The 288,358-nt window shown below is 43.5% G+C and overlaps 1 protein-coding gene and 1 long non-coding RNA gene across 2 annotated transcripts; both read right to left on the bottom strand.

Annotated features, from left to right (window-relative positions):
* Positions 1-8,512: 8,512 nt before the first annotated feature.
* On the bottom strand, positions 8,513-117,144 carry LOC124789808. The gene is made up of 3 exons (XR_007016169.1): positions 117,067-117,144; positions 13,886-14,032; positions 8,513-8,563 (listed from the first exon to the last, which is right to left on the bottom strand). It is a non-coding gene; the product is annotated as an uncharacterized LOC124789808 (long non-coding RNA).
* A 20,740-nt stretch (positions 117,145-137,884) lies between these two features.
* On the bottom strand, positions 137,885-287,535 carry LOC124788462 (toll-like receptor 2). Its single transcript, XM_047255732.1, has 5 exons — positions 287,400-287,535; positions 277,566-277,749; positions 227,816-228,126; positions 168,890-169,079; positions 137,885-138,244 (listed from the first exon to the last, which is right to left on the bottom strand). The coding sequence occupies exons 3-5, from the start codon at positions 228,001-228,003 to the stop codon at positions 137,885-137,887; spliced, it is 738 nt and encodes a 245-aa protein (XP_047111688.1). The 5' UTR covers positions 228,004-228,126; positions 277,566-277,749; positions 287,400-287,535.
* Positions 287,536-288,358: the final 823 nt, after the last annotated feature.

Below are 288,358 nucleotides of genomic sequence, written 5' to 3'. Positions count from 1 at the left end.
ACATAGAATTTTCCAGCAAATTTTCTCCACTCTTGACTAAAATTTACCGCAGACGCCCCCTAAATGAACTTCGAACTGTTCCACAGAACTAGCGTCCTACAGTACTAGAATATGTTGTGAGTTACAGTATAATGACCTACGTGGAGCAACAGAACCTTCAGTATGGATATCAGTAGGGTTTCCGAAAATGTAGATCACGTAGGATTCAAACTTACCAGACTTCTGAAACTTTTCGAAGAAAAATACGTTCCGATGGGATACCTCAAAAGGTTTGAAACTCTTTCGAAAATTCTCATGTATCTATACGTACAATAAATTTCCCCCCGCCAAAGGATTGTTCTGCCTGTATGTATAGGCTAGTGTCGGAAACTGCCTATGGGATTTTGATAAAGTTTCCACTGATAGATTTATTCACGAGGAAGGTTTGCTTGCATAATTTGCTATCGCTAAGGAAAACAGTCGTGCTATCCTCGCGAAGCCGGAGAGCATGGCTAGCAGAGATATGAAAAGACTGTACTGGGCCAGTTACAAGAAAGATAAACGGCAAGCTGCGATTAAGTGGAAAGATACTGGGAAAATGCAGTGTGGCTAAAAGTATTACATAGTAAACGAGTTTTACAGACCACACGTGAATACTGGTCACGTGTGTTAAGACTCGTGTCAGACGGGACTAACACAGGACACCGAGCGCATACAGGCCCAGAATACAGTACGTACCAACTGATGTCGTGTTTCTCGACTTTCGTCAGGCGTTCAATACAGTTCCGCACTGCCGCCTACTGCACAAAATACGAACTTACAGAATGTCACACCGTCTGTATGACCGGATTAAAAAGTTTCTAGCAAACAGGCGGTCAATCTCAACACAGAGAAGCCTTCAGACGTAAAAAGAACGTAGGGCGTACCTCAGGAGAGTGTTACAGAACAATTTCGTTTCATAATATATGTGGTGTCGTCCCAAGAACGAGGTCCAAAGGCGAGGTTAATATCTTGTGGCGGAAACACAAGTATGCACAAAATAGCTCTGAGCACTATGCGACTTAACTTCTGAGGTCATCATTCGCCTAGAACTTAGAACTAATTAAACCTAACTAACCTAAGGACAGCACACACATCCATGCCCGAGGCAGGATTCAAAACTGCGACCGTAGCAGTCGCTCGGCTCCAGACTGTAGCGCCTAGAACCTCACAGCCACTCCGACCGGCCAAGTATGCACAGTCGCTGCTAGACGCAGCGACGTGTGAGAGGCAACTGGCGTAGACACGCCCTCCAGAGTTTCCATACGACACCGCTGGAGCAGGCTTGCTTACGGCAGAGCAGAGTGCTACTCAGCCCGCGCTGCCATCAGCGCCGGAAACCACAGCATCATGTCTCTGCAGCCAGCAGTATGAGAGTTGTATTATAAAGATCGTGGAGCAAAGTTTATGATAGTAACAAATATACAGTGCTTTAACTGTAAGTTGGCATATATTTATAAATGATGGGGCACAGGAATCAGTCGTCCTTTTTTTGCAGGTTTTATGTAGCAAATCTAGATTTCGGTTAGTGTGTAGCATTTATCAATGCATTAGGCACTATCAGAAATCTGGATTTGCCAAATAAAACCAGGGAAAAAGGACGACTGATTGCTGAGCACTATCATTTATAAATCAGATCACATTCGTTGAGTGCACCCACGTTCGTAATGGAAGGTAACCTGATGTTAATTTGCAGATTTCAGAGGGGGAGAAGCAGGGAGCGGAGGAAGCAATCCTGTCTCCTACATACACTGCTCAGCCAAAAGATTATGACCACCTAACTAAAAGCCGGTATGTCCACTTTTGGGAATGACAACAGTGGCGACGCGTCATGGCACGGAAGAAATAAGGTCTTGGTAAGTCGCTACAGGGTGTTTTCTCCGCAACTGCACACATAAAAGGCACCTAATTCTCGCAATTTTTTTGTAGTAAATTCTTATGGGACCAAACTGCTGAGGTCATCGGTCCGTACGCTTACAGACTACTTAATCTAACTTAAACTAACTTACGCTAAAGACACACACCCATGCCCCAGGGAGGACTCCAACCTCCGACGGGGGGAGCTGCGCGAACCATGGTAAGGAGCCTAAGACCGGGCGGCTACCTCGCACGGCTTCTCGTAAATTACGGGGAGAGGGCAGACGAGTCCTGACACCACGTTCAATTACATCTCAGATTTCTTCGACCGTGTTCAGATCTGGGGAGTTGGGGAGCCAGCACATCAATTGGAAATAGTCCCTGTGTTCCTCGAAGCACTCCATCACACTCCCGGCCTTGTCACATGGCGAACTATCTTGTTGAAAAATGTTACCACTGTCAGGACACATGATCGCCATGAAGGGATGTACCTAGTCTGAAACCAGTGTACGATGCTCCTTGACCGTAATGTTGCCGTGCACGATCTCCACTGGACTCATAGATAACCACGTGAAGGTTCCCCAGAACGTAATGGAGCCGCCGCCAGCTTGTCATCGTCCCGGAGTACAGGCGTCAAGCATCTGTTTCCCTGGAAGACGACGGATTCGCCCCCTCCCATCGGCATGATGAAGAAGGTATCGAGATTCATCAGACTATGCAACGCTCTGCCCATTGCCCATACGCATTTCAATCATAGCTGCCGATGTCGTGGTGTTTTTGGAACATGCATGGGTCGTCGGCTATGGAGGCCCAACGTTACGAGTGTCCGAGGCAATGTGTGTTCAGATACATCTGTACTCTAACAAGCTTTACTGATATTAGTTCCGCCACAGTCTGGCGCCTGTCTTGTTTTACCAGTCTGCCAAGACTGCGAAGTCTGGTACCTGTAATGACGGGTGGTCGCCCAACCCCACGACGTCTGGACTTGGTTTCACCTTGGTTTCGCCCTATGTTGAAGACACCACAGCACTCCTTGAATACCCAAGCTGTACAGTTTCTGAAGTTTTCGTGCTGGTGTAGTGGGACGAAATTAAGCGTCACCCATCCACCAAAGTCAGCCCAGTTTGCAGGTGACTATAAGTTTAATTTAGTTTTGCTTATGTGTTTTCTTATTATTTATAATAGATGTGAATTATCTAAAAGTTTTGTATTTTTTTTTATGTGTTTCATGTACGGAGAGATCGGCGCAACGAACGGGGACAGCATCTTCGTTGCCGCGACCAGAGAGGAAATTGCTGGCCGCTATACGTCGCGGGTCGACAGCCAAGGAGCAACAGAAGATCCTGGAACCGAGTTGTTGCGTCGTGTTTCTAAAAAATTAAAAATGAATTTTTATACTCTTTTTGTACAACAATGACGTCATAATGAGCTTAATCTTATTGAGATGTTAGTCACTGTCTGTCAACGCTCAAGTTCACATCTGTATGTGTAGGAAGCTAATAAAATAGTGTATGCTATTAAAATTGAAACACGTGTCTTGAAGATTTATTTATGAAGAGTTATGTGAACGGATTAATAATATATTTGACAAGATTATTGATTCAGACAGCGTTGGCTGAAACTTTGAATCTAAAAAGTTTATTTAATGTGTGATTCTGATATCGATTAGGTCAAGATAATGTGTGTCGATATAATTTTCTGAGGAGAAACAAACGAAATTTAAATTCGGAAAAGTTACGAAAACCAATTGGCCCAAGTGATGTAATTCTCTGCACACGACTCAACTGATGTTTTACAGTTTCGTTCAAGAACCATTCTATGACAATTTAAAAAGAATATAAATAATTTTTTGAAGTGGTTTGTAACCGACGTAGGTGACGAAGTCTGCACATGGTCATACATATATCAAACGAAAACCTAAAGGCGTCGTTACACCGCACCGTGGCTCCCCGGCGGGGAATCGAACCCCGGTCTCCCGCGTGACAGGCGGGGATACTGACCACTATACTACCGACGTAGGTGACGAAGTCTGCACATGGTCATACATATATCAAACGAAAACCTAAAGGCGTCGTTACACCGCACCGTGGCGACCTTAGAAACAGGACTTGTGTGCAACTAAGGCACACAGGTACGAAACAAAGTATCAAGAGTCCTTCGGAAGTCAACGCGAGTTTTCGTGGAGCCTTCACCAGCCAGCGGCGACTTCGCGGGTGTGGGCATCTGACGGAGTGCAGCCAAGCAGTACGGTCACGCAGTTGTTCCACGAGAAGGCGCGTCTGTTGGGCAGCAGCTGAACGCTGCAAAACCCCGACAACCTTTTTTCTCCCTAAACTAATAGGCCCAGTACGTCAGCTGCGGGGCGTTCCTCCGGCTGGTATTAGAGGTGTTGCTGAGGGCTTCGCCTGTCTACGGCGGTGCCGGGCGTGGTTGCAGCCAGCGACGTTTCCGGTGTTCGACTCAGCGTCCTGCCGGTTGCGGAAGCGGGGTCGCAGCATCTCAGCGGCTGCATCGACGGCTGTTACATCTGCAGCCCATAGCAGCACACTGATCATCAAGAACTACAAATTACAATATTAGTGTCCGGTGAGTTTGTTTCAAGTTGGAAGTGGAGTGTTGTACATAGGAAGTGTGCTTTTACAGGATTGTTGATTACAAGTCTGCGTGTGTAAATAGTTAATATTTTACAATAATGTCGGGAAGTGAAATGTCAGACGAAGAGCAATCTATGTCCGATAGGAGCATGAGATCCCTTTTTAGGGCGATCGCTAAATTAAAACAATCTAACGGGGATTTCCTAGCTGAATTAAAACAGTCTAACGAGGAATCTACTGCTAGATTAAAAGAGGAACTAAAACAGGAATTAAAACAGTCTAACGAAGAATCTACTGCTAGATTAAAACAGTCTAACGAAGAATCTATGGCTAGATTAAAACAGTCTAACGAAGAATCTATGGCTAGATTAAAACAGTCTAACGAAGAATCTATGGCTAGATTAAAACAGTCTAGCGAGGAATCTACTGCTAGACTGAAACAGGAACTAAAACAGGAATTAAAACAGTCTAACGAGGAATCTACTGCTAGACTTAAAGGGGAGCTAACAAAATCAACAGACAGGTTGCAGGAATATCTTAATGAAACCAGTCGAGAATTAAGTGATAAAATAGAGTCTTCTAAAGTTGAAATGCAGGAAAAATTAGTAGGACTTAGTAACAAGATTGCTGATAATTGTAAAAGGTTAGAAGAACATATCCAGGAATCGCGCGAGGAAAAAACTCGCATGCGAAACGATATCACTGACTTAACCGAGAGACTAGATAGTGTCAATATCTTAGTTGTAAATGAAATACAGAAAAATAACAATATGTTACGAGATGAATTTTCTATGCAAACGGAAACTGTTCGTAGAGAATTATTGGAATCTATTAAAGAGGTCTCTACCAAACCTGTAGAGATTTCTTCAATAGATAATGTAGAATTAGAGACATTAACTCATCAAGTAGAAAAGGACCATACCGAAATCGAAAACATGAAATTTTTAATTACTGAAATATGCAGTAATCTTGAGACTGCCAAAGATAATAACATTGATGAAGGTACAGAGCGTTCACATCGTGAGCACAGTGAAGAATCGATATTAGCTAATCGAGTATCCAATACAGAAATGCGGATACAGGAAATTACTAAACGGTTATCGGAATTAGATAATAACGAGAACATTTCAGGTAGCAGAGGTAATAACATAATCAGAGACAACAGTCGCATCGAATTTGCTAGCACGGACGACAACAATATGAATAAAGCAATCACGGCAAGCCAATCCGATGCAACTCCGTCTCTGCAATCTAAACAAAATCCGACTATTTCTCTCGCAGAATGTCTGGATGACATAACGACAAATTCAAATGTAGCAAGTCGATTTCCTGTATTCAAACCAGGAGGCGAACTTCATCCTATAATCTTTATAAAAGCTTTTGAAACATCATTATCTTCTAAATGGAGTAATGAAAAACGCATTCAATTTGTAATAGGACATTTAGAAGCAGAAGCTGCGGAATGGGCAGTACTGCATAGAAATGAATTCAGGGATTGGGATGATTTTGTTAAGCAGTTTAAACAAAATTATTGGTCAAGACGAAAACAACAACACTTAACTTTAGAGTTGTTAGCCCCTCCTCCATATTTTAAACGGTGGAGAGGTTATAGGAATTATTTTGAATGGAATTTAAACCGTGCTAAATTAATTGAAAGTCATCTAATGCGAGTCCTAAGTAGTAGGTTACCGTATTACATAAAGGAAAGAAAAATGTTATTCTACGAATTATACAAAACCTTAATAATGGGGACGAAACAGTTAACACCCGGGGTGTGTGGTTATATTTTAACGACTTGTTGTATTGGTAAGCACAGAGGGAACACCAGAGATGGAAAATCTGCATTCCGAAAACTGTTGTGGACGAGTTAATTACTTATATTCATGAAGGTTACGGGCATTTTGGAATTCATAAATGTATTAAACATCTAATGAAGTATTATTATTTCAAAAATATGTCACGTATTGTGAGAAGTATTATTAGGGCTTGTGAAACCTGTCAAAAGGTTAAAGTTAATAACAAATCCAAGCGTTATAAATTATATGCTGTAATTCCTCGAGGTTTGTGGGATCTACTGTCATTAGATTTTTTCGGCCCTCTGCCTCGGAGTTCAGGAGGATTCACATATGTGTTTGTTGTAATGGAATGTTGGTCCAAACATGTGAAACTGTATACTTTGAAACGAGCGAATACAGCAAGCGTTATACGCTGCCTCACCCGAAATTACTTTGTTAACTGGGGCATTCCTAAACGACTTATGTCTGACAACGGTAGTGCCTTTATTAGTCAAAGATTTCAAGATATGATAAGACAATATGGAATAAAACATATCTTAATTTCGAAATATCACCCTCAAAGTACTTTAGTAGAAAGAGTCATGAAAGAATTAGGACGATTATGTAGAACTTATTGTGCACATAAACATACTCGGTGGGCCAAACTAATGCCTGAATTCGAAAAGATATTAAATGAATTGCCTCACCTAACGACGGGATTATCACCTATAGAAATTTTAGGCAAACGAATTATAGGTGAGCCTTTACTAGCTGCTTTACCTTGGCCACCAGTAAATGAGATCCAACAATGCATTCCAGACGAAAAAGTTTGCGAACAGATTGTAAAAAATGCCGAACGGAGAATTAAAAGTTATAATCAACAGCCTATAGAACCCTCATTTCAGGTAGGAGATCTTGTGTTAGTACGATCTCATCCTAAAAGTTCTAAGATCGGTAAGGAATGTAGAAAATTCTTCTTGATCTTTGAAGGTCCATATGTTGTACATAAGATTGTACATCCCAAAGCATTACTTCTTATGGAACCTTCATCAGGTGTAATTAAAGGATTATATAGTGTTGATCAAATGAAACCCTTCATTCCTAAATAAGTTAATATTTAGTATATGTTACACAAGGAAGAGCGTTCATAGTTTATTCATGTGAAGTTTTTCGTGATAGTTACGTGTTATTTTAAATAAATGACAGAAAGCTTAAACATGTGTTCTACAATAATCTACTGGTACTTCAAAAAGAGAAAGATAACCAAAAGGGGGATTTATATGGAGGAAACTTTGCTCTTAGGTCTAAAGGAATTTTGCGTATTTTAAATTTACTCGGATAGTAGGAACCAAAGGGGATGGTTAATAGTTTTAGGGACCATGGGCGTCCAGAGCTATATGGCTCACGAGAACATAGCAGAGTGCCTTTAATAGAGGTTTGTAATAGTGTTAATATAGAACACACCAAACGGGGCTCTCTCGCTTGTTTCTCCTAAATAAATGGCCATTACCCAACAAGGTGTCCGAAGGTAAAGAAAGCCGTGCCGAGATTCTAAAGAAAGTTTTGCTTGATTTCTTCTTGACCTCAGGCATAAATAAGGCATTAGGGAAGAGGATGACGTAAAGTAAATAGTACTATTAGTTATTGTGAGAAACTTATTAGTAATATACATTCTTGAAAAGAATAACTCTAGTAAATAAATGAAACTGAAACTAATCTATCACAATTTGAACGCTCTGTCCTAATGTACAACGTTAAAGAACGTACTAAATTAGTATTTATTAGCAACTATTAACTGAAGAGGAGCAATCTCCCTATATTCGGTTACGAATTACCATAAGAGCACAATTAAGAGTAAATGACAAATAGTCACAACGATATCGTATTAAAAGGATTAAATCTATCTAATAGCAAGGACCCTAAGTTACGTAAAATGTTAGGAAAATGTATTAACAGTTAAATATTATATATTGAACAGTTTAATTCCGGTTAAAACCTGACAAACTGAGCTTGTGGGTGGGGTATGTAGTGGGACGAAATTAAGCGTCACCCATCCACCAAAGTCAGCCCAGTTTGCAGGTGACTATAAGTTTAATTTAGTTTTGCTTATGTGTTTTCTTATTATTTATAATAGATGTGAATTATCTAAAAGTTTTGTATTTTTTTTTATGTGTTTCATGTACGGAGAGATCGGCGCAACGAACGGGGACAGCATCTTCGTTGCCGCGACCAGAGAGGAAATTGCTGGCCGCTATACGTCGCGGGTCGACAGCCAAGGAGCAACAGAAGATCCTGGAACCGAGTTGTTGCGTCGTGTTTCTAAAAAATTAAAAATGAATTTTTATACTCTTTTTGTACAACAATGACGTCATAATGAGCTTAATCTTATTGAGATGTTAGTCACTGTCTGTCAACGCTCAAGTTCACATCTGTATGTGTAGGAAGCTAATAAAATAGTGTATGCTATTAAAATTGAAACACGTGTCTTGAAGATTTATTTATGAAGAGTTATGTGAACGGATTAATAATATATTTGACAAGATTATTGATTCAGACAGCGTTGGCTGAAACTTTGAATCTAAAAAGTTTATTTAATGTGTGATTCTGATATCGATTAGGTCAAGATAATGTGTGTCGATATAATTTTCTGAGGAGAAACAAACGAAATTTAAATTCGGAAAAGTTACGAAAACCAATTGGCCCAAGTGATGTAATTCTCTGCACACGACTCAACTGATGTTTTACAGTTTCGTTCAAGAACCATTCTATGACAATTTAAAAAGAATATAAATAATTTTTTGAAGTGGTTTGTAACCGACGTAGGTGACGAAGTCTGCACATGGTCATACATATATCAAACGAAAACCTAAAGCCGTCGTTACACCGCACTGGGCCACCGGGCCATCACAGTGTGCCCTCAGGCAAACTGAGATATCTTGCGCCTTCCCCATTCTACACACGAACGGCACGCTCCCTGGTGCTAGATACACCGAGCGTGAGTCTGACTAGCAGCCATTCCTCGCCAGGCGTCGCTGCTATCGCCTGGACGGGTTAATGTAGATAGTACGGCAGTGGTCAGAATATTCTGGACGATCAGTGTGTACAGCCACGGGTGAGGAGCTATGTGGTGAGGGGTGGAGGGGGGGGGGGGGGGAACAGGAGACGGCTGGTCCCTGCGATGATGGCACGAGAAACTGCGCTTCATACTTCCATGAAAGCAGAAATCACTCACGGAAGCAAAAAAAAAACTCAAGGAAAGAAACCTTGCTAAATACAGTCAGCAGACAACAATGGTACCTGAAACAAACAGTACTGTGAGCTATCTAATGTTGGCCACAGCCAAAACAAATTATTAGCGGCCGGACCCGTCAGACTTCTACCGATTCAGAACTAGAAAGTGGTCTGCCAACTAAAAGTTAAGACACTGTGCATGACATTCCAGCATCAATGGGTTATTTCAGAGTGAACTGTTTCGTCTTTTTCAGGTTATAATATATGTTATGGTACGAAATCGCCCTTTTCCAGAAGTAAATATAAGAATCCACCACTGTGCCGCCGGTTATTATTTCGTCCAGTACAAGAATATACATAAATGACCTAGTGGATAAGGTTGAAAGTTGTATGAGGCTTTTCGCGGATGATGCTCTTGTATACTGAGAAGTATGACGCTATTGTATACGGAGAAGTCGGAACACCAGAAAATTGTAGCGAAGACCTGCACAGGATCGGCGCTTGATGCAGAAATTAGCAGCTCACCGCCTCCTAAATAAAAGAATTGTGATACATTGCAGAAATTATTGTATGATTACACGACTGCAGAAGAATCTCTGGAAGCAGTAACCTCAATAAAATATCTAGGAGTGTGCGCCCGTAGTGATTTAAAGTGGAAAGACCACACAAAACTAATCGCAGGTAAGGCAGGTGTCAGAGTGAGATTCATTGGAAGAACCCTCAGGATGTGTAGTCCACCCACAAAAGCAGCTTACGGAACCCTCGTTCGACCAATACTGGAACATTTGTCGTTCGTCATCTGGGATCCCTACTATACAGCATTGATACAAGAAATAGAGAAGATCAAAAGAAGAGCAGCGCATTTCATTACAGTTTCATTTGGTAAGCACGAAAGCCTCAAAGAGCTCAGCAAACATCAGTGGCAGACGGTATAAGAGGATGGAGTTCTGCATCACGAGGTGGTTCACTGTTGAAGATCCGAAAGCGCAGAGTCCATGAAGAATTTAGCATTATACTGATTCCTCCTACGCATATCTCGCTAGTAAACCATGAAGGTAAAATCAGAGAGACGCGAGTTCACACAGAGGCTTACCAGCAACCATTCTTTCCGCGAACCAGGTGACAGTAGTGCACGAGGTAGCCACCGCAACACGCTGTAAGGTGGCTTTCCGAGTACAGACGTAAATGTAGGAGGGCACTGTGAAGAGTCACAGGCTTATCTGACTGGATACAGAGCGTAACAGACACGTTCAAGAAGCCCTAACTGGCAACCAGTCGAAGAAAGACGCTGTACGTCTAGCGAGAATACATTTAGAGAAGTTCAAGTGTCGTATTTCAGGGCAGAAACTAAGAATATTCTTTAGCTGCCTACACATCTATCACATTTATCAGACACAAGGGTATCGTCAGGAGTGCCCACAGGCTCGATGAAATTGGCGACACAACCCCTTGAGCTTCTCATTTGTTGAGATAGGAACTGAGATAGGACGGCTATTATTTTCTATATACATAAATGATCGGGCAGTCAGGATGGGCAACAGTCTGCGATTTTTTGCTGATGAAATTGTGTAGGGAAAGGTGTCGACGTGGACTGTAAGGGCATACAAGACGACAGGCTAAATTTCTAGTAGGTGTGATGAATGGCAGCAAGCTCTATGTGTAGAAACCTGCAATCAAATGCAACCAATCCCGTAACGCTCGAACACAGTATTAGTATCGTGCTGCCTGACGGAGTCACATCGATTAAATATCTAGGCGTAACGTTGAAAGCGATATGAAATCTGAAAGAACACACAAACATTATAGTAGGGAAAGCGGATGGTCAGCTTCTGTTTATTGGGAGAACTTTACGATAGTATGGTTCGTCTGTAAAGAAGACCGGGTACAGTACTTTAGCGGGACCCATTCTTGAGTACTACTCAAGTATTTGGGATCCCCAGCAGGTCAGACTGAAGGAAGACATCGAAGCGATTCAGAGGTGGGCTGCTAGAATTAATCAACATGTAAGTATTACGGAGGTGATTCGGGAACTCAAATGGGAATCTGTGAAGGCAGAGCTACTTCCTGTCTGAGGAACAGTATTTAGAAGAGTTAGAAGCGACATTTGAGGCTGATTGCGGAACAATTCTACCGCCACCTCGACACACACACAAAGATAAGGAAAGAGAAATCATGGCTTGTACGGAAGCGTAAGTCCTTTCCCGTAGCTCTGTTAGCGAGTGGAGCAGCAAAGGAAATGACTTATAGTGATACAAGGTATCCTCCCCCATGCGCCATACTGTAGTTTGCGGCATACGTATGTTGATCTAGATGTGCAGATCACGCAGATAAAATTAGGCAAGTAACAGCTTGCATGGAGGCGTGTAGGCAGTCATCCCTCCCATATTCCATCTATGGGATGGTAAGAAACCTTTAATGAATTGTGCAATAAAATATTCCTTATGTATCTCGAGTTGCACAATTGGCCTCCAAGGTCGCCTGATCTCAAGGTATGTCGCATTTGAATAAAGTGCGACGTCACACAGCAACGACAGTGAATGCAGTTACTGCAGACATACCCCAGAAAGTGTGGACGAGTTCGACAGTCGCATGGATGCCACGTTGAAGACTTGTGAAAGGCAAATGAAAACTTTGATCTAAACGTAATTGTAGGTGTATGCATTTGTAAGAGACACTCTTGTAACGTCGGGTGGTAATTTGAAAATACAAGCTTTATAATGCTTTGCGTAAGATGCACCCCAAAGTTTCATATTCACTCATGAAGAAGATACAGTTTTACGAAATCGTATGAACCTTTTTGAAACTCCCCATATTTCTGATTTGTTTTAACATTTATTTGTGGTCATACTGTACAGTGTGGCTGTGTGTTACATGGACAACTTCTATATGACTGAAAACGAAAGAAGATCTCGCATTTCCTGGATTTCACTACATTAGCCTGCCGATATTCTGCTAAACACCTTCAGCTCTCTACGGAAATACGTTGCCGACAGAGCAAGGCAAGAAGAACAACTAGTGAAATGCATTTATTTTACAGATAATTAGTTCCATAAAATCTGTCAGTATCGTACAGAAAATTTGCTGTAGTCTAAGGACCAAAACAACATAATTAATAGCCTTCACAACTGTGGTATCCTGGATAACAGAGCTTTACATCGATTTCAAAACCATCTTCAGTTTGTTTCCTTTTGCCGTTGCTCTAGAGCAGTGGACTGTTTGAATGAATTCCATAGTCGTGTTTCCATCTTAAGAATTCACGTAAATGGTGAAACTTGAGAAGTATACTTGCCAAATTATATTTCAGTTACAGGATGCGAGAAACATAGTTTTTTATGTAATACACTGTTCTTTTCGAACATATAATTACGAGATGCAAATGTGAGTACGGTCTGCAAAGTAGGAATAGAAGGATTTCGAAGCCTGTCCGACGATGAATATTAAATCCGAAACATTTGGATATGCTTCTCGCTCATAGAGGTACTTCAGATGATTAGTTAGTTACACATTCCACGGATCATTTCGTACGATAGATGGTAATGATGTGGAGCGAATCATTTAAAATTCATATCGCAAATTAATTTATACATATGGTAAAGTATTCCGAACATCCAGACTCGAAATCAGATTAGAAATCAGTTCTTGTGATATTGAGCAATAGTAATTCTTCCCTGCGCAAGTTATTTTGTAATTTATATCAACATTTTCCAGTATGTGGTTATTGCAATGAAAGTGTGCGCGTTTTGAGATGTTGTATGCAATAATTTCACAATTTTATGAGAATTTTCGAAATTTTAAAACGTTTCCATATTTAAAAAAGTTTCCTCTAATCAAATATCAGCAGATCATGTGCATCGATAGTAATAAAATTCACTAAATTTCCCTTACTTAATCTTATTGTTTTTCGGTTATTTGTTATTATTATTATTATTACTATTATTATTATTGTCATTATTTGTCTCAGTCACACAATACATCTTGCCTCATGTATTGTTTCAGCAGTTGTGAAGGACGTTTTATTGTCGGTTTCATTGAAATAAAATAAAACGATAACAATAATCGTAATGAATCTTTAATGAGAGGTATTTTTCTGCTTGCGGAAGTAATTATCTGATATATTTTCTAGTGTAGGGGAAATCGGATCACTTGTTCGTTCTATGAAATTTGTTGCAGAGATCCGCTATTTTTACCCTGAGTGCACTATGAAATATGAGCAGTTCCGCTGCACTGTTTAGTTGGATACAAGGCTGCCGTTAATTTTGCCTCTCGCGCTGCGCCTTCACACATAGCTGGGGGGAGCGCCCTGATTGTTTAGAACATCATTCAACAGCTAAACGAGCGAGGTACTTCGGCACTTGGCGACAAGTGACGACACATAATGTTAAGTTGGATAAACAAGCCGCTGTGACTCACCTGGTGTCGGCGCTGGTGTCGGCGTCCATGTCAGTGTGATGAGGGTCCGGTGAGAGTCCAGGAGCCACTGCGGCCGTCAGCGCCGCTCCACAGGTGCGCGCAGCTCGCCCCTGTCACGCCGACGTCACCTGCGTGACGTCACTACACCTGCGAACCCAGGTAGCGCCGCTCAGCAGCTGGAGGGAACAAAGGCTCTGAGCGCGGCCAGCTTTATAAGCTAAAGGCACCACCGCAGTCTAACAAATGCGGGTGCGACGCTGTCTGCTGCGAAACTTGCCGTCTGACTGTTGGGGCGACACTAGCGCCCCAAGCGGCAAGAAACGCGTTAACGTCATAAGTGCTCTAAGAGCAATGTTTGTAATTTGCGATATAGTTAGTACATTAATATTAAGAGGCATGAGCGATTATGAAATAAATGTAAGTAGAGACTACTGATCAAGAAAATGACATTTTGCAATGTATTCGAAGAGAAATATTTTCTGTATGTTTAAATGGCCGTGTTTCGGAATAGCTGTTATACACTAATTGTTATTTGTTTCTGCGTACTTCAACGTCAGTAGGTTTTATACCAAGCGCGTTTCACTTACGTTTACAAAGCATCGTCACTGACCGTTAGTCAACTAATGTGTACATAACGCTACTGCAATTTGCTGTTTATAAATTAAAAATAGTTTTTCTTTTGGAATTTTGTGTACAATTTACTTACGGTGTTGACTGTCTTTTTTTTAAACATATCCTGAAACTGAGAGGTTTTTCCATTGTTGTTAGTATATGCGATTTTTCGACTTTTAGAAAACCCGCCTTTTCTTTTCCTGCATTTGTGAGCTTCGCACTTCACTTTCGTAATACTACTTGAAAGTTAGTTTCATAGAAATTTCACTGTGGTTTTATCTGTTCTTGATGAAATCGCAGCAAAATATCTATAGAGGCGCTAGCCTTCATAGGGATATTAAGCGTTCATCATTCTTACAGGCTGTGAAGAACAAGGCATAAAATGTTTAGAAATTATCTTAGAAATACAATATTTTTTAGGGTCCCGTACCTCAGTCAGTTAAAACGGGACCCTTACTGGATCGGTTTGTTCCGGCTGTCTGTCTGCTAAAAAATCCTTTTTTTTTTCAGGAACGGGTACACGTATCAAGTTGCACCTGATGTTACTGGCTAAGAACTACGGTCCCCTGGCAATGTAAAAAACTGAAGTTTGTAAGTCAATGCCATAAAAATATACTGTCATTTATATCACCTATTTTGGTATTCGCAGACTCGCTCATCATATCCTGATGATTTAGAATCATCAAATTTGCCAAGAAGCAAGTTTTCACAGTACCGACTAAAGCAAAAAAAAAAAAAAAATATAGAATTGTTATAGCACAAGGGAAAAAAAATTCTTCGGCTATTATTCGACTGTGTGTCTGTCCGATCGTCTCTTATGACCACTTTCTCTCAAGCTGAAATTTACGCCACGTACTAAGATTTGTGGTACCTTGGGGGTGTAAGAAATTGAATCTTCTCAGTCAATGCAGTGAAAAGGTATGGCCATTCATGTAACATATTTTGACACTCGCAGACTCACAGAGTATCTCCTGTAGACCCAGAATCATACAGTATGGCAAGGAGCAAGGTTCCACGGTACAAGAAAATGAAAAAGATCCTGAAAACCGTTTCTTTTGCCATTTGTTATCCGACTTCAAACTTAACATTAAAACGTTGTCGAATGTCTTGGAGTTCACGGGACAGATATGTCGCCTTTATCAATGTCGATAACAGGCAACAATCATCGACATTTTCGATTCCCCTGGTGAATGGACAGTCTGTATACGTAATTAGGTTACTTTAAGGGCGCGAGTCCATCTTGTGCCCGGCCAATTTCTCTTTTTCTTTGTACTGTCCTTTGGTTAATAGTTAGCGTTATTTTACAAGAAAGAAATAAAAAACAAAAGCGCTGTTTCGGCCGTTTTTAGAACAGGTCCTCTTCAGATTCAAACTGACACAAGTATTCGAAGCCTACGCACTGCAGATGTACTTTGCACCCGTCCCCTTCACATCTAAACTGACACAGGGTGTGGAGACCCTCTCACTCTCCGCGTACTTTACTGTGAATCACAGAACGTGTGCATTAGCTCAGCGGATACTGGCCCTATGAGTAAGGAAGCTCATTCTGGTTTGCGCATAACAGCTGTGTATAACGTCACAATCCTCGCACCAGATCCGCGACTGACCTAGCAATGACCTAAAAAATACTGTTTCAAATCTGCGTGCACTAGCTCAGCAGGCACGTAATGCACACAAGGCCAAATATGTGAATATACATCCTTGCGCGAAACAAATTATGGCCCGCAAGTGCAGCCTGTTATCCGTCGAATTAGCATGTTCCAGCCGTTTTCTGTGCATTCTGAGCCAAGGACGACGGGTACACCGAAAGATTAACCTGTCCCGCCGCTTTCGCCGCCGCTTGCAGAACCAAGGGCATTGACACTGCGATGAATCACAGTGGAGCCGGCTCGTGCAAATGTAATCTACACATTACTGATCAGCCAAAACATTACGACCACCTACCTAATAGCCGGTATGTCTACAGCGGCGACACGTCTTGGCACGGAAACAGTGAGGCCTTGGCAGGTCGCTGGAGTGAGGTGGCTCCACATCTGCACACACAAGTCAACTAATTCCCGTCAATTCCGGGGAGTAGCAGATGAGCTCTGGTGCCGCGTTCACTCACATCTCAGATGTGTTCGATCGGTTTCGGATCTGGCAAGGTGGGGGACCATCACATCAGACCATCAACTGGAACTCGCCACAGTGTACGATTCTCCTTGGCCTCACACGCTCCGCTGGACCCATGGACGCCCACCTGAAAGTTCCACACAACATAATGGGGCCGCTGCCAGCTTGTCTCAGTCCGCGGTATAGGTGTCAAGGAGCTGTTCCCTGGAAGGCGACGGATTCGCTCCCTCCCATCGACATGGTGAAGAAGGTGTCGAGATTCATCGGACCATACAACGCTCTGCCACCGCGCCTACGTCCGGTTCCGATGGTCACGTGCCAATTTCAGTCGTAGTTGAGGATGTCGTGGTGTTAACATTGGCACACGCATGAGTCTCGCTGCGGAGGCTCATCGTTAGAAATGTTCCGTGCATTGTGTGTTCGGACACACTTGTACCCTGTCACGCATTAAAATCTGATGTTGGTTCCGCAATAGCTCGCCACCAGTCCTTTTCTACCGGTCTGCCAAGCGTACGACTTCCGATATCTGTAATGAATGGCTCTGAGCACTATGGGACTTAATTTCTGAGGTCATCAGTCCCCTAGAACTTAGAACTACTTAAACCTAACTAACCTAAGGACATCACGCGGCCGGCATTCGACTGTCCGATCAGTCCGATCATCTCTTATGACCACTTTCTCTCAAGCTGAAATTTTCGCCACGTACTAAGATTTGTGGTACCTTGGGGGTGTAAGAAATTGAATCTTCTAAGTCAATGCAGTGAAAAGGTATGGCCATTCATGTAACATATTTTGACACTCGCAGACTCACAGAGTATCTCCTGTAGACCCAGAATCATACGGTATGGCAAGGAGCAAGGTTCCACGGTACAAGAAAATGAAAAAGATCCTGAAAACCGTTTCTTTTGCCATTTGTTATCCGACTTCAAACTTAACATTAAAACGTTGTCGAAAGTCTTGGAGTTCACGGGACAGATATCTCGCCTTTATCAATGTCGATAACAGGCAACAATCATCGACATTCTCGATTCCCCTGGTGAATGGACAGTCTGTATACGTAATTACGTTACTTTAAGGGCGCGAGTCCATCTTGTGCCCGGCCAATTTCTCTTTTTCTTTGTACTGTCCTTTGGTTAATAGTTAGCGTTATTTTACAAGAAAGAAATAAAAAACAAAAGCGCTGTTTCGGCTGTTTTTAGAACAGGTCCTCTTCAGATTCAGACTGACACAAGTATTCGAAGCCTACGCACTGCAGATGTACTTTGCACCCGTCCCCTTCACATCTAAACTGACACAGGGTGTGGAGGCCCTCTCACTCTCCGCGTAAAAGCATTGGGGAGGATCTCATTAAGTTTTTTATTGATTTTGTGGAAATCAGCCTGGAAACTAGTTATGGTACAATGAAATCATTTCAGTTTTTCGTGGAGTGTAATATACGGAAATATCTGCGATGTTATTTGATCAAAATGGATAAAATAAAACCATTAGAATGTCTGGTGGGATATTCACTCACACAAAAAGTTGCTACTTTGAACCCTTACAAACACCAAGACGTATCAGATTATATATTTCTCATATCATCATTTGTTAGAAGATTATATAAACGTTTGTAGGAGTATATGTAATGTTGTCTGTACTTTCTAGTCCTTCTCCGTCTAATAATAACAGGTGTCAGACCTGTTATTTGTTTTATGTAATAGCCCAAATTAGCACCATCAGATCGGTAATGGACAACAAAATAAATTTGATAATATAAAGAGTGAGTGGCTGCTGCAGTTTCTTTCTGAAAGATCTTCAGTTTAAAGCAGTGATATTCAACAAGGAAGTTAAATACAATCTTCTGAGGGGTATCCACAAAAGGTTTGATTACGGTTTAGTCTCCATTCTTAAATATTTAAAAAAATCTCTATTGTCACTATTTATTTTCTACTATGTTGATACACACACCATCATAAGCCACTAAACATCCAGCTGTTCCTCAGCGGTCATTTTCAGCACACTCTCTAGAGAAATCAAGACCAATCACATCAATCGCTAGATTATACAGAACAAAGTCAGAAGTTTCGCTCTGGCTCCAGCTACCGCTGTTGCCTTTTCCTCACATGCAATAAAACTAACTAGGCCTAAGCAAAAGAACTAAGGTGCAGTGTTCATAATGTTATATATAAAGTAAGTTGGTGCCGTTACAACTAGTGTCTTTTTTGGCTCAAATTTCTTTCTCCTGACGCAAAAGGTTCTACTTTGAGTGGTCAGTTAGGCTTCTTTTATTTAGTTTTTAGCTTTTGTATTGTCAGAAATCACGGACCTGCTTAAGTACCTACTCTTGCTTTGCTGTCTTCTACATTTCCAGTGTTCGCTCGCCATTTCTTCCTAATCTCTTTTTATAAACCTGCTATACAGTTTAAACAGACTATACAGTTCTGCACCCGACAGACTCAGGATCTAAACACAGAGAGCCTATGGATTGTAAATGCTAACTAATTTCAGATTGAGCACCGCTTATATTTTAGATTTGACTCTCGACAGTTCTAACACTTTGTTAGAGAAGTTTTGTGCTTCAGTACATGTTTGGTTCAGACACTTCTTATGTATAATAATTTGGAAGGTTGCTCTAACATGTTTAAATAATTCACACCATACCACGACATATGCCTGGGAAACAACTACTACAGGTGTTCCCCATTGTTTCAATAAAAAAAGGTCACTCAGTTTTGTATAGCAGGAGACATCCCAACGCCAACTAATCTACCACAAATGAACGAGGAGAAAGGTTGTAAGCTACTTGATGTGCATTGATGAAACGTTTAACTGGAGAAACCATCTAATAATAGCCACATAAACATACCGTTTTAAGAAACGTGCGCAACTATGGTCAGTTAACACGTTCCAAACCACAAATTGGAGCTGAGTACGATCTGTAGGACACGTAACTTGTTCACAGATTAACTGTAAAGATCATCTGCATTAGTGTTTCTTTTAGGGCAGGTATATTTATCTCACGGTTTCTAAAAAACAGGAAGGTAAAACGAATGACATTTAAAAATTTTCTTGAATGTACATCATTAATTTTCTCTAACCAAATAATCATAAAAACTTATACAAAAAGAAACTTCACCCTGGTACTGATTAGTGGTGAAACAGTGTAGTAGGCGGACATCAGTCTTGCTAGATACAATACAAGGAATTAGGAAATTATAATCCTGAACTGTGTGACTTTGAGCAGCAGCTCTAGTCATATACTCGTAAACACTGGAAGGAGCTGTAGTACGATACAAAAGGAAAGCTGAAAATTTCTTTGCACTCATCATAAAATCTTCGTGCAGACAGGTAAACAGAGTTTCACACTCAACCTGGTAATGGCCTAGAAAGACGTATAACAGAACACTGTAACTTTATTCCCATCCTGTGAGTGTGATGGGTGAGAAAATATTGGTCCCCTCCTTGGGTATAAGTCAATGGATCAAGAGACAATATGGTTACCACAGCAGCTGTGTATAGTTACTATAAAAATAAAAATTTATTGGGGATATTAACATATCAACAAACTGAGATCTAGATTAATCTTGCTTCATTTAACATCAATGGACCAGAGAATGATTTTACTTTCGTCGGTCGTTATTCAGAAAAGTGTTCAGCAATGCCGTTCAGAAAAATGTAGATCAACTGCGCCACTGAGGAACGGCGAGCAGTACAAAAAGTTGTATGCTTGCGGTCTGTTTGTACCTTTCAAGATGTAGACCAACACGAAGAACGCCAGCAGTTGCATTCATCGGTAACTGTCGGTTACAGCGTATGTGAAAGTGGGGAAGGGTCGATTGTCCCTAACTGAACTTTGCACAAGTAATGGACTCTCAATGTGCCGTTGCTATCGTAAAAAATGTTGTCGATATTTTACAGCAGAATGTTGCAGAAACAGTGAACAAAACGCTCGGAAGATCTAATGTGAGAGATGCGTGGATTTTCTGGACGTTTGAAGTCTTTTTCATGGCAGTTAGGACACAGAAGTGAATGCCTATGTTTTCAGTTTCTTTCTTTCTTTCTTTAAATAACATCATTAGAGGCGCCCAAATATGTGCTTGAATATGTCGTAACATTCTGGTCGCTGAACAATAGGAACTTGTCATTCCCAGAACAGAATGAAAATGTGGGCAGTTGTTTGCTTACTCCATCAACTGTTTGCGTAGCTGGTGTCAGCACACGCGCCGCACCACATGGTGAAGTGCTGGAAGGTACTTATGTGCAGCGATACTGAGACTAGCTCCGTACTGGCTCTGCTATAAAAGGCCCATATAAAGGGCTCGTGAACTGCGCCATAAAACAGAGGAAGTCGAAAACGTGAATGCTAAATTTCTTCTCGTCGCCGAAGTAATATCCTTCCATAGTTATACACATTTCACTACACACAGGCGGTATTTAAAATAGCTATTAAGATAACACTCTTACTGAGTCGTACCTGTTAAGTAAATAAAACGTTTGACGCTAATCCGTATTAGATTTTTAATTGGTCACGCTTTATTAAAAGAAAAGCAGGCTTCCACCATTCACCTCATTGTACTTTAAGAGTTTCGATGCGGTTCATTATGAAGGATTGATGCTGGCCACAAGGACCAGCTCTATCCCCAGCATTTGTGCTGAGGCTGGTGAACTACCACGCAATATCAGGCGGCAACTCTTCACGGTGCGGCAAGATCGTTCCTAACCCAATGGCCTGAATACCATACTGTTAGTCACTCAGCCATGGAACAACTTTTTAATCATTACCCTACAGCAGTATCCTAAGGAGACAACATTACATTGCAGGAGATACAAGAAGCGTTAAAGTAGATGAAGAATACAAAAGCACCATGACCTTATAACATTAATACAAAACTCATTAAATGTGGAAAATTAATGTTAGAACTGAGGCTACTGCGTTTGTTAAATGAATGTTGAAAACTGAAGATGATACCTGATTCTTGGAGGGCGGCAGAAGTAATATCACTCTACAAAAAAGGAATAAGAAATACTTGTGGAAGCTACAGAGGAATATGTTGAACACTGGGTATAAATTATATGCACGAACAATTAATAACAGATTGGAAAGAATAGCTGACACCATGTTATTGGATGAACAAAATGGTTTTAGAAATGGACGATCACGCATTGACAGAGTACAATAATGCAGCTGATAATTGTAAAGAGACGAGAAAGAAGTTAAGATAGGAGAGATTAGGGCTGGTACAGAGGCATATAGGGAGTCATTTTTCCCTCGTTCTGTTTGGGAGTGGAACAGGGAGAGAAAACGCTAGTTGTGGTATGAGGTACCCTCCGCCACGCACCGTATGGTGGATTGCGGAGTATGTATGTAGATGTAGTAGATGTAGAAGGGGGATTATCATGGATGCTCCGTCGTTTTCCGTTGCCTTGTCCTCAACATACGCCCACCAAATGTTACGGCATACAGTGTACAAGTGTATGCAATTACGAAGGCACTAGTGGCAATGAGTCACAAGAGAGGGAACAATTTTTCTTATCTCCTCCAATACCCTCTGCGCCCTCTAAGCGATTTCACACATATACCCGGCAGAGAAATTGCTTCAGATGATTCAGGGCTCCCTGATGAATCTCCGTAAGCAGGGTAAGGACGTAGCATTCTGCCAGGTACTAGGACTCGTCTTCACCTTAAGAAGCGAGGAAGCTGACCTTGCAGTCAAGGAAGAGTGTCAGGGACAAACTGCGTAAATACGTACGGTCCCTATATGAGCTGTTTCCTCGCTGTTGAGGCAGAAAGTCACAAACTGTTGGGAGGCAGAGTTGCTGGAAGCGCCACAAAATAAGTTGCGTTGTGTGAAGCTAACAGTGCGGCCGTGGCGACCCTCCTTCCGATCACAAGGACGGGATGAAGTGCCTCTAGACTGTCCTCTGTCCCGCTACGTCTTGCTGCAGCAAGAGGACGCAACAATTTGTGGAGTATGTTTCTGAATACAGCAGATTTTAACGGACAGAGTTTCGTATTGTGACGAGAGAACAGCAATTAACTGAAATGATGACCTGCTCACTAGTTTAGCACATGATATAACTCGTTATTGACTGGAATAATCTCTTTCAAATTCTGAACACATGATATAACTCGTTATTGAGTGGAATACTCTCTTTCAAATTCTGAAGGTGGCAGGGGTAAAATACAGGGAGCGAAAGGCTATTTACAATTTGTACAGACACCAGATGGCAGTTGTAAGAGTCGAAGGACATGAAAGGGAAGCAGTCGTTGGGAACGGAGTGAGACAGGTTTTTAGCCTATCCCCGATGTTATTCATTCTGTATATTGAGGCAGCAGTAAAGGATACAAAAGAAAAATTCGGAGTAGGTATTGTAATTCTGTCAGAGACAGCAAAGGACTTGGATGAGCAACTGAACGGAATGGACAGTGTCTTGAAAGGAGGATATAAGATGAACATCAACAAAAGCAAATCGAGGAGAATGGAATGTAGTCGAGTTAACTCGGTTGATACTGAGGGAATTAGATTAGGAAATGAGACACTTAAAGTAGTAAAGGAGTTTTGCTATTGGGGAGCAAAATAACTGATGATAGTCGAAGTAGAGAGGATATAAAATGTAGACTGGCAATGGCAAGGAAAGCGTTTCTGAAGAAGAGAAATTTGTTAACGTCGAGTATAGATTTAAGTGTCAAGAAGTCGTTTCTGAAGGTATTTGTATGGAGTGTAGCCATGTATGGAAGTGAAATATGGGCGATAAATAGTTTAGACAAGAAGAGAATAGAAGCTTTCTAAATGTGGTGCTACAGAAGAATGCTGAAGATTAGATGGGAAGATCACATAACTAGTGAGGAGGTATTGAATAGAATTGGGGAGAAGAGGAGTTTGTGGCACAACTTGACTAGAAGAAGGGATCGGTTGGTAGGACATGTTCTGAGGCATCAAGGAATCATCAATTTAGTATTGGAGGGCAGAGTGGAGGGTAAAAATCGTAGAGGGAGACCAAGAGATGAATACACTAAGTAGATTCAGAAGGATGTAGGCTGCAGTACGTTCTGGAAGATGAAGCAGCTTGCAGAGGATAGGGTAGCATGGAGAGCTGCATCAAACCAGTCTCAGGACTGAAGACCAAAACAACAACATAACTCGTTAGGTCGCACATTTCAATACGTTGCAGAATGGTGTCTTTTAATACGTTCTTTTTGAGATTTCTTTTTCCTTTTGCACTAAGTTTTTAACAAATGATACATGGGAAACTTCTATTTTGTGTGTGTGTGTGTGTGTGTGTGTGTGTGTGTGAAGATTTGCGAAATATTTTTTGTTTTCATTGTGCAGTGTCTTAGCATTCTCACTCATTTTAACAACATTAGTCTCATCAGACGTCAGTATGGGAGCTCAAGACTTGGATGTCATGCGGCCAAACAATTCTACCGTCATTACACTTGTTACACGTTCTGTAATCTTCGGAAGGTTATTTTTTATTTGTTCTTAAATATTTATTATAACAGTTTCAGTTAAAATAGTCAATATTAACTGTTATAAGACTATTAAAATACTGTTATAATAAATATTATAATGTTATAATAAATGTTAAAAACAAAAAATAGAGTAGTTATGAAATCTCTCGTGGAAATATCTCATCGATTATTGTTTTTCTTTTTTAGCTTGTAGCTGCCCAACTGCTATTGTTAACACGTTTACAAATTACTTAGTCATTTCTTACGTGTACCATGAAATTTCGAAAAATCTATTTTATTTTTATATTCTTATTAAGCAATAATATGAGCATTTCACAATCTCCTAACCGGTATCGACTAACTAGTGGCCAACTTTAATTTGAAGATGTTAATCTCCAAGACGATAAGTTACTTTTCCAAACAGCTTCCAGTTTTTTAATTACATGTTATCACTTTAGACAACACATACATAAAACACTTCCTAATTCTTGTTGTTTTTCTTTTCTTTTTACGTAATATAACAGTTTTATACCGATCATTAATAACTGTATTTCACTCGTAGTAAGTTCCACAGGTTCATGAATGTATATGAATAAGTAATAGGGCAAGGGATTAATACTATCTACAAATAACCAATTATAAAATATGAAAGCAGGAAGTTTCTTCTTCCAGCATCAGTTGCCAGTGTGCTCCCATGGAGTGACTGAAGTATTGTGGTTGCTGTGTCTTGATGTATTCTCGTACTGTAATTTAGAAATGCTTATCACTTGGGAATATCATTTGATGTCGACAAACGTTTTTCACTGTCGGACAAGATTCATGACATGGGTAGGGGAACTTCCAGTGTGGCGATTGCCTTATGCGCTGAGACGAGAAAATCATGAATAGCTCCAGTATCTTGTCGGACCTCCGTTTGCCCGGCATAGTGCAGCATCTCGACGTGGCATGGACTCAACAAGCCGTTGGACGTCCTCTCCAGAAATATTGAGCCATGCTGCCTCTATAGTTGTCAATAATATTGCGGAAATACCGCTGGTGCGGGATTCTGTGCACGAACTAACCTCTCGGCTATGTCCCATGTCAGGCGATATTGGTGGGCAAATCATTCGCTCGAATTGTCCAGAATGTTCATCAAACAAAACGCGAACGATTGTGGCCTAGTGACACGGCGCTTTGTCATTCATAAAAAAAATCCATCGTTGTTTGGGAACATAGAGTCCATGAATGGGTGCAGATGGCCTCCAAGTAAACGTTAACTTTTCCAATGAATGATCGGTTCAGTTGGATCAGAGGACCCAGTCAATTTCATGGAAATCTTCGTTCACAACTTGGGTCTATGGCTTCGTGGGGTTTATGCCACACACGAACTCCTGCCATTAGCTCTCACCAACTGAAATCGGGATTCACCTGTCCAGCGCACGGTTTTCCAGTCGCCTAGAGTCCAACTGACATGGTCACGAGCCCTGGAGAGGCACTACAGGCGATGTCGTGCTGTTAACATAGGCACTCGCGTCGGTCGTCTGCTGCCATAGCCCATTAGCCCCATATTTCGCCGCACCGTCCTAATGGAAGCGTTCGTCGTGCGTCCCACATTGATTTCATGCAGTGTTGCTTGTCTCTCAGCATTTACAACTCAACGCGAACGTCACTGCTCTCGGTTGTTAAGTGAATGTTGTCAGTCACTGCGTTGTCCGCGTCGAGAGGTAATGTCCGACATTTGGTATTCTCGGCACTGACGACGCTGTGGATCTTGTAATACTGAATTCTCTAACGATTACCGAAACGATAGGTCCCAAGCTTCTAGCTGCAACTAGCATTCCGCGTTCAAAGTCATTTAATTTCCTTCGTACAGCCATAATCACTTCGGAGACCTTTTCACATCTACAACTACATCTACGTGATTACTGTGCTATTCAAAATAAAGTGCCTGGCAGACGGTTCAATGCTGTCTCTTTACCTTTCCACTATCGAACGGCACGCGGGGAAAACGAGCACTTAAATTTTTCCGTGCGAGCCCTGATTTCTCTTATTTTATCGTGATGATCATTTCTCCCTATGTAGGTGGGTGCCAACAGATAGTTTTCGCAATCGGAGGAGAAACCTGGTGATTGAAATTTCTTGCGAAGATCCCGTTGCAAAGAAAAACGTCTTTGTTTTAATGATTGCCACTGCAATTCACGCCGGCCGCGGTGGCCATGCGATTCTAGGCACTTCAGTCCGGAACCGCGTGACTGCTACGGTCGCAGGTTCGAATCCTGCCTCGGGCATGGATGCGTGTGATGTCCTTAGGTTAGTTAGGTTTAAGTAGTTTTAAGTTCTAGGGGACTGATGACCTCAGATGTTAAGTCCCATAGTGCTAGAGCTATTTGAAACATTTTTTTTGCAATTCACGTATCATGTCTGTGACACTATCTCCCCTATTTCGCAATAATACAAAACGAGCTGCCCTTCTTTGTACTTTTTCAATGTCGTCCGTCAGTCCCACCTGATGCGGATCCCACACTGCACAGCAATACTCCAGAATAGGGCGGACAAGCGTGGTGTAAGCAGTCTCGTTAGTAGACCTGTTGCACCTTCTACGTGTTATGCCAATGAATCACAGTCTTTGGCTTGCTCTACCCACAACATTATCTATGTGATCGTTCCAATTTAGGTTATTTGTAACTCACACGAATCACCTGAGTGCAAATGACAGCCCCGCCAATGCACTGCCCTTTTATACCTCGCGTCGGAATGGTACCGCGATCTGCATGCTCGTTCGCTGCTCTCCCATGACTTTCTTCACCTCAGTGAAGATCTTTGACTGTCGAATAATGTTCGTGACACGGGTAGAGGAATTTACAACTTCACGATTGCCTTATAGGGCTTCATCTACTGCCTGCAGTAGATGTAAAAGCTGAGCAGTAGGTGATTTTCGAGTGGATGTGCCAATTCTGAAGGATGAGTTTCGCAATATGGAGATTCTGTAGACATGTACGGCTACAGGTTAAAAGCTGTGTCTATTTCGATTTTGTATTGTTGCAACTGTGAAAGTTTTAACTCTGAACGCCGTGTTCTTTTAGGAATGAATCCCTTGCAAATTTTGGTCTTCTCGTCATCTGAGAAGCGTCTCAGAATCGGTTACCGTAGTTGGATAGTATGCATAAAGTAGACCGACAAAGTAAAATTTCCCTTCCGTGGTATTACTCTTCGGTAATCTGTCAACTTTTTCATTGCCTGTGATTCCTGAATGTCCTTTGACCTTGAGAATTTGCACGTACCCATATATTTTTCCACTCGGTGATAGATTAATTCCTGTACGACAGAGAGATAGTAGCTGGTTTTCTGAAGTTTAGGGCACGAACTATGCTGAGCAGATCAGTGGAAGAACACGGCACGCTAGAGACAGCTAAGACATGGCGAGAAGCGCCAACAGGCCATTAGGAATTAGCGGCGGGCGTGTTTGCGCGCCGTGACGCGAGCTGCTCATTTATCACGGTGTGTCCGAGTCTCAGCCAGACGTGAGATCGCGCCGGGCGGCAAATCCCCAGACAAGCCGTTCCCTTCCCTTCCATTTCCTCTAAATTACTTGTCAGCCACTGCTGCTGGTTTTACATGTGCCGTTACTATGTCTCTTGTCCTCACGATGACAAGAAAGATCAGATACACTGATAAGCCAGAAGAATATAACCGTAGCCCACCGCCGCGTTCGATGCTGCCTTGTGCTGTTGCGGGCACGTGTCGCTATAACAAAAGCATTTAAGCAGAGAAGACACAGACGGAGGATCACCCAAGCGAAGATATGGACTGCAAATACGGAAATCAATTGAGATAAGCAACCTTGACAAAGGGTAGATTATTATTACGCAGAGCCTGTGAACGAGTATCTCGATAACGGCGAAACTGGTCGAATGTTTATGTGCTACCGTCGTGAGCGTCTACGGAAAGAGGTAGAACAGTGTAACTACTACTGGGCGCTAAATGGTTGGACGTCCACGACTCTTTACGGAACGTGGGGCTCAGAGGCTTGTCTGCTCTGGAAAGTAGGATAGATGGTGATCTGTGCCATCTCTGCCGAAAGAGTACAATGCTGGTGCATGCACAACTGTTTATTGTGCATGCACAACTCCGCAGCGGACCACCCGTACATGGTCGTATGTAGACCCAAAGACATCATCAATTACGATTGCAGTGGGCACGGGACCATCGGGATTCGACTGTCGATCAATGGAATCATGTCAGCTCTTGGGGTGAATCACATTTTTGCCACACTAGGTACAGTGAAGTCCGCAGCTCGTGGTCTTGCGGTAGCGTTCTGGCTTCCCGCACACGGGGTTACCGGGTTCGATTCCCGACGGGGTCGAGGATTTTTCCTGCCTCGACATGACTGGGTGTTGTTGTGTCGTCTGCATCATCATCATTCATCCCGACTGCGGTCGGAGGAAGGCAATGGCAAACCACCTCCACTAGGACCTTGCCTAGTACGGCGGTGTGGGTCTCCCGCATCGTCCCCTACGCTTCTCGGAGTATCGGACCGCATCATCATCATCAGGTACAGAGGAAGAGAGGAACAAAAAAATGAAAAGGTGAAGGGGTATTGGAGAACGGGTAAAGTTACCTTGGTGGATTAAATGTGGTCTTTTAGCTGGCCTCCAATGAAGCTGCGTAGGATAGGACAGCTAGAAAATCTGAAAAGGGAAGTGCAAAGGCTCAATCTAGATATAGTAGGAGTCAGTGAAGTGAAATGCAAAGAAAACAAGGATTTATGGTCAGATGACATGTACATCTGCATCTACATGGATAGTCTGCAAATCACATTTAAGTTCCTGGCAGAGGGTTCATCGAACCACCTTCACACTTCTCTATTATTCCAATCACGTATAGCACGGAAAGACCGAACAACTGTATTTTTCCGCACGAGTTCTGATTTCCCTTATTTTGTCGTGGTGATTGTTTCTCACTACGTAGGTCGGCGTCAACAAAATATTTTCGAATTCGAAGGAGAAAGTTGGTGATTGAAATTTAGTGAGAAGATTCCGTCGCAACGAAAAACGCCTTTCTTTTAATGATGTCCAGCCCAAATCCTGTATCATTTCAGTGATACTCTCTCCGATATTGCGCGATAATAGAAAACGTCCTGCCCTTCTTTGAACTTTTTCGATGTACTCCGTCAGTCCTATCTGGTAAGGATCCCACACTGCGCAGCAGTATTCTAAAAGAGGACGGACAAGCGTAGTGTAGGCGATCTCCTTAGTAGATCTGTTACAGTTTCTACGTGTCCTGCCAATAAAACGCAGTCTTTGCTTAGCCTTCCCCACAAAATTTTCTATGTGTTCCTTCCAGTTTAAGTTGTTCGTAATTGTAATTCCTAGGTATTTAGATGAATTTACGGCGTTTAGATTTGACTAATTTATCGTATAACCGAAGATTAACGAATTCCCTTTAGCACTCATGTAGATGACCTGACACTTTTCGTTATTTAGGGTCAACTGCCAATATTTGCACCATTCAGATATCTTTTCTAAATCGTTTTGCAATTTGTTTTGACCTTCTGACGACTTTATTAGTCGATAAAGACTGCGCCATCTGCAAACAACCTAAGACGGCTGCTCAGATTGTCTCCCAGATGGTTTGTATAGATAAGGAACAGTAAAGGGCCTATAACACTGCCTTGGGGAACGCCAGAAGTCACTTCTGTTTTACTTCTCGTCAATTACTACGAACGGTGAGCTCTCTGACAGGAAATCACAAATCCAGTCACATAACTGAGACGATATTCCATAAGCACGCAATTTCAGTACAAGCCCGCTTGTGTGGTACAGTGTCAAAAGCCTTCTGGAAATCCAGAAATACTGAATCGATCTGAAATCCCTTGTCAATAGCACTCAACACTTAATGTGAATAAAGAGCTATTTGTATTTCACAGGAACAATGTTTTCTAAACCCATGTTGACTGTGTGTCAATAGACCGTTTTCTTCGAGGTAATTCATATTGTTCGAAAGCAATATGTATTCAGAAATCCGGCTGCATGTCGACGTTAATGATATGGGCTTGTAATTTAGTGGATTGCTCCTACACCTTTCGCGAATATTGGTGTGACGTGTGCAACTTTCCAGTGTTTTGTCTAGCGAACGCTTGTATATGATTGTTAAGTATGGAGCTAATGCATCAGCATACACTGAAAGGAACCTAACTGGTGTACAGTCTGGACTAGAAAACTTGCTTTTATTAAGGATATAGGGTACTTTTCCGGCTCAATATTATGTAAAAGTCGACAATTATTTCTTTCAGGCACTGTTTATAATTTATATGTTTCACAAATTTTTGTTGATACCAGGTAAAGCAGTACAATTTCTAAACAACAAACAAATTAGAAGTATTTTGAATATTTTTAAATCTACTTAGGGTTATTAAAAATTACAAAGAAATTTATGCAATTTTTTTTCCAAAATGCTTCCTCCAATTGAGGTACCATTTAATCAAACGTTATACATTTGAAGGAGACCAAATTTTTACCAGATATGCATGACACGATTGCTGAGGTACTAGACTTATTTAATTCCACCTGTTATGTATATTACAAGGATAAAAATGTCACATCTTACATTTTAATTTTTATAACATTTTCCTAATAAAAATATTATTCTTTCTAAAATTTAGTTGATTCTGCAATAAAGGTCTACTAAATAAGTATTGACTATTGCAAGTCGCAGAAAAATTAGAGCAATGCTTTATAAACTTTAGGAATTATTTGTACCTGAATTCTGAAAAATACGACTTGCGGGAAGTTGCAAATGAAGATATGATTCCAATTAAACTGTGCCTCAGAACATTCTTGAAGCATAGTCTTCATCCTGCAGCATTTCTTCATCTTCAAGTTTCCTCTTGACTTTTCTTTTAGCACTTATTGCTTCTTTGGTAACTGAAGAGCGAATCTTTCAGCTTCATGCACCCGTTGTCTGTCACACGCAAGCAATTGAGCTTCCATATTAGAGCCACAGTTTATGCCTAAATTACTCAGGACGTCCAACCTTCCTATCACTCCATCACTGGAACATATCACTGCATCTAGTACACCAACTTTTAATGTATTTAGTACTACAAAAACATTCTTTAGTGATCTTTCCCATATGCAATGGTTGGAACTTTCATTTGTATTCTGAGAGCCCCTATGAAGACATTTACAACCCAAAACTGGGTCACTCAGGTCTTTAAAAATTGCTTTTATTTCGTTTATAAAAGTCTCAGGAAGAGAATGGTTATGATGGTATATTTGATCACTTTCTTTTGCTTTTTGGTAACCACATCAAGAATCTGCTCCTTTAGGGCAAAGTCCATGAACAGGTTGGTTATCTGTGGACAACTTATGAAAGTAGGTGGCCCATACAGCTTTCCTCATTGCTGTAAACATCATTCAGAGGTTCAGCTCGTATAATGGCCAGTCCAAAATAGCTCTGAAGAAGTCTATTTCAGTTACTGTCAATGTGCCCTTCCAGACAGACATTTTCCATCAGATAACAATTTTTCTTTCATTTCTCTTCGTAGCTTCCTCAGTCTAGCACCCATCCTCTTTTGCACATGTCCACAACACTCCAGTTTTGTTACCAAGTTATCACCTTAAACATTGAACTCATTAATGTTATTGAAAGCTTTAGAGTCCCCATCGCCTAGGTACTTCGTATATCTAACGTTATAAACGAGCACCAGCCTCAGAAATATTTTTAGAGCTCCATCACACTCCATACCTCCATTGTAACCATCATAATTCTTAGAATACCGTTGTTCAATATGTCAATCAGTGTTACCGTAGCAGGTGCGGCTGTACTTAGGTAAGCACTCAACATCAACAACTTTTCCATTTTCCAGAGAAGTAGCACTTACAACACTATTCAAGAAACAATTTCCTCGACATTGCCATGTCCCATCAAGTGCAACATCAATGTCCCTGAATTACTAATATTAACAGTTTCTTCTACTGCACGTTTCATTGATGCTTTAGACACAACCGTCAAGGCACCTAAAAGTATTGTTATGTACTTTCTGAACCTACTGGAAGGAGGAGAAAGGTCCATCAAACCACAAAACGTCTGAGGAGCCTTTTTTCCTTTTCCTATTGCAAGCACTGCATACACTAACTTCAAATTCACATCATATGAACTACGCAAAATGTTCGAAGTCATTTTCGAGGTAAGTTTATTGTAGGATCTACACAGAACAACTAATTTTGACGCTAAACCCTTACTGCTACTTTGTTGTTCAGTTACTTCCAGACAGCCTACACCATCACATTGTTTACGTTTCGTCACTTTCTTTATCAAAGAAGATAAGATCCCCACAACAAATCCACTAAAAACAGCGACATTGCTAAAACAAAAATTTGAATCACCAGGAGGCGTGCCATGTGGGAGTTTCTTCCCTGAAGAACTGATACATAAGTTACTTTCAACAGTGTGGCATGTTTTGTTTGTGAACTGATCACCACGGAATTTCCTTTTATCGAATTTCTTGATGCGTGGGATACTTCGTATTTATTGTCCACTAAAGGATATGTACTTCCACAAATATATGTAGCACTTGGGCAACAAACATTCAGTATCAGGTGAACAAACTGCTTCAGCGAAACAAAAGTAAATACTAGCAAAGATAATCATTTACAGTCACTAGAAACCTGAACTGTTATCAACATATACAATGTGTCATACGTATAATCGCTGGAAACAGAAAGTTCACAGTTCTTTTCGAAATAATACTGGTTTCTGTAAAGAAAATAAAGTGGGCGTGGTGGCATACATGACCATAACTTTAAATTTTTGTATATATAGGTCATTATTCGTTTGAAACCCTATAATGTATATATCATTGTAATAAGGAAATATTATAGAATTTAATAAAGTTATAAAAAATTAGATTATTATAAGAAATTAGATTATTATAAGAACCCCGCATCCTTAAGAGATTTAAGTTGCTTTACTATTCCGAGGATATTTACTTCTACGTTACTCATGTAGGCAGCTGTTCTTGATTCGAGTTCTGGAATATTTAATTCGTCTTCTTTTGTGAAGGCGTTTCGGAAGGCTGTGTTTAGATGAGTATAGGGTATTATCAACAGCAGCATAAAATGGTACAGTCGGAGTAGGATTCGTTATGAATAGGACGGTAGGGCAAAGAGTGTGTTACTGTGAACAGTTCAGTGATAGGGTTGCTCTTACGAGAACCGACAGCAAACCAACAGGTATACATGCCGACGTCGCAAGCTCAAGATGAAGAGATAGGGAAAGCATGTAAGGATACTGAAAGTGTAATACAGTACATAAAGGGAGATGAAAATCTGATAGTCATGGGGGACTGGAATGCAGTTTTAGTAGAAGGAGTAGAAGAAAAGGTTACAGCAGAATATGGGCTTGGGACAAGGAATGTGAGAGGAGAAAGACTAATTGAGTTCCGTAATATATTTCAGCTAATACTCTGTTCAAGAATCAGAGGAGGAGAAGGTATACTTCCAAAAGGCCAGGTGATATGGGAAGATTTCAGTTAAATTACATCATGGTCACACAGAGTTTCCGAAACCAGATAGTGGATTGTAAGGCAAACCCAGGAGCAGATATAGACTCAGAAAAAATCTAGTTGTGATGAAGAGTAGGCTGAAGCTTAAGAGATCAGTCAGGAAGAATCAATACGCAGAGAAGTGGGACACGGAAATACTAAGCAATGACGAGTTACAGTTGAAGTTCTCTAAGGCTATAGATATAACAATAAGGAATAGCTCAGGAAGCAGTACAGCTGAAGAGGAATGGACATCTCTGAAAAGAGCTATCACAGAAGTTGGAAAGGAAAACATAGGTACAAAGAAGGTAACTGTAAAGAAACCATGGATAGCAGAAGAAATACTTCAGTTGATCGATGAAAGAAAAAGTACAAAAATGTTTAGGGAAATTCAGGAACACAGAAATACTAGTCACTGAGGAGTGAAATAAATAGGAAGCGCAGGGAAGGTAAGACGAAATGGTTGCAAGAAAAATGTGAAGAAATGATTGTCGGAAGGGCTGACTCAGTACATAGGGAAGTCAAAAGAACCTACGGTGAAATTAAAAGCAAGGGTGGTAACACTAAGACTGCAACGGGAATTCTGCTGTTAAATGCAGAGGAGAGAGCTGCTAGGTGGAAAGAATACATTGAAAGCCTCTATGGGGGGCGGATGGAAATTTGTCTGGTGTGATAGAAGAGGACACAAGAGTAAATTTAGAAGAGATAGGGGATCCAGTATTAGAATCAAATAAGGCAGAGGGACATATAACATTCACCGAGAGTTTCGAAAACCATAGGGGGAAGTGGCTCCTAAACGACAAATGGTTCAAATGGCTCTGAGCACTATGGGACTCAACTGCTGTGGTCATAAGTCCCCTAGAACTTAGAACTACTTAAACCTAACTAACCTAAGGACAGCACACAACACCCAGCCATCACGAGGCAGAGAAAATCCCTGACCCCGCCGGGAATCGAACCCGGGAACCCGGGCGTGGAAAGCGAGAACGCTACCGCACAACCACGAGATGCGGGCCTAAACGACAATTTACGTTGGTGTTTATAATGTGTGAGTCTGACGACATAGTATCTGACTTCCGAAAAAATATCATTCACACAAACCCGAAGACTGCAAGAGCTGACAAGTGTGAGAATTATCCCACAAGCGGCTTAACCGCTCATGTACCCAAATTGCTGACAAGAATAATGTACAGAAGAATGGAAAAGAAAATTGTCGATGTGTTAGATGACGATTAGTTTGGCTTCAGGAAAGGTAAAGGCACGAGAGAGGCAATTCTTACGTTGCAGTTGATAATGGAAGCAAGACTAAAGAAAACTCAAGATACGTTCATGGAATTGGTCGATCTAGAAAAAGCATTCGATAATGTAAAATGGAACAAGATATTTGAAATCCTGTCAAAAACAGGATAAGCTACAGGGAGAGACAGGTAATATGCAATATATACAAGAGCCAAGAGGGAATAATAAGAGAGGACGACAAAGAACGAAGTGCTCGAATTAAAAAGGGTGTAAGACAGGGATGTAATCTTTCGTCCCTACAGTGCAACCTGTAGTTCAAAGAAGAAATGATGGAAATAAAAGAAAGGTTCAGGAGTGACATTAAAATTCGAGGTTAAAGGATGGCAATGATACGATTCGCTGATGACATTGCCATGCTGAGTGAAAGTGAAGAAGTATTACATGATCACCTTAATGGAATGAACAGTCTAATGAGTACAGAATATGGGTTGAGAATAAATAGAAGAAAGACGAAAGTAATGAGAAGTATCAGACATGAGAAGCAGCAAGAAGCAGCAAGAAACTTAACATCAGGATTGATGGTCACGCAGTAGGCAGCAAAATAACCAATCACGGACGGAGCAAGGAGGAAATCAACAGCAGACTAGCACTGGCAAAAAGGGCATTCCTGGCGAAGAGGAGTGTGCTAGTATCAAACACAGGACTTAATTTGAGGAAGAAATTTCTGAGAATGTACGTGTGGAGCACGGAATTATATGCTAGGGAAACATGGACTGTGAGAAAACCGGGACAGGAGAGATTCGAAGCATTTGACGTGTGATGCTACAGACGAATGTTGAAAATTGGGTGGAGTGATAAGGTAAGGGATGAGGAAGTTCCGCGTAGAATCGAAGAGGAAAGGAATATATGGAAAACACTAACAAGGAGCAGGGAAAGGAAGATATGACATCTGTTACGACATCAGGGAATGACTTCCATGGTACTAGAGGGAGCCGTAGAGGGCAAAGGCTGTAGAGGAATATAGAGATTGGAATACAACCAGCAAATAATTGAGGACGTATTTTGCTAGTACTACTTTGAGATGTAGAGGTTGGCACAGGAGAGGAATTCGTGGCGGGCCGCATCAAACTAATCAGAAGACTGACGACTCAAAAAAAAAGTGTTTGAGGGATTCACTAACTTACGTGCGTTGCCTCTGTTCGTTGGCTGATAAAATCGGCAGGTCAGTCTGTGCTCTTTATCAGCTTTTGGTTTCCGACTGGGAGGGCCGTTTGTCTTGACCCGGCTATATAGCGGCGCCCTCTGAGGCGAGAGGCGTAAACAGCTCGATTGGAGCGCCAGCGCCGCGTGGCCCCAATGAACGCTCGTTGACGCCTCCATTGAACCAGCCGCTCACCCGCCTCCCGAGAGCGCTGTTATTCCTGTATTTATAGCGTCTTCGCACAGCGGAAGCCCGTAACAGTACGTGCGCGTCTGTACCTCACTAACATCCAACATCGAGTCGAGAACCGAGCGGTAAAAAAGTTTCCCCAGAGCTACTAGGAACTCCACAATTCCATCGGTTCACAAGAAGTCCGCAGCTTTTACGTTGTGTACATAGTTCCGCGTAGTCAGCGCGTGCACAACTTTCCCACTAGAGCGCGCCCCGCTCTGCAGTACGAGATGGCGCTGTCTTAGAGACGGGCCAAATTCTGCTTCCGCCGATCTGCATATTAATATGTCACGTAGCCAATGAGATTGCTGCTAACGTAGAACCTTTTCTCCTCGCGGATCACACTCGCGCAGTGATATCTGAACGCTCGAGGTATTATAACGACTGTACAGACCTCCGATTAGTCAGTCTGCATTAGTCTGCATTTGTCTGCAGTCAAGTTTCAGTCTGAGCCTAATAAGATTATCATATTCCTGTACATAACCATGAAGAGAAATGTATAGACACTTTGTCAAGTATCAGAGATATGTGAGAATAAGATTAACGTACCAAGACCAAAGGAACTTCAGATTGTAAACAGCATCCAGAATCAAGATACGTAATTACTATCTTTTTATTATTTTAATAAATGTGTGTGAAAATTAATCAAATTCAGTTTAAAGTTGGTCACCGTCAATCTGCTACTCTAAGCATGCAAATGGCTTTTCTACCGTCTGACCTAGCGGCAGAAGATAAACACGCCACGATAAGACCACGAGACATATTGCTGACACTCGCCTACTTCGTTAGAGCGACAAGTCAAATAATCTGATGGTGTGTGTACCGAAGGTCTTACAGTACGCACACCACATTTTACCTACACAACATACGAACTCTGCAACTTGCCCAAAACTGCCCTTACGTCAGTATGCGAATTCAACAGCAAGCAACGGGCTTGCGATTTTGTTTAGGCTACTCTCTTCTAATCATATTGTGGGAGTGTAGTACTGTTTACTACCACTACTTCTTCATTAAAAATACAAAAAGGCAAATTGTTTTCTAAAATATCCCAAATGACATAATTATGACGAAAGACTACTTAAAACAAATGAATTATATAATTTCGAGTTTGAATTATAAGTACTTTCATTCAGTACATATTTTTAAAATAAGAAAAATGGTTCAAATGGCTCTGAGCACTATGGGACGTAACATCGATGGTTATCAGTCCCCTAGAACTTCGAACTACTTAAACCTAACTAACCTAAGGACAGCACACAACACCCAGCCATCACGAGGCAGACAAAATCCCTGACCCCGCCGGGAATCGAACACGGGAACCCGGGCGTGGGAAGCGAAAACGCTACCGCACGACCACGAGATGCGGGCTTAAAATAAGAACAACACTTAATATTTGTCTACGATTTCGCCATGGCCAAGAATGTGATATTTCGTAAGCTACTAACCTGGCTTGCCCTCAGTTCCTCATTTATAAACCACTGTTTCAGGATTCTGATGTAATTACAACAGTGTTTGCATGTTAGCGACATGACATTGCGTAAGTTCACCTGTGTCTTGCCAACAGAAGCAAATTCTAGCATGACAACATGTTAAATGTAGGAATTACTCAAAACTCACCGCTGATGAAGTTCCATAACTTGATATTGGTTGTCAACTAATAGATATTAAAACTGCATTTTGTCACCAGAATCTGCCAGTGTATTTGCTATAACTTGCCAGACGGCGTCAGCAAGTGGATTCTCAGTTACGTGTAAGTGCCAAACAAAACTGTAAAAAAACTGCTCCATACATCACTGCTTAGCAGCAAAATTGAAACAAACTGCTATCTCTATCACAATGATACAAAGAAACAGCAAAAATTTCCCCATGTACAAAACGTTTGTCATCTTCTGCAGAGAATGCTAACTTATCTTATTGCACAGTTGAGACACCATAACACTTGACGTCCCATACATCGTTATGAATGAAAACTCTTTCTTTGGTTTTCTTGTCAGTTGCTAGCACAGAACAAGAGCCAACATTATTTATCCGAGAAGTAAGGGTGAGATGATTCAATCAAAGAGTTAAAAAGAGAATGAAAACTCTCCCACACATTCAACATTCTTCAAAGTGCAGAGGACATGCCTCTCAGAAACAAGGAGACAAAAATTCATTTGCCTCATCGATATAATTTTCTTTGAGACACATGGCGAACTATGCGAGTAATGTATCTTAAAGCATAAATGTTTATCAGTTCACACAACCCATGTGGGACTTCTTTGTGTTTCACGTAAGTTCGGCAGGAGCAGTAACGAAGCACATCCACTTTTCACATTCGGCTGCCTTTCTTTGTTATTGCATGTGGTTTTTCACCCTTTTCCTGTTATCTCTTGTTCTGAAGATGGATTACCAGCGTGATTTCTTGCACGCCTAGACAAAACATCATCTTTTCCTACTGTCAGCGTTTAGGTATTGTAGTTTTCCTTGTTCGACGATCAGTATGTATGACTTTCCTTTAGTGTCAGAATGTAAAGCTTTCATGAAGTAGAAGATTCATGCCCCTTTCAACATACATTAATTTTATATTAGTCCTCACCTTTACTGTCAATATTCCACCTATGTAACAGCACATTTCTGTTATGAGTTTTCTCGGCACACATTCAACACCGTTTTGCTCGTTTCCGACGCCAGCTACAAGTTTCCACGCCTAAACATCAAGTTGTCGAATTCGATTAGTTTGATTATTCGGTGTTTTCTGGGACTTTTTTGGGTTGTGTGCTCAATATTTCACTGTAACTGACCGTCAATCATAAACATTATCACTGATAAACACGTGTTTGGTCCATCATCATCACCAGATAATGAAATACCGACACAAAAATGACTTTACTGATCTTACTTGTTGGCCCGTTTTATTTTTTTTATTTATTAAACTTTTTTTATTCATTCGTCTTCTGACTGGTTTCATGCGGCCAGCTATGACTTCCTCTCCTGTGTCGACCTCTGCATCTCACAGTAGCACTTGCAACCTACGTCCTCAAGTACACTGAAGCACCAAAGAAACTGGTATAGGTATGCGTATTCAAATACATAGATATGTAAACAGGCAGAATGCGGCGCTGCGATCGACAACGCCTATATAAGACAACAAGTGTCTGGCGCAGTTGCTAGATCGGTAACTGCTGCTGCAATGACGGGTTAGCACTATTTAAGTGAGTCTGAACGTGATGTTATAGTCGGCACACGAGCGATGGGAAACAGCATCTCCGAGGTAGCGATGAAGTGGGAATTTTCCCGTACAACCATTTCACGAGTGTACCGTGAATATCAGGAATTCGGTAAAACATCAAATCTCCGACATCGCTGCAGCCGGGAAAAGATCCTGTAAGAACAGGACCAACGGTGACTGAAGAGAATCGTTCAACGTGACAGACGTGAAGTCCTTCCGCAAACTGCTGCAGATTTCAATGCTGGGCCATCAAAAAGTGTCAGTGTGCGAACCATTAAACGAAACATCATCGATATGGGCTGTCGGAGCCGAAGGCCCGCTCGTGTACACTTTATGACGGCACGACACAGAGTTTTAACGCCTCGCCTGGGCCCGACATTGGACTGTTGATGACTGGAAACATGTTGCCTAGTCGGACGAGTCTCGTTTCAGATTGTATAGAGCGGATGGACGTGTAAGGGTTTGGAGACACCATGAATCCATGGGCCCTGAATGTCAGCAGGGACTGTTCAAGCTAGAGGGAGCTCTATAATGGTGTAAGGCGTGTGCAGTTGGAGTGATATGGGACCCCTGATACGTCTAGATACGATTCTCACACGTGACACTTAGGTAAGCAACCTGTCTGAGCACCTGCATCCATTCACGTCCATTGTGCATTCCGACGGACTTGGGCAATTCCAGCATGAAAATGCGACACCTCACACGTCCAGAATTGCTACAGAGTGGCTCCAGGAACATTCTTCAGATTTTAAACACTTCCGCTGGCGAACAAACTCCCCAGACAAGAACATTATTGAGCATATATGGGATGCCTTGCAACACGCTGTTCAGAAGAGATCTCCAGCCCTCCATACTCTTGCGGTTTCATGGACAGCCCAGCAATATTCATGGTTTCAGTTCCCTCCAGCACTGCTTCAGACCTTAGTAGAGTCCATACTACGCCGTATTGCGGCACTTCTGCGTGCTCGTGAGGACCCTACACGATACTGGGCAGGTGTACCAGTGTCTTTGGCTCTTCGGTGTATTTGATGGGTGTATTCCAATCTTCGTCGTCCTCTACGGTTTTTACCCTCTACAGCTCCCTGTATTACCGTGGATGTTCATCCGTGATGTCTCAACAGATGTCCTACCATTGTGTCCCTCGTTCTTGTCAGTGTTTTCGATGTGTTCCTTTTTTCGCCGATTCTGCAGAAGCCGTCCTCATTCCTTACAATATCAGTCCTCCTAATCTTCAACATTCTTCGGTAGCACCACATCTCAAACGCTTCGCTTCTCTTCTTTTTAGGTTTCCCACCGTCCATGATTCACTACCTAACAATGCTGCGCTCCAAACGTACATTCTCAGAAATTTCTTCCTCGAATTAAGGCCTATGTTTAATACTAGTAGACTTGTCTGGCCAGTAATACCGTTTTTACCCGCAATAGTCTTCTTTTTATCTCCACGTTGCTTCCTCCGTCGTGTTTTCCATACATTCCTTTCCTTGTTTATTCTCCTGAGGATCTCCTCATTCTGTACCTCATCAGTCCACGTAATTGTCGACATTCTTCTATAGCGCTACTTCTCACATGCTTCGGGTCTCTTCCTTTCCGGTTTTCCCACAATACATACTTCACTACCATAAAATACTGCGCTCAAAACGTAGATTCTCGAAAATTTCTTCCTCAAATTAAGGCATATGTTTGATATTAGTAGACTTCCCTTGTCCTGCACTTCCTATTTATTTCATTCCTACGTGACTTGTATTACCGTATTCCTGAATTTTCCTGAACATTTTTGTACTTACTTTTTTCATTGATCATCTGAAATGTTTCTTCTGTTACCCATGGTTTCTTCACAGTTACCTTCTTTGTACCTATGTGTTTACTGCCAACTTCTGTGATTGCCATTTTTAGAGATGTAGAATCATCTTCAACTGAACTGTCTACTGAACAATTGCTTATCGCAGTATCCATCCCCTCATAGAACTTTAAGTGTATCTCTTCATTCCTAAGTACTTCCGTATCACATGTCTTGCACACTGATTCTTCCTGACTAGTCTCTTAAACATTAGCCTACTCTTCAACAATACTAAGTTGTGATCTGAGTATAAAAATGCTCCTGGGTACGCCTTACACTCCAGCATCCGATTTCGGCATCTCTGCCTGACCATGATTTAATCTTACTGAAATCCTCTCGTATCTGCCGGCCTTCTCCAAGTATACCTCCTCCTCTTCTGGTTATTGAACAGAATATTCGCTGTTACTAGCCAAAATTTATTGTAGGACTCAATTAGCCTTTCTCCTCTCTCATCCTTAGAACGAAGTCCATATTTTCGCGTAACTCTTTCTTCCATTCCTACAACAGCATTGAAATCCCCCATAACTATTACATTTTCATTTCCCTTTACATACTGAATTACGTGTTCAGTATCCTCACAGACTTTTTCTATCTTTTCATCACCTGTCTTCGACGTCGGCATGTATTCTTGAACTGTTATTGACAGTGTCGGTTTGTTGTCTTTGCCCTATTACTGAACTGTTCACAGTAACTCATTGACTGCCCTCTGTTTCAACTCATAACAAATCCTACTCCCGTTATACACTTTCTGCTGCTGCTGACGTTACCTCCTTCCCATCTCACCAGAAAACAATGTCTTCTTTCCATTTCACTTCACTGATCCCCACTATATGCATATTGAGCCCTCGCATTTCCGTTTTAGATTTTCTAGCTTCCCTACCACGTTCAAATTTCCGACATTCAACGCCCCGACTCGTAGAACGTTATCCAACTGGAGGCTAGTCCGGAGTCTTTTGCCAATGGAGAGATCATCCTGACACTTTTTCAATTACAGACTACATGCCCTGTGGATGGACATTATGTATCTTGAATGCAGTGGTTTTCGTTGCCTTCCGGATCCTCATGCCGTTGATCATTGCTGATTCTTCCGCCTTTAGAGGCAGTCTAAGGGCAAGAGAGTGCACTGAACCTCTGTCCGCTCCTCCGCCTTCTTTGACAAGGCCGTTGGCTGCATGAGGGCGACTTCTCATGCTGGAAGTCTTAGGCTGCCAGTGCTGATGATTTTAATTCAAAATTTAGGAAGTGGTGGGCTTCGAACCCGGGACTGAGGACGTTTTGATTATTAATTAAAGAATCTTCCTCCAGACTACTGGTCTGGTGACGGGAGGGGGGGGGGGAAGAAGGGGGAGGAGTTTGGTGATGTAAGGTGCTTAATATTTGTATTGCGGCAGCAAAGGCGATAGCTGCTTCGTTGTTCGCAAGGTATGTACGTCAAGTACACGAAGCGGATTACAATAAACTTGCTCAATAACGGCTTATAACACGGATAAACAAATCTCAATAAGTGCGTCAACGAAGTATAATACCACAACACAATGCAGTATGAACACAATAATTATAACAAGAGATTGATAATTTAGGGCGAATTAATCGCACTAACATTGCATGGGGGCTTATTTAAATATAATGCAAATAATTTTAAAAATTTTAGTTTAGCTGCATGTCCGATTACGCAGTCTCGTAAACTGTTGGCCCTGACTAGTATTTGTACGCTATCTGACTGCATAGAACAACAACAAAGAATGAAATGAAATTTAGTTAACACAATTAATTAATTAAGTCCCCAGCAACTATAAAACCTACAAAGCCAACAAAGCACAAGTGTAGCTGTTCTGTGTGTGGAAGTATGACTCAACGTACACATCTGGCACGGTTCTTCTTCAATAAGACAAGAAACTTCAAATACCATTTATACTGAAGTGATAAAAAAAATTAGAAATACTATAATTGCGCAAGAAAACCAGAATTACACTCTAATACAAGAACACAAGCCAGATGCTTTGTTGACTGAACCTGTAATGACGCATTATTTACGACATTAAAATAATGAAAAATAGAGCGAGTTTTGTTACCTTCATATATATTGATGAAAAGCACTCTAATCATTACAATATCTCCATTGGAACAACATCTGCTGTCTAGCCCATCAAACAACTGCATAAAACATGGAACAAGCACTCACTACTACAACATCTCCACACCGACTCGCTACTACCACCTCTCGACAAGAACTTTTCACTAGCACATCTCAACAAACACTGACTACTACGAGTCCTCGACAAGCACAGCCAGTGGAGGCGGCTGAATAAAACTCTTTGGCGCAATCTCTGGCGCTGTGGCTCAGTGTAGCCACCTTTCAACATACAGAGCCAACCTGGTGCGCTAGCAGCAAGGAACATATGAATGGCTTATTTCAATAGTGGTACAAGTACATTACCTCCGCTTTTCTGTCTATAATGCTACTGAAATTAATGGTCGAATCAAACTGAAAGAAAGGTATCTCTAGCAAGAAGCCATATGCTTGAATATTTCTGGTATCTCAACTGCAGATTTTTCAGCGCCCATTTAACTTAAGGACTCTGCATCTCAGAATGAACAAAAATGGATATGTACCACTACTGAAATAAGTCCGTCATATATAAAAGTATATGAAAAGATAAGGTAATACAGAGTAAGTTTTTGTAATTTCTTGCAGTTTACCTGAACTGTTATAATTATTTTCATATTCCTAAGCTTTGTTGGCTTCGGAACGTGACAGATTAATCTGTTGAAATCGGCTAAGTAAGATAAAATATTCCAGTTGTGCAGATGACGACTGAACTTTATTCTGCGAGGTGGGACAGCGGTTAGCGCACTGGACTCGCATTCGGGAGGACGATTGTTCCAACCTGCGTCCGATCGTCCTGATTTACGTTTTCTGTGATTTCCCTACATCGCTCCGGGGAAACTCCGAGATGGTTTCTTTGAAAGGGCACGGCCGATTTCCTTTCCCATCCTTGTATCAATCCGAGGTTCTGCTCCGACTCTAATGATATGGATGTCGACGAGACGTTAAACCCTAATCTTCCTTCCTTTTTCTCCGACTTTTATTTTGCGGAAAAGCTCTAATTATGTCAAAACATTTTATGTACTTCTTCATTATTATAGCAATCACAGGCAGATGAATTATGAAACATTGCAGCAGACAAAATAAAACGGAGATTAAAACGTTTTATGGACGTGTTCAAAGGCCCCAACAATGAAGCTTACACACAATATTGTCGTATTTATAGAAAAATTAAAGAATGTACTATTAATCCAACAAGTTAAAAAGGACTCCGAGAAAGCCAGGGACCAAGCAGACTAAAGAAAAAGAGCCTGCAGAGACAGAAGGAGAGCCATATGGAAGGTCAGGAAACGGAATCTAAAAGCGCTGGCTGATTCAGCAGGGTTCATATTCAACTAATAATAATAATAATAATAATAACAGGCTTCTGCAGCGAGTTAAAACTAGGGGTGACGGAAAGGGAGGAGGTGTGATCTCCCCCCCCCCCCCCCCAAAAAAAAACGATCTTAGGATCTGTTATTTTCGACCTGTATTGACTATTTTATTCGTATGTGGGCAATGGCCTGGCACGATTGCGTTAAATATGTTGTTGAATTCCGTCTTCTAGTTAAATATTCATCTGCCCTCCGTTGCCATTCTAACTTCCACCGTTGTCGAGTTAACTTACCACCAAACTACCAACCTAACTCTCTAGTCTTCCCGAACACACTACAGTACTTTTATTGCCTGTTTTAAATGTTACCTCTTCTTTAAGTACTTGGTCTATGAACTTCTCAAATGGCTAAGCAACCTCCACGTACCAAGTAAAGTTTCATGATAGGCTATGTTCATTTTATTCAGAAACGTATTCCATGCGCTGGTAGAGAGCGGCGCTAAGGCGCAGTAGCGGCTGCCTGGGGAACACGGTCACGTGACTGGATCCCGACCTGCCCCATCAGAGCAAGAGTGTACTGTGGGACCGGGAAAAAGGAAGAGTCAAACCTGTCCGCACCGCTGCGGCAGGCCCTGTAACACTGCTGGTTGGGCTCTGAGCCATTACTACGTGCCGCGAAAAAGTTATAATGAGCTCCTGGAAACAGTGGAGCAGGGAAAGAAAGAAAAAGGTAGGGGACGAGAGCGGGGGGCCGCTCTGGATGCACGGAACAACTCCCAGTGTCTCAGTCTTCTCACACAGACACAGCTACGCTGTGTTGCCAACGTGGCTGGGAAACCCGTAACATATGATTGCGATCACACTGACTGAATTTGCTGGTTTGCGTGACCGCTGTGGGTGACGCAGAAAATGAAGTTGTACTGAAAAGGCACCTGAAGTAGGAAGAAGAAATTGAGTTTAAAGTTTACTGCTGCTTTGACCACCGGAAATTTAGATGGATCGATTTAGGGATACCATGTAAGTTGCATCAGATGTTGTTGTTGTTGTTGTTGTGGTCTTCAGTCTTGAGACTGGTTTGATGCAGCTCTCCATGCTACTCTATCCTGTGCAAGCTTTTTCATCTCCCAGTACCTACTGCAACCTACATCCTTCTGAATCTGCTTAGTGTATTCATCTCTTGGTCTCCCTCTACGATCAGATGTTGCGGCCACTTATCTCGGAGTGATCGGTGTTCTTTAACAAGCACTCGATTGACGACTTCTTAATCTTACTGCGTCTTCCTTTTAATCTTGATTAAATGTTATAGTTAATCACGTGGGACACAGATGACCTGAACTATTTACATTTTACTTGTCGTATGGCATTACACTGAGCGGTCGGTACTGTGTGCGACGGAAATCTGGCATCACCTTCCTGGAGAGAGGCAGGGGCATCTGAATTCTATCTGTGCTGACTCTTTGAATTTTCTCATGGCCAGAAATTAGATGGAGCGGTCTACTTTACTAGGTAAAAACTTTCTGAAGCCAAAATCGCATAAATATTTCTTTATTTACACGCAGCCGGTTTCGACATTCTTTGCTGTCATCCTCAGGCCTTCAACATTTTTGCTATAAAATGAGTACTTTTATAGTTGGATCTCACGCCAAGTTGTCACACTGATAAAATGTAAGATATAATACACAAGTTTGTCATAAATAAAACATTTCAAATCAAGGCATGGTTATGTGCACAAAGTGCTTGTTGATTTGAGAGGTTTATTTATGAGAAAACTTTATATTATGCATTACATTTTATTCACATGAGAACTTGCCATAAGGCCCAACTCAAAATGAACACCTTTTATTACAAAAAATACTGAAAATCTGAAGACGACAGCAAAGTCTGTCGAAATCTGTTGTGAGTAAATAAAGATATATGCGATCTTGGCTTCAGAAGTGTTTCTGTCGCTCTGCAAGGGAGCAGAATCGAAGGTTATTCTATCGTTTGTATTAAATTATACCATTTCTCTTCGAATGTGAGCAAGAAATCGCACTAAAAGTGCCTGTTTCTCTTCAAGTGCATGCTAGTATGCAAGCATAACAGACGAAAACATGAGTAAAGGTACTAACACAGCTGTATTTTGAGAATATCTTTATTGTCTCACACGGCTAGTTTCTGCGGCACATTACCTCCATCCTCAGGCACCACCACTGCCAGAGGAGTATTAGATTTCCTTGGCGCAATTATTTTGGAGTCCTTGTTACTGGTACACGTGGGCTACTTTTCCTCAAGAGCCTCTATTCGAACGCAGTGTCGAGTAGAGATTGCCGAGGAAAACTACCCCATGTGTACCAATAACAAGGACTCCACAATAACTGCGCCGAGGAAATATAATACTCTTTCGCCTGTGGTGGGGCCTGAGGATGGCGGTATTGTGCCACCAAAATTTGTCATGTGAGACAATAATGACATTATCAGGATACTTTTTCTCATAAATATCATCAGCTGAAGTCTCTCGCAATGCAATAGGATGGACATCCGTAAATTGGAAGAAAACATGTTTTGTAGCCGTCTTTTCGCGATAACAAAAAACCACTGAGTCGAGTGCTCAGTATGATTTTATCCAAGCTATGATCTGCTCAGAGAACAGATGCAGTTATGTGTGTGCCACTGTGCCTGCTCTGATTTGACGACTTTCCTGCCGGCACTAACTGTACTTACAATCCTCACAACACTATGTCTGTAGAGGTAAGAACGAAAACAATAAAGGGGCTACAATAACCCCACCATGTAGTTTGAGCTCTAACTAAACGAGCAATCAAAAGTCAGAACTGGAAGGCCAGTTGGAAAGCACTGTGTTTCATCCGCATGTAGTTTTTCAGCACACTGGAGATTTACCACAGAAACGTCACCATTGGTACTCTGGGATCAGCAAGAACATTAGCGTTCTTTCTTTCCACAAGTATTTGGCTGTTTTATCCGAATGTTTCTTGAATTCTGAGGGTATGGTTAGGCAGATGAATATGATACGCAACATTCTTTAAAAATAACATTACAAGGTACGGAACCTACAGGGTGACAATTATTGAACTATACGAAAAAACGTAAATTAGTTACAAACTACGGCGTGTACACACTTTATTCAACACGCAACCGTCACTGCAGATATTCGGATTTAGGCTATGACATGTTCGATATGGCTTCCATAATTGGCAATGATGTGGCGAAGACGAATAGCGAAATTATTCATGACCCGCTAAAGTCTCGGAACGTTATTGCAGTCGATGACCTTCAATGGCTGTTTTTACCTCAGCAATGGTTTTGCGGTTATTGCTGTGCACCTCGTCTATAATATAACCCCATAAAAAGGCGTCACATGTGTTCAGATCTGGAGAATATGGCGGCCAATGCCAGTACCCTCTGGGTACCCAGAGCCAGAATGCGGTCCCCAAAATGCTCTTCCAGGACATCAAACGATCTCCTGCTTCGATGGGGTCGATCTCACTCTTATCGAAGTCAGGGTCGCTTTCGATGATGTGGATGAAGTCATCTTCCAAAACTTTCACTATCGTTCGGTACTCATAATGCCATCAAGCAATATCGCTCCGATTATTCCGTGACTGGACATTGCACACCACACAGTCACCTGTTGAGGGTCAAGCGACTTCTCTATCGCGAAATGGATATTCTCAGTCCTATAACTAGTCTGTTGGTGTCTCGTAAGATATTAATTTATGTCCATTATCAACTAATAATACCATCGGTACGTATTCGGCCCGAGTTGGCGGCAAAAAACAATATCAGTAATGGCTCGTGAGCAAAAACGTTTCACGACCACTGGTAAAGACAGTGCTACTTAAACGACGGCACTTTTCCTACATTAATTCGCTTCGCGTGTTACTGGGCGAACCAAACAATTGGCCAAATTATTTGCAAAAGGAATCATACAAATGTCTACTTACACTCTTGACTTCTCACATAATATTACAAAATACTCGTCTAAGAAAAGTTATTTCATCACATGAGCGGCTGACAGCGACATTGGGATCACTGGGAACGGGAGCATGTTACAGACATTTAGAATTTTCAAATGCAATTTCCTAGCAAGCATTGATCGAAATTACACCTGAGATGTGCGAAGTTACACACACTCTTCTAAATAAGAATATCACGAAGGCAAAATATATGGTAATTATGTAATATATCAACTATGAACTCGTCCCCAACAGATAATATTTATAGTTACAGTCAATGACGTGTGTGGAACTCCGTATACTCTAATAAATTATAACAATAGGCAATAAGGTATCTTTTACTTTGTTTATCTGGTGATTTTCAGTTGCCTTCCCGAAGTTCTACCAGCAATCTGTTACACGCTGTGGCTCCACGATATGCACTGAAGAGCCAACGGAACTGTTACACCCGCCTAATATCGTGTAGGGCCCACAGGAGCACGCAGAAACGCCGCAACACCATGTGGCATGGGCTCCACTAATGTCCGAAGCAGTGCTGGAGGGAACTGACACCATGAATCCTGCAGTGTTGTCTATAAATCCGTAGGAGTACGAAGGGGTGGAGATCTCTCCTGAGCAGCAAGTTTCAAGGCGTCTCAGATATGCTCAACAGTGTTCATTTCTTGGGAGTTTAGTGGCCAACGGAAGTGTTTAAACTCTGAAGAGTGTTCCTGGAGCCATTCTGTAGCAATTATGGACGTGTTGGGTGTCGCATTTTCCTGCTGGAATTTCCCACATCCGTCGGTATGCACAATGGACATGAATGGACACAGTTGATCAGACAGGGTCCTTACGAAGTGTCTCCTGTCAGTTCGTACCTAGACGTAACAGGTGTCCCATATCACTCCAACTGCACACGCCCCACACAATTACAGCGCCTCCACCGGTTCGAACAGTCCCCTGCTAACACGCAGGGTCCATGGATTCATGAAGTTGTCTCCATACCCGTACATGTCCATCCTCTCGATACAATCTGAAACGAGACTCGTCCGACCAGGCAACATGTTTACAGTCATCAACAGTCCAGTATCGGTGATGACGGGCTCACGCTAGGCGTAAAGCCTTGGTTCAAATGGCTCTGAGCACTATGGGACTTAACATCTATGGTCATCAGTCCCCTAGAACTTAGAACTACTTAAACCTAACTAACCTAAGGACAGCACACAACACCCAGCCATCACGAGGCAGAGAAAATCCCTGACCCCGCCGGGAATCGAACCCGGGAACCCGGGCGTGGGAAGCGGGAACGCTACCGCACGACCACGAGATGCGGGCCGTAAAGCCTTGTGTCGCGCATTTTTCAAGGGTACACGAGTGGGCCTTCGGCTCCGAAAGCACATTCGATGATGTTTTGTTGAATGGTTCGCACGATGGCACTTGTTGATGGATCAGCATTGAAATCTGCAGCGCCGTGCGGTTAAAGGCGCTGCAGTCTGGAACCACAAGACCGCTACGGTCGCAGGTTCGAATCCTGCCTCGGGCATGGATGTTTGTGATGTCCTTAGGTTAGTTAGGTTTAACTAGTTCTAAGTTCTAGGGGACTAATGACCTCAGCAGTTGAGTCCCATAGTGCTCAGAGCCATTTGAACCATTTGAAATCTGCAGCAATTTGCCGAAGGGTTGAACGATTCTCTTCAGTCGTCGTTGGCGACATTCTTGCAGGAACTTTTTCCGGCCGCAGCGATGTCGGAGATTTGACGTTTTGCCGGATTCATGATGTTCGTGAAATATCATACGGGCAAATCTGCACTTCATTGGTATCTCGGAGATGCTGTGTTCCATCACTCGTGCGCCGACTACAACACCACATTCAATCTCACTTAAATCTTGATAACCTATCATTGTAGCAGCAGTAATCGATCTGACAAGTGTTCCAGACACTTGTTGTCTTATATATGCGTTGGAGACCGCAGTGCCGTATTCTGCCTGTTTAAATATCTCTGTATTTGAATATGCGTTCCTATACCAGTTTCTTTGTCGCTTCAGTGTAGAACTATAGTGTGAAATCTAGATAGAGATGCTACGAGATTAAAGAACCACTAACTCGGTTTGTACAGGGTGTCGCAGAAGGAATGGTCAATATTCGGGGATATGACGGGAATGGTCATTTAAGACGAAAAGCTTCATATGGACATATGCCTTATTCCGAATGGTTTCCAGGACAAAACACGTGTCATGAGTTATTGGAGCCAGCGCACTTCCCTGTGGAAGACCATTCATTCTTCTGCATTCTCCGTCGCTCTTTTCCATTTAGAGTAACAAAAAAACGTATGTTCTGCAGCAGACACTGAAAAGACTGCGTGAGTTGGTAGCCCTCATGCTCTACGATCAGAAATTCGATTTGTCGGAAAACGCCGACGACATAACGGGCTAATTCAATGGCAGGAAGACATACCGGGCAAAAAGGTTGGAAGGAACGAGTTAGGTTGGGCTAGAAAGAAGGTCAAAGGGGTTGGGTGGCTAAGGCATACACGAGTGCGCCACTAGGAGAAAAACAAACGTACCGTTAATGTATTCTAATTCGTAAACAATTCGGAATAAGGCCGATGAAGTTTATTCTTGGAATGAGCATTTCTGTCATATCCCCGAATATAGGTCATTTCTACTGAGACACCCTGTATATCCCATGGTTCGCGACGCCATATAGAATACATTTCGCTGTTTCACGTAAGTCTTGCAGTAAAGGTCGCAACGATCCGTAAGTAACATGCTGCGAGAACTTCCCACACTTCCCACAAATTTATTAATTTTACTATCGTTTCCCTGTTTGCCGTAGAGTCAGCTGCTCTTATTTTATCTACTAGATGTGCCCCGTCTTACCAATGGTTAAATAATTCTTTATAAAGAAATGTTAATGCCGAAACTCACTGTCCGCGTGTATGCACCATCACGAAGGTTATATCCTGGGAGGTACTGAGGCGCGAGAACGACTTGCGGCCCGGCAAACCCCGCGACGTCGGAAAGAAACCACCAGATTTTGAGACGATGAGAGAATCTGAAGCAAAAAACTTATCTCCAAGGTAAACGTAATGCATTCATTTGACAGTAAACTTTCATGGATGACTTTTTAGTCACTTTGACCTCCCCCCCCCAAGGGAACAGCGTTTTTTTTCCGCAATGAAACATACCTTATCTGTGAATTCAGGTTATAGGCTATCTCCATTCCAAAATTCGTCCAATCCGTCCAGTTGCTTCAGCGTCATGGAGCAAGAAACATACTAACTTGTCAAAGAGAGAAAATAAGCAATTTCTAGTTACGTGCAGCGAAATTTTTGTAATATTTGTACGTGCAACGTCATTTGTCCTCACGTGTATGCCTGTTACCAGCAGATACGTTCGTATACCTCTCTGTCTTGCAGAATTTAAATGACACCATCGTTGTGAGTTTTCAGGCGTCTCAGATACAAGAAGATATCCGTGACGCACAGCGGCTAAACAGCAATGGGCTCGTATTCAAGTATGGATGAAAGACTCATATTATGTAGGGCATGTGAAACAATAAAAGCAGATTCACAAATTATGGGTTGACTTTTATGTAGAAGACAACAGCAACCAGCCACTTTTTACAGTGTTGTTTATTTATTTAAGCAGCGCCGTTACCCGTTTGAAACCGACAGGTTCACGTTAACTAGCCGCGTGAAGATGAAACTGTCGGTTCGAAACCGGTAATGGCGCTATTTATATATATAAATAGCATTGTAAAAACTGGCTGGTTGCTGTTATCTTCTATGTAAGAGTCAACCCATATTTTGTACATAGCGACGGACTCAGAATGTCAGTTTTCGACAAAATAGAATTTTCACAAATACCATACAATTCAAAAGTCAAAAAGGTAATAGGTTTTTCTAAGGGCATTAATTGTTCCACGTTTCGCGTTATATTCTTCAAATAAATATCTTGTCGTACTCACTTTTCAAAGTAGCCCATGTATTAATTCAGGGCATAAGCTAATTCCATTTGATATTTCTTCCAAATCCGTCCAGCCGTATCAGTGTGCAGGAATAACAAACATACACACAGATTTTCGCGTTTACACTATATAAGCGATCACAAATCTTTACTTTGAAATTGACCAGCATTCTAAATTCAGAAAAAGTTCTCCAGTTTAAATACTTTGGATCACGTTTCAACAGTAAAAATATCATAACAATAGATATAAATGAAAGAATAGCCTCATGATCAAGATGTCTGTACTCACTAAGCAACCTACTCAAAAGTAGAGCTTTGTCAATCACCACAAAGATGAAGATATACAACACTATCATCTTCCCCATAGCACTGCACGGTTCAAAAAGCTGGACGCTTACAAAGAATGAGAGAGAAAAACTGAATGTTTTCGAAAGAAAAGTAATGAGAAAAATCTGGAGACCTAGGTTGGACGAATGGTGTATGGATAATTCGAAAGAACAATGAAATCTATCAGTTAATGAAGGAACCCACTATCATCCAGAAATTAAAAAGTAGGAGACTGCAGTGGGCTGGACATGGGGCTAGAATGGAAAACAACAGAATCACCAAGAGAGCATCTGAAGGAACTCTCCAGGCAGCAAGACCATTAGGCCGACCCCGTACAAGGTGGAAAGACGACATAGAGAAGGACATCGCAGCATTAGGAATTTCCTCAGGGTGGAGAGAGGCTGCGAGAGATAGAAGGCGGTGGAATCAGACCGTTGATGCAGCGCGTGGTCTACAGGGCCTGTGATCGCCGAGAAGAGAGAGAGGGAGACACTATACACGGGATTAGACTTACAACCAACTGCCTTCTTACGCTGATAGCAGTATTCCTTTTACCTCTCCACAAGCATGTTTGACTTCTAGCTACGTATTTCACTTATTTCAGCAATGATCTCTCTAGACTAGAGCACTGACGCTTATCAGACAGTTGTGAATCGAGTGTACACGCAAAGACGAGAACGACGAGACTGAACAAACAGTGAACTTAAACACGATTCGCGCACCAGATTTGCGGCGATTTCTAGTCCAAATGCTACGATTTTTCTGTCCAGATGCATGCAGTCATTTCAGTGTGCGATTTGTGCTTTTACTAGTAGGGGGGATGTCTTAGGGGGTTAGTATAATCATATATTGGGCCGTGGCGTTAGCCATGGTTAAACAGTATTATTTATAAATAGATGTTAATGCCGAAACTCACTATTCACGCGTATGCACTATCAGAAAAGCCATCCTCTGTTATATCTTTAAAAGTACATTATAGGTAAAGCTTATTTACAAAATCATCTACATACAGGTATAAGAGGGGAATTCAAAAAGTAAAGACACATTTGTGAAAAGCTGTACTTACTCTGATGATAGAAAACTGAAACATGCGTTATTTTTCGACGTAACCTCCCTGGACTTCAATGCAGTTTTCCCGACGTTTTACGAGTTTCTTTTTTTATTTCATCAGAAAATTCGTTTTTCTGTTGCATCTGTCACCAATTTTGCACCGAAGCAATGACGTCTTCATCACTTTCAAATCTTCTTCCCTATAGTGCTTCCGTTAAGGGTCCAAACATGTGAAAATTGCTTGGAGCCAGGTCTCGACTGTATGGTGGATGTTCCAGCACATCGAATCTCAACTCCTTTTTTGCGTCGGCTGTCTGTTTGGCAGAATGTGGGCGAGCGTTATCTTGCTGCAGGATGACACCTCTTCACAGTTTTCCACGACGTTTGGATCTGATTGCAGGTTTTAGCTTCGTACGCAACACATCGCATCCACCACACAGTACAGACCTGGCTCTAAAGCCTCTTTTACGCTGGGGCGACGTCTTGCAACATTGTGGCATGCTACGGAAATGTGGCGTGCGTCGTCTTGTAGCATGCTACAAAAGGCAACATCTTGCGGCGTATGTTGTGTCAGGGCCTGGGGTGGGAATTTCAGCCCCCAGCTGACCCAACTCTGTGCTATGACTGCTGCGGTATGACTGCCACACTACTTCCCTCGCAAGCTCGCAAGTAAACGGATGACGCACCTTAGATGAAATTAACGATGACAACATGAGAATGATAATTTAGTTCTAAATGTTTTGAAATGCTTAACTACTACATAACACTTTTTCAAAATTAATAAGGAAACATATTAATAGTATTAAAAGTAAGACTGTATTAAAAACTTTCAGTGTTCGGCTCCACAAATTTAAATTATATGTAAAGTTCTACTCCAGTGCGTGGGAAATAAACATCCCAGGTTGGGATCCATAAACTAAAACCAGAGAGGATGGTTTGATGCAGAGGAGCGGAAATCCCCCCCCCCCCATCCCCCCCTGCACATCGCACACTGAGTCATTTGCAGAGACGTATCGCTTCATGTGGACTGGCCTTAACGTGATCGTTGTGGAGGCAGCGCAGAACCTTCTGGAAGAGGCGCCGGCCTGCACAGTCGGAGGGGAGGGGGGAACCGGTTTCCGCCGCCCTGGGGTCGCGCCGGTCCTCTCAGCTGTTGCGGCCCGTCCTGTGGGTCTGACCTCGCCCGCCCAGCTGTGCCGCGTGGGAAGCCAGCCAGCTGCGCCGCCCTCGGGCAGCCCTCTCTGGTCCTGCGACCCGTAAATCCTGCCAGGAATGCAGGCTCTTTGTCTGCCTCAGACAGCCACGGATGACGCTGCCGCGGGCCCTCATTGGCTGCGCTTCTGACAAAATGTCGATATCCTTCCATAAAAAAACCGATATAAATCATCGACGCTTTTTCCACAATGTCGATATAGAAATGGCAATATCGAGTGTCGATATTTATCTTCTTTCTTCGTTTGGGTCATCTAAGGAGCACGCACCAATTTCAATGCTTCCTTCTTTGTTGTTCTTTCTTTTTCCTCCAGTATTCTTTCGTCTTTACACTATCGATTCTGTTTCTCTCCTCGGACCATTTTGACCCTGTCTTCTTCTCCCACTTGCCTTGGAATCCTTCCATTTTTAACACTTTCCTTTTGAAACTTTCTCTTTCTGTTGCATCTTTTTCCCTTCTTTTATCTACATCTATACTCTGCAATCCACCCAACGGTGTGTGGCGGAGGGCACTTTACGTGCCACTGTCATTACCTACCTTTCCTGTTCCAGTCGCGTATGGTTCGCGGGAAGAACGACTGCCGGAAAGCCTCCGTACGCTCTCGAATCTCTCTAATTTTACATTCGTGATCTCCTCGGGAGGTATAAGTAGGGGGAAGCAATATATTCGATACCTCATCCAGAAACGCACCCTCTCGAAATCTGGACAGCAAGCTACACCGCGATGCAGAGCGCCTCGCTTGCAGAGTCTGCCACTTGAGTTTGCTAAACATCTCCGTAACGCTATCACGCTTACCAAATAACCCTGTGACGAAACGCGCCGCTCTTCTTTGGATGTTCTCTATCTCCTCCGTCAACCCGACCCGGTACGGATCCAACACTGATGAGCAATACTCAAGTATAGGTCGAACGAGTTTTTTGTAAGCCACCCCCTTTGTTGATGGACTACATTTTGTATGGACTCTCCCAATGAATTTCAACCTGGTACCCACCTTACCAAGAATTAATTTTATATGATCATTCCACTTCAAATCGTTCCGCACGCATACTCCCAGATATTTTACAGAAGTAACTGCTACCAGTGTTTGCTGCGCTATCATATAATCTTACAATAAAGGATCCTTCTTTCTATGCACCCGCAATACACTACATTTGTCTATGTTAAGGGTCAGTTGCCACTCCCTGCACCAAGTGCCTATCCGCTGCAGATCTTACCGCATTTCGCTGCAATTTTCTAATGGTGCAACTTCTCTGTATACTACAGCATTATCCGCGAAAAGCCGCATGTAACTTACAACACTATTTACTAGGTCATTTATGTATATTGTGAAAAGCAATGGTCCCATAACACTCCCCTGCGGCACGCCAGAGGTTACTTTAACGTCTGTATACGTCTCTCCATTGAGAACAACATGCAGTGTTGTGTTTGCTATAAACTCTTCAATCCAGCCACACAGCTGGTCTGATATTCCGTAAGCTCTTACTTTGTTTATCAGGCGACAGTGTGGAACTGTATCGAACGCCTTCCGGAAGTCAAGTAAAATGGCATCTACCTGGGAGCCTGTATCTACTATTTTCTGGGTCTCATGAACAATAAAGCGAGTTGGGTCTCACACGATCGCTGTTTCCGGAATCCACGTTGATTCCTACAGAGTAGATTCTAGGTTTCCAGAAACGACATGATATGCGAGCAAAAAACATGTTCTAAAATTCTACAACAGATCGACGTCAGAGATATAGGGCTATAGTTTTGCGCATCTGCTCGACGACCCTTTTTAAAGACTGGGACTGTGCTCTTTTCCAATCATTTGAAACCTTCCGTTCCTCTAGAGACTTGCGGTACAACGCTGTTAGAAGGGGGGCAAGGCTATTGTTGACTTCTTGTCTCAAAGATGTTTAAAAATCACTTTGGTTACTCTGTTACCGTTCATTCTGTATAAGTGTCGAAAAAATAGCAGTCGCCTCTTTCGTAGTGTTTCATTTATGTTTTCTATGTTGCGATAAACTACTTCATTGCTTCTTAATTTCCATACCTATGTATTTTTTTGTGTTCCAAATATTTTTCGAATGATTTTTCTTTCTAGGACTTCAAGTTTGTGTAATTTGTAGTTCAGTAGTAAACATTCACTTGCATAAAGACAATCGGGTTTTACTACTGTGTTGTAGTGCTGTATATTCAAATTTTTAGACAGACACCTTTTGTTGTAGACATTCCTAGTTATTCCATAAGCTCTCTCCATTTTATGTACTCTTTCTTCTATAGCGATTTTTTGTAAGCCATTTTATTGGATAATTTCTCCCAAATATTTAAGTTAATTACCCTCTTTATCTGTCCAATTTCTGTTACTAGGGATTTCAGAGCATTTTTTATATTTGTCATAAATTTTGTTTTTTCTACAGATATTCTTAAAACTGCTTTGTTGGCTGTTTCTTCTAAGAGATTGATTTGTATTCCAGCATGTGTTAGGTTTTCAGAAGGAATGGAAAAATCATCCGCAAATGCTAAACGGTGAATTTCAATACCTTTGTTTTTAGTTCCCAGTCTGATTGGTGATAGCTTCTCTTTTTTTAGTTTTTGTTTCCTTTCTCTTACTGTTTTTTCTAGTACACAGTCAAAGAGGAGTGGAAACAGGCCATCACCTTGCCTTATATCTACTTTTATGTTGAATGCCTTCGATATTTCACCCTGAAACTTTACATTTGATTTGGTGTCTGTGAGCGTTTCAGGAATAAGGTTTGCTAATTTAGATTTAATGCCAAATTCTCTGATCACTTTATCTAGTGTTTCCCTATCAACTGAGTCAAATGCCTGTTTAAAATTTATAAATGTTACAACTATATCCTTGGAGTTCGTAAGTCTGTGACGAATTATGGACTTTAGGTTGAAAATCTGTTCTGAGCAAGATCTGCCCTTCCTAATTCCACTCTGATACTCTCCCAATTAGCTATCAAGTGTTGCTTCTACCTTGTTTAGTAGTATTGTTGAAAATATTTTACAACCCACTGGCAACGAAAATATACCTCTGTAGTTATTTACATTTTGCTTATCACCGATATTTTTATTTTATATTATACTTTTTTCGCAGTTTTCGATAAACATTTGAAGTTGTTCTTTTGAAATTGAAGTAAAACATAATGTCACTGTCACTGTGTGAAGGAGCCTTACTACTTTTTGAGTTTTCATCACGTACGGCCTTTCTCTTTGACTGTGTGAAGCAAGATGACACAAAGAAGATCTGATTGCACTTGGTGGGCGGGGGTGGGGGTGGGGGGGGGGGTTGCAGTGTGAATCGAATAAGAAGTTATACAATGTGAAGAAACAGTACACTACCTGCATTAAAAAACAACTTTAACGCAACTAAGGTGCTAGTTCGTCACACTGGTATTCTTCAAAAACAGTTGCTGAAATTGATGAACAAAAATCTAAACGACAAAGTTTGTCTTTGTGGTGGGAGGAGGCACGTGAGGAAAAACGCTGATGTAATCGGCGTTCAGCACTACCAACAGAAACTGTGAAACTTCCCCTTTGTATGTAAAGAATGACAGTGCTGGAAAAACTCTTACGTTATTTGATTTTCAAACCGCTGAGCAAACTGAACGTACTCAGACAGTTCACTATTTACTTATTCTGATCATCACTAAACTGAGACACAATATTTTTAGCGCAACGCAGTCTGACTTTCAATAATCCCTACAAAAGAATGGCCCTGACTAACAATAACCTATACCTTTCATGAATCACTTACCTCACAAAAATCTTCGTTACTCGAACTACTGCAACACAGCGAGCGCCAATACCGACAAGTAAATAAAAGATTCTAACTACTGAAGGCTTTAACTACTGACAGCCATAGTTAGCAAATGAAAGATTTTGATAGAGACAAAACAACGTATTTAACTTAATAGTGTTCAAAAGTCATTATATGTCAGTTCGTGACATCCAGTTTTCAAAATTCCGGATCGTCCGCTCATAGTAACCTCTCAAAACTCTGCCATTTCTCTTCCCATATCCACCACTGCTGGCGGCTAACCTCCAACTGCCCAACGCTACGCGCTGCTCACATCCAACTGCCCAAGACTACACAGGCGAATATTCCAACAACGATTCCAACCAGCCACAGACTGCACACAGCACAGTCAGTGATTTTCATACAGAGCGCTACGTGGCGTTACCAACATAAAAACCTAAACAGCCTACTTACAACTGCAACGTGTAAATGCACCTCGTAATTTTGACACTACAACTGATAGGTCGCTGGCGTTTGCAGAAATGAAAAAAAAAAACAAACAAACAGGGAAGTAGACATGAAGTGTTCCAGACCATCGACGGAGCCATCGGACATCTTATATTGTGTCTCTTATCTGAAGTTGCCATCGTTAGCCAAATGGCTATCATCAACTGTGAATGTGCATAGTTTTCCTTTCAATTCTTGCTCTGAAGGGGATAAGCAGACTGCTATCTTTTTGATGTACAGAATATTTAATAATAAATCAATACTTAAATATACAGCTCTAAAACTGGCAGTATATTTACAACGTGAAGCCAATATTTGGCTGTTACGTCGATATTTCTTACGTCTACATATCGGTATATCGATAACTTTATTCGATGTACGTAGGGCCGATAATATTTTATTAAATATCGATATATCGCATTCCCGATGTTTTAAATATCAACAGTCCTAATAAGCGTGCCAAAGAATTGCAGTGTAGTGGATATTGTACAAATTTTTCCCAGTATTATTGCCTCATGAAATTAGAACAAAAATTCTACTTTCTTCAATAGCCACCATTGCCATTGTCAGAAAAAAATGCCTGCCCACATGTTGTCGGAGGTCGTGTCGATTATGCAATGCAAGGGGCGCCTATCGAAATCTAAATACACCGTTGGTCATTAAAATAATTGTAACACCAGGAAGGACGGAAAATAACGAAATTTTACTTAAAACTCGCATGCAGTATGGTAGGGAGAACACGATCTGAAGGTACTTCGAGGGTATACAGGGCACGAAATTTACTAAAGTCCGATTGGATCTGGTTTCGTTCGATCAGAGCGCTCAACGCCACGTTCGAACCGTCCGCCGTTCCAAACTGCCCCAACAACTGACCATTTCTCTTCCAGTTCCTTGTTTGGCTGTGTTTCCTGATGTGTTTCGATCCTGCCACAACAACTGATCATTTCACTAGCAATTCCTTGCCCGTTTTTATTTCTTGATGCGTTTCGATCCCGAATCACAGGTCTGGCACTTTCAATTCGTATCTTATCGCACATGACAATTACGTCGAAAACAACACATACACACAACGATGCTAACAAAATACACACGTTTCATCCAAAGCACTAACCAAATGTTGCAAGATACTTCCGCACAATAAGCAATTCGGCGTCACAGAGGTCGGCTTATGGTGAGCTTCGCACGACATTGCGTGAAACCGATTTTTTGAATGCTGAAATTCATCTTTGCGACTGGGCTACTACAATCATAAATAAACGACGAAGAGTTGTGGTGTAGCTTAATCTTAATTTTTTAAATTTAGTTAGTTTGTTTAAGTGTAACTCTTTTTTATTTCTAATACGTTACCTCGTCATTTTCATTGTCGCATTGACTTTATTTGCTATTATTTTTGTGCTTATCATTCTTGTTTCGTCTGGTATCTGCCTGTGTTGCCTATAACGTGCAACCACGTGCCAACGCGGTCTGCTCATCGGTTTGTAACGCAGCAGCTGGTGTAGGCAGTATGAGGATAGTTCCAGGACCCAGGTGACCAACACAGCGAGAAATTACAGCTGTAATTAATTTTTTCTGTCTTGGCTTTGTTCTTATAGTTAACTTCAATGATTGTAAACAAAGCGATTGAGACTTTTATCTGCCGCACATCGCTGACCGCCGTTTAGCCGGATACATTGCACATCACAAATTTGTGGTTAGCTTAGGGCATGAGTTTAAATTCGTAGAATTGGAAGAAAAATCAGCATTGGCCGCATTTTGTTGTTTTATTGTCAGCAAAATCGATTTTCGGCCACTTAGTGACCATCTTTGGATTGTAATATACAATTAAGATTGGTAGCCACTGGTATCAAGCTATAACCACAAGCTTAGAACGATCACATATGTATATTGCAGCCCTGAGGATGGTCACTAAGTGACCGAAAATCGATTTTGCTGACAATAAAACAATAAAACACGGCCAATGTTGATTTTCTTTCCAATTCTATCTACTATTTGGTCGTGGTGCACACAACACGCCATGGAGTCGCCAATCAATTTAAATTCATACTTACAAAACGCTTCATCATCCGCAGCTCTGTCATTAGCACTTAAAACCATCTGTCGAAAGAGCATATCGCATTTCCGACACACCTCACGGCGGCTACTTCCAACATTGCTCAGCATCACACATTGGCGACCGCTCCGGTCGCAGGTTCGAATCCTGCCTCGGGCATGGATGTGTGTGATGTCCTTAGGTTAGTTCCGTTTAAGTAGTTCTAAGTTCTAGGGGACTTATGACCTCAGCAGTTGAGTCCCATAGTGCTCAGAGCCATTTGAACCATCACACATTGACAACATTTCTGAAGTGACCTACCGTGTTTATGTGTCACCTATAACCGAGCGGTAGCCAGCAGCCGATGTGACAACGCTGTGGCAGCAAGTGACAAGACGTCAACTTACGAGAAATTTTAATCGCACTATACACACATCTGTCACCTTTCGCAGCAACAGCTGCTCTAGCTCGACTCAGCTCTCGAAATGAGATGACAGATACGTAATACCGTGCTGCTTCAATACGACGCCAGAGTTCATCAGTCGTAACAGATGGCTAATGGTGACGTGACAGTCTCTGTGAACGCATTATCACATATTTTCCGCGAGTAAGAGACGGGGCGAACGCGTTGGCCAGAGTAACTACTGAACAGCCTCCATTCGGAGGTAGGTCGGGACAGCATGAGTAACATGCGGTCTTGCGTTATCTTGTCGAAAGATCTCGTCAGGGATACCTACAAAGATAGGGTACAAGCACCGGCCTTAACACGGCAGAAATGTGAAGGCTCCTGTCCACATTACCAGATATGCGAACAAGGGTGATTGCCTTGTGTACCAAGTAGTATCTCATACTATAACACCAGGTGGTCGTGTTGTATGACGATTTAAATCTACATCTACGTCTACGTAGGTACTCCGCAAGCCACAGTACGGTGCATGGCTAAGGGCGCCCCGTACCACTACTAGTCATTTCCGTTCCTGTTCCACTCGCAAACAGAGCGAGGGAAAAACTGTTGTATCAACTTTCGATACCACGCCTGTTAGGGGTTGCAATTATCGACCGCGGTCCGTACTAGTATCGCTGGACCCGCCATTCGAGACTAGCGCCTCTCCGCGGCTTGCAACATGTCTCTAGTAGAGTTGGGCAACACGATTCTTTTTCCCGATTCGATTCCTACGATTCAATCTCACATTGCGAATCGGTTACTACGATTCGTTCACGATTCTTTCACGATTCATTCTAGTCTTCGATGGCACGATTCTTACGGAATGCAAAAAGTTCTACATCTTACTCACAGATTGCAGGACATGTCTAAAATTGTCAATGGGATTAGAATCGAACTGTGTGATGATGAGATATGCCACAAATAGTTTATTTATGAGTAAACATGCAAATGACGTTGCAAGTGTGATTCTCGATTTACACGTGTAATGCCTTAATTGTTGAAAGGTCACGTTTGATTTGATTGCATCTATTGTTTTATTTCAGTATGCCAGAAAAGAGGAGTCGATTTGTGCGGAAGATGGTGCAAAATTACGTGGTATGCCAGTTTGGTTGTGTGGCTTGAACGTATTTAACTACAGACCTCTGTTTTATAGTAACAAAATCTAGCAGTGAGGCAGACGTGGTTTGCCTCATATCATCCTAAGTTTTCCTGTGCTAAATGTCTTTCCAAGTCCACATCACCCTTGTAATTCATAACGCAGCTAACAGCCCTCCCACACAGCAAATTTAGCTTAACTTTCATTTCTTCTAAATACAAAGCATAGGTATTTTGCTTTTAATTTGTCTGAGAACTTGCCGCTGTCACTGCTATTTACGTAAGAAGACGACATACTTCTAAACAATAGGATTCAATCGTATACCGCGACGTTACTTCACTAACATTTAATATGAATCTGAACACGGTAACATTCGAAAACTAGAATTTTAAAGACGGTATTACACGGCGATCCGTCAAGAAAGGTATTGGTTAGAGAGCTTACATTCGCTCTGTAATATTGGTCTAGTGCGACAGCCATTTAGTGGCGGCACTGGTGGGACTAACAGAATTAGCAAATTAGCAGTGAAGTAATGTCGCTGTATACGATTGTATCCTACACTTTAGAAGTATGTCGTCTTCTCACATAGATAGTAGTGGCAGAAGCAAGTTCTCAGACAAATTAAAAGCAAAATACCTATGCTTTGTATTTCGACGAAACAAAAAGTTAAGCTACATTTGCAGTGTGTGAGGGCTGACAGTTGCTTTATTGTGAAATATAAGGTGCTGTGGAATTGGAAAGAGCACAGAAAAACGTAGGATGATATGAATCCGCCCATGTGCACTATATAGGGTTAGTAAATGGGAAATGCCTTTACGCTCGTTCCCGTCAGCCACCGCCAAATGTCAGCTTGGTTTTCACGAGTAATATTACGGCCCACGAACTTCGTTTGATCGTTCCGAGCTTCCTTTGTTTACACGCATCCTCCACTTGACTGCCACCTGGCGGTCGTAATCATTCGGCACGATTCGGAAGTTGCCTTCGAAGCATAGCGTACTAAGAATCGATGAATCGTTGGAACTTGGAATCGTCACGGCCCGGAAACACGCAATCGTTCTTACGATTCTTTTGAACGACGATTCGTCCGTATCACGATTCGATTCTTACGACTCTTTGTTTAGAGTCGTTCAAATGAACGACTCATTCACGAATCACCACAACTCTAGTCTCAAGCGTGCGCTTGGCCACTCTTGCTCGGGCCGTCAAGTAGGAAACTAGTATAGCCTTCAGCTGATAGGAAGCAACCTCCAACAAGGCGCTTAGTTGAAGTATGGCCTTTGTGATGCCTCTATAGCTCTCTGTTTGTAATCATATTCCTCCTGACTATGAAGACTCCTGTACCACCAGTTAAGTACAATATATTATTTTTTACCAACGGCTTCTAATTATCTCAGTCGTAGTAGACCCAGACCACGCAGCCAACTTCTTATTGACGTCACTGAAAAACCTGCTGTATATGCAAAGGAGAGATTTGTATGTTTCTATTTAGCATTGGCCACCAGTCATTCACATGGTGACGATTCGTTCGTCGTCATCATAACAAAAACGATTACCTATATGACTCAGTACAAGCCCTAATTTCTCGTATCTTACCTTCCTGATCAATATGCGCAATGTATGGTAGCAGCAGTAGAATCATTTGGCAGTCAGCTTCATATGCCGTTTCTCTACATTTTCGCAACAGTGTTTCTCGAAAACGTCGCCTTCCCTCCACGGATTCCCATTTGATTTCCCGAAGCATCTCCGTAGCACTTACCGGTAACAAGTATAAACAGCCCGCACCTGAATTTCTTCGATGTCTTCCTTCAATCCGACCTGATAGGGATCCAAAACACTCGAGCAGTGCTGAAGAATAGGTCGAACCCACGTCCTACATGCGGTCTCCTTTACAGGTGAACCGTTCTTTCTTAAGAGTCTCCCAATAAACCGACGTCGACCATTAGGCTTCCCTAGCGCAGTTCTCACATGCTCTTTCCATGTCATACCGACGAATTAAATCTGCCAGCGTTCGTTCTCCTCGGAGCTTCAACATACGGTTACGTCCATCGTGATACGTTCGCAGAATCGGCAGTCATCTGGAAGGACAATGCTGTGCTATTCCAGTGTCCAGCGTTGTCGTTGGGCGGCACGCCTCTCAGCTGCCGCAACACAGGTCTCTTTGTCGACAGTAGCGGTGCTGCAATATGTCATCGCTCTGTCCTTGTGGATACATATCTTTCTGCAAAAAAGTATATTTCCTGATTCAAGGTATATGACGTGGCTGTAAAATGCTGCACGCCAGGCGAACAACGTGTCTGTCGTTCAGAGTGCTAGTCGCGTGACGCCGATGAGACTTTGCACGGCGTTTGGTGTTGCCTTTTTGAACCCATACATTCAGCATGCACATCAAGATCATGGAATCTCAACCAACGCTGTCAGAACTCTCATGGAACGATAAGATGGCGCGTCAATGGGCGAAGACGCTGCCGCTGTCAAATTCCGATATGTGCCGGTGGGCGTTCCCCATTCTTACTGGAGGCATACGACGATCTTCTCGGAAACAAACAACACTGAAACACAATCTCTGAATGAGAAATCCGCTGCGTAATCTTTACTTATACACAGAATGTAGGGGGAGCTGCTCGGAGTAGGAATTAAAATCCGTGGAGAAGAAATAAAACTTTGAGGTTGGCCGATGACATTGTAATTCTGTCAGAGACAGCAAAGGACTTGGAAGAGCAGCTGAACGGAATGGACAGTGTCTTGAAAGGAGGATATAAGATGAACATCAACAGAAGCAAAACGAGGTTAATGGAATGCAGTCGAATTAAATCGGGTGATGCTGTGAGAATTAGATTAGGAAATGAGACGCTTAAAGTAGTAAAAGAGTTTTCCTATTTGGGGAGCAAAATAACTGATGATGGTCGAAGTAGAGAGGATATAAAATGCAGACTGGCAATGGCAAGAAAAGCGTTTCTGAAGAAGAAAATTTTTTTAACATCGAGTATAGATTTAAATGTCAGGAAGTCATTTCTGAAAGTATTTGTGTGGGGTGTAGCCATGTATGGAAGTGAAACGTGGACGATAAATAGTTTGGACAAGAAGAGAATAGAAGCTTTCGAAATGTGGTGCTACAGAAGAATGCTGAAGATTAGATTAGTAGATTACATAACTAATGAGGAGGTATTGAATAGAATTGGGGAGGGGAGGAGCTTGTGGCACAACTTGACTAGAAGAAGGGATCGGTTGGTAGGACATGTTCTGAGACATCGAGGGATCACCAATTTAGTATTGGAGGGCATCGTGGAGGGTAAAAATCGTAGAGGGAGACCAAGAGATGAATACACTAAGCAGATTCAGAAGGATGTAGGCTGCAGTGGGTACTGGGAGATGAAGAAGCACAGGAAAGAGTAGCGTGGAGAGCTGCATCAAACCAGTCTCTAGACTGAGGACCACAACAACAACAACGCTAAAATTCTAAATATTTATGTGTACAACCGTGCATGAGACCCAGTCAAATGAAAACGAGATAGAGGACAAAAAGTAAGTAAAATGTTTATTATTCCAAAAGTAATGCCTGTAACTGCTAATATCTTTATCCCACTGTGAGACAAGAAGGTCAAAGCCTTCATAGAAAAAATATTTGCGGTTGCTTACGGAAGCATGACTGTACAGAGTGTGCTCCTCTTTTTCTGAAGCAAATCGACCGCCACGAAAGTCTTTCTTTGGGATTCCAAAAACATGGAAACAGCATGAGGAGAGGCCGGGAGCGTGTGGAGGATATGTAAGGTTTCCCAGCAAAGCTTCTGCCACATAGTCGAAACAGTCTTGACAACATTTTAATGGGCACTGTCTTGCAACAGAAGAATGTCGTCCGTAAACATTGCTGTGAGTCTGGACTTAACTGCACACTTCAATTTTTGCCAAGAGTCCAAGTAACGCTGCGTGTTGATTGTGGCACTATGTTGCAGAAAGTCAATGAGCTGTGGGCCCTTGAAGTCAAACAGAAAGGTCATCATGGTTTCCCCGGAGATGGCATGCCTGTTATTTTGAGTACGCTGCAAAAGTTTTGCCGGGAAACCTTCACACATCCTCTACACAGTCCCAATCCCTCCCCATACTATTTCCACATTTACGGAACGCTGAAAAGGTCATTCGCGGCCACCAATTTGCTTCAGACAACATAACCTTTTTCTCGAGAATGGATAGACACATTAAGTTGACGTTTATGGCATATATTAACGTCTACGAACTCTTGGAACTGTATGAAAGTGAAGCTCCTAAGTCACTGCAATCAAAAGATGCTACACGGTCCAGTCGCATTAACGTGACCAGCTGTCAAAAGCCTGAATAGCCACCTATTGCACCGTGGACGTGCAATAAGAGATTGAGGATCTGGAGAGTACCGGCAGGGACGTGGAGCCACGCCGACTGCAGTGCCATGGACAGTTGCGGTAGGTTTAACGGTTGAGAACCCGTGGCGCGAACAGTCCGATCGAGGTGGTCCCAAGGATTGTCGTTTGGATTTAAACCCGAGGGGTCTGGTGGCCAGCGGAGAACGATAAACTCATCCTGGTGCTCTCAGAGACCACACACGCACACTACGCGCTGTGTGACACATGAGTTTTCCTGCTGGTAGATGCCATCGTTCCGAGGAGAAACAAGCTGCGTATAGGGGTAGACATTGTCCGCAAGGGTAGGTGCATACTCGTGTTGATCCATTATGCCTTTCACAACAATGAAATCACCTATGGAATGCCACGAAAACTTTCCACAGATCAGAATGCTCCCTACAGCGGCCTAGACCATTCCGACGATTGTTGCAGGGCAGCACATACCAAAGGCCATGTGTCCAACGGAGCATGAAACGTGATTCATCTGAAAATGGCACTTGTCGCCATTCAATGGACATCCAGTTGCGGTACTGGCATGCAAACCAGCCTTCGTCACCGATGAATAGCAGTGAGAATAGGTGCATCAACCAGACGCCTACAGCGGAGGCTCAAACGCTGAACGGTCGTTGCGGAGACACTGTTGATAGCCCTGGTTCGTCTGGGCGGTCAGTTGCTGAACAGTTGGATGTCTATTCGCCCCCACACACTTCTGCAACCATCGTTCACCCCTGTCATCTATGGCCCGTGGTTCACCCCAGTTGCCTCTGCGCCGGTTTTAGGTAGCACCATTTTGCCATACTCGATATACTTTAACTGCGGTAGCACGTGGCAGTACACACTTCGTCGTTTCAGAAATGCTTCCACCCTTGCCCCGAAAGTCAATGATCATGCCCTTTTCGACGTCATACAAATCTCTCCGTTTCCACATTACGACAACTATTCTACTGTTTCCCTCACCCCCCCCCCCCCCCCCCCCACCCGCACCTCGCTATATATACGCACCTCTGTTAGTGCTGTGCTGTCTGTGAGTGGTTATTGCATGTTGAAAAACATAGGGAGTGATAACATTAATGTGACTCGACCTTGTAACTGATGCTGTTCTAGTCAGTCAACTGAACGGGAAGAAAGGAAGGAAGGAAAATTATGTTTTAACGTCCTATCACGGGTTCATTAGAGACAAGAGTTCGCAGTTGGATTGTGGAAAGAAAGTAGAGGAAACCAGCTGTTTCCATTTCAAAGGAGCAAATCGAGCATTTGCTTTAGGCGATTTAGGAAAAAGCGCACAAAAATTAAATCTGAATGAATGTGTGGGTAGGATTTGAACCGCCATCCTCCGGAATGCCAGTCCAGTGCCTCACACCCGCGCCATTTCCCTCGGCGTGACTGAAATATTGGGAGCCAATGAACCTCTGTAAAGCTGTAAATGAGGTATATAATTTATGTAACAGCTAATTGAGCAACAATATAAATTAGCGGCAAATGCAAGCGTCCAATACCGAAGTCACTGAAACATTGGTGTTGGCTGTTTAGAGACGACGGTTTTTAGTTAAAACAGAGAAAATGCTCTTCTGTTATTTTACGTGGATATTGACGTATCCAGGTTGAAATATCTAAATTAAGTCTAATGAAACTAGACATATCTTACTCATATTTTGTAACAATTCATGATTGATCACTAACAGTAATAGTTTAATTAAATCGAAAACCAAACTGACTACGAATTAAAACACATTTTACAGCAAATAAAAAGTACTGTAGTTGGCTTTAGCAGACTGTACCTACGTAAATACTCCGCAGACCACCATACGGTGCACGGCGGAGGGTACCTTGTGTCACTGCTAGTTATTCCCTGTTCCACGCGCAAGAGGAACGAGGGAAGAACGACTATATGCTTCAGGATGAGACCTGATTCTTCTTATCTCGTTCCTACGGTGCTTACAAGAGCTGTTTGTCGGTGGCAGTAGAACCCTTCTTCAGTCTGCCGCAAATGCCGGTTCTATAAGCTTTCAGAGTAATGTTTCCTGAAAAGCAATTCCTCTTCTTTCGGGGACTATCATTGTACTTCAAGGAGAAAGGCGTGCTTCGAAGTACACTTGTGCAGTGCTCAAGAGTGGGTCGGAAAGTGTTCTGCTTGTTATGGATGACCTACACGTTCCCAGAATTCTCTAAATTAATCGAAGACGACCATTCATCTCCCCTACAACCGACCTTACGTGCTTGTTCCAATTAACGTCGCTTTGCATCATTACGCCCCGATATTTAATCGACATGACCGTGGCAAGCACCATCCTACTAATACTGTATTCGAACATTACAGGAGCTTTTCCTAATCATTGCTTTAACTTACATTTCTTTTCCAGGTTTTGAGCAAGCAGCCATTCATCACAGTTTTCAGTGTAGAGGTGTATAAAGTAGTCTAGAATTTTACGAAACGTCTAATAGGAAGCCGATGTTGGAAAGATATAAAAAGGAATCTAAACGTTAATTACTGAGAAGCGATGCGGCAGAAGGTAGCATCTGCTCTAACTGAATTCTCGCGGCTCTTTAATACTTCACAGAAGTTCTTTGTGCCGAAATATTCTGACACAATTCTGATTACAACAATAGATCTACTAGGGAGAAAAAGGGTCTACGAAGCGATTCAGTTAGCCATTCGTCTCTTCAGAGAAACGCTACTGTAACGGCGAAGAGCATATTTGTGCTTTGAATCCTGACCGTGTTTAACTAGTTTCCAGAACAAACATTGCCTTAACTGAGGTACGTTAACTGCTTTCCTTCGCACCATGGAACACAGTTTAATTGCATCAGTTTAATTGCTTCTCAGAAAGATACTGAGACAAGACCGAAATGGAGCATACAGACACATGGCTTCAGGGCCGACAAAGAATGGTACGTTTTATCACGCCGTAATGTCCTGCAAGATGAGCCTCCGCTAAACTGCCTGATGCTTAAAAAAAAAAAAGGGCAAAAGAAATCCTCCAGTCAGCAAGACGAGCAGTATAGGAGGAGCGGAGACAATAACTGGCTGCTGAAATGTTTTAACTAAACACTGTGTGATGTAGAGGGTGATTTTTACTAACGCTTAAAAACCTCCGAAGCGACTCCTAATTTAATATAAGACCCGAGGGGTCGCAAATGTCGGGAAATACTCCAAAAGGAGAGGACGAATGTTGAACGTAACACATCATCACATGACGTACCTCGCCGTACCTGCAGCGGTTGAGACTTGCTCTATCGCACCTGATCATCCCAACCCAAGTCTAGTATTCCCCTCGGTGTGGTACTGTATCCAAGTGACTACTTTAGCGCGTTGGGTTAGTGCTTAGATTCTTGTATTTGGTAGGCTGTATTTCTTTGATTGAGACACACAATGATGTGCTCACCTTGAGGTAGGATTTATTAGTCGATTTAACGGTCTCGCAGTCCCCGTTACTTTATTGCAAAGTGCAGTACAACAAAAACCTAACGTATTGCGTCACAAGTAAAACAGCGTAAGATTCAGAATTGCGTCGTTACCAGTGAATGTTTACGTTTTCTTAACTGAGTAATTTCTGCAAATAAAAAAAAAGATAGGACTAAAAGAAAGAAATACAAAAAAAGAACAGCTCTTATTTCGTTACAGGGAAGATGTATTTTTGTAACTCCTGTGTTTACAACAGAGCACATATACGAAACGTGTTCGGAATTTGCTCCGTTTGCTCTAATGCATGTATTGCGTCGCTCAATCATCGCTTCACGTCCAAGTTCAACCGCTGCACGTGCGGCGAGTTATGTCATCTGGTGACGTCACATGTTCAATACTTCTCATCCATTATTGGGGCATTTCCCGACATTTGCGAGCGCGTGTGTCTTGTATTAAATTACTTGCCTCAGTGTCATCAACGTCGCTTTGGGTGTTTTAAACGTTAATAAGAATCACCCGGTAATCAGAAAAAGGAAGAAATGATGAAGTTTCACGTTCCATCGACGAAGGGGTTGTTAGAAATGGAGCATGCATGGACTCTGATTCGTGACGGTATCAGTTGTGTCCCGACATTTGCGTTTAGCGACTTTGGAGGATAGCAGAACGTGTATTTGAACCAACGTCCATAAGAATGCAATTCTAGGGATTTAACAGTGAGGCACCTCACCCATTTCCGGAACTACTGTCATACTACTTTTAATATGGTACGAATAGCTCTAGCGAAGCAGCTATCGCTCATGAAAGCAACAACACCATACAAAATAGTGTTCTGTTGGATACGTATACCGTTGGAATTCATTTGTTGCAGAGGTATTTCTAAACACCACAAGAGATGAATAAATTACAAAGTGAGAAACTGCCCCAGTTTGATTTTATCATCATTCCGAACACATGAGTACTGATGAATAGCATTTCGACAGCCGGCCGAAGTGGTCGAGCGGTTCTAGGCGCTACAGTCTGGAACCGCGCGGCCACTACGTTCGCAGATTCGAATCCTGCCTCGGGAATGGATGTGTGTGATGTTCTTAGGTTAGTTAGGTTTAAGTAGTTCTAAGTTCTAGGGGACTGATGACCTCAGATGTTAAGTCCCATAGTGCTCAGAGCCATTTTTTTTAACCAGCATTTCGACAACAAGTATATCGTAATAAAATGAACACCTGCAGCCGTCCTTATGATGTTATTTATCATACGGTGCTTCAGTGCACCGTCTTCAGGTCTTAACTGACGCTGAGGGAGTTAACACCATCTGTATACACGGTTCATCAGTGGCCAACATCTATGAACCGGTTTTCGAAGACGGTGTTGTGTCTCCAACTATCAACCAGTCTAGTATTTTTGAACGTGTACGGCTAAGGGGCTAAAGCCTGCCTCCACATTAACATTGACCACTTTTCAGTCACTGTATACATCTATGCAAGACACCTTTTGCTTTTGTTTCACCCATACATGTTTCAGCACTTTTGTGCTATCGTCAGTGTGTTCTATTTTTATTTTTAACTGTAAATTAGTTGTTAACATATCAACATTTGCGTCGTTTACAACATTATGTAAAAGTTGCATTTATAACTTAATTGGCGAAAAGTGGGTGTAATCGTAAGTAACATACCTTACATGATGTTATTGTCCACTTGTTTTGGTAGCTGTTCTGCTACACAATATACTACTTGTCATCTGCAAACAGCAAAACGTAATTTATTTTCTGTTTGTTATGCATTTACGAACGGAAATAAGACTGTATCACGTTTTCTTTCTGTAACTTACTGTTTTGAAGTTGTGGTACGTTTTCCTGTGTTGTTGGCGAAGTAAATAGGCTTACTTCTTTGCCTATGTTCGCGTGGCAATACAGTTTTTAGATTACTCAAAACATAGGTGGAGTTTTCGCTGCTATTACGTGTTGTTGTGGCTGTGTGGCGTTCATTTGTTTGGTAGCGTGTTCCGCTGGGTGAGGCGCGCGAGTTTGAATTGTATTTGGTGTTAGTGGTGTGTGGTTTGTGTGGGTTTGCGTGTGTGTGATGAGTACTGGGGCAGTCTCTCTCTCTCTCTCTCTCTCTCTCTCTCTCTCTCTCTCTGCCCGAGTACTCATCACACACACGCAAACCCACACAAACCACACACCACTAACACCAAATACAATTCAAACTCGCGCGCCTCACCCAGCGGAACACGCTACCAAACAAATGAACGCCACACAGCCACAACAACACGTAATGGCAGCGGAAACTCCACCTATGTTTTGAGTAATCTAAAAACTGTATTGCCACGCGAACATAGGCAAAGAAGTAAGCCTATTTACTTCGCCAACAACACAGGAAAACGTACCACAACTTCAAAACAGTAAGTTACAGAAAGAAAACGTGATACAGTCTTATTTCCGTTCGCAAATGCATAACAAACAGAAAATAAATTACGTTTTGCTGTTTGCAGATGACAAGTTGTATATTGTGTAGCAGAACAGCTACCAAAACAAGTGGACAATAACATCATGTAAGGTATGTTACTTACGATTACACCCACTTTTCGCCAATTAAGTTATAAATGCAACTTTTACATAATGTTGTAAACGACGCAAATGTTAATATGTTAACAACTAATTTACAGTTAAAAATAAAAATAGAACACACTGACGATAGCACAAAAGTGCTGAAACATGTATGGGTGAAACAAAAGCAAAATGGTGTCTTGCATAAGGCGGAACTTCTTATCCCACACAGAGCCATGCTCCCTCTACAGTCATCCATAATTACGGAAGTGTTGCCAGTGCAAAATTCTGTCCACGAACTGACCTCTCGATTACGTGCCATAAATGTTCAGTGAGGTTCATATCGGGTGATCTGGGTGGCTAAATCATTCGCTCGAATTGTCCAGAATGTTCTTCAAACCGATCGCGAACATCTGTCACCCATAGAAATTCCATCATTGTTTGGGAACATGAAATCCATGAATGGCACTTAATGACTGGTTTAGTCGGAACACATCCAGTCTACTCCATGTAAACACAGCCCATGTCTTCATGGATCCACCACCAGCTTGCACAATGCCTTGTTCACAACTTGGATCCATGGCTTCGTGGGGTCTGTGCCACAATCGAACCCTAACATTAGCTCTTGCCAGCTGAAATCCGGACTCATCTGACCAGACCACGGTTTCGCAGTCCTCTAGGGTCCAACAGATACGGCCACAAGCCCTAGAGGGGAGCTGCAGGAAACGTGCTGTTAGGAAAGGCACTCGTTTCGGTCGTCTACTGCCAAACACCAAATTTCGCCGCAATGTCCTAACGGATACGTTCGTCGTACATCCTACATTGATTTTCACGCTTGTTTCAAGCATTGTTGCCTGTCTGTTAGCATTAACAACTCTACGCTAACGTCGCTGCTTTCGGTCGTTAAGAGAAGGCTGGCGGCCACTGCGTTGTCCGTGGTGGGAGGTAATGCATGAAATTTGCTATCCTCGCCAGACTCTTGACGCTGTGAATCGGATCATTGAATTCTCTAACGATTTTCAAAATGGAATGATCCATGGATTTTGCCCCATCTACAATTCCGCGTTCGAAGTCAATTAATTCCTGCCGTGAGGCCGTAATCACGTCGGAAATCTTTTCACGTGAATCACGTGAGTACAAACGACAGCTCCGCCAATGCACCTCCCTTTTATACCTTGTAAACGCGATACTAACTTCATCTGCATATGCGCATATAGCTATCCCACGATTGTCATAGTCTCTGTGTAAAGTGCACTTGCTTCACTGCTCTGGTACAGGGCTGCTGGTGAGAACGTTATGTGTTATGACGTCAGGATCATGGAAGAGCGCGAGGCCGTAGTTCAAGTTCATGGCTGTATTGTAGTCGGACAAAAAGTGTAAAGGGTAACGAGCTCTTAATGACTCGTGGCCGGTTTAGTCATTGGCTGTGCTTCAGAGCACTTAGCGTCGGCGGGCCTTTCACAGCAAGCCACTGTCTCACACTTCTTGTGTGGAGTAAAGCCCCACGCCTGACAAAGCGCAGCTCCGTCTCGTCCTCTTGAACAACAGTACGACATGTTTTTTGTTTCCAGTCTTTCATCAATTTGGAATGCGGTTTCCATTTTAGAACATTTTGTACTATTCTCCACCTTTCTTTTCCATCAACAAACTAGAACAGTTTGTTAAATGATTCTTCCGTCACTGTTTGATTTTATGTTTATAAAAGAATTGGGCCGGAATATTTAGTTACAACTACTATATTCCCTTTAAACATCCCTTTACGCAGAAAAGAGATCAGCTGTAACGGATATATCGTAGAGGTTATAAAATGGCTAGCTTCATACAGGACATTAAAAATATCGTGTGTTGGCTGTGCTCAGAAGATCTGTAAGAAAATTTCAGGAAGACAGGGAGTTCGAATTCATGAAGAAAAAAAGGGCACATGATGCTGCTAGTTGTTTGAAGACGGCATCACAGAAAATGCTGGAAGGTGGCAGGATTGTGTACACACGTTTTTGTGTTTATTTATTTATTGCTCATTTAGCCTGACCAGATTAGGGCGTTAAGGCCCAACGTTGTTCCTGACCACAAACAACACATACCAAAACTATTACAAAACCTTCTCAATAATAATAATGACAATACTGGTAACAATAACAAGTGACACGATAGTAATAATAATAATAATAACAGAAAATGCAAGTGGAATGATGTAGGTAAGATTAGCACATTTGAAACCATTTTTAGTATTATTACAAGCGGAATGGATAAAGGAAGAGAAAACTGAAATGACAACGACGGTGGCTGTTAGGAAAGAACGGCATGGAGTGAGGAAACGTTTTGAGGGAGGAAGACTAACGAGAATGAACTGCACGGAGTGTAGGAGAGATGGCTGTTGTGCTAGAAGATGGACCATTAGCTGTATCTTGAAGTTTGCAAGATGTTTGATTTGTCACATATTTTGAAGAAGATTGTTTCAAAGGTGGGTTCCTGATGCAGAAAATGATTTAAAAAACTATGTTAAGGACGAGTATTTCTGCTGTGCTGTTCTGATAGTAAAGTAATAGTTGAGCACTAAAAAGAGGAAGTGATATGATTGAGAAGACGACAGATTAAACATAAACGTATGATAGTCTCTACGCTCTCGGCATGTAGTCATGATAACTGTTTGTAAGCTGGAGTGATATGACTGAAAAAGCACACGTCATACACGTACACAAGCTATCATCACCAGCGCCAGCCTGTGTGAGCTTTCATACGAAAGTCCTTGAAGAATGTCATCACCGCATTCAAACATGGGGAGTATTACTGTCTCTATGAGCTCCTTTTTTTTTTTTTTTTTTTTTTTTTTTTTTTTTTTTTTTTTAGCTCGTAAGGAAATACTTTTTTATACTTTCGTAGTGAGTGAAGCGACAGTGACACGTTCTTACAGACTGCAGCTGTGTGTTCATTTCAATCTAAATTATTGGCCAGAATTATCCCAAAGTTCTTTCCAGAAGAAAAAAAAATTACTTCTTTGCTGTTTAGGATAAATAGTGGAAGAGATTCTCTGAAATGAGGACTAATACGTCTTTTATGAGGAAGCGAGATTGCTTGCGTTTTAGATGGTTTAAATTTCAAACATACGCTGTGCGCTCACACGAGTAGGGCTTATAAATCGACATTTACATGGTGGATGCCTGTGCACAGGCTTGTTGGACTTCCACTTACAAAGAACTGAATGTCATCAGTATATAGGCGACATTTGAAATGAGAATATCTGACACATCATTAACATACAATGAGAAGAGTAATGGGCTCATCCTGATCCTGAGCCTCCATTACGAACGTTTCATTACACATTGTTGATGAGATGTAAGATATGAGTGGAACCACTGTACATCACTTGAAGAAAAATTTTGACTTGTAAGTTTAGCACGTAGAATGTCGAAGTCGACAGTATAGAAGGTTTTGCTGAAATCCAAAACGCGCGTGGTAGTCGCCTGTTGTTTATCCAGAGCTTGTTCCAGTTCGTCATTCGCTTTTGTAAGAGCAGTCGTTGTCCTGTGATTTTGTAGGAAACCGGACTAGTATTCGTCCAAATGGTTATTTGATGTTATAGTACTAGTTAGCTCCACACCAAAACTGTTTTGCTCTGCCAGGAAGTTTCATATCAGCCCACACTATGCTGCAGATTGAAAATTTCACTCTGGAAACATCCCCCATGCTGTGGCTGAGCCATGTCTCCACAGTATCCTTTCTTCCAGAAGTGATAGTCTTGCAAGTTTCGCAGGAGAGCTTTTGTGAAGCTTGGAAGATAGGAGACAAGGTACTGGCGGAAGTAAAGCTGAAGTGTTCTAACATCTGAACTACCCAAGCACGACTCACGACCCGTGAGTCGTACTTGGGTAGTTCAGATGTTAGAACACTTGCCTGTGTAAGGCAAAGGTTCCGCGTTCGAGTCTCAGACCGGCACACAGTTTTAATCTGTCACGGATTGTGCGACCCCTTCCGCCAGAGGTTTGAATTCTCCCACGGGCATGGGTGTGTGTGTAGGCCTTAGCAGAAGTTAATTTAAGTAGTGTGTAAGTCTAGGGACCGATGACCTCAGGAGTTTGATTCCTTAAGAATTCACACACAATTGAACATTTTTTTAATCTGCCAGAAAGTTTCATATCAGCGCACACTCAGCTGCAGAGTGAAAATTTCATTCTGGAAACATCCCCCAGGCTGTGGTTGCACCATGTCTCCGTAACATCCTTTCTTCTAGGAGTGCTAGTTCTGCAAGGTCTGCAGGAGAGCTTCTGTGAAGTTTGAAAGGTAGGAGACAGCGGAATTAAGGCTGTGAGGGCGTATCGTGAGTCGTGCTTGGGTAGCTCAGATGCTAGAGCACTTGCCCGCGAAAGGCAAAGGTTCCGAGTTCGAGTCTCGGTCCGGCACACAATTTTGATCTGCCAGGAAGTTTCATACTAGTAAGCTGTTCATTCTATAGCATTAGACAGTGCTGGTAGAATGAAAATGGGCCCATAGTCCTGAAGTCCTTGAAGAACGCTGGTATAGACCGCAAGGACAGAGAGTAGTAAAGGATCTGTGCACAACACGCAAGACTAACAGTTGCAGTAAAATAAAGTCATATGGGATAAATGGCTGAGAGATCCCGAAGGGCAGGTTCAGTTGCCTAATTGGAAAGGTTTTCTCTATCCTTCGCGCCGGCAGGCACTTTCCCTTCGCGACGTGTAAGACCCGTGTGCGTAAGTATATCTGTTAAGTGTATGTGACTGCAATGGGTGTTCGTGATAGCACAGTGTCACGTTGGTGTTGGATGTGATGAGAAAGACAGTGCCATCACATAGCCTACTCCTCTCGAAGACCATCAATGTGACGGCGACCTTAACATCACCATCCGACGAACGGATCACCATTAACAGTGTAGCACGCCCTCACTTCATAAGACACTGCGAAGAGGAATGGAATTGAATCCAGGAATGGTGATCAGGACTTCACGCTACCACTTTTCCTGTCCCCTCTGCCTTAAAGGCAAAGGAAAATTGCCAACAGCGCGCGGAGTACCCGGACGCTGACCTATCCACGTACTGGCCACGCCCGACGGTACTGAAGTGTGCTGATCGGATGGGAACCGCTGAATTCACCTCGGCACGGCCGTTGACAAAGACGTAGTTAGCACTGGCGATGACGAAACTTGTACTGAAAGGGGTATTAGGCAAAGACATAATTTCTCATCAACGCTTTAAAGTGTATGTGCTGAGAAGCATCTAAGTCTACACTCCGCAAGCCGCCAGTCACGAATTGTACCAGGATGGCGACTTTCGATAAACCTGTGTATCATCTCTAATTTATCTGATGTTCTCGTTGTGATCACTGCAGGAAACATATTTGGGAGGGAGTAATATATTTTCCGATTCTTCTAGGAACTCACGCTCTCGGAACTTCAATAGAAAATTCTCCGTGATGTACGTTGCCTCTCTTGTAGTTTGTTGAGCATCCCCTTAATACTCTCGCGCCGACTAAACGATCCTGTGACGAAATATATCTCTCTTCGTTGGCTCTTCTATCTTTCATTAATCCTACTTGATGCGGGTCCCAGACGATGGACAGTAATCAAGAATTGGTCGAACAAGTATTTTATAAGTAACTTCATTCGTGGGTGAATTATATTTTTTCCCCTACGAATTTCAGCCTGTATCTGCTTTTCCTACTATCTGTTGTATGTAACAATTTCATTTTAGGTCGTTCCTGATGGTTACTACTAGGTGTGTTACAGTAGTTACAGTTTCCAGTTTTTTTCGCCACTAGTGGATCTCTTCACTTGTTTATACGCAGCTTTTATTATGTCCACAAGAAATTGCTTTCGTCTGGGGTTGTGTGTGTGTGAAATCTTACGGGACTTAACTGCTAAGGTCATCAGTCCCTAACCTTACACACTACTGAACCTAAATCATCCTAAGGACAAACACACACACACCCATGCCCGAGGGAGGACTCGACCCTCCGCCGGGACCAGCCGCACAATCGATGACTGCAGCGCCTTTAGACCGCTCGGCTAATCCCGCGCGGCCGTTTAGGCTTCTTTGATTGGTCTGGAAGAAGGCTCATGACCCACTTCTTTGCCACAGGAGTTCTGGATAATTTACAGCTGTCATGGACTAGCCAAAAATCACTTGATACACTAATTAACACACTCTTCTCTTGAGGCAAAATGCTCAACATTTACAGCACTACAATTTCATATGAAACTTTAACGACTCATTGGTCCTATACTATGAAGTTGCCTGCTGTGGCTAAGGTCTCGAACTGGGACGGAGCTCTTTCTAGCTTAGCAGTAAACTGAACTCAGCGTGAGGGCTGAGAGGATAGGTGTGGTCTTTAAGAGCGGCTCCTGTATGTTGTCGTGGATTACGGTGAGCTCTCGGTAATGTCTGTAATAACGATTCGCGTTGCCAACTTTGGGTGGCAAGGCTATCTCTGTAACATACCACAGTTTTCGTTTGCTTTCACGATCTACTGCACTCTGCACCAACTGTCTGTCCCCTGCAGATCTTCCTAAAAAAATGGCTCTGAGCACTATGGGACTCAACTGCTGAGGTCATTAGTCCCCTAGAACTTAGAACTAGTTAAACCTAACTAACCTAAGGACATCACAAACATCCATGCCCGAGGCAGGATTCGAACCTGCGACCGTAGCGGTCTTGCGGTTCCAGACTGCAGCGCCTTTAACCGCACGGCCACTTCGGCCGGCGCAGATCTTCCTGTGTTTTGCTACAGCCTTATGGCACTGCAGCTTCCCTATAGACGACAACATTCTCCAAGAATAGTCTCCACAGAGAGTCTAACGTTATCAACTACATCATGAACACAAATATAAGCAGTAACGCCCCTCTTGCACTGCCATTACTACTGAAACACGTATGTAACATAGCAGCGATGGCGAGGCATTGTAGCATCTGTGACCAGAGAGTATGCGCTTGACCGCGCGAGTGTTGCGAGCGGGTCTCAGTCTGTCAGTCAGTCGTTGCGAGTGGAATGAAATGGGAAGTGCAACGAAATCTTTAGTTCAATAAAAAACAAAATTTTTGAAAAAATGCTTTTGAAATCAAAATTATTATTGGGGCATTTGTTGGAAATTAATTACAATAAACAAATTTTTTCATTATCTAATGATTATATTAATTAACAGTATACCTCATTCAGCATCTTGACCAGTGTTGCCGACCGCCTACATCACACAACCGCACTGGGCTGCTACTACTGACCGACCGCTCTGCATGACGACTATTAGCGTACTGCACGCGACGACTACTGTCAGAGTACTGCTCTCAACTAGACAGAGCTACAGACTCGCAACGACTGACTGACAGACTGAGACCCGCTCGCAACACTCGCGCGGTCAAGCGCATACTCTCTGGTCACAGATGCTACAATGCCTCGCAATCGCTGCTATGTTACATACGTGTTTCACTACTGGAAGCTAGGGGAAAGTACAGACGTTATATTTCCCGAGGACATGCAGCTCTGCTCATGGCTTGATGCATATTTCGAAGGTAATATACTTTTATATGTGGATACCCGGGTGGGGAATATTCAGGAGGATGTCGTCATTATGAGAAACAAAACTGGCGTTTTACGGGCCGGAATGTGAAACATTAGGTATCTCAATACAGTAGGTAGGTAGGTAGGTAGGCTAGACACATGAATATGTTGAAATTAAGCGTTGTGGGGATTTGTGAAGTGTGGTGTCAGGAAGAAGTAGACTTGTAACAGGTCAGTACAGGCTCATCAACATAAAATAAAATACGGGTAACAAATAAGGAAATAAGAATGTGGAACACGTTATTGTAGCCAAGATAGATACGAAGGCAACACTCATCGCAGTAGTACATGTTTATATGCCAACTAGCTCCGTAATGATGAAGAGGTTGGAAAATATGTGATGATATAAAATAAATCATTCAGATAGTTAATGGAGACGAATATTTCAGTGTGATGAGGGACTGGAAATCGATAGTAGGAGTAGTTCGAGATGAAAAAATCATGGGAGAACATGGTGTGGGGGAAAGGATTAAAGGGTAAAAGCCGCCTATTAGAATTTTGCACCGAGCGCAGATTAATAACTGATAATATTGATTTGAGAGAGATGAATTAATGTTATATTCAAAGAACGGACACAGTAATGTATAAGTACATTACATAATCATAAGACACAGATTTCGAAATCAGATTTTAAATTGCAAAACATTTCGAGGGACAGATGTGGACTCCGGCCATTATTCACTTTGAGCAAATAATGGTCAGACTCAGCATCTGTTACTGGAAATATTTCGCAGTTTAAAATCTAGTTTAGAAATTTCTGTCTTATCATTATGTAATCTGGACTGCAAATTAAATGGATCAGTGAGACTTTGATAAACTGAAATAGCTATAGGATGCTGCGTGAAACGTTGCTTTAGGGTACGACTGACTGAAACAGGGGTAAAGAACACAACAGAAGCCGAATGGGTAGCCTTAAGAGAAGAAATAGTAAAGACAGCAGAGTATGAAATAGGCAAAAAGATAAGGCTCATTGGATATCCCTGGATAATGCATGAGGTACAGTACGTAACTGATGAAAGGAGAAAACACAAAAGAGCATCAAATGAAGCAAGAAAAAGGGAATAAATAAATCTAAAATATGAGAGTGAGTGGATGAACAAACCGACAAAGAAGGAACGCTGATGGAGAAGGTCATAAGTCGCCTAGAACTAGTTAAACCTCACTAACCTAAGGACATCACACACATCCATGCCCTACGCAGGATTCGAACCTGCGACCTTAGTGGCAGCGTGGTTCCGGACTTAAGTGCCTAGAACCGCTCGACCCCATCGGCCGGCTTATAAACATCATTTCCGCCCTTTTTATTGCTCATGAAAACCACGCATTGCGTGTTGTGCCACAATACAGTAAGACCTTCAGAGGTGGTGGTCCAGATTGCTGTACACTCCGGCACCTCTAATTCCAAGTGGCATGCCCTCTTGCATTGATGCATGCCTTTATTCGGCGTGGCATACCATCCATAAGTTCATCAAGGCACTGTTGGTCCAGATTGCCCCACTCCTCAACGGCGATTAGCGTAGACCCCTCAGAGTGATTAGTGGGTTTTCAATCCATCCCAGGCGGGGTCAGGGATTTTCTCTGCCTCGTGATGACTGGGTGTTGTGTGCTGTTCTTAGGTTAGTTAGGTTTAAGTAGTTCTAAGTTCCGGGGGACTGATGACCATAGCTGTTAAGTCCCATAGTGCTCAGAGCCATTTGAACCAATCTATCCCAGGCATGTTCGATAGGGTTCATGTCTGGAGAATATGCTGGCCACTCTAGTCGAGCGATGTCGTTATGCTGAAGGAAGTTATTCACAAGATGTGCACCATGGGGGCGCCAATTGTCGTCCCTGAAGACGACTGTCTCGCCAGTATGCTGCCGATATGGTTGCACTGTCGGTCGGAGGATAGCGTTCACGTATCGTACAGCCGTTATGGCGCCTTCCATGATACCAACGGCGTACATCGGCCCCACATATTGCCACCCAAAACAGCAGAGTACCTTAACCTTGCTGCACAGTGTGTCTAAGACGTTCAGCCTGACAGGGTTTCCTCCAAACATGTCTCCGGCGACCGTCTGGTTGAAGGCGTATGCGACTCTCATCTGTGAAGAGAACGTGAGACCAATCCTGAGCGGTCCATTCAGCATGTTGTTGGGCCCATCTATACCGCGCTCGATGGTTTCTTGGTTGTAAAGATGGACCTCGCCATGGACTTTGGGAGTGAAGCTGCGTATCATGCAGCCTATTGTCCACAGTTTGAGTCGTAACACGATGTCCTGTGGCTGCACGAAAAGTATTATTCAACATGTCACCGTTGCTGTCAGGGTTTCTCCGAGCCATAATCCGTAGGTAGCAGTCATCCACTGCAGTCGTAGCCCTTGAGCGTCCTGAGCGAGGCATGTCATCGACCCTGTCTCTCTGTATCTCCTCCATGTCAGAACAAGATCGCTTTACTCCGAGACGCCTGGACACTTCCCTTGTTAAGAGATCTACCTGGCACAAAGTAACAATGCGGATGCAATCGTACCGCGGTATCGACCGTCTAGGCATGGTTGAACTACAGACAACACAAGCCGTGTACCTCCTTCCTGGTGGAATGACTGGAACTGATCGGCTGTCGGACGCCCTCCGTCTAATAGGCGCTTCTCATGCATGGTTGTTTACATCTCTGGGCAGGATTAGTGACATCTCTCAACATTCAACGTCCACAGTCAACGTCTGTCTTCAGGAGTTCTGGAAACGGGGGTGATGGGAAACTTTTTTCATGTGTGTATTATAAAAAGAAAGTAGATAAAGATGAGATGATAGGGTTCTGTGAGAAAGCACTTAGCACTGAATGGTCTGAATCGAAACAGACTCCATAACGTAGAGGACATGCCCTGAGCATCATTGAGAACCTCCCAGGGGTCTGGCCATGCGGAAGTTATTGCACGTGGTGTGCAAGATGTATGAGACAAGGCAAATAGTCTGAGACTTCAAGAAGAACGTAGTAATGCCCATTCCAAAGAAGGCAGATCCTGACAGGACTAGTTTAATACGTCAGACGGGGAAGATTAGTTGGGTTTCCGGAGAAATGTAGTAACACGCGAGGCAATACCGACCCTGCGACTTATTTTAGAGAAGAGACTGAAAAAAAAAAGAAACCTATGTTTATAATATTTGTAGATTTAGAGAGTGCATTTGACAATGCCGACTGGACTGCGCTATTTGAAGTTGCGAAAGGGCTGTTCTAAAATACAGGAGGCGAAAAGTTGTCTACAACTTGTACAGAAAAAAGACTGCTGTGGTAAGAGTCGATGAGATTGAAAGTGAAGTAGTAACTGAGCAGGAACGAGACAGGGTTGTAGGCGTCTCCCGATGTTATTAAATCTGTACATTGAGCGAGGTGTAAACGCAATCAGTGAGAAATTTAGAAAGGGAATTACAGTTTAAGAAGAGGAAATGAAGACATTGCAGTTTTCCGACGACATTATAATTCTGTCAGAGACGGCAAAGAATCTGGGAGACTGGGAGAGTAGGTGAACGGAGTCAACAGCGTCTTGAAAGGAGGTTCCAAGATAAATATCAACAGAAACCAAAAAAAGGTAGTGCGATATAGTTGAGTCAAATCAGGAAGTGCTAATAGACTCACATTAGAAAATGAGACATAAAAGTAGTCGATGGATTTTGGAATTTAGGCAGCAAAGTAGATGATAATGGCCGACGTACAGAGGATATAAAACTCATGTTAGCGATTGTAACTAAAGCATTTCTGAAATAGAAAAATTTGTTAACATCGAATACAAATTCAAGTTTTTGGGAAAGACGACTTTCTTTTTGCATAGACGGTGACAAGGCAATGGCCGATTGCCGTCGCTTAACGACCGAGAGTAGTTCCGTATGCGCAGAGTTACCATTGATAAAATAACTTGCAACACTGCTTGAAATGACCGCAGAAATTAATGTGGGACGTACGATGAAAGTATTCGTTAGAAGAGTGTGGCGAAATTTGGCGTTTATCCTATGGCAGCAAATGACCGACGCGACTCTTGGCTAATAGGACGACATCGCCTGCTGCGTCTCTCCTAGGCTCGTGACCAAGTCGTTTGGATCCTAGGCGACTGGAAAACAGTGGCCTGGTTCGGATGAATCCCGATTTCAGTTGGTAAGAGCTGACGGTAGGTTTAGAGTGTGTCGCAGGCCTCAGAAAGCTATGGTCTCAAGTTGTCAACAAGACACTGTGGAAGCTGGTGGTGGCTCCACAATACTGTGGACAGAGTTTACATAAAATGACTGAGTCCTCCGGACGTTCGGTTACTTGGACACCATTTTCAGCCATTCATGGACTTCATGTTCCCAAACAACGATGGAATTTTTGCGGATGACAATGCGCCACGTCATCGGGGCACAATTGTTTCCAATTGGTTTCAAGGACATTCTAAAGAATTAGAGCGAATGGGTTGGCCTCCCATATCGCCCGACATGGATCCCATCGAACATTTGTTGCGATATTCGAGAGACCAGTTCGTGCACAAAACACTTTCTGAATTATGAACGGCTATAGAGGCAGCATGGCTCAATATTTCTGCACGGAACGTCCATCGACTTGCTTCACTACGCTGAGCAAAAACGAGGTCCGACACGATAACAGAAAGTACAGGGTGATTCAAAAAGAATACCACAACTTTAAAAATGTGTATTTAATGAAAGAAACATAATATAACCTTCTGTTATACATCATTACAAAGAGTATTTAAAAGGTTTTTTTCACTCAAAAACAAGTTCAGAGATGTTCAATATGGCCCCCTCCAGACACTCGAGCAATATCAACCCGATACTCCAACTCGTTCCACACACTCTGTAGCATATCAGGCGTAACAGTTTGGATAGCTGCTGTTATTTCTCGTTTAAAATCATCAATGGTGGCTGGGAGAGGTGGCCAAAACACCATATCCTTAACATACCCCCATAAGAAAAAATCGCAGGGGGTTAAATCACAGAAATCGATTCTTTTAATCTTAGCAGCTGCAGACAGTGCTTGAACCAATTTCAGACGATAAGGTTTCATAACTAACCTTTTTCGTAGGACTCTCCATACAGTTGATTGTGGAATTTGCAGCTCTCTGCTAGCTCTGCGAGTCGATTTTCCTGGGCTGCGAACAAATGCTTGCTGGATGCGTGCCACATTTTCATCACTCGTTCTCGGCCGTCCAGAACTTTTCCCTTTGCACAAACACCCATCCTCTGTAAACTGTTTATACCAACGTTTAATACACCACCTATCAGGAGGTTTAACACCATACTTCGTTCGAAATGCACGCTGAACAACTGTCGTCGATTCACTTCTGCCGTACTCAGTAACACAAAAAGCTTTCTGTTGAGTGGTCGCCATCTTAGCATCAACTGACGCTGATGCCTAGTCAACAGCGCCTCAAGCGAACAAATGTACAACTAAATGAAACTTTATAGCTCCCTTAATTCGCCGACAGATAGTGCTTAGCTCTGCCTTTTGTCGTTGCAGAGCTTTAAATTCCTAAAGTTGTGGTATTCTTTTTGAATCACCCTGTATAATTTCAAACGCCTTTTTCATTGCTGCAATCTATATTTATTTAAGTTCCACACGCGTTATGCTTTTATGTTAAGGCTTCTTCAATGGATTTAATCTGGAATTACAATTACTCGATTTTCCGGCCGGAATTTGCGTTCGCTCTCATCTGGCTATAGATGAGAGGAAACGCAGATTACGGCCGGGATACGAATAACAGTAAGCAATTCCAAATTAAATCCATTGAATACAACTTGCTGTAAAAGCCAAAACGCGTTTGATAAATATATGAATTTAGACTGCAGCAAGAAAAAGGCATTTGAATTCATAAAACAAATATTTACATACTGGCTGCTGGTAGTGGCCACGCAGACGTACTTGTTTTGTTACTTTTGTTGCTCTTCTGTAAATTGAAACCTTTTGTATATATGGGTTAAGATTCTAGGACGGTACTGGAACTTTTTTCCGCCCCTTACGCCATCTTTCACTTCTGTCAGTTCCAAAACCGGAAGAAAGCTGGGATATACTATCTCCAATAGGAACATGCCTATTAAAGCCCTGCCCTGTTCTAACCAATCTTCAGAATGAATATAGATTTACGTCAAAATGAAATTCTGATGTATTGCAGTTTTTGAAAGAGTGGAGAACGAAAATGAATTTGTTCTCTGCGGCAGTGACGAGTATCTTTGAGTGAACGGCCATTTGACAGTAAAATTTTCCCTTTTGATGTAAATGTCTCTAACTAATAATTTTTAATGCATTGAAAAATACATATTTCATCGTTATTAAGTTATCTTTCCTATTTTCCAAATGGAAACAAACAATATTATTATTACTACAAAATCAATTGGTATCTTCAAACTTTTCCATACTGTTCTTGGAAAACAAAATGGCTTATGTCATACAAAACACAAAGCCAGTTTCGTGGCTTCAGCATCGTAAGACATAGCAGTGTCTTTTAGAAAATATTCTTTTTCTCTGGATTTCTAATCCCCCTGAAGCACACACACACACACACACACACACACACACACACGCACACACACACACATTAATTTTTACAGATATTTCTATCCACATATATCAGAAACTTCTAACAGCAACAGAAGCAGTCAGCCTGATGAACCCACATGAAATTTCCGTGCTTCCTACCGAACCAAAGAGGCTGGAGATTCCGACCAAGTTGGTGCGAAATCCTCGCGTCCAGAAAAGTCGTCCTGTGAACAATCCTAATGGAGAGGGTCGTAGAAGTGGGAAAAGAGTTTATAATGAGGGTAAATGCAGGAAAGACCTAACTGGGCGAGAAACAAAGAAGCACGGGGACTCCATCACAATATTCTTGGAAGGATTGTTGGAAGGATCGGCCTTTGAACACGTAATATCGTTTAGGAACTTAAGGAGATTGATGGCTGAAACTGAAGATAACGGAATAAATAGGAAACAAAATTTCTTCTTGCAAATGAACTTTTGAAAATACGAAAAGTTTTCTGATAACAAAGGGAGTTACTACAGAAGTTATTAAAATACTCGCAAAATCTTTTGTCTCGAATGGGAAATTGCGTGGAGGTGAAATATGGACAGTTAAAATGAAAAAGGGAAAATACTAAAATACTTTGATGCTTTTGAGTTGAGGTTGCCGAGAAAAAAATGCTAAAAGTGACTGATTAGACAGAGGGAGAAATAAAGAAGTATTACTAAAAGTAACAGAGGAAATTAGTGAAAATGATAAGAGTGAGAGAAAACGTCTTAGCCCTGGATTGTCTTCGGATGAAACTGCCTGTAATGTGCCACTATTGAAGGAAAGATTGTAGGGAATACAAGGAGAGAAAGAAGAAGAACGACGTGGATAACGGACGAAGTAGAGATAGGACAAGAGAGTGAAGAGCGTCCAATCGATAGCTCTTCTCGTAGGACAGGCGTAACAAAAGAGAAGAAGAAGAAGAAGAAGAAGAAGAAGACGAAGAAGAAGAATACCATGATACCTTATTATGATCAGTTCTCAGCTATGAAGTTCTCTGAATGCACAATATTTTTAGTCGTCAGATTATAGCGGAACTGGTCAGTGATAAACTTTTATTTCTAGTATAGAATACGATACATACAATAAATTCACTACCGGATCCAGTAAATTTTTCGCACATAATTATTTTATGACGTTAAATTACATTCACACACGTACTAAGGTACTGTCTGCTTATGCGCGAATGTAAAAATTTTCGATGAAATATTCTAATACAAAAAATATGTAAAAATTGTTTTGAATTTCTGATAAAACGTTGACATTAATTATGCTTTCGCTGCCAGTTCCTTGCTGTGACTGCAACTGTCGTCGTGTCTGGCACAATCGTTTCCGCTCTACATTACTGTGGCACTTTCTACGTTCCAGGTGAGTATGTGTGTCATATGGATGGTGTGTTCACATTATTTTGGATGAATAAATTATAAAGACACATACTGTTATGAAATTGAAGTTAAAATGGGTCATTGCACTGCAGAAATATTCTATTTTGTTAATGAATATCCGATATTTGCCCGCACCACTTTCGGATTTTATACTGAAGTCATTTTCTAGTGGACATGAAAACTGTGCTGCAGCGAAGCGATGTAAAATTATGCATAAGAGCACACTAGCAACTGGAACGGGTATTCACTAACTCAGTACACAGTTGGGGAGCGGCAGCTCATCATAGTGTAGAGTAGCTATCAATATTTTATTTTGACACGCAAGTTGTGGCGAGGACTTCCCTGTTTCGGTACACTGTCCCTAATGACCCCATTGCCGACGGGACTTTAAATCGTAATCTTCTTTCTCCTTTTTTCGTTACAGTTCCCTGTAATTATTTTACGATTTTTTTACGCTAACTATGCAGTTCGTGCGAATAGCCCAAGTATGCCTTAGATTTTATTTTTTGTCAGTGACAACATTGATACCGAGAAATAATTCTAGTCTTCTTATTATAAGCTAATACCTTGCTCTTTTCTCTTCTACTGCCACCTGGGTTCCAGCTCTGTGGGGTTCGGCTGTAAAGAACCAATGAGCCCTCTTTGCTTGTTAGGAACTAATAAAAATTCAAAAGAAAGTAACTCTGTAGAGGGAGATCTAATGTCTATAACACAATTAAAAATTATTGTTGTACCTATACCAGCCTCTGATTACAAGAAATTTTTGTTTTATTTGATAAAAAGTTACAGTACATAATAATAATCTTCACATCAGTCTATGTTAATAGAACTGTATAGAAAAATCATAAGCATTTAAAGGTTTTTTAAAATTACCGCTACCAGTCACAAACTTTGTCAACTATTGTATTACTTATTTGTTTAACGACATGTTTCTAGCGTTAAACCTTATCTTCAGGCTAAATGTCATTACAAAAACAACTTTACAATAATGTCATACTGATATTACATAGTCTTTTCGTAAATGCTGCGGTCATCCTGTGGAAGAAGAGATAACATCTACAAGATGACCACAGCATTTACGAAAAGACTATGTAATATCAGTATGACATTATTGTAAAGTTGTTTTTGTAATGACATTTAGCCTAAAGATGAGGTTTAACCCTCGAAACATGTCGCTGAATAAATTAGTAATACAATAGTCGACAAAGTCTGTGACTGGGAGCGGTAATTTAAAAAAAACCTTTACATATTTCTTGAGACAGTCACGGTCGAATAATAGTCAAAATGGCTTCAAAAAATTATAAGATTTCTGCTAAGATAGGCGTGTTAGAGAATGATTAAAAAAGAGTTAATACTAACCGATATGAAGGTGACAAAATATTGCAGTCTTTAAAAGCAAGACTTTTTATTTTATTTGAGAAGAAGTTTCAGTTCTTAGTTGTCATGTTCAGATGTGTCTGTGTTAATAGAATTGTATAAAAAAGATATCAAAATTTTTGGCAAATTTGGTAGTGTTAGAGAATAAAATATTTTGTTAATACAGAGTGATCTGAAATGACCTTTAGACAGAAATTGCTTGTCAAATAACATTAAAAAAAGTTCTATGATATCCGACTTGTATAAGGACAACAGTTTTAAGTATCTTGATCGCTGTTTTCTCATGGCACTGAAATCACTTTTCATTAAAGAAATAGTACAGTAAAATACACAGTGCGAGGAAGGGAGAGAAAGCGAATCTCGGTGAAGATGCACAGACTATTCTTCTCACTCAGCACAAAGGGGACCGCCAGATTAAGATAAACAATGTCAGAAGCCCTCACTGTATGAGACCCTACAGATAGGTTTGGAATCTAACCCAGGACTTCGGCGTAAGGCCTGCTGACGAGAAAACTTACGTCACCTGCTCCTCCCCTATTAAATACTGGCAATGCAAAGTTCTTTCGATCATGTTTTGAACCGGCTACTACTGAGTGCAACGCTATTACGATAGGTTGCGTTAGACACCAGAGCTTTTGAGGCAGAAATTGCTGTGACTGGATACTGTACTGTAAAATCAGACCCGTCGAAACAGATACGAACTTCGTCGATTGTTAAGGTAAATACAGGGTTATTACAAATGATTGAAGCGATTTCACAGCTCTACAATAACTTTATTGTTTGAGATATTTTCACAATGCTTTGCACACACATACAAAAACTCAAAAAGTTTTTTTAGGCATTCACAAATGTTCGATATGTGCCCCTTTAGTGATTCGGCAGACATCAAGCCGATAATCAAGTTCCTCCCACACTCGGCGCAGCGTGTCCCCATCAATGAGTTCGAAAGCATCGTTGATGCGAGCTCGCAGTTCTGGCACGTTTCTTGGTAGAGGAGGTTTAAACACTGAATCTTTCACATAACCCCACAGAAAGAAATCGCATGGGGTTCAGTCGGGAGAGCGTGGAGACCATGACATGAATTGCTGATCATGATCAACACCACGACCGATCCGTCGGTTTTCCAATCTCCTGTTTAAGAAATGCCGAACATCGTGATGGAAGTGCGGTGGAGCACCATCCTGTTGAAAGATGAAGTCGGCGCTGTCGGTCTCCAGTTGTGGCATGAGCCAATTTTCCAGCATGTCCAGATACACGTGTCCTGTAACGTTTTTTTCGCAGAAGAAAAAGGGGCCGTAAACTTTAAACCGTGAGATTGCACAAAACACGTTAACTTTTGGTGAATTGCGAATTTGCTGCACGAATGCGTGAGGATTCTCTACCGCCCAGATTCACACACTGTGTCTGTTCACTTCACCATTAAGAAAAAATGTTGCTTCATCACTGAAAACAAGTTTCGCACTGAACACATCCTCTTCCATGAGCTGTTGCAACCGCGCCGAAAATTCAAAGCGTTTGACTTTGTCATCGGGTGTCAGGGCTTGTAGCAATTGTAAACGGTAAGGCTTCTGCTTTAGACTTTTCCGTAAGATTTTCCAAACCGTCGGCTGTGGTACGTTTAGCTCCCTGCTTGCTTTATTCGTCGACTTCCGCGGGCTACGCGTGAAACTTGCCCACACGCGTTCAACCGCTTCTTCGCTCACTGCAGGCCGACCCGTTGATTTCCCCTTACAGAGGCATCCAGAAGCTTTAAACTGCGCATAACATCGCCGAATGGAGTTAGCAGTTGGTGGATCTCTGTTGAACTGAGTCCTGAAGTGTCGTTGCACTGTTATGACTGACTGATGTGAGTGCATTTCAAGCACGACATACGCTTTCTCGGCTCCTGCCGCCATTTTGTCTCATTGCGCTCTCGAGCGCTCTGGCGGCAGAAACCTAAAGTGTGGCTTCAGCCGAACAAAACTTTATGAGTTTTTCTACGTATCTGTAGTGTGTCGTGACCATATGTCAATGAATGAAGCTACAGTGAAATTATGAAATCACTTCAATCATTTGTAATAGCCCTGTAGATACGGAGCCGCTCACTGGAGAAAGAGAAGGCAAAAGCATTACTAAACGGCTAACGTGCTGCAAAGACCCTGTTGCAGATTGCCTATCCAACGGCTTTCAGGGGCTACAAAAATTTGATTTTCAGTATTTCTTACGACTATTGACCGAATTTAGATGTTTAAAGTGCTGTCATCTATTCAATAACAGCTATAATCTTACGTTATGAGATTTAACGTAATAAGCCAAGCACTACAGTCAGAAACTGTGTATACGTAAGTCTGCACGCAAATCACCCACACTGTAGTCATCCAGTAACTGAGGCAGAGCAATCAGCGTCTTCCAACGAACTGTACACAGAGTTTCAGACCTTTTCTAAGCTTTTCCTCACTTAGATACTTAACGCATTAATTCGTCTGCAAAGTAATCAGACGTCTGAAGCTGTTTTACACATGGGAGTTCAATTCTTTAAGGGGATGTTTACTATCTTTGACCCGAAAAAAGCATGTTCTTTGAGAAATTTTTTTCTCGTGTTGTGTTATAAATATGAATGTCAAATTTGGTCAAAATGTTTATTGATACTTCCTCAGAAACTGGAATTTTTTCGACAGGAAATGAAGAAGAGCAAAGGCGTAAGTGCCGTCGGAACGAAACAAAATTTCGATGTAGACCTCCACGCGCGGTATGTCACGGGTCAGCCGTCTCACCTGAAACCAAAATTGAGTTGACGTTAGAGAAGCATGTAAGATGCTTTATGAGTTGTACCTCGCTTAAGTTATTTGGACAGTAGGAAACAAAATGGCGGCCATTTAAAAAAAAGGGTTTTTTCATCGATTTTTCGACTTCGTCGGCCAAGTAAAAATATTTATAGTTGATGTATCGGCATAAAAGTGGTACAACTCTTAGACAATTTAGTTAGCTTATATCATGCCAATCGGTTCAGTAGATTTGAAGTGATAAAAAAAACGTCATTTCGAGAAAAACGCGTTTGAAGTTTCGACTACGTAAATGCAGTATTATGCAACGTACGTTCAATCTGCTGTTCCGGGTCCATAACCTAGTCCTTCCTCTTCCTCATAGAGGGCGTTCTGCTCGATATGGTCCATCCTGCGCTGCTCCAGGGCCGCTCGTACGGCCGGTGACAAGCGGTTTTCGGCCGCTTGAATCCGGTGTTCGTCCGAATGCTTGGCGAACTGCGTCGAAAAAGAGTCCCCGGGTGACGTCAAATCGTTGTCATTGTCTTCAGAACTGCTGAATACCGTTCGCTGAAGCTGCACACTGCCGGGGAAGTCGCAGTCCCCACAGTCTTCGCGCCAGAATGCAAATGCTTGGGGGCAAACTTCCAAACACACGCGCTCAAACTTTCATTTGGATCTTGTGTGTTTCCCCCCAAGCACTGGTACAATAACTCTTCCTCCGAAAGAAGAAAACTGGTGCGTGAAAAAGGCCGATTTCAGGCAGGTGTTTTGTTCAACCGCAACATTTCCGTTCCGTATTCGGAAAAACCGTTTCAGGAGTGGATTCTTAACACTTTTATGGACCTAAAAATGCAATTTTAAAAATAGCGATTTTTTTGAACCGAAAGATAATAAACCTCCCCTTAAGGAACTGGGGTGCACGTTTTGTTGGTGACAGTAGAAACAATGAGACGCTGCACTCGAGTAGCCGTGCATTCCGCTTGCTACAGAACACATACCTCAGAGGGACTGCGACGCCAGCGCAGGTGCAATAATTAGTGCGAGCGCTGTGAACGGTAATGAACTCTATTCTAGCGGCTTGCACCCTGGAGACAGAGCCTGAGGTAAACACAAGCGGCGATTCGCGACTACTGGCAGCTGTGGGACCGCGTCCTCGCAATACTTGTGTGACGTCAGGGACGACGCAGAGTTTGGCGCCAAGAACGGAAGTGGGTCAGTGCCGGCTGTGGGTAGCGGCCTCTGCGCTGGATCAGCTGTTTGGCTGCGGGCCGCGGATTCCTGGAGGCGGGCGAGCAGCCGCACTTATCTCACCTTCCCGTCCCGTCGTCGTTATCGCGCCCTTCCACTCTCTCCGCTCCGGGCTTTTCCCGGAACGCTGACTTGGGACTCGCTGCCGGCGGAGTGTGGCAAGCAGCACATGCGCCCGCAGTAGACCCTCTCCCACGGACGCTGCACCAACGCGGCGCAAACCACTCGTGGGAAAAACAGCGCACTCTCTTCACACGTCGTGTTTTGCAAGTAGCAGGCGCACGCGAGTTGGTTGATTCTCGAAAGGAGTTCAAAACTACACTGTACTATTGATTAAATCGTTACGTGGCAGTGATAAATCTACAGCGACAGCACAGAAATATGGAAACAACGCTAGAAATGTATACGTGAACCTAAAAACCTCAAAATAGATGCTAGCCGAGCCTGCGGGTGGCACTGTTGTATTTGACCACGAACGGTGCCTGTCCAGTGCCCTCGTTTGACCAGTGTCGTCAATACGTTGCAAGTGTCAGTCGTGGCCAGAACGGTGTTCTCTGTAGTTGTAAGAGCATTATGTGGGAGCAAAATGAATTCGGAGTAGGTATTAAAATCCATGGAGAAGAAATAAAAACTTAAAGGTTCGCCAATGACGTAATTCTGTCAGAGACAGCAAAGGACTTGGCAGAGCAGTTGAACGGAATGGACAGTGTCTTGAAAGGAGGATATAAGATGAAAGCTAACAAAAGCAAAACGAGGATAATGGAATGTAGTCAAATTAAATCAGGTGATGCTGAGGGAATTAGATTAGGAAATGAGACATTTACAGCAGTACAGGAGTTTTGCTATTTGGGGAGAAAAATAACTGATTATGGTCGAAGTAGAGAGGATATAAAATGTAGACTGGCAATGGCAAGGAAAACGTTTCTGGAGAAGAGAAATTTGTTAACATCGAGTATAGATTTAAGTGTCAGGAACTCGTTTCTGAAAGTATTTGTATGGAGTGTAGCCATGTATGGAAGTGAAACATGGACGATAAATAGTTTGGACAAGAAGAGAATAGAAGCTTTCGAAATGTGGTGCTACAGAAGAATGCTGAAGATTAGATCGGTAGATCACATAACTAATGAGGAGGTATTGAATAGAATTGGGGAGAAGAGGAGTTTGTGGCACAACTTGACTAGAAGAAGGGATCGATTGGTAGGACATGTTCTGAGGCATCAAGGGATCACCAATTTAGTATTGGAGGGCAGCGTGGAGGTTAAAAATCGTAGAGGGAGACCAAGAAATGAATACACTAAGCAGATTCTGAAGGATGTAGGTTGCAGTACGTACTGGGAGATGAAGCAGCTTACACAGGATAGAGTAGCTGCATCAAACCAGTCTCAGGACTGAAGACCACAACAACAACAAATGAATTCGAACGCAGGCAAATTGTTGGTGCTTGTATGGTGGATGCTTCAGTATGATGTCCCTTGAGGGATTCGTATTCAGGGCTGCAATAAGTTAGCATTTGTCAGCTGTGGGTTTACTTATCCTTTATCGCCTGACATAAACGGTGATAAATTCTTATTTATGGTTTCTTCCGTCGCTTCTTGGTACAAAAATTCCATACTGAGTGTTGAATAAGGCCGTGTTTTGTTCTGCTGATTTTTATTTGTATGAACTAGTTTTCGGCTTATTAGGCCATCTTCAGATAACTACTGGCTATTGTTTACAAGGAGCTTGAGTTTTTACGAACCAGGCATTCTGACAGAGCTATTATACAGAGCAGATGTCAACCCAGTACAAGTAGAAGACATAAAGTTTGCCACGCAAATTTGTCTGAAACAAAATTATTTCCAATTTGAAGGCACCCTTTACAAACAACTAGAAGGATTGGCAATGGTGTCCCCTCTCAGTCCCCTCTTAGCTGATGGACAATTTCGAAAAACAGTTCCTAGAAGATGAACCCCTCAGTAATAATATTTGGTACAGGTATGTAGATGATGTACTGTGAATGTGGACAGGTACCAACAGACAACTGAACACATTCCTAGAACATCTAAATCCACAACACAACAACATACAATTCACCATGGAGCTAGGTGAAAAACCCATTAACTTTTTAGACCTCAACATAGATATCACCACAAATACACATACTTTCAAAATTTACAGAAAACCCACAACAACAGACACAGTAATACCTTCATGTTCACAACACCCAATAACACACAAACATGCAGCCTTCTATTCCATGGTACATCGCCTCACATTCATACCAATGTCAAAACAGAATTTCCAAACAGAAGTAGAGACCATTAAATATATTGCATATAACAATGGCTATAACTCGAATTAGTTGAAAAAATCGTGCACAATAAACAAAGAAGGAAAATCTTGCCCTACATTTATGCACCCTCTGCAACAACAATCACACCAAAAACCAACTGATGTACTATTCCATATCTAGGTAAGCTATCAGAAAAACTAGCCAAAACACTGAAATCCCAAAACTATAAAACTTCATTTTATGTAACAGGCACTACAGCTAATCTCCTATTCAACAGCAAGGACAGAATAGAGAAACTAAGCAACAGTGGGGTCTATGAAAAAACCTGCACTGACTGCAATAAACTGTACATTGGTCAAACGGGCTGGGCCATAGCAACAAGGCTGACTGAACATGAACGCAGCTGGAGATTAAATAAATCAGACTCCACCTTTGCTGAACATGTGATCAAAGAAGGACACAAATATCTAACGCACACAGAAGTGCTACAGGTGTATAGCCAACAAAGGCAAAAAACTCAGTCTACTAGAAGCACTTGAAATTAACAAACACTTAGTCCTAAATCCACAGCTGGTTCTAAATGACCAATTGCGACTGAGCACATCACACTGTTAAACTTTACACAATACAGTACATCTGCTACTAACCATAAAGTGTCTCAATAGTAAACAAATTCCCACCCCAATATAATCTAATATCACTTATGTGTTTATATGGCTAACTGTAACACAACTGTAACAATGTAATATTTGGTATTTATTAATACAGTAATGTCAAAAAAATTTCTAATAACAAAATGTAACCCCCAAAGAAAACATCGCTGTTGTACAACCAACAATTAGTGTCCAGTGCAACTGTTCACAACAAATACCAAAAAATTGTAATTTTGTAATAATGTGTATTCTAAATAATTCTAATTGTTGTCGTGTATGGTAATGACAAACCATAAAATCTGAGTTATTATGTTAAAAAAACAGTTTCACAGAACAAAAAGTCAAACGACCCGTGTGACAATTCCAAAGACAATACCACAATTAAAGTTCGTATGTAAGTGCGTTGTATCTTAGTCCAGAATGTTTGCTTCGTAAGAACTCAATCTCCTTGTAAACTATAGGCAGTAGTTACTTAGAGATGGCTTAATAAGACGAAAACTAGTTCATACAAATAAAAAATCTGCAGAACAAAAACCCGCCTAAGTGTTATTCAACCCTCAAGATGATAAATTCGATTCGTAGTAATATTTCCTACATTATGAAGTACAAAATCAAGACGGGAGTCGTTTGTAAGAAAATTTACTGCTAGTTTCTTCTGCGCCGTACATGCGAGCAAACACATGGCCACCAACTTAGTTCCTTGTTACATCCAGTTTAACTGATAATATGCTGCGAAATGCTTCTTCCAATGAAGAATGAACAATGCAGATAATATAAATATGAATGATATTAATTATTTCTGTTGATAGTGCACGTGTGAATAGATTACGCGACAATACGAAAATGGGATGTAGTAGATATATTATTTACTCATTTTTGTTCGCTGGATCATACAGACACTCGTGAATTCTTCCTTAGAAAAACAGAAAAAAGCATACCCTCCGTACAGGCCTTGAAGTCCCAAGAGGGTACCGACCGGCTTCCGTGTCATCCTCTGCCCTTAGGCGTCACCGGATGTGGATACGGAGGGGCATGTTGGCAACACACCGCTGTCCGAACCGTTGTTAGTTTTCGTGAACGGAGCCGCCACTTCTTAATCAAGTAGCTCCTCAGTTGGCTGAGATCTATAATAATGACTTCATGGAGATGGCAAAGATTCAAGGCAGATGAAGTTCTGGCTGAATGTGTAATGAATTTCTTGGAAGAGGTTACAGAAGAGCACGAAGAAGATTCGCAATTTGAGACTGTGCTGCGGATGATGTAGCTACTGTTTCTACAGTTTCAGAAAATACTGCAGTACCAGATAGCAATGCGGGCAACACTGTGTCAAGTGGACCAGTGGGTGGAACGTCTGGTACAGAAGCAGCAGGGAGGGTGAACTGTTTGCCTGAGCTTGAAGCAATATTTCATGAAAGTCGTGAAACTGACTCTGATACTAGAACAGCTACAAATATGCATTTATCTACATCGTCTAAAGTTGAAACTTCTCGGCAGATTAAAACTGTGTGCCGGACCGAGACTCGAACTCGGGACCTTTGCCTTTCGCAGGCAAGTGCTCTACCATCTGAGCTACCCAAGCACGACTCATGCCCCGTCCTCACAGCTTTACTTCTGCCAGTACCTCGTCTCCTACCTTCCAAACTTTACAGAAGCTCTCCTGCGAACCTTGCAGAACTAGCACTCTTAAAAGAAAGGATATTGCGGAGACATGGTTAGCCATAGCCTGGGGGATGTTTCCAGATGGAGATTTTCACTCTGCAGCGGAGTGTGCGCTGATATGAAAGTTCCTGGGAGATTAAAAGTGTGTGCCAGACCGAGACTAGAACTCGGGACCTTTGACAAAGGTCCCTTGTTCGAGTTTCGGTCCGGCACACAGTTATAATCGGCCAGGAAGTTTCATATCAGCGCACACTCCGCTGCAGAGTGAAAATCTCATTATCGTCTAAAGTTGTTTCTGAGTCTGTGGCCTTTCGAAGATACCAGAGGAAGTCAAAAAATAAAGGAACTTTTGCAGTTCCTTGCCTTACGGCTTGGTAATAATGCTAGTGTCCAGGGCTGAAGTATTGTCGTCTGCAACAATTCTATACAACGTGTCACTCTTACTCCCGCGTTAGTCGTTGTATTGTAGCAGGCCGTGAAAACTTGGCAGTTTCGTTGTCGGTTCACACCAAGGAGAAAATGTGGACAGTGATTCGCTTTTTATTTACGGATGGCGTTAAACCTGCAGAAATTATTCATCGAATGTAAGCGCAGTATGGTGACAGCTGTTTATCGCGAAACAAGATGTCTCGAATGGAAAGAGCGCTTCAGACAGTGAAGAACTTCTCTGTGTGACAAGGAAAGATCGGGCGGGTCATCGGCGTCAGCAACTGAGGACAATTTGGAAGTCGTTGAGGGTATGGGGATGGAAAACAGACGAATCGCTGTGAATGAAATCGCCAGTATTTTACGTTGGTTCAGCGTCTTCCATCTTGTACGGCAGGCTAAATTTTCGGAAAGTGTGTGCAACGTGGGTACCGAAAGAATTGTCAGCGCAGCGCAAGGTGCAAAGGGTGGACACCTCTCGTAAATATTTGGCCCATTGCGAAGGAGATGGACTCTTACAGCAAATCGTTACTTTAGAAGAAACGTGTGTGCATCTTGACGAACCGGAAAGTACGGCTGCGAGTATGATTTGGAAACACCAATCATAACCCGAAGTTGAGAAATTTTAACGTCAACCATCACCTGGTATATTATGCTAACGCTATTTTGGGACATGGTAGGTGTTCATTTCACCCCAAGAGGTGAAATTGTGAGCAGTGAGAACTACTGTGTTGTGATGCGAACTAAACTGAAACTTGCGATTAGATCCAAACGTCGCGGAAAACTGAGAAAAGGCGACATTCGGCAGGAAGATAACGCTCGGCCACATTCTGCCAAAAGGACGGCCGATGCAATAAAGGAGTTGGCATTCGAATAGCTGGAACGCCTGCCATACAGTCCAGACCTGGGTCCAAGCGTTCTCCGTATGTTTGGACCATTGAAGGAAGCGCTCAGGGAAAGATTTGCAACCGAAGCAGAAGTCACTCGTGTGGCGCAAAATTGGTTACAGGTGCAACAAAAACCTTTTTTACGACGGAATCTAGAAACTTGAAAAACGCTAGACAAAGTGCGTTGAAGGGCAGGGAGGTTATGGAGAAAAATAGTGTGTGTTTCAGTTTTCTATAAATTGAATAAATGTTCCTTTTCTCAAAAGTCCCTTTATTTTTTGACTTCCCCTGGTATCTTCCTCCTGAGGCCATATGTTTACCTACTGCTAATTTCCTACAGATTTTTCAAGCTTTGTGCTCCTGATTGATTGACATGAATCATTACCACTCAATAAATCATGTTGGATCTAGAAATCCGTAACAAATAACGCAGTTTTATTCATTACTAAATCCAAAGCGTACGATCGGCATGTATTTCATTGCCATGCTACTTAAAACATTTTATAACTTAAAAGGTTAACAATCGATATGCAGTAATAGACGCTATATACTCGTATATACTGACGCAAGCCTGCTAAAAACTGTGGGACAGGACTTCATTCTTGACTGCATTTTCATAAATGACGTGACTGCCACGGTGACTGCACAGTACTGGCTGAGTTCTATCCATGTGCGACAGCGCACATAGATGAGTAGTTTCGTTACCATATGAATTAGTTAGAGACTGTTTATGCCTGAATAGATACCATACGGAAACAACATGTGAGTAAGTGTGACTGTATTTGTGTGACCATAGCAGGAAACTTTATTTGGTGGTCTGTTGGTGTTCTGCGCTCTTAAAGTAATGAAAAATGCACTTTTGTTGACTCGTAACAAACGTTTTACGGTGCTTCTCGCTACAACCATCACCATGGCGCGTTCCTAAATGTGGAGCTTCACTATTTGAACTTTGACATGACCGTCAGCCGAACTTACTTTCACTCTTTTCTAACTCTTGTTTAACAGTTTGTTTATATTAAATTTCGTAGCTGCCATTTGCCTTGTAACAGGATCTTATTCACGCATTTCCACGCACAAACTGTGGCACAACGTGGAAATGAGAAGGAGGTTCTAAGGTAATAAAGGAGTTCACACTTTGGAGGAGAATCCCTGTCAGAACCAACCAGGAAATCCAAGTGGTCTCACAGCGTGTGTGATAGTAATTTTCTTTTTACTGATTGTGATCGTGAAATCAGGTTAGATAAAATTAGAGAGCCTATACTCGGGGAAGAGTATAAAACAGTTCTACAGGCAGCATCGTGAATGGTGCGTAGGGATCAGGAAAATATGACAAGATAGATTAGGGCATGTACTGAAGGGGTAGGAAATTGTTTCCTCCATCAGTACGCAGGTGAAAAAGGCAGAAAATCACCAGCTCAGTTCCCCACCTACTGGAAACCGAGGTGGCAAAAGTCATGGGATATCGTGTCTGACGACCTTTTTCCCGGCGTAGGACACCAAGTCGACGTGGCATGACAGCGACGAGTCGTTAGAAGTCGCCTGCAGAAATACTGAGCCATGCTGCCTACGTCAATAATTGAGAAAGTGCTGCCGTTGCAGGATTTTGTCACGAATTGATCTCTCGATTATATCCCTTAAATGTCGGGCGACCTGTGTGATCTTCGCTCGAATTGTCCAGAATGTTTTTCAAACAACTCGCGAACAATCGTGACCCACTGACATGGCACATTGTGATCCATAAAAATGCCATCGTTGTTTGGGAACAAGAAGTTCGTGAATGGCTGCAAGCGGTCTCCACGTAGCCGATCATAACCATTTCCAGTCAACCATAGTTTCAGTTGGACTAGGGGACCCAGTTTATTCCATGTAAACACAGCCCATACTATTATGGAGTCACCACCAGCTTGGACAGTGCCTTGTCGACAGCTTGGGTCCAGGGCTTCTGGGGGTCTATACTACTCTCGAACCCTACCGTCATCTCTCACCAACTGAAATCTGGACTCATCTGACCAGGCGACGGTTTTCCGTTCGTGTAGGGTCCAACCGATATGGTCACGAGCTCAGGAGAGGCGCTGCAGGACATGTCGTACTGTTAGCAGAGGTTCTCACGACAGTGGTCTTCTGCCAAGCTCATTAACACCAAATTTCGTTAGTCGTACGACCTACATGGATTTCTGCGGTTATGGCACGAAGTGTCGCTTGTCTGTTACCACTGACAACTCTAAGCAAACGACGCCGGCCACTGCGTTGTTCCTGGCGAGAGGTAATGTTTTAAGTTCGGTATCCTCGGCACGCTCTTGACACGGGGGAATTTCAGAATATTGAACTACCTGGCGATTTCCGAAATGGAACGTTCCATGCGTCTTGCTCGAGCTACTATTCCGCTTTCAGAGTCTGTTAATTCCAATCGCGATGCCACAATCAGGTTGGAAAACTTTTCACATAAATCACATGCGTACAAATGACAGCTCTACCAATGCACTCTGCCAATGCACTGCCATTTTATACTTGTGTATACGATAGTACCGCCATCTGTACATGTGCCTATCGATAGCCCATGACTTTTGTTACCTCAGTGCACAGTGGTTCTGTAGTATGCAGCTATATATAGTGACGCTAAATTTAATTTGTGATGCACGCGCTTTTTCCTTCTAGCTCGCGCAGTCTCTCACATTTTTGTTTGTCTACATCTACATCTGCATATATACTCCGCAATCCACCATACGGTGCGTGGCGGAGGGTACTTCGTATCACAACTAGCGCCTTCGCTCCCTGTTCCACTCCCAAACAGAACGAGGGAAAAATGGCTGCCTATATGCCTCTGTACGAGCCCTAATCTCTCTTATCTTATCTTTGTGGTTTTTCCGCGAAATGTATATTGGCGGCAGTAAAGTTGTACTGCAGTCAGCCTGAAATGCTGGTTCTCTAAATTTCCTCAGCAACAATTCACGAAAAGAACGCCTCCTTTCCTCTAGAGACTCCCATCCCAGTTCCTAAAGCATTTTCGTAACACTCGCGTGATGATCAAACCTACCAGTAACAAATCTAGCAGCCCGCCTCTGAATTTCTTCTATGTCCTCCCTCAATCCGACCTGATAGGGATCCCAAACGCTCGAGCAATACTCAAGAATAGGTCGTATTAGTGTTTTATAAGCGGTCTCCTTTACAAATGATCCACATCTTCCCAAAATTCTACCAATGAATTGAAGACGACTATCCGCCTTCCCCACAAGTACCATTACATGCTTGTCCTACTTCATATCGGTTAGCCACGTTGCGCCCAAATATTTAATTGACGTGACTGTGTCAAGCGCTACATTACTAATGGACTATTCAAACATTACGGGATTCTTTTTCCTATTCATCTGCAGTAATTGACATTTATCTATATTTAGAATTAGCTGCCAATCTTTACACCAATCGCCGGCCGAAATGGCCGTGCGGTTAAAGGCGCTGCAGTCTGAAACCGCAAGACCGCTACGGTCGCAGGTTCGAAACCTGCCTCGGGCATGGATGTTTGTGATGTCCGTAGGTTAGTTAGGTTTAACTAGTTCTAAGTTCTAGGGGACTAATGACCTCAGCAGTTGAGTCCCATAGTGCTCAGAGCCATTTGAACCATTTTTTACGCCAATCACAAATCCTGTCCAAGTCATCTTGTATCCTCCTATAGTCACTCAACGACGACACCTTCCCGTACACCACAGCATCATCAGCAAACAGCCGCACATTGCTATCCACCCTATCCAAAAGATCATTTATGTAGACAAAAAACAACAGTGGACCTACCAGACTTCCCTGGGGCACTCCAGATGATACCCTCACCTCCGATGAACACTCACCATCGAGGACAACGTACTGGGTTCTATTACATAAGAAGTCTTCGAGCCACTCACATATTTGGTAACCAATCCCATATGCTCGTACCTTAGTTAGGAGTCTGCAGTGGGGCACCGAGTCAAACGCTTTCCGGAAGTCATGGAATATGGCATCCGTCTGATACCCTTCATCCATGGTTCGCAAGATATCATATGAAAAAAGGGCGAGTTGCGTTTCGCAGTATTGTAACTGCAATGTTGAATTACTGTGCACAGTTTCACTAAGTCACTAACTGAAAATGGCACTTGCGTGTACCCACGTTATCAGTGAGTGCAGCACGACACAGCTGACACCGGTGAGACTACTGTACAACCGTTAGGAGAACAGATCCACACAGACGGTCTCGAAGTGACGGCCCTCTTCAGCAGAAAGCTGTCAGCTGGTGGCTAGCGGTGACCGTCCAGATTAGCGAACAACCTCTAACGCCGCGCGGTTAGCGTCTTTCACGCACGCCTCGTCCCAGCCAACGCGATTATTGCTCATCAGTGCTACAGCGCGGACGAGTCCGGTTCTTGCTGCCACGTCAACCGCAGACCACGCTCATTAGCAAGACTGTTCCAATTCCGAGTCTCTACACTCTAATATTCCGGTATGTGCTGGGTGTCTACAAAATCGGTGTCCCATACTTTTAGCGGGGGTTGCGAGGTCAAAGACGACTCATATAAACGTTATCCGGAAACATATACTTATTGGTACTAATTGGTAGAACAGCGACACCGTGAAATACAGATTGCTCTATACGTCCACGACAGTCAGAAAGCAGTGGACAGTGACTCTCCGCTTGGTACAGTGTTCGCCACAGTTCCGTATTATCATCTAATGAACAAAATACGCCGGCCGCTGTGACCGAGCGGTTCTAGGCGCTTCAGTACGGAACTGCGCTGGTTCGAATCCTGCCTCGGGCATGGAAGTGTATGATTTCCTTAGGATAGTTAGGTTTAAGTAATTCTAAGGCTAGGGGACTGATGATCTCCCATGTTAAGCCCCATAGTGCTTAGAGCCACTTGAACAATTTGTTGGAAAATTAGTGCTACCACTCGCTCGACGAGAGATCAGTATCCAATGAGACACGTCCGCTTCCTTAACTGGAATGTGAACGGCTTTCGCACTAAAAAAGCGGAACTAAACGACTTTATAACCCGACACCGTACTGACGTTGCGATGGTGACGGAAAACTAGCTTACGGCCTCAGTAGTCTCCGACTCCGTAATATGCAGATGTACGGGGCGGATAGGAAGGACCAGAGCGGAGGTGGCACACAGATTTTCACACGAAATTCGATACGGCACCACATGGAGACATTACCACCGCTGCAGACGCTGGAAGCTACAGCTGTAACGATCCACACAGTAGTTGGGAATATAACGTTGGTGGTAGGTTATATCAGTCCAAACTGCCCGCTCATTCGAGAAGATCTACTCACAGTCGTCTACAGCTACCCAAAAATTCTATTTAAAAGCCAAAAACTCAACTTGGAACTCCTGAGTCTCACAATTTCCGAGCTTTCAAAGGATCTCAACTGCGTCGTGTACAGATCACTAGATCCTACCAGGATCAGTCACTTCTACGAACAAACAGACGATGTCCTCAGCATTGCATTAACAAAAGGGATTGATCCAAACCTACAGGTAAGCACCATAAATGACCTCTCACCAGATCATCTGTCAGTCGTAGGAATCATCAGCCGCGGAGGATTAGTCATCCCATCCATCAGCCAAACGGAAGTCAGCTGGGACTACCACAACAGCTACCTCTCTAATAACGCCAGTCCTACTATACCTCTACATAATACAGCTGACATTGACACGGCAGTAGACGTTTTAACTATGAAGATCTAGCAGGCTCATTGGAGGTTTGCAAACGGCTCAGTGTTACCAGACCTGCAATTATCCATATTCCTACGGCAACTGCAAGAGCTAAAAGCGCTGCCAAACAGAGTGAGAAACCGTTGGATGAGGTACAGAGATCCGGCAGACAGACGAAGAACGACAAGTCTGTCGAGAGAACTCCGAAAAACAGTGGTAGAGTGGAGTCAACAAGCATGGGAGAACACATGAAAAAGTTTGTTTTACAAACAAAGGACGAGTCGAAGCTTGTAAAACGACAATCGAACAACAGCTAAACGATTCATCGTGGGGCCGAATGGTTTGATATACGATGCTCCAGAACAGGTCGTACTGTTGCAGACTCGTATGTCCAGCAAATGACGTCTCCGAATGCTGGACAAGACCCCCGAGGACGACTAAGGGACGACAAAGAAGAAGTATAGGTTTTCATCGCACGGTTCCGAAATGCACCGCTTCGGGACCAACCTAGGCTTACCACTCCACGAGAGGTAGCGCAAATAGTCAAGAGGACAATCAACTCGGCACCAAGAATCGACCATGTAACCAATGCTGGACTCCGGCACCTACTGCAAAAAGCCCTAGTCCTCCTCACGAGGATAATAAACAGCTGCTTGATGACCGCATGTTTCCCAAAGGTTTGGGAAACAGGATAGATTGTACCCATGCCAAAATCGGTAAAAGATCTGGCGGTACCTACGAACCACAGGCCCATAACATTACTACGCACCCTGGGAAAAATCCTGGAACATGTGTTATTGGCTAGGATACCCAACTGTTTACAGGACCATAGAATTGTCCGGCCTGAGCAGTTTAGCTTCCAGTAGAAGATGTCTGCAGAATTACAACTAGTACGACTCACCGAACATATACGACATGTTTTTTGATGACATCGAAAAGCCGTACGACACAGTAGGGCGTAACAACCTCATAGCGAAACTCTATTGTCAGACACCCTTATCGGACTGTTGCGTGAAACTGGTAGATAGTTTTCTACAGGTAAAAAACTTCTATGTGGATGCCAAACGTTCATCGGGCAAAACACCAGAAGCTTGTATCCCGCAGGGATCAATTATCTCACCACTGCTCTTCAGTGTATATATAAATGACCTACCAGAGATTCCTCTGGTGACCTGTTGTTTATTTGCCGATAATACTGCCTTAGTCACGTCGGGCCCCAACTTGGACCAGCTGATAAATAGGGTTCAACGCCAAATAGATCTCTTGGAAGAGCGAGCGCAGTTCAACAAAATAAGACTCAACGCCACGAAGAGTGCTGCAGTGCTCTTTACTAAGAAGAAGCTACCGGTACTACGTTACTCACTAAGGGTTTTAGGGCAACCTATCCCTTGGTCCCACTCGATGAAGTGTCTAGGGGTTATTCTGGATAAGTCCCTTCACAATATACACACAGCAACGCAAAATGGACGCCATGAAGGTGGCGCACGCACTAATACTCATCTTAACACCAACACCAAGTACCAATTCATAGATCGACAGTAAGCCAAAACTCCTTTACGGATGTGCAGCGTGGGGGGCCACGTGTGATACTAATATAGCGCACTCCAGCCCATACAGAACAGGTGCCTAAGGTGGACGCTAGGGGCTCCCCGATGGACGACAGCCAGGGAGCTACACGAAGCCCTAAGGGAGAAGTATCTGCACGGAAAAATAACGGACTACGCCACGAAGCACTTTACCAAAGTGGATCACTTAAGGTGCGAAATACCCCCCGTTCAGACTAATAGGCACCATTCAACCCCAGCGCTGGCATGAGTACAAAGTGCCACGGGCCTTGATCCGCTGATATCCACCGTAAGTTTGTGCACCAGTAATCGAAAAGCTGCGAGGACAACAGCTCGTGTAACGAATTAAAGAAAGGCCTCTACAATCTCTACAATGCCCAATACCCATATCGCAAGAAAAACGTTACCTAACCTAATAAGCGCCCAGTTACCTTACAAAGAATATAACAAATTGTTAAATAAAGAGACATAAAATATGTGTATCTTTCAGTGAGAGATGCGTACCCAAGGAATGGAAAGTTACGCAGGTCTCCGACGTCGATTTGCACTAGGATTTTGGAACGTATACTGCGGTCGAATATTGTGAATTAACTCGAAGAAAACGGCCTACTGACAGAGAGCACGGATTGAGAAAGTATCGTTCTTGTATGACAAAACTAACTCTTTATTCTTACAGGGACTACATATTTTTTAGATTACCAGAAGGCTTTTGAAACTGTTCCTCACTAACGCTTTCTAATCAGACTGCGTGCCAATGGAGTATCGCCTTAATTGTTCGACTGGGTTCGTGACTTCCTGTTCGTGATTTCCTGTTGGAGAGGTCACAGTTCGTAGTAACTGACGGAAAGTCTTCGAGTAAAACAGAAGTAATATCTGGAGTTCCTCAGGAAGTGCTGTTAGGTCCCCTGCTGTCAGAAATTTAGAGACATGAGTTACGAGACAGTCTGAGCAGCCGTCTTAGGTTGTTTGCAGATGACGCTGCCATTTACGGTCTACTAATCAGAATATTAAAACCAATTGCAAAATGATTCAGACTTCGGTAAGAAAAGTGTTAATTGATCTTAAATGTTGAAATGTGTGAGGTCATACACATACTAAAAGAGAACTGTTAGACTTCGGTGACACAATAAATCACAAAAATCTGAACACTGTCAGTTCAACTAAACATCTAGGAATTACAATTAGGAACAAATTAGATTGGGATGATCGTATGGATAACGTTGTGCAACAGGCAAAGCAAAGAGTGATTTTTATTGACAAAATATTTAGAAGATGGAACATGTGTGCTAAAAACACAGAATACACTACATTGTCCGCCCTTTGCTAGAGTATTGCTGTGCAGTGTGCGATTCTCACCAGATAGGGTTGAGGGAAGACATCGAAAAAGTTCAAAGGAGGTCATCTCGTTTGGCATTATCGCCAAACAGGGGAGAGTGTCACGTTTATAGTTCGCGAGCCGGGGTGGCAGTCGTTAAAACAAAAGTGCTTTTCTCTTCTTTTAACGAAATTTAAATCTCCAACGTTCACAATCGAATGCGAAAATATTTCTTTGCACGCACCAACACAGGCAAAAACGATCATTGTAGCAAAATAAGAGAGATCAGAGATCGTACGGTAATATTTAAGTGTTCGGTTTCCCAGTGCGCTGTTCGAGGATGGATCGGTAGAAAAATAAAGTGAACGTGGTTCGATGAACGCTCTGTCAGGCACTTAAATGTGGACTGCAGAGTACTCATGTGGATATAAAACATGTAAGAAAATAAGAATAACAAGAATACGCAATAAATATTTTCAAAGGATAAAAAAGATATGCTAGTGTACGCCGACAGATACGATGTGAAATGGTCGTCTTGGATGTGTACCAACTCAAAAATCTTAAACATATTTTCATTTAAAAGGTACTAACAAACTCGTCACGAAAGAAGTGAATATTCAATACACTGGGGCGCGTTTGATAATTGTTAGGCTACTGTAACCACGTATCACCAACCAGGAAAATTATTTTATAGCACTTATTTACATTGATCACATTAGTGCAATGATTTGTACAGAAGTCATATTGTCAGTTGATACTCTCATTATCTTACATTATTAATAACATATACACGTGAGTCAGTTCTTCCAAGAAATTCGTCAGTGGAACAGAAGGAGGTGCCCACGAATAAATCGTTTAGGCTCCTCCTAAAGTGAAATATATTAGTAATTAAGCTTTTCTTGCTGCTGACAAGTTATTAAAAATGTTTGTTCTCGAATAATGGACACGATTCTGCACCAAAGTAAGTGACCTTAAACCCTTGTGAAGATTATTATTATTATTATTATTATTATTATTATTATTACTTTTAGTAATGATTCCACGAACTGAGCAGTTGGTTTGAAAAACAGATGTATCTTCATGAAAAACTTCATTAAGGAATAACTATATTGGGAAGCAGTAGTTAGTGTCCTCAGTTCTTCGAACTTGGAACTAGCATCATCATCAAACTGTGGTAAAGTGAGACACATATTCACAAAATCTCTGCAGATATATTTTCAGAAAACTGATTTAAGATAACAGACAGTGTTTATCTAGATGAAAACTAATTTTATGTTTTCGACCTAGAATTTTTATCTCTTTGCTGAAGAGGATTCTGTCAATTGATGAAACTCCTTTATGTGGAATATTGTATTAATGTCTTTAATGCGTTCTCATGTTTACTTTAAATTTTTATGAGATTGTAAATGTGCAAAAATTATGACATAAAATTAGCCATTGGTGACAGAGGACTGTGGTTTGTCACAAGTTGTCTCACAACCATTGACCATTGATGGTGCTAGATTCTGTTGGCATGGAAATGTGACTGTTGAAGGCGGGGAAGGGCTGCAAATGAATTCTATTTCAAAACAATGGCACCAGGTGAAAAACTATCATAAATAATGTATAGTTGTAAGACAACTAACATCAAAAAATTACTCATCAACACTGCTAGTGCTAGAGGTAGTTCTGGCAGGCTATAGTGTACCCCGTTGACAGTACTTGCAGCTCACAAAACATGACTTCCCCTCCATTTTCAAATCACACACATTTAGTTCCCAACCCTGCAACTGGTAATGATTCGTCAGACAAGTTGCATGTTATTGTGATAATGAGTATCTCAACTTCTGTCTTTTTTTGCATTTGCAAAGGAACGACGTTTCTGAGTTTACATAAAAAATTATTTGGACTCGAAGAAATTTACCTTGGCTTCATGAGTTACACTATAAATAATCCCGGGTGAAATTGAGCAAATAATGCTACCTTTTTTTTTATTTTTATGTCACATATGTCTGAAAACATCTGAATTCCACATGCTTCAGTAGTTCTGTGGTATGCTCCTCCTAGTTGAATTTATTATAGTACTGCAATCTGAAGAATTTAAGATTGCCAAATTCTTCTATTTGATTGTCGTATTCTTTTAGGCATATACTGAAGTAAAAGCTCTTCTAAACTGAATACAGTGGCTTTTTAGGATTTCGTGCCTCAATGCGTACAAATGGAATCCTTACAGATTCGCTTTGTTGGCCGTCTGTCTGTCCATCTATTAAGAAATTTTTTTTTTCTGGAACAGATTAGAGTATCAAGTTCAAATTGATGTCACATACTAAGATCTACAGCTCCTTGCCAGTGTAAAAATTTTAAACTTGTAAGTCAATGCAGTCAAAAGATAAGGTCATTTATGGCACATATTTTGATGCTCCAAAACTCACTAATCAGAATCTATAGCGTGCGTTCCGTTGACCTAGAATCATGAAATTCGTCGAGAAGGGAGGTTTCACAGTACAAGTAAAGTAGGAAATCTGAAACTTGTTAAATTGTAATTGAATTGCTTGAAAAAAAATATTTTTTTTCTGTTTGAACATACAATGCATTCATCTACCGTCAAAAGCATAACAGAGATAAAAATGTATGTTCTCCCATAATCCATGTTTCACTACCACATAATGCGTTGCTGTAGCCATGTTTTAGTAGGTAAATAAAAATATTTTATTAAACGTTCTCTTTCTATACAGGGTGTTACAAAAGGTGCGGCCAAACTTTCAGGAAACATTCCTCACACACAAATAAAGAAAAGATGTAATGTGTCCGGAAACGCTTAGTTTCCACGTTAGAGCTCATTTTACTACTTCTCTTCAAATCACATTAATCATGGAACGGAAACACACAGCAACAGAACGTACCAGCGTGACTTCAAACACTTTGTTACAGGAAATGTTCAAAATGTCCTCCGTTAGCGAGGATACATGCATCCACCCTCCGTCGCATGGAATCCCTGATGGGCTGATGCAGCCATGGAGAATGACGTATTGTATCACAGCCGTCCACAATACGAGCACGTAGAGTCTCCACATTTGGTACCGGGGTTGCGTAGACAAGAGCTTTCAATGAAAGTCAAGAGGGTTGAGGTCAGGAGAGCGTGGAGGCCATGGAATTGGTCCGCGTCAACCAATCCATCGGTCACCAAATCTGTTGTTGAGAAGCGTACGAACACTTCGACTGAAATGTGCAGGAGCTCCATCGTGCATGAACCACATCTTGTGTCGTACTTGTAAAGGCACATGTTCTAGCAGCACAGGTAGAGTATCCTGTATGAACTCATGATAACGTACTCCATTGAGCGTAGGTGGACGAAACTAAAATGAGCTCTAACATAGAAATTAAGCGTTTCCGAACACATGTCCACGTAACATCTTTTCTTTATTTGTGTGTGAGGAATGTTTCCTGAAAGTTTGGCCGTACCTTTTTGTAACATCGTGTATATATAAACTGAAGTCCCCTGCTCGCTTCTTTTTGTATGTCCGGTCTAGTATGAGGATCTTCTATTGAGATTTTAATACTGTCTCAGAATTCCCGAGGCCAATACTTTGACGGTATCTATATCGACACCAGGCAAAAATCATTGAAATTCTCGATTCCCCGGATGGATGAACCACATGTATATATAAAATAAAATTTGTACGAAACCCTCAGTTTGCGAGTCTTAGTCGCACGTGGCCAGTTTATCAAAGATTCGTGAAAAAAATTGGCTAGAAACCATTCATTGATGGTTTGTAGCGCTAGTAATCGAGGATCGCCATGCGGATGTGCCTGCTGCGACCAGCGTACTTTTGTTATGTAGGGATTTGTTAGATGGCGACCAGTTTGGCTATGTAAAGGTCATGCACCAGAGGGGACTTCAGACTTTACGGCTGATAATGGAAGCAAGACTAAAGAAATGTCAAGACACATTCATAATATTTGTCGACCTGAAAAAGCTATCGACAATGTAAAATGGTGGAAGATGTTTGAAATTCTAGGAAACGTAGGGAAGATGAATAAGTACGAGAACCAAAAGTGAACAATGAGACTGGAAGATCGAGAACAAAGTGCTCGGTTTAAAGAAGGGTGTAAGAGACGGATGTTGTCTTTCACCCTTGCTGTGCAATCTATACATCGAAGTGTCAATGACGGAAGTAAAAAAAAAAAAAAAGATTCAAGTGCGTGACTAAATTCAAGATAGGTCGGTAGGGCATCTGTTCAGATATCACGGAATTACTTCCACAGTACTAGAGGGATGTGTAAACAGTAAAAACTATAAAGGAAAACAGAGAGTGGAGTACATCCAGCAAACAACTGCGGGTACAGGTTGCAAGCCACTCTGAGATGAAAAGGTTGGCACAGGAGAAGAATTCGAGCCGGGCAGCAAAACAAATCTTGACAGTTCTGTGCCCATATGTAGGCAAGTACAGGTACACTGTCATTTCATTTCAGTCTGACACGATATGCTAATGGAATACGATAGGAAATTTGTAATGTTGTTACAAGGTATTCTCGACTACGAAGTATCCTCCGCTTCCGGAGCTTACAGAGCACTGGTTTAAGGCCCTGGTGACACAAGGCGCTAATTAGGTCGTCATGCTGAGAGGGGGGCCAGAAGCGCTCGAGTGGAAAATTTGCATATAGTGCGTATCGCAGGTAGTGACGAAACGTAGCACCGGTGAAACAGCACGAGGGAAAGGGAGGGGAAGGGGTCGTCAAATGAAAAGTTGCTTCTGTGAAAAAGTGTTCTAGAACCGGTCGTGAGTATACAGGGTGGTCGATTGATCATGACCGGGCCAAATATCTCACGGAATAAGCGTCAAATGAAAAAACTACGAAGTACGAAACTTGTCTAGATTGAAGGCGGACACCAGATGGCGCTATGGTTGGGCCGCTAGATGGCGCTGCCATAGGTGAAACGGATATCAACTGCGTTTTTTTTAATTACAACCCCCATTTTTATTACATATTCGTGTATTACGTAAAGAAATATGAATGTTTTACTTAGGCCTCTTATTTCGCTTTGTGATAGATGACACTGTAATAGTCATAAACATATGGATCACAATTTTAGACGAACAGTTGGTAACAGGTAGGTTTTTTAAATTAAAATACACTCCTGGAAATTGAAATAAGATCACCGTGAATTCATTGTCCCAGGAAGGGGAAACTTTATTGACACATTCCTGGGGTCAGATACATCACATGATCACACTGACAGAACCACAGGCACATAGACACAGGCAACAGAGCATGCACAATGTCGGCACTAGTACAGTGTATATCCACCTTTCGCAGCAATGCAGGCTACTATTCTCCCATGGAGACGATCGTAGAGATGCTGGATGTAGTCCTGTGGAACGGCTTGCCATGCCATTTCCACCCCGCGCCTCAGTTGGACCAGCGTTCGTGCTGGACGTGCAGACCGCGTGAGACGACGCTTCATCCAGTCCCAAACATGCTCAATGGGGGACAGATCCGGAGATCTTGCTGGCCAGGGTAGTTGACTTACACCTTCTAGAGCACGTTGGGTGGCACGGGATACATGCGGACGTGCATTGTCCTGTTGGAACAGCAAGTTCCCTTGCCGGTCTCGGAATGGTAGAACGATGGGTTCGATGACGGTTTGGATGTACCGTGCACTAGTCAGTGTCCCCTCGACGATCACCAGTGGTGTACGGCCAGTGTAGGAGATCGCTCCCCACACCATGATGCCGGGTGTTGGCCCTGTGTGCCTCGGTCGTATGCAGTCCTGATTGTGGCGCTCACCTGCACGGCGCCAAACATGCATACGACCATCATTGGCACCAAGGCAGAAGCGACTCTCATCGCTGAAAACGACACATCTCCATTCGTCCCTCCATTCACGCCTGTCGCGACACCACTGGAGGCGGGCTGCACGATGTTGGGGCGTGAGCGGAAGACGGCCTAACGGTGTGCGGGACCGTAGCCCAGCTTCATGGAGACGGTTGCGAATGGTCCTCGCCGATACCCCAGGAGCAACAGTGTCCCTAATTTGCTGGGAAGTGGCGGTGCGGTCCCCTACGGCACTGCGTAGGATCCTAAGGTCTTGGCGTGCATCCGTGCGTCGCTGCGGACCGGTCCCAGGTCGACGGGCACGTGCACCTTCCACCGACCACTGGCGACAACATCGATGTACTGTGGAGACCTCACGCCCCACGTGTTGAGCAATTCGGCGGTACGTCCACCCGGCCTCCCTCATGCCCACTATACGCCCTCGCTCAAAGTCCGTCAACTGCACATACGGTTCACTTCCACTCTGTCGCGGCATGCTACCAGTGTTAATGACTGCGATGGAGCTCCGTATGCCACGGCAAACTGGCTGACACTGACGGCGGCGGTGCACAAATGCTGCGCAGCTAGCGCCATTCGACGGCCAACACCGCGGTTCCTGGTGTGTCCGCTGTGCCGTGCGTGTGATCATTGCTTGTACAGCCCTCTCGCAGTGTCCGGAGCAAGTATGGTGGGTCTGACACACCGGTGTCAATGTGTTCTTTTTTCCATTTCCAGGAGTGTATAAAACCTAGGGACGTTTGAACATTTTATTTCAGTTGCTCCAATGTGATACATATACCTTTGTGAACTCATCATTTCTGAGAACGCCTGCTGTTACACCGTGAATACCTGTAAATACCACATTAATGCAATAAATGCTCAAAATTATGTCCGTCAACCTGAATGCATTTGGCAATACGTGTAACGACATTCCTCTCAACAGCGAGTAGTTCGCCCTCCGTAATGTTCGCACATGCGTTGACAATGCGCTGACGCATGTTGTCAGTTGTTGTCGGTGGATCACGATAGGAAATACCCTTCAACTTTTCCCACAGAAAGAAATCCGGGGACGTCAGATCCGGTGAACGTGCGGGCCATGGTATGGTGCTTCGACTACCAATCCACCTGTCATGAAATATGCTATTCAATACCGCTTCAACCGTACGCGCGCTATGTTGGAAGTACATCGCCATTCTGTCATGGAGTGAAACATCTTGTAGTAACATCGGTAGAACATTACGTAGGAAATCAGCATACATTACACCATTTAGATTGCTATCGATAAAATGGGGGCGAATTATCTTTCCTCCCATAATGCCGCACCATGCATTAACCCGCCAAGGTCGCTGATGTTCCACTTGTCGCAGCCATCGTGGATTTTCCGTTGTCCAATAGTGCATATTATGCCAGTTTACGTTACCGCTGTTAGTGAATGACGCTTCGTCGCTAAATAGAACGCGTACAAAAGATCTGTCATCGTCCCGTAATTTCTCTTGTGGCCAGTGGCAGAACTGTACACGACGTTCAAAGTCGTCGGCATGCAATTCCTGGTGCATAGAAATATGGTACGGGTGCAATCGATGTTGATGTAGCATTCTCAACATCGACGTTTTTGAGATTCCCGATGCTCGCGCAATTTGTCTACTACTGATGTGCGGGTTAGCTGCGACAGCAGCTAAAACACCTGTATGGGCACCATCATTTGTTGACGTTTCACATGTGGCTGAACACTTCCTGTTTCCTTAAATAACGTAACTATCCGGCGAACGGTCCTGACACTTGCATGATGTCGTCCAGGATACTGAGCAGCATACGTAGCACACGCCCGTTGGGCATTTTGATCACAATAACCATACATCAACACGACGTCGACCTTTTCCGCAATTGGTAAACGGTCCATTTTAAGACGGCTAATGTATCAAGAAGCAAATACCGTCCACACTGGCGGAATGTTACGTGATACCACGTACTTACACGTTTGTGACTATTACAGCGCCATCTATCACAAAGTGGAAAAAGTGGTTCATGGAAATGGAAATGAGCGTTTGGCGCCATTGGCTGGGAGGCCCCTCGCGGGGCAGGTCCGGCCGCCATATCGCAGGTCTTATTACATTCGGCGCCACATTGGGCGACCTGCACGCCGGATGGGGATGAAATGATGATGAACACAACACAACACCCAGTCCCTGAGCGGAGAAAATCTCCGACCCAGCCGGGAATCGAACCCGGGCCCAGAGGACGGCAATCCGTCACGCTGACCACTCAGCTACTGGGGCGGACAGTGGTTCATGTAAAACATTCATATTTCTTTACGTACTGCAGGAATATGTAATAAAAAATGGGAGCTACTATTTAAAAAAAAACGTAGTTGATATCCGTTTGACCTATGGTAGCGCCATCTAGGGGGTCAACGATAGCGCCATCTGGTTTCCGCCTTCAAGCTACACAAGTTACATTCTTTGTAGTTTTTTCGTTTGACGCTTATTTCGTGAGATATTTGGCCCGCTCACTATCAATGGACCACCCTGTATACGTAGATGTAAAGCTGGTAACAGAGCGGTAACAAGCCGTATACAGAATAGTGTTGCATCAGGGAGATTTTTCTTCATACGGCTGAGGCACAGTAGCAGACATAGAGAGAGAAGGAGGTCATACTTACGGAGCGATAGCTGCACAGGCTCTATACAGCGGAGGCTAGGCGGACAGTGGCAGCTCGCTGTGCGGCGGCAGCAGCACTGGCTGGCACCGTGCAGTGTGTGGGGGGTGGCGGCGGCCGGCGTCGCGACACCGGGGGCCACGGACGCCGCCGCATTCAATTGTCCGGCAAGGCGCGCAGCTGGCGGCCGCTTCTCCCGCGTCTTCCAGCGCATCCCCACTTCCCCGGCACTTCTAAAGACGCGCGTCAGTCCTTATAGGAACCGAGCGAGGTGGCGCAGTGGTTAGCACACTGGACTCGCATTCGGGAGGACAACGGTTCAATCCCGCGTCCGGCCATCCTGATTTAGGGTGTCCGTGATTTCCCTAAATCGGTTCAGGCAAATGCCGGGGTGGTTCCTTTGAAAGGGCTCCTTCCCCATCCTCCTCTAATCTGATGAGACCGATGACCTCGCTGTTTGGTCTCCTCCACTAAATCAACCTATTCAACCCTTACAGGAGTCCTCAACACGATGGGTGTCAGGCACATTTTTCACTGACGGCTAGAAAAGAGTTGCAGAGGTAATTCTGAAATCGTTGGATTGGACGCGGAGAAGATGTGTCGTGACCGGCTCGTTCGCTAGACATGACGCCTATGGATTTTCTCTTGTGGGAATTCTTAAAGACATTGTTCCAACGACACTTGAAGATATGCGAGAGAGAACTGTCAGAGCATGTCCTTCGATAAGAGCCGAAATGACAATGAATACCACTCAATCCATGGTTCAAATGGCTCTCGTGATGACTGGGTGTTGTGTGATGTCCTTAGGTTAGTTAGGTTTAAGTAGTTCTAAGTTCTAGGGGACTGATGACCATAGCTGTTAAGTCCCATAGTGCTCAGAGCCATTTGAACCATTTGAATCAAATGGCTCTGAGCACTATGCGACTTGACTTCTGAGGTCATCAGTCGCCTAGAACTTAGAACTAATTAAACCTAACTAACCTAAGGACATCACACACATCCATGCCCGAGGCAGGATTCGAGCCTGCGACCGTAGCGGTCGTTCGGCTCCAGACTGTAGCGCCTAGAACCGCACGGCCACTCCGGCCGGCCTCAATCCATGATGAAAAGATTGCAGCACTGCATTGACACCAATGGTCATCACTTTGAACACATTCTGTAAATGGATGTTCATGCCATCTTTTTAACCGTTGACCTTCAAAGACCTTACTGTTACACATCACTGGATTCGTCTCGATAGTCGCTATAAGAAAATAGTACCCAACTATAGCATCCCATTTTTTTTAAAAAAAAATGTTGACCTTCATATCTTTGACGCGACCCCTCCTAGCAACAAAAACCCAACGTCATATTACGGCCCCCGTTGTACCATGCAACTTTTGTCCCAAAAATTCTTCAGCTCCTATCATACTTTCAGAGGTGGTCCATTGATCATGACCGGGCCAAATATCTCACGAAATATGCATCAAACGAAAAACTACAAAGAACGAAACTCGTCTAGTTTGAAGGGGAAAACCAGATGGCGCTACGGTTGGCCCGCTAGATGGCGCTGCCACAGATCAAACGGATATCAACTGCGTTTTTTTAAATAGGAACCCCCATTTTTATTGCATATTCGTGTAGTACGTAAAGAAATATGTATGTTTTAGTTGGACTACTTTTTTCGCTCTGTGATAGATGGCGCTGTAATAGTCACAAACGTATAAGTACGTGGTATCACGTAACATTCCGCCAGTGTGGACGGTATTTGCTTCGTGATACATTACCCGGGTTAAAATGGACCGTTTGCCAATTGCGGGAAAGCTCAATATCGTGCTGATGTATTGCTACTGTGATCAAAATACCCAACGGGCGTGTCATAAGTATGTTGCTTGGTATCCTGGACGACATCATCCAAGTGTCCTGACCGTTCGCTGGATAGTTACGTTATTTAAGGAAACAGGAAGTGTTCAGCCACATGTGAAACGTCAACCACGACCTGCAACAAATGATGATGCCCAAGTAGGTGTTTCAGCTGCTGTCGCGACTAATCCTCACATCAGTAGCAGACAAATTGCGCGAGAATCTGGAATCTCAAAAACGTCGGTGTTGAGAATGCTACATCAACATCGATTGCATCCGTACCATATTACTATGCACCAGGAATTGAATGGCGACGACTCTGAACGTCGTGTACGGTTCTGCCACTGGGCACAAGATAAATTACGGAACGATGACAGATTTTTTGCAAGCGTTCTATTTGGCGACGAAGCGTCATTCACTAACAGCGGTAACGTAAACCGGCATAATATGCACTATTGGGCAACGGAAAATCCACGATGGCTGCGACAAGTGGAACATCAGCGACGTTAGCGGGTTAATGTCTCGTACGGCATTATGGGAGGAAGGGTAATTGGCCCCCAATTTATCGGTGGCAATCTAAATGGTGCAATGTATGCTGATTTCCTACGTAGTGTTCTACCGATTTTACTATAAGATGTTTCACTGCATGACAGAATGGCGGCGGTTCTAGGCGCTCAGTCCGGAGCCGCGCGACTGCTACAGTCGCAGGTTCGAATCCTGCCTCGGGCATGGATGTGTGTGATGTCCTCAGGTTAGTTAGGTTTAAGTAGTTCTAAGTTCTACGGGACTGATGACCATAGATGTTAAGTCCCATAGTGCTCAGAGCCATTTTGAACAGAATGGCGATGTACTTCCAACATGATGGATGTCCGGCACGTAGCTCGCGTGCGGTTGAAGCGGTATTGAATAGCATATTTCATGACAGGTGGATTGGTCGTCGAAGCACCATACGATGGCCTGCACGTTCACCGGATCTGACGTCCCCGGATTTCTTTCTGTGGGGTAAGTTGAAGGATATTTGCTATCGTGATCCACCGACAACGCCTGAAAACATGCGTCAGCTAATTGTCAATGCATGTGCGAACATTACGGAAGGCGAACTACTCGCTGTTGAGAGGAATCTCTTTACACGTACTGCCAAATGCATTGAGGATGACGGACATCATTTTGAGCATTTATTGCATTAATGTGGTATTTACAGGTAATGACGCTGTAACAGCATGCGTTGTCAGAAATGATAAGTTCACCAAACATGTATCACATTGGAACAACTGAAATAAAATGTTGAAACGTACCTGTCAATGTATTTTAATTTAAAAAACCTGCCTGTTACCAACTGTTCGTCTAAAGTTGTGAACCACATGTTTATGACTATTACAGCGCCATCTATCACAACGCGAAAAAAGTGGTCCAACTAAAACATTCATATTTCTTTACGTACTACATGAATATGTAATAAGAAATGAGGGTTCCTATTTAAAAAAAAGCCCAGTTGATATTTGTTTGATCTATGGCAGCGCCATCTAGCGGGTCAACCATAACACCATCTGGTTAACCCTTCAACCTAGACGAGTTTCGTACTTCGTAGTTTTTTCGTTTGACGCTTATTTCGTGAGATATTTGGCCCGGTCACGATCAATGCACCACCCTATATATATATATATATATATATATATATATATATATATATATATATATATATATACACACTCCTGGAAATGGAAAAAAGAACACATTGACACCGGTGTGTCAGACCCACCATACTTGCTCCGGACACTGCGAGAGGGCTGTACAAGCAATGATCACACGCACGGCACAGCGGACACACCAGGAACCGCGGTGTTGGCCGTCGAATGGCGCCAGCTGCGCAGCATTTGTGCACCGCCGCCGTCAGTGTCAGCCAGTTTGCCGTGGCATACGGAGCTCCATCGCAGTCTTTAACACTGGTAGCATGCCGCGACAGCGTGGACGTGAACCGTATGTGCAGTTGACGGACTTTGGGCGAGGGCGTATAGTGGGCATGCGGGAGGCCGGGTGGACGTACCGCCGAATTGCTCAACACGTGGGGCGTGAGGTCTCCACAGTACATCGATGTTGTCGCCAGTGGTCGGTGGAAGGTGCACGTGCCCGTCGACCTGGGACCGGACCGCAGCGACGCACGGATGCACGCCAAGACCGTAGGATCCTACGCAGTGCCGTAGGGGACCGCACCGCCACTTCCCAGCAAATTAGGGACACTGTTGCTCCTGGGGTATCGGCGAGGACCATTCGCAACCGTCTCCATGAAGCTGGGCTACGGTCCCGCACACCGTTAGGCCGTCTTCCGCTCACGCCCCAACATCGTGCAGCCCGCCTCCAGTGGTGTCGCGACAGGCGTGAATGGAGGGACGAATGGAGACGTGTCGACTTCAGCGATGAGAGTCACTTCTGCCTTGGTGCCAATGATGGTCGTATGCGTGTTTGGCGCCGTGCATGTGAGCGCCACAATCAGGACTGCATACGACCGAGGCACACAGGGCCAACACCCGGCATCATGGTGTGGGGAGCGATCTCCTACACTGGCCGTACACCACTGGTGATCGTCGAGGGGACACTGAATAGTGCACGGTACATCCAAACCGTCATCGAACCCATCGTTCTACCATTCCTAGACCGGCAAGGGAACTTGCTGTTCCAACAGGACAATGCACGTCCGCATGTATCCCGTGCCACCCAACGTGCTCTAGAAGGTGTAAGTCAACTACCCTGGCCAGCAAGATCTCCGGATCTGTCCCCCATTGAGCATGATTGGGACTGGATGAAGCGTCGTCTCACGCGGTCTGCATGTCCAGCACGAACGCTGGTCCATCTGAGGCGCGGGGTGGAAATGGCATGGCAAGCCGTTCCACAGGACTACATCCAGCATCTCTACGATCGTCTCCATGGGAGAATAGCAGCCTGCATTGCTGCGAAAGGTGGATATACACTGTACTAGTGCCGACATTGTGCATGCTCTGTTGCCTGTGTCTATGTGCCTGTGGTGTGATCATGTGATGTATCTGACCCCAGAAATGTGTCAATAAAGTTTCCCCTTCCTGGGACAATGAATTCACGGTGTTCTTATTTCAATTTCCAGGAGTGTATATATATATATATATATATATATATATATATATATATATATATATATATATAGAGAGAGAGAGAGAGAGAGAGAGAGAGAGAGACGGTCCTATCACACTTCCTTCTGAAACTGAATTTGCATCTGTGGATTTTGTTCCCTTAAGAACGAAGCGTTGAGCTGTATCTGCAAGGAAGTCTTGAGTAAAGTCGCAAATATGCACCGATACTCGATAACCTCGTTATTTATCTCGCGGAACAGTGAAAAACAGTCAAATGCCTACCTTCCTTTGTGGACGATGTTTAATTCCTTAACATTCTTCCTGTGCATCTACTTTTCCTGCTGTTAGTTATATCTGGTTATTCCACTTAAGGACGCTCTGAATAGTTACTCTTAGATACTTTACGGTCGGTATTGTTTCGGAGGACGGCACTCACTTATCGTACAGCCGTTACCGAGCCTTCCATGATCACCAGCGGCGTACGTCGTCGTCGTCCCTACACAATGCCACCCCAAAATAGCAGGGAACCTGCGCCTTGCTGTACTTCCTGGACAGTGTGTCTAAGGCGTTCTTCGTGACCGTGTAGCCTCGAAACAGGTCTCCGACGATTGTCTGGTTGAAGGCATATGCGAAACTCATCGGTGAAGAGAACATGATGCCAGTCCTGGGCAGTCCATTCTGCATGTTGTTGGGCCCATCTGTACCGCGCTGCATGGTTTCGTGGTTGTAAAGATGGACCTCGCCATTGACGTCGTGTGTGAAGTTGCGCATCATGTAGCCCATTGCCCATAGTTTGAGTCGAAACACGATGTACTGTGGCTGCACGAAAAGCATTATTCAACATGGTGGCGTTGCTGTCAGTGTTCCTCCGAGTCATAACCCGTAGACAGCGGTCATCCACTGCAGTAGTAGCCCTCGGGCGGCATGAGCGTGGCACGCCATCAACAGTTCCTGTCTCTCTGTGTTTGCTCCATGTCCGAACAACATCGGTTTAATTCACTCCGAGACTCCTGGGCACAAAATAACAATGAGTACGCAATCGAACCGCAGTATCGACTGTCTAGGCATGGTTGAAGTACAGAGAAAATAAGCCGCGTACCTACTTCCTGGTGGAATGACTGGAACTGATCGGCTGCCTGACTCCCTCCGTCTAATAGGCGCTGCTCATGCATGGTTGTTTATATCTTTGGGCGGGATTAGTGACATCTCTGAACAGTCAAAGGGACTGTGCCTGTGATACAATATCCACAGTCAATGTATATCTTCAGGAGCTCTGGGAACCGAGGTGATGCAAAACATTTTTTGAGGTGTGTATTTAATTTCAGAATCAACTGCCAGAGCCCGCAACATTAATCAGCTACCTACTGGCCATTCTGGACATTGTAGTATTTCTGGCTTTACAAGCATCGTATACTGCTACAAGAAGCTGTACTTAGAGCAGTTGAGAAGGCAGCAGTGGCAAGATGATGTAATGTAGGGTGAGGTACCAGTGGAGATGGTTTATTCGGTAACGTGTACCGTGAGATAGAACTCCTAAATTGTAGTCCTTCTCCGTGATTGTCCACTGTATTCGGAAGTAGCAAGCCTAAATTATAGACTTCTGTTATTAATATTGACATCAACAGGTTATCATTCCATTATTTAAAAGACGAAACGCTTCGGGGATCTACGGATCGCGCCTAACTTGGACGGTAGGCAAGGTGGCTCAGCTGTAAGACCAGAGCTGGTTCGGCAGTCTCCAAGGACAAGCATATTGTCTGCCTTGGTCGGTATCGATTAAGAACTTAATTAGCAGTATCTGATTATTTAGACATGTAATGGAGAACAGTGTAACAGTAATTACACAAATATGCAGATAATTATTTTGTTTATTCTCTGCGAAAACGTGAAGAATGGAAATTATTTGTACTTCATAAAGTGCACTATAATTGTTTAGTTTCTCGCATTCTGGTCACAAAAAAACGAATGGACTCCTGTTAAACAAACCAATTCAAAAGCTAATTATTTATACAACACCAGTTCGTTGCTAACAGTTTATTACAGCCTTAAGATAAGAGATTCATACTCTGTGTGCTGTTTTTCGGGCAGGGGACAACGCTATAGAATATTTCACGTTGGTGAACGTTATTCAGAACTCATGCATTCCACTCAGGACGGTGGAAGCAACTAGGCACCTCTCGTGTACTCAATCTTAGTACCAATGATATCAATGACACGTCATTATGGTAACACAGATAAGGTATGAAGGAAGGAAATTTTCGAGGGACAGGATTGATCATAAACTTGTAAACCCCCGGCCCCCTATTTTTCTCTCTTTCACTTGTCGTAAAATCGTTACTATCTTCTGGCGTTGCTAATTTGTTATTTACAACAGGATCATCTGCGAACAGTCTCGAAGAGTATCCGACGCTTTCTACTAGACCATTTATGTACAGAATGGTCCTAAACTGTATGTTAAAAATGTAAAGGCAGGTAGAAGGGAACTAAGTAAGCAGATCTGGTTTATGAATGTTTGGGCGATAATGACACATTACAGCGCTAGCTTGTACAGCAGTATGGTTCACAGGAAACTAAAAACGCACGTAAAGACAAATGGCATCAGTAATTTATTAACAGTTTGCAAGAGGCGCTCGGAAGGGTAGACCTACAGTGGGATCAAGGCTTACAGATTACTCTGGCACTTAACATATGAGGCCATCAGTCCCCTAGAACTTAGAACTACTTAAAACTAACTAACCTAAGGACATCACTAACATCCATGCCCGAGGCAGGATTCGAACCTGCGACCGGAGCGGTCATGCGGTTCCAAACTGAAGCGCCTAGAACCGCTCGGCCACACCGGACGGCCAAGGCTTACAAGTAATGCTTTGGTATTCCTTAATGGGGTAGAGACTGATCGTACACGTAATGTCGGCATAGCATCAACCCTTCAAACGTATGTCTGATGGTCCTGGCGGAGGTTCGAGTCCTCCCTCGGGCATGGGTGTATGTGTTTGTCCTTAGGATAATTTAGGTTAAGTAGTGTGTAAGCTTAGGGACTGATGACCTTAGCAGTTAAGTCCCATAAGACTTCACACACACATATGTCTCATCATCACCCTCAGATTTGAATGGATTATAAATTGCCCGTTAGTTCATAGACGAGCCTGTGGGCAGAACAGCAGAAGAGTACCTCCGATTTACTGCACGTACACCTCTAAAAATGCTTATGGGGTACTTTGAGGACATGCAGCGAATTATTATGAATGCTAAACAGGAGCTTACTCTGGTACGGAGCGCAACCGATAGCAACTCATAAATTCAAGGAGCTCAAGAGCAGAATCAGATCATCATCAATAAAATTATATGGAAAATGACGCACATCACTGTGGTAGACGAGGAGCGTCTGAAGTTTTTAAAAGTTCTGAAAACCGGTACATATCTGCAATTAACTTTCCACTCGTGGGACGTTTATGAGTTCCCGGTGCTACCGTCAGCGAGCAGACAAACAAGGGCTATTAAAAACTCAGTGCAGCTGGAAACACCAAGATTCATCATACTTGCATTCCAGACCAATAGAAGGGGCAATTTAACAAATGATTCTACCGTATTTGACAACTGTAACTAATGCCAGAATCTACTTGAATACCGAATTCTATCAGTATGAGATTGGTTCAATTGGCTCTGAGCACTATGGGACTTAACTTCTGAGGTCATCAGTCCCCTCAGTATGAGAATTTAGTGCTACAGTGGGATATACAGTCTAGCATTTGACATGTATGAAAGGTTCCGTGCTTCTTACTATGAAGATGTTGAAGAGGAAGGATGCCTACTCAGTCCACGGAAATTCAAGGAGCTGGCACCAATCATCGTGACAGACTGTTCTAAGCAGAATAAGGTAGTTAAATCAGGACCAACGGATGTACGAATCGAATTTGAATCTTCATCAAATTTCCCAGAACACACTGCAGCGTATGCTCTAGTTCTACATGACCGTGTGATAAACTATTGTCCACTTACTGGTGTTTTGTAGCATGCTGTATAAATGACCAAGTGCTGTGGCACGCCCAGAGCATTTCACAATGACAACTGGCAGTATGAACGTCGTTGCCGACATTCAATGTTTCTATAATGATGAGTGTAGACAATTCGTATTTAAAGATGTTGCTCTCATAGCATACACAGAATATGCTGGTATAATAGAGACATTCGCAGCAAGAATTGCATCCCTGAGGCATTTCATGGATGTGAACTGTGCTGAAACACAAAGGAGTGCAAAGTGGCTAACACGTTTCTATCATGGACTCCACTGGGACGATCCTGGTATACCTTGTAAAGAAATGGTAACGTTACTTAGAATATTCGATCATCCTGACACCATCATCTACGTCAAAGGCGAGGAGAAGATCGTATGGTGCAGCGAATCTTCAAGTTTGCATCTGTTCATGACCTGGAATTCTACGGATTTCCTGCTATCTATAAGCTCAAGAAGCGTTGTGTCTGCTTATGGAAATGTAAAATTACTTTTAAGTTCGATTAATGAAAATAAATGCATTTTTACCTCAAATTCTGTGCGATGCACTATTCACAGCGATGGCGCATGGATCGGCGTACATTAGAAAAGACGTCAGGCACGTCGATCACATGTCCAGTAGCAACAAACACACGGGTAACTACATCTTCCTGAGATGTGGCAGGCCTCTCGTACGCCAGGCTTTTCATATGACCCCACAAGAAAAGATCCACGCAGGTTAAATGGGGAGAACGCGGTTGCTGGGGAACTGGACCGCCCCGTCATATCCACCGCTGGCCTAGACGGCGTCCAAGTGATTACTCACGTTTCGACTGAAGTGAGCTGGGGCTCCATCGTGGTGGAACCACATTCGTCTGCGGCCAGTTAGAGGAACATCGCCCAGAAGTTCAGGTAAGACCTCCTGTAGGAAGATGTCGTATGTGTGGCCAGTTAAATGACTTGGTAGAATACACGGTATTAACAAGTAATTGTGCCCAATGCCTGCCCAAACATTGATTGAAAACCTTTCTTGGTAGGCATGTGCTATTGTGACGTGTGGGTTACCATGAGCTCATAGGTGAGGATTACGGATGTTCAACATACCCGACCGCGTTAAGGATAGCCTCATCGGTAAATAAAACATCTGCAGGGAAGGTTACATTCGCTGCTGTCTGCTGTAGATATTAAAGAGCAAAGTTGAGACCCGGAAGGCAATCGTCAGGGGTCATTGCTCGCACTCTCTGTAAATGATACGGATGCATTCCGTCTTCATGTAAAGTCCTCAAGTCCTCAAAACACTGTGATGGCTCACGCCCGCCGCACGTCCTACAGCTCTCGAGCTTGTCGAAGTATTATCCTCTACTGTGTTTAGTATTCTTCCTCCCACTGCAGGAGTTCAGCGATATCTTCCAGTGTCAGTTCCACGCTTGTAAACATGGAACGATCCACTCTTGCATTACTCCCGATGAAGGCGCTTGAATGTTCGGCAATCCGGCTGATTCCTATCCGGGAATCGCTCCCTGTACATCCTTTGAACAGCTAATTCATTTCCTTACGCAGTTCCATATATGAAAAGAATGTCGGCCAGCTCCGCATTAGTGAAACGACGCGTGCTGCTCGAGATCCGTGCCGGAAATGATGGATCCCGCTAGCGAAGCGCTTTTATACATCGCAGTCGTCAGCACTCTGTACGGAATCAAGGCGGCATTACCGCACACACACTTCTGTACGACATCTGCTTATTTCGGTCGCTCAGTACCTGCCATTACATTTTTGACCTATAGTTTAGGACCACCCTGTGTATTGTAGACCTCTACATCTGTCGATTTTGTTCCATTAAGAGCGACGTGTTTGAGTTCTATCTGCAAGGAAGTCCTGAATGCAGTCAAAAATTTGTTCCGGTACCCTATAAGCTCGTATTTTTTCAACTAAGCAGTAATGCGGGAAGCTTTCAATTGCCTCCCTGAAGTCAAGGAACATGGCGTCAATCTGAGCGACGTTGACTACAGCGCTCTTTATCTCATCGACGAACAGATTTCGCAAGATCTGTGATGGCGGAATCCAAGTTGATTTTTGTGCAGGAGATTCTCGTTCTCCAGAAGACCCGCCAGGATAGCCGAGAGCGCTAACGCGCTACTTCCTGGACTCGGGTGGGCGCGCCGGCCCCGGATCGAATCGAATCCGCCCGGCGGATTAACGCCGACGGCCGGTGTGCTGGCCAGCCTGGATGTGGTTTTTAGGCGGTTTTCCACATCCTCCTAGGTGAATACCGGGCTGGTCCCCACGTCCCGCCTCAGTTACACGACTCGCAGACATTTGAAACTCATTCACACTATTTCACGATTTACACTAGACGCAGACAGCTGGAGTACACTAATTCCGTCACGGGGGGTATAGGATGGCGGCAGGAAGGGCACCCGGCCACCCCTTAAAATTAACAATGCCAAATCCGTTCTTAACCCAGCCGGCCCTGTGCACAATGATGGATACAGGCAATGGCGAAAGAAAGAAAGATTCTCGTTCTCCAGGAACCTCATAATTCATGAACATAAAGCATGTTCCCGGGCATCTGTCCTACAACCTTTCTCGGAAACGGGAATGACTTGCGCTGTTTTCCAGCCTCGAAGTACCCACCGTTGCTCCAGCGATCTACAATTAACTGCTGCTTGAAACGGAGCAAATTCTTTCGCATAAACTTTGCAGAATCATATAGGTATCTCATCTGGTCCTGATGCCTTTCCACTACAAAGCAACTGTAGTTGTTTTTCTATTCCGCGATCGGTTATCTCAATATATGACATTTCGACGCTCGTTTGGTGGTCGAGAGGAGGGACTGTGTTACGACCTTCCACGTTGAAACAGTTTCGGAAGACCGAATTCAATATTTCAGCCTTTCCTCTGTTAACATTCGTTTCGGTGTCAGTATGGTCTCTGAGTGAATGAATATATGATTTCGAACCGCTTATTGATTTTACATGGAACCAAAATATCTTAGGGTTATTACTAAGATCGATTGACAAAATTTTACTCTCAAAATCATTGAACACTGCTCTCATTGCTTTCCCTAATCTCATTTTTGCTAAGTTCAGCTTTTGTTTGTCAGCCAAGTTTCGACTTTTCTTGAATCTGAAACTAAGTTCTCTGCGTTCACGGAACAGTTTTCTAAAAGGACTGTTAAACCATGGCGGGTACTTTCCATCCTGTAAGACCTTGCTCGGAACATGCTTGTCTAAGACACACTGAACAATGCTTTTGAATTTTTTCCATTTCTGCTCCACATCTTTGCACTCATCACAGAAATTTTGATGCAGATAGTCTGCAATTTGTCTCTTGCCACTCTGGCTAAGCAAAAATATCTTCCAACATAATCTTCTTCGTAAAATTCGTAGCTACCACAGCCTTATGACCACTAACAGCTTTCTCTACGTTGACTGGTTTGTTACTAAGAGGTCTAATATGTTATCTTCACGAGTATGTCCTCTAATTATCTGCTTAAAGTAATACTCGGACAAGAGATTAAGAACAATTTTACAGGATTCCTGTCTTTGGCAACAGTTACGGTATCATGACTCTCCCAGTCTATATCTGTAAGTTGAACTCCTCTCCCCCACTCCCCCACCGCCCACCATTATAACAGTAGCACAAAAAATATATTTATCAACGATATTCTGTAAGTTCTCTCTGAAGCGCTCTACCACTACAGCTCCTGACCTAAGCGGTCTATAAAAGCATTCGATTACCATTTTTTTCGCTTAACTTTACCCAGATTAATTTACATTCTGGATCCGTGATAAGCTCGCTTGATATCACCGAGATCTTTACTGCAATAAATATGCCGCCACCATTGGCGACTAACGTATTCTTACGATAAATATTCCAATCTTAACTTAGGATTTCGATGATACGAGGGTTGGAACTTAAATAGTGGCAATTATTTATTGACAACCGATACAAAAGAGTTACATGTTTGTACCTGTTACTGTCCTTGGTTCAAATGGATCTGAGCACCTTGGGGCTTAACATATGAGGTCATCAGTCTCCTAGAACTTAGAACTACTTAAACCTAAGTAACCTAAGGACATCACACGCATCCATGCCCGAGGCAGGATTCGAACCTGCGACCGTAGCGGTCGCCCGGTTCCGGACTGAAGCGCTTAGAACCGCTCGGCCACTTCGGCCGGCTACTGTCCTTCACAGTAGTCACCAGCGTTGTGTAGAACCCGTTGCCAGCGACGTGGAAGGTGTAGTATACCGTTACCAGAGCCTGTTCTGTTCATGGTGCAAATGGAGCGGTCTACCGCCTGTAGAATCTCTGGAACAGTTCTGAAGCGAATTCCACGAAGTGCGAATCAAATGAAAGTCACAAGGACTTAAGTTCGGAGAGTATGGTCATGGTACAGTACTTCCCAGTCCCATCGACCGAACAGGGCAGCCACAGCGTGCGCTGTATGCACCCACGCATTGTCGTGCAAAATGATTGGTGGGTTGCGTAGAAAGAGTCGCCGCTTCTTTCGCAAAGCTGCTCGCAGGTGATATTCCAAAAACGAACAGTAACACTGTGCATTGACGGTCTGCCGTGGAGGAACGTAATGCGTTAGGATAGCACCATCACAGTTGTACACGAGAATCACCATACTGAGGCTCTGATGCACTTTCGACTTTCGCGGTGACCCATAATGACGCCATTCGTTGGATTGGCGTTACAGTTTTGTCTCGTAAAATGTGGCCCATGTCTCGTCCAGTGTCACCATACGGGATAAAAAAGCCTCTCCTTCGCGCTCACAGCGCTCCAAGTGCGTCTGAGCAGCGTCGTAACGCGTCCATTCCTGCATTTCCGTAAAGACATGTGGGTGCCATCGTGATGCAATTTTTCGCATGCCCAGGCGTTCCTTCAGGATGCGAAGCACAGTAATATGCACTAATCTGGTTTCATGAGCGTGCTCACGAATCGTATGGCGTCGATCACTGCCCACTAACACGGCAACAGCATGGACTTCTTCTTCAGAGACGCTAGGACGACCTGCCCGATGCATGTCTACCACAGTTTGCTGACCTTCGTTGACGGCTTTTACCCAACGTGCCACCGTTGTGTACGGCAATGCCCATTCCCCACAGGCCTCTTGAAGACGTTGATGACACTGTCGTGCTGTACGACCTCTGGCACATTAAATCTTGATCCGTTGTTTCTGTTTCGAAAACATTGCGACACCGTTACTTTAGACCGCTCGCTGACAAGTGACTGTGTTTCCCTCGATTGTGCGCACACCGGTGACATGGGACGGGTGGGTCCATTTGCTCGGAGTTAAGGTAGGTTTGCCAACAACTTGCGCTATCGGCGACAATAGTAGATTCCACTGCATAGTGTCTCCACAGCAGTGTTGCCACTAATTAAGTTCCAACATACGTACATTACATAATACACTGAGGTGACAAAAGTCATGCGATAACTATATGCACGTATAGAGAAGGCGCTAGTATCGGGTACACAAGGTATAGAAAGGAAGTGGATCGGCGCATCTGTAAATTGTATACAGGTGATTCATATGAAAAGATTTCCGACGTGATTATGGCCGCATGTCGGAAATTAACAGACTTTGAATACGGAATGAGACATTTTATTTCGGAAACCGTTTGGGAACTCAGATGCATAGTGTCAAGGGTGTATTGAGAATACTAAATTTCAGGCATTACATTGACCACGGACATTGCAGTGGCCGACGGCTTCCACTTAACGACCGAGAGCAGAGGCGTTTGCTTAGCGTTGTCAGTGCAACAGACAAGCAGAAATCAGTGATGGACGTACAACGAACGCATCCCTCAGAACAACGCGCGGAAATTTGGGGTTAATGGGCAATAGCAACAGACGACCGACGCGAGCGCCTTTGCTAACGTCACGACGTCGCATACACCGCCTTTTCTGGGATCGTGACCATATCGGTTGGACGTAGATGACTGGAAAATCATGGCCTGATCAGATGCGTCCCGATTTCAGTTGGTAAGAGCTGATGATAGGGTTCGAGAGTGGCGTAGTCCCCACAATGCTATGGATCTAAGTTGTCAACAAGGCACTGTGGTGGCGCGATAACGGTGTCGGCTGTGTTTACACGGCTAAATTGTGTCCTCTGGTCTAGCTGAACCGATGATTGATTATAAATGGCTACTTTTGGCTACTTGGAGACCTTTTGCAGCCTTTCAAGGACCTCATGTCCCCAGGCGTCCATGGAATTTTTGTGGATTACAATGTGGCATGTCACGAGGCCACAACTGTCCGTGATTGGTTTGAAGACCATTCTGGACAGTTCGGGTGAATGATTTGCCCATCCAGGTCGGCCGTCATTAACCCACTGAACATTTATGGGACATAATAGAAAGTTCATTTCGTGCACAGAATCCTGCACAGGTAACACTTTCGGAACTATGGACGGCTATAGATGCAGCATGGCTCAATATTTCTGCAGGGGACTTCCATCGACTTGTTGAGATCCATGCGACATCGAGTTGCTGTATTACGCTGAGATTAAGATGTCCGACACGCAATTTGACTGTCACCTCAGTGTCGCATTTGTGCGTGTATCTTGCTGGAGACTTTAACTGATGTAATGTATGAATGCAGAGTCTCGCGGCGATAACATTGAATAAAATGTTCTCGGGTTTCCAACCGCGTCAATTGGTTAAAACTACACGAGCTTTCGGCCAAGCACTTCTTGGCCATTATCAAGTGATATGACTGCCAGTGGGCTGTTGGTGCGCCATTATATACGCTAGCTGCCGGCTGTGACGTCACTGGTACCCGTGACATTGCCATATATGGGGATGTTTTGAGTCGGGTTGGATGTGCCCTCTACAACCGCGCGATCGCTGGATCCCACGCAGCGCTGAGCTGCAAGGCACCGTCTGTGTTCAGGGTGTTTGCGGTAATTTTTATTTCAATAACTTCCTTAATTAAACTGTCCCAGAGGCCGTTTGTGCTAGCCACGGCAGAGGTATCGTCAAATTTTATGTGGCGACCGCAGATTTCTCTGGATAGCGTAGGCGATAATACCTCTCATGTTCTTTCCTGCTTTGTTCCACAGTGCGCACTGTATGTCGGATGTACTTCTGGCCACACTCACAAGGTATTTCGTAGACTCCAGGTGTTCTGAGACCTACTGTGACTTTAACTGGTCTCAGTAATTGACGGATTTTCGTTGGAGGCCTGAAGATTGATTTGATCTTGTGTCTTTTCAACAGGTGGCTTATCTTTCCCGACACAGAGCTACAGAATGGCAGGAAAGCAAGTTTCTTTTCCTGCTCTTCGTCGGTGGTCTCATTGTGATATTTCCCAGAAATCACTTCTTTCACTTGATGGGCGCTATAGCCGTTATTCCTGAAAACCTTGCGTTGATGGCTCAGTTCGTGGGGCAGGTTATCGTCGTCTGATATTACTCTTGCATGATGCACCAATGTTGGTAATACTGTGCGCTCCTGTGCTGGATGATGATGGCTGCTGGCGTGCAGGTACGGGTCTTTGTGGGTGGGTTTTCCGTAGACGCTGTGGCCAAGGCACCCATTTCGTTTACGGTGACAAGGACGTCGAGGGAATGCAATGCATTATCTTTTTCCACCTCCATGGTGAACTGAATTTTACTGTTGATGCTATTGAGGTGTTCCAAAAACTCGTCTAGTTTCTCGCGTCCGTGTGGCCAAATGACGATCGTGTCGTCAACGTATCGAAAGAAAAACTTCGGCTTTAATGGCGCAGAATCTATGGCAATATCCTCAAAATTCTCCATGAAGAGGTTTGCAACAGCTAGAGCCAACTGGCTACCCATTGATACGCCGTCTGTCTGATCGTAATACTGGCCGTTGTACACGAAATAGGAGGACGTAAGAGTGTGCCTAAATAGCTCGACCACATCACTTACAAAGTACTGGGAAATTAGGTCCAAAGCGTCTTTGATAGGCACATTCGTAAACAGCGCCACTACATCAAAACTGACCATAATACCATTCTCACTAAGGCGTAGACGGTTGATTCTTCTGATAAATTCTGCTGAGTTTTTTATTTGATGTTCGCAGTGTCCCACATGTGGAGCGAGGAGCTTGGCCAAGTGCTTCGCCAGCTTGTATGTTGCAGAACCTATTGTGGACTCAATAAGGCGCAATGCCGTCCCGTCCTTGTGTATCTTCGGTAAACCATAAGTAGTAGGTGGTCTAGGTGCCTGTGGGAGAAGGTTCTTAACCACACAGTCTTCCACTGAAGATCGCTAAAGAAGTTCTGATGTTTTTCTTACTATTCTTGATGTCGGGTGGCGTGGGAGTTTCCGATAAGTATCTTCGTTCAGTAGCGCACAGATCTTCGTATCATAGTCCTCGAACTCCATAATTACGGCGGCATTGCTCTGGTGAGCAGGAAGTACCACAATGCTTTCATCATTACGGAGTGGTCGAAGGCCGTTGCGCGCAGCCCTGGTCATGTTGGATGCTGGTAACTTCGCCTTTGTCAGTATACGGCTGGTTTCTCGCTGTATTTCGTCCGCTGTTTCATGTGGGAGCTTGTGGACTGCCTGTTCAACACCGCTTATTATTTCACAGACAGGAATGTTCCGCGGTGAAGGTGCGAAAGTCGTTTCTTAAGTGCCGACATTGCACCCGCGTCTATATCTCTCGCCGTCGAGTTGATGACGGTGCGTTCTGAAGATCTGTGGTCCGCACCATGTTGCTGTTGCCAAAGGCGGCCGAACTTTCCTTTCTGCTTCTCTGTAGTTCGTTTCTGTGCTGACGTCTGTTGAGAAACCGTAGCAGCGTCGACCCATTCCCAGTCCAAAGCTGTGAGTGTTCTTGATAACTGCAGGTGCAAGGCCATAAGAGCACGTCCATTTGCATCCAGCTGTTACCTTGTGTTGTGAATCCTTTCTCATAATAATGCAAAGCTGACACGAAGAAATATCCTCCTGGTGGCAGCGGTGTTGATATGATGGAATACCATAGCAAATAGTGGAATGGTTTTCTCGTTGCGGCAGCGCAGTAGGAAGGCTAGCGAACTTAACAAATTTGCCTTCTTGACACGGAGCTTTCCGAGACGTTTTACGCTGCGCCACATTTCTTCCCCGTAGAGGTACGTAATGTATGAATGCAGAGTCTCGCAGCGATAACACTGAATAAAATGTTCTCTGGTTTCCAACCGCGTCAATTGCTTAAAACTACACGAGCTTTCAGCCAAGCACTTTGTAACACCCCACCCGTCACTGGTTTTGGCGTGTGTTCACCCCAGCTAATTGACTAACAGATCAACAGAGAGTGCAAAACTGCCGCAATATCGGATAACGCAAAGAAAGTAATAAGGCCCTGAGACTCCTGATTGAACTGCGGTGGCAGTGTTGACATTAATTGATTCAGAATTGATCACTTTTAATTAAAAAGGGGTGCACATTGATGTTATATTCAGTTATTGAACACCAGATGCAAATGTTGAACATATAATTAAGAAAATGACTTGTAATTTCAACTACTTGATTGAAAACAGATGCAGTCGATTAGCACAAATTTATTTTAACTCCCGACCTTCCATCATCACATTACATGACTCTCCAATCAGGCAGTGGTAATAAATTGCGTTTACGTAGAGTAAAGCGCGATAAATCAAAATTAATCCCTATCGACTGACCCAGGCGTAATGCAAAGTGCGAGAATTCCCCAATACACGGCCCATGAAATCCTCGTGGAAACTTTGCTGACGTGATCCAACAAATGTGGCCTAATTCAAGCCAGAGCAGGTCCAATATCACCGAATTCAGCGTGGCGGGGAGGCGTCGTTGTGAGGACGTCGGCCGGCCTCGTGGTGCTGCAAGGCTCCGCTCGTCTATTCACTCCTAGCTATCTTGCTCAGTACATAGCTGAAGCAAAACTTTCTATCTCCAGCTCAATCGTTCCATTTGCTAAGTCCTAAACTGCAGAGATGCTCACTCTCTCTCAGGCAAACTGAGAAAAGAACGCCACGTCCGCACTCCAGGCAAGCTGGGAACGGAAGACCACCACAGAGACTTCTCCCAGTCCGCTCTTCACCTCGGTTTCCCCTCCAGCAAAATCACTTACGCCAATTGCAACGCAAGTCGCGTTAATTATGCGTCGCTTCCCAACGCCGACCAATGCCTGCTCTGGGAAGTGAACAAATTCCCACAAAATTTCCCTTCCTCTCAACTTCTGCTATTTAGCTCCTCCCAGGCCACCCATCAAGGTTAGCATCAATTTTTCCGGAATTCTGACTCCCAGGATAGTACTTCAGATTCCTCGGTCCTACGTTCCCATCGGAGGCCGGCGTATTTCATTCTGTCGCTCTTCACCTGATTTACTTCAGACTCTGCGGACCGTGAATTCAGCGTGAAGTTGCTATAGTCACGAACATGCATATTTTGACGTCTGTTGACTGCTCTACCGTAGCTTTGCGCGGCTTTCTCGCATGTTTCACTGAAAACGGGACGACGGACATTTATCAACAGGCGTACAAGCTCTCCGTCTGCTTCCCAGTACACCAGCATGTGGTCAACCACCCACTCAGTGTCACTCATCTTAAGGCAGCTGGAGGCCGCGCCCCGTTACCGCTTTCTCAGAGCTTGAGCCGCCCTAAGCTGCCTATTGTCGCTTCCCTTCGACGCTCCCCCGCCGGCCACGGTCAGTTCTTCCCTGGGATAAACTAGCCTCCAGTAAATCAACGCGTTTCCACAAAGTTTTCATGTAGTGTGAATTACTTTAAAACTGTGGTGTCACCGCCAGACACCACACTTGCTAGGTGGTAGCCTTTAAATCGGCCGCGGTCCGTTAGTATACGTCGGACCCGCGTGTCGCCACTGTCAGTGATTGCAGACCGAGCGCCACCACACGGCAGGTCTAGGGAGACTTACTAGCACTCGCCCCAGTTGTACAGCCGACGTTAATAGCAATGGTTCACTGACAAATACGCTCTCATTTGCAGAGACGATAGTTAGCATAGCCTTCAACTATGTCATTTGCTGCGACCTAGCAAGGCGCCATTACCAGTTTATATTCAGTGTAATTATGTCTAAACAAGAGCGATGTTCTCCAATTGTGGATTAAAGTTAAGTATTCCAAGATCTACGTTCTTTTCTTTATAGGATAATTACTTTACCTTGTTCCAGACCCTACGCCAATCTGCGTGAGCTTAACGCGTGCCTTTCGGCTACCTCCGAGTGGCTTGGCTGTCTTGCCACGCCACTACAAAACCATCACCCGGCATTAATTATTCCAATACGTCCTCAGTATACCCTCTACAAGATGCATTGTGCCTTGTCAGTCATTTTTGTTCAGCCCTACTGTTCACTCAACGTGAGTTAGGTGATCTTTAATGACTTCATGTAAGGGGCATAGTTCTTGCCATCTTACAACTTCTTGGCCATTGTCAAGTGATATGACTGCCAGGGCGCACCAACAGCCCACTGGCAGTCATACCTCCTTTACAAGCAATCTGATGGCAGAACACGACATGGCCTCACTCGTTTCTGTAGTGCTTTCGTTGCCAGCACATTAGCCGTTACGACAGTGTTGGTTGAAGGTCTAGTGCTCTACCGACTGGGCTATCCGGTCCCTCAGCCGAGCGTTGTAGTACATGCTGCATGGTGTGCGAGTGATTCGCGTGTCGTAATTCCTGGCTTATGGCTCCAGTGACGACTTCACCGACTTCCCGATAATGGCCAAGAAGTGCTTGGCCGAAAGCTCGTGTAGTTTTAAGCAACTGACGCGGTTGGAAACCAGAGAACATTTTATTTACTGATGTATATCGCGAACGATTATGGTGCCAAGGCGCTACAGTGAGGAACATTTTTCTTAATTTATTTCGGATCTGCTAACGTAGCCTATATTGCCAAATGCAAGGCCGCTACGGGCTGGCTACTCACGCGTCGTCGGCGTCGTCGGCGGCGGAGCGCCTCCCGTGCAGCTGGTGCAGCTGGTGGTCGCGGTGCTGCTGCTGGCGGCGGCGCTGGCTGGCGGCGCGCTGCAGCTGGCGGGCCCGCTGCCGCTGCTGGTGCAGGCTCGGGCTGAGCGCGTCGCGCAGCTTGCCCCAGGCCGCCGCCTCGTCCGCCTCGGCCGCGGGCCGCGCCGGCCACTCCAGGTAGGTGCGCGTCTCCATGAAGTCGCGCAGGTGGCGCGGCAGCCGCCGCCGCTCCAGCCGCTCCAGCTCCAGCAGCAGCAGGAAGTCGCTGCCGTCCTCCCACACCTGGTGCTTCGCCATGTCCAGCTCCCACTGGCACCACTGCAACGTACCGTCACTGCGTGGCGTACAACGAGTTTTGGCGCTGTCCCTAAATACGTAATTGCATATAGCAAACTGTACTTGTGTAAAGATGTCATTGCCGGAATTAAGTTAACAGTCAAAAGCGATAAATGCTAGACAGGGCACTGTTTAGTCATATTTTCCCTTAGGTTAAGAGTCAAAGGAGAGGGGACTGTGGGCTTTGTCTGTTTAGTCATTTTTCCCGTACCTTGGCAAAATGAGCGGTCTCAGGCCTTCTCTCATATCAGGTAGGACCGATTGCTTTCACGACGTACACATGATAATCAGTGAAACCACTGCAGAGTGACTTAACTCCAGAGTACAGCTCCTATTCAGGTTCCTGGTCAGCTGGGCATAGAGAAATAGTATTCTAGCTAGACTGCGCAACAATATTAGACTACCTCCCTCGCATATCTTGTGTAATGGTGATGAAAGTAATATGGGACCCCAGCAAGTACAGGGCACTGTGTTATTCCCCCCCCTCCCCCCTCCCCCCCCCCCCCCCCCGCTCCACGTGAGAATGTGATAGGACAGTGTATAACAAATATTGGCACGAAACACGTTCCGCCATGAACTACACAGCGAGGCAAGTGAGAGCGACTTAGAAATCTCTGGTGTAAGCAAAATTTTTACTGGGGTGGTCGACTGAAAGTAATCTCTAATGTAAGAGTTGAACTTTTATATAAGAACGTAATAGCTCCGCTGCTTTTTACGATTTACATAAACGATCTGGTCGATAGTATTGACAGCGGCATTAGACTGTTAGCCGATGATACTATAGCCTACAGGAAAGTAGTATCACATGAAAGTTGTGAATAAATCAATGAGGATTTACAGAAAATAAATGCGTGGTGTAATGACTGGCAGTTATCTCTCAATATTAGTAAGTGTAACCTACTGCGTATAACAAAGCGAAAGTCCCCATTAATGTAAGAGTACAAAATAAATGCCGTCTTTGAAAGCGGTAACATCCGTCAAGTATCTGGGTATGACTATTCGAAATTATGTCGAATAGAACGATCGGATTACACAAGTAACGGTTAAGGCGAACTCTAGATTGCAATTTATAAGCAGAATCGTGAAGCGATGCAGTCCTTCAACAAAGGAAATTGCTTAGAATACGTTAGTTCGTCCAGTCTTAGAGTATTGTTCGTCTGTATGAGACCTTTACCAGTTGGGTCTGATTCAAGAGATTAAGAAGGTCCAAAGAAGACCGGCAGGACTCGTGACTGGTACATTTAGCCACTGCGAGAGCGTTACAAATCTCATAGAAAGTTTCAAGTGGGGCACTGCAAGACGACGCGCTAAACAGAAGGGGCTGCTCACTAAATTCCAAAATCCGATCTTCGCCAGGGATCTAGAGCATATATTATTACCACCAACTTTCATATCGCGCAATGATCACTGTTCAAGGATAAGGGAAATCAGAGCTCACACTGAGGCGTTCAGAGAGTCGTTTATCCCTCGCGCAATCCGTGAGTGGAACAGACGGGGGGGGGGGGGGGGGGGGGGACAGCACGCATAGTGCCCTCCGCCACAGATTGCAAATTGCTTGGTGGCTAGCGGAGAATACATGTAGATGTAGGCAATATCGAGAGGCTCCCCATATCGCCGATTACTCTAGGCCACTGGTTCCCAACCTTTCATAGACCTGAGTACAATCAGGCATTAGATAGTATCATCCCCCCCCCCTCTTGTCACTTGTCATCTGTTGCCCACCCCTCTGTTACCCAGAGTATCACCAATTTTAGCACCTAACTAAAGTGTAGAATGAAACACTTTTCTTGCAACACTTTTATTTTTAAAATGATGAAAGATGAATCATATTGAGCCATGTTGCGGTTTGCATTGATGCCATTGGTAGGTTGGCATTGTGTAATAGGGATAGAGCCGTCTCGATTTCTTCTCGTGTTTACTGGCACCACTACCTTTGCTAGCACTGTCTGTCCACAAGTGGCAGCAGCAGCGGTTATCGATATCTAGTACTGTGGTACTATCTTTGGAAGGACGTCAAGTGTTTTCCAGGTCAGAGTGTGTGGTGGAGTTCCGTTGGGAGAGGGCAGCGGTGAGGTCCGGTAGCACGAGGACATGCTGGGACCGCTGGTGGCACGCGGGCATTGCCAGATCGGGGGCTGCAGTTGCGACGGCCGCAACCTCGTGGTCCACCGGACCCAGGATGTTTGAGTGAACATTAAACCAGTAGTGGAACCTCCACTATTTTGACATCAGGCTGTTTACTCGCACATTGCTACTCGCAGGGTCCTCGAGATGGAGAGCAACGAGTGGATTGTTTGGACTTACAAGGGGAGGCCGCCAATTGTGAAATTCAGATTCAATTCATACTGCGCATGATAAAAGCTCATGGCCAGAGGTGTAATGTGGCAAAGCACCAAGATGCACTTCTCAGCCGTTGTCGAGAAAATCGACAGTTTCAATAAACCATTGCGGTGAAATACTCTCAACGATTATTAATTATCGACAGCGTCGTGGCGCAGCGGTAAGCGCTCGGGTTCGTAATCCGAAGGTCGCCGGATCGAATCTCGCGCCATGCAATTTTTTTTTTTTTAGTATTTGTTTTTTGTTATTCAAATGTGTCTACACACACACACACACACACACACACACACACACATATATATATATATATATATATATATATATATAATTCCAGGCAATCAGTTGCAACAATTATGCATATAATAAGTTGTTGAAGGTCGTTTGTCGTGGAAAAACTGGCGACTTCGAACATCATTATGTTTTCCGCAAACAAAGTTGTATTTCACAAATGTTATTAATTGTCTTCATAATGTTAACCACGTATAGTTAACGGAAGACGCAGAAACGATATTCCGAAACGAATACGTATAGCGTAAGTCAAACGTTCGAATTAGAATAGAAACCCCACGAACACAAATTTGCTGTGGCAGGTATGAAATATAAGCTCCGTTACTCGCTCGTTATACTTGAAGGACAGATGTTGAATGGGCCGAAACGAGCCGCCGCATAAAAGCGTAGTTGCCTGCTAACTTCGAAAGAAGGTAGATGCGGTCCCTAGCGCAACTTATAACATCGTCGAGAAAATCAGTGCGGACGTGAGAGCTTTGGTACACCCTGTTAAACAAACGGAAAAATGGAGGCGGTACAATTGAAGAGCGATCCGCCTTCACCAAAATGCATAAGCAATTCATTAATAGTTTATATATATATATATATATATATATATATATATATATATATTTGAATTACAAAAAACTAATAATAAAAAAAATGTTGCATGCCGCGAGATTCGATCCGGCGACCGACCTTCCGATTACAAACCCGAGCGCTTACCGCTGCGCCACGACGCTGTATAAAACTGTTAACCGTAGAGAGCATTTCACCGCAACGGTTTCTTTTAACTGTCGATTTTCTCGACAACGGCTGAGAAGTGCATCTTGGTGCTTTGCCACAATACACCTCTGGCCATGAGCTTTTATTATGCGCAGTATGAATCGAATCTGACTTTCACAATTGGTGGCCTCCCCTTGTTAGTGAGATTAGATTAGTTAGCAGTCTCCGCTTATTGTTATTAATCATTGAATTCCTTGTGCGTGTCGGTAAAGTTCAACCAGCAGTATTTTTCTGCCTAGAGGGCGCCAACGCCCCAGTTACCTGCTCTGGAGGTCAACGTGTTTCCGTGGAGTGTACCTTTGCTCGCCTTGCCACTGCTGTCTGGTTAGGCGTGTATTTCGACAGCCTCCTTCATTTTGGTCCGGATATGTTGTTTCTTTTGGACTACATTGGTCGTAGTGGTACCTTCTGCTTCTGGATGTTCTAAACACCGGATTCTGAAGACGCAGTGCCGTCAGTCAGTTCTGCCTTCCTTGGTTATTACATTGTTGTATTGGTTATCCAACGTTAGGTACATTTTGCAGGAGTGTTGGTCTGCGTTTAAACTGTCACTAGTTTGAGCTGCCGTCCGGTTAAGTGAACACAGCTCTTGGCTGCCTGTCTCAACAGTTACGAAGTCGAGCGACTTTCCCAGGCCGATCCTTGGAGCACTGTTTGTGACCCATTTCTCTCTTGGTTTGATCAGACTGTGATGATTGTTTGATTGTTTTTAATATATATATATATATATATATATATATATATATATATATATATATATATAATTATTACTATTGGGGCCTTCAGCTGACAAATAATTTGAATTTCTGGTCAATAAAGCTTTCATCCGTGAGAGCAACTTGCTTAAGAATTTTTTATTAGACATTGCGTCTTAATAGTCAAATTTGATAGCTGTTACTTATTGTTAACCTCATTTGCAGTTGTTTCCAAATAAAGTGTACGTGATTTTAAAAGAAAGAAAAATCGAGCAACCAACGGTAACTGAGCAAGGCCCCGCCCACACCGAACCCTGCCTTTCCCTAAGTCCCACGTCTCACATACTTAGTTTGCGTGTATGAGTGGGTGTCAGAATAAACGACGAAGGAATTGGCGGTGCATCGCAAGTGCTGTCCACAACTCAATCTCAGAAATGAAAGCTAAGTATACACAGCGAGGCTACACTTGGTGCCAAGCATACTTCCCCTGCATTACTCCTCTCCATTGCGGCATCTGCTTGACCTGTACACCGCAACCCCATTTGAAACCAAAGACTTTCACATGTGGGCGCTATACTTACTCTATGTAAATCACTTCATTGCTCCACTCCTTAAGTCTGAACTGGCAGCAATGGCGCGACTTCAGGTTGTTAACCCTTTGCGTCTAACTGTTCTAATAATAATAACCATAATAATAATAATACCAAAGCTGTGTACATCCCTATAATAACCCTTATGAAATTACTGCTGCGTCATGCTGTCAATGAATTCATTTATCTCTTTTGAAGGGAGTAATGAAGCAATTTCTGAAGTACTGCAGGTGCTCTGCACCGTCTAAGGCGCTGCTTCCCGATCGGCACGAATTCTCCCGGCAAATTAGTGCCGAGGTCCGGTGTGCCGGCCAGCCTGTGGATGGTTTTTAAGGCGGTTTTCCATCTGCCTCGGTGAATGCGGGCTGGTTCCCCTTATTCCACCTGAGTGACACTATGTCGGCGATTGCTGTGCAACCACTGTCTCCGCGTACGCGTACACCTAATTACTCTACACGTAAGCCGGCAAGAGTGGCCGAGCGGTTCTAGGCGCTTCAGTCTGGAATCGCGCGACGCTACGGTCGCAGGTTCGAATCCTGCCTCGGGCATGGATGTGTGTGATGTCCTTAGGTTAGTTAGATTTAAGTAGTTCTAAGTTCTAGGGGACTTATGACCTCAGCAGTTGAGTCCCATAGTGCTCAGAGCCATTTGAACCATTTGAACTCTACACGTAATCATTGGGGTTATACTCGTCTGATATGCGACGTTCCCCGGGGGGGCTCCCGGGGGGGGGGGGGGGGGCGAACGAACCACACAATAAACCTGAGTTCGGTGTGGGCGGCGGTGTAGTGGGTGGCCTGTTGTGGGGTTGTGAACCACTGAGGGCTACGGCGGAACGACGCCTCTCCGTCGTTTCTAGGTCCCCGGTTCAATACACACGATACACACACACTCCAGCTACTACCTACGACTTGGAGAACATATTTTCTTGACATATTTAGCATTTGTTACGTATATGTCTCAGTTTTATCATCAGCGATGTACGGGACAATACGCAACGTATGTATGTAGTGAGTGGGTGGACTATGTGATGAACCTATAAGCTCCACCACATCAATGCTTCTAATTGAGAAAAAGTAATTATTGATAACTTGTATCATCAGTATTAGATTCCTACAAAATTGTGATAATAACAATTATCTTTTGAAAATAACTTAGTTTAGTAACTGAAACAGAACCGAATCGTTTAGTTTCTACCCCTCATAAAATTTCATTTTACCCCTCAGGGGTTAACCACCCCCAGGTTGAGAACCACTGCTCTAGGCTGAAGCAAAAATACTCGCTGCTGCATTTAGATGTATTGAATGTGAAATTTTATGTTGTAGAACAATTTATACTAATTCTACAAATCCGAATGTAACTCTTCCTGTTACCTTTTCACGACTAAACCGCTGAACCAATTTTGATAAAATTTGGTACGCAGATAGCTTAATTCTTGAGGAAGAATACATGGTACTTTATAAAATAAAATAAAATAAAAAATAATAATAAACATGAAAAATCGCGGCTCATAAGAAGTATGTTAGTAGGATGCCAATGACGGTTGCATGAAGGTTGGCAGTTCTTGGTGTTTATTAAGTGGCAGTGCGAATACACTGTTCAATCATACAAGCAGTTCTTGAAATTTTAAAAAGAACCGCGAAACCATCTGGCGAAGCTGGACAATTTTTGTGGCGCATTGTTGTGGAGATACGTAATAATATCCGACGGTAAGGGCGAGAACAGTATTTGAAATTGTTAGAACCTGCTGCGCAAAGTTATGTCTGGTTTAGCTCATCTTTCTGAAAGGGGTGGAGCTGCGAAAGTTACTCGAACTCAACAAATCTCGGAGCAATCTTACATCTGGCAGACCTTAGATGTAGAACGTCAGAAGGCCTCAAGAGCTAAAAAAACATTAGAACAGTTACAAGCCCGTCGGATTTTAGACGCTGAGCATGACACGTCTTTTATACGTTCTCAGACAGTAGAAGATTTACAACGTCGGTGCCGTTTAAAGGGTTTTACGACAAGCAGAGAGACGTTATGCCTGTACACGTATAGTGTTGGAGGCTTTCAGTGAGGCTGTATTCCATTATGGTCCATTAATTGGTTTCGTTAATCATCGATTAGTCATCTTAGGAAGAATGGATTAGAAATGTAGGCCATGTAACTCGTTGAAATGAGATAAAAAACGTTTGGTATGTGTCACTCTGGTGGCAAAACCTTACTTCAATTACTAGATGACTGGACTGACGTATCACTGAAGAAACTACTCACTTGCTAATTTTGCTAACGCTTGTTGCAGACTTTGAATATACAGCATTAATGACATGGGCCTTGTGACTAGATTTTTTTGAGCTGAATTCTTACCTTGGTTCCGCCGGCCGCTGCGACCGAGCGGTTCTAGGCGCTTCAGACTGGAAGAGCGCTGCTGCTACGGTCGCAGGTTCGAATCCTGCCTCGGGCATGGATGTGTGTGGTGTCCTTAGTTAAGTTAGCTATAAGTAGTTCTATTCTAGGGGACTGATGACCTCAGAAGTTGAGTCCCATAGTGCTCAGAGCCATTTGAACCATTTTGAACCATTACATATAAACATATTCGGTTTCGATTCCCGGCCGGATTGGGGATTTTATCTGCCCTCAGGCTGGGTGTTTGTGTTTTCCTCTTCACTTCATCATCATTCCCATCTTTCGTGACAGTGGATAGATCGGAATGCGAAAAAAAATTGGACTCTGAAAAAATTGACGCTTTGTACGGTCGCTGATGACCGCGCAGTTGAGCTCCCAACAAACCAAACATCATCATCATACAAACATACTCATAAATTATTAGCTTGCTTACTTTACATCACTTATCATAACAAAACTACTGATTTGCGAGCTTAGGCACAGATAACAGCTCGTGTAAACTTAAAGGTACAGTTGTCAAGACTTAGAATTACTTAAACGTAACTAACCTAAGGACATCACAGACATCCATGCCGGAGGTATGCGTCCGTAGCTGCCGCGTGGTTCCGGACTGAAGCGCCTAGAACCGCTCGACCACAGCGGCCGGCTGCCTTACTACACATAGTTCCATTAGAGACGGTGTGCCGTTCCATTCCTCCGGTCTTTGAACTCACTAAACACTGATTTTAAGTTGACGTAACGGAACGGAATGGAACTGAACGTCAAAGCCTTCCATAGTCCATTACAAATGGCATCACTGACACTGGCCGACAACGGAACGGAACGGGACGGAACTGAAAGTCAGAACATTCTACAGGGCATCCAGAATGGCGGCATTCACACAGGCCACAAGAGAACGGAAAGGGGACAGAACTGAAAGACAAAATATTCCACAGTGCATTTTAAATGGAAGCACTGGCCGACAACGGAACGGAATGGGACAGAACTGAGCGTGAAAACACTCCACAGTGCACTCCAAATGGTAGCATTCACGGTGGCCAACAATGGAACGGAACTGAACTTCAAAAAATTCCACTTTAAAAGTGTCAGCATTCGTACTGGCCGAAAACAGAACGGAACTGGAGGGAATGGAACGTCAAAATATTCCACATTGCATTTCAAATGGAAGCATTCACATTGGCCGCTAACAGAACGGAACGGGTCGCAATGGAACTAAATGACAAAACATTGCACAGCGCTTTCCAAATGGCAGAATCCACACTGGTCGATAACGGAATGGAACGGGACGGAATTGCACGTTCCATTCACTGTTGTTCCACACAATTGGTCAGATATTTGAAAGCAGAAAATAGTTTAAGTTTGAGGAGATTCGAAGTAGAGTACTGTGACCATCGGTTCAGAGAACACAGGTTGGTTGACTGGCCCTCCCACACGTATCGCTATCACTTGTGTGTGGGTCTACTCAGTACGCACATCTTGTGCTACTGCTGCACTGTCGGTTTCCGTTCCCAAATTGCAAACAATTATATCATTGTAAGACGGGAGGTACATACACTTCCACAGAACAGCGAGCACCAATATGGGAGCCGCTGTAATCTAAAATGCTGCAACAAAAACTGAGGACGGCTTTGTTACCTTTAGCCCGTTCAGTATTATAATTTTATTGAATGTCCCGATGCAGCAACACGTCATCTCGAGTTTCACAATCACTGATGATGCTCTGTTTAGTAGTGAAGAACTTCGGAATGTACCCCTCCAAACTTGCTTCGTCTAAAATAGTTCAAATGGCTCTGAGCACTATGCGACTTAACTTCTGAGGTCATCAGTCGGCTACAACTTAGAACGAATTAAACCTAACTAACCTAAGGACATCACACACATCCATGCCCGAGGCAGGATTCGAACCTGCGGCTTCGTCTAAGAATGAGTGTTGAACGAAGGCGTTGACAGTTAATCCTAACACAGTCTTAATTTTCCTGCCATTGTAATATTAATTATATACCTGAACAATGGCTCGCAGTCCCGCCTAATGATTTGTCTATTGCCGTAGAGTGGAGCCTGGCTATGTATCTGTCTCTGCTTTCAACAAATAAGATGAAAGACCCTCTGTCGATAGTTGCTTATATGTTAGCAGTGCATCTTACATGCTGGTGGGTGGCGTCGACACGTAGCACTTTCTCCATTTTTTCTCGTTGAACGTGGTTCATCGTCTTTTTCCTCGTCCGCCAGGTCCCGTTGGCGTTTCTGCGAGGGCTGTAGGCCTCTTTCTGTAGTTGCATCTACTAGTGGAACGTTGTTGGAGTGCGTCTGCGTTGCAGTACGCGATGATTGGGTCGCTATCACTTTACTGATGAATACATGAAATGCTTTAGTATGCAGTGGGACACTGTGGGGCTGGTTTTGTGAAGTTTATGGAGCGGAGGGGCTCCAGTCGCCATGATATATACTTCAACAATTCGGCAGAGCCTATGTGTGTGTGTGTGTGTGTGTGTGTGTGTGTGTGTGTGTGTGAATTCCTAAGGGGCCAAACTGCTGAGGTCATCGGTCCCTAACGTACACACTAGTTAAACTAACTTCAACTAACTTATGCTAAGAACAACACACCCACCCATACCCGAGGGAGGACTCAGAACCTCATGCGGGAGGGACCGCGCAATCCGTGACATGGCGCCTCGAACCAGGCGGCCACTCCGCGCGGCAATCCAGAGCCTATGGAAGTAGAACAAATACCGGAACGAACTATCACAGTATACAATGCTCGAGCACTAGCTGGGTAGGAACCGCCGATGTTGTCTCTTCTGCTTCCCGGAGCGAACTGGACTGACTGTTGTTCGAATGCACAGTAATAACGTTCTGTTATCCAGGCACATTTGCCACCTATTTCAAATGGCCTTGCTACCCTCTTCGATCTCTGAGCTTCTTTTTTAGTATGTCTGTGGGTCTTTATGAAAATATAGTGGGTCTTTATGAAAATATAGATATTTAATTGAGTCTGTGGTCGACTCTTATTTAAACAACGCTGTATTACCTCTTCTGTCCTTACTATATTCCCTGTGACTGTGAAGATAGGGTCAAATGACGCCTGCTCTGGGTGACAAATCAGATACTTTAGACACGATCAGGGCAGCAAGTAGTATAGTGGGTATTCGCTTCCAAGTCATGCAGCTGGGAATATGGTTTCTCCCATATTTTCACATTGATACATCAATCCCCCGTTTTACTAATCTATCTCCCCCCATGAACCATAGACCTTGCCGTTGGTGGGGAGGCTTGCGTGCCTCTGCGATACAGATAGCCGTACCGTAGGTGCAACCTCAACGGAGGGGTATCTGTTGAGAAGCCAGACAAACGTATGGTTCCTGAAGAGGGGCAGCAGCCTTTTCAGTAGTTGCATGGGCAACAGTCTGGATGTTTGACTGATCTGGCCTTGTAACACCAACCAAAACGGCCTTGCTGTGTTGGTACTGCGAACGGCTGAAAGCTAGGGGAAACTACGGCCGTAATTTTTCCCGAGGCCATGCAGCTTTACTGTATGGATAAATGATGATGGCGTCCTCTTGGGTAAAATATTCCGGAGGTTAAATAGTCCCCCATTCGGATCTCCGGGCAGGGACTACTCAGGAGGACGTCGTTATCAGGAGAAAGAAAACTGGCGTTCTACGGATCGGAGGGTGGAATGTCAGATCCCTTAATCGGGCAAGTAGGTTAGAAAATTTAAAAAGGGAAATGGATAGGTTAAAGTTGGATATAGTAGCAATTAGTGAAGTTCGGTGGCAGGAGGAACAAGAGTTTTGGTCAGGTGAATACGGGGTTATAAATACAAAATCAAATACGGGTAATGCAGGAGTAGGTTTAATAATGAATAAAACAATAGGAATGCAGGTAAGCTACTACAAACAGCACAGCGAACGCATTGTTGTGGCCAAGATAGACACGAAGCGCACGCCTACGACAGTAGTACAAGTCTATATGCCAATAGCTCTGCAGATGATGAAGATATTGAAGAAATGTATGATGAAATAAAAGAAATTATTCAGATAGTGAAGGAAGATGAAAATTTAATAGTCATGGGTGACTGGAATTCGGTAGTAGGAAAAGGGAGAGAAGGAAACGTAGTAGGTGAATATGGATTGGGGGTAAGAAATGAAAGAGGAAGCCGCCTGGTGGAATTTTGCACAGAGCACAACTTAATCATAGCTAACACGTGGTTCAAGAATCATAAAAGAAGGTTGTATAGATGGAAGAATCCTGGAGATACAAAAAAGTATCAGATAGATTATATAATGGTAAGACAGAGATTTAGGAACCAGGTTTTAAATTGTAAGACATTTCCAGGGGCAGATGTGGACTCTGACCACGATCTATTGGTTATGAGCTGTAGATTAAAACTGAAGAAACTGCAAAAAGGTGGGAATTTAGGGAGATGGGACCTGGATAAACTGACTAAACCAGAGGTTGTAGAGAGTTTCAGGGAGAGCATAAGGAAACAATTGAAATGAATGGGGGAAAAATACAGTAGAAGAAGAATGGGTAGCTTTGAGGAATGAAGTAGTGAAGGCAGCAGAGGATCAAGTAGGTGAAAAGACGGGGGCTAGTAGAAATCCTTGGGTTACAGAAGAAATATTGAATTTAATTGACGAAAGGAGTAAATATAAAAATGGAGTAAATGAAGCAGGCAAAAAGGAATACAAATGTCTCAAAAATGAGATCCACAGGAAGTGCAAAATGGCTAAGCAGGGATGGCTAGAGGACAAATGTAAGGATGTAGAGGCTTCTCTCACTAGGGGCAAGATAGATATTGCCTACATGAAAATTAAAGAGACCTTTGGAGAAAAGAGAACGACTTGTATGAATATCAAGAGCTCAGATGGGAACCCAGTTCTAAGCAGAGAAGGGAAAGCAGAAAGGTGGAAGGAGTATATAGAGGGTCTATACAAGGGCGATGTACTTGAGGGCAATGTTATAGAAATGGAAGAGGATGTAGATGAAGATGAAATGGGAGAGTTTGATAGAGCGCTGAAAGACCTAAGTCGAAACAAGGGCCCGGGAGTAGACAACATTCCATCAGAACTACTGAAAGCCTCGGGAGAGCCAGTCCTGACAAAACTCTACCATCTGGTGAGCAAAATGTATGAGACAAGCGAAATACCCTCAGACTTCAAGAAGAATATAATAATTCCAATCCCAAAGAAAGCAGGCGTTGACAGATCTGAAAATTACCGAACTATCAGTTTAATAAGTCACAGCTGCAAAACACTAACGCGAATTCTTTACAGACGAATGGAAAAACTGGTAGAAGCCGACCTTGGGGAAGATCAGTTTGGATTCCGTAGAAATATGGGAACACGTGAGGCAATACTGACCTTACGACTTATTTTAGAAGCTAGATTAAGAAAAGGCAAACCTACGTTTCTAGCATTTGTAGACTTAGAAAAAGCTTTTGACAATGTTGACTGGAATACTCTCTTTCATATTCTGAAGGTGGCAGGGGTAAAATACAGGGAGCGAAAGGCTATTTACAATTTGTACAGAAACCAGATGGCAGTTATAAGAGTCGAGGGACATGAAAGGGAAGCAGTGGTTGGGAAGGGAGTGAGACAGTGTTGTAGCCTGTCCCCGATGTTATTCAATGTCTATATTGAGCAAGCAGTAAAGGAAACAAAAGAAAAATTCGGAGTAGGTTTTAAAGTCCATGGAGAAGAAATAAAAACTTTGAAGTTCGCCGATGATATTGTAATTCCGTCAGAGACAGCAAAGGACTTGGAAGAGCAGTTGAACGGAATGGACAGTGTCTTGAATGGAGGATATAAGATGAACATCAACAAAAGCAAAACGAGGATAATGGAATGTAGTCGAATTGAGTCGGGTGATGCTGAGGGAATTAGATTAGAAAATGAGACACTTAAAGTAATTAAGGAGTTTTGTTATTTGGGGAGCAAAATAACCGATGATGGTCGAAGCAGAGAGGATATAAAATGTAGACTGGAAATGGCAAGGAAAGCGTTTCTGAAGAAGAGAAATTTGTTAACATCGAGTATTGATTTAAGTGTCAGGAAGTCGTTTCTGAAAGTATTTGTATGGAGTGTAGCCATGTATGGAAGTGAAACATGGACGATAAATAGTTTGGACAAGAAGAGAATAGAAGCTTTCGAAATGTGGTGGTACAGAAGAATGCTGAAGATTATATGGGTAGATCATATAACTAATGAGGAGGTATTGAACAGAATTGGAGAGAAGAGAAGTTTGTGGCACAACTTGACTAGAAGAAGGGATCGGTTGGTAGGACATGTTCTGAGGCATCGAGGGATCACCAATTTAGTATTGTAGGGCAGCGTGAAGGGTAAACATCGTAGAGGGAGACCAAGAGATGAATACACTAAGCATATTCAGAAGGATGTAGGTTGCAGCAGGTACTGAGAGATGAAAAAGCTTGCACAGGATAGAGTAGCATGGAGAGCTGCATCAAACCAGTCTCAGGACTGAAGACCACAACAACAACAACAACAACATCAAGAATGGTAATGTGTTGCACTCTTGATGTTTCCATATTTATCCAAGCCCCTGTAGCAGTGTTAGAGCAGCATCAGAAATTCGCTGCGATGTGTCCAGTATGTTCTTTTCTTTACTGGCAGAACTTGTGCGCTACAATAACAGAAGGCGAAGAAGCTTTATTCTCATGATTCACCATTTACAACATTGCAGCTGCTGCGGTACGGTACAGAGAATTATGGTTTTCCTCAGAGGGATGAAATTTTCACAGTTATTGTTTCATTGTTTTAGGAGACTACCAGCTGGGACTGCTGACATCATTGGTGGTCTGTGTTGACCCTCCATGTTCTGTTGGAGAGCGGTGGTCTGCTGGCGCTGGGATGTCGGTGGCACGTTGCGAGCAACGCCGCTGGGGATTCGGACGTCGGCAGTGAGGCCAATGCAGTGTGGACGCAGTGGCTGGCCCGTGGCCTGGAGCAATGAGGTCGTCCCGGCACAGCACAGAGCAGGGGGCAGGCGAGTCAACTGGACGCTGATGGCCGTTACGCAACCCCCAGCCGCTGCTCGCCGCCGGGGCTGAAAGTCCAGCTGTGACAGTTTTCCTTGTACTGAGTGTGCTTCAGTCAGAAACAGCCTAACGTAAAAGCCGCTATCTTATCAAAATTAAAAAATTGCGGCTCTTTCCCGAAGTATTACTACCGGCACATCAGTGTAACCCTAGAAAACGAGGGTCGTGCCTAAACGCAGTCTTTACTATTCAGCACATATTAGAAATGAATAGCAGTATGGGAGATAAGCAAAAGAATTTAACCGGTTCTGGCTCACTTTTCCCAAGAAAGCTCACTTACTCGTAACACTGAAGATTTAATATTGAACGGTGAATATAAACGTCTACGTTAATGTTGATAATAAACGTCCAACGTTTATGTTCAACGTTTATGTTCAAAGTTCGATATTAAATGTTCAGTGTTATGAGTGAGTGAGCTTTCTTGGGAAAAGTGAACCAGAACCGGTAAAATCCTTCTACTCAGACAACTGCGGGAAGTATCGCATAATCAAGTTAACGTCTCATGCGTTCAAGCTGCTGACAAGAAAAATATGCAGTTGAATGTACAAGAAAATTTAGGATTTGTAGATGACGATTAGTTTGGCTTTAGGAAGACAGACGCACCAGAGAGGCAGTTGTGAAGTTCCTATTGATAATGGAAGCGAGATAAGGAAAATCAAAGCTCAAGAGCGGGGGTAAAATTCAGGTTAAAAGTATTAATGATAAGATTCGATGATGGCGTTACTCTCCTCACTGAAAGTGCAGAAGAATTATTGCCGGACGCCCTGAACTGCGTGAAGAGTCGAATGAGTACACAATGTGGATTGAGAGTAAATCTAAGAAAGACGAAAACAATACGGAGCAGCAGAAATGAGATTAACGATAAACTTAACATCAAAAATTGAGGACCACGAAGTACACGACGTTAAGGAACCCTGCTACCTTAGAAGCAACATAATATATGCGAGACAAACTAAGAAGGACGTAAAAAGCTACTACCAGAGGCGAAGAGGGCATTCCTCGACGAGAGTAGTCTGATAGCATCAAAAATCAGCCTTAATTTGAGGAAGAAATTTCTGAGAATGTACGTTTAGAGCAGAGCACTGTATGATAGTAAATCACGGACTGTTGGTACAACAAAAAAGAAGAAAATAGAAACTTTTGAGGATTAGTGCTATAGAAAGATGTTGAAAATTAGGTGAACTGATAAGGATGTTCTCCACAGAATCGGCGTGGGTAGGAATATGTGGAAAATACTGACAAGGAGAAGTGACAGGACGATAGGACATGTGTTAAGACATCAGGAAAGCTGTAGACGGTAAAATCTGGACGCAGAGATTGGAATACATCCGAAAAATAATTGAGGACGTAGGGTGCAGTCGCTATTCTGAGAAGAAGAGGTTGGAACAAGGCAGGAATTCTCGGCGGGCCTCATGAAATCAGTCAGTAGACTGACGACTAAAAAAAATGTATTGTTGCCCGGGAGACACCAAGAGGTGCGTTCAGTAACCTAACCTGCACAAACTGCTCCCTTTGCTCGCAGTGGGCGAGATATGTGTATTAAGTGCAAGTGGTTGTAATGTGTGTCTCTATAGTTTGTTGTCGTGCTGTAAGACAATGACAGAAGGGAAAGGGTGTAACCTGGTGCCGGCGCATTAGCTCCTCCTCGCGAGCCCGCATCTCGTGGTCGTGCGGTAGCGTTCTCGCTTCCCACGCCCGGGTTCCCGGGTTCGATTCCCGGCGGGGTCAGGGATTTTCTCTGCCTCGTGATGGCTGGGTGTTGTGTGCTGTCCTTAGGTTAGTTAGGTTTAAGTAGTTCTAAGTTCTAGGGGACTGATGACCTAAGATGTTAAGTCCCATAGTGCTCAGAGCCATTTGAACCATCCTCCTCGCGAACAGCACCAATGACGCTACGAGGCTCTATGTCCCCAATCTGCGCAAGGATAATCATGCCCTAAGTCGATGAGACACTGCGGAAATGAAACTGGCGCAAAGTGTGAGTCTGGCGGAGAAACTTTCTGCTGCCAGGAGGATTCGAACCGTCTACCTACTTGTCGTAAGACAGGAGACAGGCGTGCGTTGGCGACATGGGCTACGGAGGCGAATGCGCATGTTACGAGAGGACTTCACCAAGTAACGTACACATTATTATGTCAGGCCAAATAACTTTACTGAATCCTGCACAAAAAAGTGACACAGATGTATCACACTGTTTTTCAACATACTTGGTTGGTTGATCTAGGGGAGGGGACCAAACAGCGAGGTCATCTGTCCCGTCCAATTAGGGATGGAGACGAGAAAGGAAGTCGGCCGTGCCCTTTCAGAGGAGCCATCTAGGCATTCGCCTGAAGCGATTTAGGGAAATCACGGAAAACCTAAACCAGGATTGCCGGACGTGGGTTTGAACCGTCGTCCTAACTAATGCGAGTCCAGTGTGCTAACCAGTGCGCCACCTCGCTCGGTTTCAACATACACCACATGTCACTGTAAACGATCATGGTAACGCTCTATCAATCGTCCAGTGTCTCGACGATAGAAATCCACTCCTTGGTCACGAAGCCATTGGTGAACAGCTAGGTGAATCCCTGGCACCACATGAAGGAAAGTGGGACGGCAACCGGACACGTAGTACTTGGATATTGATAACAAAACCAGCGGCCGCATTTGAATCTACAGTAGTTTATTCTTTTTAAGACATGCTACCAGTTTCGACACTACATGGTGCCATCTTCAGGCCTCTGCATTTGGAAATATACACAACACGATAAAAGAGTATGAGAGCACAGACAGCATAAAACATAGTTTATGACTAAAAGATATAAATCACATCATAAAATTAGATAATAAAATCTGGTGTTGTTATCCATACAAAACAAAATTAGGGCCTCTATCTTATATTGTACTTTTTTTATAATGGACGTAATGGACTTGAGGGGAACCCATACGTACAAATAATCACACCAGCAAAGCTATCGGAGTCACATATTTTCCTAACAGCCGCCGTCAAATATACCGACAGGTTTAAAAGTAGCATTCATGATATCTGTCTACAAACTACTGCCGAGTAACATCTCATGTGACATTTGTCAGTACGTCCATTATAAAAAAAAAAATGCAATATAATTTACATGCTCTAATTTTGTTTTGTATGAGCAACAATAACATATATTTATTATGTAATTTATGAAGTGATTTATCTCTTTTTAGTCATAAACCATGATTTATGTTACATATGCTCCATGCTCTTCTATCATTTTGTGTATGTGTACAGATGCAGGGGTCTGAAATGACGCCATGTGATGTCGAAACTGGTAGCATGTATTAAAAGGAATGAACGATGGTAGATTCAAATACAGCCGCTGGTTTTGTTACCATTATTTAGGTAGCTGTGTGAACGTCCTCAGTCTTTAAAAAGCTGCGATTGCTGCGAATGAGTCCCTCGATTTCCTGGAGATTGATGTCTGTCCTCGATATCGATGGCCTTGCTCCCTGATCAATATCATCTACTGCTTGAGCGGCCTTGCCACCATTTCACTACGACTGAACGCGACGTTTCATTTGGTCCATACACCGCCAGGATATCTCGGTAAATTTGTGCGAAATTTAGGCTTTTTGCCCTTTAAGAATTGTACTGTCCTTCGGACTTCAACTTTGGAGAACGTTTCCAGTTGCCGCGCCTTTTCACTCCCACACTGTGATGCACCAGTTAACCGCCCAACAGCAGAATAGTGTCTGCGGAAAAGCCACAATATGTACCCTCTTCTGAGAATGCGCCACTCTTTTAGCGTAATGGTCTTTGAGTGGGACGACCTGAGTAACTTACTTTCTCAAGTCCCTTCACATACAAGGAATTTTAAAAAAAGTACTCAGTGTTCTGAGAGGTGGCAATATGGACCAAAAGAAGAAAAAAAGTCTACTAACAGTTGGCTCTAAAATGCATACCTTAAGAGCTACGAGCACTTGTTCATCTTCGTTACTGTCAAACATGTCTCTTCTATTGCATGGTCTTTTCTATTACGTACGACCTACGGAATGAAGTGAACATATGAATAAACAAACGAGAACCGATTATTCTGTTACTGTGAAACAGCAGAGCTTCTAATATCACCTGCTTCCCATTACATACGATATGCACTTGTGAATCATCTCTAAAGGTATCATCCAGTCGTTGTCTACTCTTCGTTAAGGCATGGTTCTCTCCGACGTCTTAGGGAATTACGCACTCTGTAAAAAGTCGAGGCTGGTCACGGATAAGTTGGCAGACTTGATGATACGTTCCTGCATTAATGGGGCTTGCCTACACCAAAGATATCAAGCGTCCTCACAACTAAATATCCAACAGATTAATATCGGAAGAATGAGCTGGCCAACGTGCTGGATCTCCCCGACCAATTAATTCCCCATTACATGTCTGTGTGAGTTGCCCTCGGACATTTCGAAGAAAATGGGCTGGTGTTCCATCATGTATGAATCACATCTCCAGCCGTTGTTAGAGTGGCACCTCCTGTAGGAGGACAGGCGAGTAGTGTGATAGGAACTGACGATACTTTTCACCCATCACTCTGTTTGGTTGTGCGTAACGTCCTATTAGACTAACGCAAATACTTCCGCGCCATACATTACTTGATAACCGACGCTGATGCCTGATACCTGCGTATGGATCTCATCAACCCATATTTATTCGTTATGAAAATTTACAATCCCGCTTTGGGTGATAGGAGCCTCGTCTGTAAACAATGCCTTTGTTGTGAAAAGTGAATCTGCACCACATTTTTGTAACAGCCATTGCCAAAACTACACCCTGGCAGGATGTTCTTCTGGCCGAAGGTCCTGAACACTCTTCATGTCATATGAGTACAGCAACTGCTCTTGCAGGGTTGCCCAGACTGGAGGATGTCTAACCCCTGGTAAATGCTGAAATTCTACGTAAATTAGGTCCAGTGTCCTCTTCCACCAGTTCCAACGCTCGCTGCTACACAGTAGGAAAACGAATGGTGCGAGGTTTGCCACGACCGCCCTTGTTGTAGTCTGCTACTCGCTGGAAAAGCTGGCTGAATAACTGTGAAGATCATATCCTGCGATGGACTTGTTCTCAGCACTTCTGGTAAATGAAGAAATGACAGATGTCGTTTCTGGCGTTCCCAAAGTCGTGTTTTAGTCCTTCTGCTGTTCCTTATCTATATAAACGATTTAGTAGACAGCCTGAGCAGACTTCTTACGTTGTTTGCAGATGATTCTTGCGTTTATCCTCTAGTCAAGTCATCAGAAGATGAAAAACAATTACAAAACAATTTAGATAAGATATCTGTATGGTGCGAAAACTGGAAATCGACCTTAAATAATGAAAAGTGTGACGTCATTCACATGAGTGCTAAAAGGAATCCGCTAAAAGGAATTCGTTAAACTTCGGTTAAATCTAAAGGCCATAAATTCATCTAAACGCCCAGGAATTACAATTACTAACAACTTAAATCGGAAAAAAACACACAGAAAATGTCATGGGGAAGGGAAACCAAAGACTGCGTTTTATTGGCAGAACACTTAGAAAATGTAACAAATCTACTGAAGAGACTGTATACACTACACTTGTTCGTCCTCTTTTGGAGTACTGCTGCGCATTCTGTGATCCTCTCAAAGCCTGTGATCCAGCTGGGCCGGCCAGCGATGGGCGGCTGGGTAAGTCAGCATTGACAGGGGGTGCTGAACGCTGTCTTCCCGAAGGTGTGGCGCTGTCCGCTCTTTCCATTGCCTGGTGGGCAGCGTCTTCTTGATGCTGTTTCGCGGAGCTGCGCATTTCCGTGTGCAGTCGATGCTTTAGGACTGCACATCCTCCGTCACCATCCAATGTGAGGAGAAATATGAAAAGTCCGGAGTGGGAGCCTACAGACCAAATTCCAATTGCTGTCTCCAAGAAAATATGGTGATTCCCTCGAAGCCAATCCTATAGAAACCAGTACGGCACAAATTTATCCTAGGCTCCTCTGTCATGGTGTTTCACAATTCCTATTACAGGCTCCTAGGGGCTGTAGACAGAATTTAGTAGATAATAATTTTTCTTTCGTGGGAGACCACAGTCGTGTAGAACTTTTTTAAAGGAATTTCCATTTGAAGTGACGAATGCAGATTACAGAAATATACTGGCTGTTAAATATGCATGCTATGTGTTAATAGTTTTTCACTCTATACAATGGCGGCCATGCTGTGTATCCTCGATATGCACTCATATTCTGTAATAAAATAATTGGTCTATAAGACCAAAGATATACAGTAATACGACAACTGTTATATAAGACCATATTTTTTTCCCACTATGACATGTGACAGAGAGCTCAGACATGTTTAACATTTCAACACGCACTTGAGAATGACTAAAAAGCTGAAATCATGATTGTGTAAAAGAAATGAACAATTAACAGTCAAATAACGGAAATTTCTTACAAATAATTGGTAGATGATGTTTCTCATAAGGAACCAATGTCCGGAAATGTATCTTTTGGATATAAATTACGTCTGGACATCTGATCACTTTCAGATCTTCGATTTGCTCTACATGAGACCAGGGCATGGGAAATACTTCCAGTACTCGTCCTTGGATTTTCTTCCACGTGAGAAAAGATGTCTTCTTCACAGTGGAGAGTGAGGCGTGTCTGTGGATCACTATAATGAACCCTCCTAGTCGGAAAAGTTTTTATAGTCGGACGAAACTGGTTACTGATGTCATGTTCGTACTGTGAAGCGGGAGGTCTGAAAGTGATCCAGTTTTCAAACTTATTTCATATTCAAACAGTACGTTTCTGGACGTGATTTCCCTATCACAACACCATCCGCTGAGAGTCCGCCACGACACTTAGAAGTCCGTAACAGGCAACACCATGTACGAGGGCCGTTCAGAAAGTAACCTCCGGTTGATTTAAAAAAATACACCAAGTTAAATAAAAATATTTTAATATATACATCTTAGAACTACATCTTTGCACTTTTTTTCTACATGGTCTCCATAGCGATTGAGGCACTTATCGTATCTCTTCACAAGCTTTGAAATTCCTTCTGCATAAAAATCACCCGCTTGTGCCTGGAGCCAGCCTGTGACCGCATCTTTGAGCTCTTCGTCGTCATCAAACCGCTGTGACCCGAGCCATTTCTTCAAATGCATGGGCTGTAAGGTGGATGGTTGATAACGTCCCACTTGAAGGACTCAAGAAGGGCCGTTGTTCTGCGAGCAGAGTGAGGACGGGCGTTATCGTGCAAAAAGAACGATATCGGAAGTCAGCATACCACGGCGTTTGTTCTGTATAGCCCGTCGTAACTTTTTTATTGTTTCACAGTACACGTCTTGATTAATGGTCATACCACGTTCCATGAATTCAACCAACAACACCCCTTTGGCATCCCAAAACACCGTTGCCATCAGTTTTCTGGCAGAAAAATCTTGCGAGGCTTTTCTTGGTTTGGTAGGCGAATTTGAATGTGCCCACATCTTTGATTGTTCTTTTGTCTCAGGGTTCACGTACTTAATCCAGGTTTCGCCACCGGTCACGATTCTGTTTAACAATGGTTCTCCTTCGTCCTCATAACGTGACAGAAAGTCTAATGCAGAGGCCATTCTTTGAGTTTTGTGGTGGTCGGTAAGAATTTTGGGCACCCATCGTGCACAGAACGTACGGTAACCCAATCTTGCTGTCACTATCTCGTACAAGAGAGTCTTAGAAATCTGTGGAAAACCAGTAGACAACTCCGACATTGAGAAACGTCGATTTTCACGAACTTTTGCATCAACTGTCTGAACGAGTTCGTCAGTCACCAATGATGGTCTACCACTCCTCTCTTCATCATGAACGTTTTCTCGTCCACTTTTAAATAAACGTACCCATTCACGGACAACTCCTTCACTCATAACTCTTGGTCCGTACACGGCACAAAGCTCACGATGAATAGCTGCTGCAGAATATCCTTTGGCTGTAAAAAACCTTATGACAGCACGCACTTCACATTTGGAGGGGTTTTCTATTGCAGCACACATTTCAAACTGCCACAAAAACTAAACTAGCGCAGGTACGACGTTCACTCGACCACGGCTTGATGCCGACTGACCTGTTGAGTGCGTGAACGCACAGATGGCGTCGCTAATCCCCCCACAACCCGCACTGTGACCAATCGGAGGTTACTTTCTGAACCGCCCTCGTAGATACATCGCAGAAACCTCAGTTCCGAAAACCGAGCGAGGCGGCACTTGGCCAACACACTGGACTCGCATTCGTGAGGAGGACGGTCAGATTCCCATCCAGATCAAGGCTTTCGGAGATAGTTCCAAACAAATGCACGGCCCATTTCCTTCCCCCTTTCATCGTAGTCCGAGCTTGTGCTCCGTGTCTAATGACCGCGATGTCGATGGAACATTAAACTCTAATTTTCCTTCCTCTTTTTATTTCCAAAATCATTCTCTTTAGAGAAACATTGATAATGACATGCGCAGGCGAGTATGTGGCGGTGGTCGTGGGTGGCTGAGGAAGGTGACGAGGTGTGGGTAGGGGGAAGGGGAGGCTGAGTATTTGTCTGCCTTCTTCAGTGCCAACAAAAGGTGGAGAGATGGTTATTCTTTTGGGACGTCTGTTGTAGTAGTCAATACGGCAGCTTTTTGGATGTACAAACTGCGATACTAACAGCTTGTGAACAGTATAATGATACATTGCTACCACGCCATTGACGTCTCTATTTACATTTTTCTTTCTTTTGAAATACAAAGGACCGCACAGAGCAGCCTTAAAAGAGCGGTTGGCTCGAGTGTTTCGGAGTTGTATACATGGTGTGACGATACCGTTACTATATTGTTCCTATTTTTGCATTCCTAGCTGCTTCTATCATTCTGCCCGCATCTCGTGGTCGTGCGGTAGCGTTCTCGCTTCCCACGCCCGGGTTCCCAGGTTCGATTCCCGGGGGGGTCAAGGATTTTCTCTGCCTCGTGATGGCTGGGTGCTGTGTGCTGTCCTTAGGTTAGTTAGGTTTAAGTAGTTCTAAGTTCTAGGGGACTGATGACCGTAGATGTTAAGTCCCATAGTGCTCATAGCCATTTGAACCATTTTTATATCATTCTTTGACACTCTGTACATCGATAACGCTGATTTACTTGTTCTCTACCGATCGACATATTGAACAATATGGCAGTCTATTCTATTTCACCTGCTTGTCAACATGTCCTGCGTCACAATGTTTCTTGTCACCTACCGTGCGACGATTGTCTCATGAATCAGTGACTGTTACAACTTTCAATCTGTATACTAGAATGACTTCGGTTGAATAAGTGGATGCTCTACCACTTTTAGTACAGAACGCTTATATATTTAAACTTTTATCGAGCATTGTGACTAGTGCTGAAGGTAGTGCAGTAATGACAAAAATCACAAGATATACGAAAATTATCATCTTTACGCCACCAAAATACAATACTCTTCATATGACTCAACTTGCAATTATACACTGAACTGTCTAAAGTTAACAACTGAACTGATACTTGATTACTTCCGGCCAACCCACTTCGACTACACTGCGTGCTACTATCAGTACCTCTGGCGACTATTGCAACAAGATTGATATCATCACAACTTTGAACCGAACTTCCTACATCTTCGTAAACTCTCATGGTTACTCGGTTTCACAAAACGATACCCTCTTATTATAACTAAAGTGCGCGTCATTTATGTTGGCGGCCGAGTTTAGGTTCGTTCTGCGCATCTGACGTCACAAAACACAGTCAGCCAATGAACAGAGAACGACGTTGCCACATCTCGACAGCAGTGTAGAGCATGGACGAGAGTCTTCAGTTTTAGAAACGTTCAGTCATAAATAAAGTAATAGAACAAAAGCAATGCCTTGATAGCAGACATTCTTTTATAGAAAGTTTGGAAAAAGCATTCTTTATACCAATTGCTTCATATTTTATTAATTAATTAAACCAAACAAGCAATAAGACTCCTAATTCAGGTGATAGCAAGGAAAGGTGTTTGTATCACTCTCACGAACCGCTTTTTCGCAATAAAGAACAGCGGTAATTGTTTATTTCCTATTGTACTTCGACGAAGTGTGAGTAATTCATAGTCACACCAACAGTGTTTGTCAGTATTTTGCGTGACGTGTTACAGTCCTCATGGCGTTTTGTAGTCAAACGAGGTGCGTTAGCGTACGGTTAAGGCGTTGGGCCTCTACGCGAAAGGTTATGAGTTCAAACCTTCTGCGGTGCTTAATATTTTCATTATTTAAAAACAATATCGAAGTGCCTTACTTCACGAGTTATATTCGTTTGAATGCAATTTTTTGAAATTTCTAGTGCTTTGTCTCTTCATTAACCCTTTCGCTGCTGCAGACACGTGCTCGCCGTATTCCGCGCTGTGCGCGATTTTGTCATCACTGCACTGCTCGCCTGTGCAGACACATGGTGTTCCCTCTGCTTTGACAAAAACTATTTGGCCCAAAAATTTGATTTTTACACGTTTTCTTGACTGATACCTTCCCCCGATAAATGACTTAATTTTATTTCGATGTTCAACGCAGTTATTATGCAGCATTAAATGCAGTAAACCATTGCACAAAAATTTGAAGAGTGCAGGCGAGCAGTGCAGTGACAAAATCGCGCACAGCGCGGAATGCAGGGAGCACGTCTTTGTAGCAGCGAAAGGGTTAATGCGGCCGTGGTGGCTTTACTTCATGAACCGCGCTCCCTCCTAAACGTAAGTTTGCGAACTATGCTATACTATGACGCTGCTTCTATTGGCGCGTGCGTCGTGTGCAACTGGCAACGCAGCAATCTCCCGCGTCTGGGCGGGCATGCGCGAGCCGCCAAGATAAAAGGATTGAACTGTAGATTGTAATTATTTTCAATTTATGTAACACCGTATCGTCTTTTTTTGCCTATATAAGGGCAGTGTACTGGCGGGGCTGTCATTTACACCCAGGTGATTCGTGTGAAGCGGTTACCGACGTGATTACAGCTGCACGACAGGAAATAGCACACTTTGAACGCGGAAAGGTAGTTGTAGCTAGACGCAGAGAACAATCCGTTTCGGAAATCGTTAAGGAATTCAACATTCTGAGATACCCTGTGCCACGAGTGTCCCAAACAATACCGAATATCAGGCATCGCCTCTCACCACGGACAACGCAGGGTCCGACGGCCTTCAATTAAGGGCCGAGAGCAGCGGCGTCAGCGTAGAGTTGTCAGTACTAACAGACAAGCAACAGTGCGGGAAATAACCACAGAAATCAATGTTGGACGTATGACAGACGTATCCGCTAGGACAGTGAAGCGAAATATGGTGTTAATGGGCTGTGGCTGCGGACGAGCGACGCGAGTGCCTGTGCTAAAAGCACGACATCTGCAGCAGTTCCTCTCCTGGGCCAATGACCATACCGGATGGACGCCAGACGACTGGAAAACCGTGGCCCGGCCAGATGGGTCCCGATTTAAGTTTGTAACAGCTGGTAGTGGGGCTCGTGTGTGACGCAGACCCCACCATGTTGTCAAGAAGACACTGTTCAAGCTGGTGGTGGTTCCATGATGGGTTGGACTGTGTTCACATGGAATCGATTGGGCTCCCTGGTGTAACTGCACCGGTCATTGGCTGGAAATGGTTTTATGTTCGGCTACTTGTAGAGCATATGCAGCCATTCGTGGATTTCATGTTGTCATGACAATGCGCCATGTCACCCTGTCTGGTCTGAAGAACATTCTGGACAATCCGAGCGAATGATTTGGCCACCCTGGCGCTACCGTCTACCGCTACACTGGCAGCAGTAGCTAGTAGCGTGCGTGACTTTTAAATGGCTCGCTTGATTGGGTTGAAGTTGACATGATCCAGTGTAATACCTCTCGGTAAAAATGACTGGAAAGGAACGTGTCGTTTTTTTATGGAAACATCGGAGCAGAGTATTACAAAATTTGTAACACAGTAGTTTTCCGTTTGTTTCCACACGCTCATGCTGCAAAGCCACTCTCGCAGATTATTTTCTTTTCATTGCTTCTCGTGTTCAGTTCCGAAGTTTTTGACAATAGTCACACACTCACCGGGAGTGTATCGAGCCTTGGCGTGGTTATATGACAGCTGCATTGCTTTTGGTATTTTATCCCCTGATCGTATTCGCACTAACATTGCAGTGAGCTGCGAGCTGTTACTTTGAATGAGAGGAAGGAAGTTGTAAGAAATACGAAAGTCATTTCAAAAGTTCTGCATTCTTTAAGATAGAATTGAAAAAAATAAGTTATTTTATAGAATACTTTTACAGGCCTTCTATACATCCTCCATTCTTGCTTATGTCGGCTTCCCGACGTTTTGCAAATTCTGTATTCCTGATAGAGCACCTTCATTGTTGAGCTGTCTGATTACGTGGGTCACCTCACTGGAAGCTTCATCAGTTGTATCAAAACGATTTCCACGGATTTGCTCCTTCAATTTGGGAAACAAATCAGAGTCCGATTGCCTTATATTAGGATTATATGGTGGTTGGAGAAGTACTTAACATACATATTTCTCGAACGTTTCTGTCACTGCGGAGCAATGTGCGGTCTTGCATTATCGTGCAAAATGGGGACACCAGTTGGAAGCATGTCAGACATTTTTTGGCGAATTCTCGGTGGCGAAATGTTTTGTAGAAGCAACTTGTTACAGGCGTCCCCTGGGGTATTCTATTTGCAGATATGACACCATTCATGTCATACGCAAAGATCATCATCATCAGTTTCACCTTTGATTGTTGGCGGCGAAATTCTTGTGGGCGTGGAAAATCGGAACTTATATTTTGTAACGATTGAGACTTCAGTTGCAGCTCAAAATCTCGTATGCAGTTTTCATCGAATGCAAAAATCTTTTTCAAAAAGTGTTCTCCTTCTGTTCGACAACGTTGAAGCAATACTTCTGCGATTCGTTTCAGACCTGCTTACTGCTCTTCGCTCATATCATATGGAACCCATCTGAGAGCAACTTTTCTCATCTTTACCTTTACAGTTACGATTCTGTAAACTGAAGTGACAGACATTCTGGCCTCACAAGCAGTTTTCTCACATGTTTTTCGTCGATTCTCTCTCAAAATGTCATTAACAGTAACATGAGAGGCGTAGTCTGTTGCAGACGACGGGGTTCCATTTCTTGGATTGTCTTCGGTACCGGTTACCCGACCTTCAACAGAAACGAGCAGAGTACCGTGATAACTGTGCTGCGACCCACTGCACTTTTCTCACACGTGCCTCTGAAAGCGTTGTAGATTTCCTTTGGAATTTTTCCACATATGGATTCGATTTTGATGCAGGAACGTTGGTCACTACGTATAATCCGACCTGACTCGGTTTCTGCTTCCATTTTAAAACTTAATTACTCACGACATACTCAAGCGATGCAACAAACACATATACGACCACCGAGCGAGGTGGCGCAGTGGTTAGTACACTGGACTCGCATTCGGGAGGATAACGGTTCAAAGCCACGTCAGGCCATCCTGATTTAGGTTTTCCGTGATTTCCCTAAATCGCTTCCGGCAAATACCGGGATAGTTCCTTTGAAAGGGCACAGCCAATTTCCTTACCACTCTGTCCCTAAGCCGATGGGACCGCAATAAAATTCTGAGCTCGTTTAAACCACACAGCCACTGAAACGCACGAAACTCTGTAGCAACCGTGCGGTGAAGGTGCACAGTCTGGTGCAACAGTGTTTAGGTGGTTCAAGGACTTCAAAGAAGGTCGATTTGTGTGTGTTAAACAAGCTGGGCCTGGTGTTTCGGCTTCTGCTGTAACTGAAGTCAACATCAGCACCGCTACTGTGATTGTCCGTAAGTATCGGCAGGTAACATTATGTAACCTCAGTGAAGTGTTGAGAATTTCATATGGCGGTGTCTTTACGATTATATTGATCATCTATGGGTCATCGGTGTTTGTACCCGTTGACTACCACGTCTGTTTTACTCCCATACAAAGGTCATTTCTGGCTGAATCTTTATGACCCCGAATGAAAACGAGTCAACACAGTGTGGAAAACCCTAGGTTCGTCAACACTATGCTACACGTAAGCACTGACTAAACTGATGAAGCACGTTCTACGGAAACCACCAGAACTCTCTCGGACTGGTTGGCGACTTCATTATGACAATGGGCGACCTCATGTCGCAAATCAAATAATGCAGTTTCTAGCTCAGTTCAACATTACCTGTCGACTGCGCTCACCGTATTGGCCCCGATCTTGAATCTTGTGATTTTTTTTATTTTCTTGAATAAAGAAAAAGCTTAGAGAAATTCAGTTTGAGAGCTTGAAGCAGTGCTCAAGGAACGTGAAGTGATTCTTAAGGACCTGTCAAAGAATGGTCTGCACGATGTGTTCGAGGACTAGCAGAGACGCTGTAAAAGGTGCATTCAAGCAGGAGGGCAATAATTTGAAAAAGTCCAGGTAAACATTGAAATGGAGTAATAAACATTTGCGAAAAACAAAATCAGTCTCTGTCTTTGTTGACCAGTCCTCGAATGTGACCGGGAATACGAGCTTCACGTTACCAATGGACAAATGCTCCTATTCAAGCACGAAAAAGGCGAATATACTCCTGTTTAAAAGAATGACTGAAAACGGGGTACCAAATTGTGGGGCGGCTGATAAGTTAAGTTATAATCTAATCTTTTGTGCCGTTTACAAGAGCTGGGAAACTATTTTTTGTGTCCAGCCACAAAGCGATGGCGAACATACTGACCATAGCTTACCTCCAGTCTGCAAGTGCACATTAATCGTCGAACTCACTGACAGAAAATGTTTCTATTTGCTACTTCCTCAGCAGGTTCAAATGGTTCAAATGGCTTTGGGCACTATGCGACTTAACTTCTGAGGTCATCAGTCGCCTAGAACTTATAAATAATCAAACCTAACTTACCTAAGGACATCACACACTTCCATGCCCTAGGTAGGATTTGAACCTGCGACCGTAACGGTCGCTCGGTTCCAGACTGTAGCGCCTAGAACCGCACGGCCACTCCGGCCGGCTATCAACAACAGCACTCGAGGTATGAGCACCGGAAAATTTCGTTTTTGTGCTCGGCGATTTGGGACTTATTGGTAAGCACGCTGTCGCATGCATGTCGATTAGTAGCACATCTAGCTAATTAATGTGATATGTCAGTAAAATCACAAAAATGCTCAATGTGGTACGATTTATGAGACTTTAGCCCAGTGCCTCGAAACCTGGGGGTAATTATACATTTTGGGGTAAAATGAAATTTTCTAAGAGGTAAAAACTAAACGATTCGATTCTGTTTCAGTCACGAAACTAAACTTTTTTGAAAAGATCATTACTATTATGACAATTTTGTAAGACTCTGATATTGATTATACAAGCTATCAATAATTAATTTTTCTCAGTTAGTAGAATTAGTGTGGTGTAGGTTACAGGTTCCTCACGTATTCCATCCACTGCACCCATGTTCTTTGTCCCGAACATCACTGACAATAAAAGTGAGGCATACACGTAACAAATGCTAAATATCTGAAGAAAATGTCTTCTCTGAGTTGTAGATAGTAACTGCTTAGGCCAAGAAATTGCTACAATACTTGCGTCGAAACAGGTAAATGAATTAACTGACAGCACGACACAGTAGTAACCAGATGATAGCTACTATAGTACTGCATACAGTTATTACATTATTATTAGAGCGGTTAGACACGAAGTATTAACAACCTGTAGTCGTCCAGTTCTTCCAAGTTCAGAAGTAAGGACTGCGGCAATGAGGTGATTTACGAACAGTACTGAAGACAACAACAAGAAGTAAGAAACACGCATCTGAATTTGTTTGATTTTGAATGGGGTTACGGTGTGCAGGTCGAGCAAGTGCCGCAGTGGAGAGGAGTAATGCAGCGTGAGCATGATTTGTAAAAAGTGTCTACCCTAGCAGTGGATAATTGGCTTTCTTTTCTGAAAAACAGTTAAACAGTTGCGGGTAGTACTTAGTTACTATGCTATACGAATTCCTTCGTCACTGATTCTCTCTCTCTCTCTCTCTCTCTCTCTCACACACACACACACACATACATACATACACAAAGTAAATATCATCCATCTTTCAACATTTTAAAAATAAAAGTGTTCCAAGAAAAGTGTTTTATTCTACAGTTTAGTTAGGTACTTAAGTGGAGAGGGAGGTGAGGGCTTATGGCTTAAAAATGGCTCTGAGCACTATGGGACTCAACATCTTAGGTCATAAGTCCCCTAGAACTTAGAACTAATTAAACCTAACTAACCTAAGGACATCACACACACCCATGCCCGAGGCAGGACTCGAACCTGCGACCGTAGCAGTCCCGCGGTTCCGGACTGCAGCGCCAGAACCGCTAGACCACCGCGGCCGTGGTGAGGGCTGCAACAGATGACTATGGGGGCGGGGGGGGGGGGGGCGGGGCGTGTGGTGGCGGCACTAGCTAATTTCTGATTGCACTCATGTGTAATGGCCTAAGAAAGGTTGGGAACAACTGCTTTAGCCTAACGCTGGATGTGGAGAGGAGAGGCGACTAACCTGGCTGGAGACGAAGGCCTCGCTGAGGACGACGATCATGCGGCGCGAGGCCTGCATGGAGGAGACGATGTTGATGGTGATGAAGGTGCCGGGCGCGAAGTCGCGCTCGTGCAGGCACAGCCGGAAGCGCTCCGGGGCTCGCTCCAGGCCGGGCAGCAGCCGGTACAGCACCCACTCGCGGTCCGACGCGCTAAACAACACACCACACAGGCTCCTGTTCAGCTGCTCTCCCAGTTCTATAGCTCCAGCACGTTAACGGCAGACCCTCTAAAATGGCAGTAATGTGCGAATGTACGAGGTATGGTAAAAGGTAACGGGATTTTTTTTTTAATTATGCGGGATTTATACATTCGATTTTCTATTTTTTTATCTTGTTGGTACACATGTTTCTGATATATCTTCTTGCGTTTCCAGCTGTTTTGAACATTTACAAGACGAGGTGCGATCAACTTTTTGACCGTCACAGGCGAGTAATTGAGGAAAAAAGAAAAAAATTCGCAACTTCATGTGATTCAACAGCGTTGAAAAAGGACGACACAGTCTGGTTGCATGATAGAGTGGATAGGATAACTGCTTTGCCTGCAGGAGGTTCTGAGTTCGAATCCTGTCAGATGTATAAAGACATTTTTTTAAATCTTTAAATCTTTATCGAAATGACTTTGATCATCATCTTTATTCGGTTAATTGATTTAAATGTAATTTTTAAATTATGTTCCTTTGTCACATAATTGTAATCGTAATATCAACATCTTCATTTGCTCTCGTTTTTCTTCCTATCATTCCTTGTTTTTTTGTCCACGTTATTGAGTTCATTATATCTATTTCTTAAATGTTTTTTTATTCCAGTCTTTGGTCACGATATGAATTCTTTAGATGATGACCGGTTTCGGTCCGTAATGACCATCCTCAGATCTTTTTTACACCAAGTCCTAAAGTGATAAGACCATAATGGCATCGTCAAAACATATAAATGTAATAAGCATGGCATCGGCATATAGATCTAAAATAAGGTGTAGAATAGGACTTATTTTAGATCTATATGACGATGCCATGCTGATTATAATGTTTTGACGATGCCATTATGGCCTTATCACTTTAGGACGTGGTGTAAGAAAGATCTGAGGATGGTCATTACGGACCGAAACCGGTAATCGTCTAAAGAATTCATATCGTGATCAAAGACTGGAATAAAAAAACATTTGACAGTATCGGATCACTGTTTGTATACGCGACCATGTCGCAGTTGGTGAAAATATCTGTTTCTCATTTTTCTTAATTCTGTTGCACTTAAAATAAAACCGTCTTTCATTCAAATTTTCGTCTGCGTTATTTTGTCCATACTGCATTAGGTATTTGGGCTATGTTTTAAATGTTTGTATGACCATTACTGTGCAAAGAAACAGTACGTCTCGTAACAAAAATACATTTTACATTCCACTGCACAAATATAAATAGATTATTTCGTCTTTTATTTTTAAAACTCATAGATCGGAATTTTAAAATAACTGAATATTATAATAGGTAAATGTAATCAAATCCACGCCGGCCGGAGTGGCCGAGCGGTTCTAGGCGCTACAGTCTGGAACCGCGCGACCGCTACGGTCGCAGGTTCGAATCCTGCCTCGGGCATGGATGTGTGTGATGTCCTTAGGTTAGTTAGGTTTCATTAGTTCTAAGTTCTAGGGGACTGATGACCTTAGATGTTAAGTCCCATAATGCTCAGAGCCATTTGAACCATTTTTAATCAAATCCGTACACAAAAATTCCGATTAAAATAAGAATGATAGGAAGAAAAATAGAGAGCAAATGAAGAAGTAGACATTGTGATTGAAAATATGTGACAGAGGACTTGAATTTAAAAATTACATTTAAATCAATTAACTGATTAAAATTGATGATCATAGTCATTTCGATAAAGACTGAAAAATAAAAAAGACATACTGCATCTAACGTGATTCGAACCCACAATTTCCTGCAAGAAAAGTCTTTATCCTATCCATCACACCACGCAAACACACTGTTTAATGCAACTTTTCTAACCCTGATGAGGGTCACACAAAACTCCCAATTTTTTTTCATCACTTACTCGTAAAGGAGGGCCCACCAGGTAAATGGCTGCAATGCGTGGGCCGGCTGCTGTTGCCGAGCGGTTCTGGGCTCTTCAGTCCCGTACCGCGCTGTTGCTACGATCGCAGGTTCGAATCCTGCCTCGGGCATGGGTGTGTGTGATGTCCTTAGGTTAGTTAGGTTTAAGTAGTTCAAAGTCTAGGGGACTGATGACCTCAGATGTTAAGTCCTATAGTGCTTAGAGCCAACTGAATCATTTGCTATGTGTGTGGGTCTTAACCTATATCACCGTATAGATAGTTTTAAAAAGTCGATCGCAGCACGGGACCTGTCCTTGTTAGCTTATGGTCGATAGTCGACGAGGCTACACGTGTTTTCGAGAGCTCGATGAATTTTTACTATCAAAAAACATGGATCCAAGGATTTGCATTAAATTTTGCTTGAAAAACGGAATACAGTGGCTTTTGGGGAATCTATTATCAGTAAGACAAGAATCTACGAGTGGTATAAAAGTTTCAAAGAGGGTCGCCCTAGCAGATCGATTACTGACGACAATGTGGAAAATGTTCAAATGTATGTGAAATCTTACGGGACTTAACTGCTAAGGTCATTAGCCCCTAAGCTTACACATTACTTAACCTAAATTATCCTAAGGACAAACACACACATTCATGCCCGAGGAAGGACTGGAACCTCCGACGGGACCAGCCGCACAGTCCATGACTGCAGCGCCTTAAACCGCTCGGCTAATCCCACCAGGCGACAATGTGGAAGAAGTATGGAAAATTGTTCTGGAGAATCACCGAATCACCAGCAGAGAGGTTGCTGATTATGTCGGAATATCCTTCCGCTCATGACAAGCATTTTTTTCGGGTTTTTGGGCAAGAAACATGTAGCAGCAGATTTTGTTCGAGATGTGTTTAATTTCGACCAAAACGACGTCTCGTACACATTGCTTAGTAATTGCTGAACGATGTCGACAACAATTCACAACTTCTGAAGGAGGTTTTATGAGGTGCCGAAACAAGGATATACGAATATGACGTCGAATCCGAAGCCCAATCGACAAAATGGAAACTGCCTCTAAAGCCAAGACCGGAAAAAAAATTCGAGAAGTTGGATCACACGTGGAGGTTCATTCCACTGTTTTCTTCGATTACGATGGGATAGTGCATCACGAGTTCCAGGAATACTACCTGGATGTTGTGCACCGTTTGGGTGAAGCACCCCAGAGAAAACTACCAGAATTGTGGCAAAACCACGCGTGAAAATTGCGTCGCGATAATGCTCCCACTCACACCTCCAGTGCTTATTCGTGATTTGTTGGCGAAGAAACAAAACCATTATATTGCCTCAGCCACCGTACTTGCCGGACATGGCCCCGGGCGACTACTTTCTATTCCCAAGGCTGAAGAGAACTATAAAAGGACGTCTCTTCACCACTGCTGATGAGATAAATGCGGAATCGCTGAAGGAGCTGACCACCATAACGAAAAGTTACTTGCAGAAGCGCTTTCACTATTGGAAAAGTGCTGGCACATGTGTATTATGTCCGAGAGGTATTATTTTGTGGGGGTCAAAGATGATGTTAACAAATAAATAAAGATTATTTAAGAAAAACAAAGATTCCCATTACTTTTTGATCACACCTCGAATGCTACTGTTACTAAGCATGAAAATTGTCCGTTTCACTTCAAGCTTTCCCTAAACTACAGGGTGGCTCACGAAAGTGTCACCATTCGTTTCCTACTAACATGTGAGTCGCACTACATATCCCGCTGAGCATGTCAACAGCAATAGCAGCGAAGCTTGCAGAAACAGTTGAGTTACCAAACGACGCGTAATTCCGTCGCTACGAGACTAGTATTTACAACATGGCCGACAATCGACGACAACCAACGCAACAGCGATCGGCAGATATGTTACTTTTTATATGAATGCGTGGTGTTTGTTCTTTCGGACGTATCCGAAAGAACAGACACCACCCGTTCATACAGTTGATTCGCCTAGACGGGCAACGGGTCCACCTTCTTCAGTGCGGATGCACGAGTACGTCCGACCTCCTACGACAATCTCAGAGTAGAGAGCGTGGAGGAGATGGACAGGGGCCGCCGATGAGTGGCGCTCGGTGTCAGTGTGGGTCGCACGTGAGACGTGCCGAGGTAGTCCGCGCAGTTGCGACAACATTGTGTCCCGCACGTCGCAGTGGTTAACGCACTTGCTAGTATGCATGAGATCCCGGGTTCGAATCTCGATCGGGACCCAGTTTCAGTCCCCGCTGATGATTCCGCGTGATGTCCCGTAGTTGACATCAGTAATCCCTCTTCTTTCTCTCCCCCCTTCCCTTAAATAAGTCCTCTGCATGCACCTGTACTGGATGACCTCCGCCTAGAAACTCACTGTAGAACACAAGCAGCAGAGACAACTGCTTGCAAGCTGGGCAGAGGAAAGGGAACAAACTCTCAACAGCGTTTGGTTTTCAGATCAGGCGTATTTCCATTTGACGTAAAAATGTACGCTTTTTGGCTACTGAAAATCCACAACTGCTTCATAAAGGACAACGTTACGCTCCGAGAATTACAGTGTGAGTCGTAGTTTCCACTCACGGACTAAATGGACCCCCCCCTTTTCTTTCTTTTTTTTTTTTTTTTTTTTTTTTTTTTTTTTTTTTTTTTTTTTCTTTGAAGAAACTGTGGACAGTGTGTTGTGGATTGGCAAGAGAGCCAACCCACAATGAGAGGAAGCCGAAAGGCACGCGTTTTAGCTCACGCAGGCTGGCGTGAGGTCTGGAACAGGTCAGGGAAATGAGACTAACAAAAAACGTACGTAGCTGCTGGAATACTTAACTTTAATCCATAATTGGTGAACATCGCTCTTGACGGTACATGTTTTACAGCATCAATAGTAACTGGTAATGGCGCGTTGCTAGGTCGTAGCAAATGACGTAGCTGAAGGCTATGCTAACTATCGTCTCGGCAAATGAGAGCGTATTTTGTCAGTGAACCATCGCTAGCAAAGTCGGCTGTGCAACTGGGGCGAGTGCTAGGAAGTCTCTCTAGACCTGCCGTGTGGCGGCGCTCGGTCTGCAATCACTGATAGTGGCGACACGCGGGTCCGACGTATACTACCGGACCGCGGCCGATTTAAAGGCTGCCACCTAGCAAGTGTGGTGTCTGGCGGTGACACCACACAGTGCTTGTTAATTGAACATGCTCTGCAATGAGTTCATTCCACAGCTTCTTGCTACCGCGTTGTCCTTCAACACGCAGTGGTTTTTACAGGATGCAGCAAGGCCACAAACTGCAAAGACTGCGTGGGATTTCTTACACGAGAGTTTCGTAAAGCGGATCATTTCACTCAGATTTCCGGATCGTTTGAATGACGGGCAACTTTGGTCCCCCCCTGCCCCCTTCCTCTATAGTCCGGACCTCAGCCTATGTGGCTTCCTTATTTGGGGATACCTAAAGGTAACAATTTTCGAGAAACATCCACGTGATTTACTGCAGCTCAGACGCCTTATCCCTCAAGCTTGCTGTGAAATCACGGAAGACGTGTGGCGTAGGGTTATCTCTAAAATCGGTATTCGCGTGTAGAAGATTAGGAATCAAAATGGTAGACATGTTGAGCATGTGCTGAGTTAGGAAAGTTCTCGACAGAGTGTTTTCCATGGTACTGTATGTTGCTTTTTACCCTCAGACATCCAATCCCAAAGAAAACAGGTGCTGACAGGTGTGAAAATTACCGAACTAACAGTTTAATAAGTCACGGTTGAAACATACTAACACGAATTCCTTACAAACGAATGAAAAAACTGGTAGAAGCCGGCCTCGGGGAAGCTCAGTTCGGATTTCGTAGAAATTTTATAACACGCGAGGCAATACTAAGACTTATCTTAGAAGATAGGTTAAGGAAAGGCAAACCTACATTTCTAGCAGGGTAAGCTTATGACAAGGTTGGCTGGAATACTCTCTTTCAAATTCTGAAGGCGACAGGGGCAAAATGCAGGGATCGAAAGGCTATTTACAATTTGTACAGAAACAAGATGGCAGCTGCAGGAGTCGAGGTACACGAAAGGGGAGCATCGGTAAGGAACGGAGTGAGACAGGGTTGTAGCCTATCTCCGATGTTATTCAATCTGTATACCGAGCAAGCAGTAAAGGAAACAACAGAAAAATTCTGAGTAGGAATTAAAATCCATGGAGAAGAAATGAAAACTTTGTGGTTTGCCTACGACACTGTAATTCTGTCAGAGGCAGCAAAGGACCTGGAAGAGCAGCTGAACGGAATGAACAGTTTCTTTAAAGGAGGATGTAAGATGAACATGCAGAAAACGAGGATAATGTCAAATTAAATCAGGTGATGTTGAGGGAATTAGATTTGGATACGGGACACTGAAAGTAGTAAATGTGTTTTGCTATTTTGGAAGCAAAATAAGTGCTGACTGTTGAAGTACGGAGAATATAAAATGTAGACTGGCAATCGCAAGGAAAGTGTTGCTGAAGAAGAGAAATTTGTTAATATCGAGCATAGATTTAAGTGTTAGGAAGTCTTTTCTGAAAGTATTTGTATCAAGTGTAGCCATGCATGGAAGTGAAACATGGACGATAAATAATTTAGACAAGAAGAGAATAGAAACTTTCGAAAATTGGTGCTACAGAAGAATGTTGAAGATTAGATGGTTAGATCACGTAACTAAGGAGGAGGTACTGAATACAACTGGGGTGAAGAGGAATTCGTCGCACAACTTGACTATAAGAAGGGATCTGTTGATAGGACACATTCTTAGGCATCAAGGAATCACCAATTTAGTAATGGAGGGAAGTGTGGAGGGTAAAAGTCGTAGAGGGAGACCAAGAGATGAATACAATAAGCAGAGTCAGAAGGATGTAGGTTGCAGTAGGTACTGGGAGATGAAGAAGCTTGCACAGGATAGATTAGCGTGGAGAGCAGCATCAAACCACTCTCTGGACTGAAGACCACAACAACACTGTTGCTTTGAGTTTGGATTGACAGTAAAGTGTTTATTCAGAAAGAAAATGTTGACGTACTCCGTACACCAGCGTGTATTGTGAGTATTATAAACTCGCAGATTCAGTATAAAGGTACACACCTGTACCTAGCTATTGATTTCTACAAACATGAGTATTTTTGCGGCGTTCTGTAAACTTGGACGGAAGAAATTTTCGAGTTCCGGTTCCACTAACGAGTGAGAATGATGGGCGCTTTGTAACGTCCCGTGAGCAGTGTGACTGAAACACAAAAGCGATGTGAGTAATATGGACGCCAGTAATCTGATCGGTGTGCTGGCACGTGTCGGTATGTGCTACGGTATGCTAAGATGCCATCTGTTTGTGTGGAAGATCAGTATATTTGCAATAATTCGTCACACCGATGGACAATCACCGTTTCCCGATGTTCCTCCTAATAAACAAATTTTCTCTTGTTTGTAATTCTCACATTAAGGTGTTAATTTTGGAGAAAGAATAGTGGAGATTTATCGATGATCATCGATATTGAAATGGTCTGTTGTTGAAACAGAATAGAGAAGGTATAAACTTTTCGTTGCTTTTGCAAAAGAGCGCGAGATTTGTGTCTCTTGGATTTCTTTCGTAGCCTGTCGTAGCGAGCTGACATGCTGAATTGTTACAAACAGGATCCAGCGGATTCGGCAGATCATTGTGAAGAGAAGCAATGACCGAATGTGTATTGCGTTCAGTCATTAATTTGTACTTGTTCATAGCAATCAGCGACCCTGTGCTCAAAGGCCGATCTTTTTGATGTATCTTGCACGCATTCGACGCAAGACATGTTACAAAGGATTCGGTAATTCGTCTCCGAACAATGATGCTGTCGGTCGTTGTTCATGTGAGGACCGGCCTTATGTTTAATTGGAAATCTGTAGTAAGATTCTCTTGGACCAAACTGCTGAGGTCATCGGTCCCTAAGCTTGCACGGTATTTAATCTAACATAAACTAACGCTAAGGATAACAGCTACACCCATGACCGAGGTTGGACTCGAACGTCCGACGGGGGAAGCCGCGCGGACCGTGACAAGGCGCCCTAGCCCGCGCGGCTACCCCGCGCGGCTGTTTACTAATTAGTTAGTTACCCATCTCACAATATTTTGTCCTTCCTTAAAGATTATAAAGGTAAACTAAAACTAAACAGAAGATTAGGTGCGACGCATCAACACGTAGAAGCTTTTTGTGCCACATGTTGTAAGTACTAATGTTATATGTGACATCGTGGCGTAACTACATTTTGGAAGTAATTATATACCGTTATAAAATTTGTAACGCAGTTTGATTTCCTTACGATAACATCCTTATATATCATTTTACAATTAATCTCAAATTTTGCACCAATGATGGTAAACATTATGCACGATTATTACATTAACGTCTTTTAGAGAAGTAGGTAAATGACGGAGTTCAACGTAGCTGAAAGTGTTGCAGTTGTTTATCCTATCAAGTGCGACAGTTTTACTTCATGTATTTGTAAGCTACGCTAAAAGTGTAGCTACATCATGCCTGCTGCACTCAATGGCTCTACAAGCGCTGCTTTTGGACGTTTTCCAGATAAATTTATATGTTTCCTACAAGTAATCATGCTCAAGAAAATCAGTTAACTACTTACTTTGCACGCTATCTTATACTGCCCGAAGTAAGTCTCTCCTGCTGTAAGCCATATTCTCTAAATATCTTATTAGGATTGCCTTCTTGATAAATTAGTGGGTCTCAACTTGGCATATGAAAAGACATTTAAATTCTGGTCATAATACGAACTTACTTTTGTAGATAATCCGTTTTCAAAACTACACAGGGAGCTTGCATGCGCAAAGGAGAAAAAAAATGATTCACCTCCAGCAGGGATCACGCTAACATCGCGGAACATCGCCTCTAGCCGCGATAATGGCCTCAGTTCTGCGACGAAGAGAAACTTCAGTGGTGCGGCATCCAACTGAAGCTACTCACTAACGAGTAGATCCTGTAGAACTATCAGATTGCGTGAATATGTCTCACCCGCTGTTCCAAATAGTTCTGGAGTATGACGGCCGCGTAGGCAATACGTTGGTCGTGAAAAAAAATAATAATAACAAAAAAAATAAAAGCCCGTTCGGTAGCATCAAACGTATTAGAAAAATTTGTCAATAACTCATATTTTTCGTAATATAGTGTTTCAAATAAAATGTATAGGAAAACAGAAATAAACACCTATTACAACAGCGCTCTTTGAGGCACATTAGGATTTTCATATATTGCTTGAGAATATGACAGGGAGCTTTGTTTTATTTCAATTATTTCACAAAGGATAGAGAGAGAGAGAGAGAGAGAGAGAGAGAGAGAGAGAGATAGAGAGAGAGAGAGAGTTTGCTTTAACTATCTTCCCCTCGTGTCTGCATGAGAAATAAAACGCAACAGCAACTCCTAAAATCCCTCTCGGACAAGGAAATTCATGCGCGCATATCGACCGCGTTATTCTTCACTACTCATACGATTATGGTGGACACTTTTATGTGAGAGTCTTAAGTGGGGAGTGTTCTGATGAAAGGTTGCGTAAGATACCGGTACAGGTCGGACCTAAGCCACTACTTTACGAGACTGCCAACCTCAGCAAACAATTGCGCCGTAACCGTTAGCGAATGCTTTGTGTACACCGCTTTTCTTTTTGTTGTGCCCGTTTGTTGTTTCCTGTTCTTATTTCAAATGAGTGCAGAGACCAGTCTTGGTCAATCACAACTACAGATGAGATCAGCGAACCATATGACCATTACGCCAGTTCTGCCTTCGCAGGAGCACACAACGCTGAGGCAGATTGCCAGCCGTGTGAGAGGGAGGCGTGGCTGGTCGCCCCCGGCACCAGTCTTCTCCCCTCGACTACCAAAGTCCTCGTTTGTTTACGTTCGCGGCCGACTGCCAGTAGAATACCCGATACAACATGAGTGCCATTGATATGAGAAATAATAGGGCGTCCATTAATGGTTCAAATGGCTCTGAGCACTATGGGACTTAACATCTGAGGTCATCAGTCCCCTAATACTTAGAACTACTTCAACCTAACTAACCTAAGGACATCACACACATCCATGACCGAGGCAGGATTCGTACCTGCGACCGTAGCGGTCGCGCGGTTCCAGACTGAAGCGCCTAGAACCGCTCGGCCACCACGGCCGGCGCTTGAATTGTTATTTAGCTATCCGAGAAAACAGCATCCTAGGCAACCTATATTACAGGAGTGGCCAGAAAACCATATTGACGTCGAGGATTTACAAACAAACCACCGGCCGCTGTGGCCGTGCGGTTCTAGACGCTTCAGTCAGGAACCGCGCTGATGTTACGGTCGCAGGTTCGAATCTTGCCTCGGGCATGGATGTGTGTGATGCCCTTAGGTTAGTTAGGTTTAAATAGTTCTAAGTTTAGGGGACTGATGACCTCAGATGTTAAGTCCCATAGTGCTTAGAGCCACAAACAAACCTCGCGCCTCGCGTCCATAGACTTTTGTTTTTGTTTTGCTGGCGCCTTAATTCTCTCTTGTCCTTTCTTTGCAGGGGTGTTTACTTGCTTAAATAGTGTCTTTTGCTAATCACTGTTTCCAGGCAGGCGTTCCAGAAATTTTCTTTGCTTTTTTACTTATTTTTCTTGATTGTCTTGTCTGTATCTTGTATTTGTCTCTTTCAAAATGCCCATCCCACCAATTCCACCCCCTGCCCTGTCAGCCGATCAGTCGATACATTTGAGCAGCCAGCAATCTGTCTGGTTTAGTCCCTTTTTTGCGACTGGCCCATTCAGCGGCAGCTTGCACTCGCCACTCGGAGTAAACAACGCTCCTCGGTGCGTAAGCAGCCCACTAGAGTAGCGGCTACCCAGGCAAACCCAATTAAGTCTTGCCCTTGGTGTTATTCGCGGCACAAACTCCAAGACCGCCCCTCCTGACAAGCTCAGTGTTACGCTTGTGGCCAGAAAGGAAATGTACAATTAGTATGATTGCAATGGAACTAACATAAAAATGGCTCCAAGCACTATGGGACTTAACATCTGAGGTCATCAGTCCCCTAGAACTTAGAACCACTTAAACCTAGCTAACCTAAGGACATCTCACACATCCATGCCCGAGGCATGCCGTAGCAGCAGCGCAGTTCCAGACTGAAGCGCCGGCGGAACCAACTTAAGAATTCGGATCACTTACAAAAATGTAGTCACAAGGCCCATGTCATTAATGCTCTATATTCAAAGTCTGCAACAGGCGTTACCAAAACTAGCAAGTGGGCAGTTTCTTCAGCGATCCACCACTCCAACAAACGTTTTGTTCATTTGCTTCTTTGTGGGAAACAGGGGAAATTTCAGTTGGACACGGGTGCCTCTGCCATGTTGCTAAATCGTCACTCATATGAAGTGTTAGGCTCCCTATGCCTGTCTAAAACTAGCACACAACTGGCGGCTTATAATGGACAAGACATTCCCGTGCTCGGAAAATGTACTTTGCCTGCCATGTATCGCTCGCATACATGAACAGTGACTTTTACGGTGCTACAATCAGGCGATTGTAAGAACATATTTGTTCTTGATTCATTTGATTTGTTTGGTTTTAATATTCAGGACAATGTGTTGTCAGTGTCTCCATTACATGCAAAACTCAGTGTAGCTGGCTTCCTAACAGAATTCCCGGAACTCTTTTCCGAAGTTTTAGTCAAGTCTAACAATTTTGTTGCACATATTACTCTGAAAGACACTGCTCAGCCGAAATTTTGCCGGGCCAGAACTGTTCCATTGCATTACAGAACAAACTCACTGCAGAACTTAAAGAATTACAAGATAGTGGAGCTATTGCGCCCGTACAAGCTAGTCAATGGGCAAGTCCACTGGTTTTTCTCCCCAAACCTTCAGGTCGCATTCGCCTCTGTGTTGACTTTGACTCTACAGTCAATCCACAAACTGTGATTGATACTTATCTATTGCCACGCCAAGAGGATCACATGAACACAGTAAGCGCTGGACGCTATTTTTCAAAAACTGATTTGCGCGACGCGTATCTTGAAATACCGCTCGATGAAAACTCTCAAAAAGTGTGTGTAGCGAATATTCATTTGGGCTCGTTCTAATATTTGTGTTTGCCTTTTGGCATTGCTTCCGCACCCGCCATTTTTCAATGGTATTTGGAACAGCTGACTGCGCAAGTGCCAAATTGTTCAAACTATTTGGACGATATTGTCATAGAAGGCCGTACACCTGAAGAGCATATTGCTAATTCGCGTGCTTTGTTTCTTGTGCTATCTGATGCAGGACTAAAGTGTAGATTGGCCAAGTGTGATTTTTTTAAAACCTGCATTACAGTATCTTGGTCATGTCATAAACAGTCAAGGTGTACATCATCTTCAGTAGCATTTAGCCATACGAGATTTGCCAGTCCCTCGCAATGTCACAGAATTGCAGTCAGCCTTAGGGAAAATGGACTATTATATCCGTTCATACCGAATGCTGCACAAATCGCAGCTCCTGCGTCGCAAGAACGTCCCCTATGTCCGGACAGATCGATGGTTAGCTTATTTTGAGCCTGACAAACCACTTGTATTGCAAGTTGATGCTTCCTCTTACGGAATCGGTGCAGTACTTTCGCATAGAATTGGTAATAAACACAGGTCTACTGCTTTCGCATCAAAAATGTTGTCCAAAGCTCAGTATAACTATTCCCGAATAGAGAAAGAGGATGTGGCTATTGTGTATGATGTCACCAAATTCCACCACTATTTGTATGGCAGAAAATTCTTCTTAGTAACGGATCACAAGCCTTTGCAGTCCTTGTTTCATCTGAAGAAACCGATTCCTTTACGAAATACCAAAAAAATTGCAAAGATGGGATTTGTTGTTGTTTCAGTACCAGTACTAGATTTCACTCCAGGCAAATTCCGGGATGGTTCCTCTGAAAGGGCGCGGCCGACTTCCTTCCCCATCCTTCCGTAATCCGATGAGACCGATGACCACGCTGTCTGGTCTCCTTCCCCAAACAACCAACCAACCAACCAGTACTAGATTGTGTATCGTCCGACAGCTCAACATGGTAATGCGGACACGCTTTCGGGTCTTCCCATTGGCCCTGATACAGACTTTGACGCCTCTGCTGTATCTTGTAACATCGATGCTCAGGATTCTGAACTGCTTTAATCTTTTCCGCTGAACTATAGGAAAATTGCACAGGCCACGGAAGCTGATTCAGATTTGAACATTTTGCTAACGTACATTCGTACATCTTGCCCTCGGTCCATGGATAGCATCAAGAACTCTGTAGTCCGCCGATACTTTGCACGTGGGAATAGCGTCGCTATATAGAAAGGTGTGATTCTTGTTCAAAATAACAGTGGACAGTCACGTGCGTTGATCCCTAAGCCTTTACAAAAAGTTAGCGCGTCGACACTGTACTTGGCAGGGTATGGATGCCCAAATAGAAAAGATGACAAAACTGTGTCACGCATGTGCGGAAAATCAGTCCGCTACACCACAAAAGCCGGTCGGTGTGGCCGAGCGGTTCTAGGCGTTTGAGTCTGGAACAGCGTGACCGCTACGGTCGCAGGTTCGAATCCTGCTTCGGGCATGGATGTGTGTGATGTCCTTAGGTTAGTTAGACTTAAGTGGTTGTAAGTTCTAGGGGGCTGATTACCCCAGATGTTAAGTCCCATAGTGCTCAGAGCCATTTGAACCATCTGAACCACGACAAAAGTTCTCTGCTTGGCCTAAGTCGCAATCACCATGGCAACGTGTGCACACAGACTTTGCGGGACCTTTTTCGAACGCTCGTTGGTTGATTATGGTAGACGCTTATAGAAAGTTTCCTTTTGTTGTGCCAATGAACTCGGCAACTTCACGTAGCACAATTCAGGTGCTGTCTTCTATTTTTTGCCTCGAAGGTTTACTTGAAGTTATATGGTCAGACAACGGCCCTCAGATCACGTCAAATGAATTTGAAACATTCTGTGAACGCAATGGCATACAGCATCTAACTAGTGCGCCGTTCCATCCACAGTCGAACGGTGAAGCGGAACGTTTTGTCAGAACCTTCAAGCAGCAGAGGGCCATATTTCGCTCCGGAGACAACAGAGATGAAGCCTTGCAACTGTTTCTCGCCTCCTATCGTTCACACCCACGAGATGGACCGTCACCGTCGGAAATGCTTCACGGCCGCCGCCATCGGACACTGCTTCACCTGCCCCACACTCCTCAGCATCCGGCGCTAAAGGAAGGCCGCAAGTATCGGATGGCGTCGCATGATATTGTCTTTTACAGTGTTTTTAGCGGCAGCAGACGGTGGGCGCTAGCCGAGATCGTCCGCGGACTTGGCGCTTGCGTGTATCCAGATGTCATGTTGCGCCGACATCACAATCAACTTTGCCTATGTCATGTACACGGTGATCTTTCAGTCTCCCCTCCCCCAGATTCACGGAACCAGAGGACAGTGCGGCCACAACAGCAGCCGGAGGGTGTCATCACGACGCCGCGGGACGACTCTATGGAGACGGAGCGTTCGCCCCCTCCGCCGCCACTCGTCCTTCTGATCAGGGTGCGATTTGTGCTTTTACCAGTGGGGGGGGGGGGATGTCTTAGGGGGTTAGTATAATTACATATGTTACTAGCTTGGACCGCGGCGTTACCCATGGTTAAACAGTTATTTATAAATAGATGTTAATGCTGAAACTCACTATGCACGCGTATGCACTATCAGAAGAGCCACCCCTTGTTATATCTTTAAAAGTTCATTATAGGTAAGGCTTATTTACAAAATCATCTACATACAGGTATACTGTAGTGTCACCGCCAGACACCACACTTGCTAGGTGGTAGCCTTTAAATCGGCCGCGGTCCGCTAGTATACGTCGGACCCCCGAGTCGCCACTATCAGTGATTGCAGACCGAGCGCCGCCACACGGCAGGTCTAGAGAGATTTCCTAGCACTCGTCCCAGTTGTACAGCCGACTTTGCTAGCGATGGTTCACTGACAAAATACGCTCTCATTGGCCGAGACGATAGTTAGCATAGCCTTCAGCTACGTCATTTGCTACGACCTAGCAAGGTGCCAATATCATTTGCTATTTATCTTGTGATGCATGTACCGTCAGACAGATGTTCACCAATTATGGATTAAAGTTAAGTATTCCAGAAGCTACGTGCTATTTTTGCTACTATAAAGACTTTGTCATTTGCCAGACCTCACGCCAGCCTGCGTGAGCTTTAACGCGTGCCTTTCGGCTTCACCTCATAGTGGCTTGGCTGTCTTGCCAAGTCACAACATATACGACGGGAATTCAAAAAGTAAAGGCACATTTGTGAAAAGCTGTACTTATTCTGATGATAGAAAACTGAAACATGCGGTATTATTGTACGTAGCCTCCCTGGACTTAATGTAGTTTTCCCGACGTTTTACGAGTTTTTTTTTATTTCATCAGAAAATACGTTTTTCCGTTGTATCTGTAACCAATTTTGCACCGCAGCAATGACGTCTTCATCACTTTCAAATCTTCCGTTAAGGGTCCAAACATGTGAAAATCACTTGGAGCCAGGTCTGTACTGTATGGTGGATGTTCCAGCACCTCGAATCTCAACTTCTTTTTGCGTCGGCTGTCCGTTTGGCAGTATGTGGGCGAGCGTTATCTTGCTGCAGGATGACACCACTTCACAGTTTTCCACGACGTTTGGATCTGATTGCAGGTTTCAGTTTCGTACGCAACACATCACATCCACCATACATTACAGACCTGGCTCTAAAGTCTCTTTTGCGCTGCGGCGACGTCTTGCAACATTGTGGCATGCTACGGAAATGTGGCGTGCGTCGCCTTGTAGCATGCTACAAAAGGCAACATCTTGCGGCGTATGTTGCATGCGGCAGGTTAATTTATACCAAAGCAACAGAATTTGTGCCACACGTGTGTCGGTCTTGCTGTATAAATTATGATAAAGTATCGCAGCGGCGGCCTACTTGGTACTTGCACATGCAGCTAACAACGGAAATGAATACCAAAGGAGAAGAAAACGATGGTGGAAGAGAAGAGTATTTAAAGATGGTCCACGAAATAGTATCCTAGGAACTAGAAGCAGAAGATGGTGCGTTATTTAGTAATGTGTGCTTTCGTCCCAGGCGCGTTAGTCCGCGCCATACCGTTGCCAGAAGGTGGCCTAACGGTAAATGTTCGCACAGGCACCGGGCTAGTCACAACCCTGTGTCAGGGCCCAGGCTGGGAATTTCAGTCCCCAGATCACCCAACTGCTGCGGTATGACTGCCACACTACTTCCCTCGCAAGCTCGCAAGTAAACGGATGACGCACCTTAGACGAAAGCAACAATGACAACATGAGAATGGTGCTTTAGTTCTAAATGTTTTGAAATGCTTAACTACTACATAACACTTTTTCAGAATTAATAAGCAAACATATTAATAGTATTAATAGTAAGACTGTATTAAAAACTTTCAGTGTTCGGCTCCACAAATTTAAATTACAGGGTGTGGTAGATAAGTAATGAGATTGGCCGCTGCGCAGCGCCCCAGTCGCTCGCAGGGCGGTCTCCACCTGTACGTCACGTGGTGGGGGATCTGAGCTAACAATAGAACCGGTTCGCAGTCGCGTCGGAGCTCTGGTGCAGTGAGGGTCGAGCTTCGCGTATTACGTTGTTTGTGTGCCCGTGACACTTGTGAAAACGCTGAAGATGGATCGCTCGATAGAACAGCGGTATGCAATCAAATTTTGTTTTCGCTTGGGCAAAACTGCTTCGGAAACTTTTGCTATGATTACGGAGGCCTACAAAGAAGACTCCCTATCAAGAGCTCAAGTGTTCCGGTGGTTTAATGAATTTAAAAACGGGAGGGAATCCGTTGAAGACATGGAACGATCTGGACGCCCTTCAACGAGTCCTGTGGACGAAACGGTGGCCAAAGTGAAAGAACTCCTGGACTCCGACCGTCGTTTAAGTCTCAAAATGATCGCCGATGAGGTCTCCGTGAATAAATTTACGGTTCACCAAATTGTTACGCAAGATTTGATGATGAGGAAAGTTTGCGCAAAATTGGTTCCCCGAGTGCTCACCGCCGAACAAAAGAAACAACGAGTGGACGTTTGCCGTGAGATGTTGAATGATTTGGAAAATAATCCACACTTTTTAGACAACGTAGTAACAGGCGACGTATCGTGGACATTCCAGTACGACCCGGAGACGAAAGCTCAGAGCTCGGAGTGGCACACACCGGCATCCCCGCGGCCGAAGAAAACAAGAATGTCAAAGTCCCGGATCAAGACAATGCTGATTGTGTTTTTCGACAAGCGGGGGTTAATTCACAAAGAGTTTGTCCCTCAGGGGAAGACTGTCAATGCCGAATTCTACAAAGAAGTCCTTCAGCGATTGCACAGAGCCGTCAAATGGAAGCGACAGGACCTTGCTCAACGCCGGCGTCTCCAACACGACAACGCTCCGGCGCACACAGCGTTCCTCGTGACCTCCTACTTGACCCGAATTGGAGTTGAAATTTTGCCACAGCCACCATACAGCCCTGACTTGAGTCCTCCTGATTTCTTCCTATTTACGAAGGTCAAAAGATGCCTGAAGGGTCATCGTTTCGACGATATTCCGAACATCCAACGTGCTGTCACGAAGGCACTAACTGGGATAACTCAAACGGACTACAGTGGGGCCTATGAAGCTTGGAAAACGCGCTGGCAACGTTGTGTCGACGCCCAAGGCGAGTACTTTGAATAATATTAACGTTTTGTACAAATTGGATCGATAAATTTGTTTTTCTAGACTGAGTCTCATTACTTATCTACCACACCCTGTATATGAGTTTTACTCCAGTGCGTGGGAAATAAACATCCTAGGTTGGGATGCATAAACTAAAGCCAGAGGAGGGGATGGTCTGATGCAGAGGGGGGGAAATCCCCCCCCCCATCCCCCCCTGCAAATCGCACACTGCTTCCGATGGAGCTGGACCCGCCCACACCACAGCAGTCGCCACCTTCTTCATCTGGTTCATGGCATCAGGAGATGGACACTTACCCTTCTGATCATTTTTTGGGGGACGTTTACGCCGGAGCGCAGGCCGGATAGCGGGGTACGACCGGAAGCTTGACGTCCCCTGCAGCCACAGCTTCCGGACCGGAATTGCGCCCACACTCCTGCCTCCTCCGTCTTTGTCACGCTCCTTACGCGACGACGGCCCGTCGTTTTTTTTTTTTTTTTGGGGGGGGGGGGGGCGGAGTAATGTTCCGGTGTAAGGACGAGCGCCGGAACGAAATCAAGAACGATACAGCAGAGACGGCTATGAGACGATGTCAGTCAATAAAATGCTGACTAGGACATCATCACGACAGGAGCAGTCTCTGCTTGGAAAATGTATACATTGAAGGACATTGATTATTTGCTCGTCGCCAACTGCTTGCGACAATCTCTCTAAAGGCGACGAGTTAAGTATTGTCAATCTACTTTATCGTAATAAAAACCATTAACATGATTTGCTTGAACTGCTGTTTCGCTATCCGAAGTGGTTCAAATGACTCTGAGCACTATGGGACTTAACATCTGAGGTCATCAGTCCCCTAGACTTAGAACTACGTAAACCTCACCAACCTAAGGACATCACACACATCCATGCCCGAGGCAGGATTCGAACCTGCGACCGTAGCAGCAGCGCGGTTCCGGATTGAAGCACCTAGAACCCCTCGGCCACAGCGGCCGGCTGTCTTCTACTGAAACTGATTAAAAAGTATGTCCGCATGAGGGAATGCCTTAATAAGTAAATGATAGCCAGAAACTGAATTCCTTACCTTGCAGTCTTTCTTTGTATGAACCATCTATGACAGTAATAAGTTCTATCCTATTTTCCTAAATATTCTTTACTACTCGTGAGTGGTAATTCCATCTCATGAAAGACACACGGGGCAAGCTTTACTTCCGAACATTGTGGCGGATTTGTAAAGAAAGGCGAAGTGCCGGAAATATATCCAAAAAGATGTAGCCTTTGCTATTAACAGAGGCTGCCATTGACATAATAATGCTGAACTGGCTTGCATAAGAGTGGATGTAGTTTGCGATTAGGAACTTGTCTTTAGTTAATTTCTGTAGGCCATTCGACCTGGCACTCATAACGTTTGTACCGTTGCCACTCTGAGATATTAGTTTTGAACGGTAGTAGCCAATTAAGGTTCAAAAAAATGGTTCAAATGACTCTGAGCACTATGGGACTCAACTGTTGTGGTTATCAGTCCCCTAGAACTTAGAACTACTTAAACCTAACTAACCTAAGGACATCACACACATCCATGCCCGAGGCAGGATTCGAACCTGCGACCGTAGCAGTCGCACAGTTCCGGACTGCGCGCCTAGAACCGCGAGACCACCGCGGCCGGCAGCCAATTAAGGGTTCAATTTCTTTCAGAATGTTCTCTGTTATAGTATGAGCATTCTGTCTTTGTCGGTTAAAAATTTTCCAAAATCTTTCAACAAGTTTTACCTCAACAAAATATATCGCAGAACAATAATTAACTGAAATTCGCAAGAAATATCTGTGGTTTAATCCGCGATTGTTGCAATAGAATGGGCATGTTTTATTTCATTTCGAACTTCCTCATGGTACACTTCCAACATGCACTGCAGTTCGTTCTGAACATACACAGAAATACCTTTGAACAGTGATGCAGAGATGAAGATCTTTATCGAATACCGCACTAAACTGAAGTAGCTCAAGAAAACCCCCTTATTTTGAGAGGCATTCGATTCATTATGGCCCAGGAGAGCTAGTTCCAAAACGCAACAGAATTCAATACAGTTCACAGTTCAATTCTGTATATTTATATCTTCATTTCTGCTTGTTAGCTGTGCAAGTCAAGTGTTCGTCTATATCGCGAATCTAATTTCTGCTGAATGTTGGCTTTTCCTAAAAATGTTTCATGTTTCGCTTTGACACTTCATATACTTTCATTTTAGACCAGGTACCCCCAATATTAATTGTTCCGGTCTTACAGCAATGAATATCTCCGAAAAATAACACCGAAAAAAGAGCGTTGTTTTCTTCAAAACCCCAAATCCATTTGCTCTTTCGGTAAATTTCCAGACTAAACTTAGCGCATCGATTTTTTGTTTGCTGCTGAAGATACAGATTCAGGAGAGGTCTACCCTGCGTTTTTATCTGAATTTCTTCACTGGGAGTCCTGTCGCTAAATGGAGTTTTTAAAAAGTGACTTCTTTGTTGATGTATGTAACTTTTACAGTCAACAGAATTTTCACTTAAATAAAACGCTCTTCACACAGATGATGTTGAAAACACGGAAGTGTCGTGCTGTCCACGTGGGCGCTGTGGTTGCTTGTCCTACGCCCTGACGTGTTTGACTTTTATGAGACGGCCCGTAACTGACTAGTCTGACTGCCACTCATTTGTGTTCCCATTATTATTTTGGGCCACCTGAAGATGAATCTTTAAACTTCAAAACCGGTCATGGAATAAATTAGGACATTACTGCCAAGCGAAGCTGATTTTTATTCTGCAAGCTGTTCAACATTTGCGGATGTTCATTTGATCAAATATTTTGGAATTCCATTATGAATTAGTCATTAGAGATACGACTGTCTAACACTATTATCAACCGAGACACCGGTTTTCAGTTGGATTGTGTCATAGAAAAGATGTGCTTAGCCGGCGCCGTCCGGCGACTTCATAGCGTGAAAACGATCGATCTGACATCGATGAGGCGAATTTTCACAACGGAGGGCGTTTTCAACAGCTCAGAAACTTGTAGCAGGTTCGACAACTGGTTACGCCATGCATGAACCGATGAGGTTTCAAGTAGTACCATTAGACCTCAGTGTATTGTCGCCAGAATACACCACATGGTGGGCAGAAGACTCTGCGCCGAAATATCGTGGCAGAAAGCTAGTGACATCCGACCATTCGCCCGAAATAATACGGAACAGTGTTTATGTAAGTTTTATCGGAAGTGAAGTGAGGAGTTATTGGGTTAGTGCGTAAGTTCGCAGCATTATCCCATAAGCTTAATAAAAACAACAGATGCGCGTAACAGAGACTTTAGTCGTCAGTAATATATTCTCGTTCACTATTTAGAAGCGTCTGCTAACGCTGGAGTAACTTTTCGATTCCGCGACTGCATAAATCACGTGGTTTTGAGGCGAAGAACTCGCAGAGCCATGTTCGGAGCACATTTTCATCCGGAAAGGAAGTTACTTGAAGGCTGTTCGACAGAGAGCGGAGAAGGTGAAAATCTGAGGGTGCAAAACCAGGTGAATAAGGAGGGAGTGAAATGACTTCCCAATCAAGCTCCTGTATAGTGTTTCTTGTCAGTCTACCAGAATGTGGGTTGGCGTTATCGTGGAGCAGCGTCACTTCACACAATCTTCCTGGTCGTTGTTCTTGCATTCTGTGTGTCAAGACGTTTCAGATGTTGACGATTGATGTCAGCAGTGATGGTTACACCTCGAGGCAGCAATTCGTAGTACAACACACAGTCGGTGTCCCACCAGATGCATAACATTATCACCGAGCGAGGTGGCGCAGTGGCTAACACACTGGACTCGCATTCGAGAGGACGACGGTTCAATCGCGCGTCCGGCCATCCTGATTTAGGTTTTCCGTGATTTCCCTAAATCGCTCTTGGCAAATGCCCGGATGGTTCCTTTGAAAGGGCACGGTCATTTCCTTCCTCGTCCTTCCCTAATCCGATGAGAATTATAACCTCGCTGTCTGGTCTCCTCCCCCAAAATAACTCAACCATAACATTATCTTTTGTGGATGCGCGTAACAGTTTGTAGGGGGAGCTGCTTATCTGTTTGGGTTCGATCATTCCTTTCCTTTCCTTATGTCAACACAACGATACCATTTCTCGTCATGCACATATGACCACCCACTGATTTTTGTGATTTTGGCTAAAAGCATGTGGTACCCACACAACCGATTTTTGCACGTTCCCCATTGCATGCAAATATCGCACAGTGGTGGAGCTATCACCGTTGATCAAATTTGCCATTTCTCGAGTGCACTGACGTAGATCATTGTGGATTATTCCGCTAAAGTGATCTTCATTCCCAAAGGTCTTTCTGACCGTGGAGAGTCACTATTGCCAAATAATCCTCCTTAAAAAGAGCAACCCTATCCTTGCCGTGCTCTGTCCAATGGCATTACCCCTCTACACGGTGCTAATGTTTTTTTGGCTTCCTCGGCTGCTGTCACTCCTCTATGTAACTGAAACAGAAGGATTTTTCGGAAGACCCGCCAGGGTAACCGAGAGCGCTAACGCGCGGCTTCCTGGACTCGGGTAGGCGCGCCGACCCCGGATCGGATCCGCCCGGCGTATTAACGACGACGGCCGGTGTGCCGGCGAGCCTGGATATGGTTTTTAGGCGGTTTTCCACATCGTACTAGGTGAATACCGGGCTGGTCCCCACGTAACGCCTCAGTTACACGACTCGCAGACATTTGTAACACATTTACACTATTTCACGATTTACACTAGACACAAACAGCTGGGGTACACTAATTCCGTCCCAGGGGGTATGAGGGTGGCGGCAGGAAGGGCCCAATGCGGGACACGGGCAGTAGCGAAAGAAAGAAAGAAAGATATGTCGGAAATGTTCCTATTTCTCCATTTGTCACTCCATTTTATAGCGTCCACAGCTCCGCTCACTATCTCCAGATGACAAAACTACAATCTGTGATCTTAAATAGCAACAGTGAACTGCAAATAAAAAATGACAATCGATAAATAAATCCATAGCAATCGGAATACGAACAAGCAAATCATGTCCTAAGCTAATAGACTAAATCATATCCCCGTAAAGGAAGGGCCGACTTAAGCGACTGGTTTATCAGAGATGGGCACCCACGTCTTACTTTCCCTAGGTTCATTAGACGCAGCGACGTATTTCGGTGTGGTTTACAAAGCACGTATCTTGTGTCCTGGTGATAGGGGAGGGGCGCGGTGTGTGCAACCGGGCGAGCCCCTGGCAAGCGGCCCTGGACGTGGCGACACCGAGGGCCGGCATCCGGCCGCCGGCCGCACAGCACAGCCAAGATCAACAAGCAGCGCCGCCGCCACCGCAGCGATAGCTGGCGTCCGCGTCGCGCGCCTCGGCTGAAGGCTTGTTTGTCGCAGCACCCGCCTGCACTCTGAGCCACAGCCCGGAGCGCCTCTGCTCCCACCGAGGTGGCCGACTGGGCGCCGAGCAATAACACGCGCTGCCCACCAGGGAAATTCTAGTATGGTTCAAATGGCTCTTCAGCACTATGGTACTTAACAGCTGAGGTCATCAGTCCCCTAGAACTTAGAATTACTTAAACCTAACTAACCTAAGGACATCACATACACCCATGCCCGAGGCAGGATTCGAACCTGCGACCGTAGCGGTCGCGCGGTTCCAGACTGAAGCGCCTAGAACCGCTCGGCCACTCTGGCCGGCTAAATTCTAGTATCCGAATCCACTCGTCGGGAGCTAATCTTTCAACGCAATGGATGATACTCATACACAAAAGAATGCAGCACACGATAAAATTACAGTCACAGTTCACGCAACGATTTACTTAGCCACGAATAATATCGAAACGCGTTGAAAATAACGGAAATAAATGAGAACGGAATAATGTGCGAAATACACTACTGGCCATTAAAATTGCTACACCACGAAGACGACGTGCTACAAACACGAAATTTAACCGACAGCAAGATGATGCTGTGATAAGCAAACGATTAGCTTTTCAGAGCATTCACACTAGGTTGGCGCCGGTGACGACACCTACAACGTGCTGACATGAGGAAAGTTTCCAACCGATTTCTCATACACAAACAGCAGTTGACCGGCGTTGCCTGGTGAAACGTTGTGATGCCTCGTGTAAGAATGAGAAATGCTTACCATCACGTTTCCGACTTTGATAAAGGCCGGATTGTAGCCTATCGCGATTGCGGTTTATCATATGGCGACATTGCTGCTCACGTTGGTCGAGATCCAATGACTGTTAGCAGAATATGGAATCGGTGGGTTCAGGAGGGTAATACGGAACGCCGTGCTGGATCCCAACGGCCTCGTATCACTAGCAGTCGAGATGACAGGCATCTTACCCGCATGGCTGTAACGGATCGTGCAGCTACGTCTCGATCCCTGAGTCAACAGATGGCGACGTTTGCAAGACAACAACCATCTGCACGAACAGTTCTACGACGTTTGCAGCAGCATGGACTATCAGCTCGGAGACCGTGGCTACGGTTACCCTTGACGCTGCATCACAGACAGGAGCACTTGCGATGGTGTAGTCAACGACGAACCTGTGTGCACGAATGGCAAAACGTCATTTTTTCGAATGAATCCAGGTTCTGTTTTCAGCATCATGATGGTCGCATCCGTGTTTGGCGACATCGCGGTGAACACACATTGGACCGTGTATTCGTCATCGCCATACTGGCGTATCACCGGGCTTGATGGTAAGGGATGCCATTGGTTACACGTCTCGGTCACCTCTTGTTCGGGTTGACGGCAGTTTGAACAGTGGACGTTACATGTCAGATGTGTTACGACCCGTGGCTCTACCCCTCATTCGATCCCTGCGAAACCCTACATTTCAGCAGGATAATGCACGACCGCATGTTGCAGGTCCAGTACGGGCGTTTCTGCATAAAGAAAATGTTCGACTGCTGCTCTGGCCAGCACATTCTCGAGATCTCTCACCAATTGAAAACGTCTGGTCAATGTTGGCCTAACAACTGGCACGTCACAATACGCCAGTCACTATTCTTGATGAACTGTAGTATCATGTTGAAGCTGCATGGGCAGCTGTACACGCCATCCAATCTCTGACTCAATACCCAGGCGTATCAAGGCCTTTATTACGGCCAGAGGTGGTTGCTCTAGGTACTGATTTCTCAGGATCTATGCACCCAAATTGCCTGAAAATGTCATCACATGTCCGTTCTAGTATAACATATTTGTGCAATGAATATCCGTTTATCATCTGCATTTCTTCTTGGTGCAGAAATTTTAATGCCCACTAGTGTAAATTATCGTCTTAATGTATGCGACAAAGGAAAGGACAGAGAACCTTTAAATTCCATTCCTGATGAAGCGGTAGTACACTGAAGAGGTAAAGAAACTGGTACACCTGCCTAATATCGGGAAGGCCCCGGCAAGTACGCAGAAGTGCCGCAACACGACGTGGCATGGCCTCGACTAATGTCTGAGGTCGTTCTCCAGGGATTGTCACCATGAATCCTGCAGGGTTGTCCATAAATCCATAAGAGTACGAGGGAGTGGAGATCTCTTCTGAACAGGACGATGTCAGGCATCCCAGATATGCTCAATAATGTTCATGTCTGGGGAGTTTGGTGGCCAGCGGAAGTGCTTAAATTCAGAAGATTACCGTTACGAACAACTTAAATTGGAAGGAACACATAGAAATTGTTGTGGGGAAGTATAACCAAAGACTGCGTTTTATCGGCAGGACACTTACAAGGGAACCTCCCCATCGCACCCCCCTCATATTTAGTTATAATTTGGCACAGTGGATAGGCTTTGAAAAACTGAACACAGATCAATCGAGAAAACAGGAAGAAGTGGTGTGGAACTATGATAAAATAAGCAAAATATGCAAACTGAGTAGTCCATGGGCAACATAGGCAACATCAAGGATATTATGGGCACAGGAGCGCCGTGGTCCCGTGGTTAGCATGAGCAGCTGCGGAGCGAGAGGTCCTTGGTTCAAGTCAACCCTCGAGCGAAAAGTTTACTTACTTTACATTTGCAAAGTTATGATCTGTCCGTTCGTTCATTGACGTCTCTGTTCACTGTAATAAGTTTAGTGTCTGTGTTTTGCGACCGCATCGCAAAACCGTGTGATTAGTAGACGAAAGGACGTGCCTCTCCAGTGAGAACCGAAAACATTTCATCCAGGAAAACACGTCTGATATATTCTATGCGACACTGGTGACGGCATGTGCGTCACATGACAGAAATATGTTGTCGACCCACGTAACTTGCACACTTGGCGAATGGGTAAAAAGATTCTTCTACCTTGCCCGATTTAGGTTTTCTTGTGGATGTGATAATCACTCCCAAAAAAGTGATGAAAACATAAGGGTGTGTCACATAAACTGCAACAAATGAATGCAACAGTTTCACAGTCGCACAGTTTTCTCAGTGCTCTGTCAAAACATATGTTTTTAACGTTTTCAAATTTTTCCGTGTGTAGACCGTCAAATCCTGCATATGTTCAAGCAAATCTAAACATGTCCTGGAATTTTGGAGAGCGAAATTGATTATGGGTGAGTGCCTGAGCTCTGATAATTGTCTGAAAATAAAAATTTAAAATTTTTGCTGGAGGGAAGACTTGGACCAAGGACTTCTCGTTCAGCAGCTGTTCACGCTAACCACGGGACCACGGCGCTCCTGTGCCCTTACCCTCCTTGATGTTGCATATGTTGCCCATGGACTACTCAGTTTGTATATTTTGCTTATTTTTTCATAGTTCCACACAACTTCTTCCTGTTTTCTCGATCGATCTGTGTTCAGTTTTCCAAGGCCTATCCACTGTGTCAAATTATAACTAAATCTGAGGGGGGTGCGATGGGGAGGTTCCCTTGTTAGAAAATGTAACAGATCTACTAAGGAAACTGCCAACACTACGCTTGTCTGTCCTCTTTTTGAATACTGCTGCGTGGTATAAGATCCTTACCAGATAGAACTGACAGAGTAAATAGAAAAAGTTGAAAGAAAGGTAGCACGTTTTGTATTATCGCGAAATATGGGAGAGAGTGTCACAGAAATGATACAGGATTTGGGGTGGCAATCATTAAAAGAAAGGCGTTCCTCGCTGAGACGGAATCTTCTCACGAAATTCCATCACCAACTTTCTTCTCCGAATGCGAAAATATTTTGTTGACAGCGACCTACATAGGGCGGAACGATCACTAAGGGAAATCATAGCTCGTACGGAAAGATATATGGCCGCGCGGGATTAGCTGAGCGGTCTAAGGAGCTGCAGTCATGGACTGCGCGACTGGTCCCGGCGGAGGTTTGAGTCCTCCCTCGGGCATGGGTGTGAGTGTTTGTCCTTAGAATAATTTAGGTTAAGTAGTGTGTAAGCCTAGGGACTGATGACCTTAGCATTTAAGTTCCATAAGATTTCACACACATTTGAACAAGGATATAGGTGTTCATTCTGTCCGCGCGCTATACGAGATTGGAATAATAGAGAATTGTGAAGGTGGTTCGATGAACCTTCTGCCAGGCACTTAAATGTGATTTGCATAGTATCGATGTAGATGTAGATGTAAATGTAGAGTACTTCTGGAGCAATTCTGGACGTGTGGGGTGTCGCACTGTCCTGCTAGAATTGCCGAAGTCCGTCGGAATTCACAATGGACATGAATGGATGCAGGTGATCAGACAGGATGCTTACGTACGTGTCAACTGTCAGAGTCGTATCTAGACGTATCAGGGGTCCCATATCACTCCAACTGCACGCGCTTCACACTATTACAGAGCCTCCACCAGCCTGAACGGTCCACTGCTGATACGCAGGGTCCATGGATTCATGAGGTTGTCTCCAAATCCGTACACGTCCGACCGCTTGATACAATCTGAAACGAGACCCGTCCGACCAGGCAACAACAGTCATCAACATTCCAATGTCGGTGTTGACGGGGACAGACAAGGCATAAAGCTTTGTGCCGTGCAATCATCAATGGTACAAGAGTGGATCATTTGCTCTGAAGGCCCATATCGATGATGTTTCGTTGAATGGTTCCCACGCTGACACTGGTTGATAGCCCAGCATTGAAATCTGCAGCAATTTGCCGAAGGGTTGCACTTCTGTCACGTTGAACGATTCTCTTCAGTCGTCGTTGGTCCCGTTCTTGCAGGATCTTTTTCCGGTCGCAGCGACATCGGAGGTTTGATGTTTTTGTTGATTCCTCATATTCATGGTACACTCGTGAAATGGTCGTACGGGAAAATCTCCACTTAATCGCTACCTCGGAGGTGCTGTGTCCTGTCGCTCGTGCGCCGACTATAACACCACGCTCAACCTCGCTTAAATCTTGATAACCTGCCACTGCAGCAGCAATAACCGGTCTAACAACTCCGCCATACACCTGTTGTCTTATAGAGGCGTTGCCGACGGCAGCGCCGTATTCTGCTTGTTTACGTACCTCTGTATTTGAATACGCATGCCTATACCAGTTTCTTTGTCGTTTCAGTGTATTAGAAAATAGCGTTGACTGGTAAAAATTATTAGATTATTGAATCTAATGCGACTACTGCAAGAAAGAGGGGGTTTTGGGACAGCAGAAACTAAAATGTAACACAACAACGGGAAAATGAAATAAATAATAACATATACGAAACAGTAGCATGAAATGTGGAAAAATGACACAGAAATCCTAGAAAAAAAACAGTACACAAATAATGAAGATTCAACAAAAAGTAACAAATATTGGAATCGGTAACTACAAGTGACCTGTATACGTTACTTCTATATACAGATTCCAAAATTTGTTACTTTCTCGGAGCAATTCAGGGACCAGTTACAAGAGCAAAAAACAAATTACATTGCAGTGCACACATCTGCCGCAAAAACGATGTAATCAGTGAACAGTGCTGTAGTTAGAATCGGTAACTAGAACTGACCTGCTATATCACTTAATTCTACTTACCGATTCCAATATTTGTTATTTTTTCGCAAAAGCTTAGAAAGCAATTACAAAAGCAGAAATTCTATGACCTACATATAAATTTACGTACGTGCCGGAAAAAATATCTATATATTGGACCATAGAATTGTCGGAATCAGTAACTATATAAGACGTCAATTCTAGTTACCGATTCCAACCATTCTACGGTTCATAATTTTGGATATTCTAGAGTTCTTATTCATCTCTGAACTACTGCGAAAAAGTAACAAATATTTTAGGTACCGATACCAAGCTTTTTTTTCTTTTTCATTGTAGTGAAGAGAGTAATACCAAAAGTAGATACCTTATAACAGTGTAGTACAAATATCTATCCCAAAAAGGTCCAAATAACGAACCGAGGGATGGTTGATATCTGTATCTAGAATTGATATAATTAATAATTCTAATTACCGATTCGGATATTTTTTAATTTATGTGAATTTTCGTTACTTATGTACTGGCATTTCTTTTAGAATTTCTGTGTCGGTATCTCAACGTTTCATCGAACTGTTGGGGTACAAATTAGACTAGCCTCCAAGTGGTGTACCCCAGGCAACGTAACTAAGTTACGGCTAAATAGTCTACAGATATAGGCTGCTGGACCTCTGGTGGTTGCAAATTACCTTAGGATACCCCAGCTGTTAGAGGATACATAGCAATGAAGCAAAACAGTTCTGCCAAGAACTACCTGACAAAGGACTTAGGGAATACCCTCCGGCTCTTACAGCTAAACATAGAGGGAACAAGCAGAGCAAAAAGTGAGTATCACACTCATATATTGATTGAAAACAAGGTGGACGTTGTTCTACTACAGGAAACCCACTGCTCAGACGAAACCCAACTTCATTCCAGGTGTAAGCTCCCTGGCTACGCGTTAGCTGCTGCGACATACCATGCAAGCTACGGATCTGCAACATATATCAAGAATGATGTTGAAGAGGTAACACATGTCCAAACAAAAACGGAGAATAACATCCACACCATCAGGCTGAAAGTCGCCAACACAGAGATTCTGAACATCTATAAGCCCCCAGCACAACCATGGGTAAATGAAGCTGCTCAAAATATTGCACATCCAGGAATAGTAATTGGAGACTTCAACAGCCATAACACACAATGGGGCTACAGAACCACGAATGAAGATGGTGAGAAAGTATCAGAATGGGCTGAAATGGAACGCCTTTTCTTACTATTTGACGGGAAGGACAAAGGGACATTCCGCTCCGCTAGATGGGCTCAGGACTACACTCCCGATCTCTGTTTCGTTACCACTAACAACAAAGGATTACCCTTGCTGAGCAGCAGGAAGGTGCTCAGTGATTTCCCTAGAAGCCAACACCGACCTGAACTGGTGAAAATTGGACTCGAAATCCCAGTTGTGAAGTCTATACCAAAGCCACGATGGAACTTCCAAAAAGCCAAATGGGAAAAATTCTCTGAAGAGGTTGATCATATTATTCAGTTTATTCCACCTAAAGTTAGGCACTACGACCGCTTTGTTAGACTAATTCATTCCATTGCCAGAAAACATATTCCAAGAGGCTACAGAGAGAACTACATTCCTGGATGGAGCCCTAGATGTCAAGAATTGTATGACGAATTTAAAACGACTCGAGACACCGAGGTAGCAGATGAATTGATTTCAGCCTTAGATTCAGCTAGGCGAAAGAAATGGATGGAACTAACTGAAAACATGTCTTTCCAACACTCGTGTAAGAAAGCTTGGAATTTATTAAGAAAGCTTGGCAGTGCCACAAAAGTTAATATCTTATCAGACAAAATAAATCCTAACACAATAGCAGCCAGGATTGTTAATATAACAAGAACACCAAGCAACAACAACAAACAGAAAGCCAAAGGAATAATACATGAGCTAAAGTCTAAAATGTCTCAAGCACAGCCTTCCGAATTTGCACAGAAAATCTCTGCAGCCGAAGTTGTTTCAGCCCTAGATATTCTGAAATCTGGTAAAGCGGCTGGCTGTGATGGTATATACCCAGAGTTCCTTGAACATGCTGGCCAAGGTGCAGTGCAGTGGCTAACTGCACTGTTTAATGAAATTCTCGCAACAGGAAGGCTGCCAAATCTTTTTAGGAAAACTAAAATAATTGCCATCCTGAAACCGTCAAAATCTGGTAACAATCCTGAAGACTATAGACCAATTGCACTTCTAAGTGTCTGCTATAAACTGCTGGAGAGAGTACTCTATAACAGAATTGCACCAACTATCCTGAAACACATTCCTGTAGAAAAGGCTGGCTTCAGACGAGACCGCAGTTGTAGCGATCAAGTGCTAGCGTTGGCAACATACATAGAGAAGGGCTTCGAAGACCTGAAGAAAACAATGGCCGTGTTTATTGACCTAACATCAGCATATGATACAGTGTGGCGGAAAGGCATGCTTCTTAAGTTCTTAAGAATAATTCCATGTAAAAGAATTGCACAACTACTCAATAACATGCTGTCCAACAGGAAATTCCAAGTTCACCTAAAAGGTCAAGTAAGCAAGGTATACAATTTAAATGACGGACTACCACAAGGATCAGTATTGGCCCCCTACTTTTCAATTTATATGTCGCTGACTTGCCAGAAACGAAAGCAAGAACATTTATCTATGCTGATGACATAGCCTTGGTGACGCAGGCTAACGATTTTACAACTTCAGAAATGACTCGCACTCAGGATCTGCGAATTCTAGTTGAACTTTTTAACGGATGGCGACTCAAAGTAAACAGAAATAAAACTGAATCCTCCACCTTCCATTTGAGTAATAGGCATGCTCGCTATAACCCGCAAATTTCCTTTAGAAATCAGTTGCTGTTATATAACCCATTCCCAAAATATCTCGGCGTGACCTTGGATCGTTCGCTAACATATAGAAAACACCTAACTGAAAAATGGGAACCAGAAACAATATATTACACAAACTCTCCGGAACAAGCTGGGGAGCTAAGGCATCAGTACTCAAAACAGCTGCCCTCTCACTTGTATACTCTGTTGGGGAATACTGCAGCCCAGTATGGCTGAACAGCGCTTATACAGCTATGGTAGACACGCAGCTGAATGTAGCCACGAGAAGCGCATCCAGGACAATAAAATCCACAATCACAGAATGGCTACCTGTTCTGTCTAATATTGCACCACCGAAGTTACTACGTCAAGCAGCGTTGAAAAGGGAATGGGAGAAATGCTCCAAATGCTCCAAGAATCCCGAGTTACCGCTACACCAGGACTGTGATGCCACTCAAAGGCAACGTCTCAAGTCCAGGAAACCCTCCTGGAGACTTGGAAAAAGGCTTACTTCTGAAGGATTCCAACCAGAAATAGCACGGCGGGAAGAATGGTTCGCAGCCAATCCCGATTCTGCAGGTCTCATTGCTGATCCTACACGAGTCCCTCCTGGATTCCACTTACCTAGGAGTTGGTGGACCACCCTAAATCGCATACGCACCAAGCACGGAAGATGCCAGGACTTGAAGCATAAGTGGGGAATCGCTGAAAGTGCCAAGTGTGACTGCGGACACCAACGACAAACAATTCACCACATAGTCAAAGAGTGTCCCCTACGGAAATATGCTGGAACTCTGACCAGCATACATGAGGTCTCTAAGGAAGCAATCTCCTGGCTGGATACTTTAGATATTAACCTGCAGTTTTTATTACAACTTGAAGCTCTGTTTGTCAATATTACTGTTTGTAAAAACCACATTTTCTCTTTTACATGTAACTCATCCTAGTGTTTTTATCCATATTTATATTATTGATTTATCGATCTAAGACTTTTATTACCATAAATGAATGTAATCTATTTTATTTGTAGTATATGCATATTGTGTTACCAGTAATATCATTGCTGTTCAATTCAAGTAATGTATCCTTGATGCCAAACGAAATAATAATAAAAAAAAATGGAACTGTTCTTTTGTGCCTCATATATGTCATTATTAACTTCAATTTCCCCTTTTGGTGTTACATATCAGTTTCTCTCCAGCCAAAACCCCCAACATTCCCGCAGTAATCCGTTATATTCAGTCATTATTATTAAAAATTAGGGCTGTTTAAAAGTATTACGACTTCAGCATCTCCTATATCCTATTTAACGGTTCTATCTGCTTTTCTGACTCGCATAAATTACGATAATAATTTCAAGCATCTATATTACTCTTTCTTCGTTCTTATTTATTTTCGTTACTTTCAGTTCTTTTCGATACAGTTCGTTGCTAAGTAACTAATCACGCGAACTGTGACTGCAATTTTATGCTACGTTCGTTTGTTTACGAATACAGTCAGTTCCTGTCAAAGATTGCCTCTATACAGCGTCTTTGCCTTAGTTATGTTGTCATTCCTCAAAACCGACGGGTGGAATCGAACACTAGAAATGACACTGCTACCTTCACTTCCATCGGCGCCCTGATTTTTTACATTTTATTGTGGTCCAATATACGTCAGGTAACGTGTGGACACCCCAAGTCTGGTTTCACCAAACGTGAGCACTTGATAACAAATGCTTAGTCTTGAAACTAACTGTGATCAAATAAACAAAGGGATTAGTTGGAGCTGAAGAATAGTTATTTCCTGTGATTAATTGACTGCTCTTTTCACGACGTAAAAATGTTCTTTCTTGTTGAGTCATCTAATTGGTTTGATGCGGTCCGCTACGATTTCCTCTCATCTCAGAATAGCACTACGTCCTCAATTATTCGTCTGATGTATTCCAGTTTAGATCTTCGCCTACGGCAAGGCCGGCCACAGCGTGACAAACTTAGCACGTGAAGCGTGTGCGTGCCGCGTGCGAGCCAAAGCCCGATCTGTCACTCGGTTTTGCTCGGTCCTTTTTGGAAGTATCCGGAATTGCGCGACGTTTCATTTAACATTGTGGTGCGCCATTCTGCTGTCGGCACAACACTCCAAGTTCGGCAGAATCGTGGTGTCAGTGCTGTTTACCCTTCGCTATTTGTTCGTAGTATAAATTATGTTCATAGCTCAAGTGGATGTTTTGCACAATCCTTTAAAATGAACGGGATTGACAGAAGAAGGGTATGAGAATTCTCACTTCGCAAGAACGACGAATACTGCTTAATTGCTACGAAACAACTTTATAGTACCATGGAGAAACAAGTTACACTTTTAAATGACAATGAAAGAGCAAAGAAATTACAATAGTCGACAGAGAGGATTCATTGTTCTGTACATCAGGAAGCGCTTTGTGCTAAATTTGCAAGCATGAAGCACTTGGGGAAACTGTTGGAAGCAATAGTAAAAGTCAAGTCCCACCAATTATTCCATTTTTAGTTGCTATTTTTTTCAATGGAAATGAACGAATAGTATGGAGACTTTATGTATTACTGTAAATGCGTTGGTTAAGTACAAGGGGCATGCCTGGAACGGTTTCTCGATTTAAATCTCTCTATTGTTTAATTTGTGGAGAAAAAAGAAGTGGAGGAACTAAAATTAGAAAATCTGAAATGGATTGCAGGCTTCGCACTTTAAGTGGACTGCCCACAGTAAGCCATTACAATGTAACTTCTTTCCGATTCGATGGTTAAACGTATATAAAGGGCGTTCAAAAACTTTTGCACAGTCGTCTCTAATTTTGTTTTTTCTTCTGTAGGAGGAGAATGATTTTTTTGTGAACATCCTTGTAACATTTAGCTGTAAGTTGGTACATAAAAGTATTTTCTTTTATTTACAGGTGAGCCATAATGGACCGTGAAGTAGATGACAGATTGCCACAACGGCCGGTGATTGAGTTCCTCTTCAAGACCGGCGATGACTCTACCACATCGAATCACAGGAAGTTGCTCCCTGTTTATGGGGAGAACACAGTGGATCGCAGCAGTATCCAGCGGTGGTTGCAGAGGTTTAAAGAAGGTGATTTCTCCCTACTGGATAATCCACGATGTGGTAGACCATCGATGGCAGTGAGTGATGTGAATAAGGGGACCATTGATCAAATCATCCAAAATGACAGACGTGTGACAACATGACAGCTTTCTGAAATGATTCGTTTGTCATTGGGTAGTGTGGTATCATTGGTACAGTCACCAGGGTATAAAAAATCTGTGCACGTTGGGTGCCTAGATTATTGACAAGAGAAATGAAAACGATGAGGAAGAATGTGTGCGAGGGTCTCATGAAGACCTTTACTGAAGAGTGTAAACATTGTTTTGACGGTGTTATTACCCAGGATGAAACATGATTTTTTTTGTCCGAACCGGAGAGAAAAACCCAAACTATGGAGTGGCGTCATCTGGATAACCCTCGGAAGAAGAAACCAAGACTTTCTCGAACAGCAGGCCGAAAGGCGATGGCCTCCTTCCTCTGGGATCAAAGTGGTGTCATTTTCATTGACTTCTTGGAACCTGGTTCCACAATTAACCGAGACCGTTACTATTTGTCATTTGACAAGCTGCGACGTGCCATCAAGACCCACAGACCACAGCCTCAGGGTCAGCTCATCAGACTATACAATGACGATGCCAAACCCCATACAGCCCTTACGACGCTGGAGAAAATCAGGAGAATGACTTGGAAAATTGTTCTTTATCTTTCCTACAGTCTGGACTTGGCTCCGTCTGATTTTTACCTCTTTGGTCGTATGAAGGCCCACCTGCGCGGTAGAACATTTGATAGTGAGAAAGACCTTATTTTCTGTGTCACGTTATGGTATAGAAGTCAATCCCCAGAATTTTACCAAAGCACATTTACATCATGGAAAGAACGTTGGGCCAGATGCGTCACAGCTGATGGAGGCTACATTGCGTAGGCTCAATGAATAGCTAAATGTTCCAAATGTGTTCACAAAAAATTTCGTTCTCGTCGTGCAAAATATAAAAAAAATTAGAGACGACTGTGCAAAACTTTTTGAACGCCCTCTGTAAAAGGAAAATCGCATCGTGGAAGTGACACAGTCTTACAAAGACAATCCAGTTCTCTAAGCTCACTGCCTTTAAAGAAAGCGCGAGGTTTGCAGAATTCATTGTGGACTTGCAAGAATTATGACGACAGTTTTATAAAGGTTTTGAAGGCACAGACAATCTTACATCTATTTCTGAGCTGTTTTCCGAGAGCGTTTGCCGTTTCAGTTGAAACCGCCCCAGTAGCTGATTGATTTGCAACGTAATTTCAGTTTTAATTGCAAATCCTTTTACGTCAAAACTGTCCAGGACGTAACATTGCTTTTCTGAGCAAGATAAGTCTCCATAATAAGGTTGCAGAAATGCTACAATATCTCGATCGACATATTTGCGTGAAAGACATTTTTCCGATTATGAAACTAAATATGTCACGGTTATGTGGCAACTTGAATGTGAAACTGTGAAATTGTCTGCGTCTGTCCGTAGGCCGACAGTTTGTACCAGATATAAATTATATTATGTCATCAATGAGCCAAAAATAATTAATTGATACTGAAAACTTGTTTTGTTTCTGATCTATGTTGTCGAGAAATGTGAAACATATGCCCAAGTTGTTTGCAGTACAAGCATACTGCCATTTAAAACCTGCTCCTTCGCTGTTTTGCCCTCTTCACCCTCCTCGCGCTCAGACAGCGTGGCGTGGCGGAGGGGGAACTTTGGCACCCGGACCCGGGCATCGCCCGTGGTCTGATATCTTGGCCACCCCTGCTCTACGGTTTATATCCTCTACAGCTCATTCTAGTTCTAGCACTATAGAAGTTGATGGCCTATCACCTTGCCCCTTCTCCTTGTCTATGTTTCTCATATATATATCTGTCCTCATTGATACTGCAAAGAACATCCTCACTTGTTATCTTATGACGCCAAGTAATTTTAGACTTCCTTCTACAGCACCACATCTCACAGGCTTCGATTCTCCTCTCAGCTTCACCCTCAGTCCATGACTCACTTCCATACAATCACGTGCGCCATGCGTGCATTTTCGAAAAATTAACATCAGAATTAGGGATCACGAAGAAGAAAAGGTTAAGGAATTCTGCTCCCCTGGCAGCAAAGTAACCCATGATGGCCGGGGCAAGATGGACATAAAAGCAGTCTAGCACTAGCAAATAGGGTCATTCCAGGCCAGGAGAGGTCTACCGGTATCAAACATAGGCCTTAATTCCAGTAAGAAATTTCTGAGAATGTACGCTTGGAGCACAGCACTGTACGGCAGTGAAAGATGGAAAACTGGAACAGAAGAGAACTGAAGCCTCTGAGATGTGGTGCTACAGAAGACTGCAAATTAAGTGGACTGATAAGGTAAGGAATGAGGAAGTTCTCCAGAGAATCGATGAGAAAAGTACTGTATGAAAAACACTGAAATGAAGAAGGGGTGGTCTGTCAAGACATAAGGGATCTTCCACAGAACTAGAATTACGGAGCTGGAGGGGGTAAAAACCATATACGAAGACCAAAGATTGGAATACATCAAAAAACAAATAAATAGAGATGATAAAGAAGATACAGACAATAAAGACGCATTTGGCCAAGAGTTATTTTCCTAAGAGGAAAAGGTAGTGGGAGAAATGACAGTTGCCAACGACTGGCTCCAGCCGCTTTCAGAATTTGGATGTTGACACATATCTATGAATTTCCCCTGTAGCTGCATGGCCCCCAATGTTAAAATTAAAAAATCCTCTCAGGTATAAATTATGGGGTAGATTTCCGGGAAACGTGGAATTCTTTTTTCGTTTCTGCGAGTCTCGTAAAATTGTTTAATTCTCGGATGAAGAAACTGAAAACGTCAACACGTAAAATTGTGAAAGCCATTCGCACGGGAATGACGTGAGAGGCGTCTGTGACGTATCTGCTAGAAGGTAAAGGACGTGGAAACCTCGACTTCGATCGATTTTCCTTTCCGCTTTCGTCCTACTCGTGAGAAAACACAGTGGAGGACACTGCATTCGTAGCGAGGGCGCATGGCCTGTGTACGGCACGCAGCTTTGATGTGTGCCGATCAGAACGACCCAAGGTTGTTCAGGTGATAGTCTCAGTTGTTGCCCGTTGCGCAGCAACAGCGTTGGATCCTGCTAAATACATTCCTAAACAATTTGCAATACCGTGGTGGAGTAACTCGCTTTTCGCCCCGAAATAAAGGACGTACTGAAAAGTAATGCCTGTGACTTTCTTAAGTGAAAACTTTTAAACATTTTTACATAACAAAGATTTCATTAACATTTTACATCTTTATTCTTCATGTCTACATATTTATTTATCGACATAGGAACCCTGCCGGCGAGCACTTTATTCCAGAGAGAGACTGTTTTGTTGACACCGTCAGATCATTGTGGAATGTCTGACTTAGTTGACGTAGCCACAAGTCCACCTCTACTTGCACCGCTTCATCGCTATCAAAGTGAAGTCCTCGAAAATATTCTGTAAGTTTCGCAAACAGATGAAAATCAAATTGGGTCAACTAGTGACAGCACAGAGGATAATCTATGGCAGCAATCGCAAGCAGCTGGATTGTTTGTTGCAGCTGTTACAGTGTTCGTGTGTGGCTGAGGCACATGGGCTCTTTGAATTCGGAACCCGATTGTAGTATGCTGTTTCTCATGCACCGACGTAGTTATGTAACACACCGCCATATTAAACACTACAATTCGACTCCCTACAAATATGTAGACATGAAGAATAAATATGTGGAATGTTAATGAATTTTGTTTTTTAAAAAAGTCTTTAATCTTTTTCACATAAAATTTCGGAGACATTACTTTTCAGCCTGCTCTGATATTTATTTATAAGCCAAAAGTCAGTTATTGTGCTTCACAGATTCAATGTGTACATCCAAGACTACTCATTACTTTACTTGCCTTTAATTCATTTTATTAACAGGGGAAATAAATTTTCTGTATGAGTCCTCTATTATTATGAATGTCGTTAGATTAAAACTGTCTTAATGGCTAAATAAATTTCCTAATTTGTTACACCGTTTCGGCCAATAAAACGCAATCTTCGATTCGGCTCCCTCAAGTTACTATCTATAAGAGCGTTCCAATTTGAGCTGTTTGTAATTGCAATCCATAGGTATTTAGTTGAATTGACAGCCTTGAGATCTGTGTAATTTATACTGTAAACGAAATGTAATGGATTCCTTGCGTTACTCATGTGCATGATCTCTCACTTTTTACTATTAGGGTTCAATTGCCATTTATCGCACCTAAATAATTTTGCAATTGGTTTTGATCTTCTGATGACTTTACTAGATGGTAAGTGAACGCATAATCTACCAACAATCTAAGAAGACTGCTCAGATTGTCTCCTAAATCATTTATACAGCTAAGAAATAGCAGAGGGCTTATAAAACTTTGTTGGTAAACACCAAATGTAATTCTATTTTCCTCGATGATTTTCCATTGAGTACTACATCTTAAGAGATGGGTTAAAGAAAGGCAAATCTACATTTATAGCATTTGTAAATGTAGAGAAAGCTTTTGACAGTATCCACTGGAATATCATTTTTGAAATTCTAAAAGTAGTAGGGATAAAATACAGGGAGCGAAAGTATATCTACAACTTGCACAGAAACTAGACAGCAGTTATATGAACCGAAGGACATGGTACAGTGAGCAAGCAGTGAAAGAAACAAACAAGAAATATACCGATAGATTGTAATTCTATCAGAGACAGAAAAGGACTTTGAAGAGCAGTTGAACAGCATTAAGAGCATTTTCAAAAGATATTTAATGATGAATATCAATAAAAATAAAACAAGGTGAATGGAGTGTAGTCGAATTATGTCAGGCGATACTGAAGGAAAAATGCAGACTGGTTGTATGAGGAGAAACATGTTTGGGGAAGAGGAATTTGTTAACATAAAATACAAACTTCTTAGTTAGGAAGTCTTTCCTGATGATATTTGTCAGGACTGTAGTTCTGTACAGAAGTGAAATATGGACGATGCAATTCAGACCAGAACTTCCACGGAATACGTTTCTTGGAAATTTGCATTAAATCAGTCTTCGGATTGAAGAACACAGTAACAAAAACAGGGGAAGGAGGGGGGGGGGCGGAATTACCAATTCAGGACAGCTTTACAGGAAAGGAAAAGCTCCCGAATACCTTGACAGGAACCGAGAAATACAACTGCTTTTACTCTGTTTTTGGGGAAATATGTTAAAAGAAAAAAGTGAAGGTACCTATTAACGTGACGAAATTTGGTTGATCACATAGTAGAACAATGTAAGCAGAATTATACAGGAAGTTTGAAGCTGTCGTTTGTAATGTATCAGATTAAGAAGCAAAGAGTTACCACAATTTCTCGTGATAAATTTGTTTGACTACACACCGGTTCATTGTCCTTCTCGGATGGAAGCTACAAGTTTTTAGTAAGATATTTAGCTACCTATCGATGTCATTATTTCTAGTTGGCGCAACATGATGCAATCATCCGAAGAGTCACTGGAAAATGACGGGAAATGGTGCAAAAATGTCGAATCGCCTAACGAGTATATCATCGAAAGGTCTGGATGTGAGATATTGAGCTACCACATAATTGGATAAATTTGTGTATGTTCGGTTGCACTGAGAATGTGATTAGTTTAGCTTTGAAACACGATGCGCTAAAACTGACCTCAGACTCTTCAGTGACAACGTTGCTCTCTGCAGGAAAGTACTGCAAATGAACGATCGTACGGAAATGAATAAAGAATAGGAGAAACTTTAGATATGGTGTAACGGAAGTTAGCTGTCTTCAAATGTGAACAAATGTCCATAACAAAGAGAAAGACCTGATAATGTTCGTTTACAACATTAGTAGCAAGTATCTGTACCAGGTCAAACCGTATAAGTATTTAGGATAATAACAAGAAGCGGTATAAAATGGGGCAATCACATAAAATCAGTAATAAGGGAGGCGAATGAAGACGTTGCTCTGATGGAGGAGTTTTGGACAAATGTCAAACACCTGAGCAGGAAATCGAACACAGTACGTTTAACGTAACCAATTCTAGAGTTTTAGGTAGACATTTGAAGTTATTATCAAGAGTCGAGAGCATTTCGAGTTGGTACTGGCTTTTCAAATTAAGCTTTTAGTGACATGCATCACACATGTTCAACTTGTAATTTTGTTGATATCTGCCATTTCAAAGACAGAAATTGAGATGCATGTATGACCTTATATGTTTGAAACTTGAGACAGAACAGTACGTTTTTTTAAGGTCATGTTTTGTTGCTTGACGGGGATTTTGTAGACCGAAACTAGTAGCACGCTAACAAATAATTAACTCAGCATATCTCGAAATGTTTCCCAACAAGACTTTCTGACTGAATGGTAGAGTGTGCGATACCATCTATTGAAAATATTTAATAAGAATGCAGACTGCCTATATGTTATTTCTCAAGCATACAACATGAAAGGAATACATGGTAATTCTGTAAAAAACGATCAATTCTGCGTCTTAAATATTAATTCTGTACCTGGAACTAGAATAAAATGTCAGAGTAGTGATCCCGCGCAGCTGAATGAAGCTAGCCACCTAATTAATCTGTGACGTGAAGAACATCCGGAGAGAGATATTCGTTACTTCAAATTGGGTGAAGTTTGCTTCTCGTCCTATCTGGGGGCTTCAAGGACGCGTTGATTCAACTTCCAAGAGTCAAGGGCTGGCTGATAGGCCCCTCTCGGCATACAAATTCACCCGTCACCGTTGATACTGGAAGGCAAAAAGGCGCGTAGCACTAGGCTGATCTCTCGTTCTGTCATCAGAGGACAACCCGAATCTTTCAGCCGGCAGCGCATACTCTTCTGAATTCAGCGCCGTTGCCTAACAATCTCTTAATCGGCCTCTAGGAGCTGAAACTTCATCGGGAGCAACTTGGAAATGACATACTCCTAGCAGGTACCTTAAAGGAACTGTAGCTTGTTCAGTGGTTAAGTAGAAGATGTATTTTCCTAACACATACTTTCCAACCTCGTCAAGTACATTTTCGTACGATTGCACTTCAAGAATTGGTCGTTTGCTGTGACTATGGAATAGCCTACTGGTCACCCCCGAATGTTTATGCCCCAGTACGAAAAGTAATGTGGAAGTAAATGAGTCAGTTGAATGCAGAGGCTAATTTCCAGATGTTTTATTATTATGAACAACAAAAACTAGCGATATCTTTATTAACATCATTGTGTTCGGTTATAAATTCGACTGTAGCAAGTTCTTCAGTACGTACGCTTTGCTGCAAATTGAACAAACACTTATACCTTCGGAAATTAGTGTTTCGTATAATTATGCTATAATGGGGAAGGAGTCGGTCCGAATAGATTTGAAATTTCAGACTGTACTGTAAAGTGGCACGAAGTCTCACACCAAACAGATTATACTTTATTTCTCTGAGGTTAACCACGGCTAAAGAGAATGGATGTCAAAAAATAGCTTTTAAGATGGACATCAACAAAAGTAAAAATGAGGTACTGGAATGGCACAGTAAGTCGGGCAATACTGAGGGAATTAAATTGGGTAAATGAGTTCCATTATCTGGGCAGCGAAATGGAATTAAGCGATAATGGTTGAAGTAGAGGATACAGAATGTGTAGCGTGGTAACAGTAAGAAAACTAGTTTTGGGAAGGAAAAATTTATGAGCGTCTTGACGTATTATAAATTAGTTACCACCGCGTTTCTCCCTCTGCATGTGAAGGCGAATATCGGGAACTACTGTAGCGACTTCGATATGGTGTTCACTAATAGGCAGACTGATTCACGAGCAAGGTCTCTGCATAAATTCATTATCGCTACGCCAGACGAGTCGTGAGGCTGTACATACTTCAAGCTACCCATGCTAAGCAGGAGTGGATTGCTAGGGCAAATATAAACTTAAATGCTATCATATGCTTTCTGAAGGTAATAATCTGCAGTGTAGCCCTGCTTGAAAGTAAAATGCAGCGATACACAGTTCAGACAGGAAGGGAATAGAAATTTACTGCTACAGAAGACTGTTGAAAATTAGATGGGTAAATCGAATAACTGATGGAGAGGTACCGAATCGAAATGAAGAAAAAGAAATTTGTGTCACAACATGGATGGAGAAGGGATGGATTAACAGGCCATACCCTGAGATATCGAGGAATCGTCATTTTGTCACTGGAGGGAAGGGCGGTATTAAAACTTGTAGAGGGAGGCCAAAGTGTTAATACGGTAAGCAAGTTAAAATAAATGCAAGTTGCAGTAGTTATTCAGAGATCAAAAGATTTGCACAGGATAGACTAGCATGGACAGCTGTAGTAAATGAGTCTTCAGACTGAAGATAATAACAAGAAGAAAAACAACCACGCTGCATCTGGCATATACCACGAACGTACATCTCGCCTCGTGCTGCTGCTACGATTCATTTTTTGCTGTAAAAGGACACCCTCAAAAATCTCCTATCTGGCCTCAGATTTACATGCAGAGTCCATTCTAGTCTTTTACAGACAGATCGCTAATTACATTAAGAGCTCAGAACACTTTCCTTTTACTTATTAGAGCGTGTAATTGATGCCAAAATACACACTACACTTTGTGACTAAAGTCTTGAGATAGCGGTATGCACTCAAGTAGATGATGGTAGTATCACGTATGCAAGGTATAAAAGAGCCGTGCATTGGCACAACTGTCATTGTACTCATGTGATTCATCTAAATATTATATTGGATGTACTTTTCATTCCAATTCATCCATAAAGGGGAAATCATCTGTCAGCAAACAAGAATACTAAATAAATATTTACAAAATAAGAGCAGATATGCTAATGTACCTTCCACAGATCCCAAATGAAATTGCCCTTGTGGAAGTGAAAATGGTCAAAAAATCTTATGGATGTTCACATTTCAATAAATACAAAGCCTGTTATCAAATACTAAATGTTCAATACTCGTAGGTGGATACGATACCTCTTAGGCTCCTGTAACCACTCATCATCAAATAAAAAAATTAAAATGAAAATATTTTATAGCACTTATTTGCAACGATTGGATTAATGCACAAAATTTGTACAAACGTTAGATTGTATGCAGTATTCACATTATGTGATGTTATTAATAATATACAGTATCAATTGTTTCTGCCTAGACATTCACCAAAGGAGTGGAAGGAGTTGGCCACCAATAAATCTTTTAGACTCTTCCCAAACTCAGCTTTACTATTAGTTAAACTTTTCATGGTTGCTTGCATGTTATTGAAAATCTCTGTGCAAGTTATTCTTATTTCTGGTATTGACTCCATGAACTGTGTTGTTGAATTAAAACAAAAAAGATATATTTTTAAGGACAAAATTATATATGTATGTATGTATTGGGAAGCAGTAGTTAGCACCCCACAGTTCCTGAAACAGTCTTCAGCAGGACGTTCTTGAGTTCACACCACAAATAATTCATATTCATATTGCATGTTTTTTGGGCCAGGAAAATTTTAGCTAGGCTTGATGGGTTAACCCTAAAATAACCCTGTATGACATTATGGAATGAAAGTAAGCATAGAACGCTAGCATTTTTTATTTTTATATCGCCTATGTCTGACGACATTCGCATAGCAAACAGAGATTTGCTTAGATACTCCAGCAGTTCTGTGATATGCTCCTCCTTTTGTAATTTATTATCAAGCTGTAATCGCAAGAATTTTGTACTGTTGACTTCTTCTATCTGGCTATAGTCATATTTTAGGCATATAAACCTTTTACAAATACTGAATTGCAGTAGTAGGTGTTTCAAGGTTTAGTGACAGAGAATTGGCTGGGAATAATTTATTAATGTCCATGAAAATTTCCTTAACCGATCTCTCTAAGGCTATACTTGCTTTACTATTTTCTTCGGCAGAAAAACAAACTTGGCATCTGGTAAAGTTATTAATGGCAATTCATTGATATACACAGGAAAAAGAACAGGTCTTAAGATGGAACCTTGGGGGACACCACATGTTATTGGTACTAGTTGCGTGATGCCTGATAGCTGAGTACACATCTCTTCCCTGTTGTCACCCTTTTTTCTGTCAGAGGTATAGGATTTAAATAATTTTGCAGCAGTTCCTGTTACACAGTAATATTCTAATTTAGTTACGAGGATATTGTGATTTACATAGTCAAATTCCTTTGACAGATCGCAAAATATATCAGTAACCTGCAATTTATTATCTAATGAATTAAGTACATTCTCACTGCATGTGTAGATAGCCTTCTCAGTATCAGAACCCTTTAGAATTCGAGGTTGTGACTTGGAGAAGATTTTAGTTGCGGTCAGGTGGTTAAGAAAACGACTGTATATTATCTTTTCCAAAATTTTTAAAAATGCAGGTAAAAGTGAAATTTTCTTAACTCCTTTGTTATACAAAGATTTAACTTGAGCGTATTTCAACCAGTCAGTAAATATTATGCAGATAAAAGACTGGTAATACAAATAAGTTAGAAAGTCACTAAACTTAGAGGCACACTGTTTAATCAAATTTGTTGATATTTTATCGCAGTTACCAGAATGTTTTGATTTTAAGGATATTATAGTGGACTTTATTTCTACTGGTGTTTTGAGGGTATTACTCGTATTATTGTAGTTATTTGTGGTGACTAGTCTGACACATTCCATGGCAGCATCTACTGAACCCGACAACCCCATTTTCAGTACCAGTAATGAAGTGCTTATTGAAAAGTTCATCAACACAGCACACATTTGTTACCTGTGAATCATTCACTCATAATGCTACGTGCTCCTCTTCATCTCTGGTTCTACCACCCTCTCCTTCACTATATCACATATTGTCTTTATCTCGTTACCTGATGCAACTGTCTCTTTCTGATAATGCAGCTGCTTTGATCATGCATTGCTTACTATCTTCAATATTTTACAGTATGTGTTCTAATGATCAACAGTATTAACATCAGAGCTGTTTCTGACTGATAGATATAGTTTCCTTTCTGTCTTAGGGATGACTTTATTTCTTGTGCAATCCATGGCTTTTTTTATAGGCTTTGGTCTTATTCCGATTAGTTATGGGATGAAACAGGTTTAAAATAAGTTGGGGATATTATTCATAAAGTGCTGTATTTCTCATTCAACCTATGAGCATTGTACACATTACTTTGTTCATATCTATGAGAAGTTTTCTAAAACAACTTTTTGCTTACTGAACTCAGATTTAAAAGATTTTATACCCTGATCAATATTAAGAGTTAGCAAATGGAACTGCATGTCCTACTTACTATTGGTTTTAAAACGTAATTTTGTTCATTAGACATTTCTGTGAAGAAAGCAACGGCCGTCTGCGAGTCCTTAGTTATTATAGTTGAGAAGTTAACAGTAAAAATTAAGTTTAATGACTGTGCTACTGACTGCAGCAAGCTCTTACTGGAAGAGTTTTAAATAGAAGCTACTTTAAAATCTCCAGAAACCACTAATTCTTTCTTTACTGTTGATAAATATGTCGAAGAGCTTCAAAGTGATTTATGAAACAAAATTACACGCTGGTAGTCGCTTAACATTTACTATTATGAATGATTTATTATGAAATTCTACATCTGTTGCACATGATTCCATATGCTGCAAGGTTTCCAAAGTATTCACATTGTCAAGCGTGTGCCGAGAATATCAAATTTCAGGCATTACCTCTTATCATGGGCAACGCAGTAGCCGACGGCCTTCACGGAACGACCGAGAGCAGCGGCCTTTACGTAGATTTGTCATTACTAACAGACATGAAGCATTTCGTGAAATAACCGCAGAAATAAATGTGGAACGTACGACGTACGCAGCCGTTAGGACAGTGCGGCGAAATTTGGCTCTATGACCTATGGCAGCAGGCTATCGATGTCTTTGCTAACGCCACGGCATCGCCTGCAGTGCCTCACCTGGCCTGATCACCATGTCTGTGGGACCCTAGACGACAGGAAAATTGCGATTGGTCAGATGAGTTCTGATTTTAGCTGGTAAGAGATGATGGCAGAGTTTGAGTGTGGCGCAGTTCCCACGAAACCATAGACCAAAGTTGAAGAGAAGGCGCTGTGAAAGCTGGTGGTGGTTCCATAATGATGTGGTCTGTGCTCGTATGGAGTGGACTAGGTCCTCTCGTCCAATTGAACCAATCACTGACTGAATATGGCTGTGTTAGGCTGGTTGGAGACCATTTGCAGCCGTCCATAAACTTCATGTTCCCAAACAATTATGGAATTTTTATGGATGATGATGCGACATGGCACTAGGCCACAGTTGCTTGCGATTGGTTTGAAGACCATTCTGAACAATTCGAACGAATGATTTGCCCACTCAGATCACTCGACTTAAATCGCATCGAACATTTATCGGACATAATCGAGAGGTCAGTACGTACACAAAATCCTGCACTGGCAACACTTCCGCACTTATGGATGGCTATAGAGGCAGCACAACTCAATATTTCTGCAGGGGAATTCCAAAAACTTGTTCAGTCCACGTCACGTCGAATTCCTGCACTGTGCCGCGCAAAAGAAGGCCCTACACAACATAAGGAGATATCCCATGACTTTTGTCACCTCAGTATATATACTCTTTCGAACGATTGTACTTCAATCCATCAACATAACACGAGAACAAATCACAAAACATTTGTAGGGATGTAGTAACATTTTGCATGCACTTCCTAAAGACGATTTATTCGGAAATTCATTCATTAATTCATTTATTGTAGGGACGTAATAATGTTTTGCATGTACTTCTTGAAGAAGAGTTACTCGGGACTTAGTTTATTCATTCATTCATTCATTCATTAAGTCAGTCAGTCAGTCATTCGTATACTGTTCTGTAGATCCCACCAAGAAGCATCAGGGATAGGGGACTGAGCCAAGGTACACGTTTACAAGTGACAAGCAATCTCTTACAAACTCGTTCTGTGTACTGCATCGTCACTAAACTACTACCACACAGATTAATACTGCTTGTGCTTACTGCAGCTAAACGCAGCCTAGGGAACTAGCTAGAAACCCATCACTTCGAGAAAAAAAAAAAAGGAAATGCTGGTACTCCAGCTATATTAAATTAAATAGAAATAGCTGTGATTTATTTCCCACAACTAGCTTCTTATTTACATGATTGTATGGGTATTATTCAAATAAACAGTTTCCTACATATGTAACGGCAGAGGGTTACTCACATCGAGTATTTCTTCACACGGAGGTTCACAATGATCACTGGTGCTTGCCAAACAACGAGGAATGCGGAATTCTTGAATCCATATTTGTAGGAGTGACTGCTTTACTTTTTAGATGTTTATGAAATAAATAGGGTTTCCAAGTATTTCTATTTGCGTTAGAAGGGAGTTTGTTGATATTTTCGCACTGCATCACTAACTGTATACAGAATTTTAGGCAACTAGGAAAAATATAAAAATATTTTTATGCTTTCTATTGTAATCTACGTCTACACACATACTCCGCAAACCGCGGTATGGTGGATGACAGAGGGTACCTTGTACCACTGCTTGTCCTTTCATTTTCCAATCGCAAATAGAACGAGGGAAAAACGACTGTCTATATGCCTCCGAACCTGCCAAGTTCCCCTTATCTTCTTGGTCCTTAAGCGAAATGTGCGTTGGCGGCAGTAGAATTGTTCTGGAGTCGGCTTCAAATGCCATTTCTCTAAGTTTTCTCAGTAGTTTTTCACGAAAAGAAAGCCGTTTTCTCTCCAGGGATTCCCACTTGATTTCACGAAGCATCTCCACAATACTCACGTGTTGATCGAACCAACTGGTAACAAATCCAACAACATGCTTCCAAATTGCTGCGATTTCTTCCGATAATCTGACTTGATGAGGATCCCAAACAAGAATCGGTGGAACTAGCGTTCTATACGCGATATCCTTTATAGATGAGCTGCAGTTTCCTAAAATTCTCCCAATAAACCGAAGTCGACCGTTATTCTTCCATACTACCACCCTTACGTGCTCGTTCCATTTCATATCTCTTTGCAAAGTCGCATCTGTGTCAAGGAGCACACAAAAAAAGCTGTAAGAGTATTCGAACGTTACTCATTTGCATTAACTTAAATTTTTCTACATTTAGAGAAAGCTGCCATTCATCACATCAACTAGAAATGTTGTCAACTATGGGAACACACAGCAATCGTAGTCTTTTATATTTATGTTACGTAAAGTTAAAAACTCTAAAAGTGTTTTTTTTTTTTTTTTTGAAAGACAGGCATTGTGGCTTTGTGATGGAGTGCTTGTCTGATATGTGGGAGGTATGGCTTCGATTCCTGGCGGAATCAAGTTTTTAAGCAAAGGTGCATGTTCCATGCTATATGAACATTTCTGTAAATTGGAAAAATATATAAAGATGGAAAAAATTTAGTTTGTAATATCTTTTTTAAATTTAAACACTCTTCACAAACAGTCTTTTGTAAAAGATCGGTATTTAAGAGTTTTTCTGTTGGTATTGAAACTGGATTTTTGTGAGAGATATACACTTAGAAATAATAAGAAGTTTATCTTCCTTAAAAATATTAATTAGATATCCTAATTAGCATATATTTTATGAATTTTGTATTTTAATGACGTAGGTATTCGAATTGAACGAAAAAAATTACCGAAACGAGACTTGACCCAGCGATTACGTCTCGAACGCTACCGATTTCATTCAATATTTATGAATTCTGCAAGTTAAGGAAATGCTCGTAGAACACGCAAATTTATTTCAAACCCCTCCCCCCTTTCCTCCTCACCTTGTATACGAGAAATCTACCACTCTTCCACGCCGTTAAGTAAATAAATCTATCCTATTTTAGCGTAATACGTCAAAGTCGATATTCTCGAGAATTTATGATTGTTACATTGAACTGTTCAGGGGAAGCGATATTTGAATACTGATTTTCGCGTACCATAAAAATAAAAAATTATAAAATTCCAACTGCCGTGTGGTCTTTTTCTATCTTCTTACAGTTACTCAAAAACGATACCTTCCTGTACGCCAGAGCATTATCAGAAAACAGCCACAGATTGCTGTCCGTCAGATCATTTAGATATATAGAGAACATGAGCGGAGCTATCACACTTCCCTGGTGCACTCCTGTAAATATCATTGTCTCTAATGGATACTTGCCGTCGAGGACACAGCGTATGGGGTTCTGTTGCTTACCAACTTATCGAAACATTCAGGTATCTAGCAGCTTAATTCGTATGCTCAGACCCCCGTTAACGGTCTGTAGTGGGCCACCGTGTCAAACGCCTTCAGTAAATCTAGGAAAACTGAATCGGCCTGTTGACTGTCGTCAATGGTTCGCAGGATTCTAAACACAGTTTATTTGATTTTTACTACTAGCAGCCAACCTGCTTAGCTGAGTGGTAACGTGTTTCCCTCCAATGCAACGGGTCCAGATTCGATTCCCGGCTGGGTTGGTGATTTTCTCCGCTCGTGGACTGGGTGTTGTGTTGTCCTCACCATCATCTCATCATCGACACTCAAATCACCCAATCTGGTGTCACCTGAAATAAGACTTGTAACCTGGCGGCCGAATTTCCCCGAATGGGGCCTCCCGGCAACATCTTTAAAGAGGAATCTGCAAGATGTGCTGACATCTATTTTATCCGACAGTCTAACTCCTCGCTTCTGCTGGATAAATGCTTTATTCACTTTAGGAACGTTGCCCAAGGAGATAAATCTATAAAACAACTAGGAGTCAAAAAGACAAACAAGGCAAAGTCTTGTCTTTTAAGTGAGCGCAATAGTGACAAAACTCTCTTAACGAGCCATCAGTTGCGTTTCGATAGGTCAATCAGTGAGAGCATGTTCCTACGAAAGCTACTGTTCCGAGTTCAAGACCCGATACAGCAGACAGTTTTGATTACCAGGAACTTTCAGAACAACACGAGCTAGGCTGCAGAGAGAAATTTCATTCTAGGAATGGTGACAGACACTTGCTGAACTAAGTTCTTTCTTATAGTTTGTTTCTGTTTTAACTTTCTATCCTGTTGGCACTCAAGAAATTTTGCAACCAGTGTTTCAAGATCACGAAATTATGCTTCTCATGCTACCATGACTTTTATGGTTGTTTAAAATTGAATGTTAAGGATATTTGTGAATTAAGAAGTAAACTGTTGAGAACTTGTGACAGGGCTGTTGGTCTATCACCTGAGGTGTATTTGTCGCGGCTAAGTTTGGGCCTTTGAGCATTATGCTTGTATTATCAGCAAACGCTACGGTTTTTGAAATGCCTTTTAGACCACTGCAAGAACATTTACGTAGTTTAAGAACAAGAATGGACTCACTACTGATTCTTGTTGTTCCAAACATGTTTCTTCTTTGTGATATAAGCTTCATTGCTATAGCACAGCACACATTCTACACTACTGGCCATTAAAATTGCTACACCGTGAAGATGACGTGCTACAGAAGCGAAATTTAACCGACAAGAAAAAGATGCTGTGATATGCAAATGCTTAGCTTTTCAGAGCATTCACACAAGGTTGGCGCCGGAGGCCCCACCTACAACGTGCTGACATGAGGAAAGTTTCCAACCGATTTCTCATACAGAAACAGTAGTTGACCGGCGTTGCCTGATGAAATGTTGTTGTGATGCCTCGTGTAAGGAGGAAAAATGCGTACCAACACGTTTCCGACTTTGATAAAGGTCGGATTGTAGCCTATCGCGATTGCGGTTTGTTGTATCGCGACATTGCTGCTGGCGTTGGTCGAGATCCAATGACTGTTAGCAGAATATGGAATCGGTGGGTTCAGGAGGGTAACACGGAACGCCGTGCTGGATCTCAACGAGGTCGTATCACTAGCAGTCGAGATGACTGGCATCTTATCCGCATGGCTGTAACGGATCGTGCAGCCACGTCTCGATCCCTGGGTCAACACATGGGAACGTTTGCAAGACAACAACCATCTGCACGAACAGTTCGACGACGTTTGCAGCAGCATGGACTATCAGCTCGGAGACCATGGCTGCGGTTACCCTTGACGCTGCATCACAGACAGGAGCGCCTGCGATGGTGTACTCAACGACGAACCTGGGTGCACGAATGGCAAAACGTCATTTTTTCGAATGAATCCAGGTTCTGTTTACAGCATCATGATGGTCGAATCCGTGTTTGGCGACATCGCGGTGAACGCACATTGGAACCGTGTATTCGTCATCGCCATACTGGCGTATCACCCGGTGTGATGGCATGGGGTGCCATTGGTTACACGTCACCTCTTGTTCGCATTGACGGCACTTTGAACAGTGGACGTTACATTTCAGATGTGTTACGACCCGTGGTTCTACCCTTCATTCGATCCCTGCGAAACCCTACATTTCAGCAGGATAATGCACGACCGCATGTTGCAGGTCCTGTACGGGCGTTTCTGGATACAGAAAATGTTCGACTGCTGCCCTGGCCAGCACATTCTCGAGATCATTCTCCAGATATCCAGATCTCTCATGTCTGGTCAATGGTGGACGAGCAACTGGCTCGTCACAATACACCAGTCACTGCTCTTGATGAACTGTGGTATCGTGTTGAAGCTGCATGGGCAGCTGTACCTGTACACGCCATCCAAGCTCTGTTTGACTCAATGCCCAGGCGTATCAAGGCCGTTATTACGGCCAGAGGTGATTGTTGTGGGTACTGATTTCTCAGGATCTATGGACCAAAATTGCGTGAAAATGTAATCACATTTCAGTTCTAGTGTAACATATTTGTCCAATGAATACCCGGTTATCATCTGCATTTCTTATTGGTGTAGCAATTTTAATGTCCAGTAGTGTAATATTAGATTCATTGCTATTGCACAGTACGTCAGTGAGTTTCTGTCCTTTCTACTACGAAAGCAAGAAGTCATCTGTGCACGAGAAGTACCATTTACATTACGACATTTTAATTTGCCAAATATAATCTTATGGTCTACACGTCATAGGCTTTGGCCAGTTGACAGGGTGGACTTAGCTATGAAAGGACATTTATTTTATCCAGACTGATGAGACAGTTTCACTACTGCCATCGGTTTCTTCCAGTTCGTTGGAGCAGCAGCCACTCACTCTGTCCCGCTACTACGAAATCTATGAACAGGTACATCGACGCCACTTTTATTGTATGTACTCACGGCGGCAAACCACAAAGTACTTTTTTCATTAGCTAGCAGCATCAGCATCAACATTCGCCACTTGGCTTTCTGGAACTACATCTAACAAAATAACCATTGTTGCATTGTAACGAATAGCATATGGTCTGATCCTAAAAAGTTCAAACAAACGGCCAAGGGTAGAAAACCGACAACGTGAGAATACCATAACATCCATCGAACAGAAAACGTGCCCAGTAGTTGGAAGAAAGCTCTGGCCATACTATGTGCCAGAATGGTAGCTGAAGTTAATCAAAAAATCATTGCCTAAAATTATTGACATACATCTGATGAAGAATTTTAGTACATATTCTGAGCTGAAATGTAATAAGGTGTCACGAATGAAGCACCTCCTCCATGCCAGCCGGCACGGATTCCGAAAACAAAGGTTGTGCGAAAATCGGCTTGTACTTTTCTCACGTGACCTCATTGGCTTGGGGATGCAAAAATGGACGCATATGTGCTCACATACAATGACAAACATTCACAGAATAACTGATGGTAATCATGTTTTGTCAAAAGCTGAGTTGTCGGGGACAGGTTTGTGACTCGCAGCGGAAAGAAACACAAACTCAGTCTGGATCACGATGCATGGAGTGAGTAGTGACAGCATGAGTAGCAAGTTAGGCCCCATCTCAACTAGTTAAATGCCAGCAAAATTATCACTCGTGAGAATCCCATAATGCTGTTAACTTTAAAATTTCAGAAACTTCTTAACTCGGGAAATCTGAACTAACTCCCATGAAAAATAACTACACACACAGAGGCGGTACATCAAACTCATCACACACCATCTCCGAGAGTCGTTAACTAACTCCATTCACAATTCCACCTGCCTCGCCTCCGTGCCCAGAAACCGAAAAAGCTTGGTGGGCCGAACTGATGAACACATAAAATGAAATCGTTAGTGGCACCTTCCACCTCCTTCAGTCAGAAGACAGGAGAGAGAATGCCTGTTTCCTGTTGCTCAAAATTTTCCGTTGGTTCCCCGTTTAAAAGTGCTACAAACGTGGGCGTTTCGTGTGAGTCTGAAGGAACTAAACGCGAGGCCACCCGTAAGAAAGATTGCATATATTACGCACCGCCTGAGTGGTGCCTCAAGTTAGCTTCGAAAATTAATCTCAGCTGCCGTTCTCAGGGCTCTGCTCCCAAGCTGAACCAAGAAAGTCCACCTGAATACAACAAGTTGCATGCGGTTGGAATTTGCACCCACATTCCTCCAATTAAACGATGACCTATGTTTAAGAAATGTGGTTACAGGTACATCGGGTGCTATGCCGAACACAAAAGTAGTAAAAGTGAAAATAAAACACACTCAGTTGCTGTTCCCAGCAAGATCTTCCTCCCTGGTATGGAAAAAATATGGGGAAACACAGACAAGGAAAAGACACTCTGCAAAACTTGATAAAACCACGAAATTATATGAAAGGTCGGTTGACTGGCGCTCTTCAACAGGTTTTATGCACGGGAGAATGATGGGAATGCTGAGAAATCTGAATTGACAGACAGCGAAACGTAGATCCCAAGTTGCCTACTGCCTACCTGGTGAAAGATGGTCTGTTGTGAACCGGGAGTACAACTGCATCGCGATATAAGTACTGTGATTATGACGCACCAGCTGTCGGAAATTTGTGATTAAAATTTCAAAACACAACACTTTTCGGGAGGACATAGTCTTATTGTAAAGTTCTATAATTTAGGAAAACACAAATCATTACTTCGCATTAATTTACATAACAAGGCACATGTACTTGAACTACGTCTATATTGCGCAAGTAACATTATTTTGAAAGTATTATGCCATTATGCACAGGCAAAAATAAGCAAGTAACAAATATGCCTTGCCAAACATATAAGACCGTCCATTATTTAAGAGACAGTCAAAATAAGACACATGGAAAAAAGTAAGTAAATCATTTATTATTTTCTAAGTATTCGACATAACTATTATCGTATTTTACGGTCTGTAACACGCACTTTTTTCTTCGAAAAATTGCCTCCGAAATAAGGGTGCGTCTTATACTCGAAATTAATATAAAAACGTCCAGCGCTTAATTTAAAATTCCCACCAGTCTTAGAAGTGCCCATATATTCGATGCGGCGGGAAACCTTTCTGTGTCTGGCAAAACTGGATTCAACTGGCAGCGGTGTACCGATGAGACGAACATGAATTGCGGTGATTCACGAGTTTGCTGAGACTGTCACCCTCCCGCCCCACTATCGCAAACGCATCGCAATGCCTGGCCTACGATGCGTCACTGCAGTCTACGATGGCAGTTATGTTGAATTGAAAGCGATTTGTGTTATTGGTAACAGTACAATATTTTTGTTAGTGGCTAGTTTCAAATGGCTCAAATGGCTTTGAGCACTATGGGACTTAACATCTGCGGTCATCAGTCCCATAGAGCTTAGAACTACTTAAACCTAACTAACCTAAGGAAATCACACACATCCATGCCCGAGGCAATATTCGAACCTGCGACCATAGCGGTCCCGCGGTTCCAGACTGAAACGCCTAGAACCGCTCGGTCACAACAACCGGCAGCTAGTTGCGTATTGGGAAAAAAGAAAAGGTATTCATATGACGCAGGCTATAAATTGAAAGTAATAGCATATGCAGGAGAATAGGGTAGCTGAGAGGCATATCGGCTCTCCACCAACAGAAAAAAATCCATTAGCGCTTGATGGGATAGTAAAGAAGAACTGAAAAATATGAGGAAGACTAAAATGTGTAGAGGGCTGAAAGCAAAATGGCTAAAACTAGAAGATGAGGTATTGAAATGGATTCAACGACACCGTCAAAATGGTTTTGGAATTAATACAGAAATGATGCAGAAACATGCTCGTAATCTAGAGCTACAGTGGAACTTAACAGACTTTAAGGGTGGAGTTGGTTGGTGCTATAGGTATTGAAGCGTCATGGACTTAGCATGCGAACCAAAACATCTCAGAAAATGCTACTAGAGTATGGAGACAAAATATTATCTTTTCATCGCTTTATCATTCAATATCGAAGGAAAAGCAGTGTGGAACCAAGCCAGATAGCGAATATGGACGAAACTCCTCTGACATCTGATTTGCCGAGGAACAGAACTGTTTTCATGAAGTTATTAAAACTCTAACTATAAAAACAAATGGACATCAATGAAAGCTGTACGCTCTTGTCCTTTCATGTTGAATTGACAGTACTAAATTTATAAGCTGTGTTGCAAACGACAACCTATACGTGCGAACGAAAACAGTCGTGTAATATTTTAGAAAACTCATTGAAAATGCCTAGCAACAAGGCGAAACGCGTCTGGTTGCGTAAGTTAAGTATGAAAACTAAATGTGCAGCATGTAAAAGGCGTTTTTCTTTCGACCTACAGTAATTCTTGCGTTTAAAAATGGTAACATTTAAAACTTATACACCTTTGTGTATGTTAGAACAAATTTTCAAACCATTTCTCCACTCTCATGTTGGCACTTGTAATCATAATATCCTGCTATTCGGCGATTAAGATGAATAAAAGAGGCTAGGCATTTGGTTCTTGTGCATTATGTTTTCTCTACTGAGAAGGGCAGATGTTGCAGGTGAGAAGTGGTGCCACTTGCAGATCAGACACAATATAGATTCTCGGAAACGACCAGACCATTGCTGCAGGTGGGTTTCCACGATCAGCAAGATGTTCAAAGGTTCAAAGAACTTTCAGTGGAGAATATATGCTAATATATGCACATTGCAGAGGTGAAAAAGGCTTTTCAGCTGAAGCAGCCAGAGAGGGCGTCAAGCAACGACTACCTCAAACAAAGGAAATACGAGATGAAAGGGTAGGTTCGAGAGAAAAGAAGTAGTGAAACAGCAATTGAACAGCTAGCGAAAAAGGAAGACACACCAGATATCTTTGCTTAACATAGGGGATATTACATTTACTTGATGAGATGGGTAATTTAAGAAATTCAGTAAAGGAAACAGGCGAAAGGGAATATAGACATACAAAAAATAACAATGATGGAAACTGAAGAGTGGCGAAGCAGGAATGCTGCCAAGGAAGCATAACTGAAGGAAAGAGACAGCACCTATCAGAAAATTAAGGAACATGAAATAAATTCGGTATCTCCTGCTCTGTTAGTTGCAGAATACAAATAACAATAAATAAAGGAAGAAACTAGATAACGAGATGATTGAGATAGATATCATCAAATAATGAGAAAAGAGAAGCTAGTACTAAGTAAAGAGGGGGATACTGAAAGGTGAAAGGAATGTGTAGAGTTGTGATATAATATTAAGTAACTAGAAGAGATTGTTATGGAAAGGGCACACGAAGTGGATGGAGATGGACAGGATGATCCGATATTAGAGCAGAATTTGTCAGAGTACTTAAGCTGAAACAATTCACCTAGGTCAGCCTACATTCCCTCCACAACCCAACCAAGGCAAAACTATTGCAGCTGTAGGTGGAATATATATTAGACAGGTGGAACAGATTTTTAGAAGACTATAATAATCCTAATAACAAAAAAGGCTGATTGCTCTGGCGAGGTCGTGCGCCTACTCAGCCAGCAGCCAACAACACAGGTGGGCCATGAGGGCAATCGAACTCTCTGTAGATAACCTCCACGAGAGGGCTGTCCACGGTCACGCCGCCAGGCAGCAACCTCAACACGCGAAGAGGTTACAAACCTTTTCTCCTCCGTGGGCCTCGTGACCGAAAATAGTACCAGCAGTACCCTGGGATATGGGCAATATTTAGGCCGGCACAGGCGACGATGGACCAGTTCAGTGAGAATGAGCGTCCTGGGCCGGGTGCCAATTGCGGAAACATTCCAACGATCAGAATCTCGCTATGGAGACTCCGCATCTCCGAGTAACTACTGCAACCTACATCCTTCTGAATTTGCTTAGTGTGTTCATCTGTTTGTCTCCCTTTACGATTTTTACCCTCCACGCTTCCTTCCAACACTAAACTGGCGATCCCTTGAAGCCTCAGAACGTGTCCTACCAACCGATCTCTTCTTTTAGACAAGTGGTGACACAAATTCTTGTTCCCCCCTATTATGTTAAGTACCTCCTCATTAGTTACGTGATCTACCCATTCTTACATAGAACATCGATTCCAGAACGGGTTCGGCCGGCCGGTGTGGCCGAGCGGTTCTAGGGGCTTCAGTCTGGAACAGCGTGACCGCTACGGTCGCAGTTTCGGATCCTGCCTCGGGCATGGATGTGTGTGATGTCCTTAGGTTAGTTAGGTTTAAGTAGTTCTAAGCTCTAGAAGACTGATGACCTCAGCAGTTAAGTCCCATAGTACTCAAAGCCATTTGAACCATTTTTTGCTCAGAGCCATTTGAACCAGAACAGGTTCTTTCCTTCTGAGGGACACCGCTGTAGATCATGTCATACCTGTTTTCTTGTTGTGGAGTGGTCATTACAAGTAGTCAGTCTGAACACACTATCTATTCCAAGCCGTTTATTTCTGTTGTATGCCCAGGCTGTCCTAAATTTATCAATCTGGATTGCTTTTTTGTCAAGATTTTATGATTTCTCCATTACAGGATACTGGCCTGTAGCCAGGGCATCCAGGTGGTGGGCTGCCACTTTCATTTATCCCAGCACACCTATTTTTCTTTTTTGGTTGTCTCTCTTAGATGCGTTCTTTCACTACAGCTGTAGATCGATTTTGTAGGATGTCCTTCCTGTTTTTCTTCGAGGTTGTCTCCTCTAGGAGAGTTCACTTCCGCACGCTTATGAGCCTTCCATCTACTGCCCCCCCCCCCCACCCCATGTTGCGGATTGCTCTTCGTCTAACTCCCTTCCAAGAAACCTGTATGGCTTGTGTCGCCCTGCCACGAGCTTAAGCTCTCTCGGTCGTAGAAGAATGTACAAATCTCCCGGTATGGCGACAGTCCTTGAGGAAATTGAAAGGAAAAATAGTCCTCCTCGTCTCCTGGATAACGTGCTGTTGCAACAGTAACCCAACCATTGCCATGGTCATAGTCTACTGCATTATCTGTAGTAAAATTAAACACAGCCCCCGTAAAAACAGAAGGGCCATGTAAAAACACTTGTCCATTAACAGGTTCAGCAACAACATCATCTACTGCTTTATAAACAGTAAAACGGGGACGTCTTCTCCTCAAGTTGTAGCGCCGCATTGTACGTGCTGCTGCTCGTGCTGAGTGCGGTGTGTAGGACCAACTCACCTGTAGCTGACGAAGGCGTCGTACTTGAAGTCGTGGTCGTCGGCGGCGCCCTCGGCGCCCGGGCGTCGGCGGCCGCGCCTGGCGGCGCCTATCTTGACGCCGAGTATGTGGCGCAGGTAGGTGAGCTCGAAGCGGTAGGAGTAGCAGAGCGCCGCCACGAGCCCGGCCAGCAGCCCGAGCGCCGCCATCGGCACGCCCACCGCCACCGCGATGTCCACCAAGCTGCAGCCGTCCAGCACGGTCGGCGAGCGCACCGCCAGCGCCGCCGGCTTCGCGCAGAACACCTCGCCCGCAACCGCGGGCCTCTCGTCCTGCGAACACGGCCAAACACCGCCGCTCAATATTAACGGTACGAATCATATTCTTACTTTTCAAAATATTCACTGGTTGCGATCCGACAATGCATGGGTAGTACTAAGGACTACCAGAGATATGCAGAGACAGGTGGGTATCGACAACGGGCTTAGTAATAAGGAATGCTGGAGAAATGCAGAAATGGAGATATGCGGACAGCAGGGTTAGTACCAAGAAATAGTGGTATGCAGACAGCAGAAGTATCCACACAGCACGGTTAGTACTAACGACTGAGGGAAATGTGGGCACAGATGTATGCGGACAGATAAATTGGTACTGAGGAATGTTAGGGAAATTGGTACACAATGCCATGCAAATAACTGGTATAGTACTAAGGAATGCCGAAAAAGTGCAAGCATTGAGGTATGCAAACAGAACAGTTAGTACTAAGGAATTCCAGAAAAAAAGCAGACACTGAGGTATGCAGACAGCAGTGTTAGAACCAAGAAATTTTGGAGAAATGCTAGCACAGAAGTATGCACATATCAGGGTTAGTACCAAGGAACTTCAGGTAAATGGGGCTTAGAGGTAGCATGGAGGGCTAGCAATACAGAATGCTGGAGAAATGCAGCCATGGAGGCATGTGATCTTCAGCCTTAGAACTTAGTCGAGGGAAATGCGGGCACAAGGGTATGACCACATCGGCATTAGTACCAAGGAATGTCAGGGGAATGCAGGCACAGTGGTATGTGGGTGGCAGGGTTAGTACCATGGAATACTGGAGAAATGCAGACATAGAGGTATGTGGTCACCGGGATTAATATTAAGGAGTGCTGCAGAAATGGTGAAGAATGCAGGTAACTGTGTTGGTACCAAGGAATGTTGGGGAAATGTGGGCACAGAGATATGTACACCTCAGGGTTAGTACCAAGGGACGTCAGGGAAATGCAGGCATAGATTGTAGGGTTAGTACTATGAATGCTGGAGAGATGCAGACATGGAGGTATGCTGTCAGCAAGGATTGTGCTTATCAGTACTGCTGAAATGCAGACACATAGGTAAGTGAAGTGCATGGTTAGCACCACAGAATGTTGGGAGGTACACAGAAAAGAGGGTTAGTATTAATGAATGCCGGAGAAATGCAATGTAGCAATACATTAAACAGGGTTAGTACTAGGGAATGCTGAAGAAAGGTGGACACAAAGGAATACTGACAGCAGGGTTAGTACTAATGAATGTCAGGGTAATACGGGCATGGAGGTATGCGGAAAGCAGAGTTGGCAGCAATGATTGCCAAGAAAATGTGGGCACTGAGGTACGCAAACAGCAGTGTGTCCAAGGAATGCTTGGTAAATGCAGACACAGAGGTAAACACATGTCAGGATTAGTACCAAGAAATGTCAGGAAAATGTGAGTATAGAAGTATATAAACAGCAGGGTAGTACAAATGAATGCCAAAAACGTGTGAGCATGGAGGATTGTGAACAGCAAGGTTAGTACTATGGAATGCTGTAGAAACGCAGACATGGAAGTATTCAGTCAGCAGGGTTAGTACTAATGAATGCCGCAGAAATGGGTACATGGTGGAATTTGGACAGCAGGATCATTATTAAGGAATGTTGGTGGAGTGCTTGCATGGAGATATGCACACTGTGGGGTAAGTACTAATGCTTTTCAAGGAAATGCGAGCACGGATCTACGTAGGCAGCAGGGTTAATAAAAAGGAATGCTGAAGAAATGCAGAAACGGAGGCATACGAACATCAGGGTTTGTCGGAGAATTTCGGAAACCACCTCTGTTAGTTATATTCTGAACGGCAAGAGAAGAGCTTTCAGTTGGAGTGGCTTGGTGCACATGATTCGCGCATTCGAGACAGCCAGTCAGACCATGACATTTTATTTACATTACCGTGGCAACGCCCCAGTGTTTCCACAGTGTTAGGTGACACGTCCTTTCAGGCAGTTGTGCTGTGTGTATCGTATAGGTTTATGTTTATACACATGGATTCCACTAATTCTGTGAGTCCCCTGCAGCGTCGAAAATGCGTTCCAGTAGTGCAGAAAAGAGAACTTTTGGAAAAGAAGCTACTCTTAAATCTCAAGCACACGAATTTTTGTACAGAATGCCTGTTTACTTTGAAAGGAAAAGAGACAACGGGGAGCCTTTGATACCAGTGAGCAAACTGACTGACAGGGTGACAGAAGCATCAAACATCTCTAAAAGGACAGTGAAGAGAAACACAAACGATAAAGAGGCTGCCAGCTTAGCTGGAAGCCCTCTTATTGCGATGCCAGGAAAGTCGAGTTAGAGATCGTATCTTTTGACTGAGGCAGACAACTTTGACCAAAATGCAATTAAGCAACACATACACGCGTGCGACAGCAGTAACGACAATCCGACACTTAAAAAGTTGATGACATCATTGTCAAACAGTGGTCCGTTCACAGGCGGATCGACAAGTCTCTCCATCGTTAAGAAAAAATTGTCTTCCAGAGGAAAAATTTCTCCGAAAAAAAAAGTGCTGATGGAATGCAGAGACTTTGTGGCGTGGAGATGTTGCTTCCTACGTGAGGTGCTAGCTGTGAATCCGAAGAATGTAATATTGATTGACGAAACATGGGTCAACTTGTGTCATGTACGATCTGTCACATGGACAGAAAAGTGCGCCACGGAACTATGAGCGTGCCAGCTGGTAAGGTGGGGCGACTAATTATTGTTCACGCTGGCTCCATGAACAGCTTTGTGCCCTATGATAAGATGGTGTTTCAGTGAACAAAACTGTCGATTATTACGAGGAAATGAATACAGATACATTTTAAAAAAATGGTTCAAATGGCTCTGAGCACTATGGGACTCAACTGCTGTGGTCATAAGTCCCCTAGAACTTAGAACTACTTAAACCTAACTAACCTAAGGACAGCACACACATCCATGCCCGAGGCAGGATTCGAATCCGTGACCGTAGCGGTCGTGCGGTTCCAGACTGTAGCGCCTTTAACCGCTCGGCCACTCCGGCCGGCCAGATACATTTAAACACTGGTTCATTACTCTCTGGTAGGTTTTGTAATGGACAACGTGGTGTACCATTCTGTAGAATTAAATAAGGCACCAGAGGCTGGTGCAAGGAGAGACGAAATAGTCATCTGGCTGAAAGATAATAAAATAGGATTTGAACAGAATGTTCTGAAAGTGAAACTTCTGGAATTAGGAAAACGATACAAGGCACAGGAGATGCAATATGTAACTGATACGTTATCAAAGAACCATTGTCGCAAAGTCATACCACTGCCATTGCGACCCCCTCGATCTTGCCTGTGCTCAAATAAATGCAGATGTCACTAATCGAAATGAAACTTTTATGTTGCAAGACACAGAGAGGCTGATAAATGATGCTGTCACGCGAATAATGCCAGAAAACCGGAAGAACGCCATGGACCATATATGGAAAGAGATTGTAAGGTCGAACACAGAAGGAGACGTAGGGAAAGAATCAATATAAAACATTGTAATTTCTTTACTGGTTGATGAGGATAGCAGCAGCGAAGATGCCGAAGGTTGTTTGGTCGTGATGAGAGATGATCAATCACATGAAGACGATCTGGGGTTTTCCGTTCTCTCACACCAAAAATAAAGGTAACGTCTTCCTTCGATATTTTACACGTAACATTTGTGCATTTTTGCTATACCTTATTAATGTCGAAAATCTATTTGTATGGACAGAATGTCAAAGCAAATACCTTTCAGCCGTCTAATTTCCAAACTGTTATTTTATTTGGCTACCAGTTTCGGCGATTTACTACGCCATTTTCAGGCCCTCTTACCGACGTGTAGGAAGATTCCAACCTCTGCTCCGGTCAAAAAAGGGGTGCCTGGTGCCTGTAGATTTCTGCTTGATATAGTTATGTACTGAACAGCCGAGTCCCTCAATCATCTCCGAAAAGGTAGACATACACCGACTATTTGTGTCTGTCTGTGTAAGAAAGCAAACACAGTTAACGCACGAGAAAAAGTGATCAAGGAACTCATCATTTCAGTAGAATGATACCAACAAGAAACCTGCAGTGAATCGTGTGGCATTTTCAAGCTCTGCAGTAATGGCTTCTGCGCGGCCGAAGGGTGGGAGGGGAAGGTCATCCCCCCCCCATCCCCCCACGCCCCTGCCTCATTAGTTGCTAGCCCACTACACGTCGAATATTGGCAACTAGTTCTAAGTTTAGGGGACTGATGACCTCAGATTTTAAGTCCCACAGTGCTCAGAGCCATTTGAACCATTTGAACTGGCAACTGCGCTGACAGCTGCCGCAGCGCTTCTCTCTCCGTACTATGGTGGCCGTGTTCAACAGTGCCGCTCAAACTGGTAATTGTTTAGCGGCATCCTGTATGAATAAATAGGGGTCAAAGTCTTTGAATGCATGTAGATTTAAACTTTTATCAGTACATAACTATGTAATACTACAGCTCGATGTCCAGATTCCTTAGTCGTTCGTGATAATTCCGCTAGACTGACTTGCATTTAACAGGCGGCAAGTTTTTGCATAAATACAATGTAATGTTCGAAGTGGAACCAGTTTCCCGTAGCTGCGAGTGGAATTCTGGTGCGATGTAGCTCGACAAGCTAAAACTGTGGTTTCATATTTAAAATGGAAGCACTGTCCCAGAGAATTAATTCTTAATCACATTACAAAGTGCTAAATATAATTATTATTATTATTATCAGGGAATCTCCTTTTTTCTTTTTAGTACAAAGACGTGTGGATGCATATAGTGCTATTTCAGACGCATTATGCTTGTTCATTGAGTAGAAAACATGAATTGTTAATTGAACAATTTGCCTTTTTGATATTAAACTCCTCCATGTCATATCTGGAAGCAGTTTCGTGGTAGTAATGAATCTCTCGACTTATCTAAAAAGGTAGATAAGAGTGCAGTTTCAAAAAATTTCCCACGAGCAACAGGTACAGTTCATATGTGTTTGATGTTGTGTCAACAGCTGGGGGCGATCTGAATTGTTATATCATTCTCAGATATCAGGTACGCCAAGATCGCTTATAACTCTGTTTACTGCTTACTAGTATAGACAGACCAGGGCTGTCATAATCGGATGTACTGACATATTGGCAGAAGCTCATGATATTTACAAATTTGCAAGCCACGTAGTGATGTCGCGTCGTTTTACAATAAATGGTAGCGAGGAACATCAGCAAATGAAACACAAAATACCACAAATATAAAACACGCATCATCCGGTGCCGGCCTCTGGTGGCCGAGCGGTTCTAGGCGCCTCAGTCTGGAACCGCGCGACCGCTACGGTCGCAGGTTCGAATCCTGCCTCGGGCATGGATGTATGTGATGTCCTTAGGTTAGTTAGGTTTAAGTAGTTCTAAGTTCTAGGGGACTGATGACCTGAGATGTTAAGTCCCATAGTGCTTAGAGCCATTTGAACCATTTGATCATCCGGTGCTGGTGTCCTACCAGCACAATGGTGAATGTTAATAAGTTACAAGATCTGATTATGTTAGCACAGATCTGTCGAAACCGGTAACCAATAAAAAGGTTGAAAAGCGGTCTTGCCGTAACTGATATTTCAGAATAATATAATTCTAGTTAAACAGAGACCAAAAACTGTACCGCAACCTAATTAAAAATTGTTATGGTCATCGACAAATATGAAAGTAAAGCGTTAAAAAAGTGGGTAAAGGATATATCACTTCAAGGATATGTTTAAAGTAAACAGAAAACAAACACAAATTTTTGTAAATTTTTCCACATTTATTTTTAAAACTCTTTACTCGCTCTGGGGAATTACCGGTATCAGCGGCAAAACACTCACATTCTTTTACAGAGGCTATATAATTTTTTAATGCTAGAACTGCAGTAAATTGCGTAACACATGTAAGTATGCGTATTAATCTCGCTGAAGCGAGGTCGCAATTCACTACCGTGTGTAGCTTGAACAACACAACTTGTCGCCGTTACTGCGCTGCAAATTGTTTCGTAAGGTATGCCCGCAATGCACACCTTGCATCAAAGGCGCCGCGCGTCCGAGGCCGCTGACTTGGTGTGTGTGTGTGTGGGGGGGGGGGGGGGGGGAGGTGGGGGGGGGGGGCATCGCGCGAATACGCTGCGGATACCAAAATCCTTGAGATTAGCCTCCGCATACAGGCAGACATGTATCCATGTCCCAAGGACATTGTATTGTGAAGATACAGACACTGTATAAATACACACATTGTAACCATCAATGATGTATACAACCCTCGGTTCAAATGGTTCAAATGGCTCTGAGCACTATGGGATTTAATCCGCTGCGGATACCAAAATCCTTGAGATTAGCCTCCGCATACAGGCAGACATGTATCCATGTCCCAAGGACATTGTATTGTGAAGATACAGACACTGTATAAATACACACATTGTAACCATCAATGATGTATACAACCCTCGGTTCAAATGGTTCCAATGGCTCTGAGCACTATGGGATTTAACATCTGAGGTCATCAGTCCCCTAGAACTTAAAACTACTTAAACCTAACTAAGATAAGGACATCACACACATCCATGCCCGAGGCAGGATTCGAACCTGCGACCGTAGCGGCCGCGCGGTTCCAGACTGAAGCGCCTAGAACCGCTCGGTCACACCGGCCGGCTCCAAGCCTCGCACAGCTAAAATGTCTTCCTGTGCGGAAATCGCGAACTATGTGAGCATAAGGCCTGAGACTACGTGACACATGGATGTATGGATCGGTCCTTGAGGCGCGCTCGAGCAGCCGAAGCTGTTAAGGCGACGCTCGGGATAAACGGGAAATCATGGTTCGAGTCCTGGTTCGGCACAAATTTAACATGACGTAAGATGCTGACGTCAGTGTATAGTCACACAATACGTATCTATTTCGTAATGCTTACCACAGCTGCATTCGTAAGTGACATGTATGCATTTATGAAGTACATCGTGTTTGGAAGATACAGACATGGTATAAACACAGACATTGTAACCATCTGTCAAGCCAGATACTGTCACCTAGCGATATGTGGAAAAGAAATGTATAGCATAAGAGCCATTCTGCGGATACGTATCCTAAAACCTCTGCTTTAACTGATTTGGCGACTGTGGGAGGACTGACGGAACTACAAAAATGACTAATGACTTAGTCCACTCTATAACAAATATGCTCCCCTAAAGATTGGAAAAGTAGGAAGGAAATCTGCACCGTGGCTAACCGAAAAACGAAAACGGCGCACGAATCTCAGAGAGACTGCACGTCGGGCATACAGACTCAGCCCAAGGCTGAAAATCATGTTGCCTACAAGCAGAAGCGGAACAGAGTCAATCAAACTGCGCGAAATGCAAAGCTGCGGCACATCCATACATTAACCGACAACAGAAACAGATCAGCTGTCCTATAGAAAAGTCTATATGGTCGAGGTATACGCAAAGTAAAAGCAGCAGTTGATCACATTGTCGTCCCAGCCGAAGAACTGAAACGGTACCTCACATTACCTACAACCACAATTTAACAACAAACGAATTGGCTCATTGATCATTTCATGGGGGTTAACGGGACTGCAGCCACAAAAACTTCTATCGAAAGCATGTTACTTGCAATACCGTCAAAAAGAACTATCATCCATATCAGATCAGCTTCTACTGGAGATGATGGCACCGCAGTCCCAATGATGAAGCTTATTACTTATTATTGACCCACTACTGCCCACTACAACAGATCTCTTTAACCACTCCGCAAGTATTTTCCCTGAGGCCTGGAAAGAGGGGATAGTTAAGCCCCTACGAAAAAAGGACGTTTCCGCGGCACCCTCTGATTACCGAGGTATTTTCTTTCTTTCTGCACTGTCCAAGGCCTTAGGGTACACAGTGATAAGCCAGAACATTATGACCACCTACCTAACAGTCGGTATGTCCAACTGTGGGACCGATGACAGCGGCGACGCGTCGTAGCATGGAACCAGTGGGACCTAGGTAGGTCGCTGGAGGGAGCTGCCACCCCATCTGCACACACAAGTCACCTAATTCCCGTAAATTCCGGGGACGGGGGACGATGAGCTCTGACGCCACGCTGTATCACATCCCAGATGCGTTCGGTCGGGTTCAGATCTGGTGAGTTGGGGGACAGCATATCAATTGGAACTCACCACTGTGTTCCCCGAAACACTCCATCAAACTCCTGGCCTTGTGACATGGCCCATTATCTCGTAGAAAAATGCCATTGCCGTCGGGAAACATGACCATCATGAAGAGGTGTACTTGGTCTGCAACTAGTCCTTGGCTGCCATGACGCCTTACACGAGCTCAAATTGATCCATGGATGCTCACGTGAATGATCCCCAGAGCATAGTGGAGCCACCGCCAGCTTGTCTCCATCCCACAGTACGGGTGACAAGAAGCTGTTCCCCTGGAAGACGATGGATTCGTGCTCCCTCCCACTGGCACTATGAAGAAGGTATCGGGTTCATCAGACCATGCAATGCTCTGCCACTGTACCAACGTCCAGTACCTATGATCATGTGGCAATTTCAGTCGTAGCTGGAGTTGTGGTGATAACATTGGACACATGCATGGACCGTCGGCTGCAGTGGCCCATCGTTGGAATTGTTAGTTGCACTGTGTGTTCAGACACACTTGTACTCTCCCAGCGTTAATGTTTGGTGTTAGTTCCGCCACAGTTCTCCTCCTGTCGTGTTTTACTAGTTTGGCCAACCTACGACGTACGATATGTGTAATGAGTGGAGGCCGCGAAACCCCACGACTTCTGAAGTGGTTTCACATTGGTTTCGCCACGTGTTAGAGTAGGACTTCACAACATACGTGCTCGCGGAGCAAGCTGTGATCAGCAAGGTGCGAGCACGGAGCAGCGCGAGCACGCTACCCCCACTACCGGACCAGAGCGGAGAGTAGGGAAAGTCAGGTGGGGCACACAACAGCTGCCGCCAGTCAATGTAAATCTGCGGCCACCTGCAGGGATATCACTCACGAATTATTACTGCGACAAATGAAACAAATAAAGGAGAATGTACACATGCCACATAATTTTATTAGCTTAGTGTATGCCTCTACATTCGCATTAATTTGTGAACTGTTAGACGCAATTGTAAAGGGCAAAAAGTACAAGATAACTGAGAATCCCACACTTCAGTGACACCTTTTATTGTGTAAGTAATTGTATTGTGGAGTAATTGTTCTTGTGCATTTTAGGCGCAGCGTGCAGTTTAAATTTCGATCAGACAATGCGTTTCTCAGGCGCGTCTTGTTACATTTCATTGCAGAGAACAGTTGTTCACAAACATACGTGGAGCCGAACATTGATATTATTGTAGCCGCCAGTTTGTGCAAACGAGGAAATCTATCCTGCGGGAAGTGTCTGTACAATTCCAAAATGTTTTTCTTGTTCTGAAATTTGTCTCTGTATTCTCTGTCACACTGCAGGTCAATAATTTATAGTTGCAGCTCAGGACGAATCTCTTAAATATTCGCTGAATATGGAGAGATCGGATCAAAATCACTGTCTAGTGCTGTCAGATCTTGAAAGCGCTGATCAACTAAACTATGTGAATAACGTTCACAGTCCTTATGAACATCTCACATGGATGATAATTTAGGAAAATGAGCTAGGTTTCCTGTTTCCAGCTGACTCACCCAAAGTGTCAATTTCATTTTAAAAGCTCGTATTCGATCTATGAAATAAGTAATTAGCAGATCTTTACCTTGTAGTAAAATGTTCAAAGCATTCAGATGGCTAGTTAAATCTGCTAAGAACGCGAGATCACATTCAAAGGTGCGCGCGCATTTCCCCTCCCTCCCTACTCCGCGACCTTGCACCTGCTCGCGTGCACGTGCCTGAGCAGACGCGAGTACTCGCGCTCAAAACCGGCCAGTTGCTAAGCCCTGTGTTAGAGGCATTCACCACAGCACCCCTCGAATACCCGATAAGTCGTACAGTTTCCGAAATTCTTGTGCCGAGCCTCCAGGCCATCACAAACTCCCCTCGATCAAACTCTGATAGATCGAATACCGTCCCAATTCTACACACGGATAGCACACTCACTGATGCTGTGTGCACGGTCTCGGTGTCTGATTAGCAGTCATTCCTCGCCAGATGACGTTGCTATTACCTGAACGGTCTTATGTCGATTGTAGGTCGGTGGTCATTATGTTCAGCCGCGCGGGGCAGCCGCGCGGTCTCGGGCATCTTGTCACGGTCCGCGCGGCTCCCCCCTTCAGAGGTTCGAGTCGTACTTCGGGCATGTGTCTGTGTGTCGTCCTTAGTGTAAGTTAGTCTAACTTAGATTAATTAGTGTGCAAGCTTACGGACCGATGACCTCAGCAGTTTGGTCCCATAGGGTGTTACCACAAATTTCCACTTTTTTTCATAATGTTCTGGCTGATCAATGTACAATCCAGGACCACCTAACAAACTACCTAACTACAATCAACGGACTAGACGGATACCAGTTAGGTTTCCGTAAAAATCGCAACACAACATCTGTCTTAATAAAGGTAACAAAATGGTTCAAATGGCTCTGAGCACTATGGGACCTAAGATCTGAGGCCATCAGTCCCCTAGACTACTTAAACCTAACTAACCTAAGGACAGCACACACAAACATGTCCGAGGCAATAAAGGTAACAGATGACCTAAAGCTTTCCATGGATACGTGAGAGACGACTATCGTGTCGACTTCGACATTTATTTGCTGAACTTTGGAGCATAAATTTCGTGCCGAGTGCGGTGCAGTGGTTTCTCTCACACCTTCAGTCTCGCCAGCAATGCATCATTTCCGGCATTATAAAGTCACAAAGGGAGTAGGTAGTATCAGGCGCCCCAAAGGATGTGTCATTAGTTTTTTCCTGCGGCCGCTGACTTCCAGGTGTATCTAAGTGCAAAAAAACATGTGGCTGCAGAACGAAATGTTAGTGAGAGAATCTGCAACGTACAATATTTATTCTTATGCACGGAATCCCATAGTGTTCGTGTTAAAAAGTGTGTCGTGAGCCTTCTTCTTGTAACGTTACGCGTATGTAGATGAGCTACTCGAGGACCTAGATCTGATACAAGGTAAGGTGAATATGTTTGCGAAGCTGTGCGGCCTCAGGGCAGCCGGGCAGCCCGCCACAGCCGCTGCAAACACGGCACGTGCGGTAACAAAGGACAAGACGTGGTCAAAATACCTACGCTGGGAATTTGGAGGGCTGTTACTCGCATGGCCTTTCTGCAGGAGATGATCTAAGAAATGGCGGAGTGCCAGACAGTGTTAAAGATAGCTAAGTTTCAGCTGTTTGAGATTCGACAATAACTCACATCAAATACTACTGCAAATCTGAATACATTTACGATCTCAGGAAAGTGAGGCGCATCCAATGAGACAGCAGTATTTCAGTGCCTTTAAAACTACAAAAGTCACTGTCTCTCAGAGAATATACATTTTCATAAGGAACCTCTGATCTAACAACTTCTAACTGATTCAAGCGATTTCAACATAACGATATCTCAGATGATAGCACTGCGCTACAGCTAATATCCTTGAAATCTAAGCATCTTTATCTGTTTTATTTACTGATTTATGACTACTTTACACCACTTTCATTACGCAAATGTTTGTCTGATGGTCCTATTCTCCACAATTACACATCTACATCTACATCTACATTGATACTCCGCAAGCCACCCAACGGTGTGTGGCGGAGGGCACTTTACGTGCCACTGTCATTACCTCCCTTTCCTGTTCCAGTCGCGTATGGTTCGCGGGAAGAACGACTGTCTGAAAGCCTCCGTGCGCGCTCTAATCTCTCTAATTTTACATTCGTGATCTCCTCGGGAAGTATAAGTAGGGGGAAGCAATATATTCGATACCTCATCCAGAAACGCACCCTCTCGAAACCTGGCGAGCAAGCTACACCGCGATGCAGAGCGCCTCTCTTGCAGAGTCTGCCACTTGAGTTTATTAAACATCTCCGTAACGCTATCACGGTTACCAAATAACCCAGTGACGAAACGCGCCGCTCTTCTTTGGATCTTCTCTATCTCCTCCGTCAACCCGACCTGGTACGGATCCCACACTGATGAGCAATACTCAAGTATAGGTCGAACGAGTGTTTTGTAAGCCACTTCCTTTGTTGATGGACTACATTTTCTAAGCACTCTCCCAATGAATCTCAACCTGGTACCCGCCTTACCAACAATTAGTTTTATATGATCATTCCACTTCAAATCGTTCCGTACGCATACTCCCAGATATTTTACAGAAGTAACTGCTACCAGTGTTTGTTCCGCTGTCATATAATCATACAATAAAGGATCCTTCTTTCTATGTATTCGCAATACATTACATTTGTCTATGTTAAGGGTCAGTTGCCACTCCCTGCACCAAGTGCCTATCCGCTGCAGATCTTCCTGTATTTCGCTACAATTTTCTAATGCAGCAACTTCTCTGTATACTACAGCATCATCCGCGAAAAGCCGCATGGAACTTCCGACACTATCTACTAAGTCATTTATATATATTGTGAAAAGCAATGGTCCCATAACACTCCCCTGTGGCACGCCAGAGGTTACTTTAACGTCTGTAGACGTCTCTCCATTGATAACAACATGCTGTGTTCTGTTTGCCAAAAACTCCTCAATCCAGCCACACAGCTGGTCTGATATTCCGTAGGCTCTTACTTTGCTTATCAGGCGACAGTGCGGAACTGTATCGAACGCCTTCCGGAAGTCAAGAAAAATAGCATCTACCTGGGAGCCTGTATCTAATATTTTCTGGGTCTCATGAACAAATAAGGCGAGTTGGGTCTCACACGATCGCTGTTTCCGGAATCCATGTTGATTCCTACATAGTAGATTCTGGGTTTCCAGAAATGACATGATACGCGAGCAAAAAACATGTTCTAAAATTCTACAAGAGATCGACGTAAGAGATATAGGTCTATAGTTTTGCGCATCTGCTCGACGACCCTTCTTGAAGACTGGGACTATCTGTGCTCTTTTCCAATCATTTGGAACCCTCCGTTCCTCTAGAGACTTGCGGTACACGGCTGTTAGAAGGGGGGCAAGTTCTTTCGCGTACTCTGTGTAGAATCGAATTGGTATCCCGTCAGGTCCAGTGGACTTTCCTCTATTGAGTGATTCCAGTTGCTTTTCTATTCCTTGGACACTTATTTCGATGTCAGCCATTTTTTCGTTTGTGCGAGGATTTAGAGAAGGAACTGCAGTGCGGTCTTCCTCTGTGAAACAGCTTTGGAAAAAGGTGTTTAGTATTTCAGCTTTACGCGTGTCATCCTCTGTTTCAATGCCATCATCATCCCGTAGTGTCTGGATATGCTGTTTCGAGCCACTTACTGATTTAACGTAAGACCAGAACTTCCTAGGATTTTCTGTCAAGTCGGTACATAGAATTTTACTTTCGAATTCAATGAACGCTTCACGCATAGCCCTCCTTACGCTAACTTTGACATCGTTTAGCTTCTGTTTGTCTGAGAGGTTTTGGCTGCGTTTAAACTTGGAGTGGAGCTCTCTTTGCTTTCGCAGTAGTTTCCTAACTTTGTTGTTGTACCACGGTGGGTTTTTCCCGTCCCTCACAGTTTTACTCGGCACGTACCTGTCTAAAACGCATTTTACGATTGCCTTGAACTTTTTCCATAAACACTCAACATTGTCAGTGTCGGAACAGGAATTTTCGTTTTGATCTGTTAGGTAGTCTGAAATCTGCCTTCTATTACTCTTGCTAAACAGATAAACCTTCCTCCCTTTTTTTATATTCCTATTAACTTCCATATTCAGGGATGCTGCAACGGCCTTATGATCACTGATTCCCTGTTCTGTACATACAGATTCGAAAAGTTCGGGTCTGTTTGTTATCAGTAGGTCCAATATGTTATCTCCACGAGTCGGTTCTCTGTTTAATTGTTCGAGGTAATTTTCGGATAGTGCACTCAGTATAATGTCACTCGATGCTCTGTCCCTACCACCCGTCCTAAACATCTGAGTGTCCCAGTCTATATCCGGTAAATTGAAATCTCCACCCAAGACTATAACATGCTGAGAAAATTTATGTGAAATGTATTCCAAATTTTCTCTCAGTTGTTCTGCCACTAATGCTGCTGAGTCGGGAGGTCGGTAAAAGGAGCCAATTATTAACCTAGTTCGGTTGTTTAGTGTAACCTCCACCCATAATAATTCACAGGAACTATCCACTTCTACTTCACTACAGGATAAACTACTACTAACAGCGATGAACACTCCACCACCGGTTGCATGCAATCTATCCTTTCTAAACACCGTCTGTACCTTTGTAAAAATTTCGGCAGAATTTATCTCTGGCTTAAGCCAGCTTTCTGTACCTATAACGATTTCAGCTTCGGTGCTTTCTATCAGCGCTTGAAGTTCCGGTACTTTACCAACGCAGCTTCGACAGTTGACAATTACAATGCCGATTGCTGCTTGGTCCCCGCATGTCCTGACTTTGCCCCGCACCCGTTGAGGCTGTTGCCCTTTCTGTACTTGCCCAAGGCCATCTAACCTAAAAAACCGCCCAGCCCACGCCACACAACCCCTGCTACCCGTGTAGCCGCTTGTTGCGTGTAGTGGACTCCTGACCTATCCAGCGGAACCCGAAACCCCACCACCCTATGGCGCAAGTCGAGGAATCTGCAGCCCACACGGTCGCAGAACCGTCTCAGCCTCTGATTCAGACCCTCCACTCGGCTCTGTACCAAAGGTCCGCAGTCAGTCCTGTCGACGATGCTGCAGATGGTGAGCTCTGCTTTCATCCCGCTAGCGAGACTGGCAGTCTTCACCAAATCAGATAGCCGCCGGAAGCCAGAGAGGATTTCCTCCGATCCATAGCGACACACATCATTGGTGCCGACATGAGCGACCACCTGCAGATGGGTGCACCCTGTACCCTTCATGGCATCCGGAAGGACCCTTTCCACATGTGGAATGACTCCCCCCGGTATGCACACGGAGTGCACATTGGTTTTCTTCCCCTCTCTTGCTGCCATTTCCCTAAGGGGCCCCATTACGCGCCTGACGTTGGAGCTCCCAACTACCAGTAAGACCACCCTCTGCGACTGCCCGGATCTTGCAGACTGAGGGGCAACCTCTGGAACAGGACAAGCAGCCATGTCAGGCCGAAGATCAGTATCAGCCTGAGACAGAGCCAGAAACCGGTTCGTCAGACAAACTGGAGAGGCTTTCCGTTCAGCCCTCCGGAATGTCTTTCGCCCCCTGCCACACCTTGAAACGACCTCCCACTCTACCACAGGTGAGGGATCAGCCTCAATGCGGGCAGTATCCCGGGCAACCACAGTCGTAGTCCGATCAGGGGATGCGTGGGACGAGCTGGCCGTCCCCGACAAACCCCCATCCCGACCCCCACAGTGATGCCCATTGGCAACAGCCTCAAGCTGTGTGACCGAAGCCAACACTGCCTGAAGCTGGGAGCGAAGGGATGCCAACTCAGCCTGCATCCGAACACAGCAGTTGCAGTCCCTATCCATGCTAAAAACTGTTTTGCTAAGAACGTCTGAACTAATCTACAGAGAGCGCAAACAAATCGACAAAATTTAAACGGTTATTAAAATACAAGATTGCCTAGTAAATGCAGTAATGCTGCTACTTGCGCACTGCTGACACTGCTCGGCGGCGGAAGGAGACTAAGCGAAATTACACTATTCAGGTACTAAAACACGATGCTACACTCTCAAATACTATAATACGCCCGAAATTTATGAATTAAACAATGCAAGAACCAAAAACACGCAAAGAAATTAAGAATTAAGCTATGTAACAAATGAGTGAGCTAGGAGTATACGACCTGCTGCTCAGCTGCTTATCCAACGGCGGCAGGGGGCACACTGACTGCGACCAACCGACACTGGCCGTTCAACACAAAACAGTAGACAAACGACTACGCGAATTTACACTATTCAGGTACTAAAACGCGATGCTACAACTCTCAAATACTATAATACGCCCGAAATTTATGAATTACACAATGCAAGTACGAAAAACACGCAAAGAAATTAAGAATTAAACTATGTAACAAATGAGTGAGCTAGGAGTATACGACTTGCTGCTGCAGCTGCTTATCCAACGGCGGCAGGGGGCACAAAATACAGCATCAGCACCTAATATTTGGTCATACTTGCGTACTTTTTTACTGAACAGTTTAGTATTCTGCTAATCACTTTATTTAAATGTTGATCGCAAACGCTATTAAACAAATAAGCTTACTTAAAATTGGTCAACCGCATGTGTTGGCAGACATCATAATTGAAAAGAGAGCCAAAAGATGCTTGTGTTAAGGAGGCATAAACAATTATATAAATAATATTTATCTATAATCTGTGGTCTTTTAACTTTAGCGCACTTGCACAAGAATACTGGCATATTTATTTATGGACAAATCTTTTATAAATATTGTGAACTATATAGTTTATAACGTTTCTTTATTTAAATATTGTTGTAAAATATTAGTTTTGTCTGGAAAGTGGTCATGTTAAATCAGAGCATGTTTGTAGAGCTTGAGAACGATGTATTTTCGGTGGGGTTGGCCGATGAGAGTTGCACAGTGGCGGAACACTGCTGGAGTCAAGTGGAAATGGGGACCTCTCGAGTGAAGAGCTCAAGGGAGCGATGCTGGACACTAGAAGGAGGCGGACCTGCCATTGGTAATGAGTGTGATTCTGGGCTATGAACGGCCGCTATCATACTTCTGAAGCTTATTTATAATTCGAGAGGTCTGAAGGTACCCCATCTTTTTCGCTTGCAATACGGAATTGCGGAGAGACACACTATGAGTTTCTATTCTTTGTAACGCGTGTGTTAATTTGTGAATGATCGTGTTGAATTATTTTGAACTGGTGAATCTTTCATGTATTGTGAACACGAAATGGACTTAATTTTCGCGAGTCTTTGATCTTTAATCTGGAGATTTTGTTACCATTGTCTTAACTCCTTCAACGTAATTTTACTGCGTTTGATAAGGATATTTTCTGTCTATTTGTATCTCAACGTCCCGTTTATCCGAAATGTCCTTTCTTGAATCAAAGTTATTCAACATAATTATCTGTCGCCTACATCAATTAACAGACGTTAGAATAGAGCCCTTGTTATTCAGTTGTTCATTTATATTTTATTTTGTGTTTCTGCGAATTTCATTAGTTCTCAATTCTGGCCAAAGCATAGACTATTTGACTGCAGGATCACGCAACAGTGTAATATGTGCAGCGAATTACCTGCGGGACGTTAAAGCAGACGTACGCGGCTGGACCCAATGAGTACATCGAGCTATTATTCTTTTTAAACAGAGTCTGCACAGCCCAAGTACCCGACGTAGCAGTAACCGAAGGTAAAGAAGCAACTGGTCTGCTCTTATGGGATGCTGTTTATTACTCAGCAGTAACCGTTAGGTACGGTCGCATTCTACGATTGAAGATATGTTTTCCGTAGTATGACAATACGTGCTGTGTTTTTCCTGGAACATAGTAGCGAGCCTTGGTTGAATACGACGTTCCGTTCGTGGTGACAATTTCTGGGAAGACGACTAAATTAAAGAAGAAACCTCCAGCTAGTTGTTTTCAGCTGTAAATTGTTGTTCTCTTTGCTTTTTCGGTATCCCTTGTTAACTGTCTGAACGAAGTATCGGCACACCCCTACGCAAAGTGGAACTGGCCACGAGATGTCACGAGACGCAGTCTTACCACTATAAAAGGAGCGTCGAACGTTACTGACGGTAGTTGTAAAATATCTCATGAAATCAGCCGAGTTCCAAAGCGCTAGCTACAGCGCACCTGTCACAGTGACTGCGTGTAGAGAGCTAACAAGAATGAGGCACGATGATCGAGCAGCTCCTCATAAACTATAAATTTCTGTACTTTTGTGCCCAGCGACGCTTGATACGATGTAAAGGGTGATGTCTGGGTAGCTGATGACTGGAAACGTGTGATTCTGATTGATTAATCACACCACATCCTAAGGCACTCCGATGGAAGGGCTTGGGTTTGGCGAATGCCTGGAAAACGTTACATGTCAACATTTGTAGCGCCAACTGAAAAATACAGAGAAGATAGTGTTACGGCAACAGGGTGTTTCTCGTGCTTATGGTATGCTCTCGTTTACGAATACACTAAATGTAGAACCATCTGAACACATTTGACAGCATTACGTACTACGTAAAGGAACAGTTCCGAGACGATGAGTTTATCAGCATGACAAAGCACCCTGTCATACAGCAGCATCTATGATGTTCGTGGACAATAGAATTCCTGGGCCGCGCGGGATTAGCTGAGCGGTCTAAGGCGCTGCAGTCATGGACTGTGCGGCTCGTCCCGGCAGAGGTTCGAGTCCTCCCTCGGGCATGGGTGTGTGTGTGTTTGTCCTTAGGCTAATTTAGGTTAAGTAGTGTGTAAGCTTAGGGACTGATGACCTTAGCAGTTAAGTCCCATAAGATTTCACACACATTTGAACATTTTTTGAACATACCTGAAATGGACTGGCCTGTCTATAGTTCCGACCTGAACCCAATGGAAGACTTTCACGCCGGCCGAAGTGGCCGTGCGGTTAACGGCGCTGCAGTCTGGAACCGCAAGACCGCTACGGTCGCAGGTTCGAATCCTGCCTCGGGCATGGATGTTTGTGATGTCCTTAGGTTAGTTAGGTTTAACTAGTTCTAAGTTCTAGGGGACTAATAACCTCAGCAGTTGAGTCCCATAGTGCTCAGAGCCATTTGAAGACTTTCACAACGAGTTAGAACATCGACTTCGTTCGTCTAACATCAGTTTTTATTCTGGTTTCGACCCTTGAGGAAGAGTGGAATGCCATTCATCCACAGACAGGCTGCTTACTGAGTGTGCTCCTTGTAGAGTTCAAGCCGTTATAAATGCGAAGGATGGACCGAACACAAATTAAGATCTGCCAATAGGTATACAGGATGAATCAAAAAGAATCGCCCGATTTTATATATATATATATATATATATATATATATATATATATATATATATATATATATATATATAGGCCAAACTTTCAGGAAACATTCCTCACACACAAAGAAAGAAAATATGTTATGTGGACATGTGTCCGGAAGCGCTTACTTTCCACGTTAGAGCTCATTTTATTACTTCTCTTCAAATCACATTAATCATGGAATGGAAACACACAGCAACAGAACGTACCAGCGTGACTTCAAACACTTTGTAACAGGAAATGTTCAAAATGTCCTCCATTAGCGAGGATACATGCATCCACCCTCCGTCGCATGGAATCCCTGATGCGCTGATGCAGCCCTGAAGAATGGCGTATTGTATCACAGCCGTCCACAATACGAGCACGAAGAGTCTCTACATTTGGTACCGAGGTTGCGTAGACAAGAGCTTTCAAATGCCCCCATAAATGAAAGTCAAGAGGGTTGAGGTCAGGAGAGCGTGGAGGCCATGGAATTGGTCCGCCTCTACCAATCCATCGGTCACCGAATCTGTTATTGAGAAGCGTACGAACACTTCGACTGAAATGTGCAGGAGCTCCATCGTGCATGAACCACATGTTGTGTCGTACTTGTAAAGGCACATGTTCTAGCAGCACAGGTAGAGTCTCCCGTATGAAATCATGATAACGTGCTCCACTGAGCGTAGGTGGAAGAACGAAACTAAAATGAGCTCTAACATGCAAATTAACCGTTTCCGGACACATGTCCACATAACATCTTTTCTTTATTTGTGTGTGAGGAATGTTTCCTGAAAGTTTGGCCGTACCTTTTCTTAACACCCTATATAATCATAACTATTACCTTATTTGAGATATGTGTGTGAGCAACGTACTGTTGGAAAGAGCAAACTCTCGAGTTTTAAACTGTAGCAGCAGTGCGCGACCTCTTCAGTTCCAGTAAAAATTGGGCCGCGACAACAGAAAACGTTTTAACGTTTTATGTTCTACATTTCGCACAGTGCGGGAAGTAGTAACTGTTCAGCGTGACTTGCGTACTAGGTGTGGTGTGGATCCTCCTACAGCACACAGCAATAGACGATGGCATGAAAAATTACTTGAAACAGGTTGTTTGTGTAAAGGCAAATGGCCGGGCTGTCCCCGAGTGTCTGCCGCAGATGTCGAATACGTCCACCATACTCGAACAGTCCACGGTTGTGCTGCAGGTCCATAGTGTCCAACGGGCACAATATTTCGTCAGGTGCGCTGACGAACTGAGCTCCTGAGGGTGGGCGGCCGTCTTAAATCCGCTTCCCCCGCGAGGCGTCTGTGGTGGCGTCGGTGTAACTGCCTCGTCCGCCCTGGCCGCCCGTTCGTTTTCTCTGCTGAGTGTCTTTTCAGTTAGACTCAGTGCTGGTTCCCATGCCTTGCTGAGGTTATAGCCGCAATCTCTGTTGATGAATCCGTCCGTCCCTGGTACGAATTTCGATAGAAGATGGTGAATACGTCGATTGAAGATAAGTCTGGACGTCAAATGTACAAGATGCAATCACTGCGCGCAGCATAATGTGTAATCTAAAGAACCTACTGTGTTTTTTGTACCTCGTTGGATGCAGACCATGTTACTGTATCCACTGTTATTTTCTATTGGTTTTATTTGTGTCACGGATGAAACAATCTGACCGTTTACATCCATAAGAAGTTCATAAAGGCATCAAAAACAGAACGAAAAACACAGGATATCGCACAGTGGAGGTGTCTTAACTGAAAAAAAAGACAAAACAACGGCGTGAATGTGACTCGAATATTGAGGAGACTGCATATCCATTCCCGACGGCATTGCCTCGTCTCACTGAGCTAATGGGACAGCTCTGACACAAAACAGGATTCATGCTACCTATTGTTAGCCACGCTGCACGCAGTTACAGCGTTGCCAGAGACTCCTTTTCTTAAATCGCATTTGTTCAAAAATGTTCAAATGTGTGTGAAATCTTATGGGACTTAATTGCTAAGGTCATCAGTCCCTAAGCTTACACACTACTTAACCTAAATTATCCTAAGGACAAACACACACACCCATGCCCCAGGGAGGACTCGAACCCCCACCGGGAACAGCCACACAGTCCATAACTGCAGCGCCCCAGACCGCTCGGCTAATCCTGCGCGGCTAAATCGCATTTGTATTAAACCTGTTGACGGGACCAGGTTTAGCTACATAAACTTTTGTCTTGAATAGGGGTGGGGAATCACATGCCAACCATCAAACAACCCACTGTTTTTTTTGCCCAGTAGACGCTGACGTTGATTTTTTTATTATCTTTTTGTTGCGTGATCAGACTAGTATGTTTTGTCTTTTTCATAAGCAACCTATTTGGTTACCGTGTAGATGCAGCGCCACCCACTGAGTTTTTTACATTGTCATGCCCAGGGACCTCTCACTACTTTTGTGCTTTGAAAATGAGAGGAACATATAACACGTCAGTCTCAGTTGCAAATAGAAACCAATCTTTACGTAGGTTTCGGACAAAATAATTTGGCCCTCTTCAGAAGCTATTGATACTAAACTATTGCATGACAAAGTTTGGCCATGTCAAGAATAAAACTTTGGCATGCAATAGTTTAGTGTCAATAGCTCTGAAGAAGGCCAAATTATTTTGGCTGAAACCTAGGTAAAGATTGATTTCTATTTGCAATTGAGGCTGACGTGTTATATGTTTAATTATCATAGTTGCTGACGGGGCTGCACGATGTTAAAAATTCTTGAAAATGAGAGGATTTTCAGCTATGGAAACGTCGGTGATCATACAGGACACACTCTCCTATATTTGCTAAGTTATTTTAAGATTCAGTAGGCCACGATAAACTCATGCTCCACGAGTCTACATTGATACATTAGTGCACTGATTTTTCGCTTCTTTTTTGGACCGAACTGGTAGTATGATAATTTTTTCAATCCCATCGTCAGTTTGCGGAAACAATAACGAGAGGAAAGACCGGAACGCATGAGAACCTATAGGACTCTGCTGCCGACCGCATGTTAGAAATTGTTCGTGGCAACAACTCTCCTACGCACATTTTGCAACGGTTGAAGACGTGAATATGACAGTTGTTCGTCAAGTTGTGTATAAAGTTAAAGCTAGGAGGCGTTTCGACGTTACAGCAAATTGTTTCAGTATGGCTTTACTTTTATTGGAGCGGTTTTCATTTTCTCAATCGAGAACTTGCAGTTCTAATACAAATTTAAGGGAATTTGCATGTTTATGTCCAAACTCGACGTTGAGCTGTGTCTACTCTGTTTAGATTAAGTATGTAATGGTTTGTTTAGTTTGATTATTGTGACCCATTGTGTACTTTCCAATTTGTGCAACAAAACAAGAAAATAAATCGACATTCAATAAGAAAAGTGCCATATACAACTTTAAAGTAATGTAGTACCTAATTATAAAATACAAGCGAATAAACAACTATAAATGTCCCGCAGAGAAAATTTTTTCCGTGAGGTGATAGTTATAACTGACTAATGAATCTTTCCTAAACAAGCACTGAAAAAAAAGAGAAAAGAAAAGTTTTTGGCTGAAGGTATCATCAAACAATGACCACTACCTTTATCCTGGTTGAGGGAGTTGTAGCCTAGCGCCGTGCATTCAACACTGTCCAAAGAGACCTTTCTGGTATTGTCGGAGAGTGTCGTGGGAATAGCCGCAATTACATATTTTTAGATGTGTTTGCCTTGTTTCAAGGCAACCGAATTAATAAGAACACAATAGTATTTCACAAAATAAGAGTACGAAGCCATTAGTCTATTAACAACTTGGTGAAAAGCTATGTTCCTTTAGGACAGGTGTACGCTGTGACGCCGACGAAGTAGTTAAGAAAATCACTGCAACACTCATGGAATTCCCAAGCTATGCACCAGGCGCTGGATGTTGTAAGAAAAGAAAAGTTGTTGATGAAAATGGAACTGAGCACAAAGCAGAAGACAGTTGCAATGACAAGAATGCTTTTGCCAAAATAAAAATTAGGTCAACAACAATAACGAAAGCAAATCCAAAGAAAGGTCAAGGCAGAGATAATAACGTTGAGTCCATACAAATCTGAACTATTAGAACACGATACGAAGAAAATTAAGCAGATCAACAAGTAAAGATGGAAGCCAGTAGAAACAGAAGTAAGGACTAAAAGGTCCAGACCTTCTGATATGAGTGATACGAAAGCACAGACGTAACGCGGAAAGGCTCCGGTGGAGCGTTAGAAGCAGCTTTTTGGAGAGTATAGTGAAGAAGACAAGGACACTGAATGATAGTACTGCTACGAAACTTTCTCTGTGGAAATTGACGGTTTGATTAAATGCTCTAATAGCAAGAAGTGGACTCGTAAAAGTGTGCTGACTGTGATGCGGAAGATGATATGTTTGTATATGAATATTGTATTAATACTTGACTTTAGAATTTAATTTGACTTAGAAAATATGACAAGTGTTACTGTGTAACTTGGAAACTAACACTCTGTAAACATTTTACGTAATTTGATAAATCATCAATATATGTAAATCCTTTCTCAATTTTAAATACATTTCTTCCTATCTACAGCGTCCCAAAATCATTATCTGAGCCTTATTTTCGATTTACTCTGTCTCTGGCCGCTTTGCAGACTGTTACTCGAGTTCACTTTTCTTTTACAAAAAGAGGATTTAAATAATAATACAATTCTGTTCAAGGTACATAATGGGTACAGTGCATAGAGTTATGTTTCGTATGGTTATCTATAAAGTGTGGTGAGAGGAAAACAACATTATACGAGTATTAGGATGGCTACTGTCCCATCTTCCCCCTATCTACTGGGTGCAGAAGATGTAAGGAGGGATACATATCTTAAAGTACGTGAAATATTTTCTGGACCAGCTTCATCTGACATACCCTGCAGTGCTGTTTCCTGTGAAAGCTGTAAGTCTCTTTTTTATGGATTTCACACGCGCCGTGTAGATAGGCAGCCGAATGTACATTGGCGTAATGCTTACAGCCTACTTCTAAATGCTAATCGGACAACTTGATTGTAAGCAGCTACTCAATTCGCATTTGCTCTAAGCTTGCAGTCAGGAAGCATTTGCACAGCATGTATTACGGAACAGACACGCCTGTTTGCCGACATAGTTGCAGACGCCAAAGAAATTCAATATACGCTTATGAGAAGCAGGTATTCCTGCATCTTGTGTATGGGAAGTGACAACACGCCGGTCTCAGTGCACAGGAGAATAGAGAACTCGTTACCAAGGCGCAGGTTTCTTATCTCATCAACAGGTATAGCATTCCTGCATTCCTTACCTTTTACGACCGCAACATGTACGCACATTACAGCTGAGCCCACGCAAGAGGGCAGCAGACGGGATGCAGATTAAAATATAATTGAAGAATACTTGTATCAGTTACAGTGTATTATATTTGTTAGAATAATCTATTAGTTAGCTTCTGTTAGATTAACGAAATTCTGTGTGTTTCTGAAATGAGAAAAGGTGGAAATTAGATGATAATATTCGTTAGGTAAGGAAATATTTTAATTACTTTTTAATCCATCTCGTCTCACTTTGTAATTACTAATGTTCACCAGTATGAGGACAATCCCAAGAGCGTAAGGACACCGGTGCTGTGAGGTGTTTGGGAGTTGGGACCATACACGTAACGTCAACCTAACAGATATGTAGAGTTCCCTCACAACTCGCAGAAAAATGGAAATGGAAGTGTGTGGCCAGGGCCTCCCGTCGGGTAGACCGTTCGCCTGGTGCAAAGCTTTTGAGTTGACGCCACTTCGGCGACTTGCGTGTCGATGGGGATAATGATGAAGGGCCCCTTGGCATGACATTCCGTCTCGCTGACCACTCAGCTACAGGGGCGGACCAACTGGGAGAAACAGGTCCTGGTTTGTAGTAAGACTATACTTGCAAGGTGATTTTATAAAACAGTGCCAAGTTCGACAGTAAGCTTCTTTCTTGCTTTAAATATCACGCAGTTCGTAGTTTCTCTGCAGTATCCGATAACTAACGCCAGTGTCACTAACTCAATGCCCACCACATGTGGCCTCAAGTTAGGCTTCACGTTGTCGAAAGTTTTGTACTGAGAGCTCATACATTTAGAAGAGAAATAAGCTCCTTTAACATAAAACATGACGTTTACCGGTCAAGAAGTGGATAATTTGTTGCAAATTTTAAGGGATCGGAATATGAACCGCCAGCTCACAGTAACCTTCTGTTGCCTATAGACTTGGCGACACGCCTTCGTGTTCCACTGTCATTCCTCATTGGTCGCATTTCTCTCACTCTCCAAATATGGGAAATTATTATTCTTGTTGAATTAATGTTTTTGTTATCCACTGAAACTTGAAAACTAGTACTAATACTCTATTTTCACCGATTTCAGACTAAAATCTTTGTGTGCTTAAGTGACTGTAACTCTGTGATGGAAAATAGTTTGGAATTATCGTGTCATGTTTCCGCTCTTCCTGAAATTGCTGTTGCTGTCCTCATGCCCTTCCCCATGATTAAACTTGTTTAATCAACGTATTAATTAACCGCTAGATTCACTTCAATAAGTATGACAAACTATGGTGTTCCTCAGATTAAAAGGACCTGGAATTTCTTTGTGTTTACGAAAGCGAAGTCCACGCTCTAACTCCTATTTAATGAATGTGTCCTTGAGTGGGTGTCCTTGAATTATATAAAATTTCACCACTCTTTGGATTACAAATGTCGAGTGTGGTACCAACAACAGATAGTGCTACAAGTGCACTAGTCGTGAGAAATTGTGCCAACTGAGTAGTCTTTTAATCTGATTGGCATCCATGACAGAAGATGGAGGGATTACCCTCGGGCCAGTGCACCAAAACTCACATTTTCATTCGTTCATTATTGCGAAAGTATGCTTGATATTTTGTTTGTTATAACAGGGGGAACCGATTCTTCTTCCTGGTCTTATGTCATATCTTCACGGAACCGACACGTTATTCTGGCTTTGACTATATTAGTTTTAGAGGGTGGCCGGATTCTTTTCGGTTGCCAGCCCTTCCCCCCGACCCCCTCTCCCTCCTTTCCCGGACAGAATTTGTCTTCTCCACCTGTCCGCGTCTAGTGTTATCCACGTGACAGTGTGAGAACGTTTTCGAAAAGTTTTTGAATCATACAACTGTTACGGGGTGTGGGTAGCAGCCAGGTATCGATCTAGTCGTATGTGGAAAACCGCCAAACAACCACATTCAGACTGGCCAGCACACAGACCCCGTCGCTAATCCGCCAAGTTGATTGGATCTGGGGCCGACGTTCCCCCCCGATACCCGAAAAGCGGCATGCTAACGCACTGTTATCTGGATGAATAGGCGATAACCTCTTGACACTAAGCTATCAGCACGTAGTTAAAACTTCATTTGAGCGTCAATTTTTGGAGAATTTTGTGTAAAGAGAAAGGCTGATTGGATTCGTGTGTCATCGCCTCTGCGCCAATGGCCGACCAGCGAAACGGTTATGTTAGTAGATGGGGCGAACAGTCCAGTTGCTTGTTACGCGCCAAACACTACGGTCATTGCTTTCGACGTAGGTACTTAATAGTATGGATTGCAGTGCGGGTGCAAGACCTCGACTCTATGGGCAAGGCAGAGCAAAACTGAGCTTAGAATGCGTAGCTTGATTTGTGAAATATTTAACATATTTTGTACCATGTGTAACACTGGAAGAGAATCCCTATAAGGAGCGGTCAAAAAGTTTCCTTACGAGGCCCATAGAGTCCATAATCGGAACGCCTGTCAGGCAAAATCGGCGTGAGCATTGCAATCATCCTACCGAAGCACCAGTATGGAAACACCCGATTGTTAAAAAGTCGTGTCCTGTTGCGTTATGAAGTCCGTGTTGCCTGCTGCAGATTCTCATCCAACAAGAATCGTGTACCCTCCATAGGACTTTTTTAAGGAACAAAGGCGTGGTAATCGCGTGAGAAGACATCAGGACTATAGGGCGGGTGCTCTACTCAACAATTTTAGCAACAACAGTACCGGTACGTGAATTATGCTGTTAGAAATATTAGAACGGTTTTAGCTTATAATTTTCTCGCATTTAGTTGGTGTAACTTTTGACCGGCCGCGGTGGTCTAGCGGTTCTAGGCGCGCAGTCCGGAACCGCGCGACTGCTACGGTTGCAGGTTCGGATCCTGCCTCGGGCATGGATGTGTGTAATGTACTTAGGTTAGTTAGGTTTAAGTAGTTCTAAGTTCTAGGGGACTGATGACCACAGATGCTTAGTCCCATAGTGCTCAGAGCCATTTGAACCATTTGAACCTTAGGTTAGTTTTAAGTAGCTCTAAGTTTTAGGGGACTGATGACCTCAGCAGTTAAGTCCCATAGTGCTCAGGGCCATTTGAACCATTTTTTTTTTGGTGTAACTTTTGCCTTACGACATTTGCGTTATCGGGATGTGCGTTATCATGAAGCAGCATGGAACTTGGTGCACAAGGGTGGTTTTCGACAGACATGATGCCCCATCCACATTCTTCGTTCTCCGATGGCTGTCTGCCGGTATTTGTTCTTCGGCAGCGAAGGGAAGAACAACAGTGTGCTCGACTTGTTTGGACGCATTTGGTAACAACGTCGCCATAGTTCACGTTTCAGTATTTACCAAACGCACGTCGGAGAGACACGAATGGCACACTAATCCGTTTCCTTATATACCGTGGTCGGTATAATTTTGCTAATTTGTCGGTGGAGGACCCCAACTCTCCTTTTTTTTAAGCTATATTTCATTCCCCCAAACCCCTTCCCCCTCCGTCCCCCCAATTAGCTCCCCCTTCCTTGAGCGACTTCTAGAACCGACCCTGGGTATATTGTTGGTAAGATTGTATGGTAGGTAGTACGTACCAAAACACAAAAAAGTGTTTGGAGAACATGGGACCTAAGCTGCATACCTCGTTCAGTAGAGGAGGTTTGTTTCGCAGAAGCGAAGATGAACAACTGCTCATAGCATCTCAAGTAAGCATTTTAGAGCCCACGTTTACTAGACATTTTTTGCTTGTTGTGGTCCATACTACCAGCTCTGGAGGTTGCCTACTCAACAATTTTAGCAACAACAGTACCGGTACGTGAATTACGCTGTCAGAAATATTAGAACGGTTTTAGCTTATAATTTTCGGCTCGTTCGTTTCCGGTACAGGGACTCTTGCCTCAGATTGATACATTTTTCCTTCTCTATCGTCCTAGAATATTTGTAACTTCATCACGGAATCACCCTGTATACATACACACATTTACAGGTGCCGGGGTCTACAACTTTGACGCTGTGTTGCGTCCAGAATGAGGTTTTCACTCTGCAGTGGAGTGTGCACTGGTATAAAACTTCCTGGCAGATTAAAACTGTGTGCCGGACCGAGACTCGAACTCGGGACCTTTGCCTTTCGCGGGCAAGTGCTCTTCCATCTGAGCGACCCAAGAACGACTTACGACCCGTACCCACTGCTTCAATTCTACCAGTACTTCGCCTCCTACCTTCCAAACTTCAAAGAAGCTGTTCTGCAAAGGTCCGGAGTTCGAGTCTTGGTCCGACACACAGTTTTTATCTACCAGGAAGTTTAGATCAGTAGCGTTGTTGGATGACGTTTCCGAACATGGGTTCCACGAAAAACTTGATCCACTAATTCCCCTCTGCTACCTATAGAAGTGCGTAGCACGAATTGAGACACCGTGTACTTGCAATCTCTTTGTCGGGACGAGAGCATCGCTGGAAGATACCAGACTGATTGGCATTCTCAGAATTTCTTTTTTTTGCTATGATGTGACAAGACACAACTTGGCTCCTTACACGTCCTGCTGGTTCCGTGCAAATGGAGACAGTTATGTGGTATTTGCGCTAACACAGAGAAATCAGTCGCAAACGTACACGCTCTTATGACTGACTTGTCATATTCAGAAGGGATCGCGATCAACGAGGATCGCTGTAATGCGCTGCGTCTTCGGTCATCATCATTTCAACTATCCGATGGTAACACTGTTTCTTGGTGCCCTTTTCAAGTACTAGATGTAGGTTCTAAGCCACATGACGTTTCATTTATTTCTAGTTATTTAGGTTTTTCTTTTTATCTGTAGCTCTATGATCTCGTAGGAATGTTTCAATTATCCTAAATGAACAATAGGTAGGAGGTGATTAGGTGAATAAACGTTAGGTAGGTAGCGGAAGTGGTGTTGTGAAGGCGTGTTTGAACAATTCATTCGATAGAACACTTGCCCGCGAAAGGGAACGGTCCCAGTTTCGATTCCCGCACAAGCAGACAGTTTGAATCTGATAGGAAGTTTCAAATCAGAACACACTATGCTGTAAAGTGAAAATTCATTCTGGAAACAATACCCCAGGGTGTGGCTAAGCCATGTCTATGCAGCATCCGTTCTTCCGCAGTGCTAGTATAGTAAAGTATGCAGGAGAACTTGTGTGATGTTTGGAAGGTTTGGAAGGAAGTCGTACTTGGACAGCTCTTTCGGCAGAGAAATTTTCCGAGAATGGCAAAGGTTCCAGTATCGAGCCTGGGACCGGCAAGCCCTTTTAACGGGACAAGCAGTTTGGAAATCAAAGTCAAGTGCCTTACATTCAAATAGGAATGACGTGAATGTTTTCACAAGGCGCACTAGACGGTAGACGACCTGAACTAAGCACTAGATACATAAAGTCATGTGACAAGCGAAGGCTAGAGCTGGTGAGACGTCCAGGACCTACACAGCCCATTCTCTTGGCGTGACGAAACTGGGACCTAACCACAGATAGAGGACTTGGCCACGAAAGGCAATGGTCTCAGGTTCGATTCCCGCACAAGCACACAGTTTGAATCTGATAGGAAATTTCAAATCAAAACACACTCTATTGTAAAGTGAAAATTCATTCTGGAAATAATACCCCAGGCGGTGGCTAAGCCTTGTCTTCGCAGTATCCATTCTTCCGGAGTGTTAGTATCATAAAATTTGCAGGAGAACTTGTGTGATGTAGCAGAATGCAAGCGGGAAGTCGATTTGTATACACATACACTGACCAGCCAGAACATCATCTACCTAATTTCCGGTATGTCCAACTTTTGCACGGGTAATAGCGGCGACGCGTCGTGGCAAGGAAGCAACGAGGCCTTGGTAGCTCGTTGAAGGCAGCTGGCCCCACACCTGCGCCTGACTCGCAAGTCACCTGATTCCCGTCAATTCCGGGGAGAGGGGGAGGCGGCGGTGCGATGCTCTCTGATGCCAAGTTCAATCACATCCCAGACGTGTTGGATCGTGTGCAGATCTGGCGAGCTGGGAGGCCAACAAATGGCTCTAAGCACTATGGGACTTAACATCTGAGGTCATCAGAACTGCTTAAACCTAAGTAACCTAAGGACATCACACACACCCATTTCCAAGGCAGGCTTCGAACCTGCGACCGTAGCAGCCGCGTGGTTCGGGACCGAAGCGCCTAGAACCGCTCGGCCACCGCGGCCGGCTGGGGGGTGGGGGAGGCGAGGGAGGGGGGGGGGGGGGAACCACATCAATTGGATCTCGCCACTGTGTTCCTCGAAATACTCTATTACACTCCTCGCCTTCTGACATGGTACACTATCTTGTTGAAAAATGCCATTGCCATCGCGAACCATAATCGTCTTGATGGTATTTACTTGGTGTGAACCAGTATACGATACTCCATGGCCATGATGGTGATGGGCACCAGCTGCAGTGGACTCATGGATGCCCATGTGAATGTTCCCTGGATGCGGATGGTCCCGGCGGAAGTTCGAGTCCTCCCTCGGGCATGGGTGTGTGTATTTGTCCTTAGGATGATCTGAGTTAAGTAGTGTGTAAGCTTAGGGACAGATGACCTTAGCAGTTAAGTCCCATAAGATGTCACACACATTTGAAAATTTTTTTGTTCCCTGGAACATAATGGAACCACCGCCATCTTGTCTCCGTCCCACAGTACAGGTGTCAAGGAGTTCTTTTCCTGGAAGACAACGGATTCGCGTTCTCCCATCTCCATGAGGAAGAAGGCGTCTGGATCCATGAGACCAATCAACGCTCTGTCACTGCTCCAAAGTCCAGTGCCGATAGACACGTGCCCGTTTCAGTCGTAGTTGCCAGTGTCGTGGTGTTAATATTGGCACATGCATGTGTCATCGTGTGAGGAGGCGCATTGTTGTAGTGTTCGGTGTACTGTGTGTTCAGACACACTTGTACTCTGCCCAGTATTAAAGTCTGATGTTAGTTCCGCCACAGCTCGCCGCCTGTCCTGTTTTAGTGGTCTGCCCAGTCTACGACGTACATCTGTAATGAAAGGTGGCTGCACAACCCCATGACGTCCGTACGTGGTTTCACCTTGGTTTCACCACGTGCTGAAGACACAGCACAGCACTCGTCGGACACCCGACAAGTCGAGCAGTTTTCAAAATTCTCGTGCCAAGGCTCTTGGGCCATCACAATCTGCCCTTGATCAAACTCAGATAGATCACATGCCTTCCCTACTCTACACACGGACAGGACGCTAACTGATACTACATGCAGCGTGCGCGTGTCTATGTAGCAGTCATTCCTCACGAGGTTACGCTGCTATCTGCTGGACAATTCGATTGGATTGATTTGGGGGAAGATACCAAACAGTGAGGTCATCGGTCTCATAGGATTAGGGGAGGATGGAGAAGGAAGTTGGGCGTGCCCTGTCAAATGAACCATCCCGGCATTTACCTAAAGTGATTTAGGGAAATCACGGAAAACCTAAATCAGGATGGCCGGACGCGGGATTGAACCGCCATCGTCCCGAATGCGAGTTCAGAGTGCTAACTACTGCGCCACCTGGATCGGTCGCCTGGACGAGTTTGTATCGATAGTATGTCGGTGGTATTTACGTTCTGGATGTATGTCGGTGTAAGACACAGGCGATGAAATGCGTGACTGGAGATTCCGTAACTTGAAGGCTGCAATTCCACAGGAAGGTTGGAAGTGAGAATTGCGTGGGTTAAGGTCGTCCTGTTGTAGTAACTGAAGGGTGACGGATTGTTGGACCAGAAGACAACAGCCGACCATGCAAAGTGTCTCTCTAGAGCTATTAGCACATATGGCGCATCTAATAAGATACTAGCGTTTGTGATTGCTAGGAAGTTCTGGCATATGGGCTAGTCGTGGTGCAGGAAAATAATAATGAATTCATGACTGCTAGAGCCTGAGACATTCCCTTTATTTCACTATGACCTGAAACATTAGACCCAGAAGAAGGCCGCTGCAATCGTGGCCGAAACGTTGGTTTTTCTATAGGAGTAGTTTTTACATTATGACGCGGTACCAAACCAAGAAAATTTTTATGTCGACTGACTCTGTATGCGGAAGCCTACGCAATTATATTCACTTTCTTCTTTGAATTCCGTTAGGTCCCATCCTACTGACGTTTCCAAACATGGTTTTGTGTATTTCGGGCAATTTGTATTTTTTGATTTCTTTATTAACTTGGAGACCTCCCGTCCTGACTCTCTGAGATTTTCTTTAGGCTTACAGGATCTGAATTTCAGTGGCTACACATCAATAGGCTAAAGCAGTATTGCCCAATTCCCAAAAAAATATCGAAAGAGTCGCCTTGGAGAATTAGGAGATTCACTACAAAACGCTAGGAGTTCATTAACCTAGTGGCTGATAGCTGAGTGCATAATGTAAAAGACTACTAATCGTGAAGTTCTTGGTTAGAATTTCACTTTCATTCAGATTCCATGTGTATTAATATTAAAATGCTAGTTAGCAAATACTGAATCATAATTTTTTAATGAAAATAACATCTCTATTTTTAATTACTAATCGAATTAAAATCGGGTAGATATGAGAAATGCCTTACTGTGAAACAAAAAAAAAAAAAAAAAAACAAAAAAATTACGTACAATAATACTGTTCAGTCTCTAGAAATAAGAAAATATCTTACGTTCTGTTTAATGTTTCGCATTTTAATGCCAAATTTTAATTCACTTTCTATACCGGTACTCGAGTTTTCATATGATTAGTCATTTAAAGTAGTAAGATGTTTTTTATACAAAAAACTGTTATTTAACATTTGTTAATTAACATTTACGTTTGTTAATATATAGTGAATGTAAATAAGCATAAAAAAGTTACTACCAACGGAATTCGAACCAACGAGTACCAAACGTTTACGTTACATTCTCAACTATCGCCAGTGATGTAAATAAGCTCGAAATATTTTGCAGGTGACAGCAGAAGGGCCGGCCGGAGTGGCCATACGATTCTAGGCGCTACAGTCTGGAACCGAGCGACCGCTACGGTCGCAGGTTCGAATCCTGCCTTGGGCATGGATGTGTGTGATGTCCTTAGGTTAGTTAGGTTTAAGTAGTTCTAAGTTCTAGGGGACTGATGACCTGAGAAGTTAAGTCCCATAGTGCTCAGAGCCATTTGAACCATTTGAAGTTAGCGAGGAGTTCTAAATCCATCGAAACGACCGTTACATTCACATGTGAGTGCGGTGCGAGCGCACTCGTGTGTGTGTGTGTGTGTGTGTGTGTGTGTGTGTGTGTGTGTGTGTGTGTGTGTGCGTGTGTGATGCGACACATGAGAAACAACGCGATCGGCATTTCATTCGGACATAAGCTAATAACAAAAGAAAGTTAGATCAAGTTACATTAACGGCAACCAGTCCGTCTCCGCAGAGCTGAAACTACGCTCTTGTAGATATACTATTGGCCATTAAAATTGCTACACCACGAAGATGATGTGCTACAGATGTGAAATTTAGCCGACAGGAAGAAGATGCTGTGATATGCAAATGATTAGCTTTTCAGAGCATTCACACGAGGTTGGCGCCGGTGGCAACACCTACAACGTGCTGCCACGAGGAAAGTTTCCAACCGAATTCTCATACACAAACAGTAGTTGACCGGCGTTGCCTGGTGAAACGTTGTTGTGATGCCTCGTGTAAGGAGGAGAAACGCGTATCATCACGTTTCCGACTTTGATAAAGGTCGGATAGTAGACTATCGCGATTGCGGTTTATCGTATCGCGACATTGCTGCTCGCGTTGGTCGACATCCAATGGCTGTTAGCAGAATATGGAGTCGGTGGGTTCAGGAGGGTAATACGGAACGCCGTGCTGGATCCCAACGGCCTCGTATCACTAGCAGTCGAGATGACAGGCATCTTGTCCGCATGGCTGTAACGGATCGTGCAGCCACGTCTCGATGCCTGAGTCAAAAGATGGGCACGTTTGCAAGACAACAACCATCTGCACGAACAGTTCGACGACGTTTGCAGCAGCATGGACTATCAGCTTGGCGACCATGGCTGCGGTTACCCTTGACGCTGCAGCACAGACAGGAACGCCTGCGATGGTGTACTCGACGACGAACCTGGGTGCACGAATGGGAAAACGTCATTTTCTCGGATGAATCGAGGTTCACTTTACCGCATCATGATGGTCGCATCCGTTTTTGGCGACATCGCGGTGAATGCACATCGGAAGCGCGTATTCGTAATCGCCATACTGGCGTATTACCGGGCGTGATGGTATGGGGTGCCATTGGTTACACGTCTCGGACACCTCTTGTTCGCATTGACGGCACTTTGAACAGTGGACGTTACATTTCAGATGTGTTACGACCCGTGGCTCTACCCTTCATTCGATCCCTGCGAAACCCTACATTTCAGGAGGATAATGCACGACCGGATGTTGCAAGTCCTGTACTGGCCTTTCTGGATACAGAAAATGTTCAACTGCTGCCCTGGCCAGCACGTTCTCCAGATCTCTCACCAATTGAAAACGTCTGGTCAATGGTGGCCGAGCAACTGCCTCGTCACAATACGCCAGTCACTACTCTTGATGAACTGTGGTATCGTGTTGAAGCTGCACGGGCAGCTGTACCTGTACACACCATCCAAGCTCTGTTTGACTCAATGCCCAGGCGTATCAAGGCCGTTATTACGGCCAGAGGCTGATTTCTCAGGATCTATGCACCCAAATTACGTGAAAATTTGATCACATGTCACTTCTAGTATAATATATTTGTCCAATGAATACCCGTTTTTCATCTGCATTTCTTCTTGTTATAGCAATTTTTATGGCCAGTGGTGTATGTTAAAGTCACAGTCGACCCATAGCAACACATTTATTTATTTATGAATTGTCAAAAATGCAATGGAAGCAACCGTGAGAGAATCGTTCGTTGTACTTTGGTTGCACCCGACCTCATTCACACGGAACATGGACGTCTTTACGGTTGTAGTTCTCCGTTGCAGGGCTGGGGTCGTTCCTCCTGTGGTTCACTGAACGCTCTGAAGTCCACCTTCCTCAACTTCAGCAACAATAAACGTGTGGTTCAGCAGAGAGTAGAAAGGTCTACACTAACTCGTTTATTTCAATCCAGAAGAGGTTGTGATATAGCTTTAAACTCGCCGATGGGAACTATGACACCATCTCGGGACCCGCTGTCTCCGTACACTCGGAGACATGATTCACTAGTATTCGTCGCTACCTGTTTAACTGAAAAGTGATCTGTTGAGTCTGTTATCGGATGCAAGTGGAACACAAGAGTGCATACACACACACACACACACACACACACACACACACACACCAACATGGACTGATGAGCCAAAAGATTATGACCGCTGCCTACCGCTACATTGAATGCCACCTGATGGCGTTGCGGGCACGTAACGTTGTAACAGAAGTATGTACGAGGAGACACACGGAAGGGGGATGATCACCCCAGCGAAAATATGGGCTGCAAATGGGGACATCCATTGAGATAAACGACTCTGACAAACTGCAATCGTTATTACAGAAAGGCTGTGAACGAGTGTCACGAAAACGCCAAATCTGGTCGAATGTTCACTTGATACTGTCGTTATCATCTACGGAAAGAGGTAGAAGGAGGTACCGCTAGGCTATAAGTGGTTGGAGTCCACGACTCTTCAAAGAACGTGGGGTTCGGAGACTCGTTTGCTCTGTAAAAAGGACAGATGGTGACCTGTGGCATCTCTGCCGAAAGAGCACTCACAAGTATTTCGGAGCAGACTGTTCATCGTACATTGTTCAATATGGAGCTTCGGAGCAAACCACCCCCACGCGTTCACATGTTGACCCAACGACATCGTCAACTACGATTGCAGTCGGCACGGGACTATCAGCATTCGACCACAGATCAATGGAAACACGCCGGCTCTTCTGGTGAACAAATTTCTGCTGCACTAGGTTGATGGTTTTCTCCACAAACACCGTCATCGACGTGAACGGTGACTTGAAACGTGCGGCGCGCCACGGACGCAGGCTGGCAAAAACAGTATTATGCTATGGGGGGACGTTCTCCTACACTAGCATGCGATCTGTAATCGAAGACATGCTGATAGCTGCGAACCACCTGCATCCCTTCATGCTTGATGTCTTCCACGACGGCGATGTCATCTTTCAGAAAGATAATTGTCCGTGTCTCGGAGCCAGAACCGTGCTCCAGTGGTTTGAGGAGCATTATAGTGAATTCATGTTGGTATCTCCGTGACCAAATTCGCCAGATGTAAATCCTGTGGGACCTATCTGGTTCGCTATTGGGCGCAAATCAACGGCTCGTTATTTACGCGAATTACAAGAACTGTGCGTACACATCTAATGCCACATATCTCCATAAATCTGCGAACAAACTGTCGGATCCGTATTACGGAGAATCAGTGATGTATTTCGTTCCAGAGACGGACGAGTAAGCTATTGAGCAGGTGATCATAATGTTTTGGCACATCATACTGCTTCTCGAAGAGGCTGACCTTTATAAGACCAAACAGATGGATGGTGGGCGATTCCAGCTTTAGGATGGGTGAGGAAGAACAGTCCACTGAAGTTCTGTGAGCTCCTCTCGGATGTCGGACGCCCAGGTATGTTTGAGGCCTTGCGCTGTCATGGGGAAGGAGAAGGTAGTTTGCACTTCTGTGGGACGAACAGGCTGAATTCGTTTCTTCAATTGCAGGAGTCACTGATGAGAGACGCTTCTCACAACGACTCAACGTGTTGTTCACTACCAGGTCTCCAGAGACATTCTGCAAGCGCCTATGAATATCTGCGATGCTCAGGTTTTCTGCCAAATGATACTAACTAAATTACAGCTCTCTGCTTGGATCGCATCTCCGTTACAGACGCCATACTGAAGGCTACGTATAGCGCCGCCACCTGTCGGAATTTCGTGATATTACATAGGTTGAAGTTAGAATATTCCACAACTAATTCCTAATTATTACCACCGTAGTCCGCTTGCTCAGCAGGGTGGTAACGTGCTCGCCTCCCACGCAAGCGGGCCCGGATTCGATTCCCGGCTGTGTTGGAGATCTTCTGCGCTCGTGGCCTGGGTGTTGTGTTGTCATCATCATTTCATCCCCATGTCCCGCGCGAGTTGCCCAATGTGGTGTCGAATGAAATAAGACTTGCACTTGGCGGCCGAACTTCCCCAAATAGGGACCTCCCAGCCAGCGACGCCATACGCTCATTTCCTTTTTTTTTACCACCGTAAGTGACCCAGAAAAAAATAAACATCGCACTAGACTTGCGTGGGACTCTTCTAAAATGGGCACCTAAAATTCAACTTTACTAATAATTTTGTTTGCATTGGGAAATAAACTGATGCTTTCCATTGACACTGGGCATCGCATGAAACAAATGACGAGCAATATTTGTTTGGGCCGACTTCATCTGCACATTAAAAAAAGACGAAATTGCACAAATTTCATACCTGTGGATTCGCCCACGTACACTTACTTCATGTATATTTGACACGTGTATGTCTGATTTTCTGCTGTTTTACACCACCCAACCCAGAGAGAATGTTAAATTTATCTTTGGTTTTGGGCCGTGTGGCATGATCTCGAAACACGCAGACAAAATGAATGGCTCGCTGCATTACTTATTCTCGCGATCTGTTCGATAAACTGAAAAGCTAATATAAGAGACAAATTGCACTTCATACTCTTAAGGTATTCTAAGTCAGCAGAATACAGGAAATAAACACAAACAGACCGTTTTAGTACGTTTCTGAATGTCACCCCATCTCATCTTCACCACCATCCCCAGGGATACTTACTCACACTTTACATTTACACGAGTAATGAACATGTATATACCAAATACAGTTGAAACTGATCCAGACCTTTCTGTTTTATGCCACTATGTTAACATCTTTTCACCCCTACCGCATCCCTATGGAGGTAGGTGGTTCCTCCCCGCACAGTGCTACTTTCCAGACAGTAACTGATATGTGGACCAGGTTTGGTTCAGAATGTTCCAGTGCTATTTTCGCTATCTCTCTCTCACACACTCTCTCACTGACACACATTTTTCATAGATCATTTGAACGATTCCTTTATACTAATTGTGTGGAACGAGTCAGTTTATGTGATCTGTATGGATGTTTAGCCTTAAAATTAATGAAGATTAATTTTTTGGTGTACTCATGCAACTCTACTAAAAAACTAGAATTTGTTTTACAGGCTACGAGTTTCTTAAGTATAAACTCGTCCATAGAACAGAGGGAGTTGTCCAGGGGAATTGACTTTGCGTTAGATTTAAAACTTGCTTTGCTGCTTGTAAGACATATTACGTTTCCACGGAAATTATCAAAACTTTTTGTTGCTACATGCTGAACACCTTTCTGAGCTACTGACAGCTTAATAGTGCGCAATAATGGTCGTCTTTTCCTCTAGTATTTTAGGTGCAGACAACAATATTTTTTCCTGAGGGACTGAGTTTACAAATGATGCAAGTAACTTTCCCCAATACAATGATCTAAATGCACATTTCGTAACCTACAGCGTGGATAATATCTGAGTAAGACACGTGTAAAAGATTCCCTGCATATTGCCACACTCTGTGGTGATATAGTTTAATCTTTAAGCCAACGCCTGCGATTCAGAATAAAACTCGTACAAGTGAAATGGCAGACAGAAACAAAACTGCTGCTATATTTAGTGAATGTTTGCGTATGTATCTTTCTGAAAGTCTAGCAATAGCATAATGTGTATACTTTTAAGTGTACCTACAGTAATATTTAATACATGTTTAAATAGGCCAAATTTTGGAATACCACTTCTACATCTTGATGTAAAATCTGCGTACTGACACAATAAATAGTATGGTCCTTGAACCTGGCCATACTTACACTCCTGGAAATTGAAATAAGAACACCGTGATTTCATTGTCCCAGGAAGGGGAAACTTTATTGACACATTCCTGGGGTCAGATACATCACATGATCACACTGACAGAACCACAGGCACATAGACACAGGCAACAGAGCATGCACAATGTCGGCACTAGTACAGTGTATATCCACCTTTCGCAGCAATGCAGGCTGCTATTGTCCCATGGAGACGATCGTAGAGATGCTGGATGTAGTCCTGTGGAACGGCTTGCCATGCCATTTCCACCTGGCGCCTCAGTTGGACCAGCGTTCGTGCTGGACGTGCAGACCACGTGAGACGACGCTTCATCCAGTCCCAAACATGCTCAATGGGGGACAGATCCGGAGATCTTGCTGGCCAGGGTAGTTGACTTACACCTTCTAGAGCACGTTGGGTGGCACGGGATACATGCGGACGTGCATTGTCCTGTTGGAACAGCAAGTTCCCTTGCCGGTCTAGGAATGGTAGAACGATGGGTTCGATGACGGTTTGGATGTACCGTGCACTATTCAGTGTCCCCTCGACGATCACCAGTGGTGTACGGCCAGTGTAGGAGATCGCTCCCCACACCATGATGCCGGGTGTTGGCCCTGTGTGCCTCGGTCGTATGCAGTCCTGATTGTGGCGCTCACCTGCACGGCGCCAATCACGCATACGACCATCATTGGCACCAAGGCAGAAGCGACTCTCATCGCTGAAGACGACACGTCTCCATTCGTCCCTCCATTCACGCCTGTCGCGACACCACTGGAGGCGGGCTGCACGATGTTGGGGCGCGAGCGGAAGACGGCCTAACGGTGTGCGGGACCGTAGCCCAGCTTCATGGAGACGGTTGCGAATGGTCCTCGCCGATACCCCAGGAGCAACAGTGTCCCTAATTTGCTGGGAAGTGGCGGTGCGGTCCCCTACGGCACTGCGTAGGATCCTACGGTCTTGGCGTGCATCCGTGCGTCGCTGCGGTCCGGTCCCAGGTCGACGGGCACGTGCACTTTCCGCCGACCACTGGCGACAACATCGATGTACTGTGGAGACCTCACGCGCCACGTGTTGAGCAATTCGGCGGTACGTCCACCCGGCCTCCCGCATGCCCACTATACGCCCTCGCTCAAAGTCCGTCAACTGCACATATGGTTCGCGTCCACGCTGTCGCGGCATGCTACCAGTGTTAAAGACTGCGATGGAGCTCCGTATGCCACGGCAAACTGGCTGACACTGACGGCGGCGGTGCACAAATGCTGCGCAGTTAGCGCCATTCGACGGCCAACACCGCGGTTCCTGGTGTGTCCGCTGTGCCGTGCGTGTGATCATTGCTTGTACAGCCCTCTCGCAGTGTCCGGAGCAAGTATGGTGGGTCTGACACACCGGTGTCAATGTGTTCTTTTTTCCATTTCCAAGAGTGTATATGGAATGTAACAGAGAATTAGATCTCTCTCCGAAAAGGCAAAGAAACACATCAAAAATGTATTTGTCCCCCTAAGACAGGATGGAATTAGTGGAGCAGGTCAGAGAAAGGTTTTTGTAGTGAAAATGGAAAAAGAAAACTTTCCTTCAATTAAAGCCATGGATGCGAAAGAAAAAATTCTGAAGACACAGAAGGAAACAAAATACAACGGATTACTACAAGGTGGATCTGAATCAGCAAAGGTAATCCTCTAAAAATGAAGTTCAGGTTTTCACTAAATCGTGGTTTTGAGTTCATAGAAGTGAATTTTAGGAGGGCCAATACTGGATCCCCAACAATACCTCTTGTGCACTCTTTGCGTCAAGACGAGCTTGCAATGAAAGTTGAGAAATGGAAACATTTTCAGGGAATGAAGAATTACACCCCTCCACTTTACCATGAGTTCCATAACAACACATGTCCTATCCCTATCCCCATACAGCAGTTACCATCGGAGTAGGAGGAGAGAGTGGAGAAAGAAGGGGACGTAGCCAGAGAAGGAGACGATGAAGACAGAAAAAAGAACAACACAACGGTACAGCATCATGAATGTTTCCCAGGAAGAATATTATTCCAGAGATACCACTACAGACACTGACTGTGAGAGGATGTTAGAAAGTGGCCATGCATGACATCTAGTTTGTGTTGGAACCGTGTCAATACATCTTAGTTTCTATATTTTAATTTTATTTGCTTTTTGCATACCGTTTTACAGGTTTTTATATAAATATCATTGTTTTATTTTAATATCATTGTTTTATAATGAACATGTATTGTAGTACATGTATCATGTGTATTGTACCACGGAAACCTTCAAAATACAGCACAGTAAATAAAATGTTCTCTCACTAGTACCTGTTTTACTCTAAAACTTCTAATATGCAAGAAGTACAGCTATTTTTAATGTATTTTAAAAAATAATGCAGGACTAACTGATCATTAGCAAAAAATCTGATTTTCGTTAGTAACTCACATAATTAGGCATTTATCACTCGTATTAATTTACTCAGTTTGTACCGCTTGTACTCTCAGCCCCTCATTTATGACGAATTTCATTAGCGAATAGATGCATTGTGATGGTGCAGTTTAATGCCTAACTCGTTGAAGAGGTACATACGTAACGACTGCAGGTGGAAACCAGATATTATTCTTATTGCTAGCTTAGGTGCAATCGATTTTTTAAAGAGATGTGTTACCCCAGAAAATTATTCCATGAGGCATTATTAAGTGGGAGTACGTAAAATATTTCAAGAGGTTCTTTCCAAGGCTAGCAATTATACGAAGAGCAAAAGTAGCTGATCTTAATTGTTTAAGATGCTCAGTAATATGCTTCTTCTAGTTCAAGTTTTCATCAATATGTACACACAAAAATCTGGCGCATTCTTCTCTATTTACAGAATTCTGTTCTAGCACTACATCAGTTGTTCGTATGACTCCATTTATTGTACAGAACTGAATATAACATGTTTTCTCAAAATTAAGGGAACCACTTAACAATTCTTTGAAATCATCGTTAAAAATATTTTCTGTTGCTTTCCCTCCAATGTGATGTATAGGAACACTTGTATCGTCTGCGAAAAGTACCAGTTCTGCTTATTGAATGTTAAGTGGAACGTCATTCACATATATAAGCCATTGGAGTGAACCAACGAGACTCTCTTTGCGATTCCTCCCCAGCACCCAAATGTAATACCCAAAAACACATGTCACATTTTCACTCTTCAGCCAATAGGGAATTCCTCATCTGTGACGAGACCGGAAGGACAAGAAACATTCAAAATGATATGCTCCATTCCAGCATTCATTTTGAAGACTGTCGCGATGGAATTTCATAACTACTGAAACACACTACCGAAAATTTACATTGAACATCTGAAGAGATTAATAACATCCTTTGGGGATGGTTGTCATAACTGAAACCGGCAGAAAATAAATACACAATTGTACAGCTGATGGCGCAAACATATTTTTTTCAAAACAGTTAGCTGCAAAGAGTCACCTAAGAAAAGCTTTATTAACGTCTTGGGAGTTTCATGGACTAGATACATTTAATTCTACTTTGATGACTAGATACATTTAGTTCTACAGTGACTGTGTTTTTTCTTTGAATCTGTAATATGTGCGATAAAAACGCATCACATTATGACCTCCTTTTCGCCCCATGACAATCTCACCAGTACTTACTCTTTAGTCGTTAGTGTTCTTTACAGTACTGACGTGTTATAATTAAAATTGCACGCAGAGAATTGACGTGCAGCTAATTGAACCCAAGTTAGCAGAGAGTAACGAGCCACTGCATCCCACACAGTCATAACACACTGAGCGCGTACATGCAGAAGCGTTGTTCTGGCGTTGCTGTACGTAACTGCGAACTGTGTACAGCTAACCCTTGTAGCCGCGTACTGATTACTGAGCTGTGCCGCGTTGCGTGTAATGGAGAACTGGCGCCAGAACGAAGTAGGGCAGTTATGAGTAATGTTCAGTACTGTAAAGTATTAACCATTTCTATCTCTTTCAGCCAAATTGTTATCGAAACTATAATTGTAACAGTGACACCTGCTGGTACTTTGAAATAAAGCTGGAGACAATCAATCCAATTAAGGTTTATATTAGTTTCAAGAAACACTATTTTCAAGCTATTATTTGTATTTAATCTCTTAGTTGAGCTAATTGGCTGAATTTGATTTTTCTTGCAAGTTTCCTTTATCCTTCCACATTTTGATGTTTCGTTTAAATAAGAGAGTACAGCAGTGCCCCCTCTTTACACAATAATTTGAAATATGTTCTCTGAGTACGAAGACCGCTTTCTGCAGCTGCCCTGGCGAGTACTTTCTGCTACTTGCGGCCGTGCTGCCATCATGCGGCAGCACAAAGAACTCTCCGAGCGTACCCTTGCTGTCGCCGACAGAATGCACGTCGTTCGCTCGATGGAAGACAGGCTGAACGAAAGTAAGAATAGGGAGGTTACCTAGGGCAGACTGACCCATGCCAACGACGGTGGTTATCTACAATTCAAAGCAAAAACATGCGAAGAATGACTGATTCGCTGACGCTAACGTGTTACTTAAATGAAGTACAGAAAAAATTGTAAGAAAAGGTAGGCGATAGCTTCGTGTCAGGCAGCCGAAATTAAATCACTTGTGACACTGCAAGCAGGTTTTACTAATATCTTTAGTTGGAATGTCATCTATAAAGGAGTGTGCATAATAATTACCTGCTAGTTCATTGTGCCGTGTATTTGTGCAACGAATATAAAGAAAAAAAGTTATTCGGCAAGCTGAATAACCTACATCGCTGCTATAAGTGCAAGAAGCGATAAGATTGACAGCAGTGAACCAAAGATGTGTAAAACAGGGAATAACATGGATCACAGGAACACAACCCTTCTTACAAATTTTTATTTAAGGCGATTAAGTTTTTAGGATCTGATGAACCGTTGGTAGGTCAACCGGCTACAAACTGAAGAGATTTCTTTCGATCATTAATCTTCTGTCTGTCAGCCCACCTAAATTCCTCTCTTGTGCCAACCTGTTCATTTCAGAGTAGCACCTGCACCCTACGTCCTCAGACTATTTGTTGGATGTGTTCCAATCTCTGTCTTCCTCTACAGTTTTTAACCCCTACAGCTGCCTCCGGTACCAAGGAAATTATTATCTGATGTCTTAACACTCGTTCTACCGCCTTGTCCCTTCTTCTTGCAGTTTTCTCCATATACTCCTTTCTCCGCTGATTCTGCAGACAACCTCGTTATTTCTTATCTTATCAGTCCACCTAATTTTCATCTTCCTTCTACAATATCAAATTTCAAACACTTCCGTTCACACTTGCCGGCCGGAGTGGCCGAGCGGTTCTGGGCGCTTCAGTCTGGAACCGCGCGACCGCTACGGTCGCAGGTTCGAATCCTGCCTCGGGCATGGACGTGTGTGATGTCATTAGGTTAGCTAGGTTTAAGTAGTTCTAAGTTCTAGAGGACTGATGACCTCGGATGTTAAGTCCCATAGTGCTCAGAGCCATTCAGTCCTCACAACACATAATTCATTACCATACAAAGCTGTGTCCAAATGTATATTCTCAGAAATTTCTGCCTCAGACCTAATTCGACATTAGTAAACTTCCTTTGCCTTTCCTCACACTTTGCCTATATTAGTCTGTCTTTTATTACCTCGAAGCTTCGCCCGTCATGAGCTATTTTTCTTTCGAGGTTGCTGAATTCCTTAAATTTCGTCTACTTTGTGAACCTCAATTTTGATCCTAAGTTTGTTGTTAATCTCCTACCTGCTACTCTTTGGTTCATAGATTGTACGGTACTAGCAAAAGACTAAATCCCTCTCTAATATCCTTTGTAATACTTCATTCTTAGTCTTCTGTTCTCGATGTTCAAAAGTGGTTCAAATGGCTCTGAGCACTATGGGCCTTAACTGCTGAGGTCATCAGTCCCCTAGAACTCAGAACTACCTAAACCTAACCAACCTAAGGACATCACAAACACCCATGCCCGAGGCAGGATTCGAACCTGCGCCCGCAGCGGTCGCGCGGTTCCAGACTGTAGCGCCTAGAACCGCTCGGCCACTCCGTTCGGCTCCCGATGGTCCCTCTTGGTTACTGTTCATGGCCTATTACCTGACCAACAGCCTTGCTGCAGTGATGACACCGGCTCCCGTCAGACCACCGAAGTTGGGCGCTGTCGGGTTTGGCTAACACGTGCATGGCTCATCGCCAGGGTCTGCCGAGTGCTTTTAGCAGGCGTGGTGCACTCAGCCCTTGTGAGGCCAAGTGAGGAACTATTTGATTACGAAGTAGATTCATCGGTCACGAAAACTGACAACAGGAGAGTGGTGTGCTGACCACATGCTCCTCCAATCAGTATCCGGTGACGCCTACAGGCAGAGGATGTTACGGCGGTCAGTCGGTACCGTTGGATCTTCATGGCCTGTTCGGACTTTTTTTTGTACATTACCTTTCTTTCTCTACAGCTTATACCTATCTTCCCAAGAATCTCGAATCTGGTGCAACAGATTACACTGGCGAAAACTTTTTCTAAGTCGACAAATGCAATGAATGTGCTTTTATTTTCATGAAGTATTGCTTCCATTATGATGTTCAACATCGGATCTGCCTCTCTCCTCCTCTTACCTTCTCTTAAGCCAAACTGATCATCATCTGGAAACTCAGTTTTATTTTCCTCTTCTGTATAATATTGTTATTAATTTGCATGCATGAGATGTTGAATTGACTATGTGATGGTTCTCGTACTTGCTTGCCCTTGGTATCTTTGAGGATGCAAGGATGGCATTTTTCCGAAGGTCTGATGGTATTTACATGGATCTATAGAATATGCAAACGAATTTGAATAAGCTTTTTGTTACCAAGTTCACTATGCGGCATTTTCAGATGAAAGCCAATATTCCATGGTGAAAGACAGACTACAGCTCGTCATGCTCGAACCCAATGAAAGGTTGGAACCTGACTGCCTTGTGCGAACCATGACACATGCTCCGTCGGTAATGGTATGGGGAGCAATGACATACCAAGGTTTTAGGAGGGTTTACATCGTTCAGGGAACAATGAACCGTGATCAGTACGAAGTTATGATTCGGCACCCTTTGATGGTCACTGCATGTGATGCTTTTTCTGATTTTCCAATAAGATGTGATTCTATGCCGTGCATCAAAAAGTTAAGTTTCGGTTATTTTATCTCTGTAATACAACTTTAGAGGATTCTGCTGTTACATATTGCCCAGATATAAATTTCAGATTCGTTCTGTCGTGACTGAATTGGGTAACAGAGAACATTCCATGGTCTGGAAATTCGCCAAACCTTAATCAAATTGAGAATTTGTGCTGACTGGTTGGGAAAGGGGTTCAGAAGAAGAAGCCTGTTGGAGGTGACTGTGAAAGCGTGGCACCATGAGACTGACATCAGTACCATTAGAAAATTGATTGAAGTGAAGGCTGCTGTAAGGGCCAAGGGGGGGGGGGGTCTAACAAAATCCTAAGATATCATTGGATATAGCCAGAAAGCTTAAATCCAGGAAAGCAAAATCACAACACTGTTGGACACTTTTTGTCCAATGCTAAAGACAGCACTCCAGCTTTGGAAAATAGTGGCAGCTACAAAATTACTTGTAACTGTGGCGACAGGCCAATCTGGCAGGACAATATGTACCCACTTGAAGTAACATCGGAGAAGTTGTAAACTTAGAAAAGAAAACACTACTTTTGCAAATCACCTGCTTAAAGAAGGCTACAATCACATTCAGAAAGGAAGGAAGATGAATTATATTGAAATAATGAAAATTACTAAGCACATGTCCATCAACCGAAGCTTAGTACTGAGTGTCCAGATACAGTTCCATTACTCGCCACTTCTAACTACAGATACTAGCCTACTCATAATACTGTCCAGGCTATGTTGTAAATTACCGGTCTTACTCACATGCCTCATTTTCATTTATTTCAGTTCCTATAAGTTCTTTCGATATGTTAAAAAAATTTACTTTGTGTAATAAACGCTGCTTTCCCGAGTTGCTTAATATCACTATTACATCTTCTCAGTTTGAAACTGAGGAACTATTAAAGACAAGCATATTTTGTTCAGCGACATCTTTGGAACACGTCACCGAAGTTTATTGTTGATATATTTTCTTATATGTACAACCGTTGTAGTTTGTCTACACTTCATTAGTTAATGTGTCACATATTTTATCTTAGTTAAGTAATCTTACAGCGCATTCACACTGAAATAACCCCTCTTGTTTTATTCCTAACATTATTTTTCGTCTCTGAAAATTGAGATACTCTGTAGATGCACTAGTTTAAAATCTTTGATCTACCAAAATTTCACTGCATCACATACTTATCTTTATACCTTACGATAAGGTGACAGCCGAAAACTGGTTCACATATTGTTCTTGTTGTGGTTTTCAGTCCTGAGACTGGTTTGATGCAGCTCTCCATGTTACTCTATCCTGTGCAAGCTTCTTCATCTCCCAGTACCTACTGCCCTTCTGAATCTGCTTAGTGTATTCATCTCTTGGTCTCCCTCTACGATTTTTACCCTCCACGCTGCCCTCCAATACTAAATTGGTGATCCCTTGATGCCTCAGAAGATATCCTACCAACCGATCCCTTCTTCTAGTCATGTTGTGCCACAAGGTCCTCTTCTCCCCAATTTTATTCAGTACCTCCTCATTAGTTATGTGATCTACCCATCGAAACTTCAGCATTCTTCTGTAGCACCACATTTCCAAAGTTTCTATTTTCTTCTTGACCAAACTATTTATCATCCATGTTTCACTTCCATACATGGCTACACTCCATACAAATACTTTCAGAAACGACTTCCTGACATTTAAATCTATACTCGATGTTAAAAAACTTTTCTTCTTCAGAAACGCTTCCTTGCCATTGCCAGTCTACATTTTACATCCTCTCTATTTCGACCATGATCAATTATTTTGCTCCCCAAATAACAATACTCCTTTACTGCTTTAAGTATTTCATTTCCGAATCTAATTCCCTCAGCGTCACCCGACTTAATTCGACTACATTCCATTATCCTCGTTTTGCTATTGTTGATGTTCATCTTGTACCCTCCATTCAAGACACTGTCCCTTCCGTTCAACTGCTCATCGGAGAATGTCTAAGTTTTTATTTCTTCTCCATGGATTTTAATATCTAATCCGAATTTTTCTTTTGTTTCCTTTACTGCTTGCTCAATATACAGATTGAATAACATCGGGGATAGGCTACAACCCTGTCTCACTCCCTTCCAAACCACCGCTTGCCTTTCATGTCCCTCGACTCTTATAACTGCCATCTGGTTTCTGTACAAATTGTAAATTGCCGTTCGCTCCCTGTATTTTACCCCTGCCACCTTTAGAATTTGAGTGAGAGTATTCCACTCAACATCGTCAAAAGCTTTCTCTAAGTCTACAAATGCTAAAAACGTAGATTTGCCTTTCCTTAATCTTTCTTCTAAGACATGTCGTAGGGTCAGTTTTGCCTCACGTGTTCCAATATTTCTACGGAATACAAACTGATCTTCCCCGAGATCGGCTTCTACCAGGTTTTCCATTCGTCTGTAAAGAATTCGCTTTAGTATTTTGCAGCTGTGACTTATTAATCTGATAATTCGGTTCACATAACAAATAATAACTATTGTTCTGTGTGTTTCATTCATAATTTATAAAATACTCTCCGAAGAACTGCTGGAACAGTCAAACAGTGCAAGATCATTTAGAGTATGAATACTGAATATACGCCTGTGACACACAATATTTTACTCTATGACCAAATTAAATCGAAATATCATCAAAATATTTAATGTTATCGTCAGTGACATGGGATGTCACTGCACTGATATGTACATACTGCTGATGTATTTCCTTGAATTACAATATTAGAAACGATTTTGTCATTCATTAAAACGTTTCTGCTCATTTGTGGACTATCTTTCTTTGATAAATATTTGAAATTTCAGAGACGAATGGGTTTTGAGATGTTCTCTACCAGCTTCTCAAAATTCTATAGACAATACTTCACAACAGTAGTGTACACAATGCTTTTAGCAGTTCGTAAGTAATGTTATCTCGTATGTTTTCTGTCTTAGTTGATCACAGGCATTCCAAAGCCCTATTAATCTCTGGCTCTAAAACGGGATCGCCTTACATAATGTACAAAGTTCAAGCGTGATACATAAACTGACGTATCAACAGGAGTTTTGTATTAGAATAAGTGAATTATTGTCGTATTTTTACATCAAGAACTTCGTAAGGCCCAATTCACAGTTAACTACAGTTGGTCACGGAGGCATTAAGCGTTATTACAAGCAAGGTATTATTTTTCTCCAATGAGATTAGACCTGATTTATGTAGGAAAGAGGACGGTGGCTTGCGCAACGTACCTCAGGCTGTAGGATCCATTCCTTGAGAGGTGCCGTCTCGCACACGTAGCAATCCCAGGGGTTGTCGTGCAGGACTACGGCATACGAGGCAGACCGCTGGAGGCGTCTTGCATCTGAGCGGGGCAGCGTCTGTAGCTGGTTCCAGCTCAGGTTGAGCCACTCTGTCCACGGCTCATCCGCCAGCCTGGTGGGCGCAAACACACAAAGCAGCACAAGGTATTGACCAGGGCACTGCGTCAACAGCTTCTCTGCCAGACTGCCGGGCACAGACACAGAGGAGCAATTGCTATTGACTAGACAATTGTGTCAACAGCTCCTTTGCCAGACTGCTGGCCACAAATACAAAGAGGCACCAGGTATGGACCAGATAAATTCATCAACAGCTCCTTCGGCAGTCTGCTGGGCACAAAAAACAAAGTAGTGCAGTCAGTGACCACAGGACTGCAAAAACAGCTCCTTCAACAGACTGCCAGGCTCAAACACAAAGGTGTGCCGAAAATGACCACAGAACTATGTCAACAACTCCTTCACCAGACTGTCGAGAACAAACTCAAAGGAGTGTCAGTTAGTAACCAGACATCTGAATCAACATCTTCCTTACCAGACAGCTGGACATAAACACAAAAGAGGACATGCAGTCGCAAGACAACTGCGTCAACAGCTCCTTCAGCAAACACAAAGGGACACAATCTTGCATAGGCATCCACACCCACCAAACTATTGGCCACAAACACAAAGCAATGCTGGATAGTGGGCAGGTAGCTACATTGTCGTGCATGAAACAAGTGTGTGTTGTTTAGGAGCACTCAACGGCGACGTCATCAGACTGCATGAAACAAACATGGGCAAAGAATACTAAGACAGCTTCCTGAGAAGGCAGGTACCATATAAATATTTCAGCTTCTGTAAAGGTTCGAGAGAGATTTCCCGATTGACAAACTGGTATTTATACAATTTTTTCTAGAACTACTCAAATCCAAATATGGTTTTTTGGCTACAGAGTGAGCACAGAGCCACGCTCAGACATACATACAGACAAGGTTTAAATGGATATTACAAACTGTAGTTGCTAAAATGCGTGCTAAAATCTGCACAAAATATTGCAAAAATAAGAATACTTGAGTTCATTAATATGTGCTGGCAAAGTACTATATACCTGAAGAATGGAATATAGCTCAGATATACCCAGTTAAATACGCAGAACGTTGGGAAACAAAGTCCACAGAGATACTCTACTAAAGTAATATAAGGTTACGGCCATACCAGTATTACTCCCTGGATTACAAAACTGGACTCCTAAGAAGATAGACGAAAAAAGAACAGAAGCATGTAAAATGAATTTCTATTGGTACGTGGCTGAATATACTTCGACAGGCAAAAACAGAAATGGTTACATCCGAGATTCACTGAATATGCAAAACATAGTTAGCATAATAAATATCAATTAAGATAGAAAGAACATATAGACCATCATGCAATAATTTCCAAAGCCTTGAAACAATACAATCCAAGAGGCAAAAAGATCCTTAGGAAGACGAATAAAGAGATGGCTTGACTAGTTTTTAAGGAGACAGAACGGACCAAAACGTCATGTGAGGGGTCAGTGACCTCAAGTCATGTGTAGAGAGGACTGTAGTTTCTAAACGTGGCGATATTTCAAAATCACGATGTTGCAATAAATATTTTTCGCCAACCATATTGCACTGTGTGGCCTTACAGCACGGAAGGATACTGCGCAAGCTTCTGTGGCACTTTGACTCATAATGAAGGTAAATCAATTAACATAGAAGGCAATATGATTTCTGTTATTCTATGTGAACATATAAGGTTTTCCCAGTACATGTCGTAAAGACGAAGACGTTGTACATGCTGTGACAGCTACTTTCGCTCGAAAGTGAAATACAGTTGCAGAACCCGGGATAGGCCATAAAAAGAAACACCAGGGCTCCCTCTGCCTGGCTACACATGGCTTGGTGTCTCTGACCCGTCACATGACACAACCGATGGGGGAGTTTTGTAGGGTGTCCTCCCTCCTTTTCATGAAGGCTGTCTCCTCTAGGAGAGTTGACTTCCCTACACCTAGGAGCGCCCTCCCTCCGCCCCCCCCCCCCCCCCTGCTCCCTGCCCCCTGTGTTGTGGACTGCTCTTCGTCTGACTGCTGCCCAGGAGACCTGTCTGGCTTTGGTGACCCTGCCAGGGGCTTAAGCTCCCGCTAGAAGAGCTCACTGGGTGATAGTAGAGTGCACAAACCTCCTCACCAATGGTAAGGCGGCAGTTCCTGAGAAGTTATGTTCAGCAGAAAATTAATTTCTCATGCAGAGGTAACATTCAAGTACATCTACAGCTGTACGCAAGCCACTGTACGGTTTGTTTCGAGGGTGTACACCTGGTAGGGTAGCTGTGGTGAGTACCTCTGGTACCACTATTTTTTTATCCTTTCATATTCTATTCATGGATGGAGCATGGGAAGAATGACCGTCGCTGAAGCTCTGTATGAGCTCTAATTTATCTGATGGTATACCTAGACACAGTGGGAAGAGTAAAATGTTGCCTGACTGTTGCTGCAAAGTGATCTCTCGGAATCACAATAGCAAACCTGTCCGTGATGCATTACGTGTCTTTTATAACGTCAGCCACTGTACTTTGCTGGGCATTTGCATAACGGTCTCGCTCAGAGTAAACGATTCCGTGGCGAAACTCGCCCATCTTCTTTGGATATTCCCTATTTTTTCTATTAATCCAGCTTGGTTTGGGACTCAGACTGATAAACAATACTCAAGAATCGGCCGAACAAATGCTTTATCAGGCATTCCTTTTGTGGATAAGTTACGCTGCCAGAAAAGATAAGAAAAGGACATGGAAGACATGGTCAAATGTCAAAAACACTTCGTACACATACACGCTATCTACAGGTATGCAAATTACTGGAGATGCAATTTTTTGTGACAGTTAAAACGGCCACCAGACTGCATTGGCGTTATCCATGTGTACTGTTGTTACCGGACCTGGTAGGGCATATAAGGGGCGTGAATAGTGTCAGATGTTGAGTGGTTACTTTGAAGGACAAGGGGATGCCATGTATGTGTGTAGCGTTATCAGCACCTAGCGGACTTGTAAAGGGGCCTCAGTGTGGATCTCCGTTCTCCTGGCTGGTCGAATCGTGCAATATAATTTTATGGAGCATTGTGGGATGTGATAGTGGCCTGATATTAGATCGTATGGGAATATGAGGGCTGACATTCTTGTCATCAGGATACCAGTCAAACATGTCATGCCACCAGAAGGGAAGATCGCTGTATCGTGCACCAAGCACAGTGCAACCCCTTCACACCTCCATTTATCATAGGAGAACGAGTAATCCACAGGGTACCATTACCAACACACCATAAGAGGCTGATTTTTCAGTGGTATCAAGACTAGGAAGCATGAACTATGGGTTAAAGGAGTCACACTATGCTCAGTGATGAATCACTGTTCTGTGCTACCCCAGACGACATGCTTCGCTTTTGTAACCTTCCTGGCCTAAACCTAAGGTAACTCAATGCCCCCTACCCCCAGACCAATAGTACACTACTGGCCATTAAAAGTGCTACACTACGAAGATAACGTGCTACAGACGCGAAATTTGACGGACAGGAAGAAGATGCTGTGATATGCAAATTATTAGCATTTCAGAGCATTCACACAGGATTGGAGCCGGTGGCGACACCTACAACATGCTGACATGAGGAAAGATCCCAATCGATTTCTCATACACAAACAGCAGTTGACCGGCGTTGCCTGGTGAAACGTTGTTGCGATGCCTCGTGTAAGGAGGAGAAATGCGTACCATCACGTTTCCGACTTTGATAAAGGTCGAATTTAGCCTATCGCGATTGCGGTTTATCGTATCGCGACATTGCTGCTCGCGTTGGTCGAGATACAATGACTGTTAGTAGAATATGGAATCGGTTCACGAGGGTTATACGGAACGCCGTGCTGGATCCCAACGGCCTCGTATCACTAGCAGTCGAGATGACAGGCATCTTATCCACATGGCTGTAACGGATCGTGCAGCCACGTCTAGACACCTGAGTCAACAGATGGGGACGTTTGCAAGACAACAACCATCTGCACGAACAGTTCGACAACGTTTGCAGCAGCATGGACTATCATCTCGGAGACCATGGCTGCGGTTACCCTTGACGCTGCATCACAGACAGGAGCGCCTGCGATGGTGTACTCAACGACGAACCTGGGTGCACGAATGGCAAAACGTCATTTTTTTTCGGATGAATCCAGGTTGTGTTTACATCATCATGATAGTCGCATCCGTGTTTGGCAACATCGTCGCGAACGCACGTTGGAAGCGTGTATTCGTCATCGCCATACTGGCGTAACACCCGGCGTGATGGTATGGGGTGCCATTGGTTGCACGTCTCGGTCACCTCTTGTTCGCATTGACGGCACTTTGAACAGTGGACGTTACATTTCAGATGTGTTACGATCCGTGGCTCCACCCTTCATTCGATCCCTGCGAAACCCTACATTCCAGCAGGATAATGCACGAGCGCATGTTGCAGGTCTTGTACGGGCCTTTCTGGATATAGAAAATGTTCAACTGCTGCCCTGGCCAGCACATTCTCCAGATCTCTCACCAATCGAAAACGTCTGGTCAATGGTGGCCGAGCAACTAGCTCGTCACAATACGCCAGTCACTACTCTCGATAAACTGTGGTATCATTTGAAGCTGCATGGGCAGCTGTACCTGTACACGCCATCCGAGCTCTGTTTGACTCAATGCCCAGGCGTATCAAGGGCGTTATTACGGCCAGAGGTGGTTGTTCTGGGTACTGATTTCTCAGGATCTGTACACCCAAATTGCGTGAAAGTGTAATCACAAGACAGTTCTAGTACAATATATTTGTCCAATGAATACCCGTTTATCATCTGCATTTATTCGTGGTGCAGCAATTTTAATGGCCAGTAGTGTATGTGTGAGGCCGCAGTACCCCTGCCAAATTTGTGTCTCCACAGCAGCTAGTTGTGTGCTGTTATCTGTGCTGTAATCGCGTTTCCAGCCGTCTGCCTCCTGCCACCTCCACATGCACCCCTCACTCTTCCACGAGCCGCTAGACGCTTCCGCCGACCCTCTCCCTGCCTCCTACCCCACCCCATCCCTCACTACACCATTCCCCACACCCTCACCTCACTCCCGTACACTTACCGTGGACCAGGAAAGAGCTGGTAGTCGACTGAGCACAATGTAGGGAGTCAGGCATGTGCATGTGAGTGAATGTGTGTATTATTTTCCTACAAATTGGAAAAAGGAAATTATTCCGAGAGTTATCGAATCTCTGTACCTTTCCCTGAGTCATCTCTTCTATTTCTGAATGATTTGTAATTCTCAAACAGAATTTCCCACACATTATTATACTTCCTAGTGGCTCACTTCCACCCAAACCTGTGTCGTCTGTCCTTCGTTACTGTCTCCTTTATTCATCTCCTCTCTATTGTCAGTTCGGTTTTTCCTCTTATATTTCTTCCCTCTTGCCTTTGTGACACACTCATCAACGGCCGCGACACTCGTGGTCTCACGTGAATTTTGTTGCACCTTATAATATCGACCGCGACCGTTACGACAGCCGCTCACGCAACTCCACATATCGTGCGACTCCCGATAACCGCATAACACACTTCTAGTAACCCAAAATTCGACCTCCCTCACAGATCGCTCCCGATTTTCCGGTCCTTGTTTCCTTTTTATCTTGTATGCGTGACGATAAATCATGTGCGATCGAATTTATTGTGATTAGGTATACCCCCTCACAATACTAACTCCTGGTCCCAATACAATTCCTTTGATTCCTTACACCCATCAACGTTATTCAACTCCCCCTACAACCACATGACACCTTTATTCGCCATTTCCAATGCCAACTTCTTTCCCAGTGGTATCACCCCCCCCCCCCCCACCTCCCCACCCTCCTCTTAATAGACTGCACCAAATAAGAAAAGTTTCCCTATTTTTAATCATAACCTTGTACTATATTCTGTGCCATAAAGCTAAGCCATGGAATTCTTTCTCCTCCCCCCTCCCCCCCCCCCAATGTCATAAGCAAAAAAAAAAAAAAATCCCTATTTCTGGATCTCACTCCTTCTCCCACAATGACATTCACCTTTGCAGATCACACTAGTCCTTTCCCTCACAAACCTGATTCTACAAAACACTTTCCCCTGGCACAGGCATCCCTGAAACACCTCCATTTCCTCTACAAAATGCTCTTACTATGAAATCCCCCCTACCTACACCTCATCACCCAAAATGATATCCTGACACTCCAACACCTTGAAAAACATTTCAGGCACCACCTCCACAAGCTGTCCACCCTGCTGACATCCTCCTCTTCCTTGGAGTACCACTATCCAACCCCCATCCTACCTGTAGGGTTCTGCCTTGTCAACATCTCATAGCACCCTGACCTTGCCTAGCTGACCATTTCAACCTACCACATTCTCCAAAACCCCCTACCAACACTCCACGAAACCCAGAGCAAAAGCAATTACGGAGCACTGTTGTTAACCACTCCACTAAAACCATCAGCCCCACAGAAGTGTCAGTCCCATCCAAAGGCCTCACATTCAGCCCTACTCCCAGGTTTAACTATGTTGGACTTGCAAAAGACCTACACTCCTTCTCCCACTCCCTACAGTGGAAACACTTCTATGCCACCAACATCTCCAACCAAAGCCAGTTGAATGTCAACATTGATCCCTGCGTGTCCCAATTCATAACACCATCCAAACATGATGCTCCCATATTCCCACCTAACCATCCCATGGTCATCTTCAATATGGCCTCACCATTCTTTTACAGCTCTCTCCCTAAGAAAGGATTGCCCTACAGAACCTAAAAATGGATCCTGACCAGATCATCCTTCTGGCAGGCAAAGGTTACATCATTGTTGTGATGAATTAAAGTGGCTACCTGGTGGAGGGCCTCTACCAGATGCCTGGCACCTCCACTAACATGTTCTGCCAAAGTGATCACATTCAAAAAGTCCAACACAACCTCCAATCCCTGCAAAATCCCTTCAGTGATTCCCAGAACCTCTCTCCTGAATATATCTTCCTACTCACCTCAACAGCAGCCCACACACCTACCTTCTGTATACTTCCCATAATCCACAAACCTAACAGTCCTAGGCACCCCATTATGGATCGTTACAGCGCCCCACCAAAAGAAAATCAGCCATTGTTGATCAACATCTCCAACCATTGCCCAAAACCTAGCCTCCCACATTAATCATACCAACCTCTTCCTGCACTGGCTCTCCACCATCCTCACAATCTTGGCTCCCAGATCCCTACTTGTCACTATTGATGCAACCTCCCTATACAGCAACATCGCTCATGCCCTTGGCCTTGTTGTGATTGAAGACTATCTCTCTGAGTGTCCTACAGATTCCAAACCAGCACTTCATTCCTTGTTCACCTAACCAACTACATCCTAACCCATAACTGCTTCACCTTTGAATGGAAGGTATATAAACAAATTTGTGGCGCAGCCATGGACACCTGCATAGCACCCTCATACGCCAACCTCTTCATGGGCCACCTATACGAAACATTTCTAGCTCCAAAAACCCTAAGCCCCTGGACTGGTTCATGTTTATTGATGATATCTTTGTAATCTGGACCCGAGTCCAGGATACTTTATCTTCATTAATCCTCAACTTCAACCCCTTCCTAGATGTTGATCCCATCCTCTCAGGCCACATCAAACACACCAATTACCAACAGTACCTGCACTGTGAAATCACACCAAAAGATCCCTCCCACACAGCTTGGCCAAACATAGTAGACACATCTGCTTTGATGAGAACTCCCACACCCAGTCTGCTGAATGCCTCACAAAGGTCTTCATAGACAGGCAATACCCCCTCCCCCCCAGATCTAAATCACAAACATATCTCCCGTGTCATATCCTCATACACACCTGATCCTCACATCCATCCCAAGAACCAACCACAAAGAAGCGCTCCCCTTGTCACCCAATACCACCCCAGACTGGATTTTCTGAACCACATCCTTCATCAGGGTTGTCTACCATCATGCCCTGAAATGATGGAAATCCTACTGGAGATACTTCCAACCCTTCCGAAAATGGTGTTCTGCCGCCTACCCAACCTCCACAACATCCTAGCCTATTCCTATACCACTCCCTCCCCCAGTTCCTTGCCATAGGGCTGATACCCCTGAGGAAGATGCATTTGCAAGGCCTGCCCAATACACTGACCCAGCATGATCCACTCCAGTCCTGTGAGAGGCTTATCCTACCCCATCAGAGGCCAGGCCACCTGTGAAAGCAGAGCTACAACCACTGCACAGCGTTTTATGTTGCTATCACAGCCAACGAGATCTGAACTAGAATGAGTAGCCACCACCAAACTGTTACCAAACACAATGCGGACCACCCAATGGCACAACATGTAGCAGAGCACAACATGTGAGATTTCAATAGCTGCTTCACAATCTGTGCAATCTGGATCTCTCCCACTGCCATCAGCTTTTCTGAGTTGCACAGATGGGAGCTATTCTTACAGCACATTGTTTGCTCCTGTAACCTTCCTGGACTACATCAAAGGTAACTCACTCCCACCCCCCAATCCCTGTGTGTGTGTGTGTGTGTGTGTGTGTGTGTGTGTGTGTGTGCGTGCGTACACCATCTCGTGCCCCGAGGAGTACCCAGGCCCAATTTGTGTTCCTACATCACATAGTTGTGTGCTGTTATCTCATTCCCTAGTCTGTGAAATCATTTGTGCAGCCATCTGCCGTCTGGTCCCTGCACCTGTACTCCTAACTAGCCCAGAGATGGCTCCTCACTCTCCCACGAGCCACTAGGCACTTTCCACCAACCCTCTCCCTATGTTCCACTTCACTCCATCCTCATCCCACCTGACCTCATACTCCATCTCACTTCAGTACACTCACTATGGGCCAGATATGAGCTGACAGTCGACTGAGCACAGGCGTATGCATTTGAGTGTGTGTGTGTGTGTGTGCTTTGTTTTCTTACAGTTTTTGAAAAAGAAATGTATTGCGAAAGCCATCGAGTGGCTGTATCTTTTGTTTGTGTATCTGTCGTCTATACAGCACTTCTGCCTTTGAGTGAATCGACTCCATCTGCATTACACTTCACTACACATACACTCATGACATTACCTACACTTAACATGCTATTCTCATACTTCGCGAAGGAATGGTGCCTTCGGCGCGAAGGACAAGGAAAACGATTATAATTAGGTGGCTGAACCTTCCTTTTGCGGGTTCCCAGTCATTCGCACCGCACGAATTTACGACTTCGGTATTTAGCAAGAACATCGGGATTTTCAGGATCTAACGCGCTTGTTGTCAGAATTTGGCACGAGATACCTCAGGAGTCGTCCAAGAACTCTGTTAATCAGTGCCAAAGCGAATAAGTGCTTGCATAAGGGCCAGAGGGGGATCTACGAGTTATTGGTTTGCTCAATTTGTTCTCTATGTCTTGAATAAATCAACCAATTTTTCGAGATTGTAGTTATTTGTTTGTCTGTACATGTATAACACATAAACCGATTTCTGTCCAGATCGGCTAATTCTTCCGTGATGCGTCTCTTTTTTTTATTGTTTTAGACCTTTTTCATGGATTGTGTGTAAAGAGATTACAGTCCCACAGGTTAGCAGGTTTTTTATTTATTACCTCGAAACTTGCACATAAAAGTCTTACAGCTTTCTGCCTAAACATTGTGTTTCACGTTATTTAATCTTAAAATCAGGGAATCCTCATCTGGAAACCCTGGGCGAGTGACTCACTTGTCGCCGCGCAGCACGTCGACGGGCTGGTCTATGAGGTTGTCGGCCAGGTCGACGAGCAGCAGCGGCGGCGCGGCCGCGTGCAGCGTGAGCCGCAGGGTGGCGGTCAGCTGGTTGTGGTGCAGCAGCAGGCTGCGCAGCGCGGGCGGCAGCGGCGGCGGCAGCTGCTCCAGGCCGTTCCGCGACAGGTCCAGCAGCTGCAGGCCGGCGGGCAGCGACAGCTGCTCCGGCAGCGCCCGCAGCCCGCAGCCAGCCAGGCGCAGCTCGCGCAGCGCCGCCAGCGACCCTGCCGACAAACACGCAGTTCCGCCGCATTTGCATCACGGAAGGCGGGTGACGCCGGACCAACCGGTCTTCCGTTACACCGCTTTTTTCTTTTTTTTCAACTGCAGCGTAACCGGTCTGTCAAAACAGCTCAAAACTACCGGTGTCTCCACTAACAGATTAATGGTCTTTTTATTCCTATTATTTCCTTAATAAACGTAGAAATCGAATAGAGATTGAAAAATTACTGCGACCTCGGTCTCCAGATACGGAGATTCAAAATATTAAATTAAGTAGGAAATAAAAGAAAACTTAGTGCTGTGGTGCCCACGGGCGCCAGCCGCAACACACACGACAGCTGTAACAAGCGAGTCACGGAAGCAACGTTCACACGGTCCATAGCAGTCACGCCTCCAGATAGGTCAGGTTCACTATGTGATCAAAAGTAACCGGACACCCCAAAAACATACGTTTTTCATATTGCGCATTGTGCTGCCTCCTGTTAACGTCTGCCACAAACGGCCCCTGCTAGGCAGACTACACTCGAGACACCCCTGTGTAACATATAACATACACAAGCACTTGAAGGCGCAAACAAGAGGAAAACAATTTTTCAAAACAACAGAACTTGCTAGAGACTAATGCGAACCTTTTTCTGCAGAGGTCGCCTCACAGATACAGGGAAAGTTGGAGTA

The sequence above is a fragment of the Schistocerca piceifrons genome, chromosome 3 (genome assembly GCF_021461385.2).
Source record: "Schistocerca piceifrons isolate TAMUIC-IGC-003096 chromosome 3, iqSchPice1.1, whole genome shotgun sequence".
In the NCBI taxonomy this organism is placed as follows: Eukaryota; Metazoa; Arthropoda; class Insecta; order Orthoptera; family Acrididae; genus Schistocerca; species Schistocerca piceifrons.
Note: the sequence above shows the minus strand (reverse complement) of the source record. Positions and strands in the feature narration are given on the sequence as shown.

Bases quoted from the DNA above. Each gene is read 5' to 3' on its own strand.
- LOC124788462 (XM_047255732.1), bottom strand. From the start codon at position 228,003: ATGGCGGCGCTCGGGCTGCTGGCCGGGCTCGTGGCGGCGCTCTGCTAC. The intron at 169,080-227,815 runs GTGAGTTGGTCC...TGTGTTGTTTAG, and splicing joins GACGCCTTCGTCAGCTACAG to CGCGTCGGACCGCGAGTGGG. The intron at 138,245-168,889 runs GTTAGTCGCCTC...GGTACGTTGCAG, and splicing joins AGGCCTTCGTCTCCAGCCAG to TGGTGCCAGTGGGAGCTGGA.